Below are 288,358 nucleotides of genomic sequence, written 5' to 3'. Positions count from 1 at the left end.
ATTTGAGAATGAAGACTGATTCTTGTTATATTTTGATACTTTTTTTGGAAAAAAATATAAAAGTTATGACATCTGTAATTGAAGTGTATCTGTAGTCATCACTTCAGTCAGTATTACCATATATGTTCTCATGAAGGAAAAATTAATCAGTATTGTCATTTATAAATAAAATTTGACCCATTTTAGTCAATACCAGTCTCTTTCTCTTCTTAGTGCACATTTACCCTACTTTTGAAAATATTCGTTCACAGGCAACTGATGTTGCTGCCATACATAATACTTTTAGAACCAGTTGACAAAGTGCTGGCCACAGGAATTTTCTTGTTTCCCACCAATTTAGGGGATTGCTGTTTCTAGGCAAATATCCCTTCACTAAATACACTCCTGGAAATGGAAAAAAGAACACATTGACACCGGTGTGTCAGACCCACCATACTTGCTCCGGACACTGCGAGAGGGCTGTACAAGCAATGATCACAAGCACGGCACAGCGGACACACCAGGAACCGCAGTGTTGGCCGTCGAATGGCGCTAGCTGTGCAGCATTTGTGCACCGCCGCCGTCAGTGTCAGCCAGTTTGCCGTGGCATACGGAGCTCCATCGCAGTCTTTAACACTGTTAGCATGCCGCGACAGCGTGGACGTGAACCGTATGTGCAGTTGACGGACTTTGAGCGAGGGCGTATAGTGGGCATGCGGGAGGCCGGGTGGACGTACCGCCGAATTGCTCAACACGTGGGGCGTGAGGTCTCCACAGTACATCGATGTTGTCACCAGTGGTCGGCGGAAGGTGCATGTGCCCGTCGACCTGGGACCGGACCGCAGCGACGCACGGATGCACGCCAAGACCGTAGGATCCTGCGCAGTGCCGTAGGGGACCGCACCGCCACTTCCCAGCAAATTAGGGACACTGTTGCTCCTGGGGTATTGGCGAGGACCATTCGCAACCGTCTCCATGAAGCTGGGCTACGGTCCCGCTCACCGTTAGGCCGTCTTCCGCTCACGCCCCAACATCGTGCAGCCCGCCTCCAGTGGTGTCGCGACAGGCGTGAATGGAGGGACGAATGGAGACGTGTCGTCTTCAGCGATGAGAGTCGCTTCTGCCTTGGTGCCAATGATGGTCGTATGCGTGTTTGGCGCCGTGCAGGTGAGCGCCACAATCAGGACTGCATACGACCGAGGCACACAGGGCCAACACCCGGCATCATGGTGTGGGGAGCGATCTCCTACACTGGCCGTACACCACTGGTGATCGTCGAGGGGACACTGAATAGTTCACGGTACATCCAAACCGTCATCGAACCCATCGTTCTACCATTCCTAGACCGGCAAGGGAACTTGCTGTTCCAACAGGACAATGCACGTCCGCATGTATCCCGTGCCACCCAACGTGCTCTAGAAGGTGTAAGTCAACTACCGTGGCCAGCAAGATCTCCGGATCTGTCCCCCATTGAGCATGTTTGGGACTGGATGAAGCGTCGTCTCACGCGGTCTGCACGTTCAGCACGAACGCTGGTCCAACTGAGGCGCCAGGTGGAAATGGCATGGCAAGTCGTTCCACAGGACTACATCCAGCATCTCTACGATCGTCTCCATGGGAGAATAGCAGCCTGCATTGCTGCGAAAGGTGGATATACACTGTACTAGTGCCGACATTGTGCATGCTCTGTTGCCTGTGTCTATGTGCCTGTGGTTCTGTCAGTGTGATCATGTGATGTATCTGACCCCAGGAATGTGTCAATAAAGTTTCCCCTTCCTGGGACAATGAATTCACGGTGTTCTTATTTCAATTTCCAGGAGTGTATTTGCTTGAAGCCGACTAATAGTTTCAATGAACTCCTCCTATATTGAAGAAGTCTCACTTGTCATGGTGGTAACTGCCTGAGAAATGAGCTCTGTTTTTTTCTTGTTGAATAGCTCACACTTTCATTCATGTAATATACTTCATGTAGCAGTCCTGAAATGTTTTTTCATCTGAAAATCCTTGCCTTTAAATCAGGGGTCCCCGAATGTTTCCTGACTAATCAATTCACCGCTGGAGGTAACCCTAAACTACTCTGATAACCCTTTCAGCAAATTATCAAACGATGACCCTGTTTCTTGAGGATATTCTTTATTTTTGTATGTAAAAGATATTAGTTGCTGTTCCATTAATCTTGGCAGGATTTTCATTTTTAAAAGTGAGACTGTTTTCTCTGAGGACATTTCTTTGGTTACCTCATCGAAAACTTTCAAAATCCTTAAAGCCTATTGCATTATCTTCCATTCTGTACCTTTTATGTTTAAGGTGATCGATTTTCCACCCAAAATAGCAAGGCAAGAAATCATGGATTTTTTATTTAAAGTAAATCTTTGCAACATTTCATAAGTAGGGCTCTATCTGGTTGGAATATCTTGTTTCAGTTTCAGTTGGTCTTTTTTTAATTTTTCTGACATTTCAGTAAGTTTGCTTAAAGCAAAGGGTCTCTCCTTAAGAAACATAACAACTCATTTGACAATGTAAATGGCTTTCTGTATGGACTTCTGAATTGTGTGTTGTGCAATGAGATTTGAAGAATGTGCAAAGTGTGGGATATATGGAAGTTTCAGAAGTGTGGCAGTTCATTTCATATTTTGATACATTCATTTCATCTGCTTCAATCCTCTCCTGAGGGTCTGGGGTTTAGAATAGGCCCGCGGTATTCCTGCCTGTTGTAAGAGGCAACTAAAAGGAGTCCACATGTTTCAGCCTTTATGTGATGGTCCCCTGTAGGGTTTGACCTCCATACTTCCAATTTTTTTCCGAAGAGTAGCCAATTGGGGAAGGACACCTTACATGGTGCATCGTGTCCATTATGCATTGAGATCTTTAGTCCGCTTTCTTGTCGTCACGTTGCAGTCCCGCTCACTCTCCATCTCTTGGGCGAGGATACATTCCTGGTTGCTGTTTCCGCCATCCACTATGCTGTGTTGCTTTCTGCGCACTGACAACGACCATGGACTTCTTTGCACCTGATATCCAGCATGGTAGCCACTCTGTTGTGGTGGGGCCGCCGTGTACCCTGTTGGTTGTAGCCCCCTGACAACACAGGGATCACTCTGCTGACGCCTGCGCCATTAACTCCCCACATATGCCAAGGAGTGGATGCCTATCTCCCTGGGTCATCCGGACTCCCGGCAATGGCCATCCTGCCAGGTGGCCCTTGCTGCGGGTGGGTGGCGCCTGTGGGGAGGGTACTTGGTCGGAATGGATGGCATCAGGGCGGATGACACGCAGTGGAGCATGGCACATCTTCTCTTGGTGGTCTCTGGTCTCTCGTCTCTCTAAGGGTTCCAGGGCTCAATTTAATGCAAACACGTATGACCCCAAATCGATTTCCTCCCTGGCCACACCATGGGAGGAACGAAAGGCTAAGGATGGCAGTGAAGCTTATTCGCCCCGCTACCTAGTAGGTACAAGAACTGATGGGGAATCCTTTGTGTGCATCAAGCTTCAGTTCTTTGTAGAGCATTTAGAGGACAAGTTTGGGGAGGTGGAGGGCTTGTCCAAAATGCGTTCTGGGTCAGTCTTGATAAAAACAGCATCCTCTGCCCAGTCACGGGCATTACTCGCTTGTGACAAGCTGGGGGATGTTTCTGTTACTATCACACCCCATAAAAACTTAAGTATGGTCTAGGGTATAATCTTTAACAGGGATCTTCTTTTACAGTCTGATGAAAAGCTGCGCGCCAACTTAGAGCGATGAGGTGTCCATTTCGTCCAGCACGTCCACTGGGGTCCGAGGGCTAATCAGGTTGCCACCGGTGCCTTCATCTTGGCCTTCAAGGGTGACACATTACCCGAGAAGGTGAAGGTGATGGTCTACCTCTGTGATTTCAAGCCATATATCCCTCCCCCGATATGGTGCTTTAAGTATTGGAAGTTCAGCCATATGTCTTCCCACCATGCTTCCAGCCTCATATATCAAGATTGTGGTCGTCCATCCCATCCTAATACTGCATGTGACCCGCCTTCCATCTGTATCAACTGTGGAGAGCACCATTCCCCTTGCTTGCCAGACTGTAGGATTCTGCAGAAGAAAAGGAAAATAATGGAATACAAGACCCTGGACTGACTGACTTACACTGAGGCTAAAAGGAAACTTGAAAGGCCCCATCCCGTGCACATCACAACATCTTACACCAGTGATATCACTACTGATACAGTCCCATCCATTGCACTAATTCCAGTCAGCTCTCAGAGCCATAAGACTACACCTGCCCCATTGTTGGTGGGAGGCACTTCCCTCCCTGTTGCTCCCACACCACCTACCTCAGGAGCAGCAACCTCCCCCACCATCAGGGACATCAGTCCCCACTTCTGAGCTGGAGAAGTGTAAGTCTTCTTTGGCTTCTCTCACTAGGAAGGGGTCCCTTGGTCACTCCCTTCCCAGGTTCCTACCAGTGGCTTCGCGGTCCTCCTCCGTCCCAGAAACTGAATCAAAGAAGCTGTCCCAGATAGAGCAACCCAAGGAACAGTGCGAAAAATCAAAACCGAAGACCCCTAAGATCCTGGCATCCGCTGAGGACCTAGATCTCGCCGGACCATCCAACATGATGGATGTCGCTCCCACAGGTACTCAGTTGGTGGCAACTGGTGACCCAGTGGCATAATCTGCCTCCTCGGTCCTTGATGCCTTTTTCGGCCATGGACAATGTCATTCTCCTGTGAAATTGCATCATTTTTTTTCCATCACCTTGCTGAGCTCCACCAACTTATCAGCCTTCACCCTTTATTGTGCATTGCTCTCCAGGAAACTTGGTTTCCAGCAATGCAAACCCCTGCCCTCCATGGCTATCGGGATTATTACAAGAATCAGGCAGCTTATGCAAGGATATCCGGCAGAGTCTGCATCTACATCCTTACCTCTCTTTACAGGGAGTGTGTACCTCTTCAAACACCTTTAGAGGCTGTCGCTGTTTGGGTGTGGTTGCCTCAGTCTATTACTGTCTGCAGTATCTATCTTCCACTGGATGGTGATGTCCCACAGAATGTACCCTGTGCTGATATCCCAACTGCTGCCACCTTTTCTGTTACTGGGCGACTTTAATGCCCGTAACCCTTTGTGGGGTGGGTTGGTGGCAACAGGCTGCGGCACTTTCCCGTTGAGCAAGTGTTGACGCAGCTTGACCTTTCCCTCTTAGATAATGGTGCCTCCACACATTTCAGTGTGGCACATGGCACATACCCAGCCACTGACCTTTCAGTCAGCAGCCCCAGCCTTCTACCATCTGTCCAATGCAGTGTGCATGATGACTTGTGCGGTAGTGACCATTTTCTGATCTTTCTGTCACTGCCACAGCATCACTCTTCTGGGTGCCTCCCCAGATGGGCTTTGAATAAGGCTGACTGGGACTCATTCGCCACTATTGCGCCTCTTTCTCCTGACGCCATTGACGTGGTGGTTCAGAAGATCACCAACAGCATCATTTCTGCGGCGGGATGTGCAATTCCCTGTTCTTCCGGGTCCCCTCGGCAGAGGACTGTGCCTTGGTGGTCACCGGAGATCGCTGAGGCGAGTAGAGAACGCAGACGGGCCTTCCAACGTCATAAGCGGCACCCATCACTGGAACACCTCATTACCTTTAAGCGGCTTTATGCCTGAGCCTGATGCCTTATTCGCCGATGGAAGCAGGAGTGCTGGGAGCGGTACGTCTCCACCATTGGTGTCAGTACCTCTCCGTCTCAGATCTGGAGCAAGATTAGGTGACTCTATGGGTATCAGACACCCATCAGCATACCTGGGCTTTCCCTGAATGAGGCAGTCTGTACTGAATCAGACACGATTTCAGAACTCTAGCAGAGCATTATGCTCAGAGTTCTGCTCCTACGAATTACCCACTGGCCTTCTGGTCCCTGAAGGAGCAGTTGGAATGTCGGAACCTTTCATTCCATACACACCCCCCAAAATTGTACAATGCTCCATTCAGTGAGTGGGAATTCCAAAGTGCCCTAGCCGCTTGCCCTGATACGGCTCCCGGGCTGGATCGCATTCACTATCAGATGCGTATCTGGGTTGAGGGTGAGTTCCTATCACAATGGCGGGAAAGCATCGTCATCTCTGTGTTGAAACCTGGCAAGAACTGACTGGATGTGGACAGCTACTGCCCTATTAGCCTCACCAATGTTCTGTGCAAGTTGCTTGAACACATGTTGGGCCAGAGGTTCAGTTGGCTACTTGAGTTTGGGGGCCTTCTGGCTCCGTTCCAGGGTGGGTTCCGTAAGGGCCAGTCTGCCACCGATAATTTGGTCTGCCTGGAGTCTGCCATCCACATGGCATTTGCCCACCGTCAGCATCTGGTTGCCATCTTTTTTAACATGCAGAAGGCATATGATACGACATGGCGACATCACATCTTCACCACGCTTCATGAGTGGGGTCTTAGGGGCTCGCTCCCAATTTTTATTCAAAATTTTCTGTCACTTCGTTCCTTCCGCGTGCAAGTTGGTTCCTTCCATAGTTCCTCCTGAGTCCAAGAGAATGTGCAGCTGTGGGAACATCTGTATCGGCTTCTTTGTATGCTGATGACTTTTGCCTGTACTATAGCTTCACTGGCATTGCGATTGCTGAACAGCGGCTACAGGGTGTTATCTGCAGGGTGCAGTCTTGGGCCGTCATGCAAGGCTTCCAGTTCTCGGCTGCCAAGACCGCATCCTGCATTTCTGCCGGCGTCGCGCTGTTCGCCCTGAGCCATGGCTCTTGCCATGGTGGAGAAGCATTGGTTTTTGGGGTTGCTTTTTGATGCCTGGTTGACTTGGCTCCCTTATATTCAACAGCTTAAACAAACATGCTGGCGCCATCTTAACGCTCTTTGTTGCTCGAGTCACACCAGCTGGTGTGCCAGTCGGTCTACCCCTCTATGACTGTATCAGGTGGTGATTCAGTTCCATCTCAATTATGGGAGCCTGGGTTACGGTTCGGCATCACCTCCCGCATTGCGGTTGCTTGACCCCATACTTCACTGCGGGATCTGACTCGCAGCTGGAGCTCTCTGAATAAGCCCTGTAAACAGCATACTTGTGGAGGCTGGTGTTCCTCCATTGCGGATCTAGTGCCAATGACTACTGGCCACTTATGCTGCACATGTTTGTATCTTGCCCAGGCATCCAAATTACTGTCTTCTGTTCCCCAACTCGGTTGTCCATCTTCCAGAACGGCAGTTCTAGTCAGGGTGTACAATCACAGTTTGCGTCCAGGCTCTTCTCTCGGGGCTTGAGTTTTTCCCTCTCCCACCTCTTTTCCGAGCCCATATATGTATACCCCCATGGTGTGTGCCCTGCTCATGCCTTCGTCTGGATTTGGCACAGGACATGAAGGACTCAGTCCCTCCTGAGGCCCTCCACCACACTTTCTTTCCATACTTGCAGCATTTCATGGCTCTGACGTGGTCTATACTGATGGTTCGATGGTTGCTGGTCGAGGGTTGCTGGTCGAGTTGGTTATGCTATTACTCTTGGGGATCATTCTGAACAATGCTCATTGCCGGCTGGCTGCAGTGTTTTCACTGCTGAGCTGGCAGCCATCTCTTGCACCCTAGAGTATATCCATTCCTTCTCAGGTGAGTCCTTCATTTTCTGTAGTGACTCCCTGAACCGTTTATGAGCTATTAACCAGTGTTTTCCTCGCTCTTGTCTGGTGATGGCTATCAAGGAGTCCATCCATACTCTTGCCCATTGCATCCGGTCCGTGGTTTTTATATGGACCCCGGGTCATGTCAGCACCTGGATAATGAACGTGTTGACACTCTGGCCAAACAGGTTGTCCGTGCAGCGGCCCTGGAGATTGGCCTTTTGGAGTGCGATCTCCAGTCAGTTTTGCAGCAGAGTGATGAATGGCACACCCTGCCTTCACCCAACAAACTTCGGATCGTCAGGGAGACTACCGGTGTGTGGCGCTCTTCCTTGCGGGCTTCTCGCATGGACTCCATTGTACTCTGCCAGCTACACATTGTCCGCACCTGGCTGATGCACAGTCATTTATTGTGCTGTGAGACCCCACCTCTATGTCGCTGCGGATCAGCATTGACATGGTCGACGTCTTGTTGGACAGTCCGCTTTTAACTGCGCTCAGACAGACTTTTGCGCTCCCTGATATTCTCTCTGCTCTTTTAACGGATGACACTGCCATGGCAGGCTTAGTTTTGAGTTTTATTTGAGCTGGGGGCTTTTATCACTGGATCTGAGGGTTTGTCTCTTTTTTTGTGTTGAGTCTGGCCTTTGACCTACAGTTTTAGATTGGGGTTTTTAGTGTGTCTCTTGGTGGTTGGCTTTTCCTTTTTTTTGTTTCCATGGTCGGACAACCACTGTAACACACTGTGTGTTTTTAATTCCTCTTTTCTTGTTCTGTGTCATCCCTTGTCATCTCCGTTGCTTGTTTTTATTCCTTGTGGGTGTTTCATGATTGTGGAAAAAGGGACTGATGGTCTTTGTAGTCTGGTCCCTTCAACCCCCACGCACCAACCAACCATCTGCTTCAATCATTATCGTAAAGTTCATATTTGACACATCTTCTGTTATTATGGAAGTAATGTTAAAACTGATATTATATTTGGGATAACAGACTTTACCTGGTTTGAGATGACTTCTGCAGTGTGTCTATCTTTGAATTGTGAGCACTCTAAAAGATATGACTTTAGTTCACTCCTCTCATCTATGACGTGTGCAGTAAGTGCATAGAAACTAATGTTATTTACACTCATCCATGCATCATACAAAAGGCAGACTACCTTTGTGGTGGTCAAATCATTTTTAATTTTATCAAATAACTCATGGTGCAGACTGGGCATTAGAGAGTTAGACAACATTTTTTAACTTGGTTAATTATAATGTGGGAAAAGCATACATAATTCTGTCTCTTCAACTATAGAGAAATGATGGTATTCTCTGCAAATCATTTTTAAAAGCTGTGCCACACTTTTATTTAATGTGAGCAGCTTTACAATATTAAAAAATTACTTGTTGGTTGTTGTATTTGAAAAGGAGTTGAGGTTGAGGGCACCACAAAAGGAAATAAATCAGGACTTGGTCCAGAGCCTGACAACACTGATGGGCTGTATGCAGCTTGAGACTCAATCTGCCTTTCTGCGAAGATACCTTCACCTGAGGTAACATCCATGACGACAGTTCACGACTAATGATTTCTCAAATTTCTGCATTGATTGGTGGCGATCTTGATCGGCTTCCTGACCCACATCATTCCAGAGGTATTGTAGGATGCTTTGAATTTAGACATCTCTTCAGGTTTGATGATGAGCCAGAAGCCATGACAATTATATGCTGACAGCAGTGGCATTTTCCTTTTTCTTCCATTTTGATAAAATGGTACTGAACATCGCTTATAATTCTTTTGGGTGAAGGCAATGTGGATGACATATTGTTGTTCAACACTGAAAAGTTCACTGCTAAAATTAAAATATTTACTATTAATGAGGCCATTTTAAATTGTAAAAGCTTAAAGCGAGAAGAAATATATATGCAGCACATTCTATAATCAGAAGTTATTTAGTAGGATGTAGACTGTTGTGATCTGTGAAACCTAGACCCACAATTGTGAAGTTTGTATTGTACACGAAAAGGTCTGAAATGGTCTTAGTGATTAAGAAACTCACAAAGACAAGCCTGATAATATGTGAGGATTTCACTGCTGAAAGATGAAAATTTTAAACAATGTGATATCTGAATATGGGTTACATAGCAAGTGAAAAAGAGCTGGCTGAATAATGGTGCAGATAAAGGCTCCAAAAAAGCAGTGCAAATGAACTCTAAAGCCTGTGCTTTAGGAACTACAAACCCGTTTACTCATGCAGCCATTACTACCAGTGTGTCTGTATTGTCTACCCAGGCATGCTCTCCACTGTCCTAAGACACCACAGAAGTAACATATGACCAGGTGAAGTAGTGGCAGACAAATGGTTTAATCTATTACTGACCATGCTACTCCCATCCATTAGTAATGAATACAAACTAGTCAAATATATGTTCATAAATATCAAATACCTTAAGAAAAATTGCCTAAAGTGTGTCCTCTACAGACCTCTGAAAGAAGGCGGGATTGCCTGTTTCAAAACTGACCTTTCAAAATTAAATTTGACTTAGGAGCATACAAACATGCTAGGAACTCTAACATAAATATTGTACCCCATCACTGTCAAATTCCAGTGTGTAGTTTCTTCTTCAAATGTAACAGTATTTCAGCTTGCAACTATCCATAATGCAGCATATAGTCTGGCCCCCATACATATATTTGCCACAAAATCCGCAAGCAAAGAAATTCATACATTGAATATCAGCTCACATCATCATATTCATGACTTACTCTCTAAAAAAATGCAAGGAATAAACTGTTCCAACATACAGAGACTTTAAGTGTATCAGTGCACCTGAAATTGCAGCGAAGGTACAATAGATAATTTGGGAAACAACTTCCTTACCATTCCTGCATGCGAAAGACCAACCCCATGGATTTACTACCAAGTTAACTGTTGCACAATAAATATGCTTCCCCAAAGACTGGAAACTTGAAGGAAAAACATGCACCTTGGGTAATGGAAGGGCTAAAAGAGTTCATGAATCTCAGAGACACTGCTCCTACCCTCGAAAATAAGATTGATTATGAGCAGAAAGCAAACAGAGTCAATCAGTCTGAAAGAAACAGTAACCAAAGCAGTAATCTAAAACATAAAGACTAGATGCTCTATGGAAATGCTTGTGCAATCCAGGGAAGAGTAGGCAAAGTGGAAGCTGCAGCTGATACCATTGTCCCAACCAAGGAACTAAACCAGTACTTGACTTTCCAGTAACCTTCATTGACCAATAAACAAAGCATAGACTTACTGATTATTTTGCGGAGGTAAATGATGGTAGTTGCGAAAAATTCTTTCTTGAGCTGACAATGTTGTTGAAAAAGCCTTCAGTTCAGCATTTACTGTACAGGATGACATCACAGTCCAAATGATCAAGCTTATTGTTGACTTCCTGCTGCTCATAATAACTACTGCTCCCTAGACCTTGAAGCTCTTGTCTGGACAACACAGCAGAAATACTCGTTCCTATCAGAAAATAAGCACATGAGATGTGGTTGCAAATAAGAGTTGGGTATGTTCTATTTGATGGGAGAGTGAATGTAGGCATCATGAAAGAGCTGAGAGTGAAAAACGTAAATGAGCAGATTAAAGAATAAAGAAACAACTGGAAGGATTATGTCACAAGAATAGAAGACGACCGTTACCAAATTTTGTGATAATTATTATCCTGTGGGCAGAAGATATTTAGGAAGACCAAGGAAAATCAACAGTTTCAATCAAGAGGGTGTAACAGGCAAATGCTTAATACAAGCAGAGACAGGAGGTAGAGATGTCATATTAAAAATATTATGATTTTTTAAGTAACTGTGATTTTAATAAGTTTTGTAATTACATATAAAACTCTAGTCTGATGTAAAACGACTCCCGAAGGCCTTAATCTGTTCATGTTAAATGAATGAATAAAAAATTAAACATAATATACAGGTTGTCCCAGTATGAATGGTCAATATTCAGAGATATACAGCAATGGTCATTGGAAGCAAAAAACTTCATGTGGACATTAGCACTATTCTGAGTGTTTTCTGAGACAGAACATATTTAATGTACATTATTACTTATTTTCTTTATTGTTCAGTTCATTGTCATTGTTTACAACGTACCATAGTAGTGTAGACGAAGTCGAGATGAACAATTTGATATAGGACACGTGGTCTATCAAGTCAGGAGACTACTGAAAACTGGCTTACGTGCACCTCAATGCATGCCCGTTCCACATGATTTTCCATATTCTCTCACTCTCTTCATGCTGCCTGTCAAGTCCTTGAGAAAAAATGAATAGTACTTTTTTAAAGGAAATTTAATGTAGTTTAATTTTTATACTGCGTCAAGTTTTTGCTAGAGGCCATGGATTTTGTGTTATTCAGGAAAAACATACAAAAGTAACTTTCCTTCTCAGGAATCATTTGGGATAGGGCATATGTCAATAGTTGGTTTTTCGCTTCAAATTATCATTCTTGTCATGTTTCTGAATATTGACCATTTCTCCTAAGACAACCCTTATGCATGGACTGCAACAGACAGAAGAAGACTTAACAGTAACCCTAACAATAACACTCACACAACAAGAAAACAGAAGAGTGATAACACAAGAAGATGACGACTAGAACAGGTCAAATAAGAATACAAAGAATAAAGAGCTTAACTCAGATGGAGAGGTGCTCAGTCAAGAAAGCGAGCTACAAGCTGTACCACTGTGCCAAGAGTGAAGAGAACAGAGTGATGCCTCAAGTCGCTGTCCGGTCTGCTCCGTGCAACCTCATCCACACAAGCAGCGGGGAGCAGTGAGCTAGCTTGCAGTCAGGTCTGTAAAAATGGTGGGGAGTTGTGAGCTAGAGAGCTACCTTGAAATCTGATCCCTGAGAGTGTAGGGGAGCAGAGAGCTAGTGAGATGGCCTAGGGTCCAGTTGGAGAGAGTGATGAGGAGCCTGAGCTGTTGGGAGGGGAGTGATGCTATGTGATATGCTCTGACCACACGGTGGCTGAAGACAGCAGCTTTTATGATTGCTGGCAATACGTTCCGAGTGCAATGCTGAGTCAAAGGGTATGAAGTAACGACTCACTCGTTTTTTGAGCTTCTGAAATTTGAGATAATCTTTTGAAATAAAGCATGGAATCATGATGCTGGAAGTGTTTTCTGCTTAATGTGTTGTACTGAAGCACTTCTGAACCATTTGCCTCAGTAATTGCGCGGTCAGTGTGGTGGATTGCGAAGTGAAGAGACCCAGGTTCAATTCCTGCTTGGGTAGCAGAATTTTTCTCCACTTGGAGACTGGGTGTTGTGTTGTGTTTACTTACATATTGCCATAATTAGTATTACTATTGAGATGGCTGAATGGGTATTGCCCGAGAGCCAATAAATTGGGGGGGGAAAAAAAGAAAAAAAAGCTTTCTGTATTTTCTGTTTTCGTGGAAGAGAAAAGCTTCATGTACTAAAAAAGGTATGCAAATCCACATATGTACATGATATGTAACACATTTTTGTAGCTTGGGAAACGTTTCCTTAAGGATGTGTGGTGGGGCACCGTTGCAGCAGCGTCGTATAGAATTTTCATCCCACTCATTATAGCCACCATAGGTGCATTTTGAAATCAGATGAGCTACTGCTCATTTTTTCCAAATCATCTGTCATCCACTCTTTAGAAAGATATGGCTCTTTGAATCAGTTCAGGAGTGGACTGCCCATCTCTGCTGCACAGAGTCCTATATGGATGACATAGTAATAAGCATCCCTGGCATAGAGAAACAACCAAAACAGTTGAAACAAGTAAGTTTCCAGATTGAGATGGAGTCCCAAATTGCTTTTACAAAGCATACTCTATGTCATTGGCCCCTTGCTTAGTTCACATTTAACATCGACCAGCACAAAGTGCCAAGCGACGAAAAAAGAAAGCACGGGTCAGCCTTGTATAGAAGAAGGGTAAAAGAACAGCTGGCAAAATTACAGATGAATACCCTTAACATCAGTTTGCTGCAGAATTCTAGAGCATATTCTGAGTTTAAATATAATAAATTTTCTAGAGACTGAAAAGCTCACGTCAACGAGTCAGCACGGCTTTAGAAAGCATTGTTCATACGAAGCCAAACTTGCTCTTTTCTCACATGATATACTGTAAATTATGGATGAAGGGCAACAGGCATATTCCATAGTTCTGGGTTTCTGAATAGCATTTGACATGGTACCCCACTGCAGATTGTTAATGAAGGTACATGCGTATGGAATAGGCTCCCAGGTATGTAACTGGCTTGAAGACGTCTTAAGTAATAGAACCCAGTACGTTGTCATCAATGGCGAGTGTTCGTCAGAGACAGGGTTAACATCAGGAATGCCCCAGGGAAATGTGATAGGGCCTTTGCTATTTTCTAAATACATAAATGATCTGGCAGACAGGGTGAGCAGCAATCTGTGGTCGTTCGCTGATGATGCTGTGGTCTACAGGAAGGTGTTGAAGATAAGTGACTGTAGGTTGATACATGATGACCTAGACAAAATTTATGGTTGGTGTGATGAATGGCAGCTGAATCTTAATGTAGAAAAATGTAAGTTAATGCAGATGAGTAGGAAAAACAAGTCCATAATGTTTGGATACAGCATTAGTAGTGTCCTGCTTGATACAGTCACGATGTTTAAGTGTCTGGGCGTAATGTTATGAAATGATATGACATGGAATGTGGGTGTGAGGATTGTGATAGGGAAGGCAAATGGTCCACTTTAATTTATTGGGAATTTTAGGAAAGTATCATTCATCTGTAAAGGAGAACGCATTTATAATGCTATTCTTGAGTACTGCTCAAATGTTTGGGATTAGTACCGGGTCAGATTGAAGGGAGACATCGACACAATTCAGAGACGAGCTACTAGGTTTGTTACCAGTAGGTTCAATCTTCAGTCAGCATGCAAGTGTTACACATATGCTTTGGGAGCTCAAGTGTGAATCACTGGAGGGAAGAAGACATTCATTTCAAAGATCACTACTGAGAAAGTTTAGAGAACTGGTATTTGAAGCTCCTTCTGCCGTCAACATACAGTTTATGAAGGTAACATGAAGATAGCATATTAGAAATTAGGGCCCATATGAATGCATATAGACAGTCATTCCTTCCCTTGTTCTATCTGTGAGTGGAACAGGAAAGAAAATAACTAGTCTACCACGCATCGCACAGTGGCTTGCGGAGTATGTATGTAGATGTAGACCATAGAGCAGAGATGCTGAGTCACAGATAGGCACAACAAAAACACTGTCAAACAAGTAAGTGTTTGGCCAAAAAGGCGTTCATCGGAATTAGGAAAAAAACACACATTCACACAAATGCAACTCACACACACATGACTACAGTCTCTGGCTGCCAAGACCAGACCACAAACAGCAGCATATGCAATTTGGATGGTGGGGGTAAGGAGAAGGCTGGGGTGTGGAGGGAGAGGGATAGCAGGGTAGCAGTGCTAGACAATAAAGAGCTGCTTGTGGGAGCATACAGAAATGAGGTGGAGGGAGGTTAGGTCAGGTAGGTGCACTTGGAATTTTAGACAGAGAGCAAGTGGGGACAGCAGGAAAGGAGGGAAGTATAAAGACTATGGGTGAATTGGTGGTATAGAGGGCTGTGTAGTGTTGGAATGGGAACAGGAAAGGGAATAGGTGGGTAAAGGACAATGACTAATGAAGGTTGAGGCCAAGAGGGTTATGGGAACGTAGGATATATTGCAGGGAGAACTCCCTCCCACGCAGTTCAGAAAAGCTGGTGTTGGCAGGAAGGGCCCAGATGGCACAGATGGCTGTCTCTAGCACACATTTATATTCTCACATAATGGAAAATCCAGGACTGAATAATGACAATATTAAGAAAAGGATAGATTGCAACTCACCATACAGCAGTGATATCGCAGACAGGCACAACAAAAAGATTGTCAATCAGTAAGCTTTTGTCCAAAAAGGCCTTCATCAGAATTAGACATCACACACACACACACACACACACACACACACACACATTCAAGCAAATGCAACTGTCACACAAATGACCAGAGTCTGGCTGCTGAGGCCAGACCACAATCAGCAGCACATGATGGGAATAACAATCTGAGTGTGGGGGTAAGGAGAAGGCTGGGTCAGGGTGGGGGAGAGGTGGAAAGGACATAGGAAGGAGTAATGCCGCTTGTGGGGGAATGCAAGGACGTGGTTGGGGCAGGGTAGGGCTACTAGATGCAATCAACCGGGAGGGTTAAAGGAATGTTGCAGTGAGTGTTCCCACCTGCACAGTTCAGGAAAGCTGGTGTTGGCAGGAAGGATCCAGATGGCACAGGCTGTCATGCAGGGACATGGTGGGGACAGGGTAGGGCTACTAGATGCTGTCAACCAGGAAGGTTATGGGAATGTATGATATGTTGCAGGGAGAGTTCCCACCTGTTAATTTCAGGAAAGCTGGTGTTGGTAGGAAGGAACCAGATGGCACAGGCTGTGAAGCAGTCATTGAAATGAAGAACATTGTATTGGGCAGAGTGCTCATCAGTTGGGTGGTCAAGTTGTTTCTTTGCCACAGTTTATCAGTGACCATTCATCTGGACAGACAACTTGTTGGTTGTCAAGCTACAGCGGTTGCAGCTTAGCTTGTGGATCACATGACTGGTTTCACAAGTAGCCCTGCTTTTGATGGGATAGATGATGCTTGTGACTGGACTCCAGAAGATGGCGTTGGTGGGACGTATGGGACAGTTCTTGCATCTAGGTCTTGGTATGAGCGTTGAGGCAAGGGTATGGAAGCAGGTGTTGTTTAGGGATGGATGAGGATATTGTGTAGGTTCGATGGACCACTGTAGGAGAGGTGGAAAGGATAGTGGGTAGGACATTCCTCATTTCAGGGCGTGACGAGAGGTAGTCGAAACCCTGGTGGAGAATATGATTCAGTTGCTCCAGTCCTTGGTGGTACTGAGTCACAAGGGGAATGATCCTCTGCGACCGGACTGTGGAACTTTGGGAGTTGGTGGGTGACTGGAGAGATAAAGCATGGGAGATCTGTTTTGTACAAGGTTGGGAGAGTAACTATGGTCTTCGGAGGCCTCAGTGAGACCCTTGGTATATTTTGTGAGTATTTACAACGTTAATGAAGTTGTTTTTCCTAATGATATTCACATTGAAGAATATGACTGTGCCATATGTGCCTTCGGACGCTCCTGGTGGTGTTTTGTATTTTTATGGTTTGAACATTTTTGTGATAGATATCACCCTGCGGAATGTACTGGTGCTCTTGAAGTATAAAGGTAAAAATGAAACTTAAAATTGATGTAATAGAATTTATATGTTTTTCATTATCAGTTACTGTTAGTTACGTAAGTAGAGGTGTTGAGTTGCAGACAGGCATAACAAAAAGACTGCTAAACAGGCAAGCTTTCAGCCAAAAGGCCTTCTTCTGAATTAGGCAACACACATTCACACGAACTCAGCAATTTTTATAATATTTGAAATTATTATTTAATTTGTAAATAATTCCATTTTATTTCTTAATGTCACAAAAATGTTAGTATCATTGATCTCACTTACTTCTGCTACAGGAAAAGGAAAAAATGACACCGAAAGATTGGGTTTGGACATGGAACACAAAATTCGAACCTGTGCTGTTAGCCACTACATTGCCAACTTTCATGTTATTACACCATGTGTGAGAACTGACACAATAGCACCAAACATTTGACTGTCACTTTCTCGGAAACTATTGAATGTTGGCACCTCAAACAAAATAATTGTACTTATAATTTTAGAAAACAATTATTCATGAGGTAATCAGTCTGTCTTTCAGCTGTTTTTGTGAAGTAGTGGTTGAATTCTGTGCTGTTTTATTTCTACTGAAGAATGATTTTCAATTTATTTCTAAATTAATGTGTGTTAGGTGTTGTTTCCCTGTACAAGTGCTCATATTAATTATTTGTCACATGCATTTGCTTTTATTTGACAATTGTTTGAGGAGGTTATCATTTTGTAGCTTTTTGCTGCACTAACTGCATTTCTAAATAGCTTTTTATATTAAGTAAATTATATCTTAAATTCTTCACTACTGCCTAGATCAGTTTTATTAGTAGAGAGAAAGTCTCCTTTCCTTTGAGATATTCTGATGATTCCTGGGGTGATCCAGTGGGAGAGCTTTCAGTCTCCGTTTATAATTTTAGTTTTTGAGGGGACATGACAATTAAGATAATAACAGGAAATGTCTAGGAATGCTTTGTACTTGTTGTCTACAGTTTGAGTCTCATATATCTTTTGCCAGTTTTCTTTCCACGTATCAGAGATGAAAGTGAGCATATTGTTTTTATTGAACTTCCTCTTCTGTACAGCAACTTTTTTGGGTTGAGGCTTGTTCATGGGCAAGTTAACCTGCATAATTAATGCATTGTGGTCTTAAAATCCTATATTTAAAGAGGATATTGTGCAAGTGGTGTTACTGGCTACTTGGTCCAGACAACTAATAATATGGTTTGCTACCCTAGTCAGAGATTTGATCGTCAGGTCTAATCTGTAGCTGTTCATAAATTTTTTGAATTTTAAGTGTTTAGGGTCTTCTGAGGGAAAATCCAAAATCCACACACATTAAAATACTATAAGATTTTCTTTTACTTAATTTTTCTATTACTAATGCTAGATTTTTGTGGAAGGAGCTGATTGGTCTTTTGGAGTTGATTGGTCTTTGGTGTGACGTCATAAGCGCGTGACTGCGTGTGAGATCGCTCTCTAAGTTTTCATCTATTTTTAGGTTGCAGATATATATTTTAACGGTTTTGTGATCATATTTACTATATAAGTGACTTATTAGTGGTTTCTTCATTCACCTCTGCCTTTCTTGTGTTGTGACCTGATATTTGTGAGTGTTTCGTATCGAGCAACTTAACCTCATACCCGTGTTTACATTCCGCGCTGACCAGTTGCAGCTGTAGCGGTGCATCGAAAGCTAAGTACTAATTAATTGTTTGTGTATAGTAGTTTATTTAGGAACTTTAGTAGTCTTCAACCGGTGTTCTCGGGTGAAATAACTTCAGAAGAAATTTTTGCGAACTGCTTTCAGTTTCGTTACTGTCATTAGACGTTTGATTTTCTTTCTGTGTTTGTATTTTGTTATATTCTCATTTTGTTGTTGATTAATACTGTCAATAATAGTAGTTACTTTCCTTGTAGAGCAAGTTTGTGATTATTGTAGTCAGTTTTTAACATTTTCTTATTGTAGTAGCGGAACTTAGATAAAGTTGTTTTCTTGTTTCAATAACTGTAAAATTTTACCAAGAGTGAGAAGTGTGGGCTTTGCCGTAGGTTCGTGAGTAGTGGATTGTGGTGTGAGACTTGTTCGAAGTATTTTCACTGGGGGGAATGCAGTGGGGAAGCCAGTGGGCATTCTGGTGAGATCCTCTCCTGGAACTGCAGGTTATGTAGCAAGAGTAAGTTGATAGAGGAGCAGGAGAGTAAGATCTGTGCACTTCAGGTGTAGTTGAAAAACGCACAGGAGGAGCTAGATAGGATGAGGAGGGAGAAGGGGGTTGGGGAATGGGAGCTGGCTGTTGGCAAGAGATCTGCTAGGAGAAGGAGATTTTCAGATAGTTTTACTATTGGTGTTTGTAATAGATATGACCAACTGTCAGAGTCTAGTGGAGAGGAATCTCTAGTAGCTGTAGATGTAGGAAGTATGCAGCAGACCTCAGCAGTTACGGTGGCTAGGACAGTTGCAAAGTCTAAGAGAAAGAAGAAGGTTCTGCTGTTAGGTAGTTCTCATGGTAGAGGTGTAGGCCAGCAGTTGCAGGAAGTTTTGGGGAGTGAGTACCAGGTCACCAGCATTGTGAAGCCTAATGCAGGATTGGCTCAGGTGACTTTCAACATAGGGGGGTTATGTAGGGATTTTACAAAAGAGGATCAGGTAGTGGTTGTGGGTGGGGCTGGTAATAGTATTGATAGGGATGGGGAGTATGACATAGATGGTGACCTGGAAAGGATAGCCACTCAGACTGGCAACAAGAATGTGCATTTCGTGGAACTATTTCAGCATCACGATCGGCCTCATCTTAATACAGCCGTCAGGCGTAATAACATGAGACTTGGGGGTGCGCTAATGACAGAAGGCATGAGTCACATTTCAGTGGTGTCGGTGGAGTCTTATCAGCAGGACGGGTTTCACTAGACATGGCCTGCGCCTCAACAGGTATGGAAAGGGGAGGTTGGCAAAGCTTATAGGTGACAGCATAGGTGGGGATGGTGGGATCACTCATGGGAAAATTCCGGTAGTTGTGGGTGTTAGAGCTGTACCTTTTTTAGATTGAAGTCAGCTGACAGGTATTCCTGCTTAAGGGAAGTCTCTCTAACAAAGAAACCACTTTCGGCAAAGCTTAGGTATCCGATTAATGAGGGAATTAGTATATTTCATCAAAACATACAAGGCATTAGAGATAAAGTTAATGAACTGCTTATAGATGTTGACTCTGAAATTATTGGTATATCTGAACACTTCTTAAATAAGGAGATAGTTCAGAGGCTTCCTTTACCAGGATACAGGTTGGCTGGCAGCTTTTCTAGGAGCTCTTTGCGGTGTGGGGGAGTAGCCATGTATGTGAAAAACGGTATCCCATTTGAGTCAATTGCTGTTTCAAAGTACTGCACTGAAAAGGTGTTTGAATGTTGTGCAGGTGTGGTTAAATTTAGTGGAGCTAAACTTCTTACTGTTGTTATTTATAGATCCCCAGACTCCGATTTCACAACATTTTGCTAAAGCTAGAGGAGGTTCTTGGTTCACTTTATAGGAAATATAAAAAGTTAGTTATATGTGGTGACTTCAATATAAATTGTATAAGTGATTGTGCAAGGAAAAGGATGCTGGTAGACCTCCTTAATTCATATAGTCTTATGCAAACCGTATTCTTTCCAATGAGAGTGCAAGGGAACAGTAGAACAACCATAGACAATATTTTTGTTCATTCGTCATTACTAGAAGGGCATTCTGTTAGCAAAATGGTGAATGGCCTTTCAGATCATGATGCACAAATTTTAAGTCTAAAAGATTTTTGTGCTGCAACACATGTTAAATATAGTTACCAACTTTTTAGGAAAGCTGATCCAGTTGCTGTAGAGACCTTTGTACACCTTATGAAGGAACAAGAGTGGCAAGATGTCTATATCGCTGATACAGTAGACGATAAATATAATGCTTTTCTCAAGATTTTTCTCGTGCTCTTTGAAAGTTGCTTTCCGTTAGAATGTTCAAAACAGGGTACTAGCACAAACAGGCAGCCTGGGTGGCTGACTAAAGGTATAAGAATATCTTGTAGGACAAAGTGGCAATTATATCAAAACGTTAGAAACAGTCACAATCTAAATGCAGTAGCCCATTACAAACAGTATTGTAAGGTGCTTAAAAAAGTTATTAGGAAGGCAAAAAGTATGTGGTATGCAGATAGAATAGCTAAGTCTCAGGATTAAATTAAAACCATATGGTCAGTCGTAAAGGAAGTGGCTGGTCTGCAGAGACAGGTCGAGGATATAGAATCAGTGCGTAGTGGGAATGTCTGTGTTACTGATAAGTCGCATATATGTACAGTATTTAATAATCACTTTCTGAATATAGCAGGTGAACTAAATAGAAACCTAGTCCCAACAGGGAATCATATAGCGCTCGTAGAAAAAAGTGTTCCGAGACTGTTACCTGAAATGCTCTTCCATGATACTGACAAGAGGGAGATTGAGTTAATAATTAAATCACTAAAGACCAAGAACTCTCATGGATATGACGGGGTATCTAACAGAATACTGAAGTATTGTTCCATGTATGTTAGCCCAGTACTTAGCCATATCTGTAACTTTTCCGCCGGCCGTGGTGGCCAAGCGGTTAAAGGCGCTACAGTCTGGAACCGCGTGGCCGCTACGGTCGCAGGTTCGAATCCTGCCTCGGGCATGGATGTGTGTGATGTCCTTAGGTTAGTTAGGTTTAAGTAGTTCTAAGTTCTAGGGGACTGATGACTTTAGAAGTTAAGTCCCATAGTGCTCAGAGCCATTTGAACCATTTTTGTAACTTTTCCTTTAGGAGTGGTCGGTTTCCTGACCGATTAAAGTACTCGGTAGTGAAGCCACTTTATAAAAAGGGAGACAGGAATAATGTTGATAATTATAGACCTATTTCTATGCCATCGGTGTTTGCTAAAGTTATTGAGAGGGTTGTATATACAAGGTTACTGCAGCATTTAAATTCACATAATTTGCTGTCAAATGTACAGTTTGGTTTTAGAAATGGCTTAACAACTGAAAATGCTATAGTCTCTTTTCTGTGTGAGGTTTTGGACGGATTAAATGAATGGTTGGGAACGTTAGGTGTTTTCTTTGATTTAACGAAGGCTTTTGACTGTGTTGACCACAAAATATTACTGCAGAAGTTGGAACATTATGGAGTAAGGGGAGTAGCTTACAATTTGTTCGCCTCTTACTTTAAGAACAGAAAGCAGAAGGTAATTCTCCGCAATATAGAGAGTGGTAGTGATGTTCAGTCCCAATGGGGCACTGTTAAATGGGGCGTTCCACAAGGATCGGTGCTGGGGCCACTGCTGTTTCTTATTTATATAAATGATATGCCTTCTAGTATTACAGGTGATTCAAAAATATTTCTGTTTGCTGATGACACCAGCTTGGTAGTGAAGGATCTTGTGTGTAATATTGAAACATTATCAAATAATGTAGTTCATGAAATAAGTTCGTGGCTTGTGGAAAATACACTCCTGGAAATGGAAAAAAGAACACATTGACACCGGTGTGTCAGACCCACCATACTTGCTCCGGACACTGCGAGAGGGCTGTACAAGCAATGGTCACACGTACGGCACAGCGGACACACCAGGAACCGCGGTGTTGGCCGTCGAATGGCGCTAGCTGCGCAGCATTTGTGCACCGCCGCCGTCAGTGTCAGCCAGTTTGCCGTGGCATACGGAGCTCCATCGCAGTCTTTAACACTGGTAGCATGCCGCGACAGCGTGGACGTGAACCGTATGTGCAGTTGACGGACTTTGAGCGAGGGCGTATAGTGGGCATGCGGGAGGCCGGGTGGACGTACCGCCGAATTGCTCAACACGTGGGGCGTGAGGTCTCCACAGTACATCGATGTTGTCGCCAGTGGTCGGCGGAAGGTGCACGTGCCCGTCGACCTGGGACCGGACCGCAGCGACGCACGGATGCACGCCAAGACCATAGGATCCTACGTAGTGCCGTAGGGGACCGCACCGCCACTTCCCAGCAAATTAGGGACACTGTTGCTCCTGGGGTATCGGCGAGGACCATTCGCAACCGTCTCCATGAAGCTGGGCTACGGTCCCGCACACCGTTAGGCCGTCTTCCGCTCACGCCCCAACATCGTGCAGCCCGCCTCCAGTGGTGTCGCGACAGGCGTGAATGGAGGGACGAATGGAGACGTGTCGTCTTCAGCGATGAGAGTCGCTTCTGCCTTGGTGCCAATGATGGTCGTATGCGTGTTTGGCGCCGTGCAGGTGAGCGCCACAATCAGGACTGCATACGACCGAGGCACACAGGGCCAACACCCGGCATCATGGTGTGGGGAGCGATCTCCTACACTGGCCGTACACCACTGATGATCGTCGAGGGGACACTGAATAGTGCACGGTACACCCAAACCGTCATCGAACCCATCGTTCTACCATTCCTAGACCGGCAAGGGACCTTGCTGTTCCAACAGGACAATGCACATCCGCATGTATCCCGTGCCACCCAACGTGCTCTAGAAGGTGTAAGTCAACTACCCTGGCCAGCAAGATCTCCGGATCTGTCCCCCATTGAGCATGTTTGGGACTGGATGAAGTGTCGTCTCACGCGGTCTGCACGTCCAGCACGAACGCTGGTCCAACTGAGGCGCCAGGTGGAAATGGCATGGCAAGCCGTTCCACAGGACTACATCCAGCATCTCTACGATCGTCTCCATGGGAGAATAGCAGCCTGCATTGCTGCGAAAGGTGGATATACACTGTACTAGTGCCGACATTGTGCATGCTCTGTTGCCTGTGTCTGTGGTTCTGTCAGTGTGATCATGTGATGTATCTGACCCCAGGAATGTGTCAATAAAGTTTCCCCTTCCTGGGACAATGAATTCACGGTGTTCTTATTTCAATTTCCAGGAGTGTAATTTGATGCTAAATCACAGTAAGACTCAGTTTTTACAGTTTCTAACTCACAATTCAACAAGAACTGATATTTTAATCAGACAGAATGGGCATGTTATAAGCGAGAGGGAACAGTTCAAGTTCCTAAGCGTACGGATAGATAGTAAGCTGTTGTGGAAAGCCCATGTTCAGGATCTTGTTCAGAAACTAAATGCCGCTTTATTTACCATTAGAACAGTATCTGAAATAAGTGACATTTCAACACGAAAAGTAGTCTACTTTGCATATTTTCATACGCTTATGTCATATGGTATTATTTTTTGGGGTAATTCTTCTGATTCAAAAAGGGTATTTTTGGCTCAAAAACGGGCTGTTCGAGCTATGTGTGGTGTAAGTTCGAAAACCTCTTGTCGACCCCTATTCAATAGTCTGGGAATTTTGACATTGCCCTCACAGTATATATTTTCTTTAATGTCATTTGTTGTTAGCAATATTAGCTTATTCCCAAGAGTTAGCAGCTTTCACTCAGTTAATACTAGGCAGAAATCAAATCTGCATGTGTAATGCACCTCCTTGACTCTTGTGCAGAAAGGAGTGCAGTATTCTGCTGCATCCATTTTCAATAAGCTACCACAAGAACTCAAAAATCTTAGTAGTAGCCCAAACGCATTTAAGTCTAAACTGAAGAGTTTCCTCATGGCTCACTCCTTCTATTCTGTCGAGGAGCTCCTGGAAGAGCTAAAAAATTAAGCAAATTCCAGTGTTACATTCTTGATTTTCTTTATTTAAACTAACGACGTGTCGCTTGAATATGTTTCTTATATTTCATTTTATCTGTTTCTACAATTTACAACTGAATATGTTTCTTATATTTCATTTTATCTGTTTCTACAATCGTGTTATAATTTCATGTATTGACTTATTCCATGACCATGGAGACTTCTCCTTCATGTGGTCCCACAGAACAATAAATAAGTAAATAAATAAATAAAAAAGGAGCTCATGTTGCCATTAGGCTGTTGTCATAGGGTGATCTGTAAGCTGTTATCATGTAAACATTCAAGTCTGTAAGCTCTACACCTGACAGTTCTATTTCTTTTTCAAAACTATGGAAATTGCATGACCTCCAAAAGTTTTTGTTGAAAAGCGACTCATAATTCTAAATTGTTATTACACAGCACTTTTTATTTTGAAAGACCTCATGAAATGTTCATTAATAGACAATATCTGTACATCTGACACATCACTTCCCTTTATTTTTTAGACCTTGTACATGCTGACGATGTTTGGCACATTGTGATCATTCACTCACTTTCGAGATTGGTGCTGAATGATTTCATACGTATGAAGTGATCTGAATACCCATTGTGTTTAAATGAGATCAAGGTCATAAATATAATTTTTTGACTTGAGGAAGGTAATTCCACATCTAAATTTCAACTGGTTTTGTATTTCATGTTGCGAACTGTCTGCATTAATAACCACGGGAGCAATAATAGAGAGCTAAACAAAGCATTGTCATATTTGCTCCATGTGTCATGCTCATCTCAAGATCTGAGGTAAGAGTAGCTGATGGTTCAGATTTCACTGAACTACTGATGTGTATCGCTTAAGCTTGTAGGTAGTGGGGAGCCGGCATGGTAATTACGACGCTAAATAATCACTTGCACTCCCTTCACTTACTATGAATACTATTATTCTCACAGCATATACATAATGCGTGCAGCATAGAGCATGAACTACAGAAAAGTGATCTGGCAAAGATACAGTTTGTTGTTCTTGCTGTGGTAGGGCAGCAGTATTATTGGGGGGGAGTAGAGCCAGTAGTTCTATGCCCCCCCCCCCCCCCCCCAAGTTTTTTTGTTCTCTCTCTCTCTCTCTCTGTCTCTCTCACTCTCTCACTCTCACTACCCTCCTCCTCCTACTCCCCCCCCCCCCCCCCCCCCACACACACACACCTCTCTCTCTCTCTAAATACCCAGAATGGACTTTTGTAACAAAATGCTAAGAAAACGTTTGCATTGCACTAACTGAACCAGCCTATTTTTGTTTTTAATGGGCAACATTCTTCACCGAGCGAGGTGGCGCAGTGGTTAGACACTGGACTCGCATTCGGGAGGACGACGGTTCAATCCCGCGTCTGGCCATCCTGATTTAGGTTTTCTGTGATTTCCCTAAATCACTCGAGGTAAATCCCGGGATGGTTCCTCTGAAAGGGCACGGCCGACTTCCTTCCCCATCCTTCCCTAATTCGATGAGACCGATGACCAAGCTGTCTGGTCTCCTTACCCAAACAACCAAACCAAACCAACCAACATTCTTCTGTAATACAATAAACTTCATTCATAGTTAGTTTGTTATAGTTACTATTATTATTGGTATTTGTTTGCTCACAAGAGCTTTTCCATCTCTATTGGGTGCTGATGCACACAACCAGTGAATCTGGAACAATGGAGCATTGGGTGTTTTGCCACGCAGAATGCAGAACATGTGACATTAGAAAGTATCAGGAGACAATGTGGCTTAAAAACCAAATGCACTTGTGGCTCCCCTCTGAGCACCCATATAAGATGATCATGATAAACATTTTGCTAAACAGCCATCCCTAGCAAGCCATGAATTGGGAGCATCACTGCAAATTTTTGGCAACCCTGTGATAGTACACGTACTTTCACATGTGGTCCTGAATTGTTCTGCTAAGTTCACTTGGTGGAATACCCTTTCCATTTCAGTGACTTGTGTAATTCTCTTGTAAGATCAGACACAGATACAAAATTTAGTTTTTGAACTCCAACAATGCTGTACTTCAAGTAAGTAATAATTATTCTTATATGGCATTATGAGGCTGAGTGACAAATTCTGGGATGAGAGACCCCGCTCCCAGCAGTGTCTCATTAGCTCAGTTGTTCCACAACATTATTGTGATGCAAAAGTGGCATGAGTTCTTAGTTCTAATTGTGGCGCAGACCAGTGTGCTCAAGGGTATTATTTTTTGTTTTGCTTAATGCAGTTGCAAATTGCTAGGAGAATTTCTTTAACAAAATCTGAAGAAAAGTTTTATACATTAAATCCTCTCACAGGTTTGATTTAGTAAGCTGCATTGATGATCGTAGGTGTCTGCTTTGTTAATACAAAGCTTCTTCGCTATACAAATGTTTCTGAAGAACTTCAGCTCAGCCATCAACCATACCAATTTGAGTTTTGTTCGTCATGTAGGTCCTATGTGTCAGGGGAACAGTTAAGAACTGTATATAGTTCCTCTGTGCTAATTCAGTGAAGCAGCACTTAGGCACCCCTGTAAATGTTTGCTGATACCAAGATTAGCAACTTCTTTCCACTCTGGATGGCCTCAGAAATGGACATTTTTGTTAGTTTCAATCTAGTTGAATACCTTAAACATCACATTCAATTTGCACTAAGTTCTCCATGAATCTTTCTGTGGATCTCAAAATGCACAGTGTGCCAGCATTGCCGTAGCATATGCACTGCAAGGTATTCATTGCATGCATTTATCCTAAGAAATCAAATCATGTCAGTAGAACACACAATACCATAGTTAGTGACTGTGGCTTGATAGAAACATATGAATTTCTGGCGAAAAGTTGCATGAAGAATCGCTTCTCAAAGTGAAACAAATAAGGTACAAAGCATTAAGAATAACATTGAACAATGTAATAAGGTATTTAGATTGGATCGAAAACTATAAAATTAATTTGGAGCCATACTCATGTCTTGTGTATTAGTACAATACAGTATGGATCATATAAAATTGTGCCTCCATTGGCATTGGGCATGGAGTGCAAATCATAGACATTTTTGTGGCACATCACTCAACAACAGTAAAGCATTTTATACTTTCCAAAGTGATTAGTGGTAGCAGACACATTCGACGAAGTTTGATGGAGCACAGCACCATCACAGCAGCTACTGCCGGATGCCACAAGTGGTCCCCAGAGAGCTCTGAAGCATGTGACATTCAGAAGCAAACAGTGTAATGTTACTGGACAGAACTGTTATTAGTGGTACATTAGATAGTGAAATACATTGCAGATGTGCTTCCATTCAGCATTCAGACAAAATATGGTATAAAAATTCAGGCAGCAAATGGTTTCAATCACAAGATGTTGCATTTAGACAATTTGCCATTTACTGCTAGACCATGGGCACAGATGTAGCATAGTAGCTTGAACAGAAGGCAAGACTTTCTCCAGGATGTGCAGACAGCCAGAGTTATTGTATTATCAGCATGGCCAGTTTATTTGTCTCATGTCGTGATCGGCACGGACTTAGACTCTGCAGCAGGTGACCACCAGTCAAATTTCATGTCAAAAAGTGTACACATTGAAAATCTAAATTTTTTTTTTTTTTTTTGTCTTTCAAGTGATGTTCAATTTCTGTTTGACTTTTGGCTGGCAACTCTCAGTTGTTCTCACACAGTGGATCTACCTTTAGAATAACCATTTTATTAGTATTGATGTGATATACCAATCTTTGTTTCAGATTTGTTCCAAGGGTATGGCTGCCAGCGGAAACCACCTCCTCATCCATTCTATCACACAACGTCTCTTGATTATGGTTGGCATGCTCCTTCAATCCATACAGTACCCACCTCTTTTTTCCCAAATAACCGAAAATTCACTAGAGTCCAGGGGCAAGGTGGCATGTACAGAAATTACTCTTTGAATACAGCTGTTGGGTGAATAATTATATTACTCACACCTTTGTGAAGTATACATTCAATTTGTAGACTTCATTGCACTTTGTGTATGTCACATTTTTCACATTACAAATAAATAATTGAAACTCATTTTTGCCTTTTTACTCTGCTTCCTTGCGCATGTAAATTGGTAATCTATATTAAAGTATATTAAAGATTGTGTTATGTTTAATTGGGCAGATTATACACACCTTCACTGCAACGTTGTCCCAGTTACTTGTTTGTGTCAATGAATTGGATTCAGCCAACCCAGTCAACTTTATAATAACATATGGGGTATAAGCAGGTACTATAATACCGAATAATACACCCATTACTAAAAAAACTGATTTATTGTACTTGATGGCACAATGTATACAGCACAAAGACAAAGAAAAGGGTGCCAAGACGTGGGTCTCTGCTTGACGCTCCAAAGAACATAGCAAAGAGAAATCAAACCTTCATAGCTGGTGAAGGTCGATGTTTAACTACTTCTGTGAACGTTGCCACACAGTCGTCCCCCCCCCCCCCCCTTGGAATATTGAGTACTCATTGGTGGGCAATGGCAGCGGGCCGACAGGCAGATGCATGATTGGTAACTCCTTGGCATCGTCTGGGATCGGCGGCGATGGCTGTGCTCGCAGCTCGAGGGGGGGCCACTGGACGGTGTAGTCCTCGAATCTCTGAGTAGGTGGCAAAGGCGTCGGCCGGCCCTGGAGTGTGGGTGTGGTGAGGAGATCTGTGACGCACACAGCACACGCAGGAACACGAACCCGTTAGGGCACACGAATGCTCTGACAGCGTCAATGGATGTGGAGGGCGGGAATCGTCGCACTGCTGAAGTGGCTGGTGTGGAAGTAGGGGGCGACGCACTCGGTTTTACCAAAAGTATGTAAGCAGAATCACCTCGGATGGTGATAGAGAGGTTCGTGACATCCTCCGGGGAAATGTCTGCCCACAGTTTAATCGTGCGGGTCTCCGGTGGAAGGCCCTGGTCAGTTCTGGGTCGGGGTGCTGAGAAGCCTCTGAATGGGGAACCGGGAGGGTCAGGGGTTTGTGCCGACCCGGCGATGGGGCCACAGGACTGTGGGGATAATATGTGCTTGGTTGGGAGTACCTGGATGTTCCCAGTGTGGGGGGAGAGGTCTGAGAGTGGGGGGTAAAGAGCTTGACGGAGAGCTGTTGGTGTCACTGGACTCGGCTTGGGATGAATTGGACAGTGAAGGTCAGGGCGAGAAACCTCTGAAGGGTGAGCCGGGAGTGCTGCAAGTTGCAGGGGGCCTAGAAGTGGGAGCGGCTGGGGGCGAAATAAGGGAGCTCGATTGTGAGCTGTGAACGTGATTAGAGGAATTTGAATCCTTGACAGGAGGGGGCGGGGATGTCGGCTGGTTGTACCCGGTGAAGTGATCCAGTGATTGGGTTGCCTTTGACCTCGATGTCTACCGTCTGGTCTGTGCATTTAATAATTTTGTGTGGGCCAGTATAGGGAGACTTTAGGGGAGTCCACACTGTGCCGTTGCAGAGCATTATGTGTGTGCAGGTTTCCAATGTTCGTGGAATGTATGTGTGCGGGGAAGTGTGGCTGGAGATGGGGTGTAGGAGTTTAGAGCAATGCAATTAGACGCGTTCGAGTAAGGTGGGTAGCTCGGAGAGAATGGGTTCAGGTGAGGGATTGACCAGTTCACCAGGTAAGACGAGTGTCTGTCCATACACAAACTCGGCAGTTGTGCCCTTCAAGTCTTCTTTGTAGGTGGCGCAGAGGCCAAGCAGTATGAATGGCAGTGCCTCTGTCCATAGGTTTCTGTGGCATCAAATCACCATCTTTAGCGTCCTGTGCCATTGCTCAACTAATCCATTGGATTTGGGGTGGTAGGCTGTAGTGTGAACACAGGCAACACCGCAAAGAGGGCAGAGCGAGTTGAACAATGTGGACTTGAACTGGCAACCTTGGTTGGTGGTGACGGTTGCAGGGGAACCAAAACAAGTGATCCACATGGAGAAGAATTCTCGTGCTACAGTCTCTGCGGTAATGTTTGGCAGGGGTGCTGCTTCCACCCACCGTGTCGTCCTGTCAATTACTGAAAGGATATACCTGTAGCCCTTGGAGGGGGGGAGGGGGGGGGAGTGGGCCCACTAAGTCTGTGTGGACATATTGAAAAACCGGATTGTGGGTGTAGGGAAACTATGCAGTGGGGATATGGTGTGGCATGATATTTTGTTCTGTTGGCATGGTGTACAGTTGCGGGCCCACTTTGGCAGTTACGCTTCATGTTGTGCCAAACAAAATGTTCCATCACGAGTCTTGTGGATGCGCAGATGCCAGGGTGTGCTAAATTGTGGAGCTTGAGAAACACTTCGCACTGTAAAGCACGCGGGATGAATGGTCATAGGGTCCTGGTGGATTCGTTGCACCACATCTCGCCAACTACACCCGGGTAAGTAGTGCGTACTGGTTTGAGTGACGAGTTTTGGTCGGAAATCAGTGTCAAAAGTTCGTCATCCGCTGCTTGCAAGGTAGTGAGGTTTGGTATAACGAAAAGTGACGTCACCGCGTCCACTCATGATAGGAAGTCTGCGACGACATTGTCGGCGCCCCTGATATACTGCACGTCAGTGGTAAACTGTGATATGAAGTCGAAATATTGAAAACGGCGTGGGAGCGGGTCTTTCGAGGGGTTCTGTATGGTAGCAGCTAAAGGTTTGTGGTCCGTGAGTACGTAGAGTCCTTGGCTCTTGATCTCTGGACGAAAATGTTTTATGTCCTCGTAGACCGCTAGTAGTTCACGATCGAAGGCGGAGTACTTCTTCTGCGCGCTGTTCAATTTCTTCGAGAAGAAAGTCAGTGGGGAGGTAGAGTCGCCGACCGTTTGGCTCAGGATGGCGCCTACTGCGTTTTCACTAGCGTGTGTAGTTATGAATAGTTCTGCCTCCAGATGAGGGTGTGCTATGGTAACCGCTGAGGCCAAAAGTTTTTTTAATTTCTCGAAAGCAGAGTTCATTTCTTCTGTCGAATGGACGGGTCATGCGCTTGAAGTTAATAGTCCTGTGAGCGCATCCATAAGCGGAGCCTGGACTTCTGCCGCAGCAGGTAGGTGCTTCCTGTAATAGTTTATTGTTCCTAAGAAACGGCACAATTCCTTGTAAGTAGTCGGGCGTTGCATCTCTGCTTTATCGGGGGGGGAGGGGGGGGGGGGGTATGCCTGCTGATGACACCACAAACCGTAGGAAGTCAACGGAGGTCCGGTGTAACTGCAGCTTCTTATTGTTTGTTTCGATACCTGCTGCCTGCAAGGTATTGAGTACAGTTTGTACATGGGTCTTGTTGTCCTCTAGTGAAGGGCTGAACATGAGGATGTCGTCTAAATAGGCAAAACAGAAATCGAGGTGAAAGAGAACCACATTTATGAATTTCTGCCAAGTCTGGGCTGCGTTATGCAGGCCAAAAGGCATGTAACGGAACGGTATCCAAAGAGGTCAAAAGGTGTAGTAATGGCTGTCTTTTCAATGTCTTCGGGTGCCATAGGTATCTGATGTTATGCACGTTTGCAGTTGATGACCGAAAAATAACTACAGCCAGACAAGGTGTGTGTAAAATCGGCTATGTTGGGTACAGAGTACTTGTCAAGAATAGTGCGGGTGTTGAGTGGTCTGTAGTCTCCGCACATTCTCTTGCTTCCGTCTTTCTTATCTACGAAATGTATCAGTGTAGACCATGTGCTGGAGGAGGGCACCAGGACTTTGGCTTGTAAAATCTCAGTAATTTGCTCCTTCGTGGTCTGCATGAGTTCAGGTTTTAAGTGTCTAGTTCTACAAGAGATTGGAGGTCCGTCAGTTAGGCGCAGTTTGTGGACGGTTCCGTTTGTAATGACCAAGACTGTTGGGTCGATGCGTGCAGCTGCGTACTTGTGAGCACTCGTGTGTTGTGCAGCAGCCTATTGGAATGGCGCGAGGTCAATGCGCACGGTGTGGTGTGGTTCGGCAGGTCTGAAGTATTCCAAGGGTGCTGTTCGATTATCTTCGGGTCAGCTGTTTGTGTCCTTGGTTGGTTGGTTGTTTCGGGGAAGGAGACCTGACAGCGAGGTCATCGGTCTCATCGGATTAGGGAAGGACGGGGAAGGAAGTCGGCCGTGCCCTTTGAAAGGAACCATCCCGGCATGTTTGTGTCCTTGCTGACGTAGTGTGCTGCGTGGCCATAATCTGAGTTGGTGGCGCGACGGGCGTTTCTAGGGACATGTCTGCCGCACAGGGGTGACAAACACTTCCGGAGTCGGCGAAAAAAGTGCATTACGCTTGCGTGTAATGGCGGCCTTATCTTTAGTTAGCACAGGAGGCGTCGCTAGAGGTGAGGTAGTAGGAGCCTCAACCGCGGTGTTGGAAACTGGTGCTAGTGGCGACGTAACGACTGCCTTGCGTGAGACATCCGTTTGTGCACGCGGTTATCATGGTAACAGCTGAATGTTTACAAACATCCTTGTCTGTGGGTTGCAGTTGTGCGGAGTCTGCCGAGGGAAGATTGGCACTGTGTGTGGGTGGAGAATCGCTGTTTGCGCACTGAATCGAGGCACTGCTACTAACCTTAGTATCGTTCTCTGTGATGCATTGCTATCGCGTCTCGATGTGGTGTCTGGCTGCCGTAAGTTCAAGCATGACCTTTTCCATGCGACGTTTGATCTCGTGCTGTTCCTGTTGTAAACGTGTCCTCTCGTCTGTCTCGGCGAACCGTTTGTCACTATTTTGTTGTAAAGTGGTTGAGAGCGAGTCACAAAATCTTATTAGGTGGAGGTACAAACTCAAGTCGGTATCACACGCACTCGCAGTGGCGCACTGGAAATGTTCGCCTGAGGGTTCGTGAGAAACAGTATTGCGCCCTATGTTAGGCAAAAGTACATAGTGTTTAAGAAAGTCAATGCCCATAATCGGTTCTGGAATGTCTCCCAGCAGAAAAGTCCACTTAAGCACGCACTTGGGGGAAAGGTGTACGGAAAATGACATCGAAACTACACACTTTAGGCGCATAGCGTTGACCGCTCGTAACTGTGTACGGTGTGGTCAGATGTTTGTTGGTTTCATCGACAGTGGTAGCAAAGACACATCCACACCCGTGTCGATGAGGAAACGAATGCCTGTTACACAGTCTTTGATGTACATGCCAGTGCACTTAGGGAGCAGCTGCTCTACTGAGTGGGGGGACAGCTGGCACCTGGCTTTTTCGTTGCAGGTGGCAGCGCCTAGACCGACCTGGGCAGTGCATTTGGGTGGAAGCAAGGAGGGCTGCATCTCTTAGTGCCTGATCCTAACTTGACATGGTAGTAGCAGAATGGGTAGTGTTGTGGGTGCTCTTGGGGCTCTGGATCATCAGAAGTGTTGAGACTAGGGGGAAGGGGCGGAGGTGGTGTAATCGCTGCTGTTTGTGCGGCTTGTAGCTGGTTTGGCTGGCCCAGTGAGTTGTGCCCAGTGTCTAATCCATATCGACATGAGGGTGTCATTGGGTATGGCCCGTTCGTTGACGAGGAGTCGTAAGCTTCGCCACCACAGCTGTGATGGAGTTTTGTCACCGAGGTGCTCCTCGTAGATGAGGTTCTGAATCTTTTCTGTTGACGTCTGGGTGACGAGTTCCAATATTATCTCCTTCACTGTGGTGTATTTGTCTACCTGTGGGGGTGTGCTTACTAAATCATGGATTAGGTCTACACGGTCATGGAGGTTGGTCAGCAGACAGATGAATGTTGAGTCATCATTGAGCGAATAGTACTGAAAAGTTTGTTCTGCCAGAGCAAACCAGAATTCGGGGTGCTCTAGTGTGAATGCTGGTAGTTTTGGTAGCCTCTCGGGTGGCGGCAGTTTGGAAGCGGCCGATAGGTTAGGTGCGGGCGCGGATGTCAGGTCCCATGTGGGGGAGGTTGCTGTATCTTCGAGCCTTCGCGGCGCGGCCGGCGTGCTCAGTGGCACTGTAAAAACGGGCAGTTAGGCAGTAGGGTCACTCAGTGCAACGAAGCAGTCAACCTTGGTACAACACGTGTTGTGGTACATGGCTGAGCATTTGGCCAGCGTTCACAATTGATGTTATCTGATCCGCTGGTGGAATAGTTCACTGTGCTCGACTGGAGTGGTGCGGTACTACGTGACCAGGGTGCATTGTTTACAGTGTTCACATGGCGCGTATAAAAAGAGGTTCCATGAACTGGTACGAAAAAGTCCTGAGGTACATTCACTGGCGAAGGTATGGTAGCACTCACATTATTAGAGTAACTGCCTGACAAGTCAACATAGGCGTTCGTGAACTGTGCAACTTGTTGCTGTGCCATGTTCGTGGAAGGATACTGTTGAAGTCTATACGGGACAGAAGCCGGTCCATCTACGGAATTAACGCTGTCTGCTTGCACACTGTAATTAATGTTTCGTTGCACTACTGTAGATGTAGGAGATGCGAAGGGGTTGTTCCGCTGGTGGGATTCATATTTCGGCGTAACGTGGGGGAAGCATGGCGTCACAAAACCTGAGTCACTCAGATTGTTCTCTAGGTTATGTACTCGAAGTGGTGTGGAAGAAGGTTCCGGCAATGTACCATGAGCTGATTTCACTGTAGTAGGGTGTTGGAAATCCAGCGGGTTAAACACGCTTTCTTCATTGTGCTGGTCGACACTGAATTCCAGGTGTGTGTTGCCTGTGGTCATGGTCTCCGTGATGCTGTTGAGTCGATGGATGTAAATAGCATTTTTCGCGACGTGGTAGTCCCGAACACTTAACTCGTGCGAAACGGTGGAATAACAAACTCGGGGTCACCAATATGGGGTATAAGTAGGTACTATAATACCGAATAATACACCCATTACTAAAAAAACTGATTTATTGTACTTGATGGCACAATGTATACAGCACAAAGACAAAGAAAAAGGCGCCAAGACGTGGGTCTCTGCATGACGCTCCCAAGAACATGGCAAAGAGAAACCAAACCTTCATAGCTGGTGACGGTCAATGTTTAACTACTTCTGTGAACGTTGCCACTAACACAAATATGTTTCATTTTGATTCTCTGAGTGTTTTGTAAGCACTGATTCTGCAAGTCACCCCAGTTTGGCACTGGTGTGTCACAATGCTGTAATCTAAGGGTAGTGCATTAAATTACGTATAGTTTGGGCAGTACTGTAATGAGATTTCATAATAAGCTAACTTTTATCTGCAAAGAAATTGTCTGAATATTTGTAAAAAAATCCTTTTTTATGAGTTTAATGAAATTCATGTATACCATTGTACCATGTGCACCATTGCCACTCACAAAGCAGTATACACAAACTAAGCAATTCCAAAATAGAAAATTTTGGACTCAGCAATTTCAGCATAAAGTACATAACAAAGAAGATCAAAATGCCACTTGTCTCACTGCCTAACGTAAGTACTAGATAAAGTATAGATTACTACTCACCATACAATGGAGATACTGAGTCACAGATAGGCACAACAAAAAGATTGTCAGACAAGTAAGTTTTCAACCAAAAAGGCCTTCATTGGAATCTTACTTGTATGACAGTCTTTTTGTTGTACCTATCTGTGACTCAGCATCTCTGCTATATGGTGAGTAGCAACTATCTTTTTCATAATATTGTCATTATTCCAACCTGGATTTTCCATTGTTTGGGAGTGTTAGATAAGGAATTTTCCCAGGACGTCATTAGCTCACAGTTACAATACCTGTGTTCAACAGGTAATTGAAACTTTCTAAATAACAGCAGACCCATTTCAGTAGTACCAACCACATCTAAGATAGAAAATTGTATGCATAAGTAGATATATGATATCAATATAATGGAAGGAAACATTCCACGTGGGAAAAATTATATATAAAAACAAAGATGAGGTGACTTACCGAACAAAAGCGCTGGCAGGTCGATAGACACACAAACACAAACATACACACAAAATTCAAGCTTTCGCAACAAACTGTTGCCTCATCAGGAAAGAGGGAAGGAGAGGGGAAGACGAAAGGAAGTGGGTTTTAAGGGAGAGGGTAAGGAGTCATTCCAATCCCGGGAGCGGAAAGACTTACCTTAGGGGGAAAAAAGGACAGGTATACACTCGCACACACGCACATATCCATCCACACATACAGACACAAGCAGACATGCTTGTGTCTGTATGTGTGGATGGATATGTGCGTGTGTGCGAGTGTATACCTGTCCTTTTTTCCCCCTAAGGTAAGTCTTTCCGCTCCCGGGATTGGAATGACTCCTTACCCTCTCCCTTAAAACCCACTTCCTTTCGTCTTCCCCTCTCCTTCCCTCTTTCCTGATGAGGCAACAGTTTGTTGCGAAAGCTTGAATTTTGTGTGTATGTTTGTGTTTGTTTGTGTGTCTATCGACCTGCCAGCGCTTTTGTTCGGTAAGTCACCTCATCTTTGTTTTTATATATAAGTAGATATATGGCTATTTGAAAGCAACAAAATTTTAAATGAACAGCAGCTTGCATTTAGGTCTCACCTTTCAACTGTGCAAGTAATTAAAGCTTTGCTGAATGATGTTTGTGAAGGATTTGAAAAAGGCTATTTATATCTGGAGCATTTATTGATTCAAACAAAATCTGACATAATCACCAAAAAGTTAGACTATTATGGCGTAGAAGATAAATCACTCAGTTTTTTCATATCTTATTTAAGCAGTAGGTTACAGTTTGTATATGCAAATAAGCAGAGATTAGGAATACTTCCATTAAAAAGAGGAACACCTTAAGGCCCTGTCCTTGGGCCTGTCCCATTTATTGCCTACATTAATGACTTTTTGAATTATATGCCATATGTCATGTAAGAATATATAATACGCTGGTGACGTGACAGTAATGACCACAGGTGAGAATTTACACTGTTCTAGCAAAACTACTTGAGCTATCCATAAATCAAAACCTCTCTTTGGAAGAACATATTAATTATCTGTGCAGCAAACTAGTTCATGTACTTTTTCATTGTACAAATTAAGGAGCAGTGTAAGCAAACAGTTGTTGCTCCACTCATACTTTGCTCTCTTTCATTCCCATGTGCAGTACGGAATATTGCTCTGGGGCAATTCCCAGAAGCTGAATGTATTTTCAGGTGGTAGAAGAAGACAATCTGAATCAGATTACCACCCAGAGTATCCTGCAGAAACCACTTCAAATGTCTTGTCGTAATGACAGTACCTAGTTTGTATGTATATAACTATTTAATATACGTAAGAAAAAAATCAGGAAAAATTTATCACGATTTGTTGGATTTGCCTTCCTCAATAGTCCATAATGTTTGTGAATACTTGAGCATAAAATTTTTCGATAAGTTACCATTCACAAGCCTTTATATCAGCCATATGATCGTTGTGTCACAGCAGGAAACATTGCAAGAATTCTTGGCAATTTTCACCAAGGTGTAGTTTTTATCTATGCTACATCAGGACATGGCATGAATGTTTGGGCAAGCATGGGAATAACTTGTAGTGACTTGGTTGTGCCACCACTGCCTCAGATGCCTGGTCTCATCATTTCTCTTAATTTTTGTCAGATGTATGGTCATAATTTCCATTACAAATTCTCCAACTGATATTTTACATTTGAAAATGACGACGTAGTTCATTCAAACTGGTAATGTAACCTTTTCTTTTTAAAGAAAAATATATGTACTGTGACAATGGCTTCACTATTGTAGTGTCAAATAAACATTATAATATATGTTTTTCCTAAGTAATAAAGAAAATCTTTTAGTTTTTAAATAAGCTAATTGTTTTCAGTGTTATTTTCTGGCTCCTCCCACCAGAGTCCTCCCTCAGGCATGGGTGTGTGTGTTGTTCTTAGAATAAGTTGGTTTAAGTAGTGTGTAAGTCTAGGGAACCATGACCTTAGCAGTTTGGTCCCATAGGAACTCACACACATTTGAACATTTGGTATTTTCTGTGTATCTCCTGTGCGAAACAAGGGCGTGTATGCCCTGTCAGTACCAATCCTTGTCTTGGTGGCAGAACCAGTGCTCCACTGTGTGAATCACCTTCTCATCATCCTCAAAATGTCTTCCATAAATGGCATCCTTTAATGGCCTCACAAATGGAAGTCTGATGGGGCTAGGTCAGGTATGTCAGGTGTGACTGCCATGGATGTCTACTGCTGCAAATCATGGAGCTCCGCCGAACTGCCTTCAGATGACCTCATCCTCAGTGCCCAGTGGCTAACTGTACTTCTGTTGACAGCAGATGCTCCGTAGACTTTGTACAACCATTTTTGAATATTCCCCTCAGTTTCTTTCTCTGAAGTGAGAAATTCAATGATGGCCCATTGCTTGTAATGTACATTATCTACAGATGCCATTTTGAAACTGTCCTGCAGCTACGCTATCTGTCAGAAGCAACAGAAACTTGGCGCACTCACTCAGGAGACTTCAAATAATACAAGCATAATGTTTCACATTCGTAGCATGGTTTTCGGTTGGGGGAATGTGGTACATTACTTTCAGGGCAACCCTCGTAGATGAGGTATTGAGTCATCTCAAGTGTAACAAAAAGATTGCCATACATTTGACCTTTCAGCCAAAAGGCTTTCTTTTAAAGTAGAAAATTCTCGCATATTCACGCAAGCACAACTCACACACACCTGACCGCTACCTCTGTCTCTGGCTACTGAGGCTGACTGTGAGCCCTGCGCCCAATGAGGGAAGCAATCCATGCGTGGTGGGGGTAAAGAGGTGGTTGGGGCTGGGAGAGGAAGAGACAGCAGGGCAGGGGTGCAGGAGGGATTAGTGCTGCTTGTGAGAGCATGCAAGGATTTGATGGGGACAGGGTAGGGCTGCTAGGTGCAAGGTGCATTCAAGAGGTTTGAGAATTGGGGAAAGGGAGGGGGGAGTAAAGCAGAGGAAAAAGACTAGTGAGTGTGGTGATGGAATAGAAGGCTATGTAGTGTTGGAGTAGGAGCAGGGAAGGGAAGAGGTGGATTTAGTGAATGTTGAACCCAGGGGGGGTTACAGGAATGTGGGATATATTGCAGTGAGAGTTCCCACCTGTGCAGTTCAGAAAAGCTGGTCTTGACAGGAAAGATCAGGCACAGCCTGTGAAGCAGTCTTTGAAGTGAAGCATGTTGTGTTCGGCAGCACATTCAGTAATTGGGTGCTCCAGCTGTCTCTGGCCTACAGTTTGTTGGTGGCCATTCTTGCAGACAGACAGCATGTTGGTTGTCATGCCCACATAGAATGCAGCATAGTGGTTGCAGCTTAGTTTGTAGGTCACATTACTGACTTCACGGTAGCCCTACTTTTGATGGGATAGGTTATGCCATTGACAGGACTGGGTAGGGACAAGTGGGAAGATGTAAGGGATAATCTTGCATCTTGGTCTATTACAGTGATATGAGTCATGAGACAAGGGGTTAGGAACAGGGTGGAGTAGGGATGGAAATGGACACTGTAGTTTTGGTGAGCAGTGGAATATCGCTGTGGGATGGGTAGGAAGGATAGAGAGTAGGATATTCTACATTTCAGGGAATGATGAGAGGTTGTCAAAACACTGGCAGAGAATGTCACTCATTTGCTCCAGTCTTCAGTGGTACTGACAACGAGAGGTCCCCAGCAGTGGGACCAACTTTTTGAAACCATCTATGTAGAGATGTAGTTTAAGATTCCAGGTATCAAACCCTACAGCCATTCGCTCTGTTAGGCCCTGGTTTGCGAGTAATCTACGGAAATAAATGCAGAATTTTATGTGACACTCAATAGCTTTAAAAGAGAAGGTTTATGTAGACTGGTTGCGTGGTGTAAGGTCTTCACCTGCTTAAAGTCGTTGGTTCGAATCCCATCAAGTGACTTAATTTTTTTTATTTTTAAATCTTTACTAAAAAGGACTTTGATCATTATTTTTATTCAATTGATTGTTTTAAATGTAATTTTTTTCTATTCCTTTGTCACATTTTCCACTTGGAAATTTGTGAATGTGAATTTAATTCTATTTAGCTATTACAATATTTAAATATTCGAAAAATTCTGATCTATTGATTAAAAAACAAAATTTCCATTTATATTGACTGTGAAATAGTGTCAAAAATGTATTTTTCATTACAAGATGTACATTTTTTATGGTTATCATTGTACAAACATTTAAAACACAGCCTAAATTCCTATTGCACTATGGACAAAGTAAAGGAGATGAAGATTTAAATGAAAGAAGGGATTATAAGTTAAACAAAATTCAAGGAAAATGAGGAACAGAAATAATTACTCCAATAACATGGATGAAAAAATAGGATAATAAAACAAAAGAAATTAAATCAAAAATAATACATAAAATTAATTAAAATCAAATGAACATAGATTTCAAGTGGAAAAAGAATGATAGGGAGAAAAATGAGAGCAAATGAAGAAGCTGATATGATGATTAAAATGATATGCCAGAGGAACAAAAAATAAATAAATAAAATTATATTTAAACCAATTAATTGAATAATGATAATGATCAAAGAAATTTTGATGTTGTTGTTGTTGTTGTTGTTGTTGTCGTTGTCTTCAGTCCCGAGACTGGTTTGATGCAGCTCTCCATGCTACTCTATCCTGTGCAAGCTCCTTCATCTCCCAGTACATACTGCAACCTACATCCTTCTGAATCTGCTTAGTGTATTCATCTCTTGGTCTCCCTCTACTATTTTTACCCTCCACACTGACCTTCAATGCTAAATTTGTGATCCCTTGATGCCTCAGAACATGTCCTACCAATCGGTCCTTTCTTCTTGTCAAGTTGTGCCACAAACTCCTCCCCAATTTTATTCAATACCTCCTCATTAGTTATGTGATCTACCCAGCTAATCTTCTGCATTCTTCTGTAGCTCCACATTTCAAAAGCTTCTATTCTCTTCTTGTCCAAACTATTTATCGTCCATGTTTCACTTCCATACATGGCTGCACTCCATACAAATACTTTCAGAAACGACTTCCTGACACTTAAATCTATACTCGATGTTAACAAATTTCTCTTCTTCAGAAACGCTTTCCTTGCCTTTGCAAGTCTACTTCGACCATCATCAGTTATTTTACTCCCGAAATAGCAAAACTCCTTTACTACTTTAAGTGTCTCATTTCCTAATCTAATTCCCTCATCATCACCCGATTTAATTCGACTACATTTCATTATCATCGTTTTGCTTTTGTTGATGTTCATCTTATATCCTCCTTTCACAACACTGTCCATTCCGGTCAACTGCTCTTCCAAGTCCTTTGCTGTCTCGGTGAACCTCAATGTTTTTATTTCTTCTCCATGGTCTTTAATACCTACTCCGAATTTTTCTTTTGTTTCCTTTACTGCTTGCTCAATATACAGATTGAGAAATTTTGATAAAAATTTAAAAATAAAAAAATTAAAGTACTTGGTGAGATTCCACCCCATGACGTTATCCATGTCAGGGCCATACCCTATCCATTACGCCACACAATCAGTCAGCAAGAGGATACTAAATTAATGGTATTGAGCACCATGCAAAATTGCTGCTTCATCAATAACTCACAAATGAGAGCCTATCAGAGTGAATAGCTGCAGAGTGTGATAGCTGAGATTTTAACCTACATCACAGTAAATACGGTTTCAAAAAGTCAATCCCACCGCTGGGGCCCTCTCCTTGTGAATCACGAGGGCAGTGGCTAGACATTAGGAAAGTGATGGTGTTGACCTCCATCTCAAAGGTGACGACATCATTACCTCTGTCCATATGAAACGTACCAAGCACCAGCAATACCTCTATTTCGACAGCTACCTTTCTGTACCAGGAAGCTGTAAGGTCCCCATCCCCTTTTTTGCACAGTCCATAGAAGATGGCATAAGAGACATACAATATGACTCCCCCTGCTCTGCCATCCTGGAGTTACAGAGATTAAGACAATGCATCCTTGGACTATCTTAATAAGTTGTCAGTATAATAACAAACGTAATTGTTGGTATATTAATAAGTTGTCACATAGAATTTCCTCCTACAGTTTTGCCACAAACCTCTAATCATCGATGTCCCTCGCAGAAGCAGTATCAGTAACATCAGATTCTCTGGAAAGGGCAATTCAGTATCTTGTAATTCCTAAGCGATGAAATGGAAAGCTGTAGTAGTTGAAATACGAGGGTAAGTCAATTACTATCCGCAAAGTAGTTATAAAATTTTATTGCAATCAAATAGGAAACTTACAAGAACATCATTTTTTGACATAGTTTCCTTGTGTTTCAACGCACTTGGTTCATCATTGTACAAGCTTCCTGATGCCCTCATAAAAGGTTGAGCTGCGAGCCAGGAATGCAGCCCGTCTTTCACTGCTTTGTCTAAGGCAAATCAACGACCTCTTAATGCTTGAATGGACCAAACAAGTGATAGTCAGAAGGGGCAAGATTGGGACTATATGGAAGATGATCCAGTACTTCAAATTTGAGTTTCTGGAGTGTTTAGCAGTGTTGGCAACAGTATGCAGACAGGCATTGTCGTGCAACAACACAACACCTTTTGACAGCAATCCTTGGCATTTGCTTCGAATTGCAGGCTTCAGCCTAGCATAAGCACCTCACTGTAATGTACACTATTTATTGTTGTGCCTCTTTCCCCATAATGTTCCAGTACTGGACCTCGTGCATCCCAAAAACCATAAGCATCAGTTTTCCTGCGAACAGTCGGGTCTTGAACTTTTTCCTGCATGGCGAATTTGGATGTTTCCACTCCATACTCTGCCGTTTACTCTCCGGCTTGTAATGATGGATCCGTGTTTCATCACCAGTAATGATCCTGCCTAAGAAATCGTCCCCTTTGTTACCATAGCGATCCAAATGTTTCTTGCAGATGTCCAAGTGTGTGTGTGTATGCAACTGTGTGAGTTGTTTTGGGACCCATCTTGCACAAACTTTAAAAAACCGAAATCTGTTGTGGCTGATTTCATAGGCAGAACCATGACTAATTTGCAGACAATGTGCCACTTCATCAATAGTTAATCATCTATCTAAGAGAATCATTTCACATGAACACTCAATGGTTTCTTCATTTGTGGCGGTAAATGGTTGTACGGCTCCTGTATCATGCGTATCACTTGTGCAACCATTTCCGAATTTTTCAGTCCATTCGTAGATACTCTGTTGTCACAAAACACTGTTCCCATACTGTACCAAAAGTCTTTGATGAATTTGCCCCTGATATGCCTTCCAATCATAAAAAACGGATTGCTAAACATTGCTCTTCTTTGGTGTAAATAAACAGCGGAGCAGCCATGATTAACAGCACAACAGCGAAAACGAAACTAACCTAGCAACTTGAAAATTGCAAAGATATAACAACAAATAAACAGAGCATGTGTCATCAACGCAAAATGACAGTACTACCAAAAGTGGTGGATGCACTTAAGATGTGCTGATTTATGATGACACCAGAATCTGATAATAAATGAAACAATATGTTACTTATTAACTCAAAACTATTTTCTGAAAGCATAGTCTTACGACAGAACTATATAGAAAGGTATCCTATCAGCAATTGCTAACTATGGTGAGCTGTCTATATCTTGAAGTTATATTTGTGAAACTTTGTAGCTGTTCATAAAACTTTGTTATATTAAAAATTGTTCATCTATTAAAATGACAACTTTCCTGCATCAAACTATTGTTGTATGGAAGTGTTTATGATCAGTAGGCTTCTCCTAATTTCTGTACTGGAAAAAGAGGTTTCATTAGTAAATATTCATTAAACAAAATTACTTGCAAAATTACGTGCTTCTTGCCAGAATGTCTTTGGTTTCCCTATGTACCATGTACTGGCATAACTGTCTTTCTTGGTAATTTCATTTCAAATTTTTTTAAAACAAAATTGCAATTTTTGATGTATTAAGATCACACTATTATGGTATCATGATTTCAATGTAAACTTTCTAAATAATTCTGAGAGGAAAAGTTAACTAGAAGTGTTATTAAAAACATGTGACTTAGAATCAGTGATCAATTTCCCTACACGTATAGCTCAAGACAGTAGCACACTAATAGATAATGTATTTGTACAGAAATCAGATGTAAAACAAACATATGCTTTCCCTGTGGTAAATGGATTGTCAGACCATGATGCACAACTGATTAACTTACAAAACCTAACAGGGTGGTAAAGTTCAGAAACCATTAAGTAAAAGTGTAAGGTCACTTAACCCTGTATCTATAGAGCGCTTCAAAGAAAGCTTAAGAAATGTTAATTGGGGAGATGTATATAATGAGCCAAATGCTAATGATAAATGCAACATATTTCTTGATAAATTTATATCCCTTTTTGAACATTGTTTCCCAAAGAAAATTACTGAATGTAACACTGCACACTTTACAAAGAAACCTTGGATTACTACAGGTATTAAAGTGTCTTCAGAAAGAAAAAGAAAACTTTATGAGACAGCAAGAACTAGTAAAGATCCAGAAGTACTTTTATGCTTTAAAAATTATTGTAACATACTGAGAAAAGTTTTAAGGAAATCAAGAAATATATGTATATTAGAGAAGAAATTAACAACTCTGCAATAAAATCAAATCAATATGGAATGTTGTTAGAAGAGAGACAGGAAAAGTAAACACTGGGGTAGGTAGTTTTACTATTAAGGAGAACGAGACCATCCTAACCAACAGTACACAAGTAGCTAATGTATTTAACAACTATTTCTTAAGTGTAGGAGAAAAAATTAGTGAGAACAGTTCAAAAGAAAAAGCCAGGTAGTACATGGAAGAGTCTGTTTTGAAAAAAATTAGTCAGATTAAGTTTCACCTAGAAACCTCTTGTGCAATAAGTAAAATTATTAAATCTTTGAAAAATAAATGTTCTGTTGGAGTAGATGACATCTCTAATAAGGTATTAAAACAATGTGGAGAAATTACAGCTGATGTTTTGAGTCACATATGTAATGCATCATTAACTCAAGGTATTTTCCCAGACAGGTTAAAATATGCCATTGTCAGGCTGCTCTACAAAATGAGGAACACCACAGATGTCAATAATTATCAGTCAGTATCCTTGCTTATAGCATTTTCAAAAATCTTCGAGAAATTAATGTACTCAAGAGTGGTTAGCCATCTCAACAGTAATGGGATACTTAGTAAATCACAGTTCGGATTTCAAAAATGCTGTTCCACTGAGACAGCAATACACAGTTTCACTGTCCACATAATAGAGTCTTTAAATAGTAAAATGTCACCAGTAGGAATTTTCTGTGACTTGTCCAAAGCATTTGATTGTGTGAACCATGACATTATGTTACAGAAATTACAGTTCTATGGTATAAATGGAATAGCATATGAGTGGTTTAAGTCATACCTACAGAACAGGAAGAAAAAAGTTTCCTTATATGGGTCAAGTGGTTTAAATAAGTTCGCTGCTTCATCTACCTAGGAAATAGGTGTTCCACAGGGTTCAATCATGGGTCCCCTTCTGTTCTCGATATATGTGAACGACCTCCCTTCCTATCTGAAACAGGAAGCTGAACTGACACTGTTTGTTGATGATACAAGCATCATTATTAATCTGGTAAAAGAAACTCCAATTGAAAATGATGCAAATAAGGTCTTTGGAAAAGTCATTAATTGGTTTTCTGTAAACGGGCTTACTCTAAACTTTGATAAAACACAGTACATCCAATTTTCTGCTGCAAAAAGTACAGTTCCTTCAATAAATATAACATATCAACAGAAGTCAGTAGACACAGTAGAGCATACTAAGTTTTTGGGTCTACACATAGATGAGAATCTTATTGGAAAATTCATATTTTCAATCATCTAAAGCGACTAGGTTCAGCAAATTTTGCAATCAGAATAATTGCGAATTTTGAGGATACAGAAATTAGTAAGCTAAAATACTTTGCATACTTTCACTCTCTGATGTCATACTGAATAATATTTTGGGGTAACTCAACATTTAGACAAAAATTTTTCACCGCTGAAAAGAAAGTGGTTAGAATAATGTGTGGGGTTCATAGTTGCACATCTTGTAGGCATCTTTTTAAAAGATTGGGAATGCTTACAACAGCCTCAAAGTACATTTGCTCACTAATGAAATTTGTTCTCAAGAACATGGACCAGTTTAAAAACAACAGTGACATTCGTTATTATACTACCAGAAAAAAGAAAGACTTACACTATCCTTTACTCAACCTATCTTTGGCACAGAAAGGGGTAAAATATGCTGCTATAAAAATTTTCATCAAATTACCAGATGAAATAATGTCTGACAGACAGCAGTAATAGCTTCAAAAATAAATTGAAATCTATCTCCTTGACAACTCCTTCTATACCGTAGATGAATTCTTGGATAGGTGTAAATAAATCTATAAATATAGTATATGCATTTAAGGGAATGGGGTAAATAATAGAAATATTAATCCATAACTCTGCATTGTATATATAAATATATTATAGAATCTTGTTTAATATGTGCATTTCTTGTGCACTTGACGCGTTCCACATCGTAACGGCTACCATACTGTGCTATTGATCAATGGAACATGCAACCAACTAACTAACTAATGAGGCCATTATTTTATTTATTTACTTGATCACTTAACCATAAATAACAATCCCCTACATGAAAACAATTATACAGGGTGTTACAAAAAGGTACGGCCAAAGTTTCAGGAAACATTCCTCACACACAAATAAAGAAAAGATGTTATGTGGACATGTGTCCGGAAACGCTTAATTTCCATGTTAGAGCTCCTGTTAGTTTCGTCAGTATGTACTGTACTTCCTCAATTCACCGCCAGTTGGCCCAATTGAAGGAAGGTAATGTTGACTTCGGTGCTTGTGTTGACATGCGACTCATTACTCCACAGTACTAGCATCAAGCACATCAGTACGTAGCATCAACAGGTTAGTGTTCATCACGAACGTGGTTTTGCAGTCAGTGCAATGTTTACAAATGCGGAGTTGGCAGATGCCCATTTGATGTATGGATTAGCATGGGGCAAAAGCCTTGGCGCGGTATGTTTGTATCGAGACAGATTTCCAGAACGAAGGTGTCTGGACAGGAAGACGTTCGAAGCAATTATTGATCAGCGTCTTAGGGAGCACGGAACATTCCAGCCTTTGATTCGCGACTGGGGAAGACCTAGAACGACGAGGACACCTGCAATGGACGAGACAATCCTTCGTGCAGTTGACGATAACCCTAATGTCAGTGTCAGAGAAGATGCTGCTGTACAAGGTAACGTTGACCACGTCACTGTACGGAGAGGGCTACAGGAGAATCAGTTGTTTCTGTACCATGTACAGCATGTGAAGGCACTTACGGAGAGAGCTACGGGAGAACCAGTTGTTTCTGTACCATGTACAGCATGTGAAGGCACTATCAGCAGCTGATTGGCCTCCACGGGTACACTTCTGTGAATGGTTCATCCAACAATGTGTCAATCCTCATTTCAGTGCAAATGTTCTCTTTATGGATGACACTTCTTTCCAACGTGATCAAATTGTAAATTTTCACAATTAACATGTGTGGGCTGACGAGAATCCGCGCGCAATTGTGCAATCACGTCATCAACACAGATTTTCTGTGAACGTTTGGGCAGGCATTGTTGGTGATGTCTTGATTGGGCCCCATGTTCTTCTACCTACGCTCAATGGAGCACATTATAATGATTTCATATGGGATACTCTACCTGTGCTGCTAGAACATGTGCCTTTACAAGTACGACACAACATGTGGTTCATGCACGATGGAGCTCCTGCACATTTCAGTCGAAGTGTTCATATACTTCTCAACAACAGATTTGGTGACCGATGGATTGGTAGAGGCGGACCAATTCCATGGCCTCCACACTCTCCTGACCTCAACCCTCTTGACTTTCATTTATGGGGGCATCTGAAAGCTCTTGTGTACGCAACCCCGGTACCAAATGTAGAGACTCTTCATGCTCGTAATGTGGACGGCTGTGATACAATACGCTGTTCTCCAGGGCTGCATCAGCGTATCAGGGATTCCATGTGATGCATGTATCCTCACTAACGGGGGACATTTTGAACATTTCCTGTAACAAAGTGTTTGAAGTCACGCTGGTACATTCTATTGCTGTGTGTTTCCATTCCATGATTAATGTGATTTGAAGAGAAGTAATAAAATGAGCTCTAACATGGAAAGTAAGCGTTTCCGGACACATGTCCACATAACATATTTTCTTTCTTTGTGTGTGAGGAATGTTTCCTGAAAGTTTGGCCGTACCTTTTAGTAACACCCTATATGTATGCAGATCATTTATCCCTATTTCTTGAGGTCAGTACGTTTCACCTGGTTTGTTTACTAACAGACATATTGACATATGTCCTTGATTATGTCATGTCTGCATTCATTCATCCTTGCATTCTGGCCACATCAGCTGCCGGCTACACCACTCAGAGGCTATTAGCACTTCTCCAGCCATACTGACCCTTTAAATGCGTTGCCGATGCCACAACATGCCTTACCCTTGGCTCTTGTGAAGCCCATTCAGCTCCAGGTCCTTATTGTATACAAACATGGAAATAAACACACATCTCAAAATTCTTAGAACTGTTGTTTCTCTTAACAACCTCATACTTTTACAGTGCTACTATGTACAATGAATTATGCGTTGTATCTGCGTCTTTTAAATGCATTTCATATGTTTGCTTACTAAAGAGTTGTTCTCACTGGTAACTCATATTCAAACTTGTCAGAACCAGCAGGCTTCACCTTAACTACCACAGTATCTCATAACATCAGCTACGTTCTATGTACCTCTTATTACTTTGGATTCACAAAGTGCCACTTCTACTGGGTTTGTATGTGATATCCTGCTCGTAACATACTACTCTTCAAGATTCCTTAATAGTAAATTATTTCTCATCAATTTCCGTCATTATTGTACTTTTCAAAGATACGTTCTGTGGCCCTTCTTTTACAGTTTCTTGTACTATTTTTATTCTGCCAGTAACATTATCAACTTCCATTGCATCTGTTCTCTTTAAAAATACATTCATGTACTTCAAAATCAAATTCTTTACTGTTACTTTCACCATTGTGTTTATTCACTTTAACTCTCATTTCATAGTTTACTAGTTCTGATCCACTAAAGTTCTGACTATGCTTTAATTTTACCTTTACTGGATTTGTATTGAAAATATTCACAGATCACCACCCCATGTGATCACTTTAACACTTCCCTGTAAGAAACAACTGTTGTTGTTGTGGTCTTCAGTCCTGAGACTGGTCTGATGCAGCTCTCCATGCTACTCTATCATGTGCAAGCCTCTTCATCTCCCAGTACCTACTGCAGCCTACATCCTTCTGAATCTGCTTAATGTATTCATCTCTTGGTCTCCCTCTACGATTTTTACCCTCCATGCTGCCCTCCAGTACTAAATTGGTGATCCCTTGATGCCTCAGAACATGTCCTACCAACCGATCCCTTCTTCTAGTCAAGTTGTGCAACAAGCTCCTCTTCTCCCCAAGTCTATTCAATACCTCCTCATTAGTTATGTGATCTACCCATCTAATCTTCAGCATTCTTCTGTAGCACCACATTTCGAAAGCTTCTATTCTCTTCTTGTCTAAACTATTTATCGTCCATGTTTCACTTCCATACATGGCTACACTCCATACAAATACTTTCAGAAACGACTTTCTGACACTTAATTCTATACTCGATGTTAGCAAATTTCTCTTCTTCAGAAACGCTTTCCTTGCCATTGCCACTCTACATTTTATATCCTCTCTACTTCGACCATCATCAGTTATTTTGCTCCCGAAATAGCAAAACTCCTTTACTACTTTAAGTGTCTCATTTCCTAATCTAATTCCCTCATCATCACCCGATTTAATTCGACTACATTCCATTATCCTCGTTTTGCTTTTGTTGATGTTCATCTTATACCCTCCTTTCAAAACACTGTCCATTCCGTTCAAAACTCCTTTGCTGTCTCTGACAGAATTACAATGTCATCGGCGAACCTCAAAGTTTTTATTTCTTCTCCATGGATTTTAATACCTTCTCCAAACTTTTCTTTCATTTCCTTTACTGCTTGCTCAATATACAGATTGAATAGCATTGGGGAGAGGCTACAACCCTGTCTCACTCCCTTCCCAACCACTGCTTCCCTTTCATGTCCCTCGACTCTTATAACTGCCATCTGTTTTCTGAACAAATTGTAAATAGCCTTTCGCTCCCTGTATTTTACCCCTGCCACCTTCAGAATTTGAAAGAGAGTATTCCAGTCAAAATTGTCAAAAGCTTTCTCTAAGTCTACAAATGCTAGAAACGTAGGTTTGCCTTTCCTTAATCTTTCTTCTAAGATAAGTCGTAGGGTCAGTATTGTCTCACGTGTTCCAACATTTCTACGGAATCCAAACTGATCATCTCCGAGGTTGGCTTCTACTAGTTTTTCCATTCGTCTGTAAAGAATTCGCGTTAGTATTTTGCAGCTGTGGCTTATTAAACTGATAGTTCGATAATTTTCACATCTGTCAACACCTGCTTTCTTTGGGATTGGAATTATTATATTCTTCTTGAAGTCTGAGGGAATTTCGCCTGTCTCATACATCTTGCTCACCAGATGGTAGAGTTTTGTCAGGACTGGCTCTCCCGAGGCTATCTGTAGTTCTAATGGAATGTTGTCCACTCCCGGGGCCTTGTTTCAACTTAGGTCTTTCAGTTCTCTGTCAAACTCTTCACGCAGTATCATATCTCCCATTTCATCTTCATATACCTCCTCTTCCATTTCCATAATATTGTTCTCAAGAATATCGCCCCTGTATAGACCCTCTATATTCTCCTTCCACCTTTTTGCTTTCCCTTCTTTGCTTTCCATCTGAGCTCTTGATATTCATGCAAGTGGTTCTCTTTTCTCCAAAGGTCTCTTTAATTTTCCTGTAGGCAGTATCTATCTTACCCCTCATGAGATAAGCCTCTACATCCTTACATTTGTCCTCTAGCCATCCCTGCTTAGCCATTGCGCACTTCCTGTCGATCTCATTTTTGAGACGTTTGTTTTCCTCTTTGCCTGCTTCACTTTCTGCATTTTTGTATTTTGCACATCTATATTTGCAAATTTCATTTTAGTCTCTGTACTAATGTTCATATTGCCCTTCTCCAAAATTCACATCATCCGCATGGTGTACTGACAGATTTTTTCCCACAACAAACCTGGTACATTCATCTGGAACCACCATGTCAATAATTCTTACTACTTTTTCTCTGTATCTCAATTTCAATATTATTTGCTTCTTGATTCCTGGCATGGACAACCTCAAATCCTTGCACTGGTAATACTGGTTCTCTCTCTCTGCCTATTATTTGCTCGTAAGATCCTCCTTTTACAGTGGTGCATAACTTGCTAGCTATCACAATGATCACTATTCTCATTCCTTGAATCTTTCCTATTAAACATATTTTCTTCAGCATTATTATTACATCATTTTTTATGATGAAATATTAAAATCCCATGAAGGTTCTCTCAGTCAAAATCGTCATTCTGTCCACAATCATGAAAATGTAAGTTCTTGTTAGTGTTTTTTCTGTCACAATCATTATTTTGTATACCACCATTAAAACATGAGCCTCTTCATTTCCTATTTATTCCTTCACTGGGAAGATCATGACCGTATCTTTATTTTCATTTATGGGATGGTACATACTTTATTACTGTTTTTGTTCCCTTTATTTTTTGATTTCCATTTTATGTGCTTCCAACCATTACCCTTTGTTGCTTTCTTTAGCAAAGCAAATGACTGGCATGAAGGCTTCTAAACATTCCCAGGTTTCTCACTATGAGTCCCAATATGGCATACATTTCTCTTTGTAACAATCTTGCGTAACCTACCTACTTTATTATCCATGGCCGCAAGTGTAGAAGTGTGTGAATCTAACTTGAGAAATAGTTATAGTTTTGCTGTTAAAAAGGGAGTTTGTAAGAATTGTAACACTGAAATAACAACGCTAAAAGAACGAATTGCTAGCTTACAATTCATAGTCAGTTCCTTAAGAAGCGATATTGACTCACTCAAGAAAGAAAATCGGGATCTGCGATCGAAGCCAACACTAAGTGAAGTGATGCAAGACAAAAGTAATATATCGTCCGAGTGGGTAAAAGTGCCGTACAAAAATAGTGTTCCAACTACAAAAAGAACAACAAAGTCTGCTAAAAATATCACATTTTCGGAGAAAAACAAATATCATGTTTTGCAAATAAGTGACTGTGATAACGACTCTCCAAATGATCGTGAATTTGAAAAAGACAGTGAACTGAAAATGAATAGCGTTTTTTCAAATAATGTCAACAACAAACACAGATCATCAGGGAAAAAGAGTAGTGTACTATTACTAGCAGACAGTCATGGCAGGAATCTATCCAGCATGCTCCGTGAGAAAAATCGCGACATAGCTGTAACTAGTGTAGTGAAACCGGGAGCGGGATGTAAAAATGTTGTAGACATTAACTCTCAGACGAAATTAATGCAAGAAAATGACTTTATCGTCTGTATAATGGGTTCAAACGATGTGGCAAAAAATGAAGCAGAGGTTTGCGTGAAAACGCTACAGAATTTTTTACAAGCTAATAAATGCAGAAACACAGTAGTTGCCACACTTCCTCATAGGCATGATCTGATTTATAATTCGTGTGTAAACAAAGAAATTCGGAAAACAAACATTAAAATAAGGAAACTGTGTTCTCAATACACTAAGTGCGATGTACTGGATATAAGCAAGCTGCATGGAAATCTGCACACGAAGCATGGAATGCATTTGAACTATGATGGGAAAAGATTTGTTTGTGATCGTGTTAGTGAAATAATCAAAGAAAGACTTGTAAGGGATAGAACAATTTATCAGCTTCCTGAACGTCCTTCCAACAGCGAGGAAAACAAAATGAACAAGAAAGAAGAACGAAAATACGACGCTGCTGACGTTCCTAATTTAAACTAGAGGTATGTGATGCTGTAAATATGATTCCCAATTACCAAATCGTGAATACGCCCGAACTAAAAATTTATCACCATAATGTGCAATCCCTGCGTAATAAGATTGATGAAATTAACGTTCTATTAACACATGAACTTAATGATGTCTCAGTGTTATGCATTTCTGAGCACTGGCTTAACCCAGAATTAATCCAGAATACGAAAATAAACAAATTTGTCTTGGCTGCTTACTACTGCAGGAAAAACAGCAAACAGGGTGGGGTAGCAATTTACACAAAGGAAAATGTAGATTTTATTACACTATCTGACTTAACTAGGGCAAATGTCGAAAAGGATTATGAAATTGCAGCTATAAAAATTACTCAGTTCAACCTGGTTATTGCTACAGTTTACCGATCACCGTCCGGGAATTTTGAACTTTTCTTAAACAAAATGGAGTCATTGCTAAATAAAGTAAATAAAATAGATTGTGAATTGATAATCTGTGGTGACTTCAATATTGACTTCCTCACGAATAGTGGAAATAGGGAGACCATTTTGAACCTTGCAACGTCCTACAATTTAAAGGCTGAAGTAAAAGCAGCTACCCGAGTATCAGAAACTTGTCAAACAGCTCTTGATCAGTTTCTAGTAAAGAAGAGTTTACACAACACCTCACTAAAAATTTTCAATGCAGGTTTTAGTGATCATCTTGCTCAAATATTAAGCATAAAAGTACAAGGCAGTATTATTAACAACATGTCTCTTAGAACAGCATATCGAAGCTATAATCAGCATAATGTGAACTACTTCAACAACTTATTACAGAAAGAAAAATGGCTAGGAGTGTACAAAGTGAATGATATAAATGAAAAATTCGACACTTTCATTGATACGTTAACCCATTTCTTTGAACTTGCATTCCCACTGAAAACATTAACCATACGGGGAAACTCTAGAACAAACAGCTGGATCACAAAGTGAATAAGGGTTTCATGCCAGAAGAAAAGACTACTTCATGAAATATGTAACTCAAAAAATTCCTCACCTGTAGTACGCGCATACTATAAAAAATACTCCAAAATATTAAGAAAAGTAATAAAAGCAGCAAAAATAATGCATAATGATGAAATCATTTATAATTCAGCTAATAAATCAAAGGCTATGTGGAGTGTTATAAAAAAAGAATGTGGAGAATACAGACAACCTTGGAAAAATATAACACTATCACATAAAAATAAAAAAGTAACAAACCCCTTAGAAGTAGCTAACACATTTAACAACTTTTTCACAGGTGTTGCTGAAAATATGTTACAATCAAACTTTAAGAGCATCCAGGCAAATGAATATAAAATAAGTACATGTAGAGGATCAATGTACATCAGCTCTGTTTCACAAGATGAAGTAGCTAAAGCAATAAAAGGACTAAAAAATTCCAAATCGGCAGGTATTGATGGTATACCTGCAACAATGTTAAAGAAGAGCGCATCAAACCTAATTGAAGTACTCACACATTTATGCGACTGCTCACTTCAGGCAGGCACTTTCCCTGATGTGTTGAAAACATCAAAAGTTATTCCTGTATATAAAAAAGGGGATAAAGACAATGTAAATAACTACAGACCCATCACAATTTCCTCCTGCATCTCTAAAGTACTGGAAAAAGTTATGTATGAGAAACTTATGAAATTTATAAATAAAAACAGCATCCTATGTAATGAACAACATGGATTCAGAAATAAGAGGTCAACGACAACTGCTGTCTATGAGTGCATCAATTCCATCCTAAACCTGATGGACAAAAAACAGGAAACAATAGGAGTCTTTATTGACTTGTCAAAAGCATTTGACATGGTGGACCATAAAATTCTGCTATCAAAGCTAGAAAGATATGGTATTCGAGGTCTGTCCAACAAGTGGATCAGTTCCTTCCTGACAAATCGTATGCAGGCAGTGTGCGTCAAGCACACAGATATTGAACTAAAAACTGTATCTAATCAGTTATCTGACTATAAACAAATAAAATGTGGTGTACCCCAAGGATCCGTATTGGGACCCCTTCTGTTTCTTCTGTACATAACTGATCTAAGCTTAAATATTGATGCACACAAATCAATCATATTTGCAGATGACACCACGATTCTATTAAAAGGAGACGACAATGAACAGTTACAGCAGACAGTAAACACGGTCACGAAACAACTTAGCAGCTGGGCACAGAGTAACCAGCTTGTAATAAACAGTAAAAAAACCGTTGCTCTAAAATTCCACAATGTTCCTAACAAGGACATGTTTATCCCATCAGTCTCTATCAATGACGAACCAGTTGGTAATAGTACTGAAACCAAATTCTTAGGACTTTGGCTGCAGAGTAACATCAGATGGAATAAGCATATTGAATGTCTCAATACAGAACTGAGCAAAACATGTTATCTTCTTTGTTCATTAAAATCATGCTGTAGTGAGAAAACAGTAATGAATGCATATCATGTGTACTTTCATTCTCATCTTAGATATGGGGTCACCTTCTGGGGAAACTCTAAAATAGCTAATAGCACTTTTAAACTACAAAAAAGGGCCATTAGAATCTTGTTTGGGTGCAAGCCTAGAGACTCCTGTAAACCCCTGTTTAAGAAATCTGGTATTCCCCCATTACTGTGTGTATACATTATGGAAACCCTTTTGTTCTTTAAATTAAATGTAATAGGCAAGGACCAGAGGCTACAAAAAAACTGTGATATACATGAGCACTTTACCAGACAAAACAGGAACTTACATATGACTCAAATCAGCACAGCACTGTGCCAAAAAGGTACTTTTCACATGGGAGTTAAGCTTTATAACAAACTTCCTGAAAACATAAAAGCTATCACTGAGGTCAATACATTTGGAAAATCTCTAAAGTCATATTTACAGCATCACTGCTTTTATTCCATTGAAGAAAATTTAAATTTATGAAATGTGTTATATAAATACTTGTGTGTAAAGTGTATTATTGTAAGCTTAAATATGTATTATTGTAAGCTTAAATATGTATGCCTTGAAATTACTTTCAGCCTGTATATTTATAACTTGACTTGTCCAATGTCTTATGCATAAGCTGCTATGTAGACAACAGGACCAATAAAATACAATCTACAATCTACGTATTTCATTAACAGCATTTCCATTTTTCCTCTTATGGCTATTTGTATTGTGTACTTTTCTCTTAGTAGCAAATTTGTGAAAAGTAACTATTTCTGCATAGTGGTCTTCTTTATTAGCATTTCTACTACTGTTATTAACTCCTATATAATTTCTTACTTTTGAATCTCACTTTTTCTCTACTTTTCTTGCCTCTGACAGGAAAATCACTGACTTCCTGCTTAATATCAGCTACATTGTCAAATATCTCTTTAGTATTAGTTTTTGCAAAATTTTATGCTGACACTATTCTATTAGACAATGCTAACCCAGTTTCGTTGAATTTTTTGTTTGAATTGGAAAATGACACCTCATAGTTTGCAGTCTCATTACTGACATGAAATTTCATAACATAGTATACTTCAACTCTAGTTTATTTTGGATTTCCTTTTTCGCAAGTAAGTTATTATTCACATTGTAATTTAAATCAGAGTTTACTGTAAAATGTAGTATTGACTGATCATGTCTATTTGCGGCTAACTTATTGTTTACATCAGAGACTGTCCTATTACTTTCGGATTGGGGATTTCCTCTGCTCAAGGACTGCGTGTTTGTGTTGTTGTCGTCATCATCATCATCACCACCACCACCATCTTTTGTGACAGTGTTTAGCCTGGACTGTGCAAAGATTGGGACTTTGTACGGGTGCTGATGAATGCGCTGTTGAGCGCCCCACATACCAAACAACATCATCATCATCATCATCATCATCATCCTGTTACATTCTTCAGTCTCATCATTGGCTGTAGCTTGAAATATGAATACCATTTTCATTTTCCTGGATATTCTCCTTTATTACATCCCCTGTTCCCTCATTCATTTCTTTACATCTTTTGCTAACATTTCTGATACATTCCTCTTAATTTATCAGCAGTTTTTTGTTAGTTTCTTGAATGATATTCATTAGTTGTTGGTTGGTATGCCGTAGCTGTTGGTTAGTACCCCTAGCTGTTTCTACCATTTTTGTATTTATTTGTTGTGTAATATCCTCTAGCCGTTGTTTAGTATCCTAGCAGTTTCTTCTATTTTCTTTATTAGAAACATTTCCTGCATATTAAATTCTGTATCCTTATTTTTCTTAGCTTCATCTCCTGTGGTCATATAATCATTAACTATTACCTGAGTGTTTGCCTTAGTCATGTTTTGTGCTGATTCTAAAGTCCCTAAAGGTATTTTCTTTTGTTTTGTTTTATATCACACATTTCTTCCTTAGATTTCGCCAATGAGAACATATCTCCATCCTTTAAGAAATATGCATTTTCTTGAGCCATATTTTGCTCCACACTTTTCATTTATGTTACTCAGTCTAACAGAGTGTCTGCCATAGTAGTAGTGTGGTCAGTGTGGCTGACTGCCACCCAAAAGGGCATGGACCTGATTTGTGGTGGGGTCAGAGATTTCCTCTGCTTGGGGGCTGGGTATTCTGTTGTCCTCATCATCATTTCATCACCACCAACATGCCTCCTAAATGGCATCAAATACATAGAAAGACCTGCATCTTGCAGCAAACCACGGCAGAGCAGAGAGGCAGAGATTCTAATGATTTTACTTACTCTGTCACTTCTAAACAACATCACATTTCCACTAATACAACTTCTTGTTACATTTGAAATAAAGTTTAACTTACTTTAAGTATGGTCAAAGTAGTGCTCCAACTCCCCACCATGTGTTGAACCCCAGACCTCTGTGCGTGCCCCTCCTTTGCACCCCTTCCCTGTTACTGTGCTGCTTCCCACATGATCCTAGTGCTCTGTGGTATCTTCTGGGTATGCGGCTACCCTTGTCATGGTGTATACATGTATACAGGGTGTATGGTGTACATGGACAAGGAAAAAAATTCCCATATTTCCCATTTGAAAATACATTTTCTTCTGAGTGAAAATACACTTTTTCCGTGTTAAGTGACAGTATACTTTTCCTCAGCACTGTAAAACTTATCAATCCTTTAGATGTTTATGGTTTTATACACCGACGTAGAATTTCCCGGCACTTTAGAAAATGAAACTTGGGGGGGGGGGGGGCGGGGGGGGATACATTTCGGAAAGATCTTTGATGTGCAGCAACATGTACATGCATATTTTCTTGTTATGAAGGTATAAATTCGAATTCCATAAAACACCACATGTTACTTTATGTTACTTTCCGAAGCATTGAAATCGAGATTGCGACGCGCTTTTGTACGCCAGTCATAGCTCATGTCACATGATCTCGCCAGCTGATGACAGCATTGGACATGTGATGTAGTCAGCCAATAGCAAGAGCAGTCTTAAGTAGTGTGAACACACAATTAAGAAAAGTTAATGGTTTAAATTAATATACACAGTGTTGCTATAAGAAAAACAAAGATTTCACATATAATATTGGTCTCTAAGATTAATAAGCAAGAGAAGCTAAGCTTACACATATAATGTTGATCTTTTTTTAGTCGTGTTACACTTTAAGATACATCACACAAATGTGCCAGTAAAATTTTTAATAATGACGTAAATGTCTGATCTTCTGGGCTTGAAATTCTTCTAGATGGTCATCCTCAAAGAGTTGATTTTTAAATGAGACTCATACGCTCTGTGATTTAAGAAATTTATTGTACATTCTCGCACATAGTTCATCTTGCGTAAAAGGAAATTTACTTGAAGGTAATGCTTTTCAAACCACCATTTGCAATATTTTCCTGTGACATGTTAGAAATTGGTTCGTTTGAGCAGTTGCCAGAGAGCGCCAGATAACAGGTGTCACTGTGCTTGCACATCTACGAAGATGCAGGAAGCCCATATGTTCATACATGTAAAATATTAAAAGATCTTGCATTATGCCATGAAAGAAACAAGACATCAGAGGATACTTCAAGACCATCGGAATTTCGTGGACCACACTAAAATGCATAATTCGGCTTAAAGTGCATATTCGTATGTCCAGACTTGGATGTAAATTTTTTTGAATTCCAGTACTGTATTATCTCATGTTTGGTTCTTTATTATAGCATAATGCCATACGAGCTAGAAGATGGAAAACATGCATTTGAAATGCAGCGAACAGTTGAAACTAGGCAACAGTGTGAAATTAAACATTTCCTTTCAAATAAAATGACTACCTCAGTGCAAAAGATTAATAAAAGCCAAATCTCTTTACCAAACGGAAAAAAATAACTTCATTGTGCTGCATGGCGATTAATGCTTGACTGTCAGAAAGGTGGAAATAAAACCTGACACTAATAAAATATTTTAGCCTTCCGTAACTATGCGAACATATTTTAATTCATTTGATAGCTCCCGAACACACAAATCCATTTTGTTTTCATTTTATGTGAGAGCAATAAATGAAGAGGAAACATCAAAATCACTAAATGCAAACACAGGTCACGTGGAGACTACCCACTTCCCCACTACAACTCAGACTGCTCTGTGCATCAGCCCCAGATCTACAATATTTCCAAACTATTTTTAGATAGTGGCGCCCAGCCACACATCTGAAACTAGAAGTGGAAGAAGGCACTACTCATACGCGACACAACTGTTCAAACGTATCTAATGTAAACGGCTGTCATGTCACGCTCATCAGAGGCAATTGTCGTTAGGAAGCATTGCATAGTCTTCATAAACCCTTTGACACACTTTGCTGTTGGCAGACGCTTTTATGAGCACTGTGTTTTGATGTTGTATATGGCGCACCTCCTTTGCAACTTAAGTTTTATTTTAGTTTTTTTTTTTTTTTTCCTCTTGTTCATGTTTTGTTGCTGCAGTATTATTCTGCAGAAGTGGGATACAGTAATACCCTTTGTTAGAGTATTGGTTCTTACCAGTCAAAATCACAAAAATTTATCTGAAAACTAAAACAATGAAAATTCCCGGAATTCTAAAAATTTCCCGAGTTTCTCCCGAATGAAAAAATTCCCGGGTTTTTCCAGGTTGTCCCGGGTCATATACACCTTGTTAATAGCATTTCTTCCTTTCTTCTTCAACACGAAATCATCTTGACAGTTGTTTATGAAGTTTCACTTGTGTAGTGTTCATAATCAAGTGCTGTTTGCATTTGCCACTATGCAGACTTATTGCAATATGCAACATATTTTTCAACTTCTACCTTTAAACTGCCTTTTGTGGGCAAGTGCTCTGCCAACTGTGCTACCCAAGCACGACTCACGACCCGTCCTCACAGCTTCAATTCCACAAGTACCTCATCTCCTACCTTCCAAACTTGACAGAAGCTCTCCTGCCTACCTTGCAGAACTTGCACTCTCGGAGGATAGGATATTGCAGAGACATGGCTTAGTCACAATGTGGGTGATGTTTCCAGAATGAAATTTTCACTCTGCAGCAGAATGTGCACTCTCTGAAACTTCCTGGCAGATTAAAACTGTGTGCCAGACCGAGATTGAAACTCAGGAACTTTGCCTTTTGCGGGCAAGTGCTCTACTGACTGAGCTTCAATTCTGCCAGCACCTCGTCTCCTACATTCCAAGGAGAGCTTCTGTGAAGTATGAAAAGTAGGAGACGAGATACTGGCGGAATTGAGAGCATAGTCATAATTTTAAGTAAAGCTGGTGGTAGATTTTGGTAGAGTACAGAAAAAATGTAGGCAGTCTATACAGGAGACTGCATATAAAATGCCTTATTAAGGCATCTTATAATATTGCTTACATGTGTGACACAAATGGAACGAATTAGGGATATTGAACATGCATGGCCAAGGGCAGCATTTGTTTAACCCACAGGGGAGCTTTGGAAAAGCTGAAAAATCTGAATAGGCAGACATTTGAAGATGGATGCCAATTATCCATGAAAGTCTACTTACAAAGTTTCAAGAACCAGCATGAAGTAAAGAATCTAGGACTATACTACAGCCCATATGTATCTGCAAGAGGGAACACTTCCCTCTGCTCCTAACCTGGAACCTGTAATACAATCTTCATTCATTACAGAATTCTCGTACACCATGGGTAATCATCAGTAACTGTCATCTATAAAATTTAGTTGTTGTAGCATATGTAGTGAACACTTTAAATGAAGCAGAACAAGTTTAACTGATCTACATCATGCTGGATGACCACTTAGAAAGTCTCAACCATTGGATTATACAATTTGCAGCATTCTTCTACAGATGCTTAAATATTATGGTATCAGAGTTGTTGCTGGTATATGGTTCTCATCCTCAGTAACAGGATGTACACTCAGGGAGTGTACACAATGAAATAGCATCTTTAGGAGGGGACTAATCGCTGCAGAAGTACCAATGGGTTTGATATTTAGTCCATTCTTGTTCTTGTTTTGTGTAAATGATCTTCCATCAGACATCCAAGATGCAGAAACAGTTCTCTTTGCCAAGAATGCAATGATTATAATTAGACCTAATGAAAAAACTTTAATACTTGCAAATCTAAATAATGATTACCGTACATGCAATTTGGTACTGCACGCGGTCTGGCCAACCATGCTGTTTGAAATGGCATGAGGGTAAATCAATAAACAGTGCGAAGTATTCTAAATTATTAAGTGTTTATACTGATAAGAATAGAACAGGAAGTCATGTAACAAATATTCCTGAATGTGTTAAGCTCTGCAACTTTTGTGTTATGGTTAATATCGGATTGTGGAAACAAAACTGTCAGGAAGTTTACCTATGTTTCCTATTTTCATTCTCTAATATCTTATGGCATCTTATTGTGGCTAAAATGCCATTGAGGAAAAAGTGTTTGTTGTACAGAAGCGTGTAATAAGCAGTGCTGTTTTTTGGGGGGAACGTTGGGGGATGCGTACCCCTAAACTTCTTCATCGACAAAGTAATTTTTTTACAATGTTGAGAACTTTGAAGCGTGCCAAAGATTTATTTCACGGACGTAAATTTTTTATTTCATATTTTCGTGTTGGTAATTGCAATACGAATGATACCAGTGCAGTTTTTGGTGGGAAAATCGATGTGATTGACTGTTTCAAGCATTTGAAAGCTGCGGCAACCATTCTCGACAACTGAATCGCTGGCAGCCAGTTCGACAAGCATGTAGTGCCTTCGCCTGCTAATAGTGGGCGATGGTAGTGCTAAACGGATATGTGTATGCTCAAATCGCATGCTTCATTTGAGGTGATGTAAACTGAAGTGTTCGATACCACTTTCTCTTGTGTATTTCTCGGTATCGCCTGCTTCATTTGAGCTGTAAAGTCAATTGAAGAGTCCAATACCATTTATTTTGTAGTTCGACATATTGATGACGTCATGGCTAATAGCAGACGAGTGTTATCCCATGCTTGTTATAACTAATTTTTGCTGCATTATATCCAATGTCAGAGTACCCTCAAACTTTTTTTTAGAAAAAAAGCACTGCTAATAAGGATATGTGGTTGGATGTGCTGACAATGGCTTCACAGTAAATTTACTCCCTTAGGAATTTTTGTCAACAACTAATCACAGTTTGAAACCTACAGTAAAATTCATAAATATAATCTAGAAGGAAATATGATTTACACCAACCATCACACAGCCTTAGTGTGACATAAAAAGGATTAATATATTGATCATGTCCTGAAATTAGGTCCATTCTGTCAGAGGTTTTGCCCAGCACTCTTAGAATAGCTTTTTATTCACCCTCCCCCCTCCCCAGATCACCACAATATCCTGGCGAGACCTTAAGCTCCTTCTGCTCCCATTTTCCTACCCTACAGCTTCTACCACTGTGCCCATGCCCACTGTAAGACTTGCCCTATGCTCCCTCCTACCATCACATCTACCAGCCCTGTAACTGGCAAAACATACAGGGTGAGCACAAAGTCTTGCCTTGATTATAAAAATTTATAACAGAATAACCATTTGACATAACAAGTTATATTTTATGCCATTACATAGGTTAGTGTTACTAGTTTTTGTGACCAATAGATGGCACTAGTGCTCCACAACACAGACACAGTCTGTTAGGTCACTTTACTCACTGGCAAAATGGCGTCGAAGTAGGAGAAACCGCAATGTGTGCTTTGGTTTCACGAAACGAAATTGCCCATCAGTGTTCAGCGTAAATTTCAGGCTTCTTATGGATGCACCCCTCCTGATGTTAAATCAATAAAGCGATGGTATGCAAAGTTTAATGAAACAGGCCTCGTGTGAGTGATGCAACTGTTGATCGTGTTCGGCAATTGTTTCAATGGAGTCCGTCTAAATCAACTCGTGAAGCATCACGTGGAACTTCAAATACCACAAGCAAGTGTGGTGAAGATTCCTCATGAAAGGCTTAGGTTGCATGCTTACAAAGCAAAAATCATGCAGGCCTTGCAACTGAATGATTTGCTGACACATGCTGAATTTGCAACTGAGATTCTCAACAGGATTGATTGCGCTAATGATTACTTAAATTGCTTATGCTTTACCGATGAATCCACCTTTCATGTCAGTGGAATGGTAAATATGCATAATGTCCCTATATGGGGTTCAGAGTCTCCACATGCTACTGTACAGTTACAGCGAGACAGCAAAAAAGTGAATGTTTGATCCAGCCTCATGCATAACAAGGTTTTTGGACCATTTTTAGTTGCAGAAAAATCCATTACCACTAACATTGTTTTTCTGGACTTTATCAAGGACAGAGTCTTCGTCACACCAGTTGCTAATGTCAATGAACTGGAGGCTAGGATGCAAGTTGCTGTGGGTACTGAGACAGAACACGTTACGAAACACCTGACAGGAACTGGAATACCGCTTTGACATTCTCCGAGCTACCAAGGGAGCACACGTTGAGATTTATAAACATAAGTGGTCCCTTTTTTTTTAAAAAGAAACAGTTAGTAACACTAACCTATGTAACAGCATCAAATGTAAATTATTAAGTCAAACAGTTATTCTATAAATTGTTATAATCAGGGCAAGACTTTGTGCTCACCCTGTAAACTATTGAAGAGAGAGCAAACTGTGAAACAACTTGTGTACTAGCTGGTATGTAAACACTGTTCAGCCTTCTACATTGGTATGACTACCACCAAGTTATAAGTTAGGATGAATGGGCAGAGACAGAAGACAGAGGGAGTATGTAAGCAACACACAGTATACTGTGGCAGATCATTTTCTATGACATGACAGCTGTGACCGTGCCATCTGGATTCTCCCTCCTGACACCAGTTTCTCAGAACTCTGCAGGTGGGAACTAGCATTACAGAATGTGCTCATTTCTTGCCACCCAACTGGCCTTAATTTATATTGATTTCTGTGATCTCTGAATCTCAGCATTTTTTGTCTGTAACTGTTTATTTTCTTTGCTATCTTTTCTTTTTCTATATCTATATCTTTCATTTTCTGACCTGACCAGTCTATTCACCCAGCCCTCCCCCCCCCCCCCCCCCCCCCACCTCCCTGCTCATCTGACTACCCTGCACAAGGGACATTCAATAAGAAGCACAACACATTTTTTTCTTGCCCAGTTTTCGTTCAAAAAAATGAAGAATTTGTGTTAGGCATCATGAAGTATTCCTGCTTCAACCCCTATAGTTTCATGAAACCATAATAGGTGTAGACACTATACATGGTCTTCAAAATTACACCTGTACAGACCTGGTGGTGAACGAAAGCACACTGTGTTGTTGGGCGAGGTGTCTGTCATCATCACAACAAGATTGCGCAAACATGCCCAATCTCCTGTGTGCCAGCCAGCCACACACAACTGTGACTCTTGCAGTGTGGAACATGTCGATACTTTCATTCAAGGTGATTGCTGGATTAAACACTTTGCTGCACAATTGGATGTCTCCGTGAGAGTGCTGACACCCTCGTCCACCAGTTGCAGAACTCACAGGTGTGTGCCTGCTGGATTACTCACTACATAACAGTATACCTTAAAGAACAACTAGTTTGTCTCAAGGAAGGATGCACTTTGCGGGAAGCAGTACATTAGTGATGGTAAGGTTATTGATGCAGCAAGATGCTGGCTCCAGCATCAACCAGTAGAGTGGTACCATGCAGTAACGTGGCATAAGGCCATTGCATTGAATGAAGATTACGTTGAAAAATAAGGTTTTGTAGCCGAAAGAGTGATCTCTGTCTTTCTTATTGCCCTATCTTCCACCTTTAAGCTCTCAGATTTTCAAATCTTATCCTGGGCAGGTACTTGTCTGCTTTGCAGAAAGGAGTGTGATATTCATCCATAGAAATCTTTGACCACCTACCAAGTGATGTTTGTTTATTTAATTTGTCCCATAAAACAGTTTTGTGTGTCTCCATGTGCCAATGTAGGACATAAAAACATACACAAAATCACTAAAAGTAGCTACGTAGGAGGATAACTAGTCAGGTATTAATTCATGGAACAGAGTTTTTTTTTAAACTAGAGCATAGTGAAACATGGTTGATTGTTTTAATAATCATATTCTGTGTAGTGAATATGACATGGGCAAGTGCACACATTTAAATTACATTGTTCTGAATGTTTCAGTGTGTCACATTTTGCCGAGGAAACTGAAACCATAGTAAAAGTAATCAATTTGCATAACAGTTACTTCTTGTGTGTATCCCATTGCAAGGCGCATCTGTCCACATACCAAAAAGTTTTGTTAGTTTCTTAATCAGTGATTATATGACCAATTTCAGATGCTGACTGTCACATTTATTGGTATTTAAACAACCTATTATATACATGCTGGTGTCACCAGTCACTTTTCTTAATTCGTGTATCAAGTGATTCAAGGAGAGGACGTTTGTATCATAAGCAAATATTACTGGAAGCCTCTCTTAATTTAGCTTGGGAGATCAGTAATAAAAATTGTAAGTTCCATTTGAAAACTAAGCTTTCTAGTCGGTGTTTATAAATTACATTCAATGGACCTCACGGTTTGCAGCATTGTCCCCAGAACTGATTGTGGCCAGTTGGTCCCGAGTCAAGTGGAAGGACTGAACCAGCGACTTCAAAGGTTCTGTGACAAGCTAGGTTGTGACTTCGTGGACTTGTGCCATAGGGTTGAGAACTGTAGGGACCCCATAAATGCGTCAGATTTGTACTAGACATCAGAGGCTGCTACCCATGTAGCTGACTATGTGTGGTGTACACACAATGTTTTTTTAGGTTGGTTAACTCTCCATCCAGTCCAGATAATGATAGCTTTAGGAAACCCAGAAGTATCAGTGTAAAATCAAACGAAATGTCTCAGAAAGTTGGTTGAAACCTGCAATTGAAAGTAGTGAGATTTTGGGATTAGCTAATGGAAAAATGGAGGTGGTGTATTTGTCACAGTAGATAAGAAACTCAAATCTGCCAAGGTAGAAATTTAAGCTGCATGTGAGATTGTTTGGTCAAGACTCAGTATTTGAGATAATCATAAAATGGCAACTGGAGCCTCCTATTGGCCACCAGACTCATCTCCTGATGTAATCGAAAACATTAGAGAAAACCTCAGTTCACTTGTACGCAAGTTCCCCAGTTATACTGTAATCATTGAGGTAGACTTTAATCATCCATCCGTTAGAAATGAACCACTTTCTATACAAATTAGAAAATATGCTCAAAAGCCTAATTGAAGAAAAAAGTAGTAATAGCAGCTGACTTCAACATCAATGTCTTAAGTGAATGCCATGAAGCTGACAAATTCACTGATATAATTAAAAAAATCCGCCTTCAAACTAAACTTCTTAGAATACACCAGAGAAAATGCCCAGTCAGCAACCAGCATTGATAACATTCTGACAAATTATGTGTTTCAAGATGTTCATAAATTCTGCCTAGATATAGGAATGTCTGATCATAAAGCACTATTTATTGAACTGGCAAAAACAAACACAGAAACCTCACCTAAAAATAAGCCTAAGTACTTTAAAAGAAATTTCAACTCAGAAAATTTAACTGTATTCCAGGACAGATTAAAAGAGATAGACTGGCAATGTAACAGTAACAAGTAAATTAATGAAAACTTTCCAAAATTCCTAAACAGCTTCCTTCTTGTATTCAATGAAACCTTTCCACCTAAGGGTGCCAACACCAAAGTGACAAGTAAACAACTTGGATAACAGAAGGAATAAAAATTTCTAGTGCTAGGAAACGGCAGCTGCACAAAGAGCTGAAATATAACAATGATCTAGCTCTTATTGAATATGTGAAGCATTATAAAAATGTTTTCAAAAATGTTGTAAAGGCAGCAAAACAAATGACCAACAGCGAACTAATCTCAAATCATAAGAATAAATTAAAAGCAGTGTGGTCTGTTGGTAAATCAGAATTGGGCGTCAAAGTTGGCAGCCATGAAATTTGTAAAATAAAGCATGAAAACACCATCATTGTAAATCCTGCTCAAATGTCAGAACACTTTAATGAATTCTTTGTCTATATGACAAATACGAAATGCCAATGTTACAAATTACAATAAAAATCTATGTCCATATGGGCATCATCAAAAAAATATATCTCTGATGAAATTTAGAAATATTACAATGAAAGAAATAGAAGACATTATATTGTCACTAAAAAATAAAAATTCGGCGGGTTGGGATGGGATACCTGTGAAAGTAATTAAATCAGTGTACAAAATAGTAAGTCCTCCACTAGTTGAATTAATCAACAAATCATTTGAAGAAGGTTGTTTTCCAGAATCATTAAAATATGCAGAAATAAAACCACTTTTTAAGAAAGGGTCAAGAGAAGATATGGGGTATTATCGTCCTATCTCCCTCCTTCCAGTGCTGTCAAAAATTTTCAAGAAAGTAGCTGCTATCCAAATCCAAAACTTTATTGTATCACAGGGGATTATTTTGTGCAATCGGTTTGGCTTCCAGCGAGGGAAAAATACAACACATGCCATAAATAATTTCATAGAATAAATTAGCACAGCTCTAGACAAAAAAGTAAAGTAGCCGGAATTTTCTGCAACCTGGCAAAGGCTTTTGATTCCATAAATCATTCCTTGTTAATCCACAAACTAGAAAAATATGTATGGGACTAAGGGTGCGGTACTTCAATGGCTTACTTATTACTTACCTAATAGAAAACAAAGAACATTATCTCTTCAAATGGTGTAAACTATCATTCAGACTGGAAAACAATAACACAGGGTGTCCCGCAAGGTTCGATCCTCAGTCCAATTCTCTTTCTATTGTGTGTCAATGACTTACCATTAAACATAAATTCACCATCCATTCTGTTTGCTGATGACACCTCTGTCTTGATAGAAAGCGAAAAAACAGAAATGATTCCTGATAAAGTCACTGGTACATTATACAGGCTAGAGCCATGGTTCCAGTTAAATGGTCTGAAGCTTAACATATCAAAAACAAACTTGATTGAATTCAGAACCAAACAGTCAAGAGACCAGGAAATTGGTATAAATCATGAAAGTGAAGAATTAACAGAAGTGCTTTCTGCCAACTTTCTAAGTCTACACCTCGATAAGAATTTAAACTGGAACACACATATTGAGTACCTGTGCAGCAAACTGGGTAGCTTTGCATATGCCATGCCTATATTATCAAGTGCTACTAACATGTCCACTCGCAAAGTAGCATATCTAAGTTACTTTGAATCAGTGATATGATATGGCATTATTTTCTGGGGGAGCTCCAATAATATATCTCGTGTACCGAAGCTCCAGAAGAAAATTATCAGAAATATGTGCACTGCGCAGCAAAGAGATTCATGTTGTCCATTATTACAGAAACTAAAAATCTTGACTGTCCCCTCCCTATACATATACGAGCTAATGATATTTTTACACAACAAACCAGAATTGTTCATTACAAACCAATTTGATCATCCATACAGTACAAGGAATAAAGATAATTTTATGCTTCCTGCCCATAGATTGAAATTATATGCTCAGTCCCCACAATATATGGGCATGAAAGTTTACAACAAACTTAAAGGCAAAAACATTCTAAACATGAAACTAGGGATAGTAAAAAAGAAGTTACATGAAATTCTTATACACAAATGTTATTACTCATTAGAAGAGTTCATGGAAGATGATCTGATAATTTAGCATTACATTGTGAAAAAAAAAATTGTCCATTATCAAGAAAGATATTTACCTATGCTGGAAAATAAGAAAATATAGATACTGCTATATAGACTAAATATAGTTTTAAAAATCAATATTAGATTCTAGTTTGTAATTTTTGACATGTCTCCTGTACCATAATCACATGATTTGTAAGTGTATGTTATGAGACTAATAACTCACAGTCAATTGGAAAATTGAAGTAGGTATTCACACAGTAGAACAGTGCTTTATGGAAAGGACCCTCCATCATACACAAACACTGTTAAGAAACTACTAAAGAAACAGGGACTACTGCATAATAGGTGTAAAGATGCTGAATGAAACACGTTTGGCTGTCTAGAGAGCAATGTGTGAAGCCTTCAATGGCTACATTAGCAAAATATTGACAAATGTTATTTTAAAAACCTGAAGAAATTCTGCTCATGTATAAAGGATGTTAGTGGCACCAAGTTAGTGTCCAGTCCCTAGCAAGTTATATGGGAACTGAAATTGAGGCTAGCAAAGCAAAAGCTGAAATGCTTAACTCCATTTTAAAATGTTCATTTACAAAGGAAAACCCTGGAGAATTGACAGAATTTAATCCTTGTACCACTGAAAATATAAATGAAATAAATATTAGTGTCAGTGGTATTGAGAAACAGCTGAAATTGTGAGAACCGAACAAAGTTCCCAGCCCCAATGGAATACCTGTCAGTATCTATACTGAATTTACAGCTGAGTTGCCCCTCTTCTAACTATAATCTATTGTAGATCCCTTGAACAAAAGATGGTGTCCAGTTCTTGGAAAAGGCACATGTCACACCCATCTACAAGAACGGTAGTAGAAGTGATCCAGAAAAGTACTGTCCAATATCCTTGACATTGATTTGTTGTAGGATCATAGAATATATTCTGAGCTCAAACATAATGAAGTATCTTGATCAGAATGATCTCCTCCAACCAATGAGCACTGATTTGAAAAGCTTTGATCATTTGAAACCCAAATCTCACTTTCTCATATTACTTACTGAAAACTTTGGCTCAAGTTAGTCATGTTGATGCAGTCTTTCCTGATTTTCAAATAGCATTTGAGTCAGTACCACATCTATGCTTATTGTCAAAAGTACGATCATATAGGGTATCAAGTGAAATTTGTGACTGGACTGAAGACTTTTTGGTACGGAGGATGCATCATGTTATATTGGATGGGGAGGCATTGTCAGATGTAGAAGCAATTTCAGGTGTTCACCAGCGAAGTGTATTGGTATCCTTCCTGTTTGACATTATTGATAGTAAGCTCAGGCTTTTGCACATGATGCAGTTATATGTAATAAGGTACTTTCTAAAAGAAGCTGCATAAATATTCAATCAGATCTCGACCAGATTTCAAAGTTGTGTGAAGACTGGCAAGTTGCTTCAAAAGTTCAAAAATGCAAAATTGTGCACCTCAAAAAATGTAAAAACATAGTATCCTATGACTATAATATCAACAAGTCTTAGTTGGAATCAACTGACTCATACAAATATCTGGGTGTAACACTTTGTAGGATGGCTAGAATGTGTGCATGCTATGTGCAGATGCAGGACGAGCTGGCTACAGTTCCAAAACAGCTGAATGTACTTTTGGCTACGATCAGTCATCTTCACATTGCTGCTTTGGGGTATAGCAGTGTCAGAGAATCTGTCACTTTGCATGGGACAGCTCAGGTGTCAATTGTTTAGCCCATGGGCCCTGCCTCTGAGGCACTTCCTAGTGCACCTGATATGATGAATTTGCCCTCAAAATGGGGTGAGTGGTAGTTGGTAACGCGTTTGCATCACCAGTGCTTGTGACTTCTCCCAAGTTGTTTATCAAGTTAAATGTTTTTTGGCAAGTGCTCTGGCTACAGGCCGACACATGTGCTGCAGTGACATTATTGAATTCTCAAACCTATGTGAATTTAGGCTTGCTGCCATTGACACTGGTCACACAGAAGCAGATCAGCTTTAAGAAACAGAACATTGTGCTATTGGGCAAATTATGGCATCTGCCTCTTACAAGTCAGTGGTTTGTTCCATTGCATTTTTGGTGGGTGCTGATGCCGGTGTTGAGAACATGTTGAGGATGGACTCATTTCAGGCATTTGGATTTTCTATCACCGACACAATTCATGTAGTGTCCAATCTCAATTGGGAACACTGTGTGAGGAGTTATCGGACTTGTTTTTGGAAGGTGTAGGGTGTGCTCTGAATTTTTCTTCTCATATTTCTTTGAAATCCACAGTTTGGCCTCATTTTTGCCATGCACATCCTATTCCTGTCACTCTGAAAGATCAAGTGAAAGGAGAATTGGACAGACTTCAATCTCAAGGGATGGTACAACCTGTTATGGCTAGTGAATGGTTGTCTCCACTTGTTGTTGTTCAGAAGCCATCAGGGGAAACTTCAGCTCTGTGGCGTCTTCAGTACTACTATCAACACAGTCAATTGTGGATATGTATCCTCTTCCATGCCAGGAGAAACTGTTGGTAGAGATATCAGGTGCCCAGCACTTTTCTAAAATTGATTTGTGTAAAGCATATCTACAGGTTCTTGTGGATGAAGAATCTCGGCGAGTTCTGGTTTTGAATACTCCTTTTAGCCTCTGTAGATATTTGTGCCTTCCTTTTGGTGAGGCTAGTGCCCCTGCTATTTTCCATTGATGTTGAGAACAATTGACTATGCCTGTCCCAGGCTGCATTAATCGTCTATATGATGATGCTGTCAAGGGCTCCTTCACAGCCAATCACTTGAAAAATTTGCGCACTTTGTTTTCTGTCTTACTGTCTGCAAGCTCATGGTGTAACCTCACAAAATCTCAGTTTTTTCAACCTTCTATCATTTATTTGGGATTTGAGGTCTTCTGGGATGGGATTTGCCCTCTGCCAGACAACATCTCTGTTGTCACATCTATGCCTCGCCCCTCGCTCACAAAGGAGCTTCAGGCATGCCTAGGGAAGACAGTGTACTACCAGAAATTCCTGCTGAGGGTGGCCACATTGGTCCACCCGTTGCATGTCTTGTTGAGCAAGAATGTACATTTTTGCTGGAGCCTGGATCGCAAACATGCTTTTCAAAATATCCGCACTACTCTTGGCCCATTGTTTAGCTACGCTCTCTCTGGACCAGCACACCAATATGTTGATGGCTTTGAATGACCTGTTGCTGTTGCCTCTAAAGCTCTCATCTGGCCCAGCAGTGTTATTCTCAGGTAGAAAAAGAGGCTCTTGACAAACTCCATGCTCTCTGGAAATTTGAAGTTTTTTTTAATTGCTCCAAGTTTCACCTTATTACTGACCATAAACCCTTGGGTTCCTTGTTTAACCCTCACACTTTCTTCCCTGACAAGGCAGCATACTGCGTACAATGCTGGGCACTTTTCTTGTCTCACTACAATTACGAAATCCATTTTCGGTGTACATCTAAACATGCCAATAAGGGCACCTTGTTCTACCTCCCAGGCAGTCCTGATCCTTACTTTGATCATGAAGAATTGTTTTGTTTCCATCTTGATACTGAAAAGCAGGCCATGTTCAAGGGTTTCCCAATTACAAGCTAGCGCATAGCAACCACCATTGCTGCCGACTCATTTCTCCATCAGGTGGTTTAGTTTGTTCAACAGGGTTGGCCAGATAAACCCCAGGTCGGGCTTCAGATGCCCTGCACCACTATTTTTCCTTATGGTACCGCCTTTCTGCTTTTGACAGTGTTTTGCTGTTGTCCATGGAAGACCTCTCTCCCAAAGTAGTCACCCCCACTGCATTACAGTGTGAAGTTCTACACCTTCTCCACCATGGCTATTGGGGAGCTTAGCATCCACACTGTTAGCTGGGAGATGTTTTTTGGTCAGGGATTGATGGCAAAATTGTCTCTTTTGTCACGGCTTGTGAGCAGTATGCCCCGAGGCCTGCTCCACGCCAGCCATGGGAACACATTCATGTAGAGTTTGCAATTCCTCTTGTATCCCTATTGGCTCTTGGTTGTGGATGCATTTTCCCAATTTCCTTACATTCTCTGGTGTGTATTCTTGTTGGCTGAGGTACATTTTTGAGAGTTTTTTCTATTGAGGGACTGCCTTATACTTTAGTTTCCAATAATGGGCTCTAGTTTGTTTCTCACACCTGCCAATTGTTTTGTTTCCATCATAGCATTCATTATGTTATGTTTCTGTTACTGCAGCCTGCTGTTCTGGCTAGGCCACCTCCACTGGCACCTTGCCGTAATCGCCTGAGGCATCGTCACTGGTGGGTCCAGCCCCATCTCCTCCACAGTGGAACCTGCGTGCTGATGATGACACAGAGATGGTGATGGCACTCTCCCCCAGTACTGTCACCAGCCACTGCATAGTATCGCTGCCCTTGGGCACACCCGTGTCTCTGCGTGTTCTGGCCCTATGCTCCAGTGCCCATCCGGCACATTTTCCTACCCCCACTGTCAGCACCAACCACCTCCTCTGCTCTGGATCCAATGGGTGTGTGTCTCATCAGGTCACCAGCATCTCCTCCGTCACTTGGGCACCCTCTATGCACGAGTGAGAAGTGTGAGGTCTCCTGCTACTAGTGTGTGGGAATGTGAGTGCCGCCATTGTAAGTGTGTACTTGAATCAACCGCCAACTGTACCAGTGTGAGCTGGCCACTAGAGGCTGCCTGTAGAAAGCATGCACACAGCACAGTTTCTGCTGTGATGTCTACCGGTGACTCATAGCTATACATGTGCGGAGCAGTGCTGACTCACTCTCACAATGTTCTTTTAATTTGTACCACTCACATCAGTTGTTCTGTGTATCACTTATGCTGCACTTTCTGTATGATTCTTTTGTGTTGTTACATGTGGAGTCACAAGAGGCTTATTTCCATTATTGTTCAGAGGTTTATGAATAAAGCCATATTTATATTATTTGGATCGACTTCGTGTATTACTTGGTTACTACATGTTGTGCTTCCACTATTAATTAGTATGAGGTTCTATATGTCCGTCCTTCTGATTGAAGGTTTGTGGGACTTCAGCCAGTCACTTGTGTAATGAAATGAAACATCTGCAGCTGTCCTTTTGATGTTATTTACTATATAGCAACCAGTTTTGGTGATTCAGTACACCACTTCAGGTCTTAACTGATCTCGAGGGGGCAAACAAGATCCTATCAGCAGTGACCAGCATCTATGAACTAGACTACTGTAACTGTGTGTTGTGTCTGCAACTGTCACTCTCTCTCTCTCTCTCTCTCTCTCTCTCTCTCTCTCTCTCCCTCTCCCTCTCCCTAAGTTAAAAGTTACATAAAATGGAAAATGCATACTGCCCCTTACATTATTCACAGTAATTGTTATATAGCATAGTTTAGTACAATTTTAAATAATGCAGTGAAGTGTGCTTAATTAGTACTCAGTAATTACATTTTAATACTAGTTTAAAGAACCACCTTATTAAACCAAGTGCAGTTGAGATACAGTCGACAATATGAATAGCAGTAAAATAAAATTCATTTCCATATGTTCCCTTCGGAATAACATCGTGAAAATCAGCACACACACTAACAAATAGTGTACGAATAATGTACAGTTTTTTCAAAACAAAAAAGTCAGATTTTGAAATTTTCAAAGTTTAAAAAAAATTTGGTTTGGGAGAATTTAGCATATTATTGAATTTGGCCAGACAGCACTTATTTTTAAAGCCTTTAATAAACAGAATAAAATGGTATGAATTTCAGGTCTGCATGTCAAATACTTTTTGAGATATGGCAATTTTAAGGTTTTAACACATGGCAAAAATTGCACAATTTGTGAAACTTTAAATATTAATTACTCAAAAACAAAATGAACAAAAAATTTTGTTTTATGAATGACCTGGCACTCCCAGTGTTTCTTTAGTGACCAGCCAGTGAAGGATATCTTTTGGTGTAATTTTGCATTTTATAGTTCTTTAAATACAGTTGTTTTCATTGATTTTATCATTATGGCCAGCATGCAACTCACTAAAATTACCGAGACATTAGATCAGAAAACGAATTTAAGAGTGCAGGTTTATTTTATTTGTTGCTTCACTCTTGTCTGAAACCAGAACAGTGGTTAAATCTGGTTCACTTAAATTTAAGTTCTATAGGCACCACAAACACATATTGTCTTTCACTGGAGTAGAGAACCGTAGGTCCGAGAGCCACACCCTACACAGATGCAGATTGGTGTCACTTCTTCCCATCTCTATGATCAGAAGATAGATGGCATGCCAACATTGGTTTCACTGACTGTAACTTGTTGCGCATCACTTCCAGTCAATCTCTTCCTTCCCCCTCCAACCCTTTCCTGCACCGCTGGCATATGCCCTTATGACTCACCAGTGGTATAACTGTTTGGAAGAGCTTTTTGTCTCCCTGACAAGACTCATAGGTTGCTGTGTCTGCTCACCTATTCCCAGATCAAAAGATACCCGTATATTCATCAGAACCCTAAATTCTTACCTTGTTTTTATAGCAGGAAAAAGCAGTAGTGACTAATCAGAATGATTTTCTCTGCTACGTTCATCTTTTTAATTGCTTGGATAGCACTAATGGAATCAGAATAGACGAGAAAAACTATGGATCAGCTAATGACCGATTGAATCCCTCACTGTACACCCCAATAAAATTCCGAGTGTTGTTCAATAAGTAATGCCCCACTTTTTTTTCACAGAACATTTTTATTGTTAAGAGGCAGAATTTGGTGAGAATATACATCAACATGTCTTGTCCACTTCCTATTTTTCTACGTAGTCTCCATCACGTTCTACAGCCATATGCCAACATTGTGAAAGAGCATATATTCCCTGCTGGTAAAAGCTCTTGTTCTGTGGGTGTAACCATGTTTTCACTGCATGACTGACACTCTTGTCATCTTCAAAGTGTGTTCCCTATAGAGAATCTTTATGTGGCCCAAAGAGATGGAAGTCTGAGGGTGCACGATTCAGTATGTCTGGGGCAGTGGCTGTGACAGGATGTTCCGAGCATGGGTGACCATGGAGCTCTGTTTCTTCGTTTCCTGAGGTTGTAACTTTCTTCACCCATCACTCAACTGCTCTCCTATCAACTGCACCATCACCATACACTGCATACAAATGTGTGTGGATGTTCTCCACGGTTTCTTTTTCTGCATACAAGACTTCAATAACAGCATGCTGCTTATAACACGAGTCATATGTAGACGCCATTTTGACACTGAACTATGGCTCTGCCATCTGCCAGAACAGTTTGGAACTACACTGGCACATGAAACAAATATCAAATGTGAAGAACCAATAAGGGTGTTTGTCTATGTATATTAATGGCTTTTTTAAAAAAATGTGGGGTGTTACTTATTGAACGACCCACGTACATTGTTTGCATAAAATACTGTGAAATGATAATCCACAAACTACATATAGAATGCTTTCCTTTTTAAAATATGTCAGATCTAAAATAATTTAGGTCCCCTAAAGAGCCAACTTTAGTGAATATTTACCACACTCATATCTTAAACTCAGCTCTTTGCATGAAATCCAAGAGACCTTGTCACAAATTATTGTTAAAATTTGCCCTGTAGGTAGAAAAATAACAGGAAGGTTTGCTGTTGCCTGCGGGATCCCACAAATTTAATAATCCTGTTGCATCACAAGAAGCTGCAACTTGATCCAGAGATGGGGTCATAAGCCTCTGTGCAGAGCCTAGGAAAAGATGGTGCTAAAAGACCCTGCAACCAGGCTGCAACAAATGTCTTCACATAAGATGGCATAGCAGACCAGCATACTAAACACTCGTAATCTGCCAGGACCATAAAAATACTGTATAAAGCTGAGAATTTTATATGCACCCTATGCCACAGGGCTAACAATTTTTAAAAATATTAACAGATTTGAAGAACCATGTTTTCAGATACCTTGCTTGTGGCAACCAGATAAACTTATCAATTATGGGACCCAGAAACTTCACTATTTAGTGGCTAGGTATATAATAGACACTGAACTGTGCTGCTCTTAAATGTCAGTCATAGTTATTTACCATGATAGATACTAGTCTCATGCTTAAAGCAGTCTAGCAGGCCATCACCAATTCAACATTGAAAATTAAATGGGGAGAGGAAGGACTGGAAGACATAGCCAGAAGCCACATTAGTGGAGCACTGTCTGAGCACTATCACAATGTCTGCTTATAGCAGAAGAAAGCACCCATTGGGTGATGACTATACTGGAAGAACTGTTATGAAGCCACCACCACCAGCCAAGTCACTAAAGTGTATAAATGCTGAGATTTCTATTTCACTTTGGTTTATAAACCCATTCTGTCTCTCACAGCTAGTGAAGACATCGCTGTGGTAAGTAGTTATGCAGGTATGGCCTTACAAAGGTTTGGGGGGAGGGGTAGTGAATTTTGACTTGAGCTGATGTAATGAGCCACAGACAAACCAAATCCAACTCTTATAGTGAGAAAGGGAGACTGTACACCTGATTTTTGGCAAACCTGAAGTTCTTCAGCAATCCGTCCACAGTGGTGGAAAGTTTTATTCAGGCATTCATTGGTAATCATGCTAGAAAAATGCACCACTGAAGTTTGGACAATGTAAGCTCCTCTTTTTGTCTCACATACAACAATCCCTTCTAGCTCACTGAAATTCCTGTGGAATTCTGAACAACAGTGTGCATTTGAACATCTGCAGAATATGTGTTGCCTCTGAAAACATTCTAGTACTCCACACATTAATAAGGAAGAGGCTGGCATTAAGCTGACCTGAAGTCTCTTGAACAGATATGACACCAAGGCAGTCAATTGTGGTAGTGAGATTATATACTAACTCTAGGACTCTATCTATTAGATCAAACAAAACCAGTTGACTGTACAGCACACAGATTTCCTTGCAGAGCAACCACCTGAGCAGTTTACTTTGAGACAGTGCTGTGCTTGGCAAGAGTATTAACACATTCAGGTTTGCACATGAGTCTCACTAGTGCACTGGCTGTGAGACTCAGGTGCTGCCTCAAAAGGGTTAACATTATAGCAAAATGAATCATTCACAAGAACAGAATCAGCTTCATTGCTACTGTCAGAATCACCTGAAAACACTCATAACTAACACTTATTTATAGGTCAAATGATGTCACTGTCACTGAAATTGTCCTCAGAGGAGAGGAGGAATCATTCACAGTCATCTGGCACTTCGTTTCAATGGGAACATGAATGATTACCATCAAAATCTCCAAAAGGATTTCAGGTCAACATCTACATATGTACTCCACAAGCCATGTATGGTGCATGGCAGAGGGTACCCTGTACCTTGACTAGACGTTTCCTTTCCTGTTCCACTCACAGATAGAGCGAGGGAAAAACGACAGTCCATGTGCCTCCATATGAGCCCTAATTCCTCGTATCTTATCTTTGTGGTCCTGTGTGAAATGTATATTGGCGGCAGTAGGATCATTCTGCAGTCAGCTTCAGATATCAAATCTCTAAACTTGCTCTGCAGTGTTCTTTGAAATGATGTCTTCTTCGCTCCAGGGATTCCCACTGGAGCTCCTGAAACATATCCATAACACTTGCAAGCTGATCGAACCTACCGGTAACACATCTAGCAGCTCACCTCTCAACTGCTTCGATGCTTTCTTTCAATCCAACCTGGTCTGGATCCCAAGCACTTGAGCAATATTCAAGAATAAGTCACACAAGCATCCCAAATGCAGTCTCCTTTACAGACTATACTTTCCTAAAATTCTCCCAATAAACCGAAGTCAACCATTTGCCTTCCCTACCACAATCCTCACAAGCTCGCTCAACTTCATATTGCTTTGTGACATTGTGCCCAGATATTTAAATGACATGTATTGTGTCAAGCAGGATACTACTAAAGCTGTATCCGACCAATACAGGTTTGTTTTTGCTACTCATCTGCATTAACTTACATTTTTCTACATTAAGAGCCAGCAACCATTCATCTTGCCAACTAGCAATTTTGTGTATGTCATCTTGTGTCAACCTACAGTCACTTATCTTTGACATCTTCCTGTACGCCACAGCATCATCAGTGAACAACTGCAGATTGCTGTCCACCATGTCTGCCAGATCAGTTATGTATATAGAAAATAGCAACAGTCCTGTTACACTCTTCTGGGCACTCCTGATGTTACCCGTCTCCGATGAACACTCGCCATTGAGGACAACCTACTGGTTTCTTCTACTTAAAATTCGTTCATTTCCTTCTGTTTTTTGAATAGGACCATCTCTAAAAGCAGGAGGCATTTCAAGATAAAATTGTAACTATTTGAAATATCAAATTACAATAAAATGCTAAATAAGCAAAATGTACAAAAGTACAATCAAGTTTTATACATTGGCTACAGCTGTATTGACAATGTAGTTAAAATGCCACAGCAGATGGCATTTACAGCCAGCATTTAGAAAACATGAGTTTTCTTGAGATTTATCCATAACAGACAGCACGCAATACAGTATGTGTTGAGATTAAGAAGTAGTCACATGAATAAAAGTCATCAACGAGTTCCACCTGAGCAGTGTTTTTGAGCAAAAGCAGCAGCATTTGTGAGCAAAAAGATGGAAGGAGGACTTAAGAGGTATATATCCTGTTGAGAACAAGGACATTAATAAATACAGTATGAGCTTGGATGGGACAAAGATATTGGTCATCCCACTTCAAAGGATCCATTCCAACAGAATTTGTCTTGATTCAGGAAAACATAAATCTGAATGGCCAGTTCCTCCATATCATGAGTCCTGTAAGAGCATACTGAACATACTGAACATATGGATGTGTCTGCCTCTGTCCAAAATGCAGCTTGGGGAAGGCCTTCTGTTCTGTTCTGGGTTCTGGCTTCCATCTACTTGGAGGATGAATCAGCCCACATCATCAAGCAGATCTCAAATGGTGGACTGTGATCGCCTCTTGGTGCTTCTACCTTGAGTGATAGTTGTACATTAAGTCATTCTCTTGAAGCCCAAATAAATGGCTCTAGACGATGCAGCCCTCAGGGAAGAGCACTCAACTGCTCTGCCTTATCATTTGCAATGAAGGTCTATAATGCATGGGGACTAGACACTCCCTCTGCATTGGGCAGATGTTGCACAGTCTGTTTTGCTCCATCAATCCTTCAGTTGGTTGACCGATTCTGGATATACACAGTGAAGTGCCAGGAGTGGGGCAATGGGAATTTCATTAGTCTCTTCGACTCAGGGAGATTCTGGCTACTTGGTTTTCATGCTCAACTGCTATCAGGCTATGAAGCTGAGAAACCCTGATGTTGGTTGGTTGGTTTAAAAGAGGGAGGAAGGGACCAAACTGCTAGGTCATCAGTCCCCTGTTCAGAACAAAAGAATGCCACAAGGGTAAGAATAAAACAAGAGGGGCTGACAACACAAAATGGAGAGAAATGAAAAACCACAAGAACAACGGAAGGGCAACAAACACTTCAATGGAAAAAAAGGGAGAAGAAAACCACAGAAATGCAAGAAATGGTAGAAGAGATTAAAATGACAAAACAGATTATTATGGCTGGCTGACCATGAGAATAAAAAGGAGAAGCCAGCCACTCTGCAACACATTAAAACCTCCACCCTAAAAGCACTAAAGTGGAGGACACAGAGGGACTAAGGACATGAGTTAAAATTTAGATCAAATGATAAAACCCACCCTCACGAATAAAACATAACTAAATCAGCCGATGGGGCATTATCAGATAAAATTAGCAGCAACGAGTCTTGTAACTGAAGATATCATTGCGGCGCAGTCAAAGTGGGACAGTGTACCAGGATATGGGCTACTGTCAACCGGGTGCTGCATTGACACTGAGGTGGATCTTCACGGTGCAGGAGGTAGCATTGGGTTGCCCAAGCGTGGCCAATGCAGAGTCGGCAGAGAACCACAGAATCCCTGTGAGAGGCCCGTATGCAGGACTGCCGCACACTCGTAGTCTCCTTAATAGAATGCTGTTTGTTATGTGTAGTGAGACTATACCATTCCATCTCCCAGAGCCGAAACACCTGGCGACATAAAAACGAATGCATGTCAGTTATTGAAATGCCGACCTCCATAAGTGGTTTCCGTGTAGTCTGTTTGGCCAGCCTGTCCACAAGTTCATTGCCTTGGATTCTGACATGTCCTGGGGTCCACACAAACACCACTGAATGACCGGACTGTTCCAGGGCATAGATGGACTCCTGAATGGTTGCTGCCAAAGGATGATGAGGGTAGCACTGGTCGATAGCTTGTAGGCTGCTCAAGGAGTCAGTACACAGAAGAAACAACTCCCTAGGGAATGAACAGATGTGCTCAAGAGCACAAGATATAGCCACCAGCTCTGTAATGAAAAGACTGCAGCCATCTGGCAAGGAATGCTGTTCATAATGTCCTCCATGGACATACGCGAAGCCGACATGACCATCAGCCATTGAGCCGTCATTGTAAACCACTTCATGGCCTCGGTAAATGTCAAGAATTGAGATGAAGTGATAGTGGAGAGCCACACGGTGAACTGAGTCCTTTGGGCCAAGTGAAAGGTCCAGGAGAAGCCACTGCCTAGGTGTACACCATGGAGGTGTACGCGATTGGACATTGAGAATAGGTAGTAAAGGCGAGGACTCAGTTCAGATAGAAGGGATCGGACATGAACTGCAATTGTAAGCCCTGGCCTGAGCCGCTGATGGGGTAGATGAGCCACCTTGGGTGGGAAAAGGAGACAGTAATTCACAGAACTACAAACATGTACAACATAACTGGCAAGCAGTTGTGCACACCTGACCTGCAATGGAAGGACTCCAACCTCCACAAGGACGCTGGTCACCAGACTCATCCTAAAAGCTCCCGTCGCTAGTTGAATGCCACAACAGTGCACTGGGTCAAGTAAACGCAATGCTGAGAGTGTTGCCGAACCATAAACCAGACTCCCATAGTCAAGGCAGGATTGAACCAGGGTTCAGTATAGCTGCAGCAGCGTAGAGCGATCTGAACCCCTGTTGGTGCTGCTCAGGCAGTGGAGGGCATTGAGATGCTGCCAGCACTTCCACTTAAGCTGACGGAGGTGAGGAAACCAAGTCAATCAGGCATCAAAAACCAGTCCTAGAAATTAATACGTCTCTACTACAGTGAGGGGATCGTCAATAAGGTAAAGGTCTGGTTCCGGATGAACGGTACGACGCTGACAGAAGTACATAACATAAGACTTTGTGGCCAAAAGCTGAAAGCTGTGGGCTAGAGCTCATGACTGCACCTTGTGGATGGTTACCTGTAGGTGCCGCTCAGCAACACCAGTACTGGTGGAGCAGTACAAAATGCAGAAGTCGTCTGCATACACAGCGGGTGAACAGATGGCCCTACAGCTGCTGCTAGACCGTTAATGGCCACTAAAAATAGAGATACACTCAATACAGAGCCCTGCAGGACCCCATTCTCTTGGATATGGGAGGAACTATGGGAGGCACCAGCTTAGACGCGGAAAGTACGAAGCGACAGGAAATTCTGGATAAAAATTGAGAGTGGGCCTCAAATACCCCACTTGTATAATATGCCGAGGATATGATGTCACCAGGTGGTGTCATATGCTTTTTGTAAATAAAAAAGATGGCAACAAGGTGTTGGCGTCTGGAAAAGGCTGTTCAGATGTCTGACTCGAGGGACACAAGATTATCAGTGGTAGGCAGAATCCACCCTGGCACGGAGCCAGTAGGTCACGTGACTCCTGGACCCAACCCAACCACCGACGCACCATATGTTCCAGCAGCTTACAAAGAACATTGGCGAGGCTGATGGCCTAATAGCTATCCATATCAGGTGGGTTTTCGCTGCGTTTGAGCACTGGTATGATTGTGCTCTCGCACCAGTGCGATGGAAAGATGCCATCACACCAGATCCGGTTGAAGATCATGAGGAGATGTTGCTTGTAGTAAGATGGCAGATATTTAATCATCTGACTGTGGGTCTGATGGGGTCCAGGAGCTGTGTTGGGACAATGTGCAAGAGCACTGAGGAGCTCCCACATTGTAAATGGGGCATTATAGGGTTCATGGTGGCGTGTAGTGAACGAGAGGACTTACCCTCCTATCTGCAGTCTGAGAGTGCGAAAGGCTGTGAGGTAATATTCCGATGCAGAGGCGTGAGCATAGCGCTCAGCAAAGTGCTCAGCAATTGCATTTGCATCAGTAGATAACGCCGGGAACACCTGTTACGGTCTGGTACCCAAAACCCATTTGATCTTTGCCCAGACTTGGGAAGGTGACGTATGTACCCAATGTCAATACGTACCTCTCCCAACACTCCTGTTTCTGCCTTTTGATAAGCTGGCAAATGTGGACACGGAGCCATTTAAAGGCTATAGGTGCTCCAGCGAAGGGTGCCACTTATGCCGCTGTAGAGCTTGCTGATGCTCCTTAATTGCCTCAGCGACTTCCGGCGACCACTTAGGGGCTGTCTTTTGCCAGGGGCACCCTCAAGGATGAGGGATCACGTTTTCTGCCGCAGAAACAATCATTGTAGATACCTGCTCAACCACCGCGTTGATGTGACAGCAGAGGTGAAAGTTTCCGAGTCCGCCTTGTTTAAAGTCCACCTGGGCAGGTGTCTGTGGGCCTGATGCTGGGGCAGTGACAGGAAGATGGGGAAATGGTCACTACCACATAAGTCGTCATGTGCTCTCCAGTGGATAGATAGGAGAAGGCCAGGACTGCAAACTGAGAGATCAATGGCTGAATATGTGCCATGTGCCACACTGAAATGTGTGGTGGCCCCAGTATTTAAGAGGCAGAGTTCAATCTGAGAAAGTAAATTTTCGACATCTCTGCCTCAGCCAGTAAGAGCTGTGCCACCCCACAAGAGGATATGAGCGTTAAAATCTCCCAAAAGTCGGAAAGGTTTAGGGAGTCGATCAATCAGTGCAGCCAATGCATTCAGGGGTACTGCACCATCTGGAGGAAGATATACGTTGCAAACAGTTATTTCCTGCGTCTTCCTTATCCTCACAGCCACTGCTTCAAGAGGGGTTTGAAGGGGAACAGGTTCACTACAGACTGAGTTCAGGACATAGACACAGACTCCACCTGACACTCAGTTATAGTCGCTATGGTTTCTGTAATATCCTTTATAGCCATGGAGGGCAGGGTTCTGCATTGCAGGGAATCATTTTTCCTGCAGGGCAATGCAGAAAGCAGGTGTAAAGCCTAACAGTTGCCATAGCTCAGCTAGGTGGTGGAAAAAACCGCCACAATTCCACTGGAGGATGACGTGATCGTGAGGCTGGGTAGGCATGGATCATTCAGTGAGGCAGTTTACGCCTCAGGGTCACCTGCTGCCACCGATTTATTTCCTGAGCAGTCTGTATCCATGGTGTCTGAGGGTCTGGTGAGATCTAGGTCCTCAGCAGATGCCAGCATCTCCACCTCATCCTCAGAAGCAAAGCTTTTAGGTAGCGGTGGTGTGGGTGCCACTGCAAGTCCCTTGGTCTTGGAGGTCTTCTTTTTCCATTTCTCTCACTGCTCCTTGGGTTTCTGTGGCTGGGAGGGCTTGACTAATTCAGTCTCCAGGACTGAGGATGATTGTGAAGCCCTACGACCAGCTACTTTTGGGCACTTAAGCCACTGGTGGGAGTCATCTATCCCACTAGCAGAAACCTGGATAGGGAATGACCCTTCCTAGCGAGAGGTGCCGAAGAAGACTTACGTTTCTCTGGCTGAGAAGTGGGGGCTGGTGGCCCCAAGGGTTGGGGGGGGGGGGGGGGGAGGCAGTGCTCCTGAGGTATGTTGTGTGGGAGCAACAGGGAGGGAAGTGGCTCCCACCATCCAGGGAGCAGGTGTGGTCTTCTGGCTCTAAGAACCGATCGGGATTCGCAGGACAGATGGGTCTCCAACTGTTCTCGTAGCGGCGGCATAAGAGGTGGCCAAAGCCACAGGATGTAGACGCTCAAATTTCCTCTTAGCCACAGTGTAGGTCAGTTCCTGTAAAATTGTGCAGTGTGGCGAGCAAGGGATCTTGCGTCCGTCGTAATTTAATATATTATTATTGTTATTATTATTTTTTGATTGTTGCCGACTTATGTGGTGGGCCTTAATAAAAATGATATTCCATTTAATTTTGATTTTACGATTAAATGCTTTCCTGAAGTTCTCCTTTTTAACAATATTAATCTCAAATTATTTGTTACGTTAATAAATGTTAGACTCACTGCATCTTAAAACATGAGCATACAAGTGAACAATGTAATAAACTTTTCATATTATTTTCCTCGGCTAGTCAGTTCACTTTAAAGCGAAAGATCTTTAGTTATTAATTACAATTGCGGCCCACACACGTGCGAGAGTATTTTTCTTACCTTCGTTAACCATTGTATTGTAGTCGGAGTCCTGGCTCTGGCTGTCGGCTACGGTACTGAAAATAAGAGTCTTAAAGCTACGTATTTCTGCAACTTCGTGCGGCTGTGGAGAAAAATTAATATTCTGTTAATAGCGGGCGAGTATTTCGCTTCTGCTAATTTTCATAACTTAATATCGCCACGTAATGGCGTCGTTGGCTGCATCGGCCGCTGCGATTGTTGAACTGTAAATTACTTGAATGCAGGTTAATTCAAGGAAGGCGGACATGAAATCGGGATCACCTTTTACAAATTAAAAGTGCACAATAATATTCAATTAATATATTATCTGCTTAACTCATACAAATAAGCTTACATTTGCCAGCACTCGCAAGATGTCCGCCTATACACAACAAAGACAAGATAGGAAGTGAAGTCGACTAAAAAAAAATTAACAAAAGAGCGTATCTTGTCGTCTCTTTAGATCATTTTGACATAAATTATTTCTTTGCAATCTAAACCTACACAGAGAAATTATTATTTTACGGCTACATGATAAAAATATATTATTCAATTTTTTTAATGTCTCTTCTTTATAAATACTTTTTTTTAAGTCTTTTCGTAATATAGCACTGGGGACGCTATAGGAAATGACGCTCTCTACTGTTGACACAGATGGGGGGTGGGCCACATGGAGTATTGGAATGTGATGTACGTCCACGATCTCAACATGTCATGCTGGAAGTACAGTGGGAAGATATATGGCAGATCTTCCAGCGTGGGAAGGTGATAAAGATGAGCTCAATACTAGCCATGGGGGACCTGGGTTTGTCAGAAGGTTTTCCAGGTTAACTGGGGAGGGATGTATGGCTTTATGCCACAGCGGTAGACCATCACCTTGACCTTCTCGGGCAATGCGTCACCCTCGAAGGCCGAGACAAAGGCAACGGTGGCAATCTGATTATCCTTAGGACCCCGATGGATGCGCCGGACAAAATGAACACCTTGTTGCTCTAAGTTGACGCGCAGCTCGTCGTCATACTACAAAAGAAGGTCCCCATGGACTGTAATACCCTGAACAATATTTAAGCTCTTATGGGGCCTGATGGTAATGGAAACATCCCCCAGCTTGTCACAAGCGAGTGACTGGGCAGGGGATGCTGTTTTTATCAAGACTGACCCTGACTGTATTTTGGACAATCCCTTCACCTCCCCAAACTTGTCCTCTAAATGGTCTACAAAAAAACAGTGGCTTCATTGAAACAAAGGAGTCCCAATCAGTTCTCGTACATATGAGGTACTGAGGTGAATAAGGTTCACTGCCATCCTTAGCCTGGCATTCCTCCCAAGGTGTGGCCAGGGAGGGGAATGATTTAGAATGCTTAGAGACTGCTGGCATTTGATCACCAGCAAGTGATGACGTGGTACGTTTCATCGCGCGTCATCCACCTTGATGCCACCCACTCCAACCAGGGACCCTCCCCACAGGCGCCACCCAGCCACAGCAGAGGCCACCTGGCAGGATGGCCATTGCCGGAAGTGCTGCTGCCCCAAGGTAACAGGCATCTACTCCTTGACATATGAGGGGAGTTAACGGTGCAGGCATCAGCAGAGTGATCCCTGTGTTGCCAGGGGGCTACAACCAACAGAGTACATGGCGGCCCCACCACAACGGACTGGCTACCATGCTGGATATCAGGTGCAAACAAGTCCATGGTCATCGTTGGCACAGAAAGTGACACTGCATAGTGCATTGTGGGAAACGCACCCAGGAGGGTGTCCTCACCCAAGAGATGGAGAATGAGTGGGACTGCAATGCTACGACGAGAAACCGGGCTACAGATCTCAAGGCAGGATGGACACAATGCACCTTGTAAGGTGCCCTTCCCCAGTTGGCTCGCTCTTTGGAAAAATTTTGATAAATGGAGGTCAAACCCTACAGAGGACCATCACATAAAGGCCGAAACGTGAGAGACTCCTTTTAGTCACCTCTTACGACAGGCAAGAATACCTTGGGCCAATTCTTATCCCCAGACCCACAGGGGGAAACTCTGATGTCATTCTGGGCGTGGGAAGGTGATAAACATGAGCTCAATACTAGCCATGGGGGACCTGGGTTTGTCAGAAGGTTTTCCAGGTTAACTGGGCCAAATAGTTTCACCTAGATTACCTAGACCTCTTTCAGAGTAGGAGACTGCCACAGAGGCATCACATATATAATTTATATAATTCTGGTTCTCCGTGACAGTGAAACAAGCTGGATGGCGGCTTTTGAATGGGCACTTGTTTTAGTAGGTTGGTGGCTCTGTGCAGAGTTGGGTAGTAGATAAAATGGTGGAGGCGGTGTGGTTGCCTTTAAATGTATGCAATCTTCTACAGCTGGTGGTCAAAAGAAATTAATGAAACATCAGCAGCATAAAGATCCCTAAGCAATGCTGGATTGCATACGGTGCACGTCCCTCCCCACCCCTCTTCCCTCTTCCTCCTCCTCCCACCATGTTCAGAACAAGAATTGTCAACATATCTGAATCCTAGTGGTAGGTGGTAGCAGAGCTCCCATTGAATACTATTTGTCGCAGAAAAGGAATGGTTGAAGGGAACATGTGAGGATACCTACATCTACCACAATGGAGGGGTATCTGTTGAGAGGCCAGACACATGTGTATCTCCTGAAAAAGGGCAGCAGCCTTTTCAGTAGTTGCAGGGGCAACAGTCTGGATGATTGACTGATCTGGCCTTGTAACATTAACCAAAACAGCCTTGCTGTGCTGGTACTGCGAACGACTGAAAGCAAGGGGAAACTACAGCTGTAATTTTTTCCAAGAATATGCAGCTTTACTATATGGTTAAATGATGACGACATCCTCTCGGGTAAAAGATTCCAGAGGTAAAATACTGTAGAAGAACAATAGGTAGCTTTGAGAGATGAAACAGTAAAGAGAGCAGAGGATCAAGTTGGTGAAAAGATTATGGCTAGTAGAAATCCTTGGGTAACAGAAGAGATACTGAATTTAATTGATGAAAGGAGAAAATATAAAATTGCAGTAAATGAAGCAGACAAAAAGGAATACAAACATCTCAAAAATGAGATCAACAGGAAATGCAAAATGGCTAAGAAGCCAATGGCTAGAGGACAAATGTAAGGATGTAGAGGCATATATCACTAGGGGTACGATAGATACTGCCTACAGGAAAATTAGAGAGACCTTTGGAGAAAAGAGAACCATCTGTACAAATATCAAGAGCTCAAATGGAAAACCAGCCCTAAGCAAAGAAGGGAAAGCAGAAAGGTGGAAGTAGTATATAGAGGGTCTATACAAGGGTGACGTACTTGAGGGCAATATTATGGAAATGGAAGAGGACGTAGATGAAGGTGAAATTGAAGATATGATACTGCGTGAAGAATTTGACAGAGCACTGAAAGAGGTAAGTCAAAACAAGGGCCCGAGAGTAGGCAGAATTCCATCGGAACTAATGATAGGCTTAGGTGAGCCAGTCATGTCAAAACTCTACCATCTGATGAGCAAGATGTATGAGACAGGTGAAATACCCTCAGACTTCAAGAAGAATATAATAATTCCAGTCCCAAAGAAAGCAGGTTTGATAGGTGTGAAAATTACCGAACTATCACTTTAATAAGTCACAGCTGCAAAATACTAACATGAATTCTTTACAGACGAATGAAAAAACTGGTAGCAGCCAACCTCGGGGAAGATCAGTTTGGATTCCATACAAATGTTCGAACAAACGAGACAATATTGACCCTATGACTTATCTTAGAAGATAGATTAAGGAAAGCACATGTAGACTTAGAGAAAGCTTTCGACAATGTTGACTGGAGTACTCTCTTTCAAGTTCTCAAGGTGACAGGGGTAAAATACAGGGAGCGAAAGGCTATTTATAATGTGTACAGAAACCAGATGGCAGTTGTACGAGTCAGGGTCACGAAAGGGAAGCAGTGGTTGAGAAGGGAGTGGGACAGGGTTGTAGCACATCCCCAATGTTATCCAATCTGCATATTCAACAAGCAGTAAAGTAAACAAACAAAAAAAAATTAATTAATTTAAAAAAAAAAAAAAATTTGGAGGTGGAATTAAAATTCATGGAGAAGAAATAAAAACTTTGAGATTTGCTGATGACATTGTAATTCTGTCAAAGGAAACTTCAAAGTTATAATTAAAAGAATAAAATTTTAGGCCTTAGTAAAAATTTACACATCTAGAGTTGCAGTTAGAATCATAATTGAATATAAGATCTGTAAGAGCAGCTGAACGGAACAGACAGGGTCTTGAAAGGAGGATATAAGATGAACATCAACAAAAGAAAAATGAAGATAATGGAATGTAGTGGAATTAAATCAGGTGATGCTGATGGAATTAGATTAGGAAATGAGACACTTAAAGTAGTACATGTGTTTTGCTATCTGGGGAGCAAAATAACTGCTGATAGTCGAAGTAGAGAGGATATGAAATGTACACTGGCTATGATAAGGAAAGTGTTTCTGAAGAAGAGAAATTTGTTAACATCGATTATAGATTTAAGTGTCAGAAAGGTTTTTCTCAAAGTATTTGTATGGAGTGTAGCCATGTATGGAAGTGAAACATGGACAATAACTAGTTTTGACAAGAAGAGAATAGAAGCTTTCGATATGTGGTGCTACAGAAGAATGCTGAAGATTAGATGGGTAGGTCACGTAATTAATGAGGAGGTACTGAATAGAATTGGGCAGAAGAGAAATTTGTGGCACAACTTGACTAGAAGCGGGGATCGGTTGGTAGGACACATTCTAAGGTATCAAGGGATCACCAATTTAGTATTGGAGGGAAGCATGGAGGGTAAAAATTGTAGAGGGAGACGAAGAGATGAATACGCTAAGCGGATTCAGAAGGATGTAGGTTGCAGTACTTACTCAGAGATGAAGAAGCTAGCACAGGATAGAATAGCATGGAGAGATGCATCAAACCAGTCTCTGGACTGAAGAGAACAACAACAACAACAACATCTACATCTATACGCTGCAAACCACTGTGAGGTGCATGGCAGAGGGTATGTCCAAGTGTACCAGTTATTAGGGTTTCTTCCTATTCTATTCATAAATGGAGCATGAGAAAAACGATTGTTTAAATGCTTCTGTGTGTGCAGTAATTATTCTAATCTTATCCTCACGATCCCTAGGTGAGCGATATGTAGTGGGTTGTAGTAGACCCCTAGAGTAATCATTTAAAGCTGGTTCTTGAAACTTTGTTAATAGACTTCAAGAGTGCCAGTTCAGTTCCTTTGGTATCTCTGTGGCACTCTCCCAGGGATTAAACAAACCTGTGACCAATCGTTCTGCCGTTTTCTGTACATGTTCAATATCCCCTGTTAGTCACATCTAGTAGAGGTCCCACACACTTTAGCAACATTCTAGGATGGGTTGCACGAGTGATTTGTAAGCAATCTCTTTTGTGGACTGATTGCACTTCCTCAGTATTCTACCAGTAAAACGAAGTCTACAACCTACTTTACCGACAACTGCAGCTATGTGATCATTCCATTTCATATCCCTACAAAGAGTTACACCTAGGTATTTGTATGAGTTGGCCAATTCCAACAGTGACTCATTGGAATTAGTTCATTTTGTGAAGAGCAAAATTGTACATTTCTGAACCTTTAGAGCGAGCTGCCATTCTCTGCACCATGTTGAAATCTTAGCAAGATCTGACTGAATGTTTCTGCAGCTTCTTTCAGGTAGAGCTTCATTATAGATACTGCATCAACTGCAAAAATCCTGAGGTCACTATTAACCTTGTCTGCAAGGTTATTAATATACAACATAACAGCAAGGGTCCCAACACATTTCCCTGGTGAATACCCAAAGTTAATTCCACATCTGACAATGACTCTCCATCCAAGATAACTTGCTGTGTCCTCCCTGCCAAAAAGTCCTCAATCCAGTCACAAATTTCACTTGATATGTACTTTTGACAATAAGCGTAGCTGCGATACTGAATAAATTGCTGTTCAGAAATAAAGAAACACTGAATCTACCTGGTTGCCTCAATCAAAAGCTTTCAGTATGTTAGGTGAGAAAAGTGCAAGTTGGGTTTCACATGAGCGATGCTTTCGAAATCTGTGCTGGTTGGCATTGAGAAGGTCATTCTATTCACGATACATAATTATGTTTGAGAGATCAGAATATGTTCAAGATTCTACAATGAATTGATGTCAAGGATACTGGACGGTGGTTTTGCGAATCACTTCTGCTACCCTTGTTGCAGACGTGTGTGTCCCGTGTCTATTTTCAAGAACTGGGCACTATTTTTTGTTCGAGGGATCTAGGATACATTATAGTTAGAAGAGGGGCTAACTCAGCCATAAATTCAGTAAAGAATCTTACAGGGATTCCATTGGGGCTTGGAGCTTCGTTCAGTTTTAACGATTTCAGCTGTTTCTCAACACCACTGACACTAATACTTATTTCATTCATCCCTTCAATGGTACAAGGATTAAATTGGGGTAATTCTGCTGGGTTTCCATTGGAAAATGGAGTTAAGCATTTCAGCTTTATCTTTGCTACCCTCAATTTCAGATCGTGTCTCATTTGATAGGGGCTGAACACTAACTTTGGTGCCACAAACAGCCTTTACATATGAACAGAATTTCTTTGGGTTCTGTGAAAGATCACTTAACAATATTCAGCTACAGTAGTCACTGAAGACATCACCATTGCTCTCTTGACAGCCAAACGCATTTCATTCAGCATCTCCCTACCTATAGCTCTACACTTTGTTTTATTCCTATCATGCAGTAATGTTAGGAGTTTCTTTACACTGACTGTTTACCAACCGTGTCATGATCACTGATGCCAGTTTTGACGTGGATTACCTCAAAGACATTAGGTATATTTGTTGCCATTAGATCCAATACATTTGCGGCATAAGTGGGGTTCCTAGCTATGTGTTCTACGTTGTTTTCAGAGAAGGCATTTAGCAAAGTTTCACCACTAACAAAACTGCAATTTTCCCAATTTATTTATTTGTTCATATAAATCTCTTTTTTAGTGCATATATTGTACACAGGATATTGGACAGAAAACCTTTTTAGTTATTGGTTTTTCAAATGTCAATCATACATTATTTAAATTTTTATGACAAATTGGATCTATACAGTTAATAATTACAAATTTTGAAATACTGTATATTTATAACTTATTTCTACAATTAAAGATACAAATTACATTTTTTCTTGCATAAGATACTGTGAGATTGAATAGTAGCAGTTTTTCAGAAGGTGGGTTGTCGCAGACTTTTTAAAGCTTTGTAGTTCAGGAAGAGATTTTATATGTCTTGGTGATCTGTTGTAAGGTTTTGTTCCTGCATGATATACACCTTTTTGGCATAATGTAGTGTTTCAATGATTAACGTATATGTCACTGTCTGACCTGGTACTGTAATCAAGGACACTTTTGTTTTGAGGAAAAATGTTTTCTTTTCTCAGTATGCTTTTTTTGACGTGCATGACTACTTCCAGTACATAAATGCAGACAAGGGGTAGGATCTTTAGAGAAAGGTTTGCATGGTTTTCTGCTGCTCACTTGTTTCATTATTCTTATAATTGCCTTTTGTTTCCTGAAGACTGTTATGGCCTGGTGTACATTTCCCCAGAATATTATACAGTACTTCAGTATTGAATGTATACGAGCAAAGTATACAGCCCTAACTGTTTCTACACTAGTATTGTTACAGAGAATTCTTACTACATAGCTCATTTTTGCTAGTTTTGAATTTAGGGATGTGATATGAGTGCTCCATTTAAGATTTTCCTGGATATGAATCCCAAGAAATTCAGTTTTATTGACAGCACTAATGTTTTGGTTATCTATACGTATTATAGGTTGTGCCGGATTTTTATTTTGATCAGTGTGAAAATTCATGAGTACCGTTTTTTGGGGATTAACTATTAGCCTGTTTCTGGTAAACCATTCAGACACTCCTTTTGTAATATCTTTTGCAGATGCAATAAGGTTTTCTTCTTTATTCCCTTCAGTCAATAGACTGGTGTCATCTGCAAACAGTACTGGTTCAGAATCCCTAACGGGTGATGGGAAATCATTAATGTAGACCAAAAAAATGAAGGGACCTAAAATGGAGCCCTGTGGAACACCTTGATTTAGTCCACATGGTTCTTAAAGGTGTACCTGGAGCTCATTTTCTTCCATGTACTTAATTTCAGTTGCCTGAGAGCGATATTCCAAATATGATTTAATCCACTGATTTGGCTCACCTCTTACACCATACCATTCAAGCTTCCTCAGGAGTATAGAATGATCAATCACATCAAAAGCTTTTGTTAGGTCCAAGAACAAACCTCAGATGTTTCTGTGGTTGTCCACTGCATTTAAGACATGGTTTATCAGACTGAAAGTGGCTGTTTCAATTGATCACTGTGGTCTGAAGCCGTGTTGACATCCAGAAATAATATTATCCTTGTCGAAGAATGTAAAGGAACACTTTTTCAATGATTTTCGAAAACCCTGACAATAGAGACACAGGCGTATAATTACCCATACATTGATGATCACCTTTTTTATATAGGGGTATTACTTTTGCCATTTGCAGTTGCTGAGGGAAGAGACCACATAAGGATGAATTGCATATTTCAAATACAGGCGAAAGTATTTGACTTGCTGTTATTTTTATATTATAATATGGAATATCATCAATACCAGTTGCCTACTTACTCTTCAGTGAGTTAATGGTATTTAGGAGCTCTGTTGGGCTTATTGGACTGAGGAACATGGATATATTATTTATTTCAATAGATGAAAGTTCTTTCCATGTTGTATTAGGTGGATTTCTAAATTTTTCCTTCACTAATTTTCCAGCAATGGTTGCATAATAAGAATTGAAACTGTTTGCAACTGCCCTAGGGTCAGTGACATTCTTACCATCATGCGATATAAGAATATTTTTGTGATGGATGATTATAAAGTCTCCACCTATTACGATACGATACAAGTGAACTGAGATTTTCTCTTAATTTTCAGTTACTACAGGAAATGAGTCAGGTGGGCGATAGAAGGATCCAGTTATCGTTTTATACTCACCCCTGATGCTTAGGATTGCACAAACAATCTCATGTGCAGCTTCAGTTTCTATCCCAGTGTCTACTGCGACAAGTACACCACTTCCATTTCCCATTTGACTATCCTTTCGATATACACTTAAATTTTCCCCAAAAATCTCACTGCTATCAATTTCAGGTTTCAGCCAGCTTTCTGTACCATGTATTATGCGAGCTTTGCTGCTTTTCATGAGCAATTAAAACACTGGCACTTTGTTGTGACTGCTTCAGCAGTTTACCTTTAGGATTTTAATACTCTCACCTGTGGGAGGCATTTCTTTCAATCTTACACCGACACTTCTTGCTTTCCTAGAGTATCATTATCTGGTTAGGATGGAGTGTCACCTAATCTAAAAAAACGTTATGTGCACCCCACACGATCAGCTACCTGAATAGCAGCCTCTGATGTGTAGTGCACACCTGACCTACTAAGGGGTACCCTACAGTTCTCAACCCTGAGGCAAAAGTCCAGGAAGTCACAGCCTAGGTTCTCACAGAACCTTTGAAGTCTCTGGTTCAGTCCTTTCACTTGACTGAGGACCAAGTTCACTTCTAGGGACGATGCCGAAAACTGTGAGCTTCGTTGAAGCTCCATGCACAAGGCTGGTCTTCTCAACCTTCTCCGCCAGTTGCTGGAATGACCCAAGAATGACCTTGGTGCCCAACAACACGCATCATTTGTTCCGACATGCAGCACAATCTGTAGTTCGTTGCACCTCATTCCCTCAATGGTTTCTGGAACAGCCTCTTCAACATGTTGAATGAGGCCCCCAGCCATACACACTGAGTACACCTGGTGTCCTTTCCTGTCCTGTAGTGATTTGAGAATTTCTGTGTAAATTCTAGAACCACTGAGCCTATATTCTAGATATGAGTGTGGGATGGTAAAATCCTACGTTCTGCACGTCACATGTTTGTGTGCGCAGGTTTAAAACCAGTTGCGGGAAGAAAGTAGACACAGCGGTCGAACGGCACCAGCAAGTACCTGTCCGACAATCCATAGATGTGTTAGTGAGTGTGTAATGAAGAACCATGGAGTCTACATGCCGCTCTGTGCTTATTGTGCCGTTGACTATTGTTATGTGAAACAAGAACAGTTGAAAAAGAACTCTTGTAGGCTCTTGACTCACCCCTGGTAGAGGCAAGACATATTTTCTGATTCATTTTAAGGAAGTCATGGTAGTCAAGCCAACTTTCTTTTAAGTGTAACTCATTCTGTTTATAATGTTTGATGGTACTTACATAAAGTCGCATATGTATGTTGAAAGTGTGAATTATGTTGTGCATGAAAGTCAAATAAATCGTTAACTGACAAAAAGGAAAGTTGTATGTCTACTCATTTTATAAGCAGAAAGAGGCTTAAAAGTTCCTGTACCTAGCTCTATTCAACGGAGAAGAAGTCAAGAGATTTTCCAGCAGCTGACTACCCCGTAAAAAAGAGGGGCTGCAAAATTCCAAGTAAGTCACCTCGTAAAGAAGTTGAATGTGGTTTGGGGAAATAAATCAGTACAATCCACACCCACATTCACACTGTAAGTCATCAGAATGTTAGAGTCTCTTGCTGCCATTTCTCTACGAGGTACCACCATTCACCATATGTTTGAACTGCCAATTATTAATAGACACCTGACAGTGAAAAAGCCTCTTGATCAAATGGTTAGTCAACCCATGGTTAGAAATGAGGCTTTTGTGGAATCTGGAGGTAAAGGATGATTACGATTTAACGTTCCATTGATCATGTAGTTATAAGAAATCGAGCAGAAGTGCAAGTTCGACAACATGTTTACAGGAAATCATGTGTCCTCTTTAAATGAATCGTCTCAAGCAATTTGAAGAAATCTTGGAAAGCCTAAATCTGGGCAATTGGATGGAGGTTTAAACTGTGCTCCACCCAGACTAAAATTCTGTCTCAACCCAATGTGCCATTTTGCTCAGTTTTGAGCAATTCAGCCACAGTGAGGTAGTAACCAGGCAGCTTTGCTTTTTTGAATCTGTTCTAACCACCGGAAAAAAGTGTTGTTTGCCATTGTTTCTCAGGTACTTCAACATGGCGACTACCGGCCACAAGACTCAATTCTGCATTTTTGCACGTGATGTATTAACGAAAGTTTATGAGGAGCATAGATGAATTATTCCGGTGATGACATGGGCCACAAGTTGGGGAAACAACATTGACAAATGGCAGATAGTTACGACCTGCCATCTGGGAATATATATCTGAAGCACTAAAGCTGGTTAGTTATTTGGGTGTTACTGTCGTGAACATTTATGGAAATTGATTGAAGGACAATGAAAGCACGAGTAGGCAACAAGGTGTTGGATGCTCATGTATCATTATTATCAGAGCACACTGTTGAACACTGACTCACAACAGACACCTACACGTTCCCTTGTTGACCCAATGACACTGTATATTATGAATGCAGTGGGCACAAGAGGATCAAGATTGCACCATTGATCAATAGAAACTGGTTGTCTGGTGGGATGAATCATATTGTTACATTGTGTCAATAGCCTTGTCAACAAACAGCTACTTTAAAATGTGCACCACTGCACTTCAGACGCAGAGTGATGGACCAACATTATGCTATGGCCCGAGCAAAGCACCCCCACCCCCCAATGTGCCTGTGCCCTTCCTCCACAAATTCAGTCTGACTTCGAACCAACAGATTGCCTACTAATAACTGTTTCACCTCAACAGCCATCACACTCTCTGGTGTGTGACACACTTTGTCAATTAACATTATTTTTTCAGAGGTTTCTACATCTCCCAGTCTGGGCAGTTAAGCAAAGATCCATAAACTGTGTGACACGTAGTTCTATGACAACACCAAACAACTGTCACCAAGACATGTTGAAAGAGAGTTTACAGTGACAGAAAACCGGTTAACAGGCCCCTAAGATTCACCAAATCCAAACTGCAGCTGACGACATCCTGAGGTGCTCCCCACTTGTCATGATACTGGATATATGAGTAGTTTATTGAATATTAGGGCTTATATGAGCAATTGAAGACTCCATTACAGCATTCAATTTACAGGATTTGGGGAAACTACATCAAACAGGATGAAACGCTCTAGCATTGGCTAAGTTCTTGTGTCCTATACGGAATACCACAAGTTTGGTAACAAATGTAGTGTAACCCACAAGTGTGTTCCCGAACTATGGGTTAAGAATGGCCTACCTAAATATCTTGTAACAAATTAGATAAACAAACAGAACTAAATTATGTTACTAGAGGATACCTGTGCTCCAGTGCAAAACTTGTCTAGAGTAAAGAACAAGAAATTTGAAATCTACAGATATGCAAAAATACAGCAAAAACCACAAATTGTGCTTAAATCTGTTCACTTAAACATGTTTTTGGTTTTGTATTATTTTTTTAAAATGACATTATATTAAAATGCTCTGGCTTTTTTCATGTCCTTCAGGACCATTTTGCCAAGAACCTGTAGAAGCAACAGTTTAAAATATGTATTTTTGTTCTTGTATCTAGTTATATGGGTCTATGTTATTAAATCTACACCTATAATGTAATGTAAACTTGATGAATGAGCAAAACAGATGGGGTAAGTAGATTTTAGTTTGATACTGGCAATCCTTCCTTTGTGGAACAAACAATTTCCATGTGCCAAAGGATAATATCATTTCCCAACCACTGGGGTATTAGTGAGAGTTTGAGGAAGGAGAGGGGGTGTTTAAAGGTAATTTTTCCTTGAATAACTTGAAATTTGTGGCATCTGCCCCAAATTGTTTCCCAGCACAAAATTAAGCTACATTAAATTTCCAACAAAAAAGGTGTAATTTATTTTTGTCTAGGGCTAATACTTTTCATATTGCTGGGAACAGAAACATCACATATTATTAAAAATAGTGTTTTTAACTGTATAAATTTAATATTTCTTGTCAGATGAAGTGGGCTGTAAACAAATAGTGAATGTGTGAACCACATCCAAGTGCAGCACAGCCATATTAAGATATAAATTGTGTTCTGGGGGTTTAACAACTTGGATGGCAAAAATGTGGGGGGCAGTTAGGTTGTTGGATTGTGGTCATGCACTTTCCTTTTTCACACGTGTGCAAACTGAAGAGTGAGACAGTGAGCCCCGTTCTCTCTACCCCATATATATATATGGGGTAGAGAGAACGGGGCTCAATGTCTCACTCAAAAACAAAGATGATGTGACTTACCATACGAAAGCGCTGGCAGGTCGATAAAAACACAAACAGACACATACATACATACAAAATTCAAGCTTTCGCAACAAACTGTTGCCTCATCAGGAAAGAGGGAAGGAGAGGGAAAGACGAAAGGAAGTGGGTTTTAAGGGAGAGGGTAAGGAGTCATTCCAATCCCGGGAGCGGAAAGACTTACCTTAGGGGGGAAAAGGACGGGTACACACACACACACACACACACACACACACACACACACACAGGCAGACTATTTAAAGACATATATATAATTTTTTTATATAATTTTTCCCACGTGGAATGTTTCCCTCTATATATATTTTTTTTTTTCTGCAGCATGTTTATGAATAACTGGCAATGCAGTGGCCAGACATGTCAGAGACCTGTTTATTTTCCCAAAATGCACTGAATGGATGGAAGTTACTAACACCATCAATGCAAGAAACGCATATGGACAGAACCCACAAAATCTCTGCACGGTCTTCTACGTTGCTAGAGGGGAAATTGATTCTCGGTCATCCTGTACACCAGCTGTTGCATTCTTCCATGAAAAGCAGTTTTTTCCAACAAAGAATGCTGCTCATTTTTCTGTTTACAGACAAACTATACCTCCCCTTCATTTCCTGTACAGTTCTCTTATATGACTACAAAAACAGCTTCACTGATTGTGAGCTTGCATTTGTGTAGTGGAGTACTTTCAGTGTACTATGTGAGTACCTATTTGCAGTGATTAAGTGAAATAATATGTAAAAAAGCTCAACAGCTTGAGCTGTCATCTGTCTACCATACTGAACATCCTGTTCCAAATTAACATGTTGTCAATATACATTGGGCACTCTTTTTTAGTGTAAGATCAGTGTCCAGTGGGAAACTCAGCCAGGCAAGTACTAAAGATGTTAAAAAAGTTCAAGATACTCACAAATGTAAAGTGAAAAATAATGTTAGTATATTTCATCAAAATATTGGGGGATTGAAGAATAAAACTGATGAGCTTCTGCTTTGTTTAGAAGATACAGAAACTGAGAATGTAATAGATGTACTATGCCTGTCTGAGCGTCACAGAGTCACTGATATGCAAAAAGGTTAGCATCAATGGGTACAAATTAGTTGCACATGTAAGTAGAGATAATATGATGAGAGGAGGAGTTGCCATATATGTCAAAAGCTTCCACAGTTTAAAAAATTTAGAAACTAAAATTTTTTGAGTAGAGCAACATATAGAAGCATGTGCCACTGAACTTAAACTAAATGATGGCACTTTCATAATTGTAACAGTGTATAGGTCCCCCTCAGGGAATTTCCAGCTATTTCTAGAAAACTTGGATGCTTTGTTGTGCTATCTGTCAGACAGGGGGAAGCAAATTATCATTTGTGGGGATTTCAATGTTGATTCCCTGACAGAGTGTAATAGGAAGAATGACCTTGTAGTATTACTCAATTCTTTCAATTTGAGCTCCGTCATTGATTTTCCTACTCGGATAACAAAGAACAGCAGTACATTGATTGATAACTTTTTTATAGACCAAGATAAGTTTAAGGACTTAAATGCTTATCCTGTTGAGAATGGTCTTTCAGATCATGGTGCACAGCTAGTTACAGTACAGGACATAGCTCCATGCAGTATATCAAATCAGAATTTCAAAGCAGTGCATTCAATTAACAATATAAATAGTGCAAACTTTAGGGAAAGCCTACAGCAGCTAGACTGGGATGACGTGTATAAGGAACCCAATGCATACTTGAAATATAACTTATTTCACGATACATTTTTAAAGGTATTTGAAAATTGTTTTCCCAAGAAAATAGTTAAACATAATTCCAAGAAAACATATAAAAAACCTTGGCTAACTAAAGGAATAAGAATATCTTGCAACCGTAAAAGAAAACTGTATCTAACAGTGAGAGGGAGTACTGACCCCGAAATTGTTCAATATTATAAAAACTATTGTGTGGTACTAAGAAAAGTTATTAAAAAGTCCAGAAGCATGTGTATCATGTCTGAGATCAGTAACTCTGCTAATAAAATTAAAGCAATTTGGAATATTATTGAAAGGGAAACAGGGCAACCAAGAGCACAGGAAGACTTTAGTGCCATAAAGCTGAATGACAAGTGTACTAACAAACAATCAGAAATTGAAAATATTTCAATAATCATTTTTTAAATGTTGTGGAGAAAATAGGATCTAGATCTTCACTAGAAGAGGCAAGGCTACTAATAGAAGAGGCCATACATGTGCAGTTTGAAACAACTGTAATTCCACCTATCTCTCCCTCTGAAATCAGTAACATAATAAACTCACTGAAAAGTTAAAGCTCTTACGGAATTGATGGCATTTCCAGCAAGGTACTTAAAGCTTGGTCCCCACAGATAAGTAGGATTCTCAGCCTCATATGTAATAGCTCTTTGGAGCAGGGTGTTTTCCCCGATAGACTGAAATATGTCATTGTAAATGGGGATACATCAGATGTCAACAACTACCGCCCAATCTCTCTTCTGACAGCTCTATCAAAAATTTTTGAGAAAGTAATGTATTCAAGAGTAGCCTCCCATATTTGTAAAAATAAAGTACTAACAAAATGTCAGTTTGGTTTTCAGAAAGGCTTTTCAACAGAAAGTGCTATATACGGTTTCACTGATCAAATATTAAATGCTCTGAATATCCAGACATCACGCATTGGTATTTTTTGTGATCTCTCAAAGGCCTTTGATTGTGTAAATCATGTAATTCTTTTAGATAAGCTAAATCATTATGGTTTGAGGGGGGCAGTGCACAAATGGTTTGATTCATACTTAACTGGAAGAATGCAGAAAGTTGAAATAAGTGGTTCATGTAATGTTAAAACAACAGCTGATTCCTCAAACTGGGGGGCTATCAAGTACTGGGTCCCACAGGGTTCGGTCTTAGGTCCTTTACTGTTCTTGATGTATATTAATGACTTACCATTCCACATTGATGAAGATGCAAAGTTAGTTCTTTTTGCTGAAGATACAAGTATAGTAATAAGATCCAAAAACCAAGAACTAAGTGATTAATTGTAAATGATGTTTTTCACAAAATTATTAAGTGGTTCTCAGCAAACGGACTCTCTTTAAATTTTGATAAAACACAGTATATACAGTTCCGTACAGTAAATGGCACAACTCCAGTAATAAATATAGACATTGAACAGAAGTCTGTAGCTAAGGCAGAATTTTCAAAATTTTTAGGTGTATCCATTGATGAGAGGTTAAACTGGAAGCAACACATTGATGGTCTGCTGAAACGTCTGAGTTCAGCTACGTATGCTATTAGGGTTATTGCAAATTTTGGTGATAAGAATCTCAGTGAATTAGCTTACTATGCCTACTTTCATTCACTGCTTTCGTATGGCATCATATTCTGGGGTAATTCATCATTGAGTAGAAAAGTGTTCATTGCTCAAAAACGTGTAATCAGAATAATTGCTGGAGCCCACCCACGGTCATCCAGCAGACATCTATTTAAGGATCTAGGGATCCTCACAGTATATATATATTCACTTATGAAATTTGTTGTTAATAATCCAACCCAGTTCAAAAGTAATAGCAGTGTGCATAGCTATAACACCAGGATAAAGGATGATCTTCACTATGCAGGGTTAAATCTGACTTTGGCACAGAAAGGGGTAAATTATGCTGCCACAAAAGTCTTTGGTCACCTACCAAACAGCTGACTGATAGCCAACTAACATTTAAAAATAAATTAAAAGAATTTCTAGATGACAACTCCTTCTACTCATTGGCTGAATTTTAAGATATAAATTAAGGGGAAAAACAACAACAACAACAACAACAACTTAAACATTAGTGTCATGCAATATTTTGTGTAATGTAATATCTTGTACAGACATCTTTTATTAACCTGACACATTCCACATCATTACGAAGTGTCATATTCATGACCTATGGAACAAGTATTAATCTAATCTAATCAAATCTAATCCAATCCAGTTTCATAGTCTCCACTATCAATGGATATCAAATGCATCACCCTGGCCTCAGATCCCCCAACTCCTGAATATGCCATGAGGTTTAAATTGTCTCCCTCTTCTATAGAAGTAGATAACCAAGATATTATGGAACTACAGATATTTCAACACATAAGTCAAACAATACTGATTCCACTCAATGCAGCCTATTCTACAAGTGCCAGCAATTCTTGAGTGGAAGAGATTTATGCAGTCTACATCTAACACATTTATGGGTGAGATAATTGCAATAACTTTCTGGTAATTCATTAATTCCATCAGTGACAAAAAGAAATTTATGCAGCTTTACAACATGCTGTCAAGAATAGAAAGCTGTAACATGCCACATTCACCAGCGCCCCCCCCCCCCCCCCCAACTCTACACAGGTCAGTGACATCACAGTTGCCAAGTGGTCTTCATTAATGTGGGACAAGGAAAAAAAAATTAAAATATGTTTAAATTCACTGATGTCCAATACACTGACAGAGAGGATATTCTGCAATTGTTTGAGGATGAGTTTCAATGGCTACAGTTACAGTTCAACAAAAAAAATTTCATGGGAAACATTACATGGGTGAAAAACAGAAAGGCTGTATTTTATGTGCACTGTAAAGTATTCAATCTTTCTCAACAACTATTACCAATGGTAGTACACATCATCATATGGCTTATGCTCATTTCCTATAGGGTCATTCCACGTGAAATGCCCTAGGGCTCCCAGCTCGACCCTCTTCAATTTTGATGAAATTTGTACAGGATGTACCTGAGGGGCCTACATGAACTTATGCAAATTTTCAGGCTCACCTGTAGCTTGGTTGAGGTGCTAGAGCCATTTTCATGAAGATCACTTTTACAGAAACTGAAAAGTCATGAAGAAATTGTTAAGTTTGGCATTCCACTATGCCTAATGTAAAAGAACTAGACTCTTGCTTCTGGGTATAGTGGTTCAACTTTGTGTGCTTTACACACAAATGTTGCAAAAAGAGTTCAGAAAGCAATGCATTTGGCATTATCTCAGTTCAAAGTGGGCAACAAATTATGTTATGAGAAATTTGCCCCATAGTTTAACAAGGCATAAGTAGTGGATAAAGTGCACTATGGACGTGGTCTTTTGCCAAACTACTGCCTGTCTGGGTGTTTAGTATATCACAAATTTTGGCCCGTCTTGCGAGTTTAATTAATGTGCTACCATCCTGTCAATTTGCTAAAAAACATAAATGTATCAAAATATACCCACTGGGATCATCGTCTAAACTGGGACACTTTACTTGGAATGACCCTATAATAATAATCTTCAAAAGTTACAAATACAAATTCTAGACCCTACTGTAAACAGTATGGTGAAAACATTACCACAAAGTGGCCTGAACCAACAAAGAAAGATACTGTCTATAATCTATAATAGTTAATATAGCAGGTATAGAATAGTTACACATAAATCAAACTTCACTCTCATTCTGTATGTATGTCATTTAATAGCAAGTATGTAACAAATTTTTTAAAGCATTTCACAAACATACAGTAAATTCAGTTCCACTGCCAGTTTTCACACAAAAGATCAAATGTGAAAATGATGACCTTTTCTTATCTAGCATCACATTTACCCTCCAACTTGAACCCTAACAGAAAACAAGAAAACACAATTCACTCAATTTTAACACAACACTCTGTTCCCGGATATTTTGGTAAATCGAGTTGGTATTTTTTTTCTAAAGGTGGAGGAACAAATCGACCGCCGAGATAATGATATTTTCCGCAGAAATGCTGGGCGCATTTCTTCGGAGCTGTCAAGGAAATTAGAAGTTCTGGCTGTATACCGCCGTCGGACGGGCAACCAGTTTCGACATTCCAACCACTTGGGATGTCCACACTACAAATTGGTGCTTTTGTCTGCTTTAAAGTTTCTAGAACTGGCACAAACTCTGCTCTTGTGGGTGGCTTGTAGCTAAATCCAAATAATGCATCAACAACAGCTGCATATTCATCAACTGTCTTCGTAGGTGGCATGGACTCTAAGAATGGTATCGACATGGACTGGCATTGAGCCACTAAATTCTGATACAACTGTTTTTCAGTTCTCTTCGGGTAGAAGATGGACGGACAGTAACCAAAAAGTTTCAAGTGCCTTGCACAAACAAGACCATCACCGCCGTTGTTTCCGGGACCACAACAAACTAAGACGGTATTCGTCTGGATTCGTTCTAACGGATAACACTTCGCGATTGAAACGGCACAACTTAATCCCGCCAGTTCCATTAACTGGTCAACGCTAAATTTATAGTCATTAAACAGTTCTTGATCGATGTTGATTGCTTCATCTTGGCCAATAAACTTCACCATACTTCTCGACTGAATGGAATTCGCAAATCGTAAACTGATACGTGACACCAATGACACTACTTTCACATTCATTACCCCTCCAAGGAACAACAATAAAAATTCTACAACCACATTTTCGTAAAGGACGTCACACACTCCCAATCTGTACGACTGCACAGTGCACACTGTCGTCTGTCCTCTTCAGTCTTCTGTCTGATTAGTGATTACAATGCGCTTTCTGAGATGAAGATAATCTGTGCAATTCTTGTTTCTTTCAATGTACTATATGATAAGAGTATCACTTCTACCCCGTGATGAAAGTAGTTGTCATACCATGTCTAGAGTAAACGACAAGAAAACAATATACATTACTTAATAAATCACTGATTCAGAGAGCAAATTCTCCGACCAGGTCAATCGATTAATAGTTGGTCCTACTGTCACGTTTGACAGATATGCAGGAGATCTGTATTTTCTATGTACTTTGACTACGGAAAATGGCAGAGCCGGGTAAGTATGATGGATGTAAAATATAACAATAGTGTTGTGTTGTGTAAATCACAGTTTCTTTCTGTTAATGGATTTGCGTGTGCGTAATTGGAACGATACCTTTATAATTAAGTCTGCCCTTGACATTTTAAGGAGAGTTAGCTTAGTTTACGCCACTGACAGGTTGAATCGGGAACGAAGTGACATTGTTTAATTTATAATCTATCTTCACGTTACGTACTTTAAGGGCATGATTAAAGAAAAAAAGATGCCCATTAGAAATTTTGAACCATTTTCATTTACGTCTTCGATTCTTTACAGTTTTGTTATTAGCCATTTATTTTGCCGTGTCAATGTACTTTGTTGAAATCCTGCATGTTATGTATGTTTCAGAAGCACAAAATACCCTCGATCTGTCGAACAAAGGTTTGAAGAAAATTCCTAAAGCTCAAAGTCAGGATTCTCAAAGAGTTACAGAACTGATTTTGGACAGAAATGAACTGCAAAAATGGGACAACATTGATTCATACCATGCAGTGACGAGGGTGAGGTAGCTGCTGGAGATTTATTTCGCCAACTTTCAGTATACGATGTTTCTTATTTTGTTGTTTCTCTTTCAGCTATCAGCATCATACAATCAGTTTCTTCGGATGTATAGTGTTGGTCGTTTGCATCATTTGTGTTGGCTGGATCTGTCGCACAATGGGATTCTGACTATTGAAGGACTTAAAGATTTACTTCATTTGAGGTGGTTGTGTTTAGCGAGCAATAACATTAAGGTAAGTTGAAGACGATCAGTTCTCTCTACTTATGTTACTCAGTCATTTATCATATATCAACAATACCAAATTCTCATGCCTGAGGGCTGAATGCTTTTGACTCTAGTTTCTCTTAACCACCAGTGTTTGTGGAGAGGAGGAGGTGGAGGGTTGGGGAACAGTCATAATAGCATTAATAGAAATAGTTTTTAATTAAGTTGTAATGCTTCAGTGACAGCATCATCCCTCAGTTGAGTGCCTAGGTTCTGTATGTTTGTTTTGTGAGAAACAGTCACAGGGGGATCTGACTGATAAAAATTTCGTTAAACAGAAATCTTTTCTCTTGTTGCTACTGATAAATGATACAAAGAACAATATGAATTATGGTAGACAGCTACTCAGCACATAGATGAAGCAGTGAGTGGCAGGCCAGCATGTTTGAAAGTAGACTAAGCTGCTTGACAAAGTCCTCTTTCAGATTTAGTAGAAAAACACATGCAAATGCATGCGCACCTCTGTCATGTACAGACTCTACAGTTGCTCCTCAACGTGTGTGTGTGTGTGTGTGTGTGTGTGTGTGTGTGTGTGTGTGTGTGTTTGATAAGATAAAAAGAATCTGCGTGGCTTTGACGGGTTAGTCTACGTTTGTGTGGCTTTAAATGTGCCTGTCTACTGCTCAGTGCCACTTCTGTGTGGTAAGTAGCAATCTCTCCTAATTGGTATTGTTGTGATTCTCTTCTGGATTTTCCATTGTTTCATATGAAGACTTACAATGTCGTAGAGGACTTTGGCTAGCATATTGAGTGCCTTAATTTCTCTGTCACACTGGATGCATAATGGATAACAAAGATTGTAGGATGAAAAAGAGTAGATTAATACATTTTTGGTTTTTTTAAATTTATATTTAAGATAATGTAAAAGTAACATATTGGTAGTTTACTCTTCACCAAACAAAATTCGCGGTAAGCTTTATGGAGAAATTTCCATAGTTTTCTGTGTTACATTCCACAGTTGATGCTGATCAGCTTTTTAGTGAACCAGGTGACCAAATTTTCAGTCAAATGAATGCGACAGAAATGTACTTAAGTTGCACTTTTTCTTTCCATCTCGCCATTAATAAGTGTAAGACTTTGGCTGTAGGTTTTACACTGAAGCATTCCAGACTGCTCTGTCAATTCACAATCAGACTGTCACTTTTTAACCTAATCTAGATCTTGGGCTATTTTTCGGACCAGTATCACCATAGCTAAGATTTCTTAGCCACGTTCATCAGGTCAGTTGAATCTACCAATACCAAATGTTTACTGTGCCTCAGAATGCAACGATAATGCGGCTTATGACATCATACATACACGAAAAGGAAGAGAACAGGACTCGGACAAAAATTGATTATTTATTTATTTGTTTTTATTCATTTATTTATTTGTTTTTATTCATTTATTTATTTTTTGTGTGTATTAAGTTTTTAGAATGTAAATAGTGACAGACTGCCCTGTAGCCTGGAAGGTGATACACTGATTGTGAGCAGCCAGAGCTAGTGAAAATGAAGTCCCAAAGCATAAGCATATGTTGCTGGGTCCCTCTGTACCTTCTAAATGCTTATGAATTTATTACACTTTAATTGGTTTTAGAGAGCTCGCACCATGGTGTCATACCCCAGGGGGTCCACATCTCTTTTCTGGATACGAGCGTGGTGAACACGGGACATCGAGCTTGTGCAACTCTCTTTCCTTTCCGGGCTGCATAACTTCCCGTCCCACATCCCTCCCTGTCCCCGATCCTTCCCCCCCTCCCCGCCCCTTCCTTTCTCTTCCATCCCTCTTGTTTTGTGCCTACATCCCGAGATAGACACTTATGACTGTAAAATGTGGATTTTCTTCTTTTCTCTCTATACTGGAAAGTCTCTGTCCTCACTTCGTTCTTCTCTTTTCCTTGATTCTTCTCTTACCCTTCATCTCCACTGCGGCGTTTGAGACCTCCTCTCTTCTTTCCTTTTCTTTGTTCCTCCCTTTCTCTTTCTTTCCTCCCTGTGTGAGTCTGATGGCTGACCCACACGTTCCCTTACATAGCCGGTGACGGGGTAACGCATAATTCCCCGCCCCTGGTAGACAAGTAGGACACCTACGTACCCCCTGGTAAAGGCTAGGCCCAGGGAGGGGTGATTACCCATGCTGGTACCTTTCGAACATGCTGATTGGTCCCTCAGTTTGTTTCTCAGGAGGTGTGACCTGAGGTGTGGACCATCACCTAATGGGGGAGTGCCCTCAGAGTGGCCAGTGGCCCCCCCCACTTGGAAGGAACACGCCATCGGGGACATCGGTAATCATGGGGGATACTTTTGCAATAGTTTCCTGTACTTCTACAACTGTTGCCCACAAAAGAAAGTTAGATCAGTCTTAGCCACAGACAATTCTTCCATCAGTGCCAAAGTTCCTAGTTGTTTCTCGGTCTGACGAAGGTCAAGACTTCACCACATTCAACGCTTTCATTTTTCAGAGAGGTGTCACCGCAATTGCAGGCTCTGTCAACTCTTGTTCGTGGTTACGAAATGGCAGCTTGTTGTTAGAAACAGACAGTGCCCTCCAGGCACAAACATTGCTTCAAACTACACTGCTACACAACTTCCCTGTCTGGTAGGGAGTGCCCCGTACATTAAACTCATCGCGTGGGGTGGTTTATACAAGGTCACTCGATGGATTATCCAGTGAGAACATTCAAAATTACCTGTCTGATCAGGGCGTAACTGCCGTACATCGTATAGTGAAACATGTTGAAAAAGAATTGGTACTCTCTTCTCGATGTTTGACAGAGTTCAGCTTCCATCTAACATTAAAGCGGGATATGAGATCATTTCAGTTTGCCCATACATCCCCAACCCCACTCGTTGCTACCGGTGTCAGTGGTTTAATCAACCAGACAGTCTTGTTCCAATAAGGCCAAATGTGTTACATGTGTCAGGGATGCCCATGAGGGTGATTGTCCACCTCCATCCCCTCATTGCATCAACTGTATGGGTGACCACGCTGGTTCCTCTAGAGATTGCCCTATCTTTGAGGATGAGTGAATTATTCAGGAAATCCAAGTGAAGGAAAAGGAGTCTACCTTGGCTGCTCGTAAGTTATTTGTCAGCAGAAAGTCCATTGTGCTCCCAGCTGGTAAATGTAGCACTGTCCTCTCCTCTCCTCGACCTACTAACAAGGTAGCTATGCAGACTTGCAGTCTCACTTTTAGCGCCACAGTTGTCAGGTCTGCCAGCCCAAACATCACCCGTTCAACCTCCTCACTATCACCTGCTCACTCTAAGGCTCAACCTTTATCGGCTCATGCTAAATCACGGGCCCCAAAATTGGACGCCCAGACATCCAAAAAAGAGCCTATTCGCGAAGATTTTTTTACATACCCAGACCTCACAACCATTGACTCCTTCCAGTTCTCTCAATGTCCTGCTCGCAAGAATGCTCATAAGGAAAACAGTTCTCCTCTTCCGCCATGGTGTGTCTCTTCTGCAGCGCCACCCAGCGGTAACCGCCCGCGGGTATCTTCCGTGTCGCCGAGGCACACTGCTGGCTGCCGATCAATGAGCCGATCACTGCTGGCAGGAGCTGTCCCTGAACTACCTATGGATCAGGATCTTCTGCCTTTGGCTGAATGCAGTTCCACGCCATTGGCCGCCGTCTCTCAGTGGTCATTGAGTTGACGGCAATCGTGGTGAGATTTTTCCCTTTTCTGTCCACCCTATGTCAATTATCCATTGGAATATCTGTGGAATTCGCTCCAATGGAGATGATTTGTTGATCCTCTTACAACCCTACTCCCAGATCGTCTTCTGTCTTCAGGAAACAAAGCTACGTCCCCACGATTGTTTTGTTTTCTCTCATTTCCAATCAGTCCGGTTTGATCTCCCCTCTGTGTATGGCACTCCGGCACACGGGAGACTTACGATTCTTCTCCATTATACTAGCCATTATCACCCAGTCCCCTTAAACAGTTCCTTCCAAGCTGTCGCTGTATTTAATTCCCTCTCTGGATTCACCTTCTCTCTTTGTACTGTATACATTCCATCATCCACACCAATGGCAAGAGCCAATCTCCTTCACCTACTTGGTCAGCTCCCACACCCCTATGTGCTGGTTGGAGACTTCAATGCCGCTTTGGTGATCTCCATGTCCTTGTCCGAGAGGCTCCCACTTGATTTACCTCTTCCAGCAAGCGGATCTTGTTTGCCGTAACACTGGGGAACCTACATTTTTGTCTGCCTCCACGTCAGCCTTCTCTATTTTGGACTTTTCAGTTAGTAGTGTTCATCTAGCTTGGCACTTTGAATGGTGAGCTCTTGCTGATACACACTCGTGACCATTTTACTTGTGTCCTTCGATTACAGCCACAACCGCCATCTATGCGCCCAAGACGCTGGAAGTTTTTCCAAGCCGATTCGACACTTTTCTCCTCTATAGCAACATTTGATGACCGACCATTTCCTAGCATCAACAATCAGGTCACTCAAGTTACAGAAGTTAATCTTATAGCCACGGAACATTCAATACCCCGTACCTCCCACTTGCCCCAGCGCCCCCCCAGTTTCTTGGTGGAACAAGGCGTGCTTTGATGCAGTGCGCGAGCGGAGAAGTGCTCCTCGCGTTTTTGCCACCATCCTACGTTGGCTAACTGTATCTGCTATAAGCAGTTACATGCATAATGCCGTTGCATCATCTGCGATAGCGAGAGGGCAAGCTGGGACTTCTGTACCAGCTCCTTTTAACACCTTCACTCCCTCATCTGTAGTTTGGAGTCGAATTCAAAGGTTATCCGGCACATCTAGTTTCTTCCTGATCTCTGGGCTAACTGTTACATAAGATACCTTAATGGACCAGTTAGCAATTTCTAAATCATTGGATCAACATTGTGCAGAGATTTTGAGCTCTTCAAATTACCCGCCAGCCTTTCTCCTGAAGAAACGAGCAGTAGAAGTGCAACCTCTTGCTTTCTCCTCTCAGTATCACAAAAGCTATAATACTATTTTTTTCTGTGCAGGAACTCCAATGCACACTCTCTTCTTCTCATTCATCCGTCCCAGGACTGTATGGCATCCACCTCCAAATGTTGCTGCATTTGTCATACCATAGTCTGCACTACGTCCTTCGCCTTTATAATCGAATTTGGACTGACAGTACCTTTCCCAGAAGATGGCGGGAAGCTATCATCATTCCTGTTCCGAAACCTGAAAGGACAAACATCTCCCATCTAGCCTTCACCCCATCTCTCTCAAGAGTAGTGTGTGTAAGGTTTTGGAGTGGATGGTAAATTGGTGTTTAGGCTGGTGGCTGGAGTCCCGAAACCTTTTAACACCTGTCCAATGCAGTTTCCAAATGTATCGTTCCACAGTTAACCGTCTTGTTGCTCTCTGCGTGATCATATCATGAACAGTTTTCTCAGGAAACGCCAAATTGCTATATTTTTTGATCTGGAGCGGGCATACCTGTTGGAGGAGAGGCATCCTCCGCACACTGTTCTCTTTGGGCTTTCGAGGTCGTCTATTCCTTTTCATTCGTGAATTTGATAGAGCGCACATTTAAGGTGTGGGTGAACACTACTATCTCCCATACTTTCTCCCAAGACAACGGGGTGCCACAGGGCTCCGTGCTAAGTGTTGTACAGTTTGCCGTCGCTGTAAGTCCAATTGCGGACTGTCTCCTTCCCGACGTCTTGGGCTCCCTCTTTGTCAGCGATTTTACAATCTACTACAGCCCTCAATCTACTCGGCCTTCTTGAACGACATCTTCAAGAATGCCTCAATTGCCTCCACTCATGTAGCATCGAAACCGGCTTCTGATTTTCTCCCAGTAAGACCGTCTGTGTAAATTTTTGGCATCATACCAAGTGTTATCCACCTTCCATATATCTAGGCCCTGTCGACCTTCTCTTCACGGACGTTGCCAAATTCTTGGGACACAGGAAACTGTGTTGGTCTTCCCATGTTTCATATCTTCCGGCTCGCATTCTGCCTTCCCTCAACACCTTCCGTGTTCTGAGTGGTACGTCCAGGGGAGTGGACTGAGTGGTCCTCCTTCACCTATACCACGCCTTAGTGCACTCAAAATTTGACTATGGAAGCATAGTGTACTCCTCTGCACGGCTGTCTATTCTTCAGTGTCTCGACTCTGGCACCAGCCCCATGGAGAGCCTTTATGCTGAGACTGCTGAACCTCTGCTGTCCAATTGGCGAGCTGTCCTTCTGAGTCGTTACGCTAGTTATCTGTTATGCATGCCTGCTCATCCGACCCATGCCTTTTTTTTCGACGCCTCCTTGGATATAGGGTATGCTGGCTGCCCTTCCTCTCTACTACCACCGGGAGTCTGTTTCTGTCAACTACTACATTCCCTTTCCTTCCAATCTTGGCTTCGCCCCCAGACCTGCCGTCTCCGTGACCTTTGCCAGCTTCCTGAGGATAATAAACCCCCCCCCCCCCCGGCCCCCCCCCTATAGTTTATCATTGGGCATTTCCGGATCTATGCGCACAAATGGAGGATGCCATATTTATTTACACTGACGGCTCAAAGACACCGCTATTAGCATTCGGCTTCCCAACCACTGTTCTCCAGGCTGTCCAATACACCCATCGCTATAAGCTGATACAGTATATTATATGCTTGGATTTGCTCAGCTCTCTTCTCAGCCTCCAAGCTCTATATCCCATCCATCTTCTGGTCCACCGGATTCAGGACTGCCTTCTCGTACTCCACTTGGGAGGCGTCTCTGTGGCATTCCTCTGGCTCCCAGGGCATGTTGGTATCCACGGAAACGAGGCAGCCGATACAGCAGTAAAGGCTGCACCCTTCCCCCTTGGCCCGCTGCTCGCATGGTTCCCTTTGCCAGTCTACAGAGCGTTTTATGTTGTCATGTTGCTCTTTTATGGCACACACATTGGTCTGCACTTCCTGATAATAAATTACATTATGTCAGACCTCTTCCCTATGCTTGGACCTCTTCCTCTTGGCCTTGTCGTTGGGAGGCGGTAATTTTAACTGGACTCCGGATAGGGCATTATCTTTTTAGCCATTGACATCTTTTAAGTGGTGATCATCGCCCACTTTTTCCCCACTGCTCTCAACCGTCGATGGTGAGACACCTTTTGCTTCAGTGCCCTATTTCAATCTGCTACACACCCGTCTACAGCTGTCACCTGATATGTCTTCCCTTTTAGCAGATGATATGTTCTCAGCCGATCGCGTCCTTGAGTTTATCAGTGTCAGTGCGATGACATCAGTCATTTGAAGCTCTTTTTCGGGAAAACCAACCCACCTTCAATAGCAGTTTTCTAGGATTTCCTTCCTTTTTAGTTTCCCTCCTCCCTGAGTTTCGCTTGCATTGCTGCTCGTTTGAAATTCGGCTTTTACCCTTCACTACGCCACAGAATAGGCGCTTATGACCGTAGCAGTTTTGCACCCTAAAACCATTTGAACAAATCATGGTTTCAGCCACAAGAAGTAACTTGTAGGAAATGCTATCTCCTAAATAGGAAACATAGGTAGTTCGTGAAGGTGTGGTCTTGAACTTTAGTGTAAAAGTTGCAACACCAGGGGGGATTGTGTGCCAGGAATCTCTCAGTGCTCTGTCCTTTGTTTTCTGTTTGGTTTACATTAATAAAATTAATACTGTAATATTTTGCAGATGATAATTTTTTTTTGTTGATCTCACATAATTATTTATTGCCAAAGTACCAGAGTGGGTTTATTGTTAATACGCTTCCAGCCAACCTCAGCAGGAAGCCTCTAAATTTTACACATCCAAAAAGGATTCAGGGGAAATTTGGGATAAATTCTAGTGCCCGATTCCACTCGTCGGCTTTGAGGAATGATGTCATACGTAAGGCAAAGACACTATGTATAGGCAGTCTATGAAAGCAACGTATCATACTCAAAAACAAACGAATGTAGCATATGATAAAATTACAATCACATTCATGCCGTTTTTTACTTAGTCATGAATTATATCCAAACAAACTGTAGATAATGAAAATAATTAAGAACAAGAATTAAAAACAAACTTTCACGTCTCATAAGAAGTATTCTCGTTATTTACATGAGTAGAAAAGCATGAGAACCTTTAACTTGTATTACTGTAAAGCACATGGTGAAGTCATACTGTTATAAAATAGCATTAATTTTACTATTAATTTCTGAATCTAATGGGAGAAGCCCAGAAAAGTTGGGGTTTTGGGCTGGGAGAAACTAAAATGTAACAGAAAAACGGGAAAATGAAGTGAATGACAGCAAATACGAAACAGTAGCATCAGATGTGGAGAAATAGTCACACTATATTCTAAAATAAAAGCCAGTACATGACTAACGAATATCTACAAGAAATAAAGTATGTTGGAATAGATAACTAGAATTAACCAACGTAGATAAATTCCAGTTACAGACTCCATCTGCTCCGTGATTCGTGTGTAAATTATTTTTGCAGTTGTATGCACTCAAACTTAAAGCATTTCTACATTTGTAATTGCTCTCTAAAGCTTCTGTGGTGTATAACAAAATATTATTTATTGGCAGAAGTGGTACAAAGCTGTATTACTTTTCAACACAATCTCCCCCATGCTCAATGTAAGTCCTCCAGCGCTTACAAAGTGCATAAATTCCTTTAGAAAAAAATTCATTTGGTGGCCCACGCAAACACTCGTGCACGGCGTGGCGTACCTCTTCATCAGAATGGAACTTGTTTCTTTCTTCCCATTGGGTCTTTGAGTGGTCCACACGTATAGAAATCATTGGGGCAAGGTCTGGTGAGTATGTTGGATGAGGAGGACACTCAAAATGCAGGTGTGTGATTGTTGCAACTGTTGTACGGGCAATGTGGGGCCTTGCATTATCATGTTGCAAAAGGACACCTGCTGACAGCAATCCACGTCGCTTTGATTTGATTGCAGGCTGCAGATCTGTGTACGATGCAGTGGTGACAGTGGTCCCTCTAGGCATGTAATGCTCCAAAATGACGCCTTTTTCATCCCAAAACAGAGTCAGCATAACCTTCCCTGCTGATGGTTCTGTTCAAAACTTCTTTGGTTTTGGTGATGAGGATGATGAGGAATGGCACCATTCCCTGCTCACTCTCTTCGTTTCCGGTTGTGTGGAACTGAACTCAGGTGTCGTCCCCAGTAATGATTCTTGCAAGGAAGCCATCACCTTCTCATTCAAAGTGCCGAAGAAGTTCTCTCATTTCAGGAGTCAGCTGCTGTGGCACCCATCTTGCAGATACTTTGTGAAACTGGAGCGCATCATGCAGAATGTGGTGTGCTGACCCATGACTAATCTGTAAACATGCTGCAATGTCATTCAGTGTCACTCGGCGGTTTTCCTTCACTATGGCTTCAACTGCTGCAATGTTCTGTGGAGTCACAACTCATTGTGGCTGACCTGGTCGAGGAGCATCTTCCACTGAAGTTCACAAATAAGTCACACCATTTGTGAACATCCTGCTCCATTTGTGGACTTGCTGCTGTGAAAAACATGCATCACCCTACTGTACCGTCATTCATCGATGAATTTCAATAGGTTTCACACCTTCACTACACGAAACCTAATGACAGAACGCTGTTCTTCCCTGATGCAAATCGCAAGTGGGTTGGTCATCTTTACACTGATATTGCGACGGTGTGTGTGCATCTGCACTATGCTGCCACCTACAGGCCATTCTGCATGCTGTTTGTAGCACGCTTACCAACTTACAGGATAACGGCGCGAAATTTCTATTTGTTATTACAAGTTTAAGGTTTTCATTTGACTCACCCTCATGGGTCACTTCTACTTACTGATTCCAAAATTAGTAACTTTTTTTGCAGTAGTTAAGAGAGAAATTACAAGTGCAGAAATCATATTAGCTTACATTTTAGTGAAAAAATGATATAATTAATGAATCATCGAATGGCTGGAATCTGTAAAATCATCGAATGGCTGGAATTGGTAACTAGAATTGACCTTTATAGGTGGTATTGCAGCTTTTAGACAAAATTTCAAGACCACTGCTTCACGAACTACCTTTGTTTTCTATTTAGGAGATAGAATTTCGTATAAGTTACTTCTTGAGGCTGACACCATGAGCTGCTTTTTTTTTATGGTAATAGGGTGAAAAACTGCTACAGTCATAAGAACCCATTCTGTGGCTTAGTGAAGGGTAAAAAACCAAATTTCAAATGAGCAGCAATGTGAGCAAAACTCGAAGAGGAGGGAAACTAAAAATGGAAGGAAATCTTAGAAAACTGCTATTGACCTACATAGGAGGTCAATTCTAATTATTGATTCCAACTACTCGATGATTTGTAATTTTGAACATATTTGCAGTAAATCTGTGGACTATGTTTTGCAGGATTTCTAGATTTCTTATTGATCTCCAAACTACTACGAAAAACAGATTAATATGTAGGTACAGCTTCCAAATTTTTCTCTTTCTCATACTAGTGAAGAGCGTAATACCGTATGTACAAATGCTGTAACACATTAGTGCACACACTTGTTATTTTATGGTCTAAATAATGAACCATGGAGTGATTGGAATCGGTAACTAAGAAATTAATCACATGAACTGTGTTTGTAATTTTATTGTATGCTACATTTGTTTGTTTATGATTATAATCAGTTGCTTTCGAAAATTGCCTCTATGTAGCGTCTCTGCCATTAGTATGACATCATTGCTCAAAGCCGATAAGTGGTAATGGACACTAGAATTGATCGGAAATTAGTATTTTAACAAATCGTTCACATGAGAGAATTGTATAAACACACTTGTGTGATGATTGAACAGACTCTCATAGGGATGACATAGTAATTAGCATCATTGGGGTAGAGAAACAACTGAAAGAGTTGGAAAGAAATAAGTTGTCTGGTCTGTGTGGAATCACCATTCGGTTACAGAGCACCCTGTGACATTGGCCCTTGTTTGCATTTATTGAAAATCTCCCACCTGTTGCTAAGTCCCAAGCAACTGGAAAAAAGTGCAGGTGACTCCTATATATAAGAAGGGTTAAAGCCTAGATCAGAGCCAGTAGTAGTCATGATTGTGCTTATCTACTGCTTATAGGTTGGCAACAATTCAGTTTTGGTAGCCAGTGGGATGGTTATTTGACATCACTAATTAGAGACTATAACAGAGGCAATGTGTTTCTAGTGCCAAAATTGAAGTCATTGTCTTGTTTGCCATTTTTCAGCGTATTAGTGAGTTTTGAGAGAAATATTTTGTGTTTGATAGGGAGTACTATAAAGGACAAATTTAAGTGATTTAGTTCAGCACTGCAAGATCTTCCATTGGTGCATGTCTCATGGATTAATTGCAGAGACACGAAAATGTATCACATGTGGCAGTAAATTGAATTAGTCTCAAAAGTTTTTGTGGGTGGAATTATCTGGAAGTGTGGCAAAATCTGCCATTGTCAGTAAATGGAGCAATATTTTTTAATTCAGTGATGGGAGAAGGCAGATGGTTCATTTTTTATTACTAAGAAATTCACATGTTCAGTTTATTAATAAACATTGACCCACTGCCTTCTCCCATGATTTAATTAAAATACATTGATCCACTTACCCAGTGTGCTCGAACAGTCCGATTCAATAGCAACAAATACCAGAGAAATATTTCACTGCTTTTCCAGATATATCATGGGTTGCAACGCTGTCCTTGGTTTGCAGATACTAGCACAGTTTAAATAGCTTTGATTCAAACAAGGAGCAATGAAATTTATAAGCCTCATTTACACCAGTCTCACCTTTTCTTCTGAATGTATTGCTTTGAAATATGTCATCTGCCTCCTGCTCTCTCTTTGGTTGCATAGTGTAAACAGCTTATACATCGTTTTTTGTTCCCATCACACCTCATGGCAATCACTGACAATGTTGCTGCATGAAACACGTAAGTACGCCACTGGCACTATTCTACACTCATGCTCATAAATTAAGGATAATTGCAGAATGTGGTGCCACACAATGTGGCACTACACAAAACTGTCGCTAATAGCATAGGCACATAGGGAACACACACGACACAGATCTGTAAGTCCACGGTATTGGTGATAAGTTGAGAAAACCGTCCTGAAGCACATGCTACAAAATGCCACTGTTTCCTGTGCACGTACCCCGACATCAATATGGGATATGATCACCATGCACATGTACACAGGAGACACAACAGGTTGGCAGACTCTGGATCAGGTGATCAAGCAGCTGCTGGGGTATAGCCTCCCATTCTTGCACCAGTGCCTGTTGGAGCTCCTGAAGTGTCCTAGCGGTTTGAAGATGTGAAGTGATACGTCGAGCGAGAGCATCCCAGACATGTTCGATGGGGTTTAGGTCTGGAGAACAGGGAGGCCACTCCATTCGTCTGATATCTTCTGTTTCAAGGTACTCCTCCACGATGGCCGCTCGGTGGGGCTGTGCATTGTCATCCATCAGGAGGAAGGTGGGACCCATTGCACCACTGAAAAGGCAGACATACTGGTGCAAAATGACGTCCCGTTACACCTGACCTTTGACAGTTCTTCTGTCAAAGACATGCAGGGGTGTACGTGCACCAATCACAATCCCACTCCACATCATCAAACCACGAGCTCATACACGTCCCTTTCAAGGACATTAAGGGGTTGATATCTAGTTCCTGGGTCATGCCAGATGAAAACCCGGCGAGAATCACTGTTCAGACCATACCTGAACTTGTCCATGAACATAACCTGAGACCACTGTTCCAATGACTATGTACTGTGTTCTTGACACCAGGCTTTACGGGCTCTCCTGTGACCAGGGGTCAGTGGAATGCACCTTGCAGGTCTCAGCGTGAATAAATCGTGGCTGTTCAGTCAGTCGTCTGCAGACTGTGTGACTGGAGACAACTGTTCCAGTGGCTGCAGTAAGGTCCCGAGCAAGGCTACCTGCAGTTCTCCGTGGCCGTCTGCAGGCACTGATGGTGAGATATCGATCTTCTTGTAGCATTGTACACTGTGGACATCCTGTACTGTAGTGCCTGGACACATTTCCTGTCTGCTGGAATCATTACCATAATCTTGAGATCACACTTTGTGGCACACGGAGGGCCCCTGCTAGGACCTGCTGTGTTTGACCAGCCTCCAGTCGCCCAAGTATTCTACCCCTAATAACATCATCAGTATGTGTTCTTTGAGCCATTTTCAACATACAGTCACCATTAGCATGTCTGAAAATGTCTGCACACTTATTCGCTGCATTGTACTCTGACATGCACCAACAGACCTCTTGTGTTTGTGGACTGCTGGCAGCGCCACCGTGCAATGACCGCAGGTCAGATGCGCTGCATGGTCATACCCCGAGGTGATTTAAACCCACAAACTGCTCACCAGAGTGTTGTTTCCCCATGTATCAGCAATATCCTTAATTTATGAGCATGAATGTAGACTTCTACCTATAAGAAGGGTAAAAGGAAGGACCCACAAAATCGCAGACCAGTGTCCTTAACAAGTTTGCTGCAGAATTCTTGAACATATTCACAGGTCAAAAATTAATTTCATTGAGATCAAGAACCTTAAAATGTGCACAGAGCGGCACAGTTTTAGAAAGCATTGTTCGTACAAAACTCAGCTTGCTCTCTTCTCGCGTGATATGCTGTGAACTGTGGATGAAGGCCAACAGACTGACTCCAATTTCTAGATTTCCAAAAAGCCTTTGACGTGGTACCCTACTGTAGACTGTTAACAAAGGTATGGGCACATAGAATACATTCCCAGATATGGGGCACAGCCATCTTTTATGTTACTTTCTGAAGTTCACTTTTGGCTATTGCTCCAGCAGCTTAACTTCATGCTACCTGCCACTTTCCTGATGGGTGGAACATACATGGCATACACGTTCGCTCCAACCTGAAAAATCTACCACCGCTGAACATTGTCTCAATGATGGGCGTAAAATGTCATTTAAAGAGATTTAAATTGTTGTCCAAGCTTCTAGTTAGTGGAATTATGCACTAAAGGAATCCATTGAAATAAGATTATCTGACGACATTATCAATAGAGATAAAAGTTTTTGTTTAAGCAATATATAGCATCCTATTAGCAGATATAAAATGACAATGGTCTGGTTTTAAACTGGCTGCAGCTTAATTTGCGATTAATCACTTTTGTTTCTATTACTGGCGGTGCTGCAGTTCTTTCACTTCTCGCGCACATGCAGCAGTCTGCTCCTGGGGTATAAAGGGGCCACCGTATCTTATGTTCCATCAGTTTTGGTGTGATTGTACACCTGCAGTCTCACCTGAAGATAGGATCCAGTTGGACTGTCAAAATACTGTCATCAGGACGATGAAATCCAACTGCATACCATGAAGAGCATCAACAATCTTCTGAGCATGATGTTGCTAAGCAGTGTGAAGTAGAATGAGTATGTGAGGATTTTGGTAGGGAAGGTGAATGGTCGACTTTGGTTAGTTGGAAGAATTTTTGGAAACTCTGTGGTTCATCTGTAAAGGAGACTGAACATAGGATGCTAGTGCAACCTTTTCTTGTGTACTGCTAGACTGTTTGGGATATCCACCAGGTCAAATTAAAGGAAGACATCAAAGCTGTTCAGAGGCGGGCTGCTAGATTTGTTACTCGTAGTTTTGAACAACACACAGGTACTGTGGAGGTATTTGGGAACTTGAACGGGAGTCATTGGAGAGAAGGCGACATTCTTTTTGAGGAACTCTATTGAGAAAATTAATGGAACTGGCATTTTGAAGCTGACTGCAGAGCAGTTCTACTGCCACCAACATGTATGTTGCGTAAGGATAACAAAGAGAAGATACGAGAAATTGTGACTCATACTGAGATATATAAGTAATTGTTTTTGCCTTACTGCCTGCCTGCGAGTGCACCAGGAAAGGAAGTTAATATAGTGGTGCAGGAACCCCATGCATCATATGGTGGCTTGCAGAATATACACTCCTGGAAATGGAAAAAAGAACACATTGACACCGGTGTGTCAGACCCACCATACTTGCTCGGGACACTGCGAGAGGGCTGTACAAGCAATGATCACACGCGCGGCACAGCGAACACACCAGGAACCGCAGTGTTGGCCGTCGAATGGCGCTAGCTGCGCAGCATTTGTGCACCGCCGCCGTCAGTGTCAGCCAGTTTGCCGTGGCATACGGAGCTCCATCGCAGTCTTTAACACTGGTAGCATGCCGCGACAGCGTGGACGTGAACCGTATGTGCAGTTGACGGACTTTGAGCGAGGGTGTATAGTGGGCATGCGGGAGGCCGGGTGGACGTACCGCCGAATTGCTCAACACGTGGGGCGTGAGGTCTCCACAGTACATCGATGTTGTCGCCAGTGGTCGGCTGAAGGTGCACGTGCCCGTCGACCTGGGACCGGACCGCAGCGATGCACGGATGCACGCCAAGACCGTAGGATCCTACGCAGTGCCGTAGGGGACCGCACCGCCACTTCCCAGCAAATTAGGGACACTGTTGCTCCTGGGGTATCGGCGAGGACCATTCGCAACCGTCTCCATGAAGCTGGGCTACGGTCCCGCACACCGTTAGGCCGTCTTCCGCTCACGCCCCAACATCGTGCAGCTCGCCTCCAATGGTGTCGCGACAGGCGTGAATGGAGGGACGAATGGAGACGTGTCGACTTCAGCGATGAGAGTCGCTTCTGCCTTGGTGCCAATGATGGTCGTATGCGTGTTTGGCGCCGTGCAGGTGAGCGCCACAATCAGGACTGCATACGACCGAGGCACACAGGGCCAACACCCGGCATCATGGTGTGGGGAGCGATCTCCTACACTGGCCGTACACCACTGGTGATCGTCGAGGGGACACTGAATAGTGCACGGTACATCCAAACCGTCATCGAACCCATCGTTCTACCATTCCTAGACCGGCAAGGGAACTTGCTGTTCCAACAGGGCAATGCACGTCCGCATGTATCCCGTGCCACCCAACGTGCTCCAGAAGGTGTAAGTCAACTACCCTGGCCAGCAAGATCTCCGGATCTGTCCCCCATTGAGCATGTTTGGGACTGGATGAAGCGTCGTCTCATGCGGTCTGCACGTCCAGCACGAACGCTGGTCCAACTGAGGCGCCAGGTGGAAATGGCATGGCAAGCCGTTCCACAGGACTACATCCAGCATCTCTACGATCGTCTCCATGGGAGAATAGCAGCCTGCATTGCTGCGAAAGGTGGATATACACTGTACTAGTGCTGACATTGTGCATGCTCTGTTGCCTGTGTCTATGTGCCTGTGGTTCTGTCAGTGTGATCATGTGATGTATCTGACCCCAGGAATGTGTCAATAAAGCCCTTCCTGGGACAATGAATTCACGGTGTTCTTATTTCAATTTCCAGGAGTGTATATGTAGATGTAGGTAAAGATGAAACAGCTATATAAAGTATCACAGAAAAGTGAACTTAAGTTGTTGTGTTTATATTAGATCGTGAACTTACATATATTATTTAAATATAATTTTATAGCATTTGATTCATATTCTTATGCATTAAAAATATTGTCTTACACAGATCATCAAACAGTGATCTAAATTATTTTCCACTTATTGAGAGCTCATGCCTCAGTAGGAAGTACAGACTACAATTTCAAAGATTTGGTGTTAATTCCAGTTGGTCCTGGATTTTTTTCTGTAACTATAATGATTTGTGTTTGTGAAAAATGCCTAATTGCCCTATGGTTTGGAATTGACAGTAAAGTGTAGATCCTCTATAATTCGCTTGGTAAGTCAGTTCAAAGTTCAAAGGAAGGCAAGGGCACAGTGCCTACAAAGGAACAATGTGTAGCAAAAGAATACAGCGTTAAAATCAACTCTCTGATTGAGGTCATCCTTGCTGTCTAATGCCATTTTTCATTAGACAAGTGGCTCATTGTAAAAAAAATCTGAATCATACATATTTTCAAAAACACTTTGTTGCATTTTTTTGTTTGAACATTGTGTCTGTAATTTGTCAACTTTTAGATTTCTTGTTTTGACTTTCTTATTTAGATGTTGTTTCAATAGTTTGGACACTGTGTAACATATTTCTCATCGTTCAAACAGTGGAAAATCCAGGTTGGAATGTAAGAATATTATGAAAAGGAAAGTTACCACTCACAATACAGTGGAGATGCTGAGTCGCAGATAGACACAACAAAAAGATTGTCGCAAATAAAGCTTTCAGCTAGTGAGGCCTTCATCAAAAGTAGGTGACACACGCACACAACGCACACGCGCGCACACACACACACACACACACACACACACACACACACAAATAAATGCAACTCGCACACACGATACAGACTCAGGTAATTGAAGCCACACTGCAAACAGCAGCATCAGTGCATGATGGGAGTGGTGACTTGGTGGGAGTAAGGAGGCAGCTGGAGCGGGGAGGGATAGTAGGTTAGGGGTGGCGGGCAGTGAAGTGCTGTTGGGGAGCACAAAGGGACTAGGTGGAGAGAGGGTAGAGCATCTACGTGCAGTCGGAAGGTTAGACAGAAGGCAGGGGTGATGTGGGGGTGAGGGGCGGGGGTAGTGGAAAAGGAGAGAAGTAAAAATGGCTGGGTGCGATGGTGGAATGAGTGCTGTCTAGTGCTGGAATGGCAACAGGGAAGGGGGTGGATGGTTGAAGACAATGACTAATGTAGGTTGAGGCCAGGAGGGTTATGGGACAGTAGGATATATTGCAGGGAAAGTTCCCACCTGTGCGATTCAGAAAAGCTGGTGCTAGTGGGAAGGATCCGTGTGGCACAGGCTGTGAAGCAGTCATTGAAGTGAAGGATGTCATGTTTGACAGTGTACTCAGCAACAGGGTCGTCCACTTGTGTCTTGGCCACAGTTTGTCGGTGGCCATTCATGCGGACAGACAGCTTGTTGGTTGCCGTACCTACATAGAATGCAGCACAGTGGTTGCAGCTTAGCTTGTAGATCACATGACTGGTTTCACAGGTAGCCCTGCCTTTGATAGGATACGTGATGTTTGTGACTGGACTGGAGTAGAGGGTGGTGGGAGGTTATATGGGACAGCTCTTGCATCTAGGTCTATTACAGGGGTATGAGCCATGAGGGAAGTGTTTGGGAGCAGGGATTGTGTAGGGATGGACGAGTATATTGTGTGGGTTCAGTGGATGGTGGAATACCACTGTGGGAAGAGTGGGAAGGATAGTGGGCAGGATATTTCTCATTTCAGGGCACAATGAGAGGTAGTTCAAACCCTAGCAGAGATGGTAATTCAGATGCTCCAGTCCTGAGTGGTACTGAGTTATGAGGGGAATGTTCCTCTGTGGCTGGACAGTGGGACTTTGGGAGGTGGTGGGAGACTGGAAAGATAGGCACTGGAGATTTGTTTTCGTACAAAGTTGGGAGGATAATTATGGTCTGTGAAGGCTTCCGTGATATCCCGGTATATGTCAAGAGGCACCACTTGTCACTGTGGATGCGATGACCACGGATGACTAGGCTGTATGGAAGAGACTTCTTGGTATGGAATGGGTGGCAGCTGTCGAAGTGGAGGTATTGCTTGTGGTTAGTAGGTTTGATATGGATGGAGGCATCTTTGAGGTGGAGGCCAACATCTAGGAAGGTGGCTTGTTGGATTGAGTAGGACGAGGTGAGGCAAATGGGGGAGAATTTGTTGACGATTGTGGATAGGGTGTCCTCACCCTCGATCCAGATCACAAAGATGTCATCATTGAATCTGAACCAGGTGAGGGGTTTAGGATTCTGGGTCTTTAGGAAGGATTCCTCTAGATTGCCCATGAATAGGTTGGCAGAGGGTGGTGCCATGCAGGTGCCTATTGCCATACCCTGGATCTCTGTGTAGGTAATAACTTCAAAGGAGAAGTAATTGTGGGTGAGGACACAAATAGGAAGGAGGTTGTTTGTTTGGAATGCACTGGGCTTTGGGATAGGTAGTGTTCAATAGCGATAAGGCCATGGGCATTAGGGATGTTAGTGTAAACGGAGGTGGCATCAATAGTGATGAGCATGGCACCATGTGATAAAGGGACAGGAACTGCAGAGAGTCAGTTTAGGAAATGATTGGTATCTTTTATATAGGAGGGTCTGTTCTGGGTAATAGGTTGAAGGTGTTGGTCTACGAGAGTGGAAATTATCTCAGTGGTGGCACAGTAACCATCCACAATGTGGCTTCCTGGGTCGTTGGATTTACAGACATTAGGAAGCATTAGAAAGTAGGAGTGCAGGGAGTGGTAGGGGTGAGCAGAGAAATGGACTCCGAGGAGAGGTGAGGTTCTGGGATGGGCTTAGGATTTGAGGAGTGACACGAGATACTGCTGGATTTCCGGAATGGGGTCATTGTATCAACGTTTGTAGGTGGATGTATCTGACAGCTGGTGGAGTCCTGCTACCAGTCTCATCTTTCTTATGTACTTAGTCATTCACTGATAAGGGGCTCATTTAACAAAGATGGAGTATTTGTCATTATATTGTGATGAAAATGAATAGCATCAATGTATAAGTATGTTTGAAGATAAGACAGGTGGGCAACTGGGAGTTGCAGAACCATCCTGGCATTTGCCTGAAATGATGTGATTTAGGAAAACTACAGAAAACCTGAATCTGCATAGCTGAACAGAGCGAGCTGCATCTTCCGAAATGTGAAATCAGTTTTTTAACATATGCCTACCTCATTCAGTTGGTCCTGGCTGTACAATGTTCTCTTGATCACACACAGTTTGCACCAAATATCTTATAATAAAAATATAGTATTGCGCTGCACCACTGCCCACACTATGGTCTTCCACTGGTGCCTCCAGGACATACCCCCCCCCCCCCCCCCAATCCAGTGGACAATCAATAAGACATTGAGCTGAGGAGAATAAAGTGACCTTACTATCATACACTATAGATTTTAGCACAAGTACTCATAACAACGTTGCACAGTGATTATACAGTGTAAAGTGACAGGCTGTTGTGTGCTTCCATTTTCAACTTCTGCTCTGAATCCTCTAAGTAATCTTTAATTGTGTAGTGTGCATTACTTACAAAGTATGTTTTAGCAAATTTTTTTTTAAACAGATCTACATCTGTTTCAGTAAGATTTTTCGTCTCCTTAGCCAGTTTGTTATATAATTTTATTCCCTGGTTGAAAATGTTTTGCATTTTGTTTGTTAGTGATAAATGAAAGTCTAAACTGGCACTTGTTCCATGATTGTGTATAGAACTAATAGTAGAATACTTTGTAATATTTTTGGTGATATTGACAGCAGATTGGTAGCCATACTCACCTGGTGCAGGAAGTATACAGTTTTTTTAAATAGTTCTTTATAGTCTGTGTGACTACTACTTTAAGTTATTATCGTTATTGCCCTTTTCAGCAGTTTGAAAACTGTGTCCTTGTTCTGTGTCATAGGTCCCCAGAGAAGAACTTCATGTCTAAGTGTAGAATGTGTCTAGGTAATGGTCAGATTTGTCATGTTGAAACCCACGGATGTAATCATCATCATTGTTCTGTCAAAAAGCAGGTTTCACGTGGTAGTTCTCCAGGCTGACTGGTCTTCTGCCATCCTCTTCAGGTCCACATAATTTCCTCTTTATGTTGTCTATCATTTTGTATCTCCTCCTTCCTGTTGATCTCCCACAAACCAGTCCTTCCAAAGCATCTGCTAGCAAGCACTCCTTTCTCAATGAATGTCCTAACCAGTTCTTTTTTCTTTCTGTTATAACCTTCAGCAGATAGCTTCTCTCACCAACCCTTTCCAATACTCTTTCATTACTCACTCTTTCCATCCAGCTTATCCTCTCCATTGTCTTCCATGTCTCAAATGCTTTTACCTTTTTTTTATCTTCTTGTGTCAGTGTCCATGTTTCTGCCCCTATAGTGCCACACTCCAGATAAGACATTGCCAAGCCTTTTCCGTAGACCTTTATGTAATTTGCCATGTAAGTCTCCTCTTTCTGTTGAATGCCTCCTTCGCCTATGGTAATTCAAGTTTTCACCTCCTGGTCACAACTCAAGTCATCAGTTATTGTGCTTTCGAGATATTTAAATGCACTTACTTGGCAAATGGTAGCTTGTCCTATTTCAATGTTTGGCAGTCTGCATCTTGTACTGATGACTATACTCCTCGTTTTTGCTGTGTTTATTTGCATCCGATATTCCACACAAGCTTCATTCAGATTTTTCAGCTTGTTATTCACTGTCTGCTCACTTTCTGCCACTAATACTGTGCCGTCAGCAAATCTTATACATGCTGTTCTCTTTTCACCAATACATATTCTTCTTTCCCCATCTAAGCCTTTCACAATAATCTCTTCAATGCATGTGTTAAACAACTGTGGGGAAAGGCAACAATCTTGTTTAACACCTCATCCAATGCTGCTTCCTTTTGACATTTCATTTCCAACAGTTATCCTTACTTTCTGGTGTAAATATAGATCCCGTATCAGTCATCTCTCTTTCCAATCTACTCCTTTCCTCTTCAAAATATTCATCAGCTTGTTCCACTGATGACTGATGTAAACTGGCATTTAACTGTGTGTGTGTGTGTGTGTGTGTGTGTGTGTGTGTGCGAGAGATAGAGAGAGAGAGAGAGAGAGAGAGAGAGAGAGATTGCTTACAAATTAATCGTGTGAGCATCAATTGTGTGAGCTGTCCTTGAATATTGCTCAAGTGTGAAGGACCCTGGCCAAATAGGATTAACAAGGAATATTGAATGAATAAAGGGAAGGGCAGCACAAATGGTCTCAGGTTTGTTTGATCTGTGGGAGATTATCACAGTCACAGAGATTCTGAAAAAACTGAAATGGCAGATTCTGAAGATAGACATAGGCTAATCTGAGAAAGCCTACTTACAAGGTTTCAATAACCGGCTTTAAGTGAAGAGATTTTGGAATATACTACAACCCCCTATGTATTGTTCTCATAGGGATCATGAGGACAATGTTACATCAATTGAAATATGCACAGAGGCATTGAATGACTGTTCGTATTGCGGATAGCTTTTAGCTCAAGTTTTTGTAGCTTTTCATACCTAAGGAACCACTGTTGTAAGTAAATAAGATCAAACTGCAGTCTGCTTTTCATGAGAAAAGGAGATTGCTTGGCACATGAACTTCCTTCAAACTACACATCCTGCTACATCAAAATTGGTCAGTGGAGTTCATCACCATACTATTGTACAAGAACATAATCCAATTACTGTAATTAAGAAATTATGAGAGGTTGTTACTTATTGAATGAAAACTATAGAGAATGCATTTCTTTTCCTGTATTTTAGTGAACTTTGTACACTTACAATTCTGTCGATTGATAGACGGCGATGACAATGAAGTTCACCTCTTCCAAAAACAAGATATTTCTATTCTTCACTTCCAAAAAATTTGTATACATAAATGTTTGGCAACTCTTACACGTACTTTACTCGGTTTTATCACTAAAATATCAATTTTCATTAAATGTACCAATACTTTCTGAGCGGCAGCCTAACAGCACTTCCTCTTTTCACAAGATACAGATTAACAGTCCTCTTTTTTTCTTTTTAGAGTCCATACTCAAAGATTCACAACTACTATCCTTGCGAGAAAAGCAGTGAGGCTCACATAACATTCCCGTTGAGGTGCTGACCATGCCTAATGTAGCCCCAGTGTGCACCTCGTCAGCGGTCTTCTGTTCCATTTCCAACTCTGCATTGACTCATCAGACAGCATTGCCAAGGTGAGGCTGATCACGCCACCAGAAAAGCACAAGCATGCACATGTTGGTGCTGCTGATTAGGAAAGCTATCTTGCTCATGTCACTGTGTATATTCAATGCCCTGTCCCTATATAAGCGGTTCCTTCCCCCACACACTATCACTGTTCGATAATCTTTTGTGCAGTCCTTTCACAAAGGCCCTAAACCCTCAATCATCTGATTGAGTCCAGCTCTTGGCTTGAAAGTGCTGGTTACCTGATTTCTTCCTTGATTTGCCCTGTAACTGAAGACCTACACATTTGCTGTAATTGCTGCCAAGCAGCAGTCTCTTCTTTTTAACACAAGTCTTGCTCCTTGCATTCCTGCTTCTGCAGTGAACAGAAACAACAAAATATAATGGACACTACATAGCTAGAATGCACCAGTTGACCCAGAAGAAGGCCGCTGCATCTGTGGCCAAAACAATGGTTTTCTCCAGCAGTAGTTTTATACAATATGACGTGGTACCATACCCAGGAAACTTTTATGTTGACTGGCTCTGGTGCTGGAGCCTACGCAGTTATACTTTCTCTGCAGGCTGGATGATTAAGTGAGGATCAGTTTTGTGGCTGTGTGTGGGTGCCCTTTCTTTTGATGAAAAGTTAGTGTTCTTAGGAAGGGATTGGAGAAGGATGGTGATGCCAAGTTGGAGATAAGGAATTCCTGGAAGGTTACCAGAAGTTGAATAGATGGAGATTGGGTGGATCATGGTGGATGATGGGAACTGGGAATACCAGGGTTCAGTGTTGGAATTAGGTTGGCTTTGGTTGGATGGATTGCTGGCAAAGAACTGTTTCCATTGCAGGGTTTGTGAGGAGGAAAGTAGGTCTTTGACAAGTCCAACGAGATTAAATTTGGGTGTAGTGCTGAACGTGAGGCCTTTGGATTGGACTGAAACTTCTGTGAGGCTGAAGATTTTGTTGTAAAGGTTAGCAACAGTGTTCTGTGGTTGTTTCAGCTCCAAATCTAGTGGAGTGTTGGTAGAGAGCTTTGGGTGATGTGACCAATTGAAAAGGTCAGTTAGTCTGGTTATTATGAGGAGTTGATGAGGAGGAAGACTGTGGGTAGGATAGGGGTTGGATAGTGTGCCCCAAGGAGTCTGTAGGATGTGAGCAGATTGTATAACTTATCTAGATGGTGTCTGGAATGTTCTTGCCTGTGCTGGATAGCAAGGGAAGAGATGTATATCGAAGGGATTGCACAGTAGCTGTGTCTTACAGAGGGAGCAGAGGTGGTTTTGTGATGCCTGTGCTGTGCAGATGTATTTTTGCAGTACTAGGATTGTGAAGGACAGCGACTGGCAGAGTCTGAAAAGGTGAAGGTCACCGTGAAATGATGGGTGGGACCTATAGAAAGGAACTTTTATGGTTAGGCTGTTGGAGGGAATTCTATGGTTAGGTGGCATTTAAGAAACAGGATGTGGGACTAGGTTCTAGCCAATGAAAGGGGTGCAGAAAGATGGAGCAGGGATGGAATTAGGGAAAAAGGAAAAGATGTAGGAAATGGGCAAGGCTCCATTTCTCTGCACCTGTTCAGAAAAGTATTCGTTTCCCTGGCTAAAACCCAGTCCATCATCCTGTTCCTGAAATGCCGCCTAAACTGTGGGACCCCCCCCCCCCCCCCCCCAACAGTCAAACCATACTAATTTCTTTCTCTGGATCTCGCCCCTTCCTTCACAGTAACCCTTACGTTCTCAGATTCCACCAGTCCCTGATCCTCGAAAAGTCCTAGTGGTGCAAAAACACTTTTTCATGGCACAGGTATCCCAGAGCCATCTCTGCCCCTTCCTCAGGTTACTGCTACTGTGCAGTCTCTACTACATATATACCTGAAATGGAATTGTTTGCTCTCCAGCACCAGGGAGAGCATTACAGACACCATCTCCATAAGTTATACAACCTGCTGTCATCCTACAGCCTCCTTGGGGCACCACAATCCAACCCCTAACCTACCCACAGTATTCCTCCTCATCAACTCCTTGTAACACCAAAGACCTGCTGACCTTTTCAACTTGTCACATCACCCGTAACTCCCTACCAACACTCCACGAAATTTAGAGCTGAAACTACCTCGGAACACTGTTACTAACTTTTCTAATGAAATCCTCAGCCCCACAGAGGTTTCAGTCATAGCCAAAGGCCTCACCTTTAGCGCTACACCCAAATTTAACCATGTTGGACTTGTCAAAGACCTACTTTTCCTCTCCCATCAATGGACACAGTTCTTTGCCTCAAATTCATCCAACCTAATTCGAACATTGAGCCCTGCCTCTCCCAGTTCACACCCACCATCCAACCATGATCCAAGATGCCTCCTACCTAATTAACCCCTGATAACATTCCAGGAATTACTTACCTTCAATGTGGTCCCACCATCCTTCCCTAAGTCCCTTTGTAAGAATACCAGCTTTTCAGCAGAAGAAAGGACAGCCACAAAACAGCCACACCTAGTCATACTACCTGCAGACAAAGGTCCTATGAGGTCCAAAATAACCTCCAATCCCTACCTAAAGCCTCAGGCCCTCCCCAGAACATCTCCCCTGAATGCATTTCCCATATCACCCTCAAGACACCCTGCGCGCCCACCAATTTACATGCTCCCCAAAATCCACTAACCCAACAATCCTGGACGCCCCATTGTAGCTGTTTATTGTGCCCACAAGAATTTTGGCCTTCACTGATGGACACTTCCAACCAATTACCTAAAATCTATCCTCCCATGTCAGAGACACCAACCACTTTCTTTGCTGTGTCTCCATCATCCTCACCCTCTCTAACTGCAGGATCCTAGTCATCACTATTGGCACCACTTCCCTATACACCAACATCTCTCATGCCCATGGTCTTGCCACTATTGAACATTACCTCTCTCAATGTCCTTCAGACTCCAAACCCTCTGTCCTCATACACTTTACTAAGTTTATCCGAATGCACAACTACTTCTCCTTTGAAGGGAGGTATACAAGCAAATCAACACCTACCTATGCCAATCTGTTTATGGACTACTTAGAGGAAACATTCCTAGTCCCTCAAAACCCCCAAGTCCAGGTCTGGTTCAGGTTCATTGATGATATCTTCATGATGTGAACTCAGATCCAAGACACCCTACCCTCATTCCTTGATGACCTCTACATCCCCTGTCCTGTTCACTTCATCTGGTCTTCGTCAACCCAGTGTTCAACATTTCTAGACGTTGACCTTCTCCTCTCTGATGGCTCTGTCCACACCCCTGTCCACATTAGATCCACCAACCACCAACAGTACCTGCATTTTGACACCTGCTATCCCTCCCACACCAAAAAATCCCTCCCACGCAGCCTGGCCATCTGGAGCAATGTCTCTGCAGTGACATGAACTCCCTTGCCCAGTATGCTGAAGGTCTCACAAAGGCCTTCACAGGCAGGCAGTGTCCCCTAAACCTACACTGCAAACACAATTTCCTGTGCCATGTCCTCACACCCTCCAACCCTCCCACCACCCCAAAAACAAGCTACAGAGGAGTGCCCCCTTCATCACCATATATCATCCTGACCTTTAACAACTGAACCACATCCCTCATCAAGGCTTTGAATATCTATCATGCTGCCCTGAAATGAGGGACATCGTACCCAAGATCCTTCCCACCCCTCCTAAAGTGGTGTTCCGTCGCCCACCCATCCCCCACATCATCACAGTCCATCCCTGTGGAAAACTCAGTTGCAAGACCTGCCCACTCAACACTTCCTGTTACAGTCCTGTCAGAGACCTCTCCCACTCCATCAGAGGGCAGGCTACCTGTGCAAGAAGTATTTTCAAACACCAACCCTTGTGCAATCATTGCACAGAATGAGTACCAGCCAGCTACTGGGTGGAATGGCCACCACCGAATTGTGGTCAAGAACAAAGAGGACCACCTTGTTGCACAGCCATCCTACCTGCAGACGAGGGTCGTACTACTGTCATTATGAATCACAGTAACTACCTGGTGGAAGGCCTTTGTCAATTGTGTACCTTCTCCACACGCTTGATTTAAGTGACTGCTTCACAACCTGAGCCATCTGGATCCTTGCATCCACCTCCAGCTTTCCTGACCCCCCACCCCCCGGGCAGGTCACCACTGTTTGGCGAGTTTGTGCTTGTCTACTACGAGACCACAGTGTTTGCAGCATGTTTTCGTTTCCGTACTGCATGCCTATCCTCGTGTTAATCATTTCCCCTCCCTTGGAGAATGTGTGCGATGTTTTTGGGAATGTGTGTGACATTTTCAGTAGCCTGATATCAAAACAGTCCCTGCACTGTTTTTTCGTCCTTTCCTTCTTTCTTCATTCCCCTTCCCATATCCTTCCTCCATTAGGTGTTTGAGGTTCCTCTTTTTCTTCTTTCTCGCTTTGCAGTCCCGAAGGGCGGCCCACGTGTCTGACACATAACTGGGTAACATGTAATTCCCAGCCCCGGCTCAACTGGTAGGTTTTGCGCGTACCCCCAGGTACAGGTCAGGCCCAGGGAGGACTGATTTCCTTAGCAGTTATCTTCCCAAATTACCAGTTAGTCCCTCTGTCAGGTGTTCGGGAGGTGTGAACAATCACCTCAGGCGGAGGAGTGCCTCTCTGAGGGGAGGCCCCCCCAGTTGGAAGGAGTGCGCCATAGGAGACGCTACTAATCATGGGGGGGATTCTCTCGCAATGAGTCAATCATCATCTTCTCAGTCTATGTCTACTAAACATAAACGGAATGAGGCTGAGGTATCAAAGACCGTCACAGCTGCACCTTGGTTCCTCGTGGTTTACATACTGACGACGGTCAGCCTTTGCTATGGTTAATCCGTTTATTTTTCAGAAACGTGTTGATGCAGTTGCTGACCCTGTGTCATGTTGCTCTCGTTTACACAATGGAACTTTGCTTTTGGGGACTACTTCTGATTCTCAAGCACAGCAACTGTTTGCAGCTTCACTCCTTCACAGCTATCCTGTTCATGTCAAGGCCCATCGAATGCTGAATTCTTTGCATTGTGTTATTTGCACTAGACTGTTTGATGGTCCGACCGAGGCAGAAATCCAAACTTACCTTTCTGATCAGAGTGTCATTGCAGTCCATCAGGTGATGAAAAAGGTAGACACATCCTTAGTGCCCCCACATACTCTTTTCCTCGCATTTGATAGATTAGTGCTTCCATCCAAGATCAAAGCAGGCTACGAAGTTATTACAGTCCGAACATCCATTCCGAACCTGATGCGTTGCTACCATTGTCATTCTTATGACAACACTAGACTGTCCTTGCGACACCTGGCCAAATGTGTAACCTAGGTAGGGATGCTCACAAGAGTAATTATGTTCCTCTTTCTCTGTATTAGTTGCAGCGGCAACGATGCAGCCTTCTCCTGAGATTGTGCCATGTGTCTCAATGAGCGGTCCATCCAAGAGATCCGGGTGAAGAAGGCAGTGCCTTCACCTGTTCCTCTCAAGCTGTTGGCTAGTTGGAAACTCTGTGTTTTACCATCTGGCACTGACATTACTGTTCTTGCTACATCTCTCTCCACGAAGGACGTGGCCAATGAGACATGCAGTCTCAAATTCAGCACCATGGTGATAAAATCACCCAATGTCACACTAGCATCCTTGACTCCTTCTCCTCCAGCTGTGCAACGAGTCACTAAATTTTCACCTCATGCAGCGAAATTGCCTGCTTCACAACTAGCAGGTTGGAAAGGACAGAAGGAATATTCCCACAAAGACTTTTTACTAACAAACACCTGAATCATCATCTGCCAACAGCAAAGGCTCCAAGAAATCAAGCAAAGGCAAACGGTCCTTTCCTTTGCTGACTTGGAGATCCTCTTCAAAGGTGTTGCCGTGTGATACCATCACCCAGCCAACCTCAGTGTTGCTGGTGGGCATCTTCAATTGTTTTTCTGCCCTGGACTCCACAGATTGACTGAGGGATAATGCTGTAGCCTCCGTAAATCTCATGGAGCAGGATCCTCCAGCCTCTGCACCCTGTAGCCATGTGTCTTCGAAGGCTAGCAATTGACAGCCACCGAGGTGACACACCTTAATTTTTTCCTTCCTCCCCTTTCCTTGTTATTACTATTCTCCAATGGAATGTTTGCGACCTTAGATCCAACAAGGAGGTATTACAGCTGCTCTTGGAATCACAGTGTCCACTTGTTCTCTGCCTCCAGGGAACAAAATTGCATCATCATGACCACTTTGACCTCTCACATTTCTTTCTGGTACATTTTGACCTTTCCCCCAAGGACGGCATTCCCTCTCATGGGGGAGTTGTGCTTCTCCTCTGGAAAGAAGTTCATAGTTACACCATCTCCCTGAATACCTAGCTGCAAGCTGTTGCAGTCCTCATTTTTCTTCCTCACTTCACTTTTTCCCTTTGTATTGTTTATATCTCTGCGTCATTCAGTGTCACCGGCGTAGACTTCCTCCAGCTTGTTGGGCAACTCCCTCACCCCTTTCTTTGGTGACTTTGTGTGTGCCATCCTCTTTGGTGTTCTCCCAGAACCTGTCAAAGAGGTGCCATCTTGGCTGACCTACTCAATCAACTTAACCTCATCTGCCTTAACACAGAAGCATCCATGTTTCTTTCGGACTCTAGATGCATCTATTCCCATTCAGATCTCTGCTTTTGCACTGCCCAGCTTGCCCATCGTTTAGAGTGTTATGTTCTCTCTGACACGTACTTGAGCAACCATTTCCCGTGTACTATCCAGTTGCTGACTCTTATCCCACCTACATGCACAACCAAATGGCACCTTTCTAAGGCCAACTGGAGCGTTTCCTCCTCCCTGGCGACTTTCAACGAACATTTCCTCAGTTGTGATGACTAGGTGGAATAGCTTACAAATGTTACCCTTACCGCTGCAGAAAGTTTCATTCCTTGCACTTCCTCTTTACATGCTGATCCCCATCCCTTGGTGGACTGAGGCATATCATTTCACAATTCATGTGCAGAGATGTGCTCTCCGCGTTTTTAACCATCATGCTGTGATGGCCAACTGCATTTGTTGTAAACAGTTACATGCACAGCATTGTCGCATTCTTCAGTACAGTAAAAAAGCTGGCTGGATTTCCTTTTCTAGCTCTTTTAACAGTTCCACTCCATCTTCCGTTGTGTGGAACAGCCTCCAATGGCTCTCTGTGACCAAGGTGAATTTCCCAATTTCCGGCCTGACCATGACAGATGATGTCATAGTGGCTCTACTGCTATCCCCAACACCTTGGGCCACTTTCTTGCAGAGATATCAAGCTCCACTCACTATCACCCTGCCTTTCTCCATCGGAAACAAGTGGAGACAGCTCGGGTAATACCCTGCTCTTCTCAGAATCATGAGTGCTACAATGCTGCCCTTATTTGTGAGGGTGCTAGATCATGCTGTCACTTCATCCTGATCCTCCTCCTCTAGGCCCAAACGATGTTCACATTCAGGTGTTGCAGAACAGTTCTCCTGCGGGCAAGCACTTTCTCGTTCATACGTACAATCACATCTGGGCAGAGGACATGTTTCCCAGATGCTGGTGTGACGCCATTGTCATACCCATACCTAAGCCCGGTAAGGAGAAACGCCTTCCTTCTTTCCATTTCTCTCACCAGCTGTGTTTGCAAGGTGATGGAATGTATGATTCATGCCCGCATGGTATAGTGGTTCGAATCTCACAGTTTATTAACCAGAGCACAGTATGGATTTCGAGCATGCCATTTTGTTGTTGACCATCTCATCACTTTGTCAACCCATGTCATGAACGATTTTCCACAGAAATACCAGACTGTGGCCATGTTTTTTGATTTGGAGAATGCCTAAGACACCTTCTGGAGAACTCTCTACATGGGAGGTTTCTGTGGCCTTATGCCCCGTTTCTTTCAGGAATTTTTAAAAGACCAAGTTTTCAGGGTACGTGTGGGTTCTGCTTTGTTGGAACCTTTATCCAGGAAGATGATGTGCCTCGGGGTTCCATTCTGAGCGCTGTCCTCTTTGCTATCAGCATTAACGCTCTTATGACTTGTCTCCCACTGGCCATTTCTGGCTCCCTTTTTGTTGACAATTTTGCGATATGTTGCAGTTCTCCAGACATGCATCAGCATGTTCATCGCTCTTACACTGCCTCAGTACTATCCACGATCGTGGCATCTGTTCGGCCACTGGTGCCTTTTACACTAGCCTGGGTGAGAGTCTGTATGCAGAAGCTGCCAAACTACTGCTGTCATACCGCTGTGATTTTCTCCTCAGCAGATACACACGTTGTTTGTCTCCGTGCCTAGCCACCCATCCCATGCCTCCTTCGATGACTCCGTTGATCATGAGTATGGGGCACAGCCATCTTTTATGTTACTTTCTGAAGTTCACTTTTGGCTATTGCTCCAGCAGCTTAACTTCATGCTACCTGCCACTTTCCTGATGGGTGTGAACCCTTCACCACCTTGGCTTCATATGGCAGCCCATGTTCACCTTGGACTTCATTCGCTCCTTAAGCACACTACTCCACAGTCACTCAGTCGGCGTAAGTTTCTCAACCTTTGCACAGAACTTCATGATAATACCTTTGTGTACACTGATGGCTCTTGCACCGAGGATGGTGTTCTACATCTACATCTACATTGATACTCCGCAAGCCACCCAACGGTGTGTGGCGGAGGGCACTTTACGTGCCACTGTCATTACCTCCCTTTCCTGTTCCAGTCGCGTATGGTTCGCGGGAAGAACGACTGTCTGAAAGCCTCCGTGCGCGCTCTAATCTCTCTAATTTTACATTCGTGATCTCCTCGGGAAGTATAAGTAGGGGGAAGCAATATATTCGATACCTCATCCAGAAACGCACCCTCTCGAAACCTGGCGAGCAAGCTACACCGCGATGCAGAGCGCCTCTCTTGCAGAGTCTGCCACTTGAGTTTATTAAACATCTCCGTAACGCTATCACGGTTACCAAATAACCCAGTGACGAAACGCGCCGCTCTTCTTTGGATCTTCTCTATCTCCTCCGTCAACCCGACCTGGTACGGATCCCACACTGATGAGCAATACTCAAGTATAGGTCGAACGAGTGTTTTGTAAGCCACCTCCTTTGTTGATGGACTACATTTTCTAAGCACTCTCCCAATGAATCTCAACCTGGTACCCGCCTTACCAACAATTAGTTTTATATGATCATTCCACTTCAAATCGTTCCGTACGCATACTCCCAGATATTTTACAGAAGTAACTGCTACCAGTGTTTGTTCCGCTATCATATAATCATACAATAAAGGATCCTTCTTTCTATGTATTCGCAATACATTACATTTGTCTATGTTAAGGGTCAGTTGCCACTCCCTGCACCAAGTGCCTATCCGCTGCAGATCTTCCTGTATTTCGCTACAATTTTCTAATGCAGCAACTTCTCTGTATACTACAGCATCATCCGCGAAAAGCCGCATGGAACTTCCGACACTATCTACTAAGTCATTTATATATATTGTGAAAAGCAATGGTCCCATAACACTCCCCTGTGGCACGCCAGAGGTTACTTTAACGTCTGTAGACGTCTCTCCATTGATAACAACATGCTGTGTTCTGTTTGCTAAAAACTCTTCAATCCAGCCACACAGCTGGTCTGATATTCCGTAGGCTCTTACTTTGTTTATCAGGCGACAGTGCGGAACTGTATCGAACGCCTTCCGGAAGTCAAGAAAAATAGCATCAACCTGGGGGCCTTCATCATTGGGTGTGCCTTCATCATTGGCACTGACGATTTTTGTTATAGGCTTGCGGAACACTCCTTAGTATTTACAATGGAGCTCTTTGCCCTGTATCATGGCACACAGTTCAATTGTGGTCTCTGCTCTGAATCTCTGTGCCCTTTGGAGCGTCTGTGCTCTGTACACTGACCACCCCTTAGTGCAGTGGGCCCAGGAAAGCTTTCACTTGCTCACTCTTAATGGAGCCACTGTGATGTTTATGTGGGTACATGGTCACGTTGGTCTGATGGGAAGTGAGGCTATTGACACTGCTGCTAAGTCTGCAGTCCTCATACCTTCGCCTGGTAGTTCTTCCATTCTCTCCGATGATCTCTGTTTTGCTGTTTGTCAGCAGGTGGTGCCACTTTGGCATCATCACTGGTTGGTTGGTTTGTGGGGGTTGAAGGGACCAGAATACAGCATCATCACTGGTCTTTCCTTCATGTTAACAAGCTCCGGGAAATTAAATCTTTCCAGTGGCTTGGCTGATCAACTCCTTAGTTGTTTTTGCACCCTAAGACAAAACAAAACAACGAACAGCTTTTCTGAACTGTGCTGCTGGGAGTTATCTTTACAACACAGTCTCTGCTCCTGACTTTGTCCCAGCCTCAACCTACAATAACCCCAGTTTCTGCTCCCTTTGTCCTATAACCTACTCCCAATTCACATCCCCTCACCCTCATTCTGTTTACTCTCTGCCAATGCATCCACCAGCCTTTTCTGCTCTCTGTTCCTCTTCTTTTCTGCCCCACCCCCTCCCCCACAGCCTCCTGATGCTACCAGATGGCAGAGTCTTGTCATGCTGCCTTCTACTGTAGTCCCTGCACACTCCACTAGACATCAATCTTCTTTCCCCCACCTGTAATTTGCTATCCCTCGCCCTAAAGCGGTCAGAGACAGCATTTGTGTGTGCTTGCGTGTTTTTCTTTTCTGAAGAAGGCTCTGGCTGAAAGCATAGTGTATAATAGTCTTTTCATTGTGCCTAAGTGCTACTCAGTGTGTCATCTTTATGGTGAGTACCAATGTATCTTTTCATAATTGTTTAAAAGATATGATAAAAAAGTACAATCAAAACTTCAGTTTCGACAAGCACTAAAATCACACTTATCTCTTGGCAGCCACTTGTCTGTTGTTGTTGTTGTTGTTGTTGGTGGTGGTGGTGGTGGTGGTGGTGGTGGTGGTAGCAGTAGCTGTTGCCTCCAGATGTACTGTGTTATTTATTGTGTCAATTAATAGTAAGGTCTATCTTGTCCATAACATTTCATTTATTAGGTGCTGGAACATATTGTGTGTTGTCTTTGTGTAATTGATTACAATTTTGTTCTTCAGGGAGTATACTACATATGTAATTGATATCTACTGTTTCTAGTTATAAATGAAATCTTCATAATGAACTCTTCACTCATTTCACATCAAAGTTATTTGCAAAGCAGTTAGAAATATATGAAATTTGACATTGATTGGTGATGTAAACAGGGGGAAATCACATTCAAAGGTAGAAATGCTCCAGAAAAGCCAGGTGAAGGTTTCACAATGTGTGTTGATATATAATACTGTTCATAGGTCTTATTTCTAGTACTTACTTCAGATATCCAGTGAAAAGCATCTGCTGATATTGCTCTGCTTACCAATTCTACGAACCACTGGCAAGTAGAATGGTGTCAATAGCTGAAACATTGTGAAATAGCTTTTCTGTGGACTGATTCTTGTGTTTTGTTTGTATTTTACAAAATGAAAAATGGATCAATTCATAGTAGAAATCTTATGTCTTTTTAAGAAACATTCAAATTTTAATAAAAACTTAATATTAACAATTTAAAAAAATCACAGTTCTAACACTTATTGTTTTCTACAAATGAAGTCCGTAGCAGAGTTTTCTTACATCAATTCGTAAGTCTCAAGCGTATTTTCACAACCTAGGACAGAAAAAACTAGCTTTGTAGTACTACTCTGCTGGAGTTGCCTGAGCACTGGTGGGCACTGATACTCTTCTCCATTATCAAGAGGAACTAGCAAACAATTCTCCTGCAGTGAATTCCTCATGGTTCTTTTCTCTGCAGTTGTAATGTTGTCTACCTGTGGAAATTCATTAAAAGTGCACTTTGGCTGCAGTGTTTCTCGTACAGCTGTAAGCAAGCGTTCTTCTTCTTCTTCTTCTTCTTCTGACCTCCAAGGCTTATCAATGAAATGCAGTGCTTTCAGCTTTGAAATCCTGCTAAATGTGAGTTCCATCCCAGAATCCATCATGGTCAAAAGTCTTTGAGCAAGGTTCTTCCTATAAAATGACCTGAAGTACATAATTTCCAAATTGATAGGCTTCAGTTTGCTTCTGGTGTTAGCTGGGAAAAATTCTAACTCCACATTTCTTAAGTTCATATCAATAGGATGTGCAAGACAGTGATCAACAAAAACACCCACTGCAGGTCTGAGGATTAGAATAGGCCCGAGGTATCCCTGCCTGTCGTAAGAGGCAACTAAAAAGTCTCTCACTTTTCGACCCTGTAAGTTCAGGTCCCATTTTATGGTTTGACCTGCCACTTTCCAAATTCTACAAAAGTGCGAGCCATATGGAGAATGGCACCTTACATGGTGCCTGGGTTACCCGTAGTAGTGCCCGTAGATTCGATCTCCTTAACCTCTTGTCATGGTTTGCATCTCCACCTGCAATTCAATTGTGCTCCATTTCTAGGGACCTTGGTGTTGGTGGGCCATTGAACTATAATCTTCCTTCCTTCCTTCTTGTGAAACACAACTGACTCTTATTCACTTAATGAGCCGCATCAATGGGGTGTTGGGTTGATTCCATATTTTTTATATTTCCAGAAGGCTTTTGACACAGTTCCACAGGTGAGATATGTTAGCTGAACACGAAAACCAGCTCCGAAGAGGAGTACCCCAAAGATCATTGGTAAATATTGCTACTGTAACTCTCTTGTTCACTGATACTTGACAGTTACAGACTTAAAAACATAAAAATGGTATAGATACTTATCCGAGAAACTGTTGTGAATACATTAATGCTAATAAATCAATTGTAGCAAATAAAGTAATAAATAACAAATAAGACGTGCACTATATGTAGTTACCATTGTCACATAAAGGGTTGTAATTAACGTCTTCGAAACCAAAAACTCAGAGTTGGTAATATCTCTGGCAAAATACTAAAATCATGCTCATGGCTTGAATGCAAGGTCTTCAGTCACATATGGACTGCATCACTATCATGGGGGATATTTCCAGGCAGACTGAAATGCGCTGTTACCAGTCTCCCTTACTGTAAAAGATCTTAAGACACATTAATAATTAAAGGCCAGTCTTGCTACTTACATTCTCAAAGGTACTGGAAACACACTATAGACAACAACCATTGTCAACTGGTATTTTTTGTGATTTGTTAAAAGCATTTGATTTCACAATTCACTGTATTCTCTTATAAAAGCTCAAATATTGTTGTATCAGACATCTCACTGATAAATAGTTTTTATACATAAATTAAGGGATGTATCAAACAGTGGAAAATCTAAGATGGAATATAACAATATTATGAAAAGGATAGTTGCCACTCACCATATAGCAGAGATGCTGAATTGCAGATAGGCACCACACACACACACACACAAACACACACACACACACACACACACACACACACACACAAAGTCTCTGGCTACTGAGGCCAGACTGATAGCAGCAATGCATGTGGGAAAGCAGTTGGGTGTTTGGATTAAGGATGCGACTGGGGCAGGGAGGGGGAGGGATAACAGGGTAGGGATAGCAGATGGTAAAGTGCTACTTGTGGGAGCTTGCAGGGATGAAGTGCGGAGAGGGTAGGGCAGCTAGGTGCAGTTGGGAGGTTTGACCGGGGGGGGGGGGGGGGGGGCTAGCGGAAAAGGAAAGAATTGAAAAGATTGTGTGTGCGGCCTAGCCACCCATGGCCAACACATCTATAGTAATGAGCGGTCCCTCTCGAAATGTACTGAGGCTCTCACTGAGGCCTTCATGGACCGTAATTACCTTCCCAACCTCGTACAAAAAAAAAAAAATCTCCCGTACCTTATCTTCCCAGTCACTCAGCACCTCCAAAATTACCACTGTCTGGCCATAGAGCAGCATTTCCCTTGCGAATCAGTACCATCCAGGACTGGAGCAACTGACTAACAATCTCCACCAGCATTTTGACTACCTCTCATTGTACCCTGCAATGAGGAATGTCCTTCCCACTATTCTTCTGACCCCCCTCCTACAGTGGTATTCCGCTGACCACAATATCCTTGTCCATCCATACCCAACATCTGCTCCCAACTGCTTGCCTTGTGGCTCATATCCCTGTAAAAGACTTAGATGCAAGACCTGTCCCATACACCCTCTCACCACCACCACCACCACCACCACCACTACTTACTCCAGTCCGGCCACAGGCATCACCTGTTCCATCAAACGGAGGACTACATGTGAAACCAGTCACGCAGTCTACGAGCTAAACTGCAGCCACTGTGCTGCATTCTATGTGGGCATGACAACCAACTAACTGTCTGTCCACATGAATGGCCACTGACAAACTGTGGCCAATAAACACCTGGACCACACCATTGCTGAGCATGCCACCCAACACAGCGTTCTTCATTTCAGCGATTGCTTCACAGCCTGAGCAGAATGGATGTTTCCCATCAACACCAGCTCTTCTAAATTGCGCAGCTGGGAACTCCCCCTGCAGTGTACCCTATGTTCCCATGACTCTGGCCTCAACCTTCATTAGTCATTGTCCTACCCATCAGCCTCTTCAGTGTTCCCATTTCAGCACTACACAGTCCTCTATGACGTCTGATCAAAAAATTCTGGAACTGTGTGTACAAAATTTTTCTACTCTTATCTTTACTTATTGTGTATGGGCTTCTTCGAAATGCTGTTCTCCATAATTGATACTCTATTTCCATTTCTGGGAGCAGTCTCTTGCTGGATCATGCGAAGCGCTGTGTGCGGAATTTCTTTTATCTTGTCTGTTGTTGCAAATCTTCATCCTTTCCGCAGGGTTTTCAGCTTTGCAAAAAAAGAAAAAAAGTCCGCAGGGACCAGTATGGAGCAGAGGCAGCAGAGTATTTCGTTTTTTGTGCAATAGATGTGCACCAACAGGGATGAATGTGCAGGTGTGTTATTGTGATACAAGAGCCATGAATTGTTGTGCCACATTTCAGGCCGTTTCCTTCTCACACTTTCTCGCAGGCATCACGACATGCTCCGATATACCATCGATTAACAGTTTTGTCCAGTGACATGAATTCAAGATGAACCAATCATTCAAAGTCAGCAGGGCTTTGACATGTGATCTGACAAACTTTCTTTGATCTTGAAGAACCTTTCCTGACCCATTGTGAAGCTTGAATCTTGGTCTCAACATCATAACTGTTGACCCATGTCTCACCACCAGTTATGGTTCTCATAAGGGACATTTTGTTCACATTTGTGCAATCCAAAAGCTCTTTACAGATTGCGAACCAAAGGTCTTTGTGATCTTGACTTATGGACCATGGGGCGAACTTAGAAGCAATACAATGCATCCCAAGGTGCTGTGTCAGGATTTCATGACATGATCCAACTCAAATCTTACATACTTCTGCTATCTCTCAGTCAATCTGTCTTAGATTGGTGCACACAGTTTCATTGCATTCCTGACAAGAGTGTCTTCGGTAGATGTCGAAGGACGTCCTGAACAAGGGTCATCTTTAACTTCTGTCCGGCTATTTTTAAACTGTATGAACCATTTGTAACACTGAGTATGCCTTAAACACTCATCTCCATAGGCTTCCTGCATCATTTTGTATGTCTCTGTAAAGGTTTTCTTGAGTTCCGCACAAAATTTAACACAGATGCATTGCTCGTCTAACTCTGCCATCTCTAAATTCGCAACTGTGTGACACAGTGTTCTACTTAATACAGCACTGAACAATAACTAACAGACATTCAACAGTGAAACTTCTGGCAGTTACACGTTAAACATAAGCATGTGCAAGGATCCCAACTGCATTTTGCTCCAACAAACCATTGGTTCGAAATTAAGAATGTTCTGTAGTTTTTTGCAAAGACCTCGTATTCCACCAACACACCCACAGCCTTTTCACTTCTCTCCTTTTCCACTACCCCGTCCTCTCCCACTGCCCTCTGTCTAACAACCCGAATGCAAGTAGCTGACCTACCCTCACTCCTCCTTGGTCCTCTATGCTTCCACAAGTAGCACTTTTACTGTCTGCTACCCCTACCCTGCTATCTTTTCCCCTCCCCGCCCCGGCCTTATACTTACTCCCTCCACCTGGGTGCTGGTTGCTATCAGTCTGGCCTCAGCAGCCAGAGACTGTCATGCATATGCAAGTTGTGTGTGTATAGTGTATTTCTGACGAAGGCCTTGTTGGCTGAAAGCTCACTTTTCTTCAGTCTTTTTGTTGTTCTCTTATGTGACTCATCATCTCTGCTATATGATGACCAGCAACTATCCTTTTCCTAATACTGTTTGGGGATGTAGCACATCACCTCAAGAAATCTAGGGAGTGTACACAGTGAAACAGCATCTTTGGAATGGAAAAATAATCACTGCAGGTGTACCAAAACAATCTATATTTGATCCGCTTGTGTTCTTGTTACGTATAAATGATGTGCCATTGTATATAAGGGAAGCAGAAATAGTTTTCTTTGCTGATGATGCAACTATTAGTATCATGTCTAAAAGAGTAACTTCACCACTTAAAAAAGTAAATATTTTCTTGAAAATTTATAGCTGTTCTCTGCAAATGTATTGTCACTGAATTAGGACAAAACACAACACATGCTTGACTGTCACTGAATTCATATAAAATGCGGTACATGGAATTCAGGGCTGTAGAAGATGTGACCATGCCATTAGAAATAATGCCTGAGGGTAAATTGGTAATTAAAGTTGAATCCTGCAAATTCTGAAGTGTTTATGTTGATACTAACTTGACCTAGGAGTCACTCTCAGTAGACTCGAGTACAAGCAACACATCTAATATTCTTGGTGTTGGTGGAATGTTATGCACTAATCTTCCTTCCATTTTTTTGTCAGTCTGTGAATAGTATCAGAGTTATTTTTTATTATTCTTATCCCCCTCCACCCTCTGCCAATAGTAAGCTGATGAGAACTGAAATAAGGAAATTATTATGAATTTAATCAAACAACTATCTGTGTGGACATCCATCAGTACTTCAGTATAATTAGAATGTAGAACAAGACTTCATTATTGTTTTTCTGTTGCTTACCAATTTTTAATATCTTGTAAGTGAAATCTGCTGCTTGTTTGTTTTTACTTGTATGTATATTTAAATACTTCTTTTTCCTCTGTCTACAGACAATTGAACATCTGAACACTAATTCAAATTTGGAGCATTTGGATTTGTCAGACAACAACATTGTGCATATTGCTGATTTGTCTTATCTTCCAAGACTTAAGGTAACAAAATTTTAAAATGTGTTTCTTCTTGTAAATGTTTGTATTCCAGTTTTCACAACGAGGTTTTTTTGCAGTCTCATATGGAAATACTTTCTCGCTATGGTGCTAATTTAATGAAGATGAGTGCAAATTCAAATGCAGTAGTGAAAAATATGAGATGTGGATTAAAATGTTGGCATTGAGATATAGTCAAAAGAAAACAAATAATTTGATTGTATAAGTATAAGATCCCCATAGTTGTCCACTTCTGTCCATATACATATGGGAAGGGGGGGGGGGAGGGGGGTGACAAAAATATGAGAACACCAAAAACACAACACATTACCATGCCTAATATGGTGCAGTAAACCTGTTGTCACTCAAAACAGCTTTCAGCCATCTTGGAATAGATAAATATAGGGCCTATGTGGTTTTCAAGGGAATCTTGTACCATTCTTCCTGCAAAATAAGAAAAGTTCACATAATGATGATGGAGGTGGACAGTGATTATACTAGAAAATAGATCACAAAGGCTCGATCATATTTAGATCTGTTGACTGTGGTGGCAGGGGAAACATGATATTTCATCCTTGTGCTTACAAAACCAGTCCTGAATGGTGTTAGCTGTGTGGGCAGGAGCCCTGTCGTCTTCAAACAGCATCACCAGTGGGAAACAAACATTGTACAATGGGATGGACCTGCTTAGCCTAAATGGTCATGTAATCCTTGGCATTAATGCAACCTTGCGAAGCAACTGTGGGGCCCACGGAATATCACAATATGGCTGCCCAATCTCCGCCATGTTTCACTCTGGGGAATAAACATGGCCAGATCTTGGAAAAGGTTTGAAACACTCATTCAAATAAATGACTTCCTTCCTTTGCTCCATAGTTCAAGTTTTATGGGTTCAACGCCATATTTTCCTGTTATGGGTATTTGCACCACTGAAGAGTTGTTTTGGAATTCCAGCTTGCCTTGCAATTCACAACTTCTGGAGCCCCGTTCATGTTGTTTTTAGTGCTGCCAGGGTTGTTGAGTGCAACATCCAGTTCTACAATAACTTTTGCAACTGTTTTCCTGTTATTTTTTGTTGCAATTGTATTCTTTTCAAGGAACATCTGTCCTGATCACTCAACATACTCTTTCATCCACGTTGTAACTTAGCAGATGATTTTTTTTTTCCACTTTCCCTCTGTAAGGTACAAATCTTTGATAACTATGCCTATATACACACCAAACTCATTTGGCTAGGCTTCCTTGCTTACAAAACCACCCGCCATACAAGCACCAACAACTTGCCAATGTTCGAATTCACTGAGCTATGACATAATGCCATCACAGCTATGCAGAATACTGTTCTGAACATGGATAACACTTGCGTTGTATCGAGGACATTACACAGTTGCTGTTGATGGTCAGATACAACAGCACATCTTGCAGACTTGGCTAGTATCTACATGCATTTCTCAAGGTTTTTCCATATTTTTGTCCAACCCCTTTTATAGAAAGTTTCCTTTAGCAAAACCACAGCTGATTACTTTCAGTGTTTTTGGCTAAGTGAACTAGTTTATCAAACTTCAGTGAGAATGGACATTAAATGTTCCCAAATGAAAAGAAATGTAAAGTGCAAATGCATAGAGAAGCATGAAGCTAGAATTGTAAAAGTTTGCTGCCACGTACACTTCTCCTGTAAACACTCGCAAATCATAGGGAGACACAATATTGAATTAGCACAACATGTTTCGCTAATCTGTAATTATCTTTTTCATATTTTATCACCATATTCCCATAATTTACTAAATTGTTTTATGTATTAGTAAATCACAAATGAAACAAACTGCTTATTCAAACTATTAACTTCCTTTCATAATAGTTGTGTATTTATTGAATTATGTATGCAAGCACAAGTGTGTGATCAGTCTCGTTTATGTGCCTGTCGACTACTCAATGCCTTTACTATTTGGTGAGTTTTTACATGTTCTCCTAAATGATTGAAGTACAAATGTCTTTTGTAAACCATTAATTTTGTCAGTATCCTGTAGTTAAAGAAGACATTTCTAACCCAAAATAACATTTTCAGCAACTTCTGCTCTACGGAAACCGTATCACGCAGTTGCGGCCTTGTGAACGTAATCTTCCAACAAGTCTAACTGTGTTGTCAGTTGCTGATAACCATATTACGGACCTTAACGAAGTGGCCTATCTGTCACACTTAAAAAATCTTCAGGAACTCAGTATTGTAGGAAATCCGTGTGTAACAATGACTGGTGGCTCTGTGTATCCTTTACCTATTTTTTATGCGTATTGAGATTAACAGGAGATGATTCTACAATCAATGTGTCAGATACTTATGCTGGTATTAACGGTATTTGAACTGCTGGCAGCATGGTAAATTAGTGAGCAGAAATGTTGCTTTTGCACATAGCAGTTTCCTTTGGAGAAGTCTAGTTCACTTTATTGGTGCTGAGGTGATTAGTAGTAAGTAGCATAGAAGCACATTTTTTGAAATATACAGCACCCTAGTTACATGCAACTTGCACTTGGGAGTATCGTGTCTAATCCAGAAATAGCATGGCCTTGTTGCTAGTTCTCCACTTACCTTGCTGTTGAGAAAACTGCATTAATCCTCGTACACTATTTTCTCTTTCTTTTCTCTCTTTCTTGTTGATTCATTTCTGCAAGAGCTGCTCCACAGGGGACAACATTACAGAGATCTCAACCAATTTAGATTCCAAGCTTACCTATTTATCAAGCGACTTGTATGTCGTAGCTGCATTAACAACATGCTGTCTTCTCTTCAGTCTGCATCAAAATATATGAAATTGTCATTGTCATCTCATATTCATTGTCTGTGGGCAACATGACATTCAACTAGCAAATTCAGTGTTATACTTTTGTGAACAACATAGAATGTTGTGTATTTGTGGTCACTTAAAATTGTGATTGCTAGATGGCACCAGTGATGGGCTGTTGGCACAGGGTGCTAGATTGCATGTTAAGCATTTATGTGCCCACCACAAACAAAAACGATTGCACTTATTGACTGCTGACATTGTTCTCACAGAGCGAGGTGGCGCAGTGGTTAGACACTGGACTCGCATTCGGGAGGACGACGGTTCAATCCCGCGTCCGGCCATCCTTATTTAGGTTTTCCGTGATTTCCCTAAATCACTCCAGGCAAATGCCGGGATGGTTCCTCTGAAAGGACACGGCCGACTTCCATCCCCATCCTTCCCTAAACCGATGAGACCGATGACCACGCAGTCTGGTCTCCTTTCCCAAACCAACCAACCAACCAACCAACCAACCATTGTTCTCACTCGTGGTTTTTATTATTTCGTCCATCTCAGTTAGTTTGATATAAAATTCAGCTGCAGTGGTTACTGGTTTCGGTCTGACATGCCAATTCTCAAACCACACACCTTGCTATTGACCATAATTATTCATACAGTATAGTGCCAAAAGGCACAACAAAGCATACAGGGGCAAGCAGTGCCCTCACTGATCTTAGCCGGTATGTCCATTGTTGCAGATTGGCACAATTAAACTATATTTCTGACTTTGGTTGTGTCAGTCGGTAGCAATGGATGCCAGGCTAAGATCAATGAGGGTATTTCCTGGTCACTGTGTACTTTGCTGCGCCTCTTGGAACCATACTGTATCAACAAAGAATGTAGTTGAGTTAAATCAGGTGATGCTGAGGGAATTAGATCAGGAAATTAGACACTTAAGGCAGTAAATGAGTTTTGCTATTTGGGAAGCAAATAAATAATTACGGTTAATAGGAAGGTGTGTGGTTTGAGAATTGGCATGTCAGCCCGAAACCAGTTACCACTACAGCTGAATTTTATATCAATGCAACTGAGATGGACGAAATAATAAAAATAATCAAATTTCCATAAAACCATTGTATAGTGAAGTAATATTCTAACTCAAAAATTTTGGATGATGTCAAACGAAGGTATACTACAGATCTATGCACACGAGCTACATCAGATTGGAGCTGTTTTCAACTTTTTAACAAAGGACTGGTGTTTTGTGAATAAAATGTGATGGAATTGCTGGTGATACAGATTAATGTGCTGCTGGATCTATGATAGTGTGCACCTGATTCCAAAACATAATGAGAATTTCTATTAACGCTGTGTAAATTTTGATAATGACCATGACAGACTTGATAAAACCATACATGAGGGAGAAACATGAGATACACATTCTGCATGGTATGTAACATGTGCCACCACTATATAAAATTTGCTTGCTCCAAATTTGAGGTCTCTTTCTCCTTCCAGCTTTAAAAACAATGTTGATAAACATCTACATTTACATACATACTCCCCAAGCTGCCTTATAGTGCATAACAGAGGGTACTTCGTACCACTGCTAGTCATTTCCTTTTCTGTTCCACTCAAAAACAGAGTGAGGGAGAAAATGGCTGACTGAATGCCTCTGTATGAGCCCCAATTTCTTCATGGTCATTACACAAAATGTTCATTGGTGGCAGTAGAATTGTTCTGCAATCAGATTCAATTTATGGTTCTCTAAATGTGTATGTGGAAGAGACCTGGAGACACTGGAATGTTTCAGATAGATTATGTGGTGGTCAGACAGAGATTTAGGAACCAGATTTTAAATTGAAAGACATTTCCAGGGGTGGATGTGGACTCTGACCACAATTTAATGGTTGTGACCTGTAGACTAAAACTGAAGAAATTGTAAAAAGGTAGGAATTTGAGGAGGTGGGACCTGGATAAACTGAAAGAACCAGAGGCTCTAGAGAGTTTCAGAGAGAGCAATAGAGAAAGATTGACAAGAACTGGGGGAAAGAAGTACAGTAGAAGAAGAATGGGTAGCTTTGAGGGATGAAATAGTGAAGGCAGCACAGGATCAAGTAGGTAAAAAGATGAGGGCTAGTAAAAATCCATGGGTAACAGAAGACATACTGAATTTAATTGATGAAAGGAGAAAATACAAAAATGCAGTACATGAAGCAGGCAGAAAAGAATACAAACATCTCAAAAATGAGATTGACAGGAATTGCAAAATGGCTAAGCAGGGATAGCTAGAGGACAAATGTAAGGAAGTAGGAGCATGTATCACTAGGGGTAAGGTAGATACTGCCTTCAGGAAAATTAAAGAGACCTTTGGAGAAAAGAGAACCAACTGTATGAATATCAAGAGCTCAGATGGAAAACCCGTTCTAAGCAAAGAAGGGAAAGCAGAAAGGTGGAAGGTGTATATAGAGGGTCTAGACAAGGGCGATGTACTTGAGGGCAATATTATGGAAATGGAAGAGGACGTAGATGAAGGTGAAATCGAAGATATGATACTGCATGAATAATTTGACAGAGCACTGGAAGACGTAAGTCGAAACAAGGCCCCAGGAGTAGACAACATTCCATTAGAACTAATGATAGACTTACGTGAGCCAGCCACATCAGAACTCTACCATCTGGTGAGCAAGATGTAGGAGACAGGTGAAATACCCTCAGACTTCAAGAAGAATATAATAATTCCAACCCTAAAGAAAGCAGGTGTTGACAGGTGTGAAAATTACCGAACTATCAGTTTAATAAGTCAGACTGCAAAATACTGACACGAATTCTTTACAGAAGAATGGAAAAACTGGTAGAAGCTGACCTCGAAGAAGATAGGTTTGGATTTTGTAGAAATGTTGGAGCATGCGAGGCAATACTGACCCTACGACTTATCTTAGAAGATAGTTTAAGGAAAAGCAGACCTATGTGTCTAGCATTTGTAAACTCATTTTGGCAATGTTGTCTGGAGTACTCTCTTTCAAATTCTGAAGGTGTCAGGGGTAAAATACAGGGAGCAAAAGGCTATTCACAGTTTGTACATATACCAGACTGCAGTTAAGAGTCGAGGGGCATGAAAGGGAAGCAGTGGTTGAAAAGGGAGTGAGACAGGGTTGTAGCCTATCCCCGATGTTATTCAATCTGTTTATTGAACAAGCAGTAAAGGAAACAAAAGAAATATTTGGAGTAGGAATTAAAAACATGGAGAAGAAATAAAAACTTTGAGGTTTGCCCATGACATTGTAATTCTGTCAGAGGCAGCAAAGGACCTGGAGGAGCAGCTGAACAGAGGAGAATATGAGATGAACATCAACAAAAGCAAAATGGAATGTAGTTAAGTTAAATCAGGTGATCCTGAAGGAATTAGATCAGGAAATTAGACACTTAAGGCAGTAAATGAGTTTTGCTATTTGGGAAGCAAAACACCTGATGATGGTCGAAGTAGAGAGGATATGAAGCGTACACTGCCTATGGCAAGGAAAGCGTTTCTGAAGAAGAGAAATTTGTTAACCTCGAGTATAGTTTTAAGTGTCAGGAAGTTTCTTCTGAAAGTATTCGTATTAAGTGTAGCCATGCATGGAAGTGAAACATGGACGGCAACTAGTTTAGACAAGAAGAAAACAGAAGCTTTCGAAATGTGGTGCTACAGAAGAATACTGAAGATTAGATGGGTAAATCATGTAACTAATGAGAAGTTACTGAATAGAATTGTGGAAATGAGGAATTTGTGACACAAGTTGACTAGAAGAAGGGATCAGTTGGTAGGACACATTCTGAGGCATCAAGGGCTCACCAGTTTAATATTGGAGGGAAGTGTGGAGGGTAAAAGTCGTAGAGGGAGACCAAGAGATGAATACACTAAGCAGATTCAGAAGGATATGGGTTGCAGTAGTTATTCGAAAATGAAGAGGTTTGCACAGGATACAGTAGTGTGGAGAGCTCTATCAAACCAGTCTCTGGACTGAAGAGAACAACAACAAATATTTTCTCAATAGTGTTCCATTGAGAGAATATTATCTTCTCTCTGGGGATGCCCAGTTGACCTCACAAAGCATCTCTATAATATTCAAGTGTTACGTGAACCTACCAGTAGCAAATCTAGCTTTGATTTTTTTTTCCTTTAATCAGACCTGGTGGTGATCCTAAACACTTTAGCAGTACTCAAGAATGGGCCATACTAGTGTTGTGTAAGTGATCTCCTTTGAGCTACATTGTCCTAAAATTATCACAATAAACCAAAGTCGACCATTTGCCTTCATTACTACTGTCCTTTAAGTGCTTATTCCATTCCGTATTGTGTTGCAAGATTACACCTAGGTATTTAATCAGTGTGACCGTCAAGCAGCGCACTACTAATGCTGTATTCGAAAAATGTAAGTTAACACAGACGAGAAGGAAATACAATCACATTTCCTTCTCGTTTGTGTTAATTTACATTTTTCTTCATTAGAGCTAGCTACCATTCATCACCACAAACTAAAAATTATGTCAAAGTCTCCTCCTACAGTGAATAAAGAAGGACACCTTCCTGCACACACAGCATCATCAGCAAACAGCCCCAATTTGCTGCTCACCCTGTCCATCAGATCATTTATGTGATATGGAATAAGAGCTGTTCTATCACACTCCTCTGGGGCACTCCTGATGATGCCCTTGTCTCTGATGAACACCACCAACTACAACATTCTGGGTTCCGTTTTGTATGAAATCTTCAGGCCACTCTCATAGCTAGGGATCTATTCTATATTCTTGTAGCTTCATTCACAGTCTACAGTGGAGCGCCTTGTCACACACTTACTGGAAAGTTATGGGTATGGAATCTGCCGGTTGTCCTTCACCCAGGGTTCACAGGATATCGTGAGAAAAGGGCAAGTTGAGTTTTACTTGATTGATAGTTTCTAAATCTACACTTAATTATGGACAGGTGTGCCTCCATCTCAAGGAAATTTTTTATATTCAAATTGAGAATATGTTCAAGAATTCTGCGGCATATCAATATTAAGGATATTAATCTGTGATTTTACCGATTCTTTCTTTTTACGCTTCTTACGTACGAGAATCTCCTGTACTTTTTTTCAGTCACTTGGCACCTTGTGCTTGATAAGAGATCCATGATAATACCAAGTTAAGTAAGGGACCAATTCCATTGAGCATTCTATGTAAAATCAAATGTGTATTTAATGCGCACGTATTGACTTGTCTATTTTCAACTCTTTCAGTTGATTTTCTATGCTAGGAATGTCAGTTATTATGCCCTCCATTGAAGAATCTCTATGATGGTCAAATGACACCATGCTCTTTTTTTAACAAGGTGTAAAAATTTCTACTAACTTTTGTCTGGCATCATTTTCATGTTCTTTTTTTTAGCCTTGAATGCAATAGTGTCTGCATCCTCAGCAGTTTCTGAATTTTGTTATTGAACCTAGAGGGGTCTTTCCTGTTCTTAATCAACTAACTCGGCACATACTTCTCCGGTGTGCGATTTACAATCTTCTTAAACTTTGTCCTTAGTTTTTCTAAGTCCATCATACTGGAACCTAATGATGTCTATTCACTTTCTAACTGTGATGCTAGTAATTGATTACATGCCCTTTCTAACTTATCATGTTTCATACGCAACAATCCATGATTTAAAATGTGTCAAATTTAAGGTATGCACTGTTGACATTTTAATTGTAAACACTGTGAATTAAGTATGATGGATTAGTTGATTTTGAAGCATCGTTATAACTATGGCCAGTAATTAAAATATAGCCAGTTCTATATGACGCTTAACTACTGTGCGAAACCCATCATAATGACCTATAATGGCAATTGTCTGCTTTCAAGTATTACACCAGCTCCTGTGCAGATCTGCTGTTAACAGTGTAGGGGCAGCAAGAGGTGTTTGCAGAGGACTGGGGAAAAAGCCAGCAGAAATACATCACAGTAAAACACAGGATTTTTGTGAATTGTTCACATTAAAAATTCAAGAAATGCAAGATACTTAATTGTTTGTCTTTATAAACTTCAGTGTCATCATCGTCATCAGCATCATCATCATAATCATACCACCCATTTGTTACAGTCAATATGAAATACATTCATAGCACATTTGGTGCGATCTTTAAAGCGTAAAGCGGGTCTTGGGGGTCTCTTGGCAGGTACTATCTCACTTAGTAGTGTGTGTTGCAAAAGATGGGAGTGACCGATAAGATTCAAGTGTCCTGCCACTGCAGGTGATGTTCCTTGAGAGTAGGGTGATACTTAGTAGCTTCACAGCATTCAGAACCATTTCATATGTCACATGGTCCTTCCATGTTATGCTTAAGATGTTTTGTAAGCATCACAGGTGAAAGGTGTTCAGCTATGTTCTTGTTTGGCATATGATGTCCAGGTCTCAGCACCATGAAAGAGAGTGCTCGGCATGCTTGCATGATTGATTAACATTTCTATGGTCACTGTAAGGTGTTCGTTGTCCCATGCTTTTGTGTAGACCGTCCAGAAAGTGCTGTTCCAATTCTTGGGTTTTTTTTGTTGTGCAGAGAAAGATCATGTGACACTAGTGAACCAGGCTAGCAGAATTTTTCTATTGCTTTCAACAAGGATCTATCTAATTTTATGTAGACATATCTGTGTATCCTTGCACCATAATCAGTCTTCTTTACGTTGAAGGCATGGGGACGATGTTGCAGGCAGCAGCAGATTTGTGTGTAAACCTTAGGAGGTCATCTTGGATATGTGCTATGACTGTTACATTGGCAGCGAATAAAAGTTTGCTAGCAAATAAGTCCTTGTGATGGCACATGGATCTGAGTAACAACTCTGTGGGGGGCCTCAGCTTTCAGTTGTTGGGTACAGTTTTTACGACCTGGCTTCCTGAGCTCTGGGGACTGGTAAGTGTCGCAAGTCATCTGTTACCGTAAGCTCCGGGCATGCTTCGATGACCACCGTGTGGTGCAGCAATGAAATGTTGTGTGTTTCCGAGAAGGGGCCCTTGATTTCACCGCCTGGACTACAAAGCAGTTACACACCTCTATAAAAAACTGTAGTCCCCCCCCCCCCCCCCTACACCCCGGTTGTATAAGGCTTGCTCAGGCATGCAGGGCTGTGAGTCATTCGACATTTGTTTCCCTAGCATCTCATGGGATCCCAGTTTAATGATCTAATCAAACTACTACAGAACCAAGTACGGTAAGAAGCCCCAAGTACGGTAAGAAGCCACTGACAAGGAAGGCCATTTACCACTGGCACAACAAATTTGTTACGATGGGTTGCTTGTGCCCACCAAAGAGAAGCGGATGTCGTAGTGTGAGTGAAGTGAATGTGGAGTGCATATGAGAGACATTAATGAGTCCAAAGAAATCGGTGCGTTGTGCATCCCGTGAACTCGAAATGGCTCCAATGACAGTGTGGAAAGTCCTGTGACAGAAGCTGTCTATGAAACCATTCAAATTGGAGCTAGTGCAGAAGCTCAATGATGACGACAAAGACAAGTGTTTTGAGTTTTGTTCGCACTTGCAACAATTGAATGAGGGTGGGGATGGCATTGTTGATTGCTTAATTTTTAGTGACAAAGCCACTTTTCACACTAATGGGAAAGTGAACAGGCAAATTGTTGAATCTGGGGTACAAACCACCCACATGAATGCATTGAATTTGAGTGCGATTCCCCAAAGATAAATGTTTTTTGTGCCTTGTCATGTCGAAAACTGTACAGGCCATTCTACTTCGCTGAGAGCACTGTCACTGAATACTCCTACTTGGACATGTTGCAGCAATGGCTGATGCCTGAAATGCAATCGGACTCTCTGTTCATCTTTCAGCAGGATGGGGCTCCATCCCATTCACATCGTGAAGCTCATGGGTACCTGAACATGGAGCTGCTGCATCAGTGGATAGGTCTTGCTACAGAAGGGGACAGATCAATGGGGACACACTGAAGATCTGGTGTATGTACCGCCTCTACCATGTGATGTAGCAGAGCTCCAGGAGAGAATTCGGGAAGCCACTGCCACAGTCGATGATGCCATGCTGGGACGGATATGGCAAGAATTTGATTACCATATTGACGTCTGCCAGGTCACTAATGGTTTGCGTGTCGAATGTTTGTAAAAAAACTTTCAGAGTTTCTCTTCCAAATGCAATATGTATGACATTTGTACAATGTTTAGTTCTTCTGCAATAAATAATTGAAAGTTTTTCCGGACTTGTTGTACACCCTGTACTACTGACTGAATGGTTGTACCCTCAGGTGGTACCTACACCCACTCATCAGAGAGAGCTTGGTTGGTCAGTCCTCCCGAAAAGAAGTAATAGGGCATTAGTGTGCCATAACACTTTCATTGTAATCAAGAGAACTGTGGGAACCTATTGAGAAGGTCTCCCCTTTTTATATTCACAAGGCATTGGAAGGTAATGTATCACTTCTAGTTGATGAAACTTCTAATTCAAACCAAGTATCTATGCTTCTGGGATGTAAGGCCTTAGGTGACTACCCATCGACTCTGAGTTGCATAATACCCTTAACTTCAGTAAAGGCGTGATTACCTGCTCCGATATAATGGAGATGTACGTGACTACCTGCTCCGATATAATGGAGATGTACCCTGTGGAGTTACGTGAAGAATGGAAAAATATGGGTGTCATGGAAGTGCAGAAGTATATGAGGCAAATTGGAAAAATCTGCAACATTAAAATAAATGTTTAGTATTCCAGAATTACCTGAACATATCCTTGCAGGCTGTATTCATCTTAAGATTGCCTGTTTGTTCCTAATCCAATGTGATGCTTCAAATGTCAAAGATTTGGCCATACCACTAAGGAAAATGTATAAACTGCCCCAGGTATCACCCAGTATGGAGCAGAAAGTGTGAGGATTACGATGAGGAAAGGAAAATTCAGGAGTTGAAAGTCAAGAGATGCATACCCTATGGTGAAGTTAGAAAAGCTCTCAAAGCTATGCAACCTCCGGTTTTTGCTACTTCTTTTGCATCAGCCCTTAAGAATCCAATTACCAAGTGTGATGCCTCCTAACAAACTCAGACCACAGATTAAAGTACAAACACAAGCACTTGTCAGCTTGCCTGTGGGGGAAACACTACGCTTGAACAAGAAATCATTCGGAAGCCGTTGGCGATAGGCTCACCACCTAAGCCACATACCATCGCCCACCATGAGAAGCCCACGGAGCTGTCCCCTTAGCCCAAGTAACCAACTTCTCCCATAAGTAAGGAAAACGTCCTTCGAAAAGTAGTTCAGTCAAAGAAAGTAGCAGTTAAACCTTCCGATTGGTGAGCTCTTTCCCTCTCAGATGGGAACTATGCTCTTGAGGATATGGACTTCCAATTAGAGGAACTGGGAAGACAGCAACTAGCTAATGTTTCCCGTGACCTCCCCAGTAAATTGCTGCCTTCGAGGGAGAAAGAAAAGACCAACTATTGCTAAACAATGGCTCCCTCAGGGACTTCTGTGTTGCAGTGGAATTTAAATGGATACCTATTACATTTGGAAGAATTACAGCTCCTGGTACAGGAGAAACCGTCTTGCATCTGCTTACAAGAAACTCATTTTAAAGTCACCGACGCACCTGCATTATGGGGTTACCACCTCTACAGGATGGATAATATTGCTGGAGACAGAGCTAAAGGTGGAGTGGCTGTTTTCAGATGCCAATCCTCTCCTGTCTCTCTTACCATGACCATAAACACAGTTACCATGAAAGTTCTAACACCATTTAACATCACAGTATGTCCTTTGTATCTTCCACCTCATGATACTTTGGATGCAGGCACACTGACAGAACTCTTCATGTAACCATAACCCCCCCATTCCTCTTTGTTGTGGACTTCAATGCACACAATATGCGTGGGGCTCGGCTACCGCTTGCTTCAGGTGTTGAGTGACTCATCCATTGTGAGAATATCTGCCTTCTGAACTCAGGTCAGATTACATACTTTTCCACAGCTATAGGGTCTTTTTCAGCCATTGACCTTTGTTTTTGTTCTGCAGCTATTGCAGACTCAGTTCAGTGGGAAATGGCAACGTTCTAGTGACCACTTCTCAGTGTGGATCCATCTGCTGACTTTGGACGGTGGCTGACAGGAGACCACGAATATGGATGATACAAAAGGCAAATTGGTTGCAGTACAGTTGACAGGCTATTTTTGAACAAAAGGATTGTGCACAGGAGACAGTGGCCCACATCCCATGAGAGGTCCAATGGGCTGGCACAGAGCCCATCCCCCAGTCTAATAACCACCTCAGACTGTGGCCTGTACATGGGTAGAATGACGACTGTCGATTGGCAATCAGAGCCAGACGTACAGCTCTGCAGATCATCAATCACCATCCAACTACAGAAAACCTTCATGCCTAGAGTTCTGAAAGAGCACATGCGAGGCGAGTGATAAAAGAACAGAAGAGTGATTCCAGGAAGGAATTCACAACTGCCATTAATTGGTCCACTGCCAGTGCGCAAGTTTGGGAATTAATAAGACGGATTTCAGGCAAGGGCAGTACAGGTCCCTTATAGCCTTGTCAAGTAATGGGGTCTTGGTGGATGTGCTAGAAGACGTGGCTCAGTTTTTGGCTGAACACTTTTCTACTGTCACTGCATCATCCAGACAAGCTCCTGCTTTTCAGTTGTTTCATTGGACTGTGGTTATCAGGAAGCTCAATTTCTTCTCGCGTAAGAACTCTACAACCTTCCGTTCTCCGTGTGGGAACTAGAATTGGCTCTGTCTGCGGCCACAGATGCTGCTCCAGGACCTTTTGAAATCATTTATGCCATGCATTCATCTGTGCCCTGAAGCGAAAGGACAGCTCCTCTCTTGTTTCACTCAGATCTGGTTTGATGGACATTACCGCACGACGTGGAAGGAGGCAATATTAATTCCATTCTGGAAACCAGGCAAGGACCATAGCACCTATTAACAATAACAGGGCTGTAGTCGTTTCCAGTTGTATGGGTAATACTCTTGAATGTATGGTCAACCACCACTTCATCTGGCTGCTTGAATCCCGAGGTTACCTGAGCCGCTCCCAGTGCGCTACCATTCCATCCTTGCCAACTTAATTGTACTGGAGACGGCGATACAGGAGTCCTTCTTACACTGAAACCATTTCGTGTGTGAGTTTTTTGATCTCAGAAAGCATACAACATTACTTGGAGGTACAACATTCTTCGCCAACTTCATGAATGGGGACTATGTGGATGTCTGCCACTTCTTATCCAATCCTTTCTCGAGGACCGGCGTTTTTGCTGTCACGTTGGCGATGCCCTGTGTGACTACTATGTTCTGGGGAATGGGGTCCCCCCCAGGCGGTGTACTCAGTGTCACTTGTTTATCAGTGGCATTCCTTTTGCAGTCAGGAGCCCTGTCAAATGCTCTTTGTTTGTCGACGACGTCACAATCTTCTACTCTTCCTGTGATCTTACAATGATAACGAGGCAGCTACATCTGACTATTAGGAGGCTGGAATCCTGGACGAGGACAACTGGTTTTCGGTTCTCACCATAGAAGACTAAATGTGTCAGTTTTAACGGTGCTTGTCAAAGTTTTAAGCAACCAGTGCTCACAGTGGGGGACAATATTTTATGTTTTCAGGAAACTGAGTGCTTGTTGGGTTTATTATTTGACTCAAAATTAACTTGGCTCCCACACCTGAAAGACGTTTGAACAAAGGGCTTCCAGTCAATGAATATTTTGAAATACCTTAGCGGAAGAACGTGGGGAACTGGCAGGTCCCGCCTCCTGCAGTTTTATAGGGCATTTGTTTGATTACATTTATATTATGGCAGAGTGGTCTATGGATCAGCTTGTATTTCTTACATCAAGATGTTGGACACTATCCACCATGAGAGGATTCGGGTATCGACTGCAGCCTTTCGGACCAGCCCAATTCAGAGTCTGTGTGCAGAGGCTAGTGAAACACCATTCTGGATTTGGCGATGTGTCCTTCTGTGATAACAGGCACTGAAAAACTCAGTGTCACCTCAGTCATTGATGTTTAGTGCAGTGGTCCAACCCAACTTTGAAGGCTGTTAAGGAATTGGCCCCATGCAGCCAAGCCGTTTGGGATAAGTGCTACTGACTGTTTCAAAGTTCTGGATCTATCAGACCTACAAATACCAGATACACAGCCAGGGATGGAACATGTTGCCACCTTGGTGTCTTCAGAGGCCCAAAGGGATTTTAAGCTTGATACAGTACAATTAAACTTGTACTCCAGATTACGCTTTCACAACTTGGTTTTCGTCAATTTTAAGTACGTACCACAGTTCTATCATTGTTTATACAGATGGATCCCAGTAAGAGAATGTCCTCGGTTGTTCCACTGTTTTCCACGATAGGGTTTTCAAAGTGCGTCCTTTGGAACAATTTACAAATTATAGTGCAGAGTTGTATGGCATTATGATGGCACTGGTGAGAATTCACAGACATCACTGTACATGGTTTCTTGTCTGTTCTGACTCACTCAGTGCACTACCAGCATATCACCAAATTTATCCAGCAGACCAGTTGATTCATCTCATCCATTACTCATTTCAGCGGCTCCAACACCGTACAAGGTGGTGATCTTTTGCTGGGTACCTGACCACATCAGGATGCAGGGAAAGACATGGCTGACAAAGCAGCCAAGGAAACATGTCGGGATGGTGTTGTGTGTCAATGTCCCACCCCGTAATATGCCATCATCTCATTTTCTGACAGACATGTTATGCGTCAGTGGGGGGACTGAATGGCTGCAGTCGCTCAAATTGAACTCATAGCCATGGTGGACTTCATGCCAGCCTCACTATTGGCTGGAGGTTCTGCTTGCCAGGCTGCACATTGGACATAGCCCTTTAACAAATGACTTCCTCCACTGGTGGGAGAATCTACCACTCTGTGAAGTTTGTGGTGTGCCGCTTTCAGTTCAGCGGATTTTGGTAATGTGTGTCCTATATACTGATATTAGGGCATCTCTCAGTCTCGATAGAGATCTGTCCACCATCCTTGCCGATACTGATTCCAGTTTTACTAGAGTGGTAAAATTTTGTGAACTGTCAGGCCTCATCCCTAAAATTGATGGGGAAAGGAGGCAGACTTTAATACACTATAAACTGCTCCGCATGTGGGGACAGCCTTTGTCCCCACCCACAAGATTGGCATGCTGACTTTTTGTCAGCACACTGATGACCATGATGTTGAGTGCCCCTCATCTCAAATCTTCTGAGTAACAAGATTTAAAAATTTAATTCAGCCGTGATGTGTAGATGGATGTCCTGGTTTGTTTTGCTGAAAGCGACTTTGAGAACTAATAAGAAGAATATAACAAACAAGGTTATACCCAGTACACAGTCTTGAAGGACTCCTCTTTGCACAAGAAAAGGATCTGGTGCGCTTCCTCCAAATACCACAGCACCCTCCATATTCTTGCGAAAAACTGTGGTTGTCTTCACTAGTATACAGTCCCTTCCTCCTGACTGTATCAAATGCCTTATTTAGGTCAGTGAAAGCAATGAACAATAGTGTCTTCTGCTCATGGTGTTTTCCTGAATTTGTTAGTGTGTGAAGGTCATATCAGTCAGCCAGCTTCTCCAGTCTGCCCAGCACCATAAGGTCAATAGCTTCACCACAATTGTCTTTACCTTTGTGTAGTAATGATATTGGCATCACATACATCCTGCTGCATAATACCCTTCAGTCCAACATTTCAATAAAATGTAGAACACTGGGAGAAGCAGTCAGTTTGATAAGTTCTGTGTCAGTGTTGTCTTTACCAGGGCATTTTCTGCATTTAAGCTATGCAGCAGCTGCCTGAAGCTCCTGCTTAGTAGGCACAACATCCAGCTCGTGGCAAGTTGACAGTTGGAAATGTCTCCTACTGCTCTTGGGCTGATGTCGAGCAGGTGTATGTAGAGATTGGAATAGTGTTTCACCCATCGTTGCAATTATTGACTACAATTTGTGATGACTGTTCCATTGATCTCCTTAAGTGGGGCAGTCTTCTTTACAGGTGGGCCCAATGGCCCTTTTGATACCCAAATACACTCTGCTGCTGTTTCCAGTCTCAACCTAACCCTGTATAATTGCACAAAGATTCTTCCAGCATGTTTTAACGCAGGCACAGACTGTGTGCTGAACGATTGTCATTGCTTTGCTTTGATCCCTGTGGGTAGTGATGCAAGGGTTAGAATGTCAGTCAATAGTGCTTAGAATCGAGGAGGGGTTTCAAGACATCAATACTCTGAGAAACCAATCCTGGGTTTTAACTTTCAAATTACCAAATATATATTCTCAACAGTGTTTTATGTACTTTTACCTGTTGTAATTTCTCAAGAAAATTATTGGTGGAGCGTTATAATTTTGGATAAGACTTCAGTGTCAGATTACGGGCTAGCATACATTGAACAGCTTGAGAATGACACGAGGCTACTTTCCAGGGGGTGTGAAACTGATGGGCAAGTGTTTTTTGTTGTGTTTTGATTTGAAGGTGACTTTATCTCATGAAATCTAAAACTCCTAGTTTTCTTTAATTTACTGGCTACAGTGCAGTATGTTATCCTGCAAGAGAATGTTTGTGCAAGTTGGCATACTTTGTATTAAGCAGCAGTCACATAAGGTATTCATAGATGTGTTGATAATATGAGCTCACTATAGTCAGATGACATTTACTGTATTACATTAAAAATTAAAGTATCTGATCATATCTGTTGGTGGGGAAAAAAAAATACATAATTAAATGGTATTACTCTATAGAGGCACACAACTTAAACTTTACTTACATCCAGAAGGAACACTGTCCATGTACTTGTAGTGTTCATTAATGACTAAAGCCCTCTTGATACTGATTATGTAAGTCTTTTGCTTCATATGTTGCACACTTTTTGTAAATGTTGTTTGTATCCATATATTTAGATTCGTTGTACTTTGATGTCTGGTGTTCTATCACGATAACTTCTGTTCATTGGGGACTCGTGCTTCACTTTTACAAAAAGGGATAGCACCAAGACTATCATTTACTTTACTTGACCCTAACACCCCTGTGCTGCCAGTATGGGATTATGTATAGCAAAAATGTTGTATTATTATGTTGCACCTTTTTAAATACAAATTACGACCTTCTAAATCCATGGTCTCTGCTTGGAATACATTGTATTTACCAAACCCAGATAATGTACTGTAGTAATCTGAAAACCATTGAGTAGTGTATGGAGGAGAGAACATAGGATATCGGTATTATGTTATATCCTTCCTATTCCGTATGCACGTGTTGTTTAGAAAGGATGATTGTCGATAATCATCTACCTGAGCTCGAATTGCTCAAATTTTACCACCATATAGGATATATATACGGCACAAAATAACATGTTTCTGTGCTCATCTTGGAATGCAGGCTTTTTTAAAATCATGTGTTAATGTGGTTTCAGTGTTGGTTTTTCTAATGTTTCCCCCTCGTAAAGATGTAGCAATGCTGCTGTTGACTCCAACTTGGTGAGGGTCACACACTAACCAACAATATTCCCAAAGTGGCAGTTGAGTGTTTCGTGGGTGCCCATCTTCATATGTTAATTACTCATAATGAATACCTTCCCAATGATTTTCCTCTGGCAATACTTTCCCTTCAACTGGAGATGTTTCATGGCATGGACTCCATGAGACACAGTGTTAGGCTATCACCCTTACTAATGACTGCTCAACTGTGACTCATTGACTCTCAGAGCTGAAGCTTACTGGCATCCCAGAGGTGCTCAGTACATTTGGGGTCAATGACCTCGTGGGCAATAAAAGGAGCCTCGCATCCATGGAGCATTCTTCAAATCTGCCTTGCACATTTAAGATGCAGATAGTGCAGGTTGCTTGAATCATGCTGCAAACAGTCGTACAGGTGCACATGATCAAACAATAGGGTCTGTATCATTCAGAAATGAGGAAGCATGTCAGACCTATTCAGGATTTCGATCCTCCTCATGCAAACACCTCTCCACTCACTTCCACCACCTGCCTGATTGGTGGCTTAAGAGTGTATTAATATTAATACCATATCATTGATATCTACCTGTGTGTCACTTTGACACTTCGGTGTAGGTGACACTTTACAGTTGTAAAGAAAAGCATCAAGTGTGTAACACTTGTGCAATGCTCAACGCGCATTTTAACATTATTATGGAGTGTGCAACAGTAACTTTTTTACAGTATGTGTACTGTGGTGCAATTCAAGAACATATACATCTACACGGACCACTACAAAATGAACCACTATCTACTGGAATGTATTGTGGAACGGATGAAACAACTGAAACATCTATGTAATGAAAAATGTTAGTCATCTGAAGATGGACACGGCTGCCTGAAACCAGTGATGGCAGTAAAATAAAACATTCAGAAAGTAGTTGTGGCTGGTTGCAACATTCACCAAATATCATAAACGACCATGGAGTTCACAGCATCCTACACTGATAAAATAACATTCACAATCTAGATTTAATATTGTAACAAAACTGCTGAAATTGATCGCTCTCTCTCTCTCTCTCTCTCTCTCTCTCTCTCTCTCTCTCTCTTTTTCTCTCTCGGACTTTTTCTTCCTTTTAAAAGTGGTTTAGTAGTCTGATTAAATGTAGTTGTTTGTTGACTCTTCAGTACTTGGAACCAAGTTGCTCCAATGAGAACTGTCAACACCACACACACATTTTCCCTCACTGTCAGTGTGTTGCAACAAAGTTTCTCTTATTTGCTATGTTCAAATAATGCCGTGTACAATTGTAAACTGGTATTAAGGCCTAGTGTGTGACCTGTTCAACTACCACGGGATGCAGTGGGCAGTGATGATCAATCTGTGCTGACAGTACTGCACTGGAATATAGCTAATGTCATCTAAAAAGTAATTTTAATTAGACTATAGCTCACTTAATTTGACATCATTTTTGTGTTGATTATGAAAAATATCTCTATGCTAATAAATAAAGACACAGTCAAGAGGTAAATAGAAGCTGTCATGATCTTCAGGAATGTCAAATTTTGGTATACGACTGTATGAACTCGCACTGTTCACAGTAATTGGAGACTCAGTATGTCTACAGAACACTGTACATCACTCTGTAATTATAGTCAGTAATAGTGAAGCAACTGTTTTATCAGCCATTTGAAGAGTTCTTTATGGGAGTGTTGCAAAGTTGTCAACATTTTGATTTACATTGAAAAGTTTTCCTTAACAGGAGTCAAGTGGATTTGATTACCGTCCATTTGTCATAAACTGGTGCATGAGCTTAAAAATTATTGATGGCTTTGTAGTGGATGCCATTGAAAGGTAAGAATAAAATTGTTGTGTTACATTGTAATTTTAATACTCCAACATGAGTTGTAAACATTTATGTATAGATAAAAAAGTGTTTTGAATATAATAGAGGGAAACATTCCACGTGGGAAAAATATATCTAAAAACAAAGATTCTGTAACTTACCAAACAAAAGCATTGGTACGTTGATAGAGACAATAACAAACACAAACACACACACAAATTTCAAGCTTTTGCAACCCAAGGTTGCTTCATCAGGAAAGAGGAAAGGAAAGGGAAAGACGAAAGGATCCCCTAAGAAAAAAGTCATAATTCGACCTGTGGTGCGAAGGAAATGGATCACATCATCTTCACCACTATGCCCAATCCAACAATGCGGAAGTTTTCTTTTAGGCAGACACAAATCATTGGAATTACTCCTTACCCTCTCCCTTAAAACCCACATCCTTTTGTCTTTCCCTCTCCTTCCCTCTTTCCTGATGAAGCAACCTTGGGTTGCGAAAGCTTGAAATTTGTGTGTGTGTTTGTGTTTGTTATTGTCTCTATCAACATACCAACGCTTTCGTTTGGTAAGTTACAGAATCTTTGTTTTTAGATTTAAAAAAGTGTTTTGTTTTATTTGCTTTATGTTTGCTGGTGCATTAATTTTATTTTAAGTTAAACTGTTCCATTTGGATACTACCAAAATTGTCTTCTTCAGTGAGTCTGAAAATACTGTTACACATATAACAAATATATTTGTTGGTTGTATTTTGATGCCTCTTTTCATAAAAGAAATTACCATGCTCCCACCCCCTACTCCCCTGTGCATTTTTACCCATTCGCCATGCACCCCTCAATCTTCTCATGTGCATCCCCCCATTTTTATAGGATTGACAAAATATGTTCCCCCTTAATTTTTGGATGATGATTTAGAATTACATCCAGTTTGATGAATAGGTCACTTGTGATTTATAACAGGTTTGTCTGTGGCAACTGAACAGATTTTTTGGAATCATAAGGTTCAGTGATTGTTATCACACTTTCAGTGATTTATAGAACTTGTAGTTGATGGACGGTGTATTTTCCAAAGTATTACATGTAAAAATGATTGGTGCATGAGTAGAACTGTAAACTCGTACCTACCAGTTGTGGTTGTTTCCACAACTGCCTGCTGAGCCCAAGAATTGCATCTTCCAACAAGATGGGGGACCCCCCTCCCAATTGGTTCATTGGAACATTGACATTTGTGTCTGCCTAAAAGAAAACTTCCGCATTGTTGGATTGGGCATGTGGTGAAGATGATGTGGTCCATTCCCTTCGCACCTCAGGTCGAATTACGACAGGGGATACATTCAGGACCATGTTTACGTATCCCAACTGCTAAGAACACTGAAACATCTCAGAGAATCTAATTGATGCTGCTATGAGCACCAGTGACAAGATGTTTCTGCATAAGTTACGGAACAAACTTGACTGCTGCTTGAACTTGTCTCATGTGACCAGAGGAGCACTCATAGAACATTTGTAGAGTGTAAAATGCAAATTCAGTGAGTTAATGGTTCTATTCATGCATCATTCATATTTGTACAAGTAATGTAATAATAGAGAATCTAGGATGGAATAACAGTATGAAAAGAATAGATTGTGACACATCACATAGAGAAGGCGTCAAGTTACAGACCACAAACACAGTTCTGGAACCTTCGTTGGTGGGTGGGATTATGAAGTCTGAATCCATTTTTGGTGGTGGAGTGCAGTTCTTTCTTCAGATGCATAGTTTGTTTCCATATTGAAGAATTTGAGGAGTGACGGTGAGGCAAGATTTGAGATTAGTAATTTCTGGGATGTTGACAAGGGGTGATATGGGGCAGTGGGAGTGGGTCAAGGTTGATTGGAAAAGTGAACTGGGTCAGGTAGGGTTCAGTACCTGAATACTAGTTTTAGATGGAGTGTGATTGGCAGCGTTGGTGACAAAAAAGTGCTTCCAGTGTAGAAACTGGGAGACTCGCACACTGATAAATCCCACCGGTAAGAAATCTAGCAGCAAGCTTCCAAATTGCTTTGATATCTTCCGATAATTCAACATAATGGGGCTTCTAGACACTTTAGTAGTACTCAAGAATGGGTTGCACAAGTGTTTCACACAGAGCACTTTACAGATGAAACACTTTCCTGAAGTTCACCCAATAAACAAAGGTCGGCCAATCACCTTCCCTACTACTGTTTTTACGTGCTTGTTCCAGTTCTAATCGCTTTGCTGCATTATACCTAGATATGTAATCCACATGACTGTGTTGAGCAGCACACTCCTAATGCAGTATTCAAACATTAACTTACATTTAGAACAAGGTTCCATTCATCACACCAACTAGAAATTTTGTCCCAAGTCGTCTGTTATCCTACTAGTCACTCAGCGTCAACGCCTTCATAGCATCATCAGCAAACGGCTGCTCACAAAGTCCATCAGATCATTTATGTATACAGGGAATAAGGACAGATCTGTCATACTTCTCTGGGGCACTCCTGATGATACACTTGTCTCTGATGAACACTCACTCTCGAGGACAATGTACTGGGTTCTATAACTTACGAAGTCTTTGAGCCACTCGCATATCTGGAAACCTAGTCTGTATGCATGTACCTACATTGACTGTCAGCAGTGGGGCACTGTGTAAAGTGCTTTCAGGAGTCTAGGAATATGAAATCTGCCGGTTGTCCTCATCCTAATTGCCTCGTATGGCCTGTAATTTGTCTTTTTGGTATATGTTCCATGCCTTGCTAAGTGTTTCAGAGCTTTCTACTTTGAGTTTCAGTCAGCAGTCAGTTAGGAGGATAAACTGAGCACAACAGCTTTTCTGGAGGCCAATAAATTCAGGAACATTATTACAAATACTTTGGCAGTTTACTGCTAAAATTTGGATCACTAGTGTCCTTACTTTGTGTGCTCTCTGCGTATCCACTGGCAAGCATTCGTCAGAGGGCTTCAAACTACCATCTAGCCTCAAAATAATAGTAATAATAATAATAATAATAATAATAATGTGAACATTCCACAAATACTGTGATATCCAAGCTTCTGCTTCCTTTGTGTGGTGCACCTCCGACGTGTCAATGACAATTCTCCATCCCATAACGCAGGTCCAGAAATTGGCAACCAGCCCTATTGTTGAATTTTTGCAGCCTTTAGCTGAGACCCTCCACTCGGTTTCAAATCAAAGGATCCCCATCAGTTTTGGGAGTGGTGCTGCAAATTTAGAACTCTGCTTCTACCCTGTGCACAAGGCTAGCAGTCATCACCACTTCCACCACTTACCCATACAAACTGAGGATGGCCTCAGAAGCCAAGTGATAAATATAATTTGTGCTGACTTGAGCCACAACTTGCAGACGACTGCATCCTGACGCTCGATAGCCACAATCAGTCTCTCATCCACATCTTCACAAATCTTTCCTCTTTTGTGCCTGCTTGCTCCCTGCTGAGTGAGCAGTCACCTGCTCACTCACAGGGTGAACATGAAGCACCGGGTGGGCAGCCTTCACATTGACTCTTCACTTCAAGCAACACGAAAGCTTTACCACCTTCCACTCACTCTGTGGTGAAGGCGTATCCCCCCTTGGCAGATACACTGCAAGGTGCCTCGGCAGCAGAGTCTTTGAGAAAAACAAGGGACATCTGAGGTATTCCATGTGATGCGTCATACTCTCTGCCACCACTACACTCGAATTCAGCAACCTGAAGATGGCTGACCATGGCCAGAAGAGTCTTCAGCTGTTGGTGAACTGCGGCTAGCTTCTCCTGCACCCACATACAACACACACACTTCCTATCCATCCTAGCAGGTCTGACATAAGTAGTAAACCATAGAAGCACACAGAGAAAGCTAATTAAGTCACTTGGTACACTCCTGATGTGTCACCAATAGAGGCATTTTACTGAGCTGTGTAGCTGGCCGTTCAAAAGAAATGACAATTGTGCCACAGACTGCATGAATCTACACTTAAGAGTTATTAAAACATGAGATTACACTTCTTAAATACCAAAACACACAAGGAAATTAAGAATCAAACTACAAAAAAATAATTATGCAACTTCCCTCTCCGCTGTTCGATCACAGGTGGTAGCTGGGAACTAACAACACTGCATTCTATGTAGTATTCATAAGAAGAGTAATGATCAATTTCAGCACATTATAAGTTTTGTAACAAGCATTATTGATACTATACAGTAATCATTTTTGTGCTAGTTTAAAAGCAGAATGGCTATACTCCCAAGGGCGAGGAAGGCAGTTTCATGTTGGGGATCATGAAGCTCTTACACAGTACCTAGCATCTGTATGCCCACTTACGGGAGATAACTTAGAATCTGAAGAAGACCGTAAACTGCGCTTAATCTTGAGCAAAGCCCATCAGCATCAGCAGCAACTGCGAAGTCAGCTGACTAATGGTAAGCATCTCCTGTATCAGAAATTTTTGCAGTGTTAGTAGTTTCAGTTCATAATGTCATATTTTATCCATGAGTTATTTTTATATGTTACCTTAGCAAGAAAAATTACACCTCAGAACATGAAATTGTCACTGGGAGAGAGAAAATTTGTATTCAGAGGCAGTGACAAATGACTGTTATCCAGCTTATAAGAAAAAGATACCTTTAGAATTATCAATGATTATTTTTGTCTTGTGTTAATTTATATGTGGTTCTTCTTCGTTATCATGGGCTAGTTGTGAGGGAAGATCATTAATGCTAAAAGTAGTTTCACAGATTAATATTATGTATTATTTTGAAAGTGTTATGATGACTGGTGGTTTATTTCTTCTGGCAGAGTGGAATACACTGCCTCGCCAATGGCAACTAATGATGGTAATATTTTGTGCATTGCAATTGACATTGTTATACTATATTGCAGAGTGTTCAATTACACATCTCTAGAAATGTAACCTTTTTCTTCTTATAAACACATTTTTTCATTGTTTTCTGAAGCAAATGAATTTAAAAGAAACATTTGATCTGTATTTAAAACGGTAATTCATATAATAGACGACAAATAAATTTTAAAAACCATCATTACTTCCATTGTTCTATAACACAAACAACCTAGAATATATGAGTCCATTTTAATTGTTGATTCCTGCTTTCAGCACAGTGTATCGATTACTGACACAATCTTAAATACATGTGGAGAAACTGAATAATGCCACCAACAGGACAGCCAGAAATGTTCACACTCGTGCGCTTTCACTTTTCACCCAAGTTCAAGGGCACTTTTTATGAAGCAGCATATTAACCTGTTGTTAAATAACTTTATATAGGCATTAGTTGGGAAAAAGTATGACTAACAAGAAATTAGAGTCAAGTGTTCATAGTAAAACCAGTACTTGCTTATTGACAACAGCAAGAATATTCTCTCCAAGTAAAATAATAATAATAATAATAATAATAATAATAATAATAATAACAATAACAATAATAATAATAACAAAAATAGGAATAGATAATACAAATATTAAAGAAGAACTAAAAGAAAAGTATAGACAAAGACTAACAAAAACACTGAAAACAGAATTGACAGCAAGAAACAAGACAAAAGCTATAAATACTTATGCTATACCAATATTGACCTACTCATTTGGAGTAGTGAAATGGAGTAACACAGGCCTAGAAGCGCTCAATACACTTACACGATCACAATGCCACAAATATAAAATACATCACATACATTCAGCAACAGAAAGATTCACATTAAGCAGAAAGGAAGGAGGAAGGGGATTTATCGACATAAAAAACCTACATTATGGTCAGGTAGACAATTTAAGAAAATTCTTTATAGAACGAGCAGAAACTAGCAAAATACACAAAGCAATCACTCATATAAATACATCGGCTACACCACTGCAATTTCATAACCACTTCTACAACCCTTTAGATCACATAACATCAACAGACACGAAGAAAGTAAATTGGAAAAAGAAAACACTACATGGCAAGCACCCGTATCATCTAACACAGCCACACATCGATCAAGACGCATCCAACACATGGCTAAGAAAAGGCAATATATACAGTGAGACGGAAGGATTCATGATTGCAATACAGGATCAAACAATAAACACCAGATATTACAGCAAGCATATTATTAAAGATCCCAATACCACAACAGATAAATGCAGACTTTGCAAACAACAAATAGAAACAGTAGATCACATCACAAGCGGATGTACAATACTAGCAAATACAGAATACCCCAGAAGCCATGACAATGTAGCAAAAATAATACATCAACAACTTGCCATACAACATAAACTAATAAAACAACACGTTCCCACATACAAGTATGCACCACAAAGTGTACTGGAGAGTGATGAATTCAAATTATACTGGAACAGAACCATTATAACAGATAAAACAACACCACATAACAAACCTGACATCATACTCACCAATAAAAAGAAGAAATTAACACAACTAATCGAAATATCCATACCCAATACAACAAATATACAAAAGAAAACAGGAGAAAAAATTGAAAAATACATCCAACTGGCTGAGGAAGTCAAAGACATGTGGCATCAGGATAAAGTTGACATTATACCAATTATACTATCAACTAAAGGAGTCATACCACACAATATCCACTAGGTCATACCACACAATATCCACCAGTACATAAATGCAACACAGCTACATCCAAACTTATATATACAACTACAGAAATCTGTAATTATTGACACATGTTCAATTACCCGAAAGTTCCTAAATGCAATATAACACATACCATACAGTTAAAAGGAAGTGACACTTGATCAAGGTCCGCATCACTTTCCATTTTTAACCAGACTTAACGTCTGAGAAAGTAAAGAAATAATAATAATAATATTTATTTTTATCTATATTAAGCTAAATATTTTGTTTAAAGTATAAAAGGGAACTTCTTGTAAGTTAATACCCTTATAAGGAATTGCCAAACACATGTACTGCAGACTTTGCTAGTGTATTAAAATAATGTGCCTGTGCTTCTATAGTAATTTGCAGTTCTTATTATAATTGATTCCTAGATACTTGAACTCTTTTTGTGATCATTGGTTTAGATTTGGGATGTTGTTAAAAGCTCTACACCATATTTTAGAGGATTTCCTCGAAGTTCATAAATCCCTTCATGTGAATAGTTGTTCCCCACCACCTCCCCCCTAGAAAGGCTAGTTTTGGTTTACTCACATTTCCCTGTCAGAGTTGAGTCCATTACAGTGAATGTTTGTGTGTACAAGCAAGACATGATATTTATACTGTTCCAATCCTTTATCACTAAATTGCTGTTTAGTTAGTCTCTGATAATGTGACAGTGTATGAGAAGAAATGTTTTTGAAACAATTATTTGCTTAATCATTTTCTTTGGCCTCATTGTACCCAGGCTGATTTCCATCCCCAAGGTATATTGATTTTATGTTCCCATCATTACCCCCTCCTTTGGATTGGGAGTGATAGTTCTGAGCTTATGGCAGGTATATTCAATGTAGTTCTCTGAAAGACAAAGATAAAAGTTAGTTTTCCTAGGTATTTGCCAACTGGTCATATACTGCATATGAGACAGCTTTTGTGGTAGAAAATAATTGATGAAAACGCTACAGCAGTGTTACTGAAATGAATATACTTACACTGATGGGCTTGGTGACATTTCAGGCATGTAATGTGGCAAGGAAAGTATGTAAGAGAACCAGGGATGAATGGGAAATTGTTCTAATTATGGGTCAAAAATTGAGAAATCTGTTGGATAATGACCTTGAAAATGGGTAGACTCTCATGTCGCAGCACCTGGAATGAACATGAACATGTTGGAAGTGGCGAAGCTAGTTGCTGTTAACATGCATCTGTTGTGGACCTCTGTGGTAAATGTTTGAAGGACAATGTGCAGAATACAAGGTACCGGATTTCCACACCATGTTGCAAAATGCTGAGGTACCGGATTTCCACACCTCATCACAGAATGTTGAGGTCAATGGCTTACCCACTCTGTAAAGCAGGATAGTTGGCAACCTGTGGCAGATCTGATGACAGACTACAATGCTGATACAGGCACAAGGGTTTTGGAGCATTCCATTCAGCACTTACTGCTAAACATGGGGTTAGCAGCAGGTGTCCCTTAAGTGTACCCATAATGGCCCAATGACATTGCCAAGTATGACCGCAACAGGCAAGGGATCATCAAAATTGGACTATGTATCAATGGAAACCTTTCATCTGGCTGGATGAATTACATTTGTTGTTTAACGGGTTGATACTTAGGTCCATAAATACTGTCTTCCACACAAATGGCTGCTTGAAACATGCATCCTCCCATGGACACAGGCTGGGACCTGCGACACGTATAGTAGGCACCCTGACAGCTGTGGACGTTATGAACATTCCGATCACATGCATCCATTCAGGCTTGATGCGTTCTCTGACTGTAATAGCATCTTCCAGTAGTAATAGCACCCCACAAGGCCATAATCGTGGTACAGTGGTTTGAGGAATATGGTATCTAAACCCAAGGAACATATATGGGTTGCCGTCAGTTGACAACTCTGCTTCCACAAACCCCTTTCATATAATTTTTTGGGAATTGTGTCTCCTGTGCATAGACATCAAGTGCCACATACCTCTAGAAACAGTGCAAGGTGCCACTGGGGTAAGCTTTGAGTCAATCTGTTTTGCCACTTACATGCACTGAGTATCCCCCTCAAGGTGCAAGTCTCTCACTACTGTCCAACTGACTATACAGGAATTGTGTGCACGAAAACAGAAGGAATGGGTTGGTCCTGACATGTGAACCATAGTTGTGCGCCCTGACTGAACATTAAGAATTACTGAGTAGTTATGGGTACTGTCAGGTACTGTAATGAAACAGGGTTACAAATTGTGGACATTTATTGTTATGACCTCTAATTGCTCAGAACAATGATCAAATATTCATTTGTGGGAGAATGAGTGCATATATACATATGAGCTTGTGATAACTGTGGATCTTCAGAGGGAAAGGGCTGGAAACATGTTAGTAAAGTAGACTGTATGAACAAGAAATTGTTAATTGCAAAATTGGAGGGTTGGTGGTGATTGTACCAGAATGGTAGTGAGTAAAGAGCAGTAGGACCCCCAAAGAGTAAAATCATGTGTGAAACATCACCACACAGTGACTGACTGATCAGTGTGAACCAAAATGCCTATCATCCCACACGAATTTCATACACTGTAGGTATGACACTTACATCATTTGCTGAAGGCGAGGCGCAGTGAGGTTGAAGGCAGGGTCAGATGCTAGTGTGGCGCTGTCCGTCAGCTCATGAATTGCCTTCTCCTCTCACAGTGTAGAAGACCGTTCTCTGCACCTCTCAATGCAAAGTCCATTTATTATGTCTCCCAGCAAGGAAGTGTCCACTATGACTCCTGATGAAACACTTTGTGTATCTCCCAGCAAAGAAAGTCCTGTGCTTTACTCACCTGCTCCCTCTTGGTGTGAGTCCACCAAAACTCCCATTTTGGCTAAACTGAGCCCGCACACTTTATTTTGCCAATCTAAAACCTCCTAATGATTTTGTTCTAGAAGGTTTGGCATTGATTGTTTTGGAGGATTCCAAACACCAGCCTATCCAAACTTCTCTTTCTAGCAACTTGCAGGTGCTGCCCTTGCGTGGGTGATTTGTTTTGAGAAACCTCTGTATTCATATTCGCCAATTGACAAGGACAGGGCGAGTTCACTGAACGCAGCATGCAAATGCATTCTCTCCCAAGCGTGGCTGATTTGTTGAGGATGCACACCACCCTCTGCCGCAGTGACTGTGACAGTGGGAGGCACTCGCAGGACGTGCAACCCCCTAACATACAACCAGCCAGCTGTCTCATTTGCTGAGGGCAGGCCAAGGAGAACTGAAACTGTGATGACCATGTTTCCACTACCACTAACTAACAGAATGAATTAAGCATGCACTTCAGAGTTAAGAGAAATTAAAGGAAATCCTCTGCAATCCATGCCCAGTCTCAAGGATTAGACCTATTGTATCGGTGGCTTAAGTGTGTTGAATTGAGAATGAAACTACAGGCTGACGCATTTCAACTTCCCAATCCATGCCACTCAGTATTGTATTCTAAAGATGGACCTCCACGCTATTAAGCAGTTGATCATTATATTTTAGCTTGTTAGTGTAAATTGTAATAAAATTTTTGCTGGTATATTTGTACTGTGATCATTGTTTAGGTAGTGGATTGAGGAGAAATGCATCCAGCTTTCATCGGAGCCAGTCTTCACCTGCTCCATCTCCTGCTGCAAGGAGACGTATTTTCCCACAACGCACCACTGCATTACGCAGCAGTAAGTTCTCCTATATTTTCTGTTCTTACAAAGTTATGTAAACACTAATTGCGACCAAAAATTAATTTTTGTGTTAATCGTAAATGTTTCAAGGCATTTTATTATATAAAAACAACGCTGACAATATATTGATTTGTCCTTCCATTTTTCCTTTTGCGTAGATACATCTCGTCTGCCTGTAACTGAACGACACCATTCTCCAGATCGTATGGTTGTCAGTTGTCAGATGACAAAACCTGAAGTAAATTCAGGGATGACAGTGTCTATGTCAGGAAATCTGATGACACGTAGCCTTGATCCTAGCTTGCTACTTAACAGTAGTTCAAATAATAACAACAATAAGGATTCCATTGATACAACTGTAGCAGTAGAGGACAGTTCAGCAGGTTAGTATTCATAACAACATAATTTGTAATGAACTGTGAAATTTTGCAGATGATGATAAAACTAAAAGATTGTGGAAGTATCAGAAGAGAAGAAAATAATTTAAAAATAATTAAAGTTGATCAATTGAGTTGATTTATCAGCCTGCCATCAGATGACAAGAATGATATGCTCTTTTGGTCATTAATTCTGATGTATGTTTGAGGCAGATCACCTTCCATGTCATTTGCTAGCTATTCTCTTCATTTCAACATAATAACTGTATCCAGCATCAACAACAATCTGCCTCACATACTCATATCTAGGCCTGCCCCTGTGACTCTTTCCTTCCAACATCTCTTAGACCGCAGTGTCCAGTAATGGCTTGTGGCTAAACATGTGCCCAGCCATTCTGTCTCCCTTTATTTCATTATATTCTTCATTACATTTTTTCCTCATTGGCCCATTATTTGACTTCATTTCTAACTATATCAGTGCATCAGATATTCAGCAGTCTGTTGTAGTACCTTATTTCCAATCAATTTGTTTCTGTCGTCCTCACTAATCATGTGTTGTGGCCATACAGAGCTGTGGTCCAAACATAGCTCTTCATGATTATTTTTCTGGTCTCAAGATCTATATTTAACTTTTTTTGTGAAAAGATACTTTGATGTGAAAAATTCTCGCTACTTTTTCTTTCTTCTTCTTTTATCTATTCTCCTTCCTAGATAGTAAAACTTGTTCCTCTTCAAGAGTACTTGTCAGACTTTTAGCCATGCAGCACGTCCACTTGTGCACGCCATTACCTTGCTTTACTTTTTGTTTAAATGGTTAAATATGTAGTCAGTGAACCATATCATTCTGTTTTTCTGTCTCCTATAAACAGCTCTTATTTCAAGATAGACTCTTATGTAACTCATTGTCTCTTTGATAGACGAATTAAATATCAGTGGCGACAATGAGAAACCCACCCTACAATTTTACTGCTTCTTGGGCTCTTGCATCACTCTGTTAGTGCTGTCTATTCCAGGCTGCTACACATAAAGAGAATAGATTGCCCTTTTATCCCTGTATGTGGTGTCAAACTGCCCGAGAAAAAATTATTTGCTTTGGTCTATAGCCGCAGTTTTATTTGCCTACTGGCTAACGGTTATGGTACCTAGTACCATCATTAGGCCACCCCCTTCGTGCACAATTGTCAGCCTTGCTTGTCAAGTATCTACCTCTACAGCCATATTCTGCAAAGCACTGTGAAATGCATAGCAGGGGGTACTTTCCACTGTACCAGCTTGTAGGACTTTTTCCCTTTTACATACACGTGGAATACGGGAAGAATGACTCTTAGCCTCTGTGCACACTGCAGTTAACCTATTCTTGTCCTGAAGGTTGCTATGGGAACAATACCAGGTATTTGTATGAGTAGAATTACAAATTACAATTTACTACAAAATAGATTGTGCACAACACTCATAACATCAAAAAATTGTCAAAAATCTACATTTATTGATGTTGACATATATTGAAATATAGGCTGAATGATTCTTTGGACAGCAGCTACAGATCACAAACACTGATTTGCTATGAAGTAAGTTAAGTGGAACACCCATAACTTGTAAAAATTCTCAAAAATAAACGTTTGCATGCATCTGAAAATTCTCAAAAATATACATATTTGTAGGCAACATTTGTTTTTGAATGAGGATTGTGTTACCAAAAGTTTCTAAAAATCGAACTTCAGTTTACAATAGACGATATAGTATGGATTTTTTACGCCAATTGGAAAAGTTTGAAAATACACAACGTATCACAATATGCATGAATATTGACACAATTGCTGAAATATTATACAAAAGTGATTTGAACAGTAAAATATTAGAATTTCGAAATTTGAATTGGCACACACATCTGATAAACGTGGTCTCGCACAAAGGAAAATGTGGAAGTCTGCCTTTTTAGTTAATCAGTCAAAATTGCGAAAATTGTGGAGCACCAACAAAGCAAGTCTTGGACTTGGGGGCTAACAGTACAGTTGTAAAACATACAGTATATGATTTGACACTTGGGAAGCAAGGTTGACAACTATGTGGCAGGGGATGACCTGATGATGTGCTTTGTCAGTAGGCAAAGCAAATTGCTACTATAAACCAAATTAATTATTTCTTTCTGATTGTGTTGCTTTCTGTACCAACTGACAGTATACTGGGAATTTGTAACATTGCCTAAGAATGGAAAACATTTTATTTCATTCCATATTATCAAAATCCTTTTCCCCTCCTTTGTCGAAATAATCCGCATTTTTATTAATCACAGTGTTACAACTATTTCTCAACTGTCACTACTTATTCTAAAACCACACAGGGCCTCTTGTAATCTACTGTGTTCTCTTTTCCATTCTTTGACAAAGTATTCACTTGAATATTTTTTATACATGTGATACTGGACTGATTGTGCAGTCAATGTTCACATATGTTTGCTTGTACTTCCTTTGAGAGCATAAGAATTATTTTGGCCTGATGCCTGTAAGAGACCGAATGGCATTTCATTAAAACCTGGGCAGTTTGTTTCTGCAGACTGCATGCATAGGTTTTTGAAGTTTGGAAATAAATATTGGAATACTCCTATTGTCTTCGTACATTGTCCTCATTTTCAGTTGGCCTAACTTTTTGTGGGGGGGGAAAAGAGAAATTTTCTCTAAGTATTGTTTTCGTCTTTTTACATGTTTATTGCCTTCCAGTATGTAATTACCTTTTCCATGACTCATCATTATGGTCTTTGTTCTGTGTTCCTAACATGATTGTTTATTAGTCTGTGTGCAATGACTTTATTGCTCTGTTTCCCTTACATCTGTCTCTTTCCTTCATACGTTCTTCTTTAGCTTTCCTACATTTTCAGATAATTTCAGTTCTTTGTGATCTACACTTTTGCTATTCACTTGAAAGAATGGTATATAGGCAAGGAGTTGAGTAAAGGAAGTGTGAAAAGTGAATGGGGTTGTGGAAGGTATAGTCTTTTCCTTATGGCTATGTTATGTAAGGAATAAGGATTGATTCTCCTTTTCAGCTTATTTCCTGTACCATTGTGTCTTGGCAGCCAAAGGAGGAAAATTTAATTCCAAAAGGTAATCAATATTTTGTGTGTGTGTGTGTGTGTGTGTGTGTGTGTGTGTGTGTGTGTGTGTGTGTGTGTGTGTGTACACTTACTTGCCTGTACGCTGTGCTTATAAAGTATCCTGTTCCCTACTTTTTAATTCATCTATTTAGCGTGTCTAACAGGAAGTTGTTCCTTTTTGTGTTTATTGCTGTGTCATAATTTTATTTACATGTCTGCTTGATCAGAATGTATGGAATGTGTTGTCCATTGCTTGTCGTGCTCATTTTTTGACCAAAAATGTGATTGGTAAACATAGAGCGCAACCAAAATTTTGCATTGTTGAAATTTTGTTTCATCTGATACTATGACATACATAGTGATCCATGTAACTGGGATGCTCCAGATATTTTATACACAGTTTCATGTATTGAACAAAGTTTCTTATAAATGATGGTGTGAAAATTGGTTTATAATTTGCTGTATTGATAATATCTGTGCCTTTATTTACCAAGATATTGAAGCTGCTATGGTCCTTAAATGAAATCGGTGGCTTTTAAAACCTCTAGGAAAGCAGAATTCCAGTCACATAATATCTGTTACAGTTTTCAGTGAAATTTTCACAAAAGCAGGTAGATAATGAAAATTGTTATTGATAATTGAAATTGCATGCACCTGCTGGTGGAAACATTACTGCACAGGGCTTGGATCAATGCCTAAAATGGTAGGTTGCAGAGGAAACACACATCCTTGCCAAGTGCCTCGGAACTTGTACTTTGAAAATTATCTAGCTACATTAAAAGAAAAAAAATCACTGCAAACTATAACAAATATTATACTGTTGAAATTATTCCTGAGAATGTCAAGGTGGACAGCAGTCAGTTGCAGAATCTGTAATGTATTGCAAATCTAGATTTCGACTATGGCGTAATCGTCATGGGTGCATTTCCAGAAAGAGTCAAACAGGCGTAACCATGTCAGAATGTAAACATGTGACAATTGAGGTTATAATTTACGTCGCTGAGAGGTGACTAATGTTGTGGTATGCAACATTCGCAGCAAGTGGTTGGTCAAGTCAATAGTAATTGACAGACATACACCATACTTGTGATAGCCACTCAGAATGGCATACGGTAATTGCAACACACATAATATGATGTGGCTGCTTTCATTTGTGCCTGCAGCTTTCACCGAGTGTGAAATACTTGCGTCTGAACTGCAGCAGAAAATGGTGTACAGGTATGGATGGTGATAAAAGATTGTGGGTAGTGTTGCACTCTACCAAAAATACAGTTGGGTAGTTTTAGTACAGTACATAAATGACATAGTAAATGGTAGGCTTGCCAGTAGTATTGGTAACATTGATATGGCAAGAAACATAAAGTAATGTGTAGGAGAGAAACTGGGAGCTGACAACTTCTCTTTATGTATTTGTTAGTTTGTTTTACACATAATTAAAACCGCTCATGGTTCAGTGTTAGTTCATTGCGTCTTTCATATCCTTACATAATATAAATTGCATTTTATAAGCAATTAAAAAAAAAAAAGTTGATTGCTTAACTTTGCGATTTTATTTAACCAAGTCAATCAATTCTGATTCAACTGCAGTTTACATGCAGCAACATAACAAATCTCTACAATTTCTGTTATTTCTACTCAATAGACCTTTTTTCACCATGATAAAAAGGCAAGAGTTTCCTGCTATTAATGATAAATGTGAAAGTTGCAGAACGCCTCTTTTATCTCACGAACAGTTCCAGGTATTGAAACGAGGTCTTCGGCAAATCCCAGTACACTAATGGACATTTACTTAACTCTTGTATCGATGGAAATGAAGTAAGTGTGATTTTTTTTAGGTAGAATAATACACTTTTATTAACAGCATCTGAAAGAAATTGAGAAGTCCGGTGCAGTGATATAATTCTTCACAGTGGTTATGTTGAACATCTTCACAAAAGAATCTGAGAAATATTCTAAAATTAAAAGGCGAATTGGCCGGATTTGGGTATTGCATTGTAAACACGCTCATGATAGGCTGCGTTGTTGTATTGAGCCTTTTGACTGTTCACTTGATGGCACTGAAGGACTAGCAGGAACTGTGTCGTCTATGGGCAGATCATTTCTGCTTCAAAAGTCCTTGTATTCAGACAGTTACACCAATGAGGAGAAGTGAGGCATACCACTTTGGTATGGCGAATGGTGGTACAAGATGTACTGCCAAGAAATGTGGGATCAACCAGAAGAATGTCATTTGTATCTTTCATTGACACAAATTCCACTCTTACCATTTAACACTGTCAGGCAGGGAAAAATGAACAGGTCAGAAAATAAAAGGTGTAGAAAAGTAAAAGGGGCAAAGAAAGGAATAGTTACTGAAAATAAATATTGAGCACAAAGAAATTAACTTGAATTAAGGCCAAGTGAGTGAGAACCAAGGTCATGTTGTAACCCTAGTTCCCACCTGCGAATTCTGAGGAACTTACATCTGGAAGTAGAATCCAGATGGCGTCGGTGGTGAAATGGGAAGTGGGGTCATTATTGTCGTGTTGTAGAGCATTCTCTGCAACTGGATATTGTGTGTTACTAGCATACACCATCTGCATGTATTCTATCATCCTAACTGATACCTTGGTGGTAGTCATGCCACTGTAAAAGGCGAAATAGTGTTTACATAACAACAGGTAGATGACATATTGTTTCATAGGTGGCTCACCCATTGGTAGTATATATTTTACCAGTTACAGGGCTGGTATAGGTGGTGGAGGGAGGGTGCATAGGCTAAGTCCTGCAGTGGGGGTGTTCACAGGGGTAGGAGCCACAGATTAGGGAAATGGGTGCAGAAAGTGCACATGTCTAACAAGAATACTGCAGAGACTGGGAAGGTGATGAAAAGCTATTCTAGCTGTGATGGCCAAAATTTGGGATAGAATGGGTATCATTTCAGGACATTGTTTAAGGATGTCATAGCCTTGTCAAAGTAGGTGATTAATACGTTCAAGGCCAGTACAATACAGAGTGACAAGTGGTGTGCTCCAAAGTTTATTTTTGGAGGGATCAGCAGTACCAGGATTGGATGCGATGGTCTGGGAAATCTGCTTTTCGAAAGGAACAAATGTAGGGATTTCAGAAACATGCTTTTGCATAGTCAAAACTAAGGTCCCACATTCTGTTGCTGCTCCAAAGACCTAAAGTTGAAACGTTGATAGCTCTGTTTCTAGATGTAATCTTACTATCGAAACCCACTGGGACCGCAACATACTTATGTGAATCCCTCAGTCGAATAGAAAGCGATTTGGAATTTTTCAGATCTACTGACTCTGGCACATGAGCGGCTTTGTGTGAGGGAATAAGTTGGTGACAGGATCTAGCTGAGATTTATAAGGCCTATAAGATAGGAGACAGTACAGAAAGACTCAAGTATTAGCTTCGGAAGGCAGAAATGAAGAAACCAACTTCTGGGTTGGTACCTTGGTCTGAATTTATTGCTTTTTCCCAAGTTTACATGAACATGTCAAAGTGCGCAGAAACTGGATCATAATTTCAGTTAACATATACCATAGATGAGGCTTACTAGATCCTCAAATTATTAGAAGAAATAGCCTGTCTGGTCTGTCACCTTGACTCAAATAACAAAAAGGAGCCAGTGTCTTATTGCTTAAATCTAACCCTCAGGCTCTGTTACATGTCACACTGTAAGTAACACAGTTGTAGGTACAAGTAAGCAATGATAGACTAACTACCCACAGTCCAGAGGTACATACAGACAAGAAATCACATTCTCATTGGTGTACAATCTTAACTGAATAGATTATTTTGCTCACATAATTTTCTGCTGTTGGCTGACACACTGAAGGCTCGTCTGCTGGCAGGAACTCTTGAACTGTTGAACTTGTCCCGCTCGTCAACTGGTGGCCTCTTTATACTGTGTTGAGGCTGTTTGCTTATAGATGCTACATGAGCGCATTACATTTTTACCTGCAATTTGCAATCCGCCATCTTGAAATCAGTGGTTTCTTAATTCTCAAGACCTCATATTGGTCTTGCGAAAGTGTCAAGCACTGTAAACCTCCATATAGGTTTCCAGGCTCTACTTGTTAAAATTCGTACCAAGATGACTTTTTTTTAAATAATCCCTTCATGTTTTGAACATTAAATTCCCCTCCTGGGGAGAAGGTTTGTCCTCAAACCAGGGTGTCTACGACCCGGGACAACCGGGAGAAAACCGGGAAAAACCCGGGAATTTTTTCATCTGGGAGAAAACCGGGAAAAAACCAGGAATTTTTTAGAATTCCGGGAGTCTATTATTGTTTTAGTTTTCAGTTAAATTTTTGTAATTTTGACTGGTAAGAATCAATACTCCAACAAAGGATATTACTGTATCCCACTTCTGTGGAATAATACTGCAGCAACGAAACATGAACGAGAGGGGAAAAAAGACGAAAATAAAACATAAGTCGCAAAGGAAATGCACCATGTACAACAGCAAAACATAGTGGTCATACAAGCGTCTGCCAACAGCAAAGTGTGTCAAAGGCTTTAGGAAGACTGTGCAATGCTTTCCAACAACAAATTGCTTCCGATGAGCGTGACGTGACAGACAGTACTGGCACTCAAGAAAATTTACATCCGAATCTGGACATATGAATGTGCCTTTAAGCCGAATTATGCATTTTAGTATGGTTCACAAACTTCTGATACTCTTGAAGTATCCTCTGATATCTTGTTTCTTTTGTTACATAGTGCAAGATCTTTTAATGTTTTACACGTACGAACATACGAGCTTCCTGCGTCATCGTAGCTGCTCATGAACAGTGGCGCCTGTTATCTGGCGCGCTCTGGCAACTGCTCAAACGAATCAGTTTCTAACAGGTCACAGGAAAATATTGCGAATGGTTGTTTGAAAAGCGTCACTTTCAAAATAAATTTACTTTTACACAAGATGAACAATGTGCGAGAATGTACGATGAATTTCTTAAATCGCAGAGCTTTTGACTCTCAATTAAAAATCAACTCTTTGAGGATGACCATCTAGAAGAATTTCGAGCTCAGAAGATCAGAAATTTACGTCATTATTAAAAGTTTTCTGGCACATTTGTGCGATATACCTGAAAGTGTAACACGCGCAAAAAAGATCAACATTCTATGTGGAAGCTTAGCGTCTCTTGCAGCATATTAACCTTTGAGACCATGATTATATGTGAAAGCTTTGTTTTTCTTGTAGCATCACTATGTATATTAATTTAAACCATTAACTTTTCCTATATGTGTTTTCGCGCTATGTAAGAGTGCTCTTCCTATTGGCTGACTACATCACATGTCCTATGCTGTTGTCGGCTGGCGAGATCACATGACATGAGCTATGACTGGCTTACGAAAGTGCGTCGCAATCTCGATTTCAATTCTTTGGAAAGTAACATGCGGTGTATGGTGGAATTCTAATTTATACCCTCATAACATGAAAATATGCAGTGTATATGTTGCTGCACATCAAAGATATTTCCAAAACGTGTTTTCTTCCCCCCTTAGTTTTGTTTTCTAAAGTGCTGGGGAATTCTACGTCAGCATATAAAACCATAAACATTCAAAGGACTGATAAGTTTTACAGTGCCGAGGAAAAGTATACTATCACTTAACACGGGAAAAGTGTATGTTCACCCGGAGAAAGTGTATTTTCAACTGGGAAATCGGGAAAAATCGGGGAATTTTTTTCCCTTGTCCCTGTATACACCCTGTCAAACCTTAGGCATTATTATTATTATTATTATTATTATTCAAATGCAAGTTACTTATATGAATACATAGATTTCTCTTTTCTCTCAACACATGAACATACAAACATACATACATATATTTTTCTCTCTCTTTTTTATGTATAAATGTTTATACAAGAGATTTTTTATTTGTACAATTTACATCCTTGAAGCACAAACATGTACAATATGTGATTGCCAACTTTTATTTTGTCCTTCATTTGTTATATTGTGTATGTGATGGTGAAGCACTGTGGTGAGGTGAAACTTCACTGGGGGGTGGGGGGTGCACTTAATGTGAGATTTTCTCCTGAGCTGGTTCAGAATTCACGTTCACCTGGTTGTAACTTTGCCTCGTCCTTTCCACTTCTGGCATTGGATGCTGGGTTTGATGTACCGAAGAAGCAATCTATGGCTATAAGGGTGGCAGCCACTACTGATGCATAGATGAAAACACGTGTTTCCCAACTGGAGCTATCAGTTTCTACTATTCTCTTATGTAATCCTAACTTACTTCCAATTCGTGCCAACGCTGTCTGACTCCTTTTAGGTCATGCAAGTGGCGTTTGTTCGCAGGTGTGGGGAACTTCCATTCTTTATCTTCCTTGCTATCTTTTTGTGTTGTAGTCCCAATCTTACCTCTCTGGGTACATAAATCCATTCATTCATTCCTACTGGGGTCCAGATGGTGCTTGCTATCGACACAGATTTCTTGGTCTTGTGCTACGTATTTGCAATCTAACTGATCCTGTCGTATGGCTGTGTGTTGATGCTTTGCATCATCTATTAGCAGATAGCCCGCCTCTTTCAGGAAGTGGTCATACCCTTATAAATTAAAGACCTGATATCTTCACTAACGGAACCTTAAGTACATATGCTGGGTATGCGTCGTTTAAGAATACATGAGTTTCTTCTATTCGGAGGAACCACAGAACTTCTTGTCGCCAATGTCATCCCTGATTATTAGATGGTATTTCAAGGTATTTGTTATCTGTGTGGGATTAATGATATGTGGGGTTAGTAGCCCCCTTCTGTGCACTCACAATGGCTGCCAACAGTAATTGGTATCCTTCTCTTAACTCGAAATATTATGATCAGTTACATTGTCTGCTTGTTGAATACTGTCTCTAAGGTAATCCACTGCATCCTCTGGTCTGTTTAGTTCTGGAATTAGGAGACATGTTTTTTGATTTTCTCAATACTGATTTGCAGGATATTGGTGTGTGTCTGTCGATCCTCTTGCGTGTTGTTACAGTTCATTATTGCTGGTTTCACTAATGTCAGTTCTTCCTGTCTTAAGTGCAGTAGTTGCTTCTGTTCATCTTCCACTTGGTTTATTCTGGTTTCGATGTACGTGACTTCTTGCTCATTTAAGATACTCAATAAAAGTTTGCTCGCAGGAACCATGTAGTTCACGATTTGCTTAGGCCATGATCGTGATGTATCAGCTACTATATCAATGCCTGTGATTCTCGTCGTCTGTCGTCTTTCTGCCATTGTACCTGTGATTCTCATAGTCTGTCTTTTGGCCGTTCTACCGTATTATCTATTGAGTGTTCTTCCATAGTGCCTACCATGCTGTCCGGGTCCATTTCTCTCAATGCCTCTGTCAGCTTTTTCCTCCAGCCTCTTTATGTAGGTCACAATTTTCCATGTGATGCTGGTCATCTGTACCTTTCCTTCCCCATTGTAGTACATTCCCAGGGAGTTGCGGAACTCCTACAGCCAGTAAGCATCCTGCTTATACTGTACTGAGGTTGCTGTAGTCCACCTACTTATCAGAAGGGCTCCAAGCAGTATCGACATTGGGGCCATCTGTACAGCAAAGGGATTATCTGTACTCTCTTGATGTTTACGACCCAACTTTTAAGTTTCTTGCTGTAGTATACTCAGTGAAGCTTCCTGAAATTTTTCAAGGCACAGATTCATTATCTTCCATATACAAGATTCGAATGAAAAGTAATGCCTTCACCTTCGTTAATTGGATTTGGATGGGAGTATTTTAGCAAATCAAATGCAGAAATAATCCTTAGAATGTGGTCTTTAATTACCAACATTTACTTTTCCACACAATCACCAGCCAATTGGATACATTTCTGGCAACAATGAACAAGTTTTCTGATACCATCACGGAAGAAGTCGACACTCTGTTTCTGCAACCGCAATATCCAGTCATAATGGTGTACCCAAGTTTCGTCTCCTGCTGCAATTGAATGGAGAAAGGCATCATCTTCATTCTCACAATGCGAGAGGAAGTCCTTGAAAATTTCAAGTCTGTGTGCTTTCATTTCAGGAGTCAGCATCCGAGGTACCAATCGTGCACAGATCTTCCAATAGCCAAGTAAAGCAATAATGTGACCCACACGTTCTTGTGAAATGCTGATTGCACATGCAATTTCTCTCTGAGTGATAAGACGATCATCGTGAATCAATCTGTCAACATTTTGCTTGTGAAACTCATTAGTTGCTGTCACAGAGCACCCAACTCTTTGTTTGTCACGCAGCTCAGATGTTCCCGCCTCAACATCTTTAAACTTCTCGCCCAATGACGCACAGTATTCACATCAACACAATCACCATAAACTGCTTTCTTTCTCTGATGAATCTCCTTTGGGGTGACACCTTCAGCTGTCAAGAATTCAATCACTGCAAATTGCTTAAATCGCATTGACCGACCATCTGCGCAGGTTTCCATACTTAACACTGTAACAGCACAACCGTTCAATGCTAAGGCTTCCAACTGGAGCTGTAGAGAAGAGGCTTCGAAACAAGCCACCACCTGCCGCATACCAATGCTGCCAACTATTGAAGAGTTACAAAGTTGGAGGCATTACTTTTCAGTCAACCTTCTTAATACAAGTCCCACTGCACAGAAACTAACTTTCAGTTGTCACTGGAGGAAGTGTGTTTCTAATTTTACCATGGATCCTCCCTTGCAGCGACCAGTCGCACTCACTTGCAGCTGTTGATGGCTTTAAACTGAGAAGTTTACAGTAAGATAGCTCAGTGCCTGAATGTTACACAATCCCTTCCACCAGGTACAAGGTGAAGCATGTTCAACAGCAACCCATACACCATTGAGGAAATAAAACTATCACAAGTTCTAAATTCAGTGACATTAGCTACCATATATCTTCTTTTATATCTCAACAACTGACACAAAGAACTGATGAATTACAATGCAATGGCTTTCATATTCACAATCAGACTATTGCCTTTAAACCATGTATCTAACAGATTTGCTGCAGCAGGGATAGGCTTGCAGGTGGAGTTTGTTCTGTTTGTGATTGCAGATGTAACACACAGCTGATCTTCTGGAGATAGCTATAATTTTTTAAAGGTCCACCTCACCTGCAATTTGTGTAAAATGATGATGCACACCTGACAGCAGGACATTGTCTGTCTCAAGTGGGATGATGGCAGTAGACAGTGATCATAGTAAGCAACTTGCTTGTTGATGTTTCTCCCATGTGTTGTTCTTTAAGACACCACTTGTTACTGTGTTATCGAAACAAACTGAAGAGGAAACAGTGGATCCTAGAGTAGACGCTCTGTTCTTTATCAGGCTCTTGAAATTTATTAAAGCTCCTGCCCAACGATTTGGTGAGGGAAGTTACAAAGATACAGCCAAACACCCGTATTTTTCATTCTGCTGGGATTCCAATAGATTGAGGTACATGACTGAATTTGAATGCTTTGATTATTTTCTTACTGAGCTGGAACAGTTCCTGGAGTATGGGTACAGCCATGATCTCTTTGATGAGGAGGTTGATGCTGTGGGCAGCACATCCTATATGTTATACGTGCGTACTTTTTTCTCTCTATTCTCCAGGCAGCCTGCATATTTCTTGCGTTGTCGGTGATCACCGCTATGATCATTTTGTCTCCTATCTTTTGAATTATAGTGATACAACTTAAGATAATAAATTATGCTGTTACTCTGCACTCACTAGGACGAATACTCCTGAAGACAATTGGTTCTGGTGTTGTCAATGAAATTAATAATTTGGTGTCTGGACACATCTGTCCGTCCATCAGAAAGTAAAGTGAGAACATCCGATCATTTAATCTTATCTGTGACAAGAATTTGAACACTTTGATATTCAATGTTGAGCAAAGTTCTACCCATAGCATGGTGGTCAGGTGGCTTGTAGCCAGGACAAATTAAATGAAAAGCTCTCTTCCAGTATTGGTCTCTAACATTGATAATGAGACTCCTGAAATATAAACAGCTCTAACAATGACTTTGTCTACATCTCTGTCAGAAATTGGTGTAGGAGTGTCTGATGAAGCTGATGATGTGGTGTTGGAAAGACTAGATTGCTCATTAGGGAGGCCACAGAAATAGTAGACATTAATGTTTCATTAGTTGTTTCACATCTCTGTAAATGAATCTGAGCCACACATTCGATAGGTGGTGGACAGAGTCTACACTTCTGAAGGTGGTGATGTAGACCAGTAGCCACTGCATTATGATATATGGTTCTGTTGTACTTACAAGTGGCTTCTGTCTTGTTTTCAATGGTATTGTACAGTTCCCACACTTCTGAATGACGACATGTGATGAAGAACGCTGTTCGCAACTGATGTTCTGTAGATTACACAGCCATTTATATATTCTCACTCAGTTTCTAGTTGGTTCAGCACTCCTAGTTTCTAGGGGAATCTAGTAAGACACTAATATAATGTGTAAACAAAGCAATCAAAATGAGGTAATGCCCGATAGGTATGCAACATACCTAATGTACAGGTGATATGGGTAGGATCTAACAGGCCAGGTGTACTGGAAAAGCTACTGTAGCCTGGTTTATTTATGATAGTCTGTGGTAGTTTTATAACTCTTATTGTGGGTCATGCATAAGGGATAACAACTCATTGTCCTGACCCCAGTGCGTTTTTGCAAACTCCCTTAGGCAACATAGCATCTTCCTCCACCTTCATCCTATCACTCCCTCTCCCTGCTCCACACCACTCCAAACTGCAGTAAAACACATATGTCTCAGCTATATTCACCACTCTAAAGCCTGATAAAATAATCTACACATTTAAACAAGTCCAACAGCTATCATATAATGCACAAAAAGTAGGAAAGAAGACACACTTGATGATGATTCATAAGACATAATATACATCCTCATACTACTTAAGAACCCTGGCAATCTATTTTACATATCAAGGAGTAGACCAGTTATGACAACTGTTACACTTCCTGAAGTACAACTGAACCCACGGTTAGTCCTTGGTGTTGCCTATTGCTGTTCCCGATTTTTCTTACATAAAAGTCTGTCATACTTTAATCAGTCGCAAATAAACAATTTGAGAACCATCATTTATTGATGATTATTTTTAATTTTATTCAACAAAAAATTTGATATTTGACACATGGTGACTGTCTCCCATGTCCTTGAAATTTATGTATTTGATGTCTGTCTCTGTACTGTTTTCCCACTGTCACCTTCACAATCTTCTTCTACTCCCGTTAATTAATTTCACCTATTCTCCTCCTTTTCATATCTTGCTCATTATATCTGTGATCCACACTGAATTGCTACTATTCATGGAGGTGATCTATAGTTCAGTGGCCGCAGTCTGTATTGAAATGACTGTGGTCATCACATCTGTATTAGGGATTCTATGCACCATGTCCACAGTTCCTGTTCCACCTGCAGTTACACTCCTGGAAATGGAAAAAAGAACACATTGACACCGGTGTGTCAGACCCACCATACTTGCTCGGGACACTGCGAGAGGGCTGTACAAGCAATGATCACACGCACGGCACAGCGGACACACCAGGAACCACGGTGTTGGCCGTCGAATGGCGCTAGCTGCGCAGCATTTGTGCACCGCCGCCGTCAGTGTCAGCCAGTTTGCCGTGGCATACGTAGCTCCATCGCAGTCTTTAACACTGGTAGCATGCCGCGACAGCGTGGACGTGAACCGTATGTGCAGTTGACGGACTTTGAGCGAGGGCGTATAGTGGGCATGCGGGAGGCCGGGTGGACGTACCGCCGAATTGCTCAACACGTGGGGCGTGAGGTCTCCACAGTACATCGATGTTGTCGCCAGTGGTCGGCGGAAGGTGCACGTGCCCGTCGACCTGTGACCGGACCGCAGCGACGCGCGGATGCATGCCAAGACCGTAGGATCCTACGCAGTGCCGTAGGGGACCGCACCGCCACTTCCCAGCAAATTAGGGACACTGTTGCTCCTGGGGTATCGGCGAGGACCATTCGCAACCGTCTCCATGAAGCTGGGCTACGGTCCCGCACACAGTTAGGCCGTCTTCCGCTCACGCCCCAACATCATGCAGCCCGCCTCCAGTGGTGTCGCGACAGGCGTGAATGGAGGGACGAATGGAGACGTGTCGTCTTCAGCGATGAGAGTCGCTTCTGCCTTGGTGCCAATGATGGTCGTATGCGTGTTTGGCGCCGTGCAGGTGAGCGCCACAATCAGGACTGCATACGACCGAGACACACAGGGCCAACACCCGGCATCATGGTGTGGGGAGCGATCTCCTACACTGGCCGTACACCACTGGTGATCGTCGAGGGGACACTGAATAGTGCACGGTACATCCAAACCGTCATCGAACCCATCGTTCTACCATTCCTAGACCGGCAAGGGAACTTGCTGTTCCAACAGGACAATGCACGTCCGCATGTATCCCGTGCCACCCAACGTGCTCTAGAAGGTGTAAGTCAACTACCCTGGCCAGCAAGATCTCCGGATCTGTCAACCATTGAGCATGTTTAGGACTGGATGAAGCGTCGTCTCACGCGGTCTGCACGTCCAGCACGAACGCTGGTCCAACTGAGGCGCCAGGTGGAAATGGCATGGCAAGCCGTTCCACAGGACTACATCCAGCATCTCTACGATCGTCTCCATGGGAGAATAGCAGCCTGCATTGCTGCGAAAGGTGGATATACACTGTACTAGTGCCGACATTGTGCATGCTCTGTTGCCTGTGTCTATGTGCCTGTGGTTCTGTCAGTGTGATCATGTGATGTATCTGACCCCAGGAATGTGTCAATAAAGTTTCCCCTTCCTGGGACAATGAATTCACGGTGTTCTTATTTCAATTTCCAGGAGTGTATTTTGTCTCTTGGAATTATGTGGATGCAGTTGTCTTGATTTATGATTCTGTTGATTGAATTGTAAATTAGTCCTGTCCGTCTCACTGGGTCATCAATATTCGTGTTCCTACCATACCTGAGCTCCTGCAGTGGCCCCTTAAAGGATTTTATAGTCTGCATGTTGCACTCACCAATTACAGTTTCTCGGCAGAACCAGTTTGGTACTTCATGAGACAAATGATCAGTTCCAGGGGTTCCTAAGGTGTACCTAAATACTGAATTCCTTTTACCATTCGCTAGAAGTAGATGACTGGATTGCAGTGGTTAGACTTGGGTGGTTCAACATCACCATAATGCTGTCTTTAATTCGATCATGCATGCTCTTTGACCATATTCTGACAGGAAGGGACTCTGGAGCTTTTTGTATGAGTGAAACACACTCATGATTACAGTCATCAGAGTTGCCATTTCGTCCAGAAAATGGCTACAAATAAATTTAATTTATTATTATGATGATGATGATGATGATGATGATGATGATGATGATGATGATGATGATGATGATGATGATGATGATGATGATCATCATCATCATCATCATCATTGATATTATTTTGTTCCTGCCTTGGCTTGTGTGAAGAGTTTCCTCAGGAGCTATGCAAATTAGGATTCTTTCTTTGAGTTTCTTTAGATCCTCTGTATCATCTTGCCATCACTTACATTGCTTCCTATCTGTATTTGCGTCTAGCACTTACATGTCCCACTCGCACATCATCATCATCAATGCAATTCGACCTCTGTTCAAACTGGGCATCATGATTGTGGTAGTTAACCTCTAACTGATTTTCTTTACATTGCAACATGGACTGAACCTCATTGGTGTTGGGTAGAGCAACCAACAGGTTGCAATCCAAAACATTTTCATTTCTTAGCAATAACTGTTGTATAGCTACTGTAAGAACATCCAATTTGTTAGTGACACTACTAATCTCATCTTTGTCAGGTCATGGAATTTTTATTTTCATGAGCATGACTACCCTTGCTGTTGTAATACCTCAATGTACCTTCTGACTGACGTGTTCTAAGATCTGTCACTGTTCTGCATGCAATTGCTCAACTTCTTTCTACTCTATTAACATGTGCTCCTTCAAAATGTAAGATGAAGTCATTTTTTAACATTCAAAATCTCCTGCTCTTTCTCAACTTCTACTCTAACTTCAGCTAAATTGTTTAGAATTAACTATGCCGCATTGTAGCTTTCAGCAATTGTGGAGTATTAAGTTTTGTTTCAAATGTGCACTTCATTTATCAGCCATGTCCAAGTGTAGTATTTTGTTCATCAGTCTTATCAAATCACTAACCAAAGCTGGCACTCTCTTCCTCAAGTTGCTTTTCATTCTTATTGAGCTTACCTTGTTTTCTGGGCTTCTGCAAGATCAGCACTAGCGTGCTTTGATACACCCATCTTGGCGTGTTTCCCAGAGCATTTGACACTACCCTCAGTGGTGTCACATCAACAGGGTTATCTTCTGGGTAAGCACATGCGTGCGTACACACACACACACACACACACACACACACACACACACACACACACACACACAAATTAGCACATCTTGATTCCAGAAGCGAAGCTATCTCAGACATCATTAGTTCACCTAAATTATTTTCCCACTCATCTGCACTGTTGACAAGATTGTTTTCTTCAGTTACACCATAAGGCAATTCATTCACATTCTATTCAACAGCTATCCTACTGTTGTGCATGTCACAGGCAATTTTGTTCTAAGCAACAGACGTGCCGAACAGCTCGCAACATGGAAGAAAGATTCACATGGTGTTAATAAACACAATGTAAAGAGGATCTTTTTCACCCTTACAAAATTTGCCACACAAACACAAATACTTCCCACTAGTACAAAACAAAGCTGCAATACACAAGCAGTAATTCAATGCCTCAAGGCAATGCTGTGATAGGACACAATTAGAATAGTGTGGCTCATGGAAACAAGATAATTAATCATACGTCCTGTCTATGCCTGTCAGAAAATTTCAGTGATAATTTGAACATCCTGTGCAAGCCTGTTCATTTCTGAACAAGTACTGCAACCTGAGTCCATTTGCAGCTTTTTATGTATTCATTTCTTAGTCTCCCTCAACAATTTTTGCCCTCCACACATTTCCCTTCAACATTAAATTGGTGATTTCTTGATGTCTCGGAATGTATCATATTAACCAATAGGTTCTCATAGTCGAGTTGTGCCACGAATTTCTTTTCTTCTCAGTTCTTGTCTGTATCTCACCATTAGTTACACGGTCTATCCATATAATCTTCAACATTTCAGCATTCTTTGTAGCACCACATTTCAAGAGGTTCTGTTCTCTTCTTGTCTGAACTGCTTATCATCCATGTTTCATTGCCATAGGAGGTTACACTTCAAATTCCTGTGGAAAAGACTTTCTTAAAACTTAAATTTATATTCGATTTTAATAAATTCTCTTCTTCAGAAATGCTTTCTATACCACAGTTTGCGTTTTCCATCTTCTATACTTTGGCCATCAGTTATTTTTGCTCCCCAAATATCAATTTTCATGTACTACTATTTGTGTGTCACTAACCTCCTTAACCCTCAAGCGCCACACTTCGTACACATGTAAAGAATGGCCGTCTCTATTATATATAAACGGAGTTTGGAGGGGAGGGGAAGGAAAGCACTGGACAGGAAGAGGGCTCTTGATGTCAGCTGCTTTGGGTCTGTATGTGGAATCAAAGGCAACAAGTGTAAATGTGTGCTGGACCAGGATCTGAACCCAGGATCTCCTGCTTACTAGGCAGTTGCATTAACCATTTTGTCACTAGGTCAGGGTGTTTATTGCAACTGTGCAGACTATGTGGGTGCACCTTCCGACTTACCCACATTCCCATCCATCACCAGTTACCTGCACTTTCTGTTCCTGTCCATGTTCTCCATGCCCATTACTTGGAGATTCCCACAGGAGGTCAAACATAATTGTGCATCCACACTGAAGATGGATTAATTGTCGATCAAGGCAAATCAGTGTGTGGTTGCACTGGGACTGTATGTAGAATCATCAGTGATGCATTGATATAATTGATTCACCTCGATGGGCAACAAATCCACCTTCTTCAGTGTGGGTGCACAGCTACATGTGACCTCCTGTGGGGAATCTCTAAGTAACGAGCATGGAGGACGTGAACAGGCAGCAGATAGGTGGCACTGGTTGGAAATGTGGGTCAGTCAGGAGATGGACTGACATAGTCTGCGTAGTTATAATAAACACTGTGTCCGAGTGGTGCTAGTTATAATAAACACCGTGTCCGAGTGGTGCAGTGGTCAATGCAACTGCTGGGGTTGTGCTGTTGGTTCGTAATCTGAGTCATTTTGTTGCACAGAACATAACATTTTTCTTGTGTAACTTGCTGCTTATTTTATACACTGCTGTTCACTTGGACATATGACAACACAATTTATCACTGTGTTAGGTGAAGCAATAATGAAGAAATAGGAATGGGCTTGCATTTATGAAACAACAATGGAATGGTGCAAAACAATTTCATTTGCAGTTGACACACCTTATATGTAGGTGCGTCTGCTCAAAAGTTAAGTGATGTTAATTAGGTCCAGATTTGGTGTCTGAAAAGGAATAGTTAATATCTACAGATATTATGGGAATGATCATTTGAAGCAAAAATACTTCATATTGGACGTACACCCTATTCTGAATGGTTTCAGAGATAAAACCCATTTAACGTACATAGTTATTAATTTTGTGTGTTGTTAAATACGTTACAATACCTTTCAATTATGGTTTTGGACAAACTTTGTATATTGTTAAATCAGTCTTTCCTTCTTATCCCATCCAGTAAGTCTCCCCTGACCCATGGTTATGGGCAGCTTTCCCAAATTCTACCTCTTTTCCTAGACATCTCCAGTTCTTTTCCTTCACCCCTCCTTCTGTTTCAACCCTTCTGCCTGAAGAAGGAGCCACTGACTCCGAAAGCTTGCCCAATTGTAATCTTTTATGTGTGTGTTCTGCTGCCACTTGTTGAGTAGATTTTTTTTATCAATCCAATTACCTTATATTGTCAAAAGTTGATTGTTTTTGTTGTTATAATGTATATTATTAATAATACAAAGGAGTATATGACCAACAAAAAGCCCCTACGTATGTGGTATATTTATCCCCATGGTGCAAAAGAATTCACACACACTAATTTGCCCGGATACTTGTGACTGCATTGCATGGTGCAAAAAAGTCTGGGGAACACATTGAAAAGTGAAAGGATGGGCACAAAAGAAGCCTCATGCACTTGTTTATCCAAACAATAAAAGGAGAGCAACATTCTACACTACCACTAGCGATTACATGACTGTAATGAACTGACCAGGGAGAGTGTGGCCACATTTCATGGACAGATTTGAAATAATATACAGTAAATGGAGTTTTAATCAAATGGGTGGAAATTACTCAAGCATATAAGGGTGGCGGCATAGGAAGTCATCCTTCACCATGTAGTACAAGAATTAGGTTATAAAAATTAAGTAAGCTGACTGTGTTTGTCAGAAATTTGCCTGCTACATGCCATTTGTTGAGTGATCTCAGTGGGCTGTAAAGTGACAGGACTGCAAATGAGCCACCTGATAATTTTATAGATATGGCTGTTTGGGTGAGTGAAGAAAATGCTCCAAATTTGACCAATGAGTTGCATCAAGTTGCATAATCTACAGTATGACTGCAAATATTCGTTTTGGACAGTCTGAGAGATTGCATTGGTTGACATAAGTGCTGAAAAAAAGCTTTGGTAGAAATTGTGTTGTTGCAGGGATTCAGCTGTCAATGGAAAGGTCTGACTCTCAAAACCCAACAAATCTGTATTTCCATACTATTTTAAGGCATTATGTAATGTAATGTATTACTTGAATCTTTACATCAATGGGTGTAATCTTAACAACACTCAACTGTACTCTTGTTCTATCACTCCTTTCACAGTCTGCTATGTGAATATCCCCCCCCCCCCCCACACCCTCTCTCTCTCTCTCTCTCTCTCTCTCTCTCTCTCTCTCTCTCTCCCCCCCCCTCTCCCCCTCCCTCCCTCCCTCTCCCCCTCCACCCCCCCCCCCTCACACACACACACACACACACACACACACACACACACACACACACACACAGCCTTCATCCTCCCCGTCATTTTTACTATGAATTGTTTTAGTTATTTATGATTTATGTGTTTTTTTTATATTTTCTAAATGACCAATTATCTTGACTAACTCACAGTACTCATTATATCTTCCAAAACCAATAATTTGTACCCCATTTCAGCTTGAGTGTACATAAATCTGCATATATTATTAAGAGTTCTTAATTCCTTATCAGTCTGTCACTTCTACATTTACTCAGTTATAATGTCTTAGATGTCAACCTAACAAACCCACAGCTGTGACATAACCAAAACTTTGCTGTCCATCTGTCCTATCTCTGAGTCCCAGCCAAAATTTTTATGTATGTATAAATTTTGCCATGGTTGGTAATGTAATGATTGCACTTAGTGTTTTGAACATGACACCTGATTACATAACTAAATACTAAGTATAAGCTGTAAAGGACAGTCAAAGGAAAAATGGATAATTGGAAAAAATGCAAGTAAACAGTTTAATATTTCAAAATTAATCACCATAACTGTTAATATATTTACTCCACTGTGAGACAAGATGGTCAGTGCCTTCATGGGTAAATGTTTGCAGTTGCCTACAGAACCACAAGTGTTCCCAGGCATGCATCTCTTCATTTAAACCAAATAGACAGCCACAGATGTCTTTCTTCAGGGCTCCAAAAATATGGAAGTTGCATGACGAGAGATTGGGACTGTACAAAGTATGGGGGATGTGTAAGGGCTTCCCAGTGAAATATCTGCAGCTTAATTGAAACAACCTTGGCGACATGCGGGTCTGCCTACATGCTGCCAAGGTTGTTTCTATGAATTTTAAATTTTGCTTTGATTTTGTTTTTGTGTGTTTCCTTAGATGTAGACTGGCTGTAAAGGAAATTTGAACAAAAAGATGATGTTTTTGCTTAGGTATTTGAATACTAGAATTACTTTTCATTTTTATTTCTGTGAGCCATAAGCGTTAAAATACATCAAAGTTCACTAAAAGATACTCCAATATTACGACTAGAGCCAAATATTTATTTTTTATTTGGAAATCTTGGTTATGATACCAGAAAAGACAGATGTCTTATGTTAGTAGAACTTTCCAAGAAAAGCTTTTTTGTGCTTATTCCATAACAAAACAAATAGAAAATAGACTTTAAAAGAGGCACTAAGTATGGAACATAATACTTCAGCAAATGACGGTGAAAGTGTGTAGGATTAACTGTCCTAAACCAATACTGTAATGGAAAGTATACAAATGCAGAAAGAAGTGGACATATCAAACAGGAATTCAGAAATATAGATTGTGAGAATGCATTCAAGAATAGGAAGATTTACCAGATCAGATTAACAAACGAGTTCAACATGTTAAAAGACAAATGTCATACAGATGTAGACAAAAGTGGTACTTACGCAAAGAGCCATCAAATAAACAGGTAGAAAGAAAGCAAAAGAAAATTAATCTCAAATGGGATGAGCTATTAAAGAGAAGACAAGAGTTTCAGTTAAATGATAACAGCAACAAAAAATAATTTGCAAAATTTTACAAAATTATTTGGAAAAATTTCCAATGTATTAGAGGGATATAGTTTTTTTTTTTTTTTTTAATTACTCAACAAAGTGAAGCCAGGATCTGCCGAGGATGACAGCAATGTCATGTTTACACCTGAGAAACTGGTAAGAGTATTGGATTGTAACATATATCTCCCTTCCAAGTGGAACTGTCAAATGCTACACAGCTGATTAAACATTGGCTGCTACTTTTGATAGAGTATTCCTTCCTCACAGCTAATTTGAAAAAGAAAATATATTGACTGTGTAATATGTCTTATCGACATTTCACCTGAAAAAACTTTAATCTCGTTCACTCATGTTAACTTGTGTATTCTAGTACATTTTAAGACCAAATCCCAAAGACAGGAAATTTTTTCTGAGAATTTCCTTGCTAGCCTGTAAGTTCTGTGTGAGAAAACCTGTGAAGCTCTCACACAGTTGGAATTTCTTTGTATTGTTCATAACATGTTAGTAATGATGGAAAATAACACATATATCCATATTGTGAGTTAGTCTCGGTCCGGCACACAGTTTTAATCTGCCAGGAAGTTTCAACATAATGTAACTTTAACATTTTGCTGATGTGTCCAGCCATCTTTTCTGTTAGTACTGTCACCAATTTCTCCTTCTCATTGTCAGTAAATTTAATTACATCAACAGCAAACGAATGTGGCTGCCCACAAACGCATTTTCTGGAATCAGTGTCCACACGTACACTGTGAATAAATAATGTGCACCAGTTTGAAGTGTAATGTGGTTGTATCTTGTCACATGACCAAGTTAGTTCCACTGCAAGCGAATCTTCAGTTCACTTTTTTGAGTAATCGGAAACAATACCTTTGTAAACAAAACTAAAGAAATGTAAGTTGTCTAGATGTGGCATTTTGTCAATTAAGATAATAGATGACGCAGTAGTTCCATAACATGTATGTTATTGCAAGAGGACAAAAAATATAAGTTGCACATCATCATGACAGGCCAAGTAACTTTTATTAAATGTAGCATTTCTATTCAGAGTGACACAGATACATGACACCATTTTTCAACATAGTCATTAAGTATCTGTAAACAGCGATCGGAACATTCTATCAGATGTTAAAGTCCTCAACAGTAGAAATCTGCTCTTCGCTTACAGAGAGATTTGGGAACTGTTGTGTGAACATGGTCATTTCTGCAAATCATTTCCTCAATTGCATGGATATTGTCATCCATGGTCTATGTCAATCTTCTTCCTTGCTGATCAGGGTCACCTATGCCTGTGCAGCACTGCTCAAATTTTTGGCTCAACTTACTATGGCTGGACATGACATTGCATTTGGTCCATATACCTCCAGAATTTCATGCTGAATCTGTGTTCAATTTAGACATTTTGCAACATGTTTTGTATTGTCCCACATATTTTAACTATGGACTATGTTTCTAGTTACCACATCATTCCACCCTCACACTGTGATGCACCTGTTACCCGTATGGCAGCAAGACTCCGTCTGTAGGAAACTCAGAACACCTACTCTCTTATGATAATGTGCCATTCTTATACTGTAATGGTCTTAGTTAGGTACAGCTTGTGTAACTTACTTTTTGAAGTCACCTCATAACTAAGAATAACTAAGTTTTCCCAAGTGTAACGCAATGCTATCTCAACACAATGGATGGCTTGAACACCACAGGCCTTAGCTACATGATGGTATTGGAGGTGACGTGCTGTTGCCGTCTCCTGTCCATCCAACTAATCAAGCCACTCATAATGGGGATCTTTAGTTCAAGTAGACGCGGTACCACTCCGCATCTTGCCTTTTTTCATATTAAAAATCATTCACTGAGATGAAAGAAGATACAATGGAACCTCGCATTGTGAACATAATTCATTCCAGAATCGTACTCATAGTGCGAAACACTCTTTAAACGAAACAGTTTATCTCATATAAATTAATGTAAAACATGAGAATGCATTCCAAGCAGAAAAAGTGCCAAAAGTTTTATCTCATTCATGGGATTTATTCAAAGAAAATTACATGTCTAGTATTATGTACTTTATTAGTTACAATACATAACTAGTTCTTTTTTACTAAGAAGCTGTTCATAGTTATTTGTTTCTGCCGACACTGCAACACTTGGCGAAAATGTGACACAGCATTATTGTCAAATAAATTTGTAGCACACATAGCGACTGCTTTATTGAGGTGATGATTTTCAACTGTATGATGCAACCGAATCCCATGCTTTCAGCATTTTAATGTGCCAGGAGATTTCCTCCTCCTCCTAAGAACTCCTCTCCACAACTTCCTTCTGTGAAACACACTGCAACTCCATAAGCTCTTCGGTGGTCATTTCTTTGCTGTGACCTTCTACAATCTCATCAGTATCATCTTTATCCACTTCTAGTTCCATGCTCTTGGCCAAAGACACAATCTCGTTGACTACAGGCTCTACAGGTACTGACTCCAATGCCTCAGTCACATTTGACAACGCCCTCCAACCAAAGCTTCTTCCAAGCAGAAGCGAGAGTTCTCTTGGTGACCCCTTCCCACGCCTTTTCGATCATCTAGATGCAGGCAATGATGTTGAAGTGATATTTCCAAAACTCTGAGAGTGAGATTGGTAGCTTCAGTCAAACTCAAAGCAATGCTCAAAGAGAGCTTTAATGTAAAGCTTCTTAAAGTTAGAAATAATCTGCTGGTCCATAAGCTGGAGTAGTGTAGTGATGTTGGGAGGCAGAAATTGGATCTTGAGCAATTGAAACCATTCAAGGTGGTGGTCTTGTAGGTCTGGAGAATGTGCAGGAACATTGTCTACAACAAGCAAGACATGGAGCAGCAGATACATCTCAGGCAAATATGTTTTTCACCGATGGACGAAACACTGTATTGATCCAATCACAAAAAAGATCATATGTCACCCATGCCTTGTCACTGGACCCCCAAATCACATTTAACCTGCTCTTCTGGACTTTACACATCTTGGAGGCTCAGGGAGTTTCCGATGGTGAACAAGCAGTGGTTTAATTTTCAAATCACCGCTTGCATTGGCACAGAATAGCAGTGTGAGACGGTCTTTCATTGGCTTGTGACTGGACAGTGCATTCTCTTCTGCTGTTTTAAAGGTATGCTTTGGCATCTTTTTCGAGAACAGATCTGTCTCGTCACTATTAAAAACCTGTTGTGACAGGTAACCCATGGCAGATAACCCTCAGAATCTATGAACATCTTAAAGTTGCTGATGAAGTTCTCTGCTGCCTTTGTGTCACAGCTGGCTGCTTCATCATGCCTCACAACGCTGTGGATGTCAGTTCATTCCTTAAACTTCTCAGACCACCCACGACTTCCCTTAAACACATCTTCAGCCACTGATGGTCCTGGTGTTTTCGTAACAAGGTAAATGATAATCATTCTCACCTTCCCACAAATGATGTTCTCATTAAGTGTCATCTTGCAATTGCTTTTCCTTTATCCACAGAATGAGCAAACTGTCGACATCGTCCAGAATACAAAACCTTTGTTTAGATGCTATTGTCACTCCCTTTGAAGCACCTGGCTCTTTAATCTTGTTATTTTTCTTGATGATAGTGCAAGTAGTTGATGTGGACTGAATGTACTTGTGTGGTAAATCAGCAATGCTCACACCACTTTCGCATTTTTCAGTGATTTTACATTTCATTTCTAAGGTCAATTTCTTTCTCTTGCGGTTGCCTACTTTCAGCTTTATCTTTGGGGACATTTCTGTGAAGGTTATTAAAATTTGCGCACAAAAAACACTGTGTGAACACAAGTTTAGAAAAAGTGTGTGATCACAAGCTGTAGTAAGGTGGTAGCAGAAAGGGCCTAAACCCAGACTGCAGTACATAATAAAGAAATGCTGCTGCTGACAACGAAAAATGCTGAACATCTCCCCTGCCGTGCCTGAACGGCTAGTGATGTCCAATGCATTGTCGTTACTCATTATGCAAAACATCACTCATTAAGCGAGTCATTTCTTTACAGTTTATTTTGCTTGTTATGCAAATTGCTCATTGTGGGAGGTGCTCGGTAAGCAAGGTTCCACTGTATAAGTGTCTAGCTGCTCATACACGTTAATGCCCCTTCCAACGAACCCAAGTAAATACATAATTATTGGGCAGAAAAAGGATCACATTTTTCTTCATTTTGTGTATTTGCCTGATAGGATATCAGATGTTTCCTCGATGTTCCCAAAAATCAATTTAACAACGAAGGCGTTCATTCCTGGATATTCAAAGGGAGGGTGTACACAAAGGAAGTGCATGTACTGTTACCTAAAACTTCGAGTTTTTTAATTTACAGATATACTGTTTTAAGTAAAAGTTGGAACTTCTGTTTTGCAAACAAAATAAATTCAATGAAGAGGGAGGAGGAGGAGGAATAAGTATCATGTGTTGTAACATTTTACAAGCTACTCCTGGGACATACTAAATGGTGAACACCTCAGGGCACTCGCTCGGTCTTGGCATGCAAGTTTGGTGAATCTTCGGACTCATCCATTCCCTATAATTGTAAACTGAAGACATTATTCAGCGACCATTATTTACCAAGGAAGTGGAACAGGGATCTTGATTGCTGTATGTCAATAAGATCAATGGCTGTTGTGGTGGTAATCCTTAGTGAGCAATCTTTCTCATGTCAGCTTCTTATTGTATGGTAAAGGTGCTAAGTGAAGTGTGTGTCAGAATTGCTTCTTGTCAGCAATGTGGCTTCTCATTCATTCAAGTGATGTTTAGCAACAGGTATTGATCAATAAAACTGCTGTGTGATCAGAGGGATATATTGATGAACCAGCAACACAAACATCTGCCCTTAATCAGTGGAAAATCCAGGGTGGAATATGACAATATTATGAAAAGGATAGTTGCCACTCACCATGTAGCATAGATACTGAGTCACAGATAGGCACAACAAAAAGACTGTCACGGGGGGGGGGGGGGGGGGGGGGCTGGGCTGGGGTGGGAAAGGGGAGGGATAACAGGGAGACGATAAAGTGCTGCTTGTGTGAGTATACGAGGGCGAGGTGCAGAGAGGGTAGGGAGCAAGGTGCAATAGGGAGATTAGACAGGGGCAGGGGTTGGAGTTGGGGTGGGGTGGCCACGGAAAAGGAGAGAAGTAAAAAGAATGTGGTGCATTGGTGGAACAGAGGCCTGTGTAGTGCTGGAATGGGATCACAGAAGGGGCTAGACAGGTAAAGACAATGACTAACAAAGGTTGAGGCTAAGAGCATTACGGGAACGTATATTGCAGGGAAGAGTTCCAACCTGTGCAGTTCAGAAAAGCTGGTATTGGTAGGAAGATCTAGAAGGCACAGACAGCAGTCATTGAAATGAAGAATGTCATGTTGGATGGCATGCTCAGCAACTGGGTGGCCTAGCTGTTTCTTGGCCGCAGTTGTTTGGTGGCCATTCATGCAGAGAGACAGCTTGTTGGTTTTGTGCTCACGTTGAATGCAGCACAGTGGCTGCAGCTTAGCTTGTAGATCACATGATTGGTTTCAAAAGTAGTCCTGCCATTGATGGGATAGATGATGCTTATGACTGGACTGGAGTAGTCAGCAGTTGGGATATGAGCTGTGAGGCAAGGGGTTGGGAGCAGGAGATGTGTAGGGATGAACAAGGATATTGTGTAGGTTTGAAGGGCAGCGAAATAAAACTGTGGAAGGGGTGGGAAGGATAGTGAGTAGGACAGTACTCATTTCAGGGCATGATGAGAGATAGTCGAAAATGTGGCAGAGAATGTGATTCCTTTGCTCCAGTTCTGGACGGTACTGAGTCACAAGGGAAATGCTCTTCTGTGGGCAGACATTGGCAATTTTGCAGGTGGTGTGTGTCTGGAGAGATAAGGTAGGGGAGATCTGCTTTTGTACAAGGTTGGGGAGACAATTGCAGTCGGTGAAGGCCTCAGTGAGATCCTTGGTATATTTTGAGGTAGATTGCTCTTTACTACAGATGTGACAACTACAAGTGACTAGGCTGTATGGGAGGGACTTCTTGATATGGAATGGGTGGCAGCCATTGAAATCGATGTATTACTGGTGGTTGGTACGTTTGATATGGACAGAGGTACTAACGTAGCAATCTTTGAAGTGGAGGATGGTGGCTTGTTGGATTGAGTAGGAACAGATGACTTGAATGGGGAGAAGGTGTTGAGGTTGTAGAGGAATGTGGATAGGGTGTCCCCACCCTCAGTCCAGATCGCAAATATGACATCAATTAATCTGAAACACGTCAGGGATTTGGCATTCTGGGCAGTTAGGAAGGATTCCTCTAGATGGCCCATGAATAGGTTGGCAAAGGTGGTGCCATTCAGGTGCCCATTGCTATACTCCAGATTTGTTGGTAAGTGATGTCTTCAAAGAAGTAGTAATCGTGGGTGAAGGTATAGTTGATCACAGCGACTAAGAAAGAAATTGTAGTTTTGGAAACCGTCGGGTGTTGGGAAAGGTGGTGATCCACCCCTACTGCCTCCAAATCACCCCGATAACTTTCCAGAATTGCTAAACCTCAAACCTTGTCTCACCATCATTCTCCAAATCCCTGAACATGGAAACTAACTTTACGTCCATAGAAAGAACTGCAATCCACTACCTAAAAACTGATCTCAATGTCATAATCCTACCTGCTGACAAAGGCTCCATCACTGTTGTTTTGAACTGCAAGGATTACCTGGCAGAAGGACTCCGCCCGCTGTCAGATTCATCTACCTGCAAACCCTGCCACAGTAACCCCATTCTAGAAATCCAGCAAGACCTACAGACTCTCCTCAAATCTTTAGGCCCAACCCAGGACCACTCCCTGGAGTCCATCTCTCTCCTTACCCATACCAGTCCACACTCTCCAACCTTCTACAGGCTTCCTAAAGCCCATAAATCCAAACACCCATGATGCCCCATTGTGGCCAGTTATGTGCCCCCACTGAGATAACCTCTGCTCTTGTAGACCAACACCTTAAGCCAATTACCCGCAACCCACCTTCCTACATAAAAGGTACCAACCATTTCCTCCACCAACTCTCCACAGTTCCTGTTCCTGTATCACATGGTGCCCTGCTCATCACTATTGATGCCATCTCCCTTTACACTAACATCCCTAATGCTCACGTTCCTACTGATGTTGAACAGTACCTTTCCCAGTGCCAATGTATTCCAAACCTACACCATTCTTCCTAGTCACCCACAATTATTTCTCCTTTGAAGGCATCACCTACAAAGAAATGCCTATGGGCACCTGCATGGCACTATCGTGTGCCAACCCATTTATGAGCCATCTAGAGGAATCCTTCCTGAATACCCAGAATCGCAAACCCCTCACTTGGTTCAGATTCATTGATTACATCTTCATGATCTGGATCGAGGGTGATGATGCCCTATCCACATTCCTCCAGAACCTCAACACCTTTTGACACATTCACATGCAAATAGCAGTATCAGTTGATGAGTTTACTATTTATTTCAACATTCCAGTTTTGGATCCACAAATCTGCAAGCTAGCATCTATATTTTTGTGAAATTCTTCATATTTGTGTGTTCTTTGATTCTTTATGTTACATAATTTATTTGGTACTTCCATTTCTGCTATTTGCGTTAGTAGTATTTCATTGTGTAATTCCAATATTTGATCTGACATTAGGGCAATTAACATAAAGCGCCATCATGACAACTCACAAGAGCTATATGCAGGCTTACTATTTTACTCCCAGTAAGCTTTTTTTAAACACTAATACTTAATATGTATTTGATCTAAGGTGGTGTGTTAAAATTTCGTTTCACATAGGATCAGTTAAAAGTTTCTTTTATTCTGAAAAGAACGCTTTCCAGACTTAGTTTGTTTAAAAAAAAAAAACCTTATTTGTTTTGCTTTGGAAGCTTTGAAAGCAAAAGGCAGTTAAATAAGAATATTGATTTTTGAACACGAAAGTCCTTGAGATGATGTTATATTGCAAGTGTATGCCATTTCTTTCCTCATGCTTGGCAACTGGTTCAATTTATAAGGCATAGAATGGACATGTATATTGACACAGGAATTGAATCGAGAACAACTGTCAATATGATTAACTTAGAAGTAGATATCCTCAGTGTAGACCAGCAGCTTAAATCACTTAATAAAGGCAAGTCTTCCAGTTGAAATTGTATACCAATTGCACTTTGCAATCATATACAACCATTCGTTTAATGAAAGGTCCATAGCTAAGGATTGGAAAGTTGCACAGGTACACCATTAATTAGGAAAGGAAATAGGTGTAATCCACAGGATTAAAGACTCATATTACTGATGTCGATTTCTAGTAGGGTTTTGGAACATACCATGTGGTCTAAAATTACAAATTATTTGGGTGAAAACAATCTATTTACAAATTATCTGCATGGATTTGGTAAATATCATTCTGAAACACTACTAGCTCTTTATTCAAAGTAATGAGTGCTATCAACAGAGAATCTCAAACTGATACCATATTTCTAGATTTCCAGAAGGCTTTTGACACCATTCCTCAAAAGCAGCTTTTAAGCAAATTGTGGGCCGACTGAGTATCAGTTCAATTATGCAACTATATTTTCAATTTCATTTCAGAAAAGTCACATTTCATAGTAACTGTTGGGAAGTCATATTTAGTAAAACAGAAGTGGTATCTGGTGTTCCCCAAGGAAGTGTTGTATGCCCTCTGCTGTCTCTAATGTATATACACAGTTTAGGAGACAATCTGAGCAGGCCTCTTAGATTGTTTGCGTATGATGCTGTCATTTACCATCACATTTACTCATCAGAAGATCAAAACAAATTACAAAATTATTTATATGGGGTATGTATATTATCCAAAAGGTGCCATTGACACTAAATAATGAAGAGAGTGAAGTCATCCACATGAGTACTACGAGGAATTCACTTTATTTTTTTGTTATATGACATATCACACAAATCTAAAGGCTGTAAATTCAACTAGATACTTAAGGATTAAAATTTTGAATTATTTAGACTGATACAGTCACATTCATAATATTGTGATGAAAGTGAACTGAAGACTGTGTTTTATTGGCAGATCACTTTAAAGGTGCAAGAGATCTACACTATGCTATATTTCCTCTTGTGGAGTATTGTTGTGTGGTATGTGATCCGCATAAGGTAGTATTGACAGAGACCATTAGAAGAGTACAAAGAAGGGGAGCTCATATTCTATTATTGCAAAATAGGGAGAGAGTGTCACCGATATAATGCACAAGTTGGGGTGGCTATAATTAAAACAAAGACATTTTTTGCTGTGGTAGGATCTTTCCCTGAAATTTCAGTCACCAGCTTTCTCCACCGAATGCAAAAATATTTTGTTGGCTCCCACCTACACAGGGAGAAGTGAGCTTCATTATAAAATAAAACACAGCTCGTACAGAAAGATTTAAGTGTTGGTTTTTGCCGTGTGCTGTTCGAGTGGCATGTTAGAAAAATAGCTTGAACATCGTTTTATGAACCATTTGCAACGCTCTTAACTGTGAACTTCAGGGCAGTCATATAGATGAAGAGCAATGTGAAAAAAAGTTCAAATAGCATTTTGCAGTGTGTAAAAATGACATCATAAGCACTGTAGGATCAATGAGAAATCAAACCTCAACATATCAGATTTTTTCTGTCCCTGTAAAACTTTCATCCATAATGGTTATTTTCCACTCATTAACTTCCATAAACTTTATTGTTAAAGGTGTTGTGGATGCTGATGCTAACAGTGGTTGCCCACTTCAAGCTGCAACTAAGCTGGTTCCTGTACCAGAATCTCTGATGAGCCCAGACTATCGACCAGTGACTGCAGCAATACTTGGTCGGCCACATAGAGTTCGACCCCCTGGAGGGAAAGGATCTCCAGAACGTTGCCAGAGTGCGCACTCTAGCCCAAGAGCAAGACCACGAAGGGGCGGTGCTGGAAGTGGACGGCATGGTTCACCACGTCGCATTCGCGTTAGCAATAGTAGCGATGATGATAGTGAAATGTCTGCATCCAAACTAGAAACAATAAGACACAGAGCACAAGAGCGCTGGCAAAGAAAAGATGCTGTGCCTCCAGCAGATCTCTCAGCTCCTGGTAATTAATGGTCATATAATCTCTCTCTCTCTCTCTCTCTCTCTCTCTCTCTCTCTCTCTCTTTTTCCCTTTTGTTCTTGTCATCTGCATCCAAACTCTCTCAACTGCTCCCACACTCACTCCCATCCACCAACCATCAGCCATTCACTCTCACTTCCTGCCCACCACTCTTCCCCAACCTCCCAGCCTTTTCCCCCCTCCCCTTCCACCTGTTCCCTGCTTCCCCTGCTTCATGCGCCACCTGCATGCTGCATCTCCCTCCCTCCCTCCCCCTCCCCCTCCTCCTCCTCCTCCTCCTCCTCCTCCCCCTCCCCTCCTCTGCTCTGTCCCACTCTCCTCTCTCCCCTATCTTCACACTCTCGCGTCTACCTTCCCATTCTTTCTCTTCCCTCTCTCCCTCACTGTCTTTTCCCTTTTCCCCCACTCCCTTCCTTCCTTCCTTCCTTTCTCTCTCTGTTCCTCACTCCCTTCTCTCCATTCTCCCCATACTTACCCTTTCCCATAACTCACCCTCCACCTACATCCTCCCTCTGTCCCAACTCATCCCTGCTCCCCGCCCCCCCCCCCCTTCCCCTCTTGTCATTCCTCCTTCCTTGTCTCCCCCCTCTTTGTGTTATTTTTAATAATATGCTGTATTGGTGACACTCTTTTTGATTTGCATATCCATTTTAGGTCCAGCAACTGAATGCAGCCAGTGGAAGAACACCAATGGGGTACAGTCGAACTCAGAAGTCGGTCAAGGAATGACAGTTGACATCCAACAGGGTAAGCCAGACATCTAAATACTCCATAATTTATAGTAATACACTAACATGTTTCTTTATTATTCTGTGGTTGTTAGTTTCAGCTCTGTATACAGTTTGTGTGAACTCAGTGAAGAAGGAAAATGCAAAAATGTAATTTCGCTCATGTCTTAATTTTTAGCACTAAGAAGAAACCAAGCTTATGGAATCAAGATCATAGCATTTTGTAAATAAATACCCCATAAATGAGTCCTCGTGAAAGAAATTCTTTCCTGTGTGGGAAGAAACTAAGTCTCTCTTGTGTACTTCATTAGAATCATATAACTGGCAAGACATGCACAAGATTTGCATAATTGAAAGACAACAGAAGGGTGTTTCTGTTTGTAATATTTAAAACATTTTGACACAGGTACACATTTATTTATTTTGTGAGACAAACAGGCTTTGCTGAAAAGTTCTGCAGTGATTACAGTTGTTTGGCTTTCTTGCTTTGATCTGTTACATAAGTTCTTAATCTCATTCTTCTCTGTTTCACCACTGACAGTTATCATTACAAACAGCACCTCTGTTTTTGTTTCCAGCATCAAATTATTTGCTGTCGTTAGCCACAATTTTTTCGATCTTTTTATTACTTATGTTATTGGAACTGTGAGTGGGAAATAGCTCTGAAATCTGTGATGCGGTAGATAAATTAAATGAATAAATATTGTCCCACAGGAACAAATATTTAGCTTTTAAATCCAAATCCATTTTAATTATTATATACAATATCCCATCAAACTTCTTATTATGGGTAACATTCCACTTTCTTCCTTGGCACAGTTATTCAGCAAAACAGTGACCATTATTTGCTACTGTAATTGATAAGAATTCTGACATATCACAAACTGAAAAATACCTTTGCTTTTGTCTCCATACCTACGATCAGTGAAGACAGTTTTGCTTTACATTGAACCCAACAGTCTCATACTTAAGGTTTGCCTTGTGCTCTACAACAGAAGTTTTCAAACTCATGAAGGATTATCAAGGAGCACGTATGATGTATTCACATAACTGAGAATTATATTTCTCCCTGAATTCATAACATGTATGTAAGAGTCACTATAATACGCAGAACAGAATGAACATAAATTTGAACCAACATTATGGCGTACGTTTTTTTAAAAAGTACTGTGATATAAGAAATGATGCTCTGAACTAAGAATAACAATTTCATTAACTCATATCTATGTACTGATTCCATTTATAGTATAAGATTCCTTAATATTTTAAGAGTTTGTTTCACAGTTCTGTTAAATGGTTCGTTTACACCCCCTTAAAGTTCATCCACCTACGTAGATTATTTCGTCCTCAACTTCTGTAATTCTAAAAACCACATTTGCCTTCATAATGATGCTTGAATTCTTTTAAACTATCACTACCTTCACCCAGAAATGTTGGGACTGTATGTTATGAAAATTCTAGCTCTTCTACATGCAGAGTTCAAAGATTGTTTCGCTCCTAAAATCAAATCACATCAGCAATAGGATAAGAGGTTCTTTTGAAATCTTCCAAGTTAGTGGCCTCATCAGTATCTGTCCAAAATTGTGTCTGACACTGACCTCTGATTTTGGTTTTGAGGGCTATTAGTAATGCACATTCTTTGCCAATCGATACAGCTCTAGCAGCAGCTCATAAATCATGAAATTTTGATTCACAGCATTTGTGACTAATGATGAGCTTCAATTTGTCATATGTGCTATCTCTTACTATCTCTCAACACTTAGGTGTTGTTGTTGTTGCTGCTGCTATGGTCTTCAGTTCTGAGACTGGTTTGATGCAGCTCTCCATGCTACTCTATCCTGTGCAAGCTTCTTCATCTCCCAGTACCTAATGCAGCCTACATCCTTCTGAATCTGCTTAGTGTATTCGTTTCTTGGTCTCCCTCCACGATTTTTACCCTCCACACTGCACTACAGTACTAAATTGGTGATCCCTTGATGCCTCGGAACATGTCCTACCAACCAATCCCTTCTTCTAGTCAAGTTGTGCCACAAACTCATCTTCTCCCCAATTCTATTCAATACCTCCTCATTAGTTATGTGATCTACCCATCTAATCTTCAGCATTCTTCTGTAGCACCACATTTTGAAAGCTTCTATTCTCTTCTTGCCTAAACTATTTATCGTCCATGTTTCACTTCAATACATGGCTATACTCCATACAAATACTTTCAGTAACGACTTCCTGACATTTAAATAAATACTTAATGTTGACAAATTTCTCTTCTTGAGAAACGCTTTCCTTGCCATTGCCCGTCTACATTTTATATCCTCTCTACTTCGACCGTCATCAGTTATTTTGCTCCCTAAATAGCAAAACTCCTTTACTACTTTAAGTGTCTCATTTCCTAATCTAATTCCCTCACCATCACCTGACTTAATTCAACTACATTCCATTATCCTCGTTTTGCTTTTGTTGATGTTCATCTTATACCCTCCTTTCAAGACACTGTCCATTCCGTTCGATTGCTCTTCCAAGTCCTTTGCTGTCTCTGACAGAATTACAATGTCATCGGCGAACCTCAAAGTTTTTATTTCTTCTCCATGGATTTTAATAGCTACTCTGAACTTTTCTTTTGTTTCCTTTACTGCTTGCTCAAAATACAGATTGAATAGCATTGGGGAGAGGCTACAACCCTGTCTCACTCCCTTCCCAACCACTGCTTCCTTTTCATGTTCCTCAACAGAAATTGGGTCCTACTATGATTCAGCTAACGAAAAAATATACATGCTGCTTATACATAATTTTGTTTACATTTTAAATGTATAAATTGTCACACTAACAAGCAACTAGAAATATCTGCTATTGTTTCAATATATACCTTATCTTTCCACTTGGCAGTTCTTCTTCAGTACTGTCCAGTGACTCAGTCATTGTTGCAAAAAAACAAACCAAAAATATTGTCTGAAATTAAATATGTGCTTAAACACCATACATATTACTGCACACTACATTTTAACAGTGTGGGTTTGTTTAAAGGAGAGACAAGAGTAAACCTTTTTGGGGGCATACCTTTTCTTTTAGGTCATAATAAGGCTTTCCAAGGTATTTTCTTTGCAGATAATGTTAAAGTGAGTGTAGACAATTAGTTACACCAAGTGGCAATAATAATAATAGTGGAAGTTAAAATGTTGATTAAACAGAATTACGTGAGTAATGTTAACCTTATTAACATAGTGAGAAGTACATTATACATAAATGTTCGTGTCACATGGGAACAAGAAGTATAATCAACATTGTTGGACAGCATATGCGTTAATTTTATATGAAGAATTCCTGAAACTGCCATTAGGAAGTACTTCAGCCATTCTTAATACAACCAGTGGGAATATATTTATTTTGTAGATTAGTACAGCAAAGATTCTAGGTGGGTGAGATCTTGCGCTGCAGTTATGATGAGATGTTAAATATGTGATATACCATGCAAGATCTTCAAAATGAAGAATCTGAAACACTTTTAGTGAAATAGATATCAAGTCGAGTGCTACTTGTTTAGTAATCAAACAGAACAATAATGAAGCTGCCTTTCAAAACATTTAAAGGAATCTCCTCAAAGAATCCACTGAACATCATTGATTACTGTGGAAATGAAGATACCTTGAAAATGTTCAACGATTCCCTAGTAGCAGAAAAATGAAATATGGTACACAAAGCAAATGATGCAGACAAAAAATGGAATCTTTCTTAAATAGCTACCTGTATCAGTTCAGTGTTGCTTTTACTCTCACATTAAAACATATTAAATAAAAAGAACCCAAAAAGAAGCCGTGGGTAACAACTGGCATAAGGATTTCCTGCAGAAGGAAGAGAGACCTGCTGAAGTATTTAAAAATGACAACCTCACCCCCTCCCAAGAGAGAGATGTGTCAAGCAATATGTCAAAATCCTTTAAAAAGTTGTAGCACAAGCTAAATGAATGGCAATGACAACTGTGTGGCAACATCCTCAAACAAAGCCAAGGCAGTGTTCAGTATCATAAGAAATTAAACAAATCAGCTGCCTTGTGAACATGAAAATACAACACTGACCCAAAATAATTCCATAGTTGCTAATCCACAAGCAGTTGCAATTATTTTCAACTATTACTACATAACTATTGTAAACCAGTTACTACAAAGCATGAACATGAACACCCACGCCCAATAGACAAAATATAATAAAAAGTTCATAGACTCTATATTCTTCTGGGAAACTACTACTGACAAAATTATATTAAGCACAAAGAGCCTTAAAAACAATCTATCATGTGGAATTGATGACGTTCCAGATTTCATCTTAAAGAACTTCACAAATGTCCCCCTCTGTAATGTGTACAACTCATCGCTGATGACAGGTACATTTCCTGATAGTGTGAAAGTGGCAAAAGTTATCCCAGTCATTAAGAAAGATGAGAAAAATAATGTGGGTAAAATACAGACGTATATCATTGATACCTGTGTTTGGTAAACTTTGGGAGAAACTGATCTATCAAAGATTAATAAACTTTCTGTAAAATAATGAAATCCTCACAGATGCCCGGTGTGGCTTCAGGAAAAATAAATCCATAACAACGGGTATGAATACATACAGTCCACCCTAGATGCTCTATACAAGACAAAAAGGAATTGGGCTCTTCGTAGATTTGTCAAAGGGATTTGATATCATAGATCACAATATTCTACTTCTCAAACAACCGTTGTGTGGCATCATAGGCATTCCTTTGAACTGGTTCAGTTCATATATCTCAAACAGGAAACAAAAAGTACCAGTAACAAACAATGATCATGGATATATTGAAACTACTCTATGACTATGACTATATCGCAAAAGGTGTTCCTCAAGGTTCAGTACTTGGACCAGTTCTGTTCCTTCTTTACATTAAGGAATTTCCATTGAATGTAAGTACCACTACCAGTACACTCTTTGCAGATGACACCAGTATCCCCCTTACCAGTAGAAATGACCATGAGCTGCAAGAGGCTGTAACTAAAAATGCAGATGAGCTGGGCGATTGGTTTGACAGAAGTTATCTGATAGTCAATACAAAGAAAACCACCTTTCTAAACTTCCAACTAAGAAACACAAAATTTATACTTCACATGGAATGCATGGCTCTGTTATATCCCCCACATCAGAAAAAAAGTTTTTTTCGCCTTTAGGTTTAGGACAGTTTAAAGTGGGAAACACATCAGCAAAACAAATAATAAGCTGAACTAAGTGTGCTGTTCCTACGTATCCTTGTACACTGCACAAGTACAGAGACTGTCTGCACTGCTTGCTATGGACAATTTCATAGTGTAAAATGGTATGGTATTGTATTCTGGGGACACTCTGCACACAGCAAAGACATTCTCCTCACCCAGAAGAGAGCTGAGTGCATAACGAACAGGGCAAAGCCAGCTGACAGCTGCAGACCTCTCTTCCAAAGTTCACTCATTCTTCCTCTTGGCAGTCTCTACATATTAGAAACATGTAAGAAGTAATATTACTAAACTCAACAAAAATGTGAATGTTCATGATCGCGGTACAAGACAAAATAAAAAAAAAACTCCATGTACAAAATATGTGGACCTCCACCTTCAAAAACTCACCATTTAACCAAAGCATCCAACTATACAACAGTCTGCCACCAGAAATAAGGAACAGGAAGTTTCTGCCTTTGTTTAATAAGACTCTGGAAACCCCGCTGCTAGATCATTGCTTTTACACAGCATCTGAATTTTTTGACCCATATGTGTGAAAAGAAATTTGAGTCAGTTGCAAGAATGAATTTTTGTACAAGAACTAAACATTAATGTAAAATATATGCAAAATATTTTTGTGTTTATACTATCTAAAAATATGCAACATGTATGCTGTACTTTAATTATGCCAACAAGGCATGTGTTTTATATATATGTGAGGAAGAAATGGAAATAAAATAATTAGTAACTTTGTAAAATCGTGTGTATGAGATGTGTTGTCCCCTTCAAAGTAATACCACCTCAGATAGAATACACTTGGTCCAACACTTCTTCCAATCCTCAAAGTACTTCTCATCAGCACTTTTTGGTACAGCCTTGAGTACTTCCAGCAGTGCAGCTTTTATTTCCTCAGTCATTGAAAATGTTCATCCTTTCATAGGGCTCTTCAATTTTGAGGAGAGGAAAACGTCGCTGGGTGCCAAATCTGGTGAATATGGTGGCTAAGGTATGATTGTCGTGTTTTTTTTTTCCCCAAAAAAAATCTCTCACAAGCAACGATGAATGAGAAGGTGCATTATCATGATGCAAAAGCCACGAATTGTTTTTACACAATTCCGGACTTTTTTGCGTATTGCTTCTCACAAACAGCGCATAACATCATGGTAATAATCCTTATTGACTGTACGACCTTGAGACAAAAATTCATGATGCACTAGACCGCAGTAATTGAAAACTTTGCCATGTGATCGAACTTGACGTGCTTTTTTCAGTCATGGCTCTCTGGGATGCTTCCATTGGTTGGTTTCGATGTCGTAACTGTAAACCCATGTTTCACCACCGGTTATGACCCTTTTGAGCAAATCAGGATCGCCATTGACATCATTCAAGAGCTCCTGAGTGATGCTCAAGTGATGCTCATGTGACAGTTCTGCTGATCAAAATTGAGAAGTTTTGGAACAAACTTCACTGACACACGTCTCATATCCGAAACATCTGAAAAAATTGCATGACATGAGCTGACCAATATGCTAACATCATCAGCAACTTCTCTTATGGTAATTCGACAGTTTTCCAAAACAATTTTCTTCACAGCTTCAATGTTATTATCTGTTGTTTATATGCTGGAGTGTCCAGAGCAAGGTTCGTCATTGGCATCTTCTCAGCCATGTTGGAAGAGCTTGTATCAATTGTAAACATTGTTTTTCACTTACAGCAGACTCACAATATGCCACTGTCAAAGTTTCAAGTGTTTTAGAGTACTTGATTCGATTTTTCACGCAAAATTTGATGCAAGTTCTTTGCTCAATTTTTTATAATAATCGAAAATCGCCAAGCACACTAAAACACGTCTAACCTTTCTATCTTTCAAAAACAAACGAAGTATGCTGTACACTTGAAACTGTGAACTTATGTTCAGGACATGTGTACCAACAGAACACAAAAAAAAAAAAAAAATAACCGAATGTACGTTGGCCGCGCAATTTGAAAAGTTAGGTTACTTTTTGAACAGCCCTCATACATTCCAATCACTTCACCTCATGTTGTCAAACCATCACAGATGCTATGAATTGTCCAATACCAATTGTATGTCTGTGCATCTCCATGTGCATGTCCTGTAAAAAATGATTCAAAGAACAAATAAATAAATAAATATAAGAATGATATGTTACATCAAAAACATTGACAACTCCACTCAGTTAACTCTAGACAAATAAGTCTTCAGAATATTGAGCAGAATAATTAAGAAATCTAAAATAGCTTGTTTTAGATCGAAATCAACAAAATGTGTGCTAAAATCAATAAAGTTTGTAATATAACAATGAAAGATCGATGAAATATGTACTAATACAGAGACATTCTTATATACTTACTGAGGAAATATATGAACAGACAAGAATTTACTGCAAAACTCATCAGTGAGTATTACTGAATGTTAGGCTGCAGTGATTTGTAGCTAAAGCCATGGAATGAAGGAAAGAAATATTGCCTCCTTGAAGAGCAAAGGATCAACAGACATACAGAACTATTCTAGTAATCTTCTAAAATCCGCTGTTATATCAGGATTTATACAAAGCAAATCATAATTCATGACACAACAGCCTCTTCAAATAACTAGAAGTAAATACCAGGAGAGAAGCTGATTGTACCAGTGTGCACTATTTGTTTTATCCATGAATATTTATCTTGTGTGATTTAATGCAGAAAATAATTGTGGTTTTTGTATCCTAACAGAGAAAGCTGCAACATGCATACAAAGAATGTGGCGCGGTTACCAGACTCGCAATCTTAACAAGAGTGTTCAGGCCATATACCGCACTCTTCATGATTCCAGAACACACCAGTACATTCAGTAAGTTGTCACATTTGCCAGTGAAATTAACTATACTATATTTGTGGTACCACGTGTATGAGTGCCAGAGAGAGAGAGAGAGAGAGAGAGAGAGAGAGAGAGAGAGAGAGAGAGCTCTTTGTATTCAACCATATGATCATGTATAGACAAAAGTCTGTAATCCGCTTTGTTTTATGACTGTAGCTTCCATTTTTTGAACAGTTGTTTATTTATTTAGTTAGTTACTTAAAAACCTCCCAGCCACAGCACATGTGCTGATTTGCATTATAAGCAGATGATAACAATTGTTTCCTTAAAATATTAAAATGTTTTGCTTCCTATTCCTTAGGAAAAGGAAAAATGGGAAATAAAGAAACGTGCTTTCATAGACTTCAGGGAGTAAAATTATGGCCAATGACAAAATGTACCACAGTTTTTGATTTACTCATCATTTCAAATTAAAGAATTATCTCAGGTGGTGAAAAAGTGCCAGAACTCCCACACACAATCTTTTGCAGTCTTTCATTTACTCCTTTTCTTACGAGTCAGTGTGTGACTGTATCTGATGTTCCAGTACATGAGAAAAAAGATCATTTAAAAGCTATTTGATAATAATCAGTTTAAAAATTGGCATCACTTACAGCGTACAGATCTCATTTGAAACTGACAGGAAACTATTATCTTAATAATAGTAACCTTGTAGTACATAGAAGAGTATTTTTATTTATTTATTTTAATTTCATTTTATGGCCTTCATTGGACCACTTTAGTCAAAAAATACAAAGTTGTAAACAAGTTGTTATACAGGGATACAATTTGGCTCTACAGTAACTTAATATGATATTTAGGTAATATAATTATTAGAGTCTATTCTTATATGAAAGGTGTTTTGCTCTTCTGTCTGCCCAGTATTTCTTCATTCTTTCAGATATTTTCTTTCTTTCTTCATCTGAGACCACTCTTCCTGTACTCCTTTTTTTGATTTTCATTTGTAGTCTGGTTTGCGGGTCTTGCAGTATTCTGGTTTTCTCTGTCTTGTTTTTTAGGTCATCTACTGTAATTTGGAGTTCTTTTATATCTTTCTTAATTTCTGTGATCCATTTAATGTCGCTCTTGCTATTCCACAGTTTTTGTATTATTTTTTTACTAATTCTGTTTTCTGGAGTTATCATAAGATGTCCAAAGAATGAGATGCGTTTCTTCCTTATCGTGCTCATGACTGGTTCTATTTTCTTACATACTGTTTCATTTGATGTTATTCTCCATTGTCCATTTATTTTATACTGTTTATTTATACATGTCTTCTTTCTATTTTTAGTATTCTGTCAATTTCTGCTGTATTAGTTGTTTTGAAAATAGTTTCAGCTGCATATGTTAGAGAGGATATAAAATGTAGACTGGCAATGGCAAGGAAAGCGTTTCTCAAGAAGAGAAATTTGTTAACATCAAGTATAGATTTAAGTGTCAGGAAGTCGTTTCTGAAAGTATTTGTATGGAGTGTAGCCGTGTATGGAAGTGAAACATGGACGATAAATAGTTTGGACAAGAAGAGAATAGAAGCTTTCGAAATGTGGTGCTACAGAAGAATGCTGAAGATAAGGTGGGTAGATCATGTAACTAATGAGGAGCTATTGAATAGGATTGGGGAGAAGAGAAGTTTGTGGCACAACTTGACTAGAAGAAGGGATCGGTTGGTAGGACATGTTTTGAGGCATCAAGGGATCACAAATTTAGCATTGGAGGGCAGCGTGGAGGGTAAAAATCGTAGAGGGAGACCGAGAGATGAATACACTAAGCAGATTCAGAAGGATGTAGGTTGCAGTAGGTAATGGGAGATGAAGAAGCTTGCACAGGATAGAGTAGCATGGAGAGCTGCATCAAACCAGTCTCAGGACTGAAGACCACAACAACAACAACAACATGTTATTTCTGGTTGTGTAACTGTTTTATAGTGTTTCAATTTTGCATCTATGGATAGGCTTTTTTTGTTGTACGTAGTTTTGGTAATGTAATTTGCGTAGTTCAGTTTTTTATTCTATTCTGCCATGATGGCTTCCCATTTAGATTGTATGTTATTATTTCGCCTAAATATTGAAATTTATCAACAATTTTGATTTCCTGTTCTCATATTGTAATTTTCTTTGCAAGTGGTGGATCAGTTAGCATAATCTCTGTTTTTTTTTTTTTCAAATGATATTCTAAGGCCTACTTTCTCTGCTATTTCATGTAGTGATTTCACTTGTTGCCTGGCTTCTTGAACGGTGTTGGCTAGGAGAGCAAGATCATCAGCGAATCCCAAGCAGTTTAAGCTAATATCCACTTTTACACTTCCAGTTCTTATCTTTGGATTGTCCTTGTACCATTCTCTCATTATGTACTCCAGTGCACAGTTCAACAGTAATGGTGGTAGGCAGTCACCTTGTCTTAAGCCTGTTTTTATGAGGAATGGTTCCGAAATTTCTCCTCTAAACTTCACTTTTGATTTGGTGTTGGTTAGAGTGAGTTGTGTTATTTTAATTAGTTTTGGTTGGAGTCCTAGATTTCTTAAAATTTTTAATACCGAAGGTCTGTGGAGACAGTCGTATGTCTTCTTAAAATCTACAAATGTTATTGCCAGAGGTTTGATCCATTTCTTTCGTGCCAAAATATCATAGTGAGATAGTGGAGCCCAAATTTTCCACTCCTTTCAAAATGTAACATTGTTGAACCTGTTTTATACTGAAGCATGCTTAGTACTGTTTCAGTTAGGAGTGGAACCTCAGCGTAATTACATTCTAAACAACATGAAAAAATAATGAAAATTATTGTTAGCCTATTTATATTCAACTGCCGCTCATAAGCTTCTGTTATTCATCAGTAGACTAAAAGACTTGAAAATCTGTTGGTCTCGTTATGCATAACAAACACGGCATTAGACCTATTGTAACAATAAGGCATTATTAGTGAACCATGGCTTTCACAACTTGATGAGGTGCAGTATATTGTAATCAAAGGTCAAATAAATGGTAAATGTTTTCTAAGCTAAACATTATTGAAAAACATACTGAAGGTAAGAAAAGTGTCATTATTGTTGCTGGGGAATATCTTTCATTGATTTTTTGAAACACAAAACAATTTCAACACTACAAATAACATTAAAGATTTATATTTGGGGACTTTCTTAATGTATTAAATTATCTCCTGTAGACTAGTAGCACCAATTTTATTTTTCCACCACCTGCTCCACGACAATCACAAAGCCCTACAGGGCATTTTGTTTTTTGCAAAGCATTATTTACTTTACAACTTGATCTCCTTAATGCCCGTAAAAAGAATAGTTTAAATATGACCTCTCCACGCAGTCCATATAACCTACTAAACTTTCTTTGCTTGATGTTTTCGAAATCTGAAAACAATGAGCAAATATGCCTGCTGGGCATCAGAAGATTCAGCATTATAATATTTGTCACATTCTTTCCTAGCAATGTCCTCTCTCTTTCGAAACATTTGCAGGGACAGAAGACATTGGAACTTTTTAGCTTCTTGGAAGACATTTCTTTGAGTAAAGTAGTCCTTGTTTTGGATGCAACATTTGTTCCTGGTCTTCCTATTTTGGTTTCTGTACTAATGTTTCCATCTCCGTTTTGTCCTCTTTTTAAATAACTGATTTCTATCTGATTCAGGAATATTATTTTATACATCATTAGTAGACACATTCTGCTGCATGGGATCTCCTCATTTACGTTTATTTGCCTTCCATCATTGTCAACGTGGATACTGCTACATTTGCAGTTGTCATTTTCATTACAAGTTACAGCCCAATGGACAGTGTCTCGACCTACTGCACTTGAGATTGAATAATTGCTATGGTTATTTTTCTTTCAGAGAAGTATCTTTGGTTGGAATATCCTCACTTGAGGATGTATATACTCCCTAAAGAAGAACAGAATGTCTGTCTGGTGTGGTTTTGAGGTTACCCTCCAAAAGAAACTTTTTGCCCTAATCAGTTATTGTCCCCTTTCAGGGTTTGACCTACACGTTTCAAAATTATCTGAAGCACGGGCCATTTGGGGAAGGACGCCTTATGTGGTGTGCCATATATCCAGTGTGCAATTAGACCTTCTGCACCTCATATTGTCCTGGATCTGCAACTCCATGTGCAATCCAGTTATCTGGGCAAAGACAGCTTACAGGGTACATCATCTGCTTCCCTAGTCCACTGTCCTCTTTCATCCCCAGGACAATATTGGATTCCTTGGCATCCAATGTCCAGCACAGTAGCCAGTCCATTGTGGTTAACAATACAGGGATTGCACTGCTGATGCCTGAGCTGCAAACTCTCTACGTATGCCAAGGAGCAGATTCCCATCTTGTTGGGGCATTGGGGCTCCCGGCGATGGCCATCACACCATGTGGCCTTTGCTGTAGCCAGGTGGTGGCCGTGGAGAGAGCCCCTGGTAGGACTGGGTGCCATCAGTGCGGATGACCCACAGCAGTCCCAGAAAAGGAAAAATCAACTTTAATGCTGAGAGATATTACCTCAAATCATTCCCCTCCCTAGCCATACCATTGGAGGAACGTAGAACTGTGGAAAAGAGCGAGTCTTATTTGCCAAGGTATTTAATCTGCAGCAGAATGGTTGGGGACTCCTTTCTGGCTGCAAAGCCTCTATTTTTTGTCAAATACCTTGAGGACAAGTTTGGAGAAGTGGCTACACTGTCGAAAATGAGAAGTGGGGCAGTCCTCATTCAGACAGCTTCTCCAGCCCAGTCCCGGGCGTTGCTCACCTGTGACCAGCAGGGTGATATTCCCGTTTCTGTCACCCCCCCATAAAAGCCTCAACGTGGTCCAGGGTCTTATTTTCCATCGTGATCTTCTCTTGCAGTCTGACGACAAGCTCTGTGCCAATTTAGACAAGGTGTTTACTTCATCTGGCGGGTCTACAGGGGACCCAAAGAAAATAGGGTTGCTACCGGTGCTTTCATCTAGGTCTTTGAGGGTGATTAATTGCCTGAAAAGGTCAAGGTGATGGTATACTTATGTTACATAAAGCCAAACGTCCGCCACCCTATGTTGTGCTTTAAGTGTCGGGCACATGTTGAGACTGCGGTCGTCCACTGTGTCCCAATACTCCATGTGCACCTCCTCCCACTTGGGTCAGCTGTTCAGAGCACCTCTCCCTTCATGCCAGACTGCACGGTACTCCTAAAGGAGCAGAAAATTATAGAGTACAATATGCTGGACCGGCTGACTTACCAAATGGCTAGATGTAAATTTGAACAGTTGCACTCCACCCCTCGACATCTATGTGTGCTGTATCTACGTTAACATCAACCTTGGCGGTTGGATGCATATCTTCTTCTGTTGCTCCCAAAGCACCTACTTTGAGAGCAATACCCCTCCAAGTGCCAGAGACATCGGTCCACATCCCACAGATGGATAGACTACAGTCTCCTCCGCCTCCTCTCGCACTGAAGGGGTCGCTTGGGACTCTCCCTCTCTCCCTTCCAAGGTCTCCACTAATGCAAATGTGGACACTCGCCAGTGGCTGAAGGACCCACAAGCTGCTGGATGAAGGGCTTCACGGTCTTCCTCCATGCCTGAAGCGACTTTGGAGAAGTCCCCCCAGCAAGCCCCTATAGAGAAGCGAGAGAACAAGCAGACGAAGAAGTAGTCTACTAAGAAATGGGACCCTCCGGTGGCCCCAACATCGCCACTCCCTACAAGTTCTGTGTCTGAGGATGAGGTGGAGATTTTAGCGTCCCCTGAGGACCTGGATATTGCCAACACCTCACCCGCAGTGGAAATTGATACAAATACTCAACCGGTGGCAGCAGGTGATGCTGAGGCATAAACTGCCTTCTTGGTCACTTCATGCCTTCCCCGACTACCAAAAGTGGTATCCTCCAGTGGAACTACAGTGGTTTTCTTCTCCTACCTGGCTGAGTTATGACAACTCTTTAAGTGTTACACCTACTTTTGGCACTGCCCTTCAAGGAAACCTGGTTTCTCACAGTGCGGACCCCCGTCCTTTGTGACTATGGAGGGTACTACAAAAACACTAGTGACTGTGACAGACTGTCAGGTGGAGTTTTTATCTAGGTCCTTTCCTCTGTCTGTAGCAAACCTGTGCCCCCTTCACACACCTTTAGAAGCTGTGGCTGTCAGGATGAAGACAACGCAGGAAATTACCATCTGTAACATCTACCTCCCTCCAGATGGTGAAGTGCAACCCCATGTATAGGCTGCACTAATTTCGCAACTCCCCCACCTTTTCTTCGTCTGGGTGATTTTAACACCCATAACTCTTTTTGGGGTGAAACCAAGGTCACTGGCTGTGGTAAAGATGTTGAGGACCTACTAACTCAACTCGACCTTTGCCTCCTAAAAACATGTGCCCCCACTCACTTCAGTGTGACACTTGGCATATTACTTGGCAAATGATCTCTCTGTTGGCAGTCCTGGCCTTCTTCCCCTCTATCCACTGGGGAGATCATGACAACTTGTCTGCTAGTGACCACTTTCCACTTTAGTGGGGTCTTACCAAGGCTGACTGGGATTTTTTCACCTCCGCTACCACTGTTGAATCTCCATTGCATGGCAACACTGATGAGGTGATCCGCACCATCAGCTGAATCGGCAGTCCCTTGTTCACCAGGTTGTTCCTGGCTGAAGTCCATACCTTGGTGGTTGCCAGAAATCACTGCAGCCATTAGAGACCATAGGAGGGTCCTCCAACATCATAAGCGCCTACTCATCAAACAGTGGAAGCAGGAATGTTGGGAATGATACCTCTCCACCATTGGAGCACGAAGCTCTCCTTCCCAATTTTACCAAGCTCAGATGACTTGACAGCTATCAGACCCTGCAGTGTACCTGATACTGAAATTTCCACACATGGAGGTGTACCTGCCAATTGAGGCATAATTGCAGAGTGTCTTGCTGAACATTATGCTTGCGCCTCTGCGCCTGCAAATTACTGCCCCACCTTTTGTCTCCTCAAACAGCAGGTGGAACATCATCATCTCTCTTTTGCTCCAAGTCACCCTGAGCCATATAATGCTCCGTTCAGTGAATGGGAATTTCTCAGTGCCCTTTCCAAATGTCCTGACACATCCCCTGGCCCAGACCATATTCATTCCAAAATGATTAAACAACTGTCAGTGGATTACCAGCGCCACCTTCTTGCCGTCTTCATCCGTATCTGGAGCGATGGCGAATTTCCATCGCAGTGGTGGGAAAGTGTCATTGTTCTAGTGCTAAAGCCTGGTAAGAACCCGCTAGATGTGGATAGCTATCCTCCGATCAACCTCACCAACGTTCTGTGCAAGCTGTTTGAATGTATGGTGAGTTGGCGATCGTGTTGGCTCCTAGGGTTTGGGGCCTTCTGGCTCAGTACAAGGGCAGTTTTCGCCAAGGGCACTCCACTGTTGACAACTTTGTGCACCTGGAGTCTGCCATTCGATACGCCTTTTGACACCACATCCTCGCTACTTTGCATGAGTGGGGTCGCTGCGGCAGTGCTTCCCACACTGCGCCCCATATACAAGAGAATGGGGTCCTGCGGGGCTCTGTCCTTAGTGTCCCACTCTTTTTAATTGTCGTTAATGGCCTCGCTCTAGAGTTAGGGTCCTCAGTATCTCCTCTCCTATGTGCTGATGACATTTGTATTTCCTTCTGTTCCGCTTCCATTGGTGTGTCTGAACTCCAGTTGCAGGGAGCCATATGGAAGCAGCAGTTGTGGGCCCTCGCTCATGGCTTTCATGTTTCAGCCGCCAAGACTTGCATCGTGCACGGTTGTCGTCATAGTGTCCACCCATATCCAGAACTTTACCTCAATGACCAACTACTTTATGAAGTGGAGACTTACCGCTTTTTGGGACTGATGTTCAGTGCCCACTTAATTTATCACACAATCTAAGGGTGGGCATCTGGCGTTCACTCCCACGCCTCCACCCTCCCTCTATTTTAACTCTTCCTCACACTTTCTTTGCTGTTTGTTCACCTTGGTGTTCATCTTTTCCCTATATTTGTTCCTCTAAGCTTGTCTTTCAGGCTTGAGATTTTAGTGTGTGTAGGGTGGCTGGTTCATCCTTTTTTATTTTTGTGAACGAGCGCCGAGGCCATCTGCTATGCTACTTTAATACCTTCCATTATCTTTTCCTTTTAGTGTATGTTTTCCCCTTTCTGTAAGCTTATGTAGTTTTGTCTTTCAATGCGATTCAATGTTAGTTTTACGCCTTTTACTTTCTGCGATTCCTTTTTGGGCTGTTTAACTCGAGAACTTTTTAAATGAGAAAAGAGGGATTGGTGACCCCATAGTTTGCTCCCTTTACTCCCCAAACCAACCAGCTAGCACCCAACTTAGTATTGGGTCTGTAAAAACCACACAGCCCACATACGAAGGAAAGAAGGTGTTTTGCTTTATACATGCGCACACCTGATTATGTGAACCAGCATTGCAACATGATCCATTTACCATCACTTGACCAGAAACTGGTAATAAGAGCTTTAACTGTGTTTCAGAATTACAGTTTGATTGTGGCTCATGGATCTGTGGGAAGGGCACTTACTAGTTTCCAGTATTTCATGGCAATTGTTGCAGTGACAATGGGGATCCCCCCCCCATAATAGGTAATGTTGTTTCATGACAGAATGCACTCACACAGGAAGTTTAAAGGAACAGTGTTTGATGTAGTGATGTACAACACAGTCCACATAAGGAAACTACAGTACTAGGCAAAACAGTGTTTCATTAAGTTTCTGTGCTTCAGTTTTGTGCAATCATTACTAGTTCCAGATAGCTGGTTTTTATAAAAAGTACTCTTTTTTGTCATAGTTTTGTTGTTGTTGCTGCTGCTTCTGCCTTCAGTCAGAAGACTAGTATGATGCTGCTCTCCATGATAATTTGTCTTGTGGAAGTCTTGTCACATCCACATAGCTACTCACTGTACATTAACGAATGAGTTAACGTGTTAAATATTTAAAATAGGCCTGTAAGAGAGAGAAAATTTAGAAGAGATTTGAAATTGTATTTAAAGTGTGTTGGAAGTCACTGAGCACAGTCGTTATAAAACACAGGGTGAATATAGCCTGGCTAATTTGCACTCCTTTTTAAGCAGAAGAAAATTTTTCACAAGTCTCAATGTTTCACGTCATATCTCCTGAACTATGCATCAAACAGTGATGTAATTGTGCAGCTACAGTCAGTGGTATATGTGGATACTGTCTGTAAACTGGGTTGCAAATAGAGTTTGTAGTAAAGAATTAATAAATTAAAACAGCATGTTTGATGCTGAAGATTTTCTGCATGAAAGGACAAAATCTAGTACATATATGTGGTGTCCAGTCTTTCAGACATGACATGCATATAATTAAGGTGATGACAGCCAGTTATACCTTCAGTACAGATGCATACCAAGCTCGAACTGTTAATGGCAATTGGCGAGATGCTGCAAGTAATGAGGCCAGTGAGCAGGGGCACTACATCGGTAGTGTGTGGTATTAGTTGATAATTTGTGAAACTTCCTGGCAGATTAAAACTGTGTGTCGGACCAAGACTCGAACTCGGGACCTTTGCCTTTTGCGGGCAAGTGCTCTACCAACTGAGCTACCCAAGCACCACTCATGCCCCGTCCTCACAGCTTTAATTACGCCACTACCTCGTCTCCTGCCTTCCAAACTTCACAGAAGCTCTCCTGCGAACCTTGCAGAACTACCACTCCTGGAAGAAAGGATATTGCGGAGACATGGCTTAGCCACAGCCTGGGGGATGTTTCTAGAACGAAATTTTCACTCTACAGCGGAGTGTGTGCTGATATTAAACTTCCTGGCAGATTAAAACTGTGTGCCAGATCGAAACTCGAACTCGGGACCTTTGCCTTTCGCGGGCAAGTGCAAGTGCTTGTGTTTGACGGATGACATGGTAGGGTAGTCCATGTGGTTGTGGAGACCACTGTGTCCGAATGGCATAGTGGTCAGCGCAGCTACCTAGTAAGCAGGAGGTTTGGTTGCAAATCCTGACATGGCATAAATTTTCAGCTTGTCCCATTGGTATAAATCAGTGCCCACCGACAGCTAATGTCTTTAATTCCTTTGTGTCTAGAAAATGTAGTTAAGTGAGAAACTTTTTCCTTTCATCTCTTTGTGGGAGTGTCGGAGAGAAAAAGTTTCATAAAAGTTTGAAATTGCATGTAATATTTGTTGGAAGTAGTAAAACTATAACTCTTAATGAGCAGTTTATGTCTGTTTTAAATTTGGGCAATAATTACATGAAATATCAAAAGCAAATTTTTGTTGTCGCTGGAAGCTATTAGATAGGCAACCTGCAACTGGTATCGGGTTCCGAAATATCCACTTTGTAATATACATTTGAACCCTCTTACTGTGTTCATGCCTAATCAAATTGTGCCATAAAGCTCTTTCCTACCCATTTTGATTCAGTATATCTTTGTTAGTATCTTGATCTACTTACAGTACCTGGTTTTCAGAATACTTCTATTGCACCACCTTTGAAAAGATTTTTTTTTCTTGTTTTGCTTATTATAAACATTTCACTTCCATATAAAGCTACAATTGAAATACTTTCAAAAAACACTTCCTCACTATTAAATTTACATTTGACATCAACATAATTCTCTTCCAGGAAAACTTGTCTTGGCACTGCCAGTCTTTTTTACTTCTGCCATCAGTTATTTCACATTTTCCCTATTAAGATGTCTCCTTGATTTCTTTTACTGCTTGCTCTCAGTGCAGGTTGAATGATGTGAGTGATAGATTACAACCCAGTGTTACTCCATTCTTAATTACTGCCTCGGTTTCACAGTTGTAGATAATCTTTTGTTCCCTGTATTTTATTCATGCTACTGCCTGCATTTCAAAGACTGTATGCAAGGTAGCAGTCTTTTTTTTTTAAATCTACGTATGGTATAAATTTGGATTTTCCTTCCCCCCACCACCACCCCCCACACCCAACCCCCCAACCTATCTGTTAAAATGAGTTGTTGGGTCACTATGGCTTCACATGCTCTATTTCTCTGCATCTGAAGTTGGTCTTCCCCCAGGTTGGCCTCTAATTGTGCCATTCTTCTGGTGAGTCATGTTACTATTTCACAACTATGACTAATTAATCTGATGGTTTAGCGGTAAATATTTCATCACATTCCTTCTTTGGTATTTGTAATTAACCTCTCTCTCTCTCTCTCTCTCTCTCTCTCTCTCTCTCTCTCTCTCTCTCTCTCTCTCTGTGTGTGTGTGTGTGTGTGTGTGTGTGTGTGTGTGTGTGTGGAAAATCTCGAATATTATGGTTTGTTACTCAAGGCAGATTTCTTCCCTATATGTTAAAAAATTAATATATTTGTGTCTCGTATACCAACTGTGATGAATAATATTAAATGTGATTCTTTAACTTCTCCCGGCATATTTCTTGCTCGAACAATCTACGAGTGTACTGTCATTCCATAGTGTCCAACGGGCACAATATTTCGATGATCAGACATGTCACCATCATCAGGTGCACTGACGAACTGAGCTCCTGAGGGCGGGCGGCCGTCCTAAATCCCCTTCCCCTGCAAGGCGTTCTCTCCGAGGTCCGCTCCCGCGGCCGCACATCGCCAGTCGCTAAGAGGCTGGCGTCGGCGTCTGTGGTGGCATCGGTGTAACTGCCTCGTCCACCCTGGTCGCTCGTTCAAGCGACCAGGGCGGACGAGGCAGTTACACTGACGCCAGCCTCCCAGCGACCGCCGACGTGCGGCCGCGGGCGTGGACCTCAGAGAGAATGCCTCGTGGGGGAAGGGGATTTAGGATGGCCGCCCGCCCTCAGGAACTCAGTTCGTCAGTGCACCTGATGATGGTGACATGTCTGATCACCGAAATATTGTGCCCGTTGGACACTATGAACCAACAGTACACCCGTGGACTGTTCGAGCAATAATATTAAAAGTCGGTTTTGTTGTCAGTGGTACTGTACCCATTATGCAGTTTGAGGTCAGTAAATTAATGGCAAAGTGAATCTTTCATTGCCAGAAACTGTTTCAGTAAAGGTCTTTTTGGTGTGAGACCACATCATGATGTGATAAAACTACTAACATTCCAGCTGCTTTCACAGGCATCCTGCATTCAAGCTGTTAGTACTTTCATTACATAGCGATGTGTTCACACACCCAGACCAATTTTATTGAAACTGTGTATCAGTTGTTTTTTTTTGAACAAACGTCTTGCCTTCATTTATTTTTCTTAGGCAATGATTTTTTGTTGTTTTCTCTATTAGTCCCATGCTTCTTATTTGTTCTACTGTTTGTACATTTATTATTATTATTATTATTTAGAAGTTCAGTAGAATGTTGTGCTTTTAAGCTGAGTTATGCTATCTTTGGCCTTTCATGTGTGTAACCTGTTTCATAAATTTTCCAGCAAAAGTTCTTTTATCACCAGCTATTTGATTCTAGTGATTTGGAAAATGTTTTATAGGGGTTTCGTCATCTTTATGCTGACTTTTACCTTCAGCCAGCAGAACTCCCCACTTCTTCCATAAGTTCTTTTTGAAAATTGCTTTTTAGAAAGAAGAAATATTCAATTGTTCTGGAAGATGATCTGGTTTTATTTGCCAGATTACAAACAGACTTAAATCACAATTCAAGTTACAACTCATTAGTCATACAAGCATCAATGAACTGTTCCAAGGCTATTGACAAAATTTTTCTTTACTCCATTTTACAGATCATTGTTGACCATCATCGAGAAACTTCGTCATAGAGGGGCTCCATCATGCGATGCATGGCACTCCCAAATTTTTAATTTGTATATCTGTACCCTCACAGTATAATGTTTATTTCATTATCCATGACTTAGAAAAATAATACATTGTAGGACAGTAAAAGTGGTTCAAATGGCTCTGAGCACTATGGGACTCAACATCTGAGGTCATCAGTGCCCTAGAACTTAGAACTACTTAAACCTAACTAACCTAAGGACAGTAAAAGGCATCTGCGGCTTAGCTGGTGTATAGCTTAACTGCTAGGACAGAGGTCATGAGGAAAAGGTAGATTGGAAACAGGCAAAAAATTATGGATAAAAGTTTATGAAAGTGAAACATCACACCAAGTCATGGATCTGTCCTTCACTGTATAAGATAAAGAGTTGGTGATGTAAGGTAAGGAAAATTCTTGTCAAGGAGCATCAAAGAACAAAACATAGATAATGATGGTTTATAATTTTACATCCTGTTATCACTATGGATTACTCAGAAAAATAATGTGTCGCTTGCAAACTGAGTTTACTGGGTCATTTGCAGACTTGGTTAGCTTGTCACTGTACTTATGTCTTATGCATTATTCTTGTGCATCTAATACAAGTTTTTAAATAAAAACCTGTGGATAACCTTATGGAACAAAGATTTAATATGTGTTACAACTTACAGAAAGCTTTCATCTGATATGCAAGCAACAAGAGCCGCTTTGGAAAGTGAGCGGAAGTTACAACTCCTGCAGATGCAAGCAATTAATGCTCTTTGGAAAAAAGTAAGTAAAATGGTTCATAGTGTGTTTTCTGCACGTTGTATAAATTTATACTTAGGCTGCATCACAGTGGCACCTGTATCAGTAGATTCTGCCGACGACCGACATCGGAGAAGGACAGCTGATCATTTCAAATCAGTTCGCCACTATCTGTGTGCGGTCACAGTGTAGCTAACCTCATTGTCTGAATTTATATATTTCAGACTACAACCGGTGAAATTCAAATAGTTCCCCCCCCACCCCCATAATGGCTAACACGACACGAAACATGAACTGTTCATGAGAAGCTGATAAGTTTAGTCAAAGGCGGAGTTTGTGGCATCTTGAGCATAAAAAATATCATAACCAGGATATAGTTTGGGATCTATGGACTGAAATTGCAGGCTTATTGAAAACCACAAGTGGGCAAAATCTTTATCAGAAATTTTAGGTGTGGATTATAACCTAAAAATATAATTTGTTCAAGTGGCAAGGACGGCTTATCTTTGGCGTAAAATTACTGAAGTGGATCTTTTTGGGTTGTGGTAGGTGGACATCAGCTGTCTACAAATTATTATTGCTGCTTACTGGCGTCATTTTTATGGAAGTAGGGTGGTGATTCTGCTAGATGAAGTGCTTTGCAAATGTGGTGTACGTATGTGTTTCCACTTTGCAGTGCTTTAGATGTTCAGAGTATCTTACACTAAACTTCGTATTTGTCTTTCATATGTTTAATGAATGACAGTGATTGAAGGTTAATTGACCTATGCCTGCACAATGTTAAATTCAACAAAACAGATTTCGAGCAGGCCCCTACTTGGAGTGTGATTAGAGATCTATTAAAAAATCAGATTCTCACATCAAAGATGCAGTTTTGGTTCAAGTAAAACTAGAAGTGACACTATGATATTTGACTTCTGTTGAGTACATCTTTCTAATATTAGGCTTACACCACATTCCGAAAAGTGCAGTTTCAAAGTTTGTGTGTGATATGTTGGATGTTATTTACGATGCTGTAAATACTGATTTAAAATCTAATATTTTCATTCTTGCACCTCAGATACCTATACTACAAAATTTTTAATGTATTCAGTATTGAATTTTTGGAGCTGTGCAAGTGCACTAAAAGACAACACAGTATTGTTGATTTTTTTAAAATTAAAAGCAACACCCAATCTGAAATAATACTGTCTCCAGTTATATTATTACTTCCTATCTCAAATCCACTGGGTAAGTGTTTAGAGAGCTGAGAAGTGTACTAGAATCAGATTATCTGAATGTCCTGCCAGTACTGCATTAATTTTCACAATTTTTAGAATAAAGTGAACTCCTGTGAAACCACAGATCTACCTTTCGTTAATTAGATAATATTTGCTTACTTACACACACATTTTATCCATGTACCATATAATAGAAACATGTTCTTTTACCATATAAATTAACCATTATGTGAGCATACTCTCAGTGGCAAAAACTTAACACACCACAGTTGCACATCCTGCCACAGTATCACAATAAAACACATTCTGAACAATGTGTCTTAGAAAGATCATTAGTGCATTGTATCACTAAAACTACATACTTTCGTATTATATACGTTTAAATATGAAAAACATCAATTATGGGCTGTTAGTTTCTAAGGTAGTTGCCCATTCTGACACAAATTTCTGGTGAGAGAAGGAAAGTGGCAGCACAAAGTTAAAGCATTTTTAACTATTGTTGGATGGTGCTTTTTCCTTAATATCATATATTTATAAGATTTGTCTGATACTTCCAGTAACTGAGGACAGTACTTTCTGTACACGCCATGTTCTTTTCGAGACAGATATAGCTCATTTACATGCATTTTTTAATGGCAAAAGTGCACTGCAGCACTTTCCTCCAAGCACAGAGGCATTGTGGTATCCGTCCCATCCTTGGAGGTTAAAATATAACTTACTTCGTTCATAAAATAGATTCCAACCTAACCTAACATCCTCGATCCCATCAAAAACTGACAAATGAGATCGGAAGCACAGTGACAAAGTTGTCGGCTGATGTTATTGGGCAACCTTTGGCAACGACATCTGATGACTGTTGTCGGTGCCACTGTGAATGCAGCATATTTATTTACTTACTTGCTTATTTTCTTACACCATCCGTTCAAATAGTTCCAGTACTGATTTTATTCCTGTTCTGTAAGTGATGTGAGCACAGTAACTATGGAGGTAGCTTTAACTAACAACTGTAAACAACAGATATGCGTTTGACAAATCTGTTGTGAGCAGGCAGTATTAAATAGTGGGTGTGTGGGCATAGTATGCCAACAGTACTGTGTCAAAATTACAATGAGAAAACATCTCTAAGTCAGGTTTTCAAGACTTTCTCTAGAATGATTAAAAGAAATGAAAAATGTGTGCAAAGTTAGGCCTGCACACCTTGACTCCCAAACAAATACAGCACGTGGATTGCTGTCACTTGATTGAAATTCAAAATTTGGGCAGTCATTTTCTGGAAAAAAATCACCATGGGTGATGAGAGTTGGTGTAATCAGTACAAACCAAGACAGAGTTACAGAGTGCTGAAATACACATGAGGGGACAACACCTTGACGACATGAGCAATATTCAAGCCCATGTAATACACAAGTTGAACAACATCCCAAAGAACGACTTTTCTGTCAGTTTCAGATATTTATATGAACATTCTGTGCCTTGTACTCCAGTGAGAGGAGACTGTATAGAACGCCACTGTCTTAACTATTTTTTTCCCAGTCTTGAAACTTCTTGGTCTGATGAGGTACTTACATCCTCTTTATGGATTGGCTTGTAGCATGTTTCGACCTCAGATTTCACAACCATCTTTTCACAGTACAACCAATGTCTCTTCTCCCAGGGAAGCTATTCAACAGCAAGTTTAAAGAACCTATTGTTGTCCATCCTTAACCTTTATAGAGTAATCTTTAAATGTTCTCAGAAATCTCATTTCAGATGCCTGTATTTTATTTCTGTTATTTATTTTATTCATCAGCATCTCACTTATATACAGCAGACTCAGTATAGCCATTGTATTGCAGAACTTAATCTCTTATTCTTTACCTTCGTTCATGGGGGTGCCGTATTTACTCGAATCTAAGCCGCATTCGAATGTAAGCCGCACCTGAAAAATGAGATGCGAAATCAAGGAGAAAAAAAAACTCCCGAATCTAAGCTGCACCTGAAATTTGAGACTCGAAATTCAAGGGGAGAGGGAAGTTTTAGACCGCACCTCCAAATCGAAATAAAGTTGCTCCATTGTAACATGAGAGACAATTTAGGTCGATTGGATGAAGATACAGCTACAGTAGTTTGGTTTGAGTCGTAAGCTTAGCAGTTAAGCTTTATCAGGTAGCCATTGCTATGTCAGGCACTCCGTCTGTATTTATACGGGTGCCCTTCCTTTTTCACGTTATAACGTTGTTACTTTAATTTGTGTTGTTAGCGGTGCTGATGGACATTAAAAGTGGGTTAAAAGCTGTGAGCTGTCTGGGGAAGTTAACCTTGCATTACTGAGCAACTGTTTCACCAGGTATCCAGTTTAGCTTACCAAATTCCCAACCAGACTAACATGAATTATAATCTTTTAATAGGCATACGATATTAAGAGAATTTAAATAAAAAGAAATAAATCAGTTTATATTTGGAAATTTATTTTAACATTGATCATTGAAATTTCAGCATATTAAACGTGACTCATAACTAAGCTGGTGCCTTATTTGGGATTGTGAAAATGAGTTTGTACTCTTAAGGAACACATCAAATAGGGGGCCAAGATTGGGAGACTGCGTACAACACTGCATTCATAAAACAACACACAAAGAACGTTGAAACATATGCAAGAGAAAATTAAACACTACCAACCGATTCAATTTTCACCCAAAGAAGTTACGTTCGTAGCACAATCCTGTCCGTCATGTAATTACCACACACTAGTATACTAAATTCATATTAACTCTTTGTGAAATCTTCCCGAAAAGAATAGCTGAGGGCTATTTTGATGATTACACCACATGCTTCATGTGGTCAACTTGGTTTACACAAAGAGTGTAACTCCACAATAATTTTGATAATTAAAATAAATTAGATCGAAAAGCAATTTACAAAAGGAAAACCTCGAACTGGTTACTATCGTCTTACTATTAACCTGATGGGTCAAACAATTGTATAAGCATGTGGTACTGGTTTCACAAAGTACACCCCACGTGGGTTGAACATAAAGAAAAGTTGCTATATTGAAAAATATTGTCAAGACGAGATGTTATAATCACACGAGCATTCGCATTTAAGATTGATGATCTTAGTTAGAGTTACTGATCAACACGTGGTTCCACTTTACTCACAAAGTAGTGACAAACTATCGGAAGATATTCTGAACTACTTCACATGCGAATTACACTGCGTTGCAATTTAAGATAACATTAGATATTTTAGAGCTAAACCTGAAATAAAGGTGATTAAATTTTCAGTTAGGCTGAACTTAAGAAATCCATAGTCCTACGGACTTAGCAGACACGCGTTTAGCCGGAGATCTTACCACTTCAGACACTCGCCGCGGGCAGACTGTCCTGCTCCCTTTCTGAGGGTGCCTCACAAATACAAACGGAAGTGGCCAGAGGGGCAGCTTCCTATACCAACATGACAAGAGACGGCCAGGACCATGCTAAGAATGGAAACCTCTCTGCCTTTAGAAAGCGTAGCTACCTGTTCCGACATTGGTCCTGCTGTTCTCTAGCAGACAGGCTTGTCTGCTACCCTCAAGCATGCAACTAGAAACACATTTGCTCATTCATCCTCTCACACAGAAGGGAAGGGGGATGACAGTATCTTATCATATACAGTATATAAAAGAAAGCAGATGTAGGTTCCGTATGAGACTGTGTGACATGAATTACATATAAACTGTGTTTTAAAGTGTAGTAGTGTGACAGATCGTTCTTGTTTATGTGTAAAAGTAACACGTTTCACTGCCCAATCTCCTCCCAGATAGTCAGAAACACCACAGTAAATTTAGACGCGGAATTTATGCCATAAATGACAACATATTTAAGAAATTAACATGAAAGGAATCCAACAGAGACCTTTCAACGTGCTTCGTCTGGTTTGAATTGATTGCTTATTTTGCTTTGATCTGATAAGTGCCGTTCTCATTGTTATATGGGTTTACGTAACTCGAAGCTGAAAATGCATTATTGTACTCTGTCATCCACTGTTTGTCGCATTCTGATAATGAGTGTTCATGACCTGTCGCCGCTTACGGCATGGCTTGCTTTTGTGCACGCTACCGCCCCTTACAATAAAAGAAAGGGAGGAATTGTCTCATTAGTGAAACAATGGCAAGAGACTGCTATTTGTTGTTACTTACACTGCTGCTTTCTTTGATAATGATAAACAAGAACCAAATAATTGACTGCGTATGACAGAAGATGTTCTGAACGAGAGTTCAGCAGAAATTTTTCTCCGTTTGATAATCTTTGCAGACGTCTCTTTAGTACATTACATTCTGCACAGAAATTAGAGTCATCTTAGAATTGAAAATCTAGTTAGTTGCTGTGCTTCCTTTCTGACTATATCACTATTCAGCAAAAGAATAATACGAATATAAACATGACATTATATGTATATTCTTCCATGTTTGTGGTTGTCTCACTCTAGTTTCGTAGTTTATTAGGCAGACAGGATTTAAATGAGATAGCAGCAAACACGAAAGAGTACATGGCATAATGTTTACATTCGTATTATTCTTATGGTGAAGAGAGTACTGCATGTGATTCACGATTCATAAAAGTTCGTATTAGCAACAGGTAGGAAAAAATTCAGAACGTAGAATTGGCCATATTGACATACGTCTCAAACAGTCTTTCCAGTCGGATTTTCGTAGTAGATTTTTAGTGATGAGTTCAAATGCAGTGTGTGTTGTTGTCTTCAGTCTGTAGACTGGTTTGATGTAGCTCTCCACGCTTTTGTGTCCTGTGCATAAGAATGGAAATAACTTAGAAATTAAACGCTGAAATTTAAAGAAAATTTTATTAGGTTTGTAATACCCCTTATATGAAATGTTTAAAATCTCAGTCTTGATTCTGAGTCACTATCACTAGATTCCTTGTTGCTCATTTCTTCATACAGAGCATCGTCCTCCGTACCATCTAGTGCATTGTATATCGAACATTTTTTAAATGCTTGTTGCACAGTCTGATTTGAAACATACTTCCATGCATCATAAATCCATTGACAAACATGCGTATTTTACACGTCCTGTTGGTGTCAGTTGTCTGTTGCTTTTCGAAAGCCAGTTTGTGTACATGCGTTTAAGCTTGCCCTTAAATTGTTTATTCAAGCAGACGTCAAGTGGTTGCAGAATTGAAGTCATCCCGCCTGGAATTACTGCCATGTCCGTTTTGCTTCCCTGTAATTTTCGCTTTACTGCAGGTGTTGTATGGCCTGCGTACGCATCTAATACCAAAAGACTCCATAAACCAAGCATTGTGCCAGGACGATGATTCCACACATACCCGCCCAATCCATTCCAGCACCATGTCATCTGAAAACCACCCAGTTTCGTTTGCTTGGGCAATTACAGTTTTTAGAAACACTTCTGATATTGGTAAAGCCTTTTGCATGAAAACTATGAATGGGGGTAATTTACGTCCATCTGCTGTGCAAGCAAGCATGATGGACATCCGCTGATTTTCACCAACTGAAATAAGAACACTTAAGTCTTTCTTTCCTATGGTGTCAACTGTATAATTTGACGGTATGTCAAAATATACGGGAGTTTGGTCAGCTTTCCTATCTGACCAAGAAGGTATTGCGTTTCTGTGCACCGCCTAATTATGAAGCACTGAAATTCCACAAGTTTTTCTTCATAATTTTTCGGCAGCTTCTGTGCAACTGAAGTTCGCTTCCGAAATGATAAACCCCAGCACTTCATAAACAGATCAATCCAGCTGGGACCAGCCTTAAAATTTTCCAGCAATGCCTTAATTTTTAAAATTGCGGCATTCACAGGCAGGAATTTCTGATGCTGTTCCTTGACAAATGCATTTAAAATTACTTCTAGTGCATGATATCGGCCACACTTTAGCCCACTAAATGCATTCCTGCTACTGGAACATTAAAATAATTTGTCTCTCTGCAGTCGCCATTGCCTGATGTTGGTCTCGTCAATCCTGTATCGCAAACCTGCAGCACTATTAGAACTTCGTTCCACAAAAGAAATAACTCCCCTTTTGAATTTGGTACTATAATGAAAGTTCTTAACAAAATTCCATGAAGCAATAGGTGCTGCTACGTGAAATCTTTTGAGCCCCAGCATATCAACTCCTGCAACAATCCTAAAGCCTTGTGCATTGTTGGTATTTTTGTGTAAAGAAATTTATTTTTGTTGCTGCGAATATTTGAAAGGCTGCTACATTCGAAGATGCAGAATATGGAATTTCTATTTACTTCATTGGGTAATGTATGAAAATGCAGTAGTCAAAACTTGGGGTGTAGAAAAAAGCTTGTCTTCTAGCCTTTTTTAATTTATTTACTGATGCAGAGGTTTTGGCACCAGTATTTGTCTTTGTGCCGGCAAAGCATGCCTGTGTAGCCCTACATATATTAGACGCAGAAGTTAGTTGTGGCGGCACCTACCAACATTTTTCAGAACTTCCTCTTACTTTGCATTCGATTCTAAGCTGCAGGCGGTTTTTTTTTGGATAACAAAAATCGGAAAAAAAGTGCAGCTTGGATTTGAGTAAATACGGTAATACTTGCCATGTCTGTGATGTTTTCAGTATTGCCAGATGTTGCCCCTGGATCATTCTTAATGGCAAGCACCTTAAGGAGCTCAGCAATTGTTTGCTGGATATGGGCTTGACAGACTAAGCTGGGGGCTGGAGAGCCATAAGTCCTCTGTAACCATAAGCTCTGGGCGTACTTCAGTGACCACCATGTGTTGCAGAGATGGAACATTGCGTTATCATGGGGAACAGGGATCTCGACTTAACCGCCCCTACTGCAAGGATAGGGTAAACCTCTGTAAAGAAACCATCAATCTTAAGGCATGCTACAGATGCATGGCTGTTACGGCAGAACAGTCATTAGTGGGCGATCTCTGGGGAACCTGCTACGTCTCAGTTGTATAAGGCTTACCCAGCTGAGCAGGGCACTGTCTGGGTAGACGCTTACTTCCCTAGTTGCTCATGAGACATTAATGAAGCTTAAATCCTTACCTTCACTCCCAGTGGTTAGAGTGGTCTGCTGGCAGTGTTAGCATGCAAACGCAGAGAGACCTCGTGACTGATGTGCCTGAGATGTCTGGGAATGTATGAGAAAGCTGTAATAGTAATGGATCACATTGTGTGGTAGATAATCTGTTTATTGTTAAATATGTAGAATGTTCCTTTGAAAAACTGATACCTTTCTACAGCCATAGAGCTCAAGAAGGTCTTGTAGGACAACGTAAATCCATCAAGAGGCTGTGCAGTAGTACATTATCGATCAAAATACTGAAAGCTAACCAATTGAACAAGTGTTTTTTTTTTTTTTTTTTTTTTACATGCTAAACTACATAGAAAACATGTTAGCAACAGTGAGCTGCATGTGGCTAAATCCTTGTAAAGGAGTTGTGACATATGCCAAGACATGGGCGTAGATACCAAATAATTGCAACAGGAATGAGAGATACAAGGTGTCACTAGAGTACAGAATTTCGTAAAAAAGGTTGATGGTGAGCTCCATAAGTCATCATGCATTATCTGACCTTCAGTTTCCAGACGGTGCCTAACTGTATTGCGGCAGGCTTTCTCCGCCTTAAAGTTAGAGCCTGTGTACCTAATCCAATAGACTGCTTTAAGTGTCACTGCTTCAGTCATACCACTATGGGCTAAGATCAGACAAGACATGGAAGATCTGACTATGCTCTCTATGAACCAGTTATTCGGTTTACTGGTCTACCCATTGTCTGTGACTGATCGACTTCCTGGCCAAGGCAGTGCAGTGATTAGCACACTGGACTCGCGTTTGGGAGGACAGTGGTTCAGATCTGCATCCAGTCATCCCAACTTAGGTATTCCACAATTTCCCTAAATCACTCCAGACAATGCTGGGGTTATTCCTTTGAAAGGGCACTGCCTATTTCCTTCCCCATTCTTGAAACATTCCAAATGTGCACTCTGTCACTAATGACGTCGATATAGATGAGACATTAAATCCTAATTTTCCTTCCTTCGACCCAAGTGAGTCAATTCAAGTCAGTCCATTGCTCCCAAGCCCATTCAGCTTGGAACAAGAAACATAAGAAACATTCTGTCTTTATTGAAGAGAAGAAACTGTGGAAATTAGTCACCCAACATATCCCCTATTCAGATGTGAGGAAGACATTTAAGGCCTCACAGGCACTCACTTTTGTGAAGTCGTTTGCCTCAGCAGTGAAGCAACACATGTAAAAGACTAGTATTGGCAGCCAGATTTTGACAGCGGAGCAGAGTATATTAACCTGCACTTGTAAATGCAGCTACACGTCTGTACCATTAGTCCCACAACCAAGCCTTCCTACCAATGAAATTCTGGTGGTTGCTGAAACTAATGTCAGAAACGATAACACACAGTAGAAGAGACACATCTAATCGTTCCTATTAAAACAGTCTTGCCAACATTCCCAAAATCCAAGCTGGGTATGAAAACCAACAGCCAAAACGATCAGGTCCGACGCCATCAGATGATGTGACCTTGATCGTGTCTTATGGATCAGACTGTGACGATAATATTGTGGTATGGATGACTGTATCTTCTTGAGAGAACTGGCAAGTCAATCAAGTAACACAACTGTCCCAACCACAGAGGAATTACAGGGGGAAAGACAAAGGAAAAGGCTTACCATTAAGATGGTTTGCATACTTAAGTGGAACTTGAATGGGTTCAGGACACATGGAGAAGCTATGTCTGTTGGCTCTGGGAAGACCAGTGGGTATTGGCCTTAAAGAGACATATTTTAAATTCTCTTACTACATGGCTACATTCTCCACAAAAAGCTGACCTTAGTTAAAGGAGGAATAGCTGTTTTCTTCAATGGTGCCTACCACTTCTAGTATCTTTCCCGCACAATCGACAATCGGCCTACAAGCATTTGCTGTAACAGCAGTTGTGCATCATAGGTTGACAATGTGAGGTGCTGGATGAAGAGGCTCTACATGACCATCATACTCAGCTCCACCACCCCTTCATCCTCAGTGATGATTGTAACTCACATAATGTGCTTTGGAGGTGAGCAACCACCTGCCCCGGGAGTAGAGCAATGGAGACTTCCCCTGTCAACAAGTGCGTATTTGTTCAACATACATGCATTTCAGCGCTACAACAGGGACATCACGGCTATCAATCTCTCAGTATGCTCTCCAGACCACGCACACACCTCTCGGTGGGAAGTGGTCGATAAACTGCATTCAGATGATAACTTCCTGATCTGGCTTCACCTTCCAGACACCTTGGTGTCCGAAAGAGAGCTACCACAGTGAATGCTCAGCAGGGCAATATGGGTGCTTTACCACCAACTTGTTGTGTTTGAATACCATTACAGCATCCAAGAATGGGTGGATCATATTACCCAGATGATCCACCATGTCACTGAAGCATCCATTCAACAGTCTTCAGGCCAGCTGAAATAGCAGCCAGTCCCTTGGTGGAGTGAAGACTGCCACTTTGCAATCAGGACCAGTGTGACTGTGTAGGGTCAAGTGTCAGCCTGCTGCAGAGAACCTCACAGCCACTAAGGTGGCAAGGGCAAAATGGTGCTGAATTATTAGAGAAACCAAGGAGGAGATCATTGCAACAGTTCCTGACCACCATAAACCATTCAAATAATAATGAACCCCTTGAGTGTGAGATTGCAAAAGGCCAATGATGTTTACAGTTTTTGATGCCCCACAACTGTGTACCACGCAACCACAATATTTGCTGCTAATGGCAACAGGAGGCAGGACTGGAAGTATCCAATGGTGAGTACAGCATGAGGCTATGAACTGCTTATTTGATGAGTAACTCACAACAGCGCTACAGTGCTAGTAGCATTGATACAGAGCAGAGCAATGACAACAATAAACAAATCAAAAAATGCACTGTATCTATTACAACAGTTGCCGGAAGTTGACATTTCACCAGAAAGGAACTCAAGGAATTTTGCAGAATGAAAAAGATGTGGAAGTTGAACTATTTTTGAGAGATGAGTCAGTGGAATTTGTGGTGTTGAATAAACTCGAATATGTGGACAGGGTACGTGAGGAGCACGGTGACAACGAAATTCACTTAACAACTGAAAGTGATATTGAAACAGTTGTCAGATGTGTAGTTCATCATTCTTGTCTGACAGGGAGCAATGAATCCTGTCTCCAGTGAAATGTAGTAAAGGACAATCACTGTCCAAGGAGCAGATAGTAAACATAATTATGTACATTTAAGATCATTTGCAGCTTAGTAACAGAACAGTTATGAACAGATTTTGAATAAATCTGCAGCAATATGACCATATGAGCATAGGAAAAACTACGGATGTGCGAGGGAGGACGAGTTGCACTTATTACAAAACATGGTGTTTGTGTGTTTCAAGGATGCTTAAACATTACTGGCCATTAAAATTGCTACACCAAGAGGAAATGCAGATGATAAATGGGTTTTCATTGGACAAATATGTTATACTAGAACTGATATGTGATTACATTTTCACGCAATTTGGGTGCATAGATCCTGAGAAATCAGTACCCAGAACAACCACCTCTGGCCGTAATAACGGCCTTGATACGCTTGAGCATTGAGTCGAACAGAGCTTGGATGGCGTGTACAGGCACAGCTGCCAATGCAGCTTCAACACAATACCACAGTTCATCAAGAGTAGTGTCTTTCATATTGTGACAAGCCAGTTGCTCGGCCACCATTAACCAGACGTTTTCAATTGGTGAGAGATCTGGAGAATGTGCTGGCCAGGGCAGCAATCGAACATTTTCTGTATCCAGAAAGGCCCATACAGGACCTGGAACATGTGGTCGTGCATTATCCTGCTGAAATGTAGGATTTCACAGTGATCGAATGAAGGGTAGAGCCACGGGTCGTAACACATCTGAAATGTAATGTCCACTGTTCAAAGTGTCGTGAGTGCGAACAAGACCGAGACGTGTAACCAATGGCACCCCATACCATCACGTCGAGTGATAACGCCAGTATGGCGATGACGAATACAAGCTTCCAATGTGCATTCACCGCAATGTCGCCAAACATGGATGCGACCATCATGATGCTGTAAACAAAACCTGTATTTATCCGAAAGAATGACATTTTGCATTCGTGCACCCAGGTTCGTCGTTGAGTACATCATCACAGGCGCTCCTGTCTGTGATGCAGCGTCAAGGGTAACCACAGCCATGGTCTCCGAGCTGATAGTCCATGCTGCTGCAAACGTCGTCAGACTGTTCGTGCAGATGGTTGTTGTCTTGCAAACATCCCCATCTGTTGACTCAGGGATCGAGACGCGGCTGCACGATCCGTTACAGCCGTGCGGATAAGATGCCTGTCATCTCGACTGCTAGTGATACGAGGCCATTGGGATCCTGCACGGCGTTCCGTATTACCCTCCTGAACCAACCGATTCCATATTCTGCTAACAGTCATTGGATCTCGACCAATGCGAGCAGCAATGTCGCGATACGATAAACCGCAATTGCGATAGGCTACAGTCCGACCTTTATCAATGTCTGAAACTTGATGGTACGCATTTCTCCTCCTTACACGAGGCATCACAACAACGTTTCACCAGGCAACGCCGGTCAATTGCTGTTTGTGTATGAGAAATCAGTTGGAAACTTTCCTCATGTCAGCATGTTGTAGGTGTCGCCACTGGCGCCAACCTCGTATGAATGCTCTGAAAAGCTAATCATTTGCGTATCTGTACTGTCAGATGTAGCAACGTTTGAGAGACTATGGTTTTCTATTCTGCTCCTTTCTTTATCATACTTTTGTATGACTGCACTGCTGTGAAGATAAAATGAGAACACTAACATAAAAAAGATTTAACAAAGAATCAATGCCCAAGATGCTGTACTCATTCGATTATGATACTAGTCAATTTCTAGACAATCGGCAATTCTTGAAGTCAAGGAATCAGAATCGACACCACTCATGCATAATTTAATTCACTATGGACAAACTTTTTTTTACTCTTTTTTTATCTGCTTATTAAAACAATACTTAGCAGCTTTTTCAACTCGTGTACCCAACCACTACAGAAGCAGTGTTGCAAAATACCTTTTCCAATGCAAAATATCAGTTTTAAATTTTTTTTTTATAAGCGATGCTTATCAATAATCTTTAAAATACTTAAATGCTTGTCCATTTACAAATTTTGGGCATCTGCCCCAACTTATATGTGCCCAGACAGTTTACATCACTACATATGGTTACTCATTTGTTACATTTCCAAGTAAAAGGAGAATGATTTCGTGTTTGCAGATGTTTCATGAGTATGATTGATGAGTCCCAGATGTTCATTAAACTTGCATATACCAATCGACAGGTTAATGTGTCTGGAACTTTAAAGTGATAACAGGGAAAAACACTACCTGGTAACAAACACCCTCCTGAGAAACTAAAAGAAAAAAACATCACATTTCATTATATCCTCATTATAAATCACACTATGCATGTAAAGAAAGTAATAAAGTTTCTCTACCGTCATATCTGAATTTGTGAACTATGTACAAGCTCTGCTGTGATAGAAAGGATGGGCCAGTTTCAAGAGGAATACACAAGAGTGAATTATGTAAGGTGAACCTTACATTTAAAGAGTCTAAAATGGATGTGTGTCACAAAATGTGGTGTTCTATATGCTAGAAATAAATTTTCTTCAGTGAAAGATACTTCTATAGAACAACTTGACAGAGAGTTAGCTGCTCATCACACTGAGGCAGACAATGTGTACCTTCAAAAGGACAAACACAGACATTCCAGCTCAGGAAGTTCGATGCTATGTTATGCTTTCAACTTACCGCAGCGCCTGCCAACTCCTATTTTCAATATACGATGGAGCCAACTCCTGGTTTCTTACACAATCGCCATTCGCCAATTCCCTCACCATCCTGTGTACCCCGCCCTCTTTTCAAACAAGTGATGTCTCCTTCCTGACAACCACCCATGGGTGGGAATGCCAGTCAGCATGTGTCTCACTTCCATATTTTGGGATCTCCATCCACTGCAATGCCCTCCATGTATTTTCTCCCACATCTCCCCTTGGATAGTGTCTAGACCACAGATTTAGACCAACCTATTCGAGAGTCCTAAGGTCTCTGTCACTCCCATGGTTTTCCGGAGTCCTGTAACCACCAACTTCTTCACTGATTGTTCTAAGACAATAGATAAGGTGGGATATGCTTTCACATCTCCTACTGGCTTAGAATACCAGTTCTTGCCAGGATCATGTAGTGTGTTCACAGCAGAGCTTCTAGCCATTCACAAGGTCCTCCATTTGGTTTCTCAGGCATCCCTCCACAGTGTTTTAATTTGTACCAACTCAGCGAGCAGCCTGCAGGCTATCAACCATGCTACTCTCTTCACCCTTTGGTCTTGCTATCTATGACCTCCTCTCTACCCTTGGCCGTGCTGCCTGCTCATTTGTCTTTTTCTGAGTCCCAAGTCATGCGGGCATGCCAGGGAATGAGCTGGCTAACCAATTGGCTAGAGAAGCAGATACTTACGTCATTCCCTTTCATGATTCGAGCTGTGGATATGTGGATCTGTGTCAAATCTCTCTTTGCCCAAAAGTGGAATGACATCTGGTGCGCAACTGCTCATACAGGGTGTATACGACCCGGGACAACCGGGAGATCCGGGAAAAACCCGGGAATTTTTTATTGTTTTAGTTTTCTGTTAAATTTTTGTAATTTTGACTCGTAAGAACCTATACTCTAAGAAAGGATGCTACTGTATCCCGCTACTGCAGAATAATACTTCAACAATAAAACATAAATGAGAGGAAAAAAAACTAAAATAGCTTAAATTGCAAAGGAAACGCGCCATATACGACGACGACTCACAATGCTCATGCAAGTGTCTGTCAACAGCAAAATGTGTCAAAGGCTTTAGGAAGACTATGCAATGCTTCATAACAACAAATTGCCTCCGATGAGCATGAAGTCACAGCTGTTTGTATTAGATTCCTTTTGGCAATTATGAGAGGGCTCATGCACATGCGCAGACGAGTCACATTTGAGTAGTAGATCCTCCCGCTTCTGGCTACAGGATTGTGGCTGTTGGCTTTGCAAGCAGTCGCAGCTTGATTCTGCTGGGAAAAGGGGGCGTCAAATTCATATTCTTGAGGGAAAAAAACTTGTTTCACAAACCACCTAGCATCCAGCGCACATTGGTCTGTCGATTATTCATATGATTTGAAATGCATCCCTGTTGGTTTTTGAACATTTTGAACACATTTTAAGTTAATTTCTGAATGAATCATAAGTTGGTTTTTGAATTCCTGCACAGTGTACGTGATGTTTCTGTCAGGAGAATCCTTGTCGCATCTAGAAACAAACTTTCCGCAAACAAAAGGGTACGGAGCTATACGAGCTGAGCGGAGTAAAGCCAAACGAATGAATCCCAATCGATGTCTGGTTATGTGGTTGATTGGGTTTGTGAATGAACAGCGTTGTTATAATTGCTAGCGAAATCCATAGATTCAGACTACCAGAATGGAAATAAATGACTAACAGGAATAACATGTGAGAAAGATTACGTATTATCTTCTCGGTGTACCCAAGAAATAGATTTGGACAGAAAATTTTTGGCCAGATCACTACACTAGTAAGGACCAGTTGTACAGTCCCCGGCTAGCAGCCGCTTAAGTTCTAGTTGGGAAGTAACGTGGAAAACGTGTTGCACAAACATGTAACGACGCCTAACTGGAGAATAATCGCAGGATAACTAAACCTGTGATTCTGGCAGGGTTAGTTAATTGGCGAACAAATTTTGGCAATGGCAGGAATAGCTACAGAATTGGTGATGACAAGATTGTTAGAACGAGGAAGGAGAAGAAACGGGCACATCACACAAATTATGGAAGAATAAGACGATTCCAAATTTATATAAAAATTTTATAATACCACTTTTCGATCTCACGCTTGAAAAACTGGTGCGTATGAATGAAATGTGAAACTATTACCTAACATAAAGCTTTTTGCTTGTAGTAGGCCTAATAGGCATTTGATATTGGTACTTCGTGAATTATATTCTGTCGTGTTATAAAAATGACCATTTGTGCCAAAACAGTCTCGTTTATTTGTTGTGTGTTACAAAATTGCTGTAATATTAGAATATTTTATTTTAGCTAGCAGGCAGTGACAAAATAGATGTAATCAGATTGAGAAACCACACCCGTCTTGGGTATTATTTGTATTAACAGCTTTTTGAGTATTAGATAACGACATTTAAATTTTTCATGTAGCAAAACGTTGGATAAACTTAGATAAGGTAATAGTCTTTCGCAAAAAGGAAAGTACGCTATGTAAAGCTATAGCAAGATTAGAGAGAAAAAAATGCTAGGAACTAAGGATTGAATAAATGTGTACTTTCTTGCTTGTCTCTTGTCTTTATTGGTGTTATGTATCCTATATTTCATTTTATGTCAGACAAAACAGCAAGTTATTAGCTAATAGACACTAAAGAGTGAAAATTTTCTGAAGAGTTCTTATTCACCCCATGTCCTGAATATAATTTGATGGCACTCATTACAAAATATACATGTTTCAATTCCACAGAGCGAAATACAGTGACGTGCAATAGAAGAATGCTGTATGAAAACGCGTGGCACTGCACTTTGGCACACTTGAGACAAAATAACATACCTTACATTTCCTTGAACATATATGTTTTATGTTTAAGACTTTACAGGAAGATGTGCGCTACAGGATGAAAATATTTTTGAAAATTCGATTTTTTTAGTATTGACCCAGTTAGTAAATATCGTAGATCTGGGGCTGATGCGCAGAGCAGTCTGAGTTATAGTGGGTAGTCTCCATGTGACCTGTGTTTACATTTGGTGATTTTGCTGTTCCCCCTTCATTTGCTCTCACATCAAATGAAAACAAAATGGTTATCTGTGGCTGGGAGCTATCAAGTGAATTAAAATACATTCACATAATTACGGAAGGCTAAAATATATTATTAGTTTCAGATTTTGTTTTATTTCCACCTTCCTGACAGTCAAGCATTAATCACCTTGCAGAACAGTGAAGTTATTTTTGTCTGCCTGCTGAAGAAATTTGACTTTTATTAACCTTTTCTGTAGAGGCAGTCAATGTATTTGAAATGAAATGTTTAATTCCACAGTACCGGCTTGTTTCAATTGTTCATTGCATTTCAGGTGCACTTTTCATCTTCTAGCGCGCATGGCATTATGCCATAGTAAAGAACCAAACATGATATAATACAGTACTGGTGCTTCAAGAAAATTTACTTCCTGAAAACCACACTGAAAAGCTTAATATCAGGTCAAGGGCCGTTTCAGGAATATGGACATATGAATGTGCACTTTAAGTATGCACTTTAAATGTGCACATTTAAGTATGGTTCATGAAATTCCGGTGCTCTTGAAGTATCCTCTCATGTGTTGTTTCTTTTATGACATAATGTATAATCTTTCAATGTTTTACATGTACGTACGTACGGGCTTCCTACGTCATGGTAGCTGCGCAAGTGCGGTGTCGTCTGTTACCTGCGCTCTCTGGCAACTGCTGAAATGAGCCTATTACTGACAGGTCGCGAGAAATATTGTGAATGGTGGTTTGAAAAGTATTACTTTCAAAGTAAATATCCTTTTATGTAAGGTGGACTATGTGCGAAAATGTACAGTGAATTTCTTAAATCACAGTGCACTTTACTCTCATTTAAAAATCAGCTCTTTGATGATGAGCCATTTAGAAGACTTTACAACCCTGAAGATTAGACATTTACGTCATTATTAAAAATTTTACTGGCTCATTTGTGTGATATATCTTAGTGTAACACAAGCAAAAAAGATCAACATTATATGCGAAGGCTTAGCTTATCTTGCAGCTTATTAATCTAAGAGACCAATATTATATGTAAAAGCTTTGCTTTTCTTGTCGCAACACAATTAATATACATAATTAATTTAAACTATTAACTTTCCCTGTTTGTGTGTTCATGCTACTGAACAGTGATGTTGCTGTTGGCTGACTACATTACGTGTCCTATGCTCTGAATATCCGCTGTCATCGGCTAGCGAGATAACGTTACACGAGCTATGACTGGTGTACAAAAGTGCATCGCAATCTCGATTTCAAGTAACATGCGGTGTTTGGTGGAATTCCAATGTATTCTTTCGTAATACAAAAATACGCAGCGCACGTGTTGCTGCACATCAAAGATATTTCCAAAACGTGTCTTTTTCCCTGAGTTTCGTTTTCTAAAGTGCCGGGAAAATTTACGACCATGTATAAAACCATAACCATTCAAGAAGTTTTGCAGTTTCGAGGGAAAATATACTGTCACGTAACACGGAAAAAATGTGTTTTCACCCAGGGGAAAGTGTATTTTTAACCGGGACATCTGGGAAAAATCCAGGAATTTTTTTTTCTTGCTCGCGCATACGCCCTGTCATAGTAATAAACTCCGCATAAGTAAGATGTCTGCATTCCATTTCAAACTGTCCGTAGTCAAAGATGAGGGACTATTTATGATTTTAATGGCATAGTGCGGTTTCTGGTCTCACATTCGACTCTAAACGTGGATAGTTACCACACCTTAGGCACATGGAAAGACAGTCTCTTCAAGCACCCAGTATTTAAAACTATTTTAGTGAAAATTCACAGGTAGCAGACCAAACATGTCTGCTCCAGTTTTACAGGGTCTTTTTGTACTCATGGCTTGATTGTGGGTGCACAGTGGATGGGTCAGCATGATGCTGGACGTGGTAGACCATGAAGGAATTCCGCTGGTCAAGGGGGGCCTTTGGTACCAGCACCATATTGAGCCTTTGCACTGAGATTAGTGAGCCGCCATTTCATGTCAGGCCACGACTCCTCATGACATGAAAGTCCTATAGAACACTGTCCATGCCATACAAACTTGCATACCATACTGTTGCATGGTCATCGATGGAAAGACTCTTTCGTGCTCAACACTGACTGGTGAGGCTGTATGGAATTGGTGCACAAGGTTGCCTTTTAGAGATTGGTATTGCTGATTTTAATGTTTTACACCAAGGTTGGAGCAGACCTTCACCTTGACTCCTATAGAGGCCCAGAATTACTTTAGGCTAGACAAATTTTTATAAAAATTGCACTCCACATTTCACATGTAAATCTCCGCATTTTAGCATTTTAAATTGGCTTGACAGTTTTAAGATTGTGTACTTTGATGGATTCAAATAAGGGAACTCCTTTAGCTGATATGTAGTGTTCCTCTACCATGTCTTCAGGATTCGTCTTTCCTGTGATTATACTATATTTTCTGCAGGGCTCTGTTTGACCCTGAGAGTTCTAAAGCAGAAGAGTCATTGTCCGGGCAAGTAGTTTCTTCTCTGTTCAGATTCCTTTTTTTTTTTTTGTGGGACATGTAACCAGCAGAGAAAATGGTCCAATTAATCTATGACCAACTTTATGTCCTACAGTGACATGGGAAGCAGGTGGTGTTCAGCAGAATAATACCTACTTCCCACGTCTGGGCACCAGAACACATGGTACTTTGGAAGAATGAACAAGCAGACAGAGCCGCCAAAGGGGCCTGCAGGGAACATCTTGTCATTACGCATTGTGCCATTCGCCTACAGATTATCATTTCACTGGGGAGTCAGAGATCCACACAGTTGTGGGAGGAGGAGTGGATGGCAGTGAGGGACAATAAGCTGCACTTGAAGCAAACTACCTGGCTGTGGCTTGCCAGTCGCTGTGGTGGGTTGAATCATCTCTGTGCTGTCTCTAAAATGGGCACTGCCCCCTAATATATGGCATTATACACTGGAAAGAGAACCTCCCTTCATTTTCTGATGCTTGTGGCATGCAAATTACTGTACACCGCATTTTAACTGAGTCCATTTTATATTGTGATGAAGAGTGTGTGGAATAGAATTTCTGTGGGGATCTGCTGTCTGTTTCAGCTGATGACTCCAGCCTAAGCTTTTATATTTCCCTACCCATGACATGACTTTTAGTTTCTTTGTAGCTATCTGCAAAATTTAAAAACAAAATTAGTTTTGAAATTTGTTTTCATATTCCTGTAGAATTACTTGAACATCCATAAATAGCATTGTGTTTATGCATGTATTATACAGGGTTATTACAAATGATTGAAGCGATTTCACAGCTCTACAATAACTTTATTATTTGAGATATTTTCACAATGCTTTGCACACACATACAAAAACTCAAAAAGTTTTTTTAGGCATTCACAAATGTTCGATATGTGCCCCTTTAGTGATTCGGCAGACATCAAGCCGATAATCAAGTTCCTCCCACACTCGGCGCAGCATGTCCCCATCAATGAGTTCGAAAGCATCGTTGATGTGAGCTCGCAGTTCTGGCACGTTTCTTGGTAGAGGAGGTTTAAATACTGAATCTTTCACATAACCCCACAGAAAGAAATCGCATGGGGTTAAGTCAGGAGAGCATGGAGACCATGACGAGAATTGCCGATCATGATCTCCACCACGACCGATCCATCGGTTTTCCAATCTCCTGTTTAAGAAATGCCGAACATCATGATGGAAGAGCGGTGGAGCACCATCCTGTTGAAAGATGAAGTTGGCGCTGTCGGTCTCCAGTTGTGGCATGAGCCAATTTTCCAACATGTCCAGATAAACGTGTCCTGTAACATTTTTTTCGCAGAAGAAAAAGGGGCCATAAACTTTAAACCGTGAGATTGCACAAAACATGTTAACTTTTGGTGAATTGCGAATTTGCTGCACGAATGCGTGGGGATTCTCTACCGCCCAGATTCGCACATTGTGTCTGTTCACTTCGCCACTAAGAAAAAATGTTGCTTCATCACTGAAAACAAGTTTCGCATTGCACGCATCCTCTTCCATGAGCTGTTGCAACCGCGCCGAGAATTCAAAGTGTTTGACTTTGTCATCGGGTGTCAGGGCTTGTAGCAATTGTAAACGGTAAGGCTTCTGCTTTAGCCTTTTCCGTAAGATTTCCCATACCGTCGGCTGTGGTACGTTTAGCTCCCTGCTTGCCTTATTCGTCGACTTCCGCGGGCTACGCGTGAAACTTGCCCGCACGCGTTCAACTGTTTCTTCGCTCACTGCAGGCTGACCCGTTGATTTCCCCTTACAGAGGCATCCAGAAGCTTTAAACTGCGCATACCATTGCCGAATGGAGTTAGCAGTTGGTGGATCTTTGTTGAACTTCGTCCTGAGATGTCGTTGCACTGTTATGACTGACTGATGTGAGTGCATTTCAAGCACGACATACGCTTTCTCGGCTCCTGTCGCCATTTTGTCTCATTGCGCTCTCGAGCGCTCTGGCGGCAGAAACCTGAAGTGCGGCTTCAGCCGAACAAAACTTTATGAGTTTTTCTACGTATCTGTAGTGTGTCGTGACCATATGTCAATGAATGGAGCTACAGTGAATTTATGAAATCGCTTCAATCATTTGTAATAGCCCTGTACACTTCTATTCTATGATGAACATTTTCTTTCCATTTTCTAACTGCTTCATCCATGTATATGTCGAAGAGAATTGGTGAGAAGTTACAACTGCGCCACGCACATCAGTTAATGAAAATTTCTTCTGTTAGTTATGTATCCAAGATCTAACACAATTTTTGACATTTATATAAATTCCGTATTACACAGATGTTTTGAACATCCTTTCTTTTGCATTATGCTCCACAGCTCTTCCATATTTACTTAATCAAAAGCCATTTCGTAATCAACAAAGGAAATGTACGTTCTCAGGTTAAACTCTCATCTTTACTACAATATCTGTTTGAGTCTAAATACATCGTCTACACAGCATCTACCTTTTCTAATTCTACATTGTTCTTCCGATAAAAGAGCATGTGCTATCATATTGAGCCTGTTATATATTATTTTCACATATATTTTACATGAGTTTAAAAAACTTATTCCTCGATAATTACCGCGTTTATCCGAGTATCACCTTCACATAAAATTTACTCTCCTCATTTTTAAGAGGCTTGTTGTGAAAACTTTATTTTAACATATTCTGACTAATCAAAATTGCAAACTGTTTTATTGATGTAAAGTATCTGTATAAGAAAGCTAACATAATACCTTATAACTTATGTATTTTGTTGATGGTCTACATTCTGATGGAAGGAGAGAATAAAATAAACAAAAAAAAATAGTTTACATTTATTTTTATCTTCACTTCCATTTTTGATTTCTATTTAAGCCATTTGTCTGTGATATCACTGTTTTTCATAATCATCATCATCATCTTGGATGATAGTTTCACTAACGAATGAGAGGTGAGGAAAGAGGCAATGTATTTCTGTATTCGAGTAGCAGTGAAATTTAATGTGGGTTGTCAGAAATATTTGGCTGTTTCTTCAGAACATGTTGCAATTTCCAAGGTTGTGATTACAGTGGAACTTGAGAACACAGCCGATATTTCCAAGCACATAACAGATTTCGTATCTATATCATATGAGAATGTGACAATATTCCTTTGTCTCTTGCTTCCAGATATGTCATCTGCCCTCTGGTCTTGCATTGCCTGTGTAGAAACAGAAGCTAACACACCCCCTATCGTTTGCATCAAACCTCGTGGTGAGCATTGACAACATTCCTGCAAAAAACTCATAATTATGCCACTGCCCCCCATCTATAATTTACTGTCTCCTGCAGAAATGTGTACTATTGTTGAGTATTTGTCCAATTTTAAAGTCAGTTCAATTCTGACTATAAACCAATTCAGGAATACTGCCATTTAAACATAGGCATTGTGTTCATAATTAGTCAAGGTACGTGGTATATGTTTCCATGGTTGCCAGCACAATAAAATTTTGTTGCTCACTCACCACACCACTTTCCGCGCTTGTCCTAGTTCTCAGCCAAGCTGGTACCTTTCCAAAGTCTTCAAAATAAATCTGTATGTGACCTCAATTGCCAAAGCTTCATCTGTAAATGTAAGATGACACCTAACCTAACGTAACGTAACCTAACTACAAAAAATAAAAATTTTGACCTCAGCATCAATAGTTAAATCAGCAAATCTAAGATGACCCAGTATTTTTCAAATAATGAATTTGGAAAAAAAATATCGTCTCATAATCAGATGAATACTATATCTCCCATCTTGAATGACGATTACCTTTGCTTTCCATAGCTCCTTTGGTGTGACTGTATTTCCATAACTCCTTTGGTGTGACTGTATTTCCATAACTCCTTTGGTGTGACTGTATTTCCAACATAGTTAATTAGATGTAAATACCTACATTTTAGAATTATTCCACTATATTTGACTATTTCCAAGTTTATTTTGTATAATTCTGGAACTTTCATATTTTTGAAAGATTTTAAAACTGACTCCAACCTCCCTAGTTCTATTATTAAAATTGTACAAATTCTTTATAGTGTTTTAACCTTGATTTTTCTCTATTACATTTCTGTTGGCAGTTTTCCATTCACGTTTGTAGAGATATTTCATTAGATTATAAGCTCCACTATCTTAGAAGAAAGATTAAGGAAAGGCAAACCTAAGTTTGTAGCATTTGTAGACCTAGAGAAAGCTTTTGACAATGTTGACTGGAATACTCTCTTTCAAATTCTGAAGGCGGCAGGGGTAAAATACAGGGAGCGAAAGGCTATTTACAATTTGTATTGAAACCAAATGGCAGTTATAAGAGTCGAGGGGCGTGAAAGGGAAGCAGTGGTTGGGAAGGGAGTGAGACAGGGTTGTAGCCTCTCCCCGATGTTATTCAGTCTGTATATTGAGCAAGCAGTAAAGGAAACAAAAGAAAAATTCGGAGTAGGTATTAAAATCCATGGAGAAGAAATAAAAACTTTGAGGTTCGCCGATGACATTGTAATTCTGTCAGAGACAGCAAAGGACTTGGAAGAGCAGTTGAACGGAATGGACATTGTCTTGAAAGGAGGACGTAAGATGAACATCAACAAAAGCAAAACGAGGATAATGGAATGTAGTCGCAATAAGTCGGGTGATGCTGAGGGAATTAGATTAGGAAATGAGACACTTAAAGTAGTTATGGAGTTTTGCTATTTGGCGAGCAAAATAACTGATGACGGTTGAAGTAGAGAGGATATAAAATGTAGACCGGCAATGGCAAGGAAAGCATTTCTGAAGAAGAGAAATTTGTTAACATAGAATATAGATTTATGTGTCAGGAAGTCGTTTCTGAAAGTATTTGTATGGAGTGTAGCCATGTATGGAAGTGAAACATGGACGATAAATAGTTTGGACAAGAAGAGAATAGAAGCTTTCGAAATGTGATGCTACAGAAGAATGCTGAAGATTAGATGGGTAGATCACATAACTAATGAGGAGGTATTGAATAGGATTGGGGAGAAGAGACGTTTGTGGCACAACTTGACCAGAAGAAGGGACCGGTTGGTAGGACATGTTCTGAGGCATCAAGGGATCACCAATTTAGTATTGGAGGGCAGCGTGGAGGGTAAAAATCGTAGAGGGAGACCAAGAGATGAATACACTAAGCAGATTCAGAAGGATGTAGGTTGCAGTAGGTACAGGGAGATGAAGAAGCTTGCACAGGATAGGGTAGCATGGAGAGCTGCATCAAACCAGTCTCAGGACTGAAGACCACAACAACAACAACAACAACAACATAAGCCCTACACCATGCCTCCACATCATTTTCATGATGCACTGCACTTCACCAGCCCGTGTATCATATGCCTAGCCCAGGCTTCTGCCTCGTCTCGCTCCCACATTCCTAGCCAACACACCTGAGCTGTTTCCCACCTGTTTCTCCCTCTACCTCCCCCTCCCTCCTTCCTCGCTAATCGACCTGCTAAACTGTAATCCAAGCATTGTGTGTTCAACCAGCACATTGTAGGGGTATGTACGTGTGTGTGTGTGTGTGTGTGTGTGTGTGTGTGTGTGTGTGTGTGTGTGTGTGTGTGTGTTTTACTCTAGCATGTCAAAGGATTTCTTCCAGAAGCTAACAAGTCTTCATTCTCTTTTGTGTGTGCCTGTTGACGATGCTATGCTCCTTTTTTTTTATATATATATATATATATATATATATATATATATATATCTATCGTTCTGTTAGAATTTTTTCTGGAATTTCCATTTCTTCTTTCTTCTTCTTCTTCTTCTTTTCTTCTTCTTCTTTGCAGATGGATCACTTAGGACCAAGCGTAATCAGTATTTGTTGGCCTTCCTTTTCGCCCACTATTCCTTCATAAGCAACGAATGGGCTAGCATTCATTGCGTAGACCACGTATGTTCGTTAGTTTTCCTCTCTTCTTCCTCAAAATCCTGTGTGTTTGTGATTTTTCTGATTTCATTTCTGTCATGTAGATTTGGAGACCCTAATTCTCTCAGGTCTTTTTCTGTCTGCTTGTACCAGTTTGGTGTTGTAGTTTTGTTGTTTAAAAATGTATGGATTTTGTGCATTAACTTGTTTTAGTCCATTCTTTCTAAATGCCCCATGAATTGGATTCTTCTCATGCACATTGTGTCTGTTATTTTGGAGATATTTTAATATATTTCTGCATTGGGTTTTGGATAATGCACACCATCTTGAGTTCTTGGTCCTATTAGTTGCCTCATTATTTTATGTTCTTTCACTTCTAATTCCCCTTTTAGTGTTCTGTGTTGAAGATTTAGTGTCTCAGATATGTAGAGAGCTTCGGGTTTAATTACTGTTGTGTAGTGTTGTATTTTGCAGTTCCACGAGAGACTCTTTTTGTTGCAAATGTTTTTTGTTAACTGAAACGCCATCTCCATTTTCTGGGCTTTTGATCCGACAGATTTCTTTTCATTACAATTTTCTGCATTCCATACACCTAAATATTTGAATTATTTTACTCGAGAGGTGTAGTTATTACCAATTTTGAGGTCAGAAGGTGCATCTTAGTTGTCAGTCGTATTTTTTTATTATTATTATTATTTTATTCATTTATTTATTTATTTTCAAATGAAATTTGTAATCCTGTTTTTGCTGCCTGCTCTTGTAATAATTCTAGCCGTTTCTGTGCATCGGTAATGTCTTGGGCCATCAGTGCCATGTCGTCAGCAAATGCTAAACAGTCTAATACTATGCCCTTACATTTTGGTCCCAATCTGTGTTCTGGTGCACCTGCTTTTCTCCATTCTGGAACAACTTTTTCAAGAACACAGTTGAAGAGTACTGGGGACAGTCCATACTCTTGTTGTACTCCTGTGTCTATTTCAAATTCTATGCTCAATTCTCCCATAAATTTCACTTTGGATTTGGTCTCCGTGAGTGTTTCTTTTATCATGTTTGTTGTCTTTTGATCTAGTCCAAATTCTGCTAACACTTCAAAAAGGGATTCTCGATCTATAATGTTATATGCTTTTTTAAAGTCGACAAACATGATGACATAACTTTTGTTTGAAGTACTATGCAAATATTTCATCGAGTTTTTCAAGTTAAGGCTTTGTTCTGCGCATGATCAGCCTTTACTGAAGCCACCTTGGTATTCTCCTAGTTTTGAATCCAGCTGAGATTCTGCTCGGTTTAGTAGGGCTTTAGACAGACTTTTCTTTCAGTATTGCCAACATTAAGATTTTCCATTCTTTGCTAATATCGCCACTTATTGGATTTTCAAGCAATTTCTACAACAGTTGTAGTTGGCTTTAATACAGATATTTTTTCAGTTTAACTTGTTGTAAATATATCTTGTAAATTTTTCATTCATTTTGTATAATTTTATGTAGCATTGTACTGCTTTCAGCAAAAATTCTCATTTTAGAAACTACTAGGAACTGATCTATGTAAACAATGCTACTTCTATGTACTCTGGTGTCTACTACATGTAGGTTTAACTTTTTTATTGTCTATCACACAGTCAATCATTGTCCTCTTGTTGTAAACTTGTGAATATTCTTTCTCTCCATGATTAATGCTTTTCATTTGATGTGTGTCCACTTTTATTTTTTATTAGTTTGAGAATTGGCGTGTTTCCTGCAAGAGCACCAAGATCTCCAACGCAATAAGGAAATTATTCTTACAAATTTTATCCATAACTGAATGAAGACCTTCCTGGAACTGCTTAGCTTTCTCTTGTTTGTTTTCCTCTGTGGCATGTATGGCTGTCAAAGTTAGGCTTCCTCTCTCTGTTCTTGATGTAAGAGTTAAAATCCGTTCACTTAGATTGGTGAAACTTAAAAACATTTTATTTTTTCATTTTCTCTCTGCTAATATTTCCACTATGGAAACAGCTCTTTCTACCTAGGCAGCTCCATTGTCAAACATTGTTTATTTTTGTGTTTCGTTAGTTCCTTTCAATTTCTTTTTTGTCTTCATTATTATTGTAATATCAATTTCCTTTCTAAACAGCTTCCCAACGAGTTCTTCCTTTTTGTTTTTTACAGCTCTTAGATTTAAAATACCTGCTTTCTATACAGGGCATTTCACAATTTCTATTACAAGCTTCCAATGATTCTAGAGGGGACATAGTAGATAAAGTTTTGGTAGGGAACCCATGTCTGGAATTTGCCGTTTGGGTATAAAATGAGTTTGAGGATTGGATTACTTTCATATCTCCCACGTCACGGCACATGCACAAACTGAGATACAGGCGTCGTCAGTCACTTTCATAATTATGAAACAACATATCATTTTCGCCTAACTACAACAATAGATGCGAGAAAGCAGTATGTTAACAACTAGGAGGGTTGATTGTGGCACTCTATAGATGCACCACACTCTCGCGTTTAAGGAAGATGTCCTTCACCATGTAGAAGAGAACCATCAAAGAGTACTTGAAATAGTGCCCATGTCATGGCCTTTTGCAGAGTACATAGTGCTCAGTACCTACTGTGAAGTGGGAGATTTGAAAGTGGTTAGACCTTCAAAATTATTTCATATACAAATGCACATTTCTGAACATGGATTCTTTATCAAATATTTATCTACTATGTCCCCTCTAGAACTACTAGAAGTCTGTAATAGCGGGTTTGAAACATCCTGTATATCTTAGATTCCAAAATCGTTTAGCCTTGATGCTTTCCTTTGTCATCACATAATTTGTTGGCTTCTGATCTGAGTAATGTAGAATTTTTTGATGCCAGCCCTTCAGCAACCTCTTAACGTAGATGACAAGGGAGTTTTCTGTTAGGGTTACTGTACCTTATTCAAGGGGGAACAGGGAAAAAGGATAATTTTGATAATCTGAGTTGCTCAGTCCACCTGTTAGCTCCTGTTGGTATAGAGCCGGGTTATTATGGGAAAGGTATTTGAAGACAGATCGATATGCAACACTTTGCCTGGCTCCTCAGCTGAGACCTGTCTGGTATGGTTGACCATAACTGAACAAATGCTACTGCCAGCTTAGCTCTCAGTTGCACTGACAGTGTGTCATTAAGGCAGTGTTCCATGAGGATGACATTAATTTATATTATAATTACAACCAGCTATAAACACTGCTGCATTTTACATGTGAATGGCAACTAACAGACTGTCTGTCTGCAAGAATGGGTAAGACACAGCCAAACTACCCAGTTGTTCGGCATGCTGCCCAACAAGATGTGGTTTACTTCACTGACTGCATTCAAGCCTTTGCCATTTTGGTTCTTCCCACCAACACCAGCGTTGCTGAATTACGCAAGTGGGAACTCTTCCTACTACGTATCCTTTGTTCCCTTAACTCTGCTGGGCTCAACTTTCACTAATCTCCTTTCTTGCACTCACTCCAATACAGACCTGCCATCTATCCCACCTACACACCTACAAGACCTTTTATCTTCGGTATTTCTCCCCTCTTCAGTTTCCTCCTCCCCCAGCACAGCCTACCACTGCTGCAGGTAGCAGTCCTGTTCTGTCGCTACCATGGCCCTCCACACTTGCACAGCAGCACCAACATCTTCTCCCATCCCTACCCTGCTCTCCCTCCCCCTGCCTACATGCTGCCACCTCGCTACCCGCCCCAACTAGACTGCTGCTGACGTCAGATGTAGTCTCAATTGGGTCTTATTAGACTTGTGTGTGTGTGTGTGGGGGGGGGGGTTATTGTTGTTGCTGCTGCTGTTGTGTGAATGCATGAGAGTTCTGCTTCTGAAGAAGAGCTTTATCCGAAAGCTAAATACGTTTCTAGTGTTCTTTTTCATTGTGCCTGTAGTTGGTTCAACACCACCTCTGTGTGTTGAGTAGAATCTATTCAATATTGTTATTCCATCCTGGACTTTCCATTGTTACATTATAATCAGTCAATTTGGATGGTCAAAAATGGCATAATTGTGTACCTCAAGATTTTTGTTTCACAATGTTCTGGTTGTAATTTCAAGCAAAATGTTTACTGCCGTCCATACAATGGACTGCATTGTGAAGATTTGGTTAACAATGTCAACATCTTTCATTTCTACTGGAAATTTTGATCAAATCTCCCAGAGTCAGCTGAAATGATCAGTTAACGGCGTATTTGTATGCATCTGATTAGGTAACTGGACTTCTTTCCTTTTTAGATTTTGTATGTACTTTGAAAACTTGGAAGTGTTAAATGGTCTTCTTTGTCCACATTTGTTTCTGGATATCTAATAGGCACATTTAGGATCCATCAAGGTCCAAATTCAATGAACAGACACCATTTTACGGCCCTGACTTTGTGTAATAAGTCGAGAACTAAAGAGGCCACTTCAGTAAGGTTAAGCAACATGAGAGTTTTTTTTATAACAACCTAAGCTTTGTGTCCCTGGTAACAAATTGTAAAAGGCAGTACAATTCTGCTATTGTTGGTTTTGTGAGTGTATGTCAAACAGATCTAATGTAGATCCTGTTCTACTAGTTAGCATAAAAAATATCCTTTGTTTCTGCAGGTTACTACATTCTATACAGCTTGCAGACAATACCATTTACAGTTTCTAGAGCTGTGTCATTTTAGAGAGAGAGAGAGAGAGAGAGAGAGATTTATCCTAAGTAAAATAAAAGAAATTGTCAAAGATAAATGTTTATTTACAATAAAGCTGCAAAAGGATTCATTTAACTTCGTCTGCTTGGAAAGTAAATATATTCTAATAAACAACTTGTGGAACACAATAAAATGAAAAATTGTAAAACAGACTTTGTTTTTAACAGGTAGTTAATCTCCAGCCATCACCTAAGAATGAACCTAGTGGAAGCAGTAAAGGAGCAGACGCAGACACAATGAAAGAACTTACTGAAACTTGTTCACGTCTGCATAGCCAGGTAATTATTTGTTTATATTACTGAGAAAGAAACTGACCAACAATTCATACTTACAAGAATGGTTTTTTTTTATTTTAGTAACAGATTTATAGGCATAGATATATTGGATTTGGATCTTTGACAGCAAGATCCAAATGTAATAATCAAATTAAAATTAAAATTGAATTATCTATGACTATTAAATTATGATGTACAGAAAGTCAATTAAAACATTACCTGTTGTTTACTTGTCATTCCTCAGTTGGTAGCTGTATGTCTAAGTGCAACTGAATAAAAGTAGATTATATTTTCCCATACACATTTCATCTCAATTTATTAAGAAGCATGCACATTTATGCTTGAAAATAGGATTTTAATTTGAATATTCTTTTGTTATACTTCAAGGTTATAAACTATGATGGGCTAAAACATTAATTACAAGTAGTAATGTACAACATTCCAGTCCCAAGATAGTTATAGGTTCCATTTAAGATGTGCAGTACACTGAAACAGCAAAATAGACTTTTGGCCATTAAAATTGCCTCAAGAAGGATGCAATGACCATTGAAGTAGTTGATGTGCAAGGAAGTAACATTTCAGCACAGCCACACAAAATAGATATAAGTAAAGCCATGAGTACATTATATATAGGGCCGTACACAACACCATGCAGGATTCTACAGCACGTAATGTCAAAGGGTGGTTGGTAAGTAGTATTTACAAGGATATAGGACATGTCAAAATATTTACAAGCTTAGACCAATTTAAAATAAGCTAATTCATATACACATACGCTACCCTCCATAAGTTTTGAGTAATTATAGACAATGGAAAGGAAATACAGTATAAAAGTGCATTTTGTTGTTTTCCAAATGTTTATTAAGCTCAGATAATACACAGGAAGATGCAACAATTAAGTTTTCGATTCCTCTAAATAGCCCCCCCTTTGCTTTCATCACTGCCTTGCACACTCTCGGCATGCGCTGTGTCAGTTTTGCCAAGGTTTCAGTTGGAATTAATCTCCATTTTTGCTGCAGGACCTTTCACAAGTGTGACCCACTCATGATTTCCCATTTTCAGATCCTCCTGTCTAATTCATCGTGTAGCAGCTCGATTGGGTTACAATCGGGATTGGGGCGGCCATTCCATGTTTTCCAATATTTTATGAACCTCTAGAGACTTCGCATATTTCTGACACAAGTGAGACATATGTTTCGGATCGTTGTCTTGCTGCAAGACAAACCCTTTCCAAATCAGATGTAAACCAGAAGTCTTAGCATGTCGCTGGAGAATGGCCTGATAATCCTTTTGGTTCAGTTTTCCATCTATTTTCACCAAATCTCCAACTTTATTCCCTCCAAAGGATCCCCATACTATCACAGAACCCCCTCCATGTTTTACAGTTGGAATTACGCACTGAGGATTCAAGCGTTGATGGGGCAAACGACGTACAAATTGACGGTGTTTACTTCCGAATATTTTGAACTTGGATTCATCAGTGAATAAGACTCTTTCCCAATCCCCTGCCGTCCAATGTTGGTGTCTCTTAGCCCACTGAAGCCTTTTCTTCTTGTCGACCGGGCGCAACAGTAGTTTCTTTGTTGCTTCATAACCTTGGAGGTTGTTGTCTGCCAGGAGTCGTCTCACTGTTGACTCTCACCAGTGTATCCCTCATTGCGTTTAGTTCAGCAGTCAATTCATGGACAATTTTTAATCTGTTATGTTTACTGGTCACTACCAAATACTTTTCCTGTCATTCTGATATTTTCCTGGGTGCTCCTGAGCAAGGACGATCTCCATAGGAGCTTGTTTCTCGATGCCAGTGTATGGTTTTGACAACTCCGCTGCTGAAAATAATCAGTTTCTTTGCTATTTGTCGGACACTATTGCCTTCTTGGTGCAAAGTGATTGTCATTACCTGTGATTCATAAGCAGTCTGGCACTTTGGGGCCTTTTTAATTACTTTCGCGGCGTTTTATATCTTTATGCAAACGCAACCACAAGTGAACAGAAATGTAAACATCATACCTCTACATAGCCATGCAGCCAACTCCTGCCACCTGGCGTATTTAATAGAACTGCTTGGACAGATAACGTCAGTTTACATAAAATGGAGCAATACTAGTATGTTCCAATATGTATGTATATGTACAATAATGAAGTGTACAATACTGTACGTTTCATTATTAACTGTTATTTGAGCTTGCTATTCCGTATTCTGACCAATAACTCATATAGATCACTTTCATCTTGCTCTATTGTAATACACAGTATGGTGTTTCCAAACTTATGGAGGACAGCATACATTTACAGACTTCTAGTTAGTGATAATCATTCGATTTACTCCTGGTATACAATACTTTTTTTTACAAATAACTTATTAAAATAATGTAATGCCACACTGTTCACTCATATCGCACTATCAGTCACTGCACACACTATACACACATTGTTTCATAACACTTCACTCACTAGACACGCGCGCGCACACACATACACACACACACACACACACACACACACACACACACACACACACACACTGGTGATCTCTGGGTCATTTTCTGTACCACAACTTCCCATTTGCTATCCTGAAAAGCAGAGTCAGCATCTGTATATAATGAGTGAAGTGTTGAGCTCAGAAAGAGAAAGAGGTGTTACTATTGTGCTATGCATAGCTTGGGGGTAAGTAGTTCTAGAAAGGAAAAAAACATAATGTGAAGGTGTTATGTGGAATGTTGGATGTTTTATAATCATTATTATTATTTATTTGTATAACTTTTTTTTTTCAAACACCTACTCTGTTTTATCGAAGTAATCCTTCGATGTATAAAATGTATTGCATAACAGGTGCTTTTTAGCTGCCTTTTTAAATAAGTATATTTTAGCAATTTCTTTATTCTCATTTGGTAATTTATTGTATAGTTTTATTCCATGGTAGAAAATGCTGTTTAGAGTTTTATGTTTATTTTTTCTTAGTAAATGTAAGTTGAATCTAGCTCTTGTTGCATGGTCTTGGACAGAGCTGTTTGTGCAGTAATTACTAATGCTATTTTTGCTGTGTACAACTGACTGGTAAATGTATTCACATGGAGCAGTTGAAATCCCATGTTTTGAACATATCTTTGCAATGAGCTCGACTAGTATTTTAGGTTATTATCCTTTTAAAATTGTGTTCATATTTTGTGCATTTGTTCTCCAAAAAAGAATGCCATAGCTAAGAATTGAGTGTACATATGAATACACTACTGGCCATTAAAATTGCTGCACCAAGAAGAAATGTGGTTACATTTGCACGCAATTTGGGTGCATAGATCCTGAGAAATCAGTACCCAGAACAATCACCTCTGGCCGTAACAACGGCCTTGATGCGCCTGGGCATTGAGTCAAACAGAACTTGGATGGCGTGTACAGGTACAGCTGCCCTTGCAGCTTCAACACGATACCACAGTTAATCAAGAGTAGTGACTGGCGTATTGTGACGAGCCAGTTGCTCGGCCACCATTGACCAGACGTTTTCAATTGGTGAGAGATCTGGAGAATGTGCTGGCCAGGGCAGCAGTCGAACATTTTCTGTACCCAGAAAGGCCCACACAGGACCTGCAACATGTAGTCGTGCTTTATCCTGCTGAAATGTAGGATTTCGCAGCGATCGAAAGAAGGGTAGAGACACGGGTCGTAACACATCTGAAATGTGTAACGTTCAATGTTCAAAGTGCCATCAATACGAACAAGAGGTGACCGAGATGTGTTAGCAATGGCACCCCATACAATCATGCTGGGTGATACGACAGCTTGGAGATGACGGATACAAGCTTCCAATGTGCGTTCACCGCAGTGTCGCCAAACACGGATGCGACCATCATGTTGCTGTAAACAGAACCTGTATTCATCCGAAAAAATGACTTTTTGCCATTCATGCACCCAGTTTCATCATTGACTTCACCATCGCAGGCGCTCCTGTCTGTGATGCAGCGTCAAGGGTAACCGCAGCCATGGTCTCCGAGCTGATAGTCCATGTTGCTGCAAACGTTGTCGAACTGTTCATGCAGATGGTTGTTGTCTTGCAAACCCATTCTTGACTCAGAGATCGAGACGTGGCTGCACGATCCGTTACAGCCATGTGGATAAGATGCCTGTCATCTCGAGTGCTAGTGATACGAGGCTGTTGGGATCCAGCATGGCGTTCCGTATAACTTTCCTGAACCCACCAATTACATATTCTGCTAACAGTCATTGGATCTCGACCAATGCGAACAACAATGCCGCCATACGATAAACCGCAATCGCGATAGGCTACAATCCGACCTTTATCAAAGTTAGAAACATGGTTGTACGTGTTTCTCCTCCTTACATGAGGCATCACAACAACGTTTCACCAGGCATTGCCGGTCAACTGCTGTTTGTGTATGAGAAATTGTTTGGAAACTTTCCTCACGTCAGCACGTTGTAGGTGTCGCCACCGGCGCCAACCTTGTGTGAATGTTCTGAAAAGCTAATCATTTGCATATCACAGCATCTTCTTCCTGTCGGTTAAATTTCGCGTCTGTAGCACGTCATCTTCGTGGTGTAGCAATTTGAATGGCCAGTAGAGTAGTATGTAACTAAAAGACACTGCATGTTACACACTGATGATGATAGGATTCTAAGGGCATAACAAGCTGATGACATTCTGTTTGCATGTACCTTTGTGTGTTCACACCACTTCAACTGAGAATCAATATTCATTCTTAGAAATTTTGCATTTTTATACAGTCTATAAAGGTGCCATTTACATTTAATTAACATTGTCATTTTCCTCTTCAAACTGAAATTCATGGCATTCATTTTCTTTATGTTCAACGTCACTTTATTGCTTATTGACCAATTATAAACTTCCTTGAGAGTTTCATTTGCTTTCTCTGCAAGGAGTTCTCTTGTTTTCCCAATGACTATAATATTGCTGTCATCAGCGAAGAAAATTTTTTCACCATGAGTAGGAAAGTCATTGATGTATATCAAGAATAGTATTTGTCGTAATATGCTACCTTGCGGAACCCCTATATTAATGTATTTGATTCTGATAAGTGGTTTACTAAATGTTTAGATCTATGTAGAGTATGTGTCATCTCTACTCTTTGTACCCTATCTGCTAGGTATGATCGAAACCAGTCATTAGCTACCCTCTTATTTCTAATGCTTCTAATTTATTTAATAGAATCTTGTGGTCTACTGTATCTAAGGCCTTAGAAAGATCTAAAAATATGCCTGTGACACACTCATCTTTATCAGGAGCAGTAACTGGATAGGGATGGGTGACAGTAAAGTGCTGCTTGTGGGGGCATGCAGGGATGTAGTGAGGAAGGGTAGGCAGCTTGATGCAGTCAGAAGGTTGGATGGGATGGAGAGAGAGGGAGCCAAAAAGAGGAAAAGGAGAGAAGGAATATGAAATTTGTTTCTGTACAAGGTTAGCAGTGTAATTACAGTAAGTGAAGACCTCGTTTTGAGATCATTGCTTTATTTGGAGAGGGATTGCTCATCACTTCAGATATGATGACCATGCATGACTAGGCTGTATGGAAGGGACTTCATGGTATGGGATGGGTATCAGCTGTCAAAATGGAGGCATTGCTGATGGTTGGTAGGTGTGTAGCCAATTTTGAGGTGGAGGTCAGTATTTGAGGAAGATGGCTCATTAGGTTGAAGAAGACCAGGTGAAACGAATGGGGGAGGATTGTGTTCATATTCTTGAGAAATGTGAATATGGTGTCCTCACCCTTGATCCAGATCACAAAGATGTCATCATTGAATGTGAACCAGGTGAGAGTTTTGGGATTCTGGATGGATAGGAATGATTCCTCTAGATGGCCCATGAATGGGTTGACATAGGATGGTGCCTTGTGAGTGTCCACTGCCATACCAGGGATTTGTTCGTAGGTGATGCTACCATGGGCGAGGATATGGTCCTTCAAGATGACCACTAAGGAACTTGGTAGGGTGAGAATACCCTATTCCGCAATCCTCCAGAACCTCAACACCTTCTTGTCTGTTTTCTTCATCTGGCCCTGCTATTCTAGGCGTGGTAGGCAAAATGTCAGACAAACGGACCTCATTTCAGGGCATGATTTTAGGAAGTCATAGCCTTTTCAAAGTGGCTGATTAATACATTCAAGACCAGGATAGTACTAAGTGACAAGAGGTGTAAGATTGTGCTCTAATTTTCACTCTCGTTTTGCAGTTCAATTCAATTTATTGCCCACAACACGTAATTTTACATACATGTGCGTTTTCAACTAAGTATAAAGTTTTTACAATTACAATTTTTTGTAGTTTATATTATTTCTTATTACATTTTAATTCATGATAAATTCAAGTTATAAGGGCATTTTTGGGTAAGCCACTGCTTGACTGGCTTTTTAAAAGTATCCCCTGTCAGTATCTTAAATTCATTTCATAACAAGTTACTAAAAACAGCTCCTTTGACATAGGGGCTTTTCGCTGTTAATCTTCTGTTAACCATATGAAAATCTTTTCTACACCTTGTTTCATAATTGTGAATATCCATATTTCTTTTTGTGATTTTAGTGTCTCCTTTCACTAGCATTATAGTTTCTAGTATATACGTGGCATAAACTGAGTGAATATTGTGTCTGATGAATAGGGGTTTGCAAGAAGTTCCTGGTTTTATTTTTGCTATGATCCTAAGGCTCACTGCTGCAGTACCAAAACTCTTTTCATATTAATTACTTTTGAATACATTGTGGGAGTGAACAGTGATCAATGTGTTACTCAAACTGCAATTTACCACCAGAAGGAAGTTCTTACTCATTGGTCTGAAGATGACTGGGTGAACCTCTAGTTGAAGAATGGTGCATTGAGATTATTTCCTGCTGTGCTGGCAACACTCTCTACTCACATTGCTCATACTAATCACGTGCTGCAGTGGAAGTGATGCACAGAAGTAACAACATTTTGTGAACACCTTTCTAAAGTGGCCTAACACACAACTTGGTGATGAACAATAAGCTATCCACAGCATAATGGCTAGTGCAGTATCGTGCCACACAGTAGTAGAACGCCTAAGTTGGCAGCAATTAAAAACAACATGAAGGCTTTCTCATTGTATTGACAAATTCCAAGCAGGGGATAAGAAAGATGGGGCGAGCTATATAGTCTGAAAAAGTTTTAGTGAGCTCGGTTGTTAGAAGTTTGCGAGGAGGGGTTTCAGAGCACATAACTCCCATGGGAAGACAGGTGGTGCAGAAGAAAGCAGTTTTGGCCATTTCGTTGAGTTTTATCAACATACACCTCTTACCATTCATCTGCTATCACAATCTAGAACTACTGTGGCTGAGCTCACTAAAACTTTTACATGCCTTACAGACAAATAATAAACAATTAAACTACATTGACAAAAGTCATGGGATAGTGATAAACACATACACAGATGGTGATAGTATAATATACACAAGGTATAAAAAGAGGAGCGTGTTGGCAGGGCTGTCATTTGAACTCAGATGATTCATGTGAAAAGGTTTCCAACACGATTATGGCCACACAACAGGTATTCAGACTCTCAAAATGTTTATTGGAGCTAGATGTGTGGGACATCCCATTTTGGAAATTATTAGGGGATTTAATATTCCAAGATCCACAGTGTCAGGAGTGTGCCAGGTATACCAAATTTCAGGCATTACCTCTCACCACAGACAACACCGTGGCCAACAAACTTTTTAACTAGCGAAAGCAGCATTGTTTGCATAGAGTTGTCATTGCTAACAGACAAGCAGTACTGCGTGAAATAACTGCAAGATATCAATGTGGCATTTACGACGAACATATCCATTAGGACTTGGCGAAATTTCGCGTTGATTGACTGTGGCAGCAAATGACTGACACAAGTGCCTTTGCTGATAGCGCGATGTTGCCTGCAGTGCCTCTCCTGTGCTCATGGCTAATGGTGTGGACTGTGTGTACATGAAATGGACTGGGTCCTCTGGTCCAACTGAACTGATCATTGACAGGAAATGGTGACGTTTGGCACTTGGAGACCAATTGCGGCCATTCATGTTCGAAACAGCGATGTTGTGTCACCAGGCCACAATGGTTCAGGATTATTTTGAAGAACATTCTGGACAATTTGAGCAAATGATTTGGCCACCCAGATCACCTAACATGAATCACATCAAACGTTTATGGTTTTTTTTTTTTTAGTTGGAAATTTTTTGTGAATCAAATCTGGTACCTCTGTGTCTGAATACTGGCATGCAAACCAGTCAGCTGTCAAAGCAGATGAGTTAATTAACAATGGCTATTCAGAAATTTATTGCATATTCAACTTTTCTATAGGCTTGAACCCCTTGGACTTCTTGAAACTAGTTGACAGAAAAGCCACTCCTGCCAATCAATACGACCTAAAACTGTATGGCACTCAGGTAGGCACTACACAGTGAGCTGAGCTGCTTAGTGTTTGACATTGAGCTGCAGCCTTAATTCCATTTCACTTCATATACATTGCTACAAATAAGTGTAACATGTGAAATGAATGTCTCTGTTGTGTACATTCAAAAAGCCTTGTTGCATTTGCATCATTTCCATCACAGCATGTGTTTAAAACATAGCATGAGCTGAAAATGAAAATGTTGTAAGCACTGCAGGAGATCTCCGCTCGCATTATACTACTCCTTGTGATGGCAGTGGTGTTTACCCCATTGTTCCATACATACTATTAGACTATGATGGCGGATGAGTAATTAGGAACGGTGCGGGGAGACAGTGCTGTGCGATACTGAAAACTTCACATTTTATACCAAGAATTTGCTGTGGCAGAAATAATGTGAGGAAGTGAAAATGTTGTTAAAAATCACTTTGTAGCTCTTCACTCGTGGCCAGTCAGTGTCAGTCACAGCATAGCTATTCAACACACGGGTAATAATATACCGCAACTCACTGTTAGTTTGCATACTGTGCGTTGGTAGTTGCAATGATAACAGTTTCCAGTATCTATTGACAACTGCTGACCAGATCAGAGGCAGGGGCCCAACTGTAGCTGCCAGAGAGTAAGAAGTGATTTATCCTGTTTTCACTGGATCGGCTTATGCACAGTTCTTATGAAATTCGAAGGAAGCATGAAAATCACCAGAATTACTTCTGTTTAGTGCATTATCACTGGACAGTACAAAGATATCAAAATGTTTATCTATCAGACTATAAATTATTACAATTTAGTATTTATAATAGTGCACTAGAGACAATAAAATTATATGAAATGACATAGCAATAAACAATAATTATTTCACAATCACATCTTTTTTCCATTTGTGTGGCTTTGACATCAAATGACTGGTTTTTGTCCTTTCTTTTACCATTGTATATTGTGGGAAACAAATCCTAGCCTGGATAAGCTTGTCTGACACTTTTTCCTTTTCTCATCATTCTCTCTTTTTTTGTATTTCTCTTCATTGCCTCAGGCTTGTGTGTAGATTCCATAGTGTTAATATCACGCAAATCAAGCTTGCACTCTTGCAGACCAAACTCACAACTGTCAGTAGTTCGTAAAACAAATCACTGTCAGTCTTGCAAAATGAAATGTCTTGATACGAGGTGAAAATGCACTGTGGTCAGCTCGTGGTATCAATATCTACAAAACCACAGAACTTACAATATTACTACTCTACAGTAGTACCCCATTCTCGGTGCACCTGATGGGTTTCATGTGTGTGTGATGACAGTGATCTTCTGAGTAAGGAGAATCCCAGAGAAGGCATAGTTAACAGTAATTCTTTAGTTCGGTATTGGTGGATGCTACCTGTCACTGATCCAAGGAGAACCAAGGAATAGGGATGGGGAAAACCTACTGGTTTTTTAGTCTTATTAAGCACTTTTTCAGTCATTTATTGGTCTGAGTTATAAATGCTTTTTTTTAAAAAAGTACTAGTAACTGGGAAAAGAAATCTGGCAAAAATTATATTAGTGGCACCAAAAATTTGCAGTTTGTAAATAAAATGTTTTTGTTGGGCAAATTTTCATTAGTTTCCAATAATAAGTTGTTAGAACCAAAGTAAAACAAGCAATGTCCGTTTAATAACAAGCCCAAACAACTGTCACATGACACTTTTTGAAGCAGTACAGTGTTTTTGAGCTAATAATGTAGCTGTCACCATGTTGTGTCCTTGTCCTTAGACTAGACTGTTAGACAATGTGCTCGGTGCACACATTCTTTTACTCGTTCATAGAACAGCCAATGTAAAATTGAACTGCCATATGCAGCCTTATGAAGCTCTGTATCGTTGAGGCACGCAAGCCTCCCCACCAACGGCAAGGTCCATGGTTCATGGGGGTGGGGGGGCGGCATATATATACACCCCCCGCCATATGTGCTCAAAAAGTTTATGTTCGAAGGCTGTACAGTCGAGCATTGGTACACCAATTGGTACAACATTTGCCTATGGGGTTGTGCATTATCATGAAGCAGCAGCACTCCTTGTTGCAGTTTTTCCCTACTTTTCCACAGCAGTAGTTTTCAACAGACACAGTGTCCCCATACACATTTTTCATTCTCTAATGTATGTCTTACTGGTGTGTCCTTTGGCAGCAGGAAAAGAATAACAGCGCATTGGTCCTGTTTGGACAGATTTGTTAATAACGTCGCCATAATTAACATTTCCACATTTACCGCACGCATGTCAGAAAGACAAGAATGCCACACTACTTCCTCGCCTACGTGTTGCTGCGTATATACCCACATCAGGGTTGTGCTACATTGCATATACTCTGCAGCAATACCCTCAAATGGAAACTTTTTTGATCCTCCATTGTCAAACAACTTCATAGCACGGTATATTGATAATTTTTACTTATGGACCGACTGACAGCAACTGAATGAAACACAATTTTAGTGCCAAAAAATAAAATAAAATAAAATATTATATAACACCAAAAAATAAACACAAACACACACACACACACACACACACACACACACACACACACACACACAAATGCATACACGAACAGACCACAGATCCTCCAATAGTTACACTCATAAGTTTGGCAATAACATTCGATCTTTGGCAAAAACATTTAACAGTCGGCAACAGAAACCAAAACACTGCATTAAAACAAGCGTTCAGTGCATAGTGCTGTGGAATGTGGAAAAAACCGCAAATTGGCGTTCATAAGAAGAAGAACAACACTTAAAATGCAACAGGGGCGTAATATGTAAGAAATTGTCCACGCAACCTGTAAGTACAGTTCAAAACATTACTACTTAATAGGAAATACCAACCACCAGAACTGTTTATAACCTATAGGCACAATGACAAAAATGTAAATAAAATAGCTAACATATGTACATATTCCAGGCCACTGATGATGCCTTGCAGAAAATAAAGGCGAAACGCGTATGGCACTAAAATTGTGTTTTATTCAGTTGCTGTCAGACGGTCCATAAGTAAAAATTATCAATATACCGTAATATTACACGCAACTGAGGAAGACAGGACTATAAAAGTTGAAAACTTCATAGCACTTTGTCGGGACAAAATGTCACAGAATTATTACAGAGGGCAAGAAGGAATCAGGGCAACAGCCTACTGCCAATCAGCACTGCATGTTCTACAATGTAAGACCGTTACAATGTTTTTTCAGGAAAAGGCGTAAGATCGTTGATTATTTCCAGAATGAATTTTCACTCTGCAACAGTGTGTGTGCTGAACTGAAATGTTATAACAGATTAAAACTGCCTTTCACACTAGGAATCATGCCTGGGACCTTTACCTTTCATGGGCAAGTGCTCATCAACTGAGCTATCTGAGCTAGACTCATGACCTGTCCTCACAGCTTTACTTTGGGCAGTACCTCTGCAGAGTTCCTGTCTGGCACACAGTTTTAATCTGCTAGGAGGTTTCACTTGATTGTTACTGTACTGAGAGAGAGAGAGAGAGAGAGAGAGAGAGAGAGAGAGAGAGAGAGAGATGAATGTATAAATTCAGTTGCGACTACCACCAATCAGGATTGAGTCTTCTGACATTATGCAGTGTGTTGTTACAGAAAGGACAGGGTGGTACTTCACCTCTTACATGTGGAAGTTGGAATCTGCATTGTCTAGAGCTTATTACATATCACCTGGTCATTACAGGACCCATTAAACTGTATTGTTGTACCTCATAGTGAGAAATGCAGATCTCCTTTGGTGACAACCATTTCCTGCCGGTGAAGAGGAAATTAAAAGACAATGTGTAAAATGTGTTTGTTGCACAACATAAGTTATTAGTGCTCACTTAAGTTCTCAACCAATGTCACCTCCTCACAAACTGTGGTGTCATAATCCCATAGCCTGTAATACTGTAAGGATGTGTATTTTGATTATTGTGTATAATACTGTCCATTGCCTAAAGTTTAGTTTACAGTGTTTAAAATCATGTTTGTTGCAAAAACATAAATGAAGAGTGCACTGTTTAACAGTTTTACAGCCACTGTCAAGCCCTCACAAACTTCAGCATTATATCCATTTAACCTGTAATATTGTTTAGATTAATTATTAATTGTGCTTAATAATGTCCATTGTGTAAAGTGTAATTTCAACTTTAAGAAAAAAGTTTGATGCACAGTATTGTATGCAGGTGGACTGTGTCTTTACTTATAATATTTGGTTACTTAAGAACCATTGCCCGTTTCAGACGCTAGTCATTATTTCCTGAATGGCCTAATAATCCAAAACCTAGTCCTTACATTTCAGCTAGTCTTTGAAGTTTATTTTGTTATCTATTAAATTCTTTATATCACTGGGTAGCTAGGCAAAGATTTTATGACTAAATATCTCACTCCTTTCTGTGACACAGCAAAGTGAAGGTCAGTGTAAACCCTTTCTCCTTCTGGTGTCATGTTTATCATTGTTACTATTGTTGTCATTCTGTGATTGATTGCTGACAACCTTCAAAGGAGAGAAAATGTACTATGGGGCTGTTGCCAGTATCACGGTTGTTTTAAGAACTGTCTACAAGAGGTTCTAGAATGGACAACACACATTATACTTGTTTATTGATGTACCCTTATGCGTTATTTCTAATGAAGTACTGAACCTTGTGCAGTATTGAAATGGATGTATATTGTTTCATCTAAATTCAGTTACAATCCACTTGCAAAATCATTTACAGATTTTTCAAGTATTGAAGTTAGGCTTGATTATAGTACTTGTATCTGTGACAAAGAGAACTATTTCTGCTTCTTAGATATGTCATGGAAGATCATTCACACATAACAGGAACAAGAGCAGACCAGAAGTTGATCCCTGTGGTACACCTATAAAGATTTTTTCCCCCCCATTCTGGAAATTTTGTTTCATTGGTTGCACTTCTCAAGTTTCTGTACGCATTCTTTCAGTTAAATTGGATGAGAAACAATTAATGAGATATGCGATGCCACATTTGAGGTTCTCCAAGAGTACTGTGAACTGCACAATCAGATGCTTTTGACAAGTAATAGAAAATGCCAGTTGGTGGTATTTAGTCATTCAGATTTTGTAGAATCTAATTTGTGAATTTAAAAATAATGTTCTGTAGAGAGGGAGAGAGAGAGAGAGAGAGAGAGAGAGAGAGAGAGAGAGAGAGAGAGAGAGGGCCCCTTTGCAATGCAAATTGAGGCTGGATACATTTTGAGAGTGGTGTGTTGTTATCCCTGCATACATAATAGCGTCCAGCAGCTTTGAGGAGGTGATAGGTAGTGAAACTGGTTGGTAGTTAGTAATGTGTTTTACAGCCTTCCTTATAAAGGGGTCTTGACAGTTGCTAATTTCAATATGCCTGGATGCATCCCCTCTGATAATGACATGCCACAGAATTTTAATGCTCATTTTAAGTCCCATAGACTTCATGGTTTTGAGGGAGTTACTTATATTAATTTCTTTGTCAGAGTATGGAGTAATTGAAATTTGCCTTTATGTCTGAGGCATTGCTTCTTGCATATATTCTGCTTCTTTATGCCTTGAAACGCCAGTACCAATTTTCTGAACTAATCCTAGGAAGTGATTATTAAATGCATTGGCTACCAGGTGGCTACAGTTTATTATTTGGCTGTTTTGTTTAGTTTCCAAGTTGTTCCTTTTATCGTACTCTTCCTGGAAGTTAATATTTAAATTTCCATATACCATAATTTCCTTTATTGTGTCTGACTGGTGTCATAATTAAGACGCAAAGCTTTTTAAGAATATGTGAAATTTTCCCAGTGGGAATCTGTATAATGTAACAATTATAAATGATTCTTCTGGTAGCAGTAATTCACAAACACAGGCTTCCAATTGTTGATATAGGCAGAAACTACTAGTATCAATAGATTTGAACTTAATTTCATTTTGTATGGTCAAGATGAAGCAGAAGATCACATTGTGTTCTTGACAGCCTCAGATGTGTTTTACAGTTGACAAGGTTTAAAAATAAATGCACTTTATGCTTAACTTCTGACACAGGCAACAAAACCTTGTATCATAGGTTGACACCAACCAACATGTCCTAGCGGAAGGGCTGGGGAAAACCATTGGATATCATTTGTTACTAAGTACTCTTTGAAACTATTTATTAACCAACAATACAAGGCTAAAAAAAGATTAAAAAGTTTGTTTTTTTTTTGCAAAAAGTTAAAATTCATCAAAAAATTAAATATTTTTAATTTACATTGAAAGTCATGTCGAGGCACAGCATAACCTGAAAATTACAATGAAGTAATAGAACAGCCCCTCCCATCAGATCAGGGCACAAACTCACAGACGACACAACAGACTCTAGGCATAGACATCGGGACCCAGCCCCCTACTGACAAGAAGCCAAGGCAGGATAGGTAGTGCACTGCAACATATACAGCAAATTTCTGGTTAAATTATACCAAAGCCTTTGCCCCGGCTCTAAGGAAATCCAAAAACTAAGACAAAGTTAAAATAAAAGTGCACTGAATGTTAACTCCCCTCGTGACGCTAGTTAACTTTAACAGGGTCAGGTAAGATACAAAATTAAAGCCGAAATTGCTACTGGCCAATGATCAAATTAGTAATATCTTAAAGGTAGAACCAATATCATCACACTCTTAATAAATGCAGAAGCAGCCTTCAAACTAACATTCACAACCCAAGATATACCAATGACCAATTATTAGCATCACAGTCAAATCAGATGTTCTTAGGAACTTCTGTTGTTATCATGAAATTGTGTTTGGCACAGTTTATGTATAATTTAATAGAGGTAAGCATCATTTAAGCATTGTATAAAAAAAATTCTCGTATTCTTTGTAAAGGTTGTTATGAATCTAAGCAGAAAGAAAAAACTTTGTGACTGCAAAAAACAAGTTAATGCTACTAAACAAAGCTAACGTCTTTTATAAAGGCCAACATTGTGACAAGATGTGACTTAGAATTAGGCACTGGCCTCAAGGTCTTAAAATTAAATCATGAAAACAACTGTTTGCACATTACTTAAAATTGGTCACCCAAAATTGTTTAAAACATTTACTCTAAACACAAGTAAATATCCCAATGGGAGAGAGAGTTGAACATATGCCAAAAACCATTTCAAAATCACATTAAATGAAAATGGGGGAGTGTAGCACAACAAAAAATTGAGAAAGCAAACAGAAGGCCAGAACCAAGCTGCTTCAAACACAACCAACAGCAGCAATGAAGACAAGTCACTAGGGAACATACAAATGACACTCACCACACACGGAACCCAAAGAAGACATTGACCCAGTGCCCTGCAGAATCCTGTGGTAAAGGCGTTCCGTTTGTCTAGTGCAGAAGGGGTCACAACTGGTGGGCTGTGCCAAATTGCTTCAAACTCCCTGGGAGGAACTCGGGTACTGCGTGAACAAATACAGCCAGGACAGGATTAGGCTGGCCCAGCATGGTACATCAATAGCCACATAGCCCTGCATGAAGAATACCAACCAATCACTACCATCAGACCAGAAAAATGGTGTGCAGGCAATGCTGCCCTATTGCTCTCCGGGATGTCCCTATGTTCCATTGGATCTACCATCCACCACAACTGCCCAGTTCTGACTGCCCCCTTCCTTTTCACGCAGCCCACTTCCTTTCTTTCACCAGAGAGAACACCAAAGACCCTCTAACTGGCAAAGACAATTCTGAACTTGCCGGGTGCAAACTATTGAGTTCAGTGCATTGCTCATCTTCTAAGTCTTTATGTTATACTTGTAATATTTGAGATAAGCCCCACAATTTTTTTGTAGAATGTAATGGTAGTTCCAAACAAGGGCACTGTGTTGGCTCTTCAAAAATGTTTGCTAAGTGTGCCACCAGTATTCCCCTTCCTAAGGAATTTCCTGTATATAACAGTGCCTGACAAACACAGTTGATTGTCACTGTAACTTCATATATGAACACCATCATTGGTGGTTTTGTAAAATATTAAGAATTGCAGTTGCCCTTGACGAATAGTACATCAGCAGAGTGCAAGGGTTTTGTTTGTGTTTAGTGTTGTTGCAAGCCCTGGTAAGATATATAAGGGCATGAATAGCTTCAAATGTTGAATGGTCACTGCGAAGGGCACAGTGTTTCTGCATACTCCTGTGAGACAGCATTATCAGCACCTGACAATTTGAAAGAGGCGTCATTGTGGGTACCAGTTGGCCAGTCGGTTAAGTTGTGTAATTTACAGATTGTGGGGCATTTGGAAGTAACAGTGGCTTGATGTTGGACTGCACAGGAACATCAGGGCTGTCATACTTATACAATTTTCCAGTTGACTACTTCTATCACAAGGGCAGATCGCCGTATTGTGCACCATCCATCTGAGAACAAGTAATGAATTCCCTGCAACGTTCCATGTCATTCCGCACCATTTGTCAGGGACTAACAGCAGCCAGACTTGTGAATCACCACTCCATGCATAGCATGCTGTTAACGCTTAACACAGACAGTTGCGTTTCAAGTGATTTTATGACAGCATAGACTGCTGATAACTGGATCACAGCTATACAGCTCCAAAGATTTGCTTGCAGCTAAGACACCTGATCATGAAAGCCTTCATTGTGTGTGTCGCATTGTGTTCAGTGATGGATTGCAGTTCTGCTACCTAGATGATCATCTGCAAGTGTGGAGACAACGTGGGGAGAGTTCACAGTCCTCCAATGTTTTGTAGAGGTACAGTGGTGTTACTCCTGGCATCATGCTGTGAGGAGCAGTTGACTGGTAGCAATTGACAGAACTCTGACAGCACAGCAGTACATCACAGAAATCCTGCATTCTCATGTTCCCTTTCATGTGACGGGATCGTAATGCCATTTTTCAATGGGAAAATGCTTGTCCACACATGGCACACTCCTTTTTGAAATGTCTGTGTGATGTTGAGGTATTCCTTTGGGCAGCAAGATCTGTTTCTGGCGGAACATGTGTTGGACCACCTTAGGTGTCAACTGTATCCCAGTGCCAGTATCTAGGATATGAAGGACCAGTTGAAACAGTTGTAGGCCAACTTGCCTCCCAGGATTACAGTGACTATGCCCTTCCCAAATGAAACGGTGCACACACATTCAGGCTAAAGGGATTGTAGTGTCATACAGATAAATAGGCTCATACTGCCGAGTTCTGTGGAAATTTCACTCAATGTGTAATCACTGGAAAAACATCACATAACCTCTTAGTCTGTGAAGTTACATTTCTGTTTTCTCCTTCCCTTCTGGGTGTTTCCCTTTTGTCAGACAATGTATGTAGTCATGGGGGCGATGGAGCAAATAGACATCGCGGAAATAAAAATTTTCTGCATTAAAAACATCACAACAAATGTATTCAGCTGAAAAATTACCAAAAGTATACAGAATACACTTCTGCTAGGTACCCAGTGCACACATACAGCTCTAGGAGAATGTGCAAGCAGATATGGTAGCCAGGTAATAAAAGTACAGTGGGAACACCCCTGCAGAGTATCGTCTCGTGCGGGAGGAGTTGTGGCAGACAGTGAGGGATAAGAAGCCGCAATCAAGTAAGCTATTTGTCTGGTAGTGGCGTACGTCATACTAGTCACTGTGATGGGACAAAATTATTCAGAACCACCTTCAAATTTGGCTCTATTGTAGCTTCATATGCTGGTAGGACGACTGACAAATATATTTTGGGTTTTAGTGTGTTGCAAAGTGACTTATTCTTTTTTAATCCAGTGATCAGCCGGCCAAATTTTAAATCACTTTAAAACACATAAACATGAGCTTTAGTGATGGAAGAGAAATATTGAATCACTGAAAACTTCTGTACTCAATTCCAACAGATAAAGAAAGATATTTGCCAAAAGAGAATATTTAATCTGGAGCAGAAACACATTCCTCCCTTAACATTTTCATTTCCATAAAGAAACTCACAAAAATGGATCATATTGCATAACTGACATCTTAATGAACAGTTCTTGGTTATTAAAAACAAGTTCACATTACCATCTTGTTTTGTCTCTGGTAAATGAATTCTGGATATTCTTGTTATAAAGAAGAAATATTATATGAGTAATATATGTTTGCATGTTACAGGTGGAGCAGCTGCAGGGCTCGATGCAGAGCATGATGCAACGCATGTCCCTCCTTTGTGCTTCTCAGCAGCCGAGGCGGGTCCTCTCAGCTGACACTGCCGGTACACAGACTGACATTGTAGCCGTGCATACACCACAGACAGACAGTGTTCCCAGTTTCCCATATGGTCGACCACACCGCCCTTCATCACTGCCTATATCACGACCATCCCAGAGTCCTCGTGATCTTGATCAGCAACAATCGGTACAACAGTTCGCCAATAGTTTGGTGGATGGCGTTCTGAGAACAGTTGCAGAACAGGGTAGTGACACAGCTGCTGGAAGCTGTGCCTCACTGCCGGAGGATGAAGTTGCACCTACTCTTCCAGAGTGCTTGCCACCAGGAGATAATGTTTTTGCCAATGGGGAACCAGAAAAATTGGCAGTATGTTCAGAGACAGAGGACAGTGTACATATTTCACAGAAGAAGACAGAAGTTACAGTTGAGAGTGGCTGTTCTGCACCAGAGCACGATGAAGGTTTACTGGTGGCATCCCAATATTCCAATCCAACCCATGAAAGTGTTGGTAACATTTGTGTTAAAGCAAACACAGATGCTGCACCTGTAGTTGAGAATGGGCCAGTTGCATAGTAGAATGCCAGTCGTATTGGAGCTTTTACGGTTGAGCTTTAATTTGGTTTGTTGCTGAGACTGCTGAAGACATTTTACTAAAGCATATTTCTTGGCTTGCTCCTAATACAGATTGTACAAATCTTATGAATAACTACCCATAGTTATTTTCATGTTGACTGATTTCAATTTTATTTGCCAGTGTTTTACTGTTTGAGCTTAATTTTGTAAGCAATTTTAGCAGTTCATTTCATCTTTCTGTGATACATATAAATTATGTCCAAGAGAAATATGTATAAGTTGTTCTTTTTACTTGTTGTAAAAAGTATTCAGCTTGTTGTTGCCTCATGTTTGGAGTCTATCCACTAGTTATAAATTTAATATTTGAATCTCAACTATTCTTTCTAAACTTTCTCCCACTATAAGTGTACCATTCAATGGAACCCAAAATAGCATTTTTTCCAGCTTATAAATATGGAAATGTTTCCTTACATTACTGAGGTTTTGTACTGAACTCTCAAACAGATGACTTTTTAAATAAGTCAAATTCTGTGTAATCAGTCACTGCCATTGATTGCAAGATTGCAAGTTCTACAGGATTTGTAGTTCTAAGTAGGTCAAATAAAATTACAGTTTTCTTGCTTGAGCAATTTGTGTGTGAAAGTTCTGTGTAATTACCCAGTAGTCATAATTTTCTAACAATCTTAGGTTGTGAGTTTTTGCTTCCAAGATTTATGTTTATTATAATTGAATCAAGTATTTATATGTAGAAGCACAAATTGTCTGAACCTGTCAGTGGCCTTGTAGTCATTGCTTCAATGCACAAAAACGTCCAGCTCTGTCAGAGTAATGTTAATACGCACATTGAGTACTTGCTGAGAAAATAGCCAGGTAGTTAGTCTTCAAGCACGAACTGCTCATAACACTTAAATGCTCATTACCATTTATCTCTCAATTTATGTATAAGTTACCAGTGCTTTGCACGCAGGACTGTGAAGTATCGAAGCTCTTGCCTACCTCACATGTGACTAAATGAAACAAAAATGCAATGACTTTTCAAAAGATTGTATTATACAACTTTTTACAAAATCAAAAATTGTCTTGCTCAGCGTAATGTAGTTGAGCTCTTCTGCTCTAATAGCAATGCTGTCTAACTTTGTATAATTTTATGTGGAATGGGCAGCAGGTTATAGTAATGTCATGCTGAAACTGATTTTCTTTCCCGGTTTCCTATTGAACAAAATGTTAGACTGCCACTGATGTTAGTATAGTGGACAGTGTTTCATTTATTTGTTATATAATTTGTGAACTTTTGTGGTGATGGAATTGTGTGCTGTCCACTGCAGTATGTTTTCTAATATATTGTCATGTGGCTACTTCTCTAGAGATAAGGATTGACAGAGAACTAATTTTCTCAAATATCAGTGTGTGTTAGTTAGGGGCCAATCTTCTGTGTAAAATTTTGGTGCTTATTGCAGACACTCAGTTCTGTTTCTATGGAATTTTCTTAGCAGAGATTAAGGTCAACTGTCAAAGGAGAAATTTAGCATGGGGCGAAATAATTTTCTAAACAGCAAAATATCTTTCAAAGGACATGTGTGTATCACAAAGTATTAAGTACAAGCAACATTCACATCCTTGTTTTCCCATTGATCTATGTGTTTACTATTAGTTATTTAGGAATTTATAATAAGTAGAGATCTATATGCTATGATTTGCCAAATGTAAACTAAAATACCATTGCAGTTGTATAAATGACACTGGTCCTACTTTATAGATTCATTTTGCAATAGTCTCCAAACATCTTGTTCAGTTAAAGGATATTACATAGGAGAAGCAAATAAATTTGTTAGAGACATTTCAGCAACCAGCAGAGGAATTACGTATGCGATGGCTGTTACCAGTAGCTTTTCTACTGCAAAAGGAAATACTCATGTTTTACCCAAAATTAAGGTGTTTTAGATTACTCATATAACTGAAACTTTAATTTGTGATCACCCTGTTTCTTCTTTGATGTCTTTTATATTAACCTAAGTGATTATTTCAGTATAATTACGGGAAGGTTTCAGACCTCAAGGAGGCATTTGAAACGACCTTGTAATACAGGTATTTCGTTTGCTGAAATACTCTACAAAAATTTTCTAGTCAATGTATAACAGTACAAAGTGAAATCTGGAGAAGTAAAAGTAATTGTTTGGTAAAATAAATGCACAATTAAGATATAACAGATGTTTCCACACTACTATGTTTTAAAAAAATGCCAGGTCAGTATATTTGTAACAATGTAGTAATTGACAACTCTGGTTATCATTCGTGTGAAACAAAAAAAAAGCAACATCTTATTTTCTCAGGAGAAAATTTTGTAAGATCTGAGCATTATAAAACAATATTTAATATGTTTCAAATCCAGTTTTGGCAAATATGCCATTGTTCCCTTCTGTATTCAATGTATATTAAATATTACAACTTTATTTTTACAACTTATTTCTTTTAAAACTGTTCTCTATCAGCATGTTGTTCATATTAGCTGAATTTTGTTACTGGCATTGTATCACCATCAGTATTAGATTACTGTAAAATCTTTATGGTACTTATAAAACAAATCTATGATGACATTTTCCTCTAGTAATATTTGTACATTTGATGTTGAAAGCTTTCTTTCATTTGTCAAAGAGATCTAAAATTTTATAAAATAATCTCCTTTATGTAAAACAAAACGGTGATTTAAAAAGCCTTGAAGAGTAACAGTGTAGCAACTGATAAATAAGTTTTTATTGACCATTTTCTTTATTGGTGCATCAGTTTTTGTTGGATGCATGTTAGTTAAGCAGTATAATCAGAAGAATCGTAATATAAATGAAAGTAGTAAATTTAAAGACACTATATAGCTGAAGCATTGTGTGTTTGATGATGGACACATAAGAAAGACATTGATAAACTTTGGACACATAAGAAAGACATTGATAAACTTTTTGATGAATATTCAATAGCTAGAGTATCGGGTAGTTCAACACCACCCCCCCCCCCCCCCCCACACACACACACACACACACACACACACACACGGCTGGCTGCCGCATTGTCCTGGTCAACTGCATTTTGCTGGCAGTATAGCTGGAAGTATGTATCAAGTGGAGTTGGGGAGAGAAGAAAGAAAGTTGAGATGGGTAAGGACACAGTTGAAGAGAACTGGCTCACAGCTGTGAGCAAGAGGCAGCAAACACAATAGATAGGAATGTAACTAGGTGAGCTTGCTTTGGCGCAGGAAGAGGGAGTTGTGTAAAGTAGAATGACAGGGAGGAGTAAAGTAGAATGACAGGGAGGAGAGGCTGGGGGAAGGGGGATGGATGTATAGCAGAGGAAGATGGAGACTGCAGAGGAGGGTGTAAGTTTAGAGTAAGTTGTGAGCATGGAGACAAGGACAGAGATAGGTTCAGAATGAGGGGGTGTGGAGATCGAGAGAAGGAGAATTGCGGGATTGGTGGATGTATTTCAAAGACAATCCTCCTCTAAATAGTTCTGTGAAGCTAGTGTTTCTGGGGAGGGGGGGGGGGGGGGCTCATAAAGATGGTGTGTGCTGCAATGCAGCCTTTTAAGTTTTATCATGTTGTGCTCAGTAGCATGTTCAGGGTGGTCAACTCTGCTCTTGGCTACAGTTTGACAGTGTTCATTCATTCGAGTTGGCAGCTGAATGTAAGTAGTCGAAACCCAGACATAAGATGTGGTTAAGCTGTTCCAGTCCGAGGTGACATTGGATAATGAAGGGGTTGCTCCTTTTAGAGTTCGTTCACTTGGATTGTTGGAGGATTAAGGGCATTTGTGGATGTGGCACTGGAAGGGAGGACATTTACCAGAATGGGGGTGATATCAATGTTTGGTGGGCTTGATATGGCCAGAGGTTTTTACTGAACTGTCGCTGAGGTGAAAGTTAATGTCAAGGAAAGTGTCATGCTGGGCTGAGGGAACCAGCTGAAGCAGATGGGAGAGATGATGATAAGGTTGTGGAGAAATGAGGATAGTGTCTTGGCCCAAGGTCCAGATCTTGAAGATATTATCAGCGAACCTTAACTAAACAAGAGATCTGAGACTTCAGAGTAGCTAGGAAAACATGTATCTGCAACCACGCAGAGAAATTAATTTAGCATAGGAGTGTTATTGAGTACTTCATGGTACTCCATCATAGTTCAACAAACACTATTTTTGTCAACACCATACAATAACGTATTTTTCTGACTTGGACTTAACAAATATTTGAGTATTTTTTTCCATGATATGGGGCTTACTCACACTTGAAGCAGTATTCTGCACAGTCTTCTCATTTTCTCCTTGGCTTTAGCAGCTACTGATGTAACTTAAGAACAGTCTGTTTCTGTTTACTAAGATGGTATCACATGTGAGATTTCTTCAGAAATGTGTGCAATATATTCTCTTATTAAAAATATATCTAGTTGACATGCTGCAATGAACACCACCTGCACTTCTGACGTTAAATGCAGTAATTGAAGTACTCTTCCTAATCCATAAATATAATTAGGTGATACTTAACTACACTAAGAAGTGCATATGATCTCATCTCTCCCAAGCAATTCGCAACTTGGCCAGTTAGTTCCAGTCTTTGCTGTCAGGAAAGATATTTCTGATGTGTTATTTTTATCTGTTAGACCAATAGTCTGCTGCAGTATGGTCTGTAAATTCCTCTTTTCCCTTCTGTTTTCCAAGACCAGTGTTGATGTCATGTACCTGTAAATTACTTGATGATGATTATCCTTGTAATAACATGAGTGTGGTATATCAGTATCCCCAAACATATTCAATTATTCCGTAACTGATCTGGAAGCTTACGTTAGGTTAATAACTGTAATAATTCATTTCATCTCACCTCAGTATGTGGCTCCAGTAATAGTAACACACAGTCGCCAAGGTCATTTCTTCTCTTCCAAGACAAACCATGCTTTTCTGCTGAAGGTGACCACACCAAAGCTGTTAATTAATTTAGCTACTTTGTAGATTAATTTAGTGTTCAAAACTATATTTGCGCTTTAGTGTACAGCATATTCGGGGAGAGGGAATTAATTCATCCAAGGACTAGTCCATCTTACATGAACCAAGGAAAAATTGTGTCTGTCTGCCTGGATGTTTCATAATCTCTTTTATCTGGCTGGTCCTGAGAAAGCAATGTGAAGGTGGTAATAGTGTTTTACAGTCTTTCTGAAGTACTTGTTATGTAAGTTTACATAATAACTTTTTGAAAAAAGTATGTCATCTTTGTTCCTGGTGATCCCTGGTTTAAGTTCTACAACTGTCTCTGTAACAGGTTCATTACTGTACTAATGTCACAACCATATTTGAAACTGATAAAAAAAATGTCTCATTTGTTGTTGGTTTCTGTAGATGATATTTTCATAAGAAATGTAACTGTACATTATTGCACTAGTTTGTCACTAACAAAAGTCATTCCATTTTTTGGCATCATTTATATCTTGCTGCAAAAGAAAACAGCTTACACTAATATATTCTCTCTGTTTTGTTTTCTTATTTTGTGGGTAAGTAAATTTACTAATTACCCAGTGCTCTTGGCAACATATTGTATGTAACATGTAACTGCAAAGCCAAATAGGATTTTTGATGTGCCAGTTATTGTTTTTTCCACTGCCCAGTTTCAGCATTATCTTTGTGCATCTTCAGTATCGTGTGTGCTTATTGTATTCAGACTGTATTCATGCTTTTGTGTGAGCATTGGCAAGTATAAAAAATATTTCCAGAGGATTTTATGCTTGGAGTACATCTATTTTTCTTGTCAGTGGACATAAAATGAGTGCACATATTTAATGCCTCATCATTGTATACAGCACATTCATTAAAAAAGAAGGGGCACTGTTTTCATATACCATTTGATATGTGATACAGTCATGTAAGTTACAATGTATCAGTTTTACTTCATGGCATTATCTGTATGCTTACTGTTACATAAAATTCCTTGTTTTTATATCTAATAAAATGACTTTTTGTAGCTTTTATTGAAGTCTTTTAAGAATGTATGAATGAATCAGTAAGCTGTGAAGAAGTGCATTCTCAGTGAACAGGACAACACATTATATTGCAGGAACAGAATACATTCAAGTTACTATTGAGTAATAGTATATTTTTTATTTTCTGCACATAATGCACAATTTTATGTGCCTGGGCGATGTCAGCAAAATATAAATTATTTTTAACAACATGCTACAATTAAATTATTCAAACAGTAGGACAATAATTCATTCCACAGTGAGCGGTTGGTGTTATATGCAATTTACTACTATACTTCTAGGACAGGATTGTTGCTAACATTGTTATTTGTGTAAAGTCCAAGTGATACAGGCATTTATGGATAAGCCAAGGGGTGAGCCACATTTAAAAAGTATCTCCAGTGAACATCTTAATATCATTTGGTAACAAATTATGAAAAATGGCTCTTTCCACATACAAGCTTTTTGCTGTTAAAGTTAGTTTCTGTTAAGCAGGTAAGTCTGTTTTATGCCTCATATCATGATTGTGAGTTTGCATGTTCCTTTTTGTGACCTCAGCGTCCTCTTCCTCTCGGGTAAAGGTTCCTAGTTTAAAATGGCACAAATTATGAGAATATTGAAACTAGTGAATACGCCTTTACAAGATATTCCTTGTTTCACGAAGATCCTAAAGACTTCTGCAGTATGAAAACACAGTAATTGGAAAATCCAACGATGAAATATAATGTGTGTTCAAAAACAGGTAATTATTCCCGAAGTAGTTGGTGCTGGAACAGTTGACAGGCACAGAAAAGATAGAAAATTGCTCAGTTTTTG

General features: G+C 40.8%; 2 protein-coding genes across 2 annotated transcripts; one reads left to right on the top strand and one right to left on the bottom strand.

Moving 5' to 3' along the window:
- Positions 1-104,429: 104,429 nt before the first annotated feature.
- LOC124621823 (NAD(P)H-hydrate epimerase) lies at positions 104,430-105,638 on the bottom strand. Its single transcript, XM_047147262.1, has one exon. The coding sequence runs from the start codon at positions 105,387-105,389 to the stop codon at positions 104,622-104,624; it is 768 nt and encodes a 255-aa protein (XP_047003218.1). The 5' UTR covers positions 105,390-105,638; the 3' UTR covers positions 104,430-104,621.
- Positions 105,527-287,530, top strand: LOC124621822. Its single transcript, XM_047147261.1, has 15 exons — positions 105,527-105,806; positions 106,179-106,330; positions 106,406-106,564; positions 146,278-146,379; positions 148,439-148,635; positions 166,365-166,448; positions 170,663-170,862; positions 176,642-176,755; positions 176,917-177,141; positions 209,445-209,822; positions 210,495-210,587; positions 218,503-218,620; positions 231,996-232,095; positions 262,338-262,448; positions 280,926-287,530. Exons 1-15 carry the CDS (start codon positions 105,794-105,796, stop codon positions 281,553-281,555), a joined length of 2,676 nt encoding a protein of 891 aa, XP_047003217.1. The 5' UTR covers positions 105,527-105,793; the 3' UTR covers positions 281,556-287,530.
- The last annotated feature ends 828 nt before the right edge of the window (positions 287,531-288,358 follow it).

This window comes from Schistocerca americana, chromosome 7 (genome assembly GCF_021461395.2).
Source record: "Schistocerca americana isolate TAMUIC-IGC-003095 chromosome 7, iqSchAmer2.1, whole genome shotgun sequence".
In the NCBI taxonomy this organism is placed as follows: domain Eukaryota; kingdom Metazoa; phylum Arthropoda; class Insecta; order Orthoptera; family Acrididae; genus Schistocerca; species Schistocerca americana.
Note: the sequence above shows the minus strand (reverse complement) of the source record. Positions and strands in the feature narration are given on the sequence as shown.

Bases quoted from the DNA above. Each gene is read 5' to 3' on its own strand.
- LOC124621822 (XM_047147261.1), top strand. The intron at 106,565-146,277 runs GTAAGTTGAAGA...CTCTGTCTACAG, and splicing joins TAGCGAGCAATAACATTAAG to ACAATTGAACATCTGAACAC. The intron at 170,863-176,641 runs GTAAGCATCTCC...ATCATTGTTTAG, and splicing joins GCGAAGTCAGCTGACTAATG to GTAGTGGATTGAGGAGAAAT.
- LOC124621823 (XM_047147262.1), bottom strand. From the start codon at position 105,389: ATGAATGTGAAAGTAGTGTCATTGGTGTCACGTATCAGTTTACGATTT.